Source organism: Sciurus carolinensis, chromosome 9 (genome assembly GCF_902686445.1).
Source record: "Sciurus carolinensis chromosome 9, mSciCar1.2, whole genome shotgun sequence".
NCBI lineage: Eukaryota > Metazoa > Chordata > Mammalia > Rodentia > Sciuridae > Sciurus > Sciurus carolinensis.
The window spans coordinates 139582838-139856210 of NC_062221.1; the positions used below are offsets into that span (position 1 = coordinate 139582838).

Below are 273373 nucleotides of genomic sequence, written 5' to 3' on the forward strand. Positions count from 1 at the left end.
GTTGCTGGGGGCCCTCAGCTCCTATGTCCGGCAGTTCACCCAACCTTCCCGCTCCCTGGAGGTATCTTGGCTCTGTGGCAAGCGGACCACAGCCAGAGGAACCCCGTAGGACCATGTGACAAGCACGGTGTGGCCTTGAGACTCAGGGAAAGAAATCCCCTTTCCTGCCGCGGGTGTTGGGAAGGATTGGGGACTCTGTGGGGACTTTCCTGGGAAGCAGGGGGACTTGCCCGATTTTGGTTTCTCCAGGTTGGAGCTGGCCGCCTGCCTGGGTGAGCCAGGCCGGGAGGAAGTGAGTTGTTCTCCCAGAACCTTCTGCTGGCCCCAGGCTGCAGTAGGTGGATGTCTCCGCCAAGGGAAACAACCCAGTGGGCATTGACAGTGCCCAGTGGGCGGGAAATCCTGCCAGAATGGCTTCCACAGAGCCCAGCTGCCCAGCAGGGTCCTCGCAAGCTATAGGTGGGAGGGGAGCTCCAGGCCATGTGATCCCTGAGACCAGCCCCCATGTCCTGGCTCCTGGATCCCGGCCTGGGGACCGGCTCCTCCACCCGGTTAGGCTTCAATTTCTGCAGCCGCTTGTGGAGGACACCTGGAGGAACTGCCTATGGAGGCCACTAGTGCCCCTGCCCCCAGGGCCTGGGTCCTCGCCTGCCCTGGTTTGTGTCTGCACCTCACCAGCCTAGCAGCAGGGCATCCAGGGGGACACACAGTGTCCTGCCTCCGACAAGGAGGAAGTTAGAGGAGCGGCCGGCCCCTCCGCCAGGTCTCAGGAAGGCATCCCCCTGCGGGGTTCCTGGTGGTCCCAAATGGGGTGAGGAAGCACGGTCAGCCAGCGATTCCCCGGGGAGTCGGACCATGCCTGGCAGATGACGTTCCTTTAAGCCTGGAGTGCTCTGGGCTCCGGGTACTCCCACCTGCCTAGGTGGGCCTGGCCTGGGTCTCGCCTGCCAGCCGGGCCCAAATCGTTTCCGCGGACTCCTTCTGCGGCCGCGAGCTGAGGTCGGGCAGCACCGCAGGTGACAGTGTCCAGTTCCCAAGTCAAACCCTTCATGGTGCCTACCAAAAGCAGTCTTCTCACACAGGTAAACAACGAGTCGCGTGCCATGTGTTATGGAAGTCTCACTCAGCAAGAGACCAGGCGCCACCCAGAAGGCTGGGGAACTCAGGTTTGTTTCGCCGGTGGGCCCAAAGGAGCCAGTGCTCTGAAGTTCTGGGCCCCAGGCTGGAGTTACAGGGATGCTTTATTGTATTGTATTTTTTTATTTTTGTGGTACAGGGATTGAACTCAGGGACCCTCCATCACTGAGCCACATCCCCAGCCCTGTTCTGTGTTTTATTGGAGGCAGGGTCTCACTGAGTTGCTTGGCGCCTGGCTTTTGCTGAGGCTGGCTTTGAAGTCACGCTCCTCCTGCCTCAGCCTCCTGAGCCACTGGCACTACAAGCATGCCCCACCACGCCCGGCACAGGATTTCTTTTTGTTTTGTTTTGTTTTATTTGTAGGTGGACACAATACCTTTATTTTTATGTGGTACTGAGGATTGAACCCAGGGCCTCACTCGTGCTAGGTGAGCGCTCTGCCACTGAGCCACAGCTCCAGTCACAGGGAATTTTTTAAAGGAAAATTTACATCGTTTCTTAACCGTTGCAATTTTGGTGGATTAGAATTCTTGATCTATGTGACCAAGGACTATGTATAAAAATTCTACAATAAGTAGTTCACAGGTGTAGAGCAAAGGCAGTAAAACACTTGGAAGTGTCATCACGAAGTGGCCTTTTCCACCGGCAGCAGGAACGCAAGGTGACTTGAGTTTCCCAGGCTAAGAGGTATATTTCTAAGAACTGAGCCTATGAGGTTACTATACTTCACAGCGGTTAATTGGCATAGTAACCTACAATTCATAGGAGCCACTTAGTGCTGCAGCCATTTCTACAGAGTTCAGAAAGTTACAAAGTGTAAAAGAAACAACTCTTTCCACAGGCATCTGCTAAATCTGGCCTTGAAAGCCTGGCTCCGGGCGTTTCCATTTCAAGTAGTGCGACCCCTAGAGACGGTTATGCATGATCCAGAAGGTAGGGACCATGGGGAATTAGGTTCCCTGAAGAGGCTGACAGAAGGGGAATGTAACCCTCTTGCCAGGCCGTGGTTCCTCATCATAATGTTCTTCTAATTTCATTTTATAATCAGGTCTGGTTTCTCCTTGGCAAGTGGCAGTTGAATATCTTTTTTGCATTTGATACAAATATTACCAAATGTGTCTGACACGGGCTCTAAAAATAAACCCGAATGAAGAAGCAGATAGGAAATTAGCCCCTCTTTTTTAACCTACACTCACCTCTTAATTGTGCACCATTCAAAAATGGCCACCTGATAAAATGGTTTGTGATCCGAAAAATCTGGGATGGCCCAGGGCACCCGGGATCCTGGAGCTACTGGTGAGGATAGAGTGTGGGGTGCTGCCTCTGAGGCCAGTCCTGGGGTGACGGGCAGGAGAGAGTGGCCTATCCCGGGAGCGGGGAGGTTCCTGTGGGGTCCACCAGGCTGGCTGAGCGTGAGGTTGAGAGGTGGGGTGGGCAGGGTAGGGGCCCTGCCTGCTGGGGTCTGGGGAACCGTCCTTGTAGATGGGACTCCACCCAAGGTCCTGAAGGAACTGCCTTGGGTCTGGACAGCTGCTCAGAGGCCACGGGGGCAGCAGGACCCGGTGGAGAGGAGATGCAGGGCCCTGAGGGAGCGAGCCGCTGCGGACCCTGCAGGCCGACAGCAAAGGCCAGCCACTTGGCCACCCGCTTGGCCAGGGTGCAGCCTGCCCCACACCCTCCCCGCCCACTGGGGACCTCAGTCTGCCTCCTTGGTCTGGGGCCCTTCCCGCCCCCTGGCTCCGTGTGCATGTGGTCCCCAGGGCCAGAGCACAGGTGTGGGCCGCGGTTACTGCACCTCAGACTCCTGCGGGCTCTGGTGGGACCACATCTTTGTTGTGTCACTTGTTGTGGTCGATTCTTTCAAGTGAAACATCTTTTTAAAGGCCAAGCAGACTGGTGGTTTTTAGATTTTTCTCCGTGTTGTTCTGTACTTTCCAAATTTCTGTTTAATCGGAGAGAACATGGTTTTCATGGTGGCGGAAGGTGTGCTCAGGAGCCATGCAATCTGCATTTAGGATGTGGTCTCGGGGTAGCAGACGCGTCTACCAGTGTGGACACTGGTGCCCAGCATCCTCCCCTGACTCCCACAGTGGCTGTGCCCAAATCCGCATCCCTGGTCCCCCAGAGCAGCGACGGTGGGGATTCTGGAGCCCTTTGTGACGATCCAGCATCCTCCTGGGTCCACTTCAGACCCCGCCAAGCACAGGCCAGCTCCCACAACTGGAAGGACCAGGAAATGGAGGACCAGGGCCGAGCACCTGGACTGGCCAAAGCCAAAGCCAGGCCTGTTTGAAGCATTTTTGGAAAGAAAGCTGAGGGCAGAGGAGGGGGCGGGCAGCAGACTGGGTCCATGGCATTCCAGGACTCTGGTGGGCAGAAAGAAGGCTCTGGCATAAAAGTCTGTCTTGAGAGGTCAAGAGGAACTGTGACCCCGCCCGTCCCCACCTGATCTGGTTCTGTGTGGGAACAGTGGCCCCTGCTCGTGACTCCTGGCGCTGGCGTCTGTGGCGGGCTCGCTGCCTTCTGTTCACGTTGCCAGGAGCACACATGCTCACGTGCACGTGTGTGCGCGCAAGTGCCGTCCAGCAGGGAGAGGCCCCGCCTGGCTGGCTCTACTCCAGGAGGGAGGCTTCTGGCAGGTTCGAGGTGACCTGTGACCACTGCTGGGGGGTCGCAGCTTCCTGTGGGTTTCTGCTGGGGGCCCTCTCTCAGCCCCTCCCCAGCCAGACAGGCCTGCGCGAAGGGGGCGGTTCTGCAGCCCAGCCCCCGCTCCCGCAGGAAGCCACGCCATCCTCTGGGGAGCTCCCAGAGCCCCAGGACACCCCATGTGAAGCCGGGCGTCCTGAGCAGGAGACCTGCTGCCCTGGTGGCCACCGTCAGAGCAGGACAGAGGCTCTCTCTCCCTCCTGCCAGATGCCAGCCAGGGACTTTGGGCCCGGGAACGGTCCTGCTCACTTCCTCCCTGCCCTGAGCTCATGGTTTTGTGCTCCTGAAAGTGAATCCCAAACCCCAGAGTGGAGTTTCCCTGGGCTGGAGAAAGTCAGGCGGGGGCTCTGCTGGAGGAAACCACAGCCGCAGCTGGGGGTACCCACACACTTTCTCTGGGGCTGCATCCTGGAGTCCCTTCTCCCTCCACTCCTCCTCCAGCCAGCCCCTCTTGGGGTGAGGCTGCGGGGATCACAACTCAGTGACCCGCTCCGGCAGGCCCCGAAGGCTCTCCTCCCTCCTGGCTCTGCCGGCTCCTGGTCTGTGGAAGCCTTGCTCTCTGCTCCAGGGCTCCTTTTCTGGGGGCCTGAGTGCCCTTTTGTAAGGACATGAGCTTGGGCATGGGGCCCTCTCTCCTCTAGGACGGTCTCACTTTGATCCTCAGTCAATCACACCTGACAGCTCCTCGTTCTACGAGGTCGCCTCCCTGGGTTCAGGGGACCTGCATCTGAGGGCACCTCTCGCCCAGAGCAGGGCAGGGCTTAGCCTCTGTCCCTCCTCCAGGGCCCGCACGCGGTCCTCTTCACCCTGTGTGGTTGGGGTCTTGCTGTGGCCCTGTAGGGCCGTTCTGAGCCCATCTGGGGCCTCCCAAGTCAGGGCGGAGCCTGGTCTCCTGAGACAAGGTCCAGGGAGGAAGTCCGCCTCCCGAGCCGGCTGGCCCCTGGGTTAACTTTCTGCCTCTTACCTGCACAGGCTGGCAGCCTAGGCCAGCTTCACTGCCACTCCGAGCTGCAGGGGACAGGCAAAGCGCGGGGGCGCCACGGAAACGAGAACGGGCGGGGAGGGCTGGCACGAGGCTGCTCACAGTGCCTGTTCAGACAGCAGACGGCAGGACGGCCCGAGCTCCCACCGACAGTCGAGCGGAGAGCACGGTCGGGCCGCCCGCAGGAGGGTGCTGCTCGACAGGAAGGGGTGGAGCCCGGGCACACGCTGGTGCTCCAGGGGCGGAGGGGGCCAGGCCGTGGAAGGCACCGAACGGGCAGATCCCACAGAGGTGGAAGGCAGCCTGGCCTCCGGGGCCTGGGGATGGAAGTGAGGTGGACGGACTGCCGCTGGGTCTCCGTCGGGAAGGAGAATGTTCTGGAGCTGGACAGTCAGTGGTCGCCCAGCAGTGTGGGCACACGGGTCTCCGTCGGGAAGGAGAATGTTCTGGAGCTGGACATTCGGTGGTCGCCCAGCAGTGTGGGCACATGGAACTGCACGTTTTAAAATAGTCATAGTTGATTTTATGTCTTGGGTATTTTACTTACAGAAAAATCAACAAGCAAATGGACCCCACCCGCACCCTTTCTTAGCTCCCCGCCGGAGGCTGAAGGTCTAGCTAGGTCCTCTGCTCCAGAGCTGAGGCTGGCCCCAAATGTCAACAGTTGTGCTCACCAGGCCCTCACGACCCCTCCCAGGTCGTTCAGGTGATCAGCAGGGTTGGGTGCCGGATGGAGGTCCCCATTCCTACAGCTGTTGGGCAGGGCCTGCCCACACTCCTGTCCTGGGGTCATGCTCAGGGCCTTGTCTGGGCCTGTCCCTCCAGGAGCCAGCTGTGGCATGTGTGATCCTAGCTTCCCCTTCTCTGCCTGGCAGGAGAAATACTGCTCGTCAAGCTTAGGTGTGTTAGCAGGCCTGTCCGGGCCACCTTCCTGTTCTGAGGTCAGCTGGTTAGTGACCCTGACCACATGGCCACAGTCCCTCTGACCTGGAGGGTAACGCGTGGAGCAGCCCTGACTTCAGAACTGTGACAGCAGTGCCCTGTTGCCCCTCCACAGAGCCATGTCCACGGCAGGTTTCTGAGAAGTTGCCTGGTCACCTGGGCAGCACAGGTGCTGCCTTGGGTTTGGGCAGGTCCTGAGGTTCTGCATCTCTGATGAGCTCTGTGGATGGCCCCAGCCCCAGGGGCTGCCTGTCATGAGGTGAGTGTGGACTTTGAGCCCAGCTGACTGCTGGCACCGTGACCCAGATGGGCTTAGGAGAACGTGAAGACGGGTTGGTCGGGGGCCTTGTGACACGGTGGGCTTCACACCAGTGCTGAGTGAGTGGCCAGGGGCGGCTCCTTCAGGTCGCCACATGGCTGGCGTCTGTCCTGACAGAAGAAGACTACATTTTCCAAACATAACTCAGGACTTTTCATTGAGCCCAAACTAGGAGGGCCTGGCTTCCATCAGGAGCACAGGCTGGGACCGTCAGCAGGTGCAGATGTGAGGTCCCAGGGGCAGGGCCTAGAACCAGGTGACTGGGGTGTCATGGGCTGAGGCCACCCCACCCCACGGCCTGGCCTGTTAGCAGGCGAGGCCCCTGCATCGCAGCCTGGCTCCAGGACGCGGAGGCAGGGTCCCTGATGAGCTGCAGGCCATGCCCACGATGCCCGCAGGGATGAGTGGTGGTCTGGGGAAGCTCGTGTAGGGCCGTCCTGGTCCCTTTGGGAGGATTCTTTTAATCTTTTGATCTTTTTAATTCAGATTTCTCTGCCAGTGGCTTGTCCAAGTTGCCTTTGGGCCCCACAGACGAAGCCCTGTGGGTCACGTTGCTGGTGGGATCAGAGACAGCCAGTGGAAGGACCCAGACGAGGAGGCCAGCAAGGGAGGCGAGGAGGGAGGGGTGGCGGGGGTGCGCAGGTGGGCCGGGGGCCGACTTGTCGCCAGGTGACGTGCCAAGGAGCTGAGAGCAGGGTTCCCATGTTCCTCGCGGCACGTGGTTGTCTGGTTATACAACCATTTTCTTTGGAAAGGATGACCAGGACAGTTTTTTTAAAATGAAGTCATCCTGCCAAATTTCAATGTACGAGCTTTAAATCACAGCTGAGCCTCGATCCTGAAGTTGGCCTTGGCCTGCGTAGGGCCCCACAGAGCCCTTGCTCCCAGTAAGACAGAACACCCCAGCTCCGCTGTGCTCTTCCGTGAGTCACACATGCCGCCTGGACTGAGCCCTCACCAGGCCCTCTTGCCACTCCATTCCTGGGTCCTTATCTTGAGCCACCTCTTGTTTTCCTGGATAATTTTGAGTTGTCTCTTCAGAAAGGTACTGTCCCTTGTGCCGCTTCTGAGCCACCATGTAGCTGAGAATGTCTTTCTGTTGCCTGGACACGTAGAACGTGGTGGCCCACAGTGACGCAGTGGGAAGCAGAAGTCTGGTCTGCAGCAGGGCGGGGGACCCGTGGCCCAGGGCTGGGGCATCCTTGGCCCTCGATTCCCCTGGGCCCTTGCCCAAAGTTCCCACTTGAGGGTCGAGGGGCACCAGCCTGACTCTCCTCCCCTTTGCCTAGGACCCAGCGAGCCCTTGTCTGCCGAGGTTTCTTTGGTGGCCTGGGTGTGGTGGGCATGGCTCTGCTGTCCTGTTTCCTTAGGGCGTCCACTCTCCCCCGGCAGGTGCCCCTTGCCTTTGGGCTGTTTCTCACCGCTTGTCCTCGTCCTGCTCTTCTCTGACACCTTGAGGTGGCCGCTCCTGGGTTTCCCAGACCCACCTGGATGTCACACCTTGCATCTGTGTCCCCTCCAGCTTCTCACGTCCCCCGGGCCCAGGGCTTCTGGGAGCCGCACTCTGCCCGGGGTCGGCCCTTCCTGTTTGCACCGCCCGCCCGCCGCTCCTGCCCGCTCCAGCCTCTCCCTCCTGGCATCTTGGCTCTTAGTGCCACGTTTAATAATCTCCTACCTTTTGTCCAGTGAAAAGAGCAGCCTGAATTTATCCCTTGCTCCTTCAGCAATGGTGGCTGGTAGCCGCCGCTCTGGAGGCTGTGCTTGCTGGGAAGGCAAGCCCTCCTTCCCGCTCGCTCCTCATGCCCCGCACAGCAGGGAGGCAGCGCTCCAGAGCCTTCTCCTTGCTCGATGCCATGTGCTCAGTCAATGGAGTTTGCAGCTGCCTGGGGGCCTGCGGGGATGAAGGGTCCTGGAGACCCAGTCAGGGAGCCCGGTGTGTCCTCTCCTGTGAGGGGAGGGGGCCCACAGCCCTGCTGCCTGCTCCTCCCTCCTCCCTCCTGGGACTCAGTCTGGCTCCTTCAGTGGCTGCTGCTGATCAGGCGGGGATGGCCCTTGCTGCCCTGAGAGAGGCCTCCTGAGACTGTGGGAGGTCCTGCTGGGCCCTGACCCCGCTTTCCTCCTTGGCCACTCTTGCCTTCCACTGAAGCCGCGGCAGCAGTGTCCCCTCCCCCTGCAAGCCCTCCAGTCACACCACGCCACCTCGGATGGCGTTCACCACACGCCATGGGGCATGCTGTTCCCTGGGGGCCTTCAGAGGGAGTTCTTTCCCAGAGACGGTCCTGGCAGGGCCCGGGCATGGGCCTGCGCTGGCACCGCTCTGCTCCCGGCAGGGCCCTGAAGACTAGCAGGTGGGCAGACACAAGACATCACTGTGCAGAGCTGGGGGGCCCGCCTGGGCAGAGAGGGAAGCCAGGCGCACCATGACGGGCGGTCGAGGGGCCGATGGAGCCCCATCCGTCTGCACACAGGCCTGCCCCGCAGCCATGGCCCCTGAAGAACTGCCCCACGCCTTCCCCGGGGCTTCAGGCCTGTGCTCTGGTCTGGGTCCACACTGGCCACACTGTGGGCTGCACACTTGTGTGGTCACTACACGCTTGTCTGAGGTATAGGAGAGCCCGTCTGGCTGGGCAGAACCTGCTGACCCTGTCCTGCCTCCACTCCTCCTCCCTGTCCAAGGCCTGGAAGAGCGATGTTTGCACCAGGTGGAGGATAAGGCTTCAAGCAGCCATCCCCAGGGAAGGGCCTCTCCCTAGTTGCCCTGCACTTTCCTCACCTGCCCTGGTGGGGGCCAGTTGCCTTGGCTGTCAGGGGCACAACAGGAACCAGGTCACCTGGGTGACCCATTGGTCATGAACAATGCATCACCATTCCTTGCCTCAGTTTCCCACCTGTGGCAGGGTAAGGAGAGGGTCATCGCAGTCACACGTGCCCCCCAGAGAGCACGGGCACCGCTCAGGCCGCAGGGGGAGCTTCTAGGCTTGCTTTGCTGTCACTGTGACCATGAAGTGAGGACCTCGAACGCTCCTGCTGCTCCCCACCACCCAGCGTGACCTTGCCAGCTGTCCCGAGAGCTGGGAGAGGGTGGATGTGGGGGAGACCTGCCTCTCCTGTCCACAGGACTCCCTGTCCCTGACCTTGGGCCCTGGACCACGGGTCAGACCCCTTCCTCAGGGCTGAGAATTTGCAGCTGAGCCCACTTCCTCCGGACTTTGCACTGAAGGACTAGAGGTTCTTGGACTTTAGATGGCCTCAGCCCCTGCCCCAGGGGACTAGAGCAAGGGGTCTGCAGGGGACAAGAATGATGTCCAGTCTCAGAGGGAGCAGGAGACCAGAGTCCAGCTGGGTGGGCCCACTGCTCCTGACCCGGGCTGGGACACAGGCTCCCAGTCAGCACCTCACGTTTGAGTTGGGCGGCTGCCCCTTGCAGTCCAGATGTCGTGACCCGCAGCAGTCCTTTCCCTGCTGATGGGTGCCTCTGACTAAGTGGTGCCCAGAACTGCAACAGCCCATCCTCCTGGACCTTGGGGAGCCTCCTATGTGCCAGACCTGGCAGCAGAGCCGGCAGCGAAGGTAACCGAGTCATTGGAAGGTTCACCGGATTCCGTCTCCACAGTCTGCCAGAACCTCACAGCCAGAGGCAGAACAAAACAAGAACACAGAACAGTCTCCGGAGCAGAAAGCATGGTCAGCTCTTAGAAGCACCCAGCTGTTAGGTGCTGGTCCGCTCCGTCGGCGGCGGGCTTCCGGGAGCTCGGGTCTGCCTCTGAGCACGCTGTAGTGCCTGCACCCCCGTGGTCCCAGCCAGATCTGCCACCCAGATCTCCTCGTCTTCCCAAGCAGGAACCTGTGACTCTACCTCGTGGTGGCTGCCCGCTCCTGGCAGCCTGGGCCGTGTGTCTGTGACTCACCTGCTCGGGACCTTGCCTAGGGCTGACTCCCTCCACGCGGGGTCTTAGGGTTCAGCCACGCCGCAGCAGGCGCCGGGGTCCCTCCTTCAAGCCTAGTGTCCCCTCGTGTGTGAGTCCTGCTGCTGTGGACACAGGGTGCAGGGGTCTGTTGCCTGAGTGCTTTGCATTCCTTTGGGTCGGGACCCGGAGCTGGGAGGGCCGGCCCACGTCTCTGCGCCCCTGGTCGAGGCACGGCTGTGTTGCCTTCCCCTCCACCTAGCGCCCGAGGGGCACAAGGAGCACAGGGCTCGTCCCCTCATGTCCTGGCCAGCGCTAGCTTTTGTCCTCATAAGCACTGTCCCAGTGGGTGTGCAGTGGTGTCTCACTGTGGTTTCGATTTGCATTTCCCTGATGACTAGTGACGTTGACGGTCTTTTCTTGTGCTTTCTGGCCATTTTTCCATCTCCTCTGGAGAACTCTCTATTCAATCCCTTTGCCCATTTTAACCCTTATCAGATGTACAGTTTGCAAATACCTTCTCCCGTTCTGCGGGCTGCCTTCTCACTCTTGCGGATAGTGTCCTTTGAAGAACAGAAGGTTCTCATTTTACCATAGTCGGGTTTTCTTTTCTTTCTTTGGCTGCATGGGCTTTGGCTTCACATCAGGAAATCACTGCCAAATCCTGGGTCATGAGACTTTTGCTCCACACTTCCCAGCCCCCCTCTTTTTCCTTCTAAAAGTTATAGTTCCAGCTCATACATGTAGGTCTCTGGTCCACTTGAGGAGGTTTCTGTGCATGGTGTGAGGCAGGGATCCTACTCTGTTCCTTTGCATATGGATGGTGTGTGGAAGGGCTCTCTGAATGGAAGAGTTAACCGTGCTTTCTGTTCTGGAGACTTTTCTGTGTTCTTGTTTTGTTCTGCCTCTGGCTGTGAGGTTCTGGCAGACTGTGGAGATGGAATCCGATGAAACTTCTAATGAAGTCTGTTTGTTGAAGCTTGCCTTGAACTCGCAAGTCAGTGTGCTTGGAGATGGGCCCAGACAGCCAGACCACTTGATGAACTGCAGCCACAGATGATCAAAATGCACAACATACAGAGGTTGCCTTGCCTTCTTCTCTCCTCTTCTCCCAACACTCAATAAAGATCGGGGAAATGGGGAAAGGCCCTGACTTCGCTGTCTTTCAGACTTCCACCCTTCTTCACAGTCAGGCTGTGCAGCTTGTACAGCTGGTTCCTTCTTTCTGGCCTCCCACCCTTCCTGCCTGTCCACAGAGCTGACTGCACTGTCTGTGTCCTGCTCCCAGCACAGTGACCTTGGGTCTGTGTGGTCTGTGGCCGCAATCTCCAGAGTCACCATCCTAGAGAGGGGGCCTGGAGTTCACCAGCCTCCATTCCCAGCCTCCCTTGCGCAGCCCCGTGTCTGAGTGCAGACCGGAGGTCCATGAGCAGAGACAACATGGCACCCCTAGGTCTGCAAACTTGCCCCTCACCTGCTGTCTGGATGGGAGGGCTCCGAGCTGGAGGGTAGAACTGGAGCCCCCAGGCTGTGAGGTACTGACACTGGGCTAGACTCAGACTGAGCAATAAACTTGCCTTGGGTAAACTGATGGCTTTCCCAGGCCCCACTGATGAGTCTGAGGTCAGGAGGGAGGCTACACCCTGACCCCCACTTGACTGTGACCAGAGATCGTAGCAGGTACCCAATCTTGTCACCTCCATCTTGGCTCCTTGGCGGCCCCCTGCTGCCCGAGGATGAGGCTGGGTGCTGAGGCTCTGCTCACTGCCCTGTCTGCACACTGCCCGCCAGCCCTTCTCAGGCCTCCGGACTCTTTTTCACACACCCCTAATTGAAGTCCGCGTCCCCAGGACACATAATACCGAGAAACAAACAAAGACCTGACCAGAGGCTGTGTATGCAGAGCTGGCTGGGGAGGGGAAGCTTCCCAGTGGGGAGAGGGAGGCCAAGGTGTGCCCTGGTGGAGGCCGTGGGCTGGGACGCTGGAAGCCACTCGCTGATCAATGTAAGGGTTGTCCTAAGATGGGAGTGGGGACAAAAACCCAGAGAGCTAATTAATTGCTTCTGTTGATGATTTTGTTTACTGAAGAAAGAAGCACCTGTGGTTGGGACAGTTGCCATGGGAGCTCATTTTCCTGGGCTGGCAGTGCAGGCACTTGAGCTCCTAGGCCTGACTCCGTAGGCAGCTGGGCTGTGGGCTGGTTTCGGGGCTGGTCACAGTGGGATGGGCTGGCTTCCTGAGCACATTGTACCAGTGGGTCAGAGATCCACATCTGTACTTTCAGACTCTCACAATCGAATTTCCCCAACATGAAGTAGTTACAAAGGATATAAATTCTGCGGGGATCCAAAATGGCAGACTAGAGGGAGGCTGCGTTCCTTGTTGCTCCATAACTCGGGTTTCAAGCAGAGGATACCTGTTTCTTGGTGAGGCAGTTTTTGCTGCTTATCAATCCCCTGCTGTTTACCCCATTTGCCTATTGCGATCACCTGCAGTCAGCCAGCACATCGACTACTTTTTGAGTGCAGATTGCTCGCTGACTGGTGCCTATCATCTGCCATTTGCCTGCCTCTTGCCTGTCCATCACCTGCCTTTCACCTACCTATCATCCACCACCTGAGGTCCGCCTACTGATTATCTGCCATTAGCCAGCAGACCGACTGCAGATGGCCAGTGGATCACCAGCTGCCTGCTGTTGCCTGGAAGTCCATTGTCACAGTACCTGCAGGTTTGGTTACACGTGACTGCTGCCTTTTTGAGACAACAGCCAGGACCTGCAGGATACCTGACCTGACTGACTGCACCCCATCTCCAGAACCCACAGACCAACTGACCATGCCCAGGCTCCAGAACCCCTCAACCAGACCAACCACACCCCACCTCCAGGACCCCTGCTGACCATGCCCATGCCCGGAGCTGCAGCGCCCCATTTGCCAACACATTCAGAAACCAGTGCAGCCATCTTGGATTATCCTGGAAGCAGAAGCTCCCATCTTTAAGTGGGGCAATTCCCATCCCGAGATGCCTGCTGGAGACTGGAAGCTCATTGTCAGGTACCTCTCATGCATCAGGCTACTGAAGACTGGGAGGTTTGAATACTGTATAACTATTATAGTATAGATTATTTTCCTTTTTTTCTTATTTTTTCTCCTTTTTGAAAAATTTTAAGTTTTTATTTCTCTACTTTTCTCACTCTATTTTCCTTTTGTTTACCTGTTTCCACAAAGTCTCTTTCTCCCTTTTCTCATGCTAACAACCAACTTCTTTTGATTACACTCTCACACTTTCTATGCTCTAGAACTTCTATATATTCTTTTCTTATCCCATTAACAGCTACATCCTACACCCCTTCCCATCCTTTTTGTCCTCCATTAGAAACTGCAGACCTTATTGCAAATCTGTTTGTTATACTGAAGCTAATAATTGAACTCATTCTGTTTATTATCACAATATTGTTAATGTCTTCATAGGGGCTATTTGATTTAGGGCTACATATTGTCTGTATGGGTGCTGCTAATATTGATTTCCCCCTTAAAGAAAAGGTTTTGGAAACCCTTAGGGTCACTATAAGCCTATAGCGGGGAAACTGCAATACCCCAGATCTGCACTGCTAGAGGGAAAGATACATGAACAACATGAAAAAACAAGGGAAGAAAGTGCCCCAAACAAACCTAGATTCTATATTAATAGAATCCAGTGACAGCATGGTAGAAGAAATGTCAGAAAAGGAGTTCAGAGTATACATAATTAAAATGATTTGTGAAGCAAAGGATGAGATAAGAGAGCAAATGCAGGCAATGAATGATCACTCCAATAAGCAATTCAAAGAGCAACTGCAGGAAGCAAAAGATCATTTCAATAAAGAGATAGAGATTCTCAAAAAAAAAACAAAACAAAAAAAATAAATAAATAAAACAAATGGGAATCCTTCAAATGAAGGAAACAATAAACCAAATAAAAAACTCAATGGAAAGTATCACCAACAGACTAGACAGAACCTTAGACTATGAAGACAAAATATTTAATCTTGAAAATAAAGTTGCCCAGAGAAGATGGTAATAAATCATGAACAGTACCCCCAAGAACTATGAGACATCATGAAAAGACCAGATTTAAGAATTATCAGGATTGAGGAAGGCACAGAGATACAAACCAAAGGAATGAACAACCTATTCAATGAAATAATATCAGAAAATTCCCCAAGCCTGAAGAATGAAATGGAAAATCAAATACAAGAGGCTTACAGAACACCAAATGCACAGAATCACAACAGATCCACACCAAGGCAGATCATAATGAAAATGCCTAACATTCAAAGTAAAGATAGAATTTTAAAGGCTGCAAGAGAAAAGCTTCAGATTACATATGGGGGAACCAATAAGGATATAAATTCTGACATACAGTGAAAGTCAATGTTTAAAAAATGATTGTGATTTCACACTTCTAAAAGTATTTGAATGCCTCTGCCATTTGACACCTACCACTTACAAGCACTCGAACAAAGCTTCCTTGCCTTGTGTGTTTTTATGTCTTTTCCTCTCTCAACCTTTCATTTTCATTCTCTCCTCCCAGAGCAATTTCTCCTAATATATTTTATCCTTAAATATCTTTTCTTGATTGCTGTCTTACTTTTATGCAGCAAAATATGCACTTTTAGAACCAGAGTTAATATATTTACTGTGACCATGAAGTTCTGGGTATAAAAATGTTTTTCTGAATTATAAGCATTGCAATAATTAATATGCATTTGATGAAAACAACCAGCCTATATTAACATTAGATAAATAACTTTTGTTTTGCACTGGAGATTGAACCCAGGAGTACTTTACCACTGAGTCATATCCCCAGTCCTTTTTTTAAAAAATATTTTTTAGAGGTTGATTGACCTTTGTTTTATTCATTTATTTTTATGTGGTCCTAAGAATTGAACTCAGTGCCTCACACATGCTAGGCAAGTACTCTACCACTGAGCCACAAGCCAGCCCCATCCCCAAGTCCTTTTTATTTTTTATTTTGAGACAGGGTCTTGGTAAGTTGCTTAGGGCCTTAATTGCTCAGCCTGGCCTTGAACTTGTGATCCTCCTGCCTCAGTCTCTTGGGTTTCTGGGATTACAGTAGTGCACGCCACACCTGAATAGATAAATAATGTTTAGATGTAAGAGTCAGATTTGATTGGGAAGTGACTCCTAGCAAGGCCTGTTTTGCTCACTGTGTGGGTTTGGTTATCACTAGAATCACCCTGATCTCAGCATGGACGCTGGGTCTCTCCTTCATTCTATAAATGGAAATGAAAGGGGTTTTGTGGCAGCAAAAAATAACAATAATAAAAAATTAAGTCTGAGTCCTTTCCTAGCTATGTTGAGTCATTTCCTAGCTATGTTTCAAAAATCACGTGAGAGTTGACTCGAGGTTCTGCCAGGTGGGCTCAGCTGGACTGTCCTCAGAGTCGCTGGGAAGTTGCTGACATTTGCGCATTGTGCAGCGGAGTGGTTTCTGGGACACCCGTCAGCAGGCCTTGAGGCGGTGGGTGCACTGTTGGGATCCCTAGCACCCGCAGAGGCACCAGCTTTCCCTGACGTCGCAGCTGGGAGAAGCTACGGCCCCCTCTGGTGTCTCCATGCAGGGCCGTCATGTGCCTCAAGTGCATTTTTGTGGACAAACGTGGAGCCCCAGGTTCCACAGCCTCGTGAGGGGCCTGTCACCACGGTGCCTCGCACGTGATGCGGTGGACAAATCAAGCTTTCTCTCAGAGAAGCTGCGGCTATGCTGGGCTGCTGCTTCCTGGGTGAAGTGGACTCCAGGAGCAGAGCTGAAGCCCCGGGAGTGGCCACGGAGCCCGTCTGTACGGCAGGCAGGTCACGCCCACCTGTGTGGCCCAGGTGAGCCGAACTGGCGGTGCACTGATCAGCTGGCTCCCTCTTGCCTTCAATGGCAAGGCGATGAAGTTGCAGCTTGTAACGGGGTGTGGGGGGCCTGGGGTTCAGCGTGCGAGGATGCATCACATGAGTGTGTGAGTGGGGTGCCCACTGGCACCCAGCTTGGGGTCCTTACTAAGAATCAAGGACAGTGCCAGGTGCAGCCCGATGGCTTCCTGGCCATGAGGGTGGAGCTTTCCTGAGGGTCTGGCCTGCATGGCCCTCCTTGCACCCTCCTCAGGATGGTGGCGAGGAGCTGAGATTGCTCATGCAGTGCGTGGGAGAAAGGGACCTAGTCACACCCTGCTCTGCTGTGGCTCCAGAGCACCACCATCCCTCTTCAAACTCCCACCCGCCTCCTGGTAACCCAGGACACCTGCTCAGGCCCAGAGAGCCCTGTCTAGGGTGGGCTCAGAGCCCTGTCTAGGGTGGGCTCATCCTCGGTGGGGACATGTGCTGTGGCCAGTGCTGGTCACTGGGGGAGGCCGAGAGATGGGGCTCGCTGTGAGCACCAGGTGCTGCAGGCTCTTGGAAAGACCTCTTGGGAGGGAACATGAGCAGATGAGGCTCTGGTGCCTGGTCCCCAGCCTGCTCTCCTGGGAAAGTGCTTGGTACTTCTCTGCCTCCGTGTCAAGGCCACCAGCCCAGAGCCTACTCTGCCCTTGGATTCGGCCCCTTATCCCCCTGCCCCCACTCTGCTCACCTGGACCTCAGCATAGCCTGCCATATGCAGGGTCTCCACATTGCAGCCATTAAATTAAGGTGTATCCCCCAGATGGGCCAGTGTCTTGGGCACTGGAGACATTATGACTTTTTTTTTAAGTTAATTTAATTAGGTAATTAAGTAATTAAGGTTTTTTTTGGTGGCACTTGAGACTGAACCCAGGGTGACTCATGTCTCCCAAAGAGATCCACAGCTCTATCCTGGAACCTGTGAATACAGGCCCTCACACCACGGAAAATGTTAGCAGATGGGATTGGATTAGATGGAGAGGGAGACCTCAGCCTCAATAATCCTGGTGGGCTGAATTCCTCACAGGGTCCTTGTCAGAGGGAGGCCAGAGACTGGAATCAGGAAGAAGATGTGAGACTGGGAGCAGAGGCCAGAGAGAAGAGAAAATGCCACACTGCTGTTGTTATGGTCTGGATCTGGAATGTCCCCAGGGCCTCGTGTGTTCAGAGCTGGGCTTTGGGGAAGTGCTTGGATGATGAGGGCCCTGGCCTCAGCAGCGGGTTAACCCCCGAAGGCTGAATGGACTCCTGGGAGGTGGACTAGCTGGAAGAAGTCACCTCGGGAAACCCTAGAAATGTTCGTCTTCCCTCTGACCCCACCCCCTTCTCTCCTTCCCAGCTGCCTTTTTCCTCCTCTCGACTCTTCCACCATAATGCTCTGCCTTACCTCAGGTCCCAAACAATAGAGTCGTCTGACTGAAAACTCTGAAATCATGAACCATAGTAAATCTTTCCTCCTTAAGTTGTTCTTGTCAAGTGTTTTGGTCACAGTAACAGAATGTTGACTAATAGAGAAAATTAGTTCCAGGAGTGGGGTCACTGTTGTAACTATGTGAACCCCTGACCATGTGATTCAGAAGTCTTTGGAACTGGTTTGCAGGAGGAGTTAGGAAAAGTTGGAGATGCAGGCTGGAGGGCCTCCTTATTAGGTAAGGAGAACTTAATGGGTGATTCTGATGGGACCTCAGAAGACCAGAATGCCAATAGGATTGCAGACGGCAACAACTGTGCTCATGAGGTTTCAGATGGGAATGAGAACTTTATTGGGAATTGGACTAGAGGCCATTTGTTACATTCTGGAAAATAACTTGTCTACATTTTCCCCATGTCCTGAGACTTTCTGTGAGGCAGAATTTAAAGTGATGGACAAATTAGTGGAGGAAATTTCAAGGCAGCACAGTATTGAGATGTTGGCATAGATACTGCTGGCAACTCTTAGCCAGGTTTACTATGAGAATTGGGAGCAGAAACTGGAGGGGAAAGAAAGATTTTAAAAACTTGTAGTTTGGCCAGACAAGAAGTGCTTGTAAACTTGGGGCCAAGGAAGATGTAGATGCTCAAGAGATCAACACCCTTAAAGAGAAACCAAGTCCATTGCACAGGGACAAGAGGAAAGGTGCCTGAGGGCAACGCAAACATCAAGGCCACACCCACTGCTGGCTCCACGGTGGGAACGTGGGCCTTCATGTGTGAGATCTGCTTTCAGAAGAGAGCGCCAATTCTGCCTGGAAAGTTGTTTCCCTAGATTCCCGTCACCCTTCTTAGCTGCCCAGGCAATCAGAGGCTGCTGCAGCCATGGCCCAAGGGGTCCTGGCTACTGCTAGAGCTGGTGACAGACATTGGCACTGTCCACGTGGTGCTGGTTTTGCAAGATGCTGCAGTTATGGGGTCACAAAGACTTCCACCAAGTTTTCAAAGGAAGGGCCTGAGAGGCCAGATAATGTGTTTCAGGGTCCTTGCTAGTAGCCCCCGAAAGGCGATGTGTGAGGCTGTAAGAGTGAAACTAAGGCTGTGATGGAGAAACCAAGAAGTCAGAGACGCCAGGAACATGGAACGTCTGCAGAGGGAAGCTGCAGGCAGTGAGCAGAGCCAGCTCAAGAGAGAGGCCATGTGGGCTACAACCAGCAAGGCCACATAGGCAGGGCTCCTCCTGCCTCTGGGGACCCACACCCCACCACTGTGTGTCATGGACACTGAACGTGGAGCTCAGGACTTACTGTCTGCCCTGTGGAGTTCTGGTCTATTCTGGCCCACCCTTTCTTTCTATACCCTAGTCCTTCCTTTTGGGTGGGAATGTTCCGTGTGCCATTTTCTATTGTGCATAAGTAACTTGCTTTGGATTTTTGGGCTCACAGCCAGAAGTTTGCCTTGAGTCTCAGAGGAGACCTTGGACTGGGATTTTTGAGAAAGAGTGGAACTATTAAGACTACAAGGACTCTTGGGGATGGACCAAATGATTTTGCACATGAGACAGGCATGGGACTTTGGAGGCCAAGGGTGGAATGTTATGGTTTAGGTCTGGAATGTCCCCCAAAGTCTCATGTGTTCGCGGGTGGGACGTTGGGGAAGTATTGAATCTTGAGGACTCTGTCCTCAGCAGTAGGTTAACCCACTGACGGCCGGATGGGCCACCAGGAGGACCTCGCTGGAGGACGCAGGGCACTGGCAGTGTGCCTGGGGAGGGGTTGTCTTCCTCAGGCTCTTACAAGCCACATCTAAGGAAAGCTGGATGAGACAAGAGCAGTCATTCAAGCTGTGAACTGACCCAGGGCTTGCAGAGACCGCCTAGCAGATGCTGCGGCCCCACCCAGAGCTTTGAAGCCATATTTACTTGGCCTCTAGCTCCCTGTGGAGGGTGTTTGGACACCACACTGCGTTCCCGGCAGCTGTGGAGTGAACGGCTCTCAGCCGAGCACTGGCTCTGCTTCTCGGCAGTGATGTTTGCCCCAGGAAGGGCCTGAGCCCAGGTGGGGGAGCAGGAAGGCATGGGGACCTCCCCCACATCACTGGGGCTGCGGAGTCCCCAGAAAAGGAAACCAAGGTCATGAGGGATGTGCCTGTGCCCGAGAAGCACCTGGGTCTGTCACAGTCCTCTCTGCCTACATGTCGAAGGACAAGGCACACAGCTTCCTGTCCACCCCAGGGACGGGAAGGAATTCAGTGGTCACCAGGAGCAGGTGTGGGGTGGAGCTGAGCGAACTGCAGATCTGAGCTTTCTCCTTCCAAATGCAGGGTCCCCTTGGAACGCGGTCCTCAGTGGTGAGATTCAGTCATCTTTCAAGGACACAAAATTGAGCCATGGAGGCCTGGAATACAAAGATCGACATCTCCCACATGCCGTTGAGCAAGGACTTCCTTAGACCAAGCCTCGACAGAGCGTAGCCCCCGTAGTGTCCTTTAGCCGGACAAGGCACGCGAGCACATTCCTGAGGGCAACAAGGAGTCAGAGACCCTCAGATCTGCACCATCCTGAGAGCCCCGCTTCTGTCCTGGCGACTCGGTGTCGCAAGGCCTTCTCCCTGTCTGACCTCTCCTCTTATGAGGACACCGATCAGATTGGAGCAGGGCCGCCCAATCCTGCGATGGCGCCAGGTTGATTGCATTGGCCAGGACTCCGCCTCCCAGTCCGTCACAGGCACTGCCTTTACGACCAGTTCAAGCCAAGGACTTCTGTTCTCTGGAGACTTCCTCTGTGTGCAGTCAACCTTGCATGACTATGATAAAACCCCCGAGGCAGGCTGTTTTATAAAGACCTATGTTTTGGCTCGTGATTCTGGAGGTGTAAGGTCCAGGGGCTGCATCGGGTGATGGCGTTCTTGTTGGCAGAGTCCTGAGGTGGCAGAGAATCGCATGTCATGTGTGTGTTTGTGCATGCCCTCTGGTCTCCCTCTCTGTAAAGCCACGAGGACTCGGTCACAGAGGCCGTGGCCTCATGGCCCTGTCCAGCCTGATCACCCCCAAGGCCCGTCTCGACACCAGATTGCGTTTCCATGCTCTCGACACCTCATGGCGGGGATTCAATCTCAACCAGGGTGCCAAGGGGACACTCAAGCCCCTCCACACCACAGCGTCTGCCCCACGCTGCCTGGTTCCTCCGGCCGGGACCTCCTCGGCCACACGCCCGCCTCTCCTTTCCTTCCTCGTTTTCTGCCTTCTGTGTCGTCAGATGCCCTTGTCCCCACCTGCCAACCTCACTCTCAACTGGGTTTGAGAGTGACTGCACTCTAACCTCCAGCTGCCTGTGCCCGTGCTGTGGACCGGGAGCAGCAGAGTCCAGGGCCGGGCTCTCCCACCACGACTCGCCCATTGCCTGCAGCGTCCGTGTCCCCCCTCGCCCTGGCTGCCTCCTGTCACCAGCACGCTCTCTGGTGACCACACATGAGGATCCACTGACTCAGGGATGTGATGCTGGGCTGCAGGTGGCTTCGCACCTGTTCTTCTCACTCTGAAACGGAACCCGCTCTCCGCTATGCACCGCATGTCTTTGTCCCCCAGTTCCTATATGGCGTCTGCGCCCCAAGGGGTGATGCTGAAGCGGGCCTGGGGAGGCAGGAGGTCAGGAGGGCGGAGCCCCAGGATGAGGCCAGTGCCCCGACGGGAGCTGTTCTCTGCCACATCGAGGCACAGCGAGGAGGCGGCCTCCGCAAACCTGCCCTGACCCGAACCTGCTGGCACCTTGCCTTGGACGTCCAGCTCCAGAACCATGAGACATGCGTTTCTGGTGGTGGGAACACAGGTTGAGGGGCCGAGCCCAGGCGGTGGACCCACTGTGCGCACACAGGCTTTCTTTCCCGAGAGGCGATTCACCCGCAGCCCGGCCTGGCCTCAGCGGCCAGGCTAGGTCACGTCCAGCAGGCGCCCTGTCAGCTGCCGGGGAAACGCTAACAATGAGACAATGTGGACAAGAGGAGCCGAGTCGCCCTGAAGAGGGAGGCTCAGGAAGGCCAGGACATGTCTTCCTCACCATACACTCTAAGAATTTGTGGTTGAGTCCGGTTAGAACTGGTCAGCATGAGACAAGGTGATCTAGAGTTGTCATGGCCCTGGGGACTTGGAAGTCTGATGTCATGCTGCTGTGAGTCAAAAGTCAAGGGGTGGATCTGGGCGGGACTTTCTGGAAACTACTGGGAATCCTCAGTAGAACTGGACTGCAGGAGAGACACACTGTCCCTCTGTCTCAGAGAACCCACTCTGTCCCTTGAGTGTCCCCATCCCCTTTCCCTATCCCGTCAATAAACTCATACCTGTTACTCTGAGTGACGTGCCTGGAATCTTTCTGACTTGATCACAAGAATCAGGGCTCGAAGTGTGGGTGCTTCATGCTGCCTCAGTTTCCCAGAAAGCCCCAGCCCTGTAACAACCACCCAGGTTGTGGTGCTCTGTGGCAGCCCAAGCACAGCCACCTCTGGAGCCGCCTGCAGAGCCTGGCGGAGCAGGGGGAGCGAAGACCCCAGCAGGGAGAGGGTTGTGCTAGGTGTCCCTGTCCCCGGGCTGCCCACCAGCCCCTTTACCCCTGGCCGAGCCGGACAAACCTTCTGTGGGGCCAACACAGGAGGCCAGAGCAGTGGTCTTCCAAGATTTGGGAAACACCAGGTAGAGGTGGCGTGAGGACCCCCCACGCCTCTCTGCACTTGGCTGACACCGACACGGCTCACCGGCAGCCAGAGGGCTCCCTGGGCTGGAAGTCCTCACTGCGCTCCACCCCTGGATCTCTGGGGTCTCCCGCCCCCTCCTGCCCTCCTCTCTCCACTGGGGTGACTCTTGGCTGCTCCCCCGGGTGTGGGGACAGGTCTGCTCCCAGGCCCTCTGCTGCCCCTGCACATGGGCGTATGCGGATCCAGCAGTGATGCAGCACAAGGCCGGGAAGGGGCAGGGCTGTGGGGCCGGGAAGCAGGGCTCTTCAGCTCGTCCCGGGGCCCAGTGGCTTCTTTAACCAGAGGGAAGGATAAGCAGTCTCTTTCTGGACTCCCTGTGGAGCATGTAGTAGGCGCTTAATGAATGTTTGCAGACAGATGACCAGAGCCCTCAGGACCTCTGCTGGCGGCGCTGGCCGGGTGGAGACCCCATGAAGCAGGGCAGGATTGCATCTGTTTGCTTCTCTGGGAGCCATGGACACGGTCTTGGCCCCTCAGCCACCACCGAGTGCAGACTTGGAATGTGCTTCTCTGGAAGATGAGGCCCAGCGCCCGCGTCAGGGCTGCGTGCCTTGCAGAACACACATGCGTGTCTGGAAACCCCGGGCTGGCCCAGGCTGCACGGAGGTAGGCGCGACCCAGGACGGGTGGGAGGGGGCTTGCGGGCCACACTTCAACCCAGACGTGGAGCTTCATGCTCCATCAGACACAGCTCCTGAGCGACCGGGAGCAGAGGCAGAGCGCATCAGCTACGAGGAAAAGAAACAGCCGTGAGGTCGCAATGGTGGCAGGCAGCTAGCAGCCAGGTCCAGGGGAGGGCTGGATCTGACCGCGCCGCGCACCCGCTAGGCGCGGCTCCCTGCTCCTCCCCACACCCTCGCTTGGCCTTGTCTCAGGGGGCCTTCTGTCCTTCGCTCAGTGATTCAGCCTGTGCCTCGCGTTCACCTGTCCTTAGATTCCTTTTGGAGATGATGTCAAGGACCCTCACGGCCTGAGTTGAGGTCCACCTCCCTTCCCAGGGCCTCCTAGGACCCTGGCCCTGGGGACAGGGCTGCTCCCCAACAGCCCAGCAGAGGGCTGCTGCAGAGAGACCAGGAGGTGGGTGCTGCTGTCCAGCACCGCAGGACCGGGGTGCCCAGGGCTGGGAGGGCCAGCCCAGTGCAGCTGCCCACATCTGCTGCTCTGGCAGCTGCTGTCCTCCACTTGTGCCCTATAAAACCTGCGTCCCCCCAGCCCCCCTCCCACACAGCCCCACCTCTGCCCCCAGACTGTGGCCACTCGCGAGCCCACGTCCCCGTGACTCTGCCAAGTGGGCTGCTCGCTCCCCTCTCCTTTTCCTGGCCCATTTGCCATCCGTGGGACATGGGAGGCCTGCCCTGTGCCAGGCTCTGCCCCAGACACCCTGACCCAGGGTCCCCAAGGCCCAGGCCCCCAGGGCAAGCCTAGGGGGCTGCACTTGGGGTGCATGGTGGGCTTGGAGGAGGTGCCCCTGCCCATCGGCACGCAGTGGACAGTGATGGCTTGGAGGATGCAGGCAGGCTGGGCGAGGCCCTGGCAGTGCTGGACGCCATGCCCACGACAGCCGCGGGGCCCGCCCCGAGGAGCACCCCATCTCATAAGAGCCACGTCCCACAGAAGCTCTGCTTTTCCCTCCTGTGACCTGGCGGGACGTCTGACCCCTTTCCTGCCCGCAGGCCTGCGTGAAACCCGTACCGTGCACCCTTTGCTATCTGCGTGACAGGTGTGACTGCCCCTTCACAGATCATCTGTCGGCACGAGTGACTCGGGGACGGGGAGGCAGAGACTGCTGGGTCTGAAGTCGGTCTCGGGCGGACCTGAGCACCTGCTCGCTCCTACGTACTCATGACTTAGAAAGCACAGTGCTCACAGAGGACGCGGCGGCTTGGCTCCCACAAGGCGCACCAGCCTTAAGCCTGGGGACCTGGCCCTGCGCGCAGCTGGCTCTGGTCTGGGGCCCCGGATGTGCGGCCCGTGGAGGAGACACACGCGGGTGGGCTCAGGAAGCGGCAGTGCCGGTGCGTGGCGGTGCTGGCTGGGCAGGAAGGTGACTATGAAGGGGTGGGTCTGAGTCCCCGCAGGGTGTGACTGTGGGGTCTCCCTGCACCAGGGAGCTCCCATTTCCCCATGGCTGTGGTCCTGGGCAGTGGCTAGCAGAGGCTCTCCCCCTGTAGCTGGTCACCCTGCACCCCCACCCTGTGCCAGCCCTGCGCCGCCTCAGGCCCAGCAGCCAGCCCCCAGCCCCTTGGCACCAGCAACAGCAGCAACAGCAGTGACCAACTCTAGGATCCAAGCGATGGGCTGGGCTCTGCTGGCCCTGCGGGTCCTGCAGAAGCCTGTCTCAGTGCCCAGGATCGCCCTCCTCTCTGGAGGACGCCTGTCCCGGCTCCCGACTTACTGCCTCCTCTCATCCTTACGGCTGCAGGTTTGGTGTCTCCTGAGGTCAAGGAACAAGTCACCCATCCTGACCCGGCCTCCTAAAGCCCGCCTAGCATCCTGGTCAGAAAGGGACTGGCCACCAGATATCCAGCAGGGCTGCTCTGCACCCAGCACCCTGCACCTGCGGGGAGGTGGCCCAGAACAGTGTGCGGATGGCTGCCCAAGTGTCAGTGCTCTGCAGCTGCATTTCCTCCTGGGCCGACCACACACCTGCACGGCCCAGGCTCTTCCGGGGGTCCACTGTGGGGCTCCTTGGCCACCAGGGAAGAGCAGGGGCAGACGAGCCTCTGGGAGCAGGGAGCTGTGGCCAGGGAGGCTGACCCTCTTACTCTCCTTGTTGGGGCTCAGGCTTCAGGAGGCAAGGGTGGGGGGGCCACATGTAGAATAGCCACCACTTGCAGCCCGGGAAGGATGGCTCAGGCACAGAGGCATCAGGGACACAGCGGTGTGCCCAGGCCAGAGCGTCTCACTGCTGGTGACTTTGAATCCCGGGGAGACATCCCAGGTTGTCACTCTCATCCTAGCTGCAGTGGGGACACTTCACTTCTGCACGCACTGGTCCCTCAGCGTCCCTCCTCCATCCCGTCTGCCCTGCTCTTCCTGCAACGCTCAGGTGCTCCTGGAGCGTCAGCACGGAGGACACAGTGTCAGCAACCACCTTCAAGGGCACCGGCCCCAGCTCAGGGCCACACCTGCACATCCCAGACGTCACATCTGTCCATCTGACCAAAGGTCTGCAGGGGCCACGGGCAGCCTCTGCAGCACACGGCCAGCGCTCTCACCCTAGCAGGAAGGGCATCCTGGGAGTGGGCTGAGGACCCCCGACCACGGAAGAAGAGGCCAGGAGGGAGCGTTCCTTGATGAGTGGGCGTCTCCATCCCTCAGGGGCCAACAGGCCTCCTTCACTCACTCACTCGCTCATCCTGACGGTGCTGTGCGGACGTGCATGGAGGTGGGAGTCCCCTGGTGCGGTTATGCGAGCTCTCTCCAGGTGTCCCGAGGAGAGACTTAGGAGGACACCCCGTCCCTGTCTGGGCGTGGTGATGGGCCCAGGTTCCTGCCTGCCCTGGCGAGACTTCTCCTGGTCACTCTGCCAACCCTCTGCTCTGGGGAGGAACATCCCAGCGTCTCGGCCCCAGGGCCACCTCTTCTGGGGAGGACGTCTGACGTGCCTGTGTCCATCTCTCCCGCAGGCCTTGCTCACAGCGAGGCGCGTGGACGCCACCCTTGCCTGTGCTCCCTGCCCAGCATGGGGGTGCGTGAGTGCGTGAGTGGTGAGGAACGAGGGGCAGGAGACCAGTGCTCCGCCCAGCGCCGCGGCCCCCAATGCCACCTGGCACGTCTGACTTCTGTGTAGCTCGCCCTCCGTGCCTGACGCCCAGAACCGACCCCCGGGCCGCTCAGCATCCCAGGCAAGGGCGGATGCGCATTGGACAGTGAATGGCTGCGGAGGAAGGGCGCTGGCCAAGGGAGCAGCCAGGATGCCCTCGGAGAGGGCAGATGTGCTGAGTTTGGGGCTCGCAGGACAAATGTGGGAGCCCAGATGAGCGTGTTAACAATAGACACCATTAAAAAAGGTGTTTTAACCAACCAAGCGAATTCTCTTTGTTAAAAGGAGCTGTGTATCCGAGCCACAAAATTTACATGTCCAGAGCGGAGGGCTGCTGAATCGGCAGCCTCCCCAGGGGCCCACACAAGGCCAGGTTGCTCTGGAGGCTGGCAGGTTGCTCTGGAGGCTGGCAGGTTGCTCTGGAGGCTGGCAGGTGCATGCAGCCTTGGGGAGCCCTTGCAAGACCGTCACTCAATAGCCATTTAAAACAGATACTGCCAGGCACGGTGGCGCGGGCTTGTGATCCCAGCGGCTTGGGAAGGTGAGGCAGAAGAATTCCAAGTTCAAGGCCAGCCTCAGCAACTTAGCGAGGCCCTGAGCACCTTAGTGAGACCCTGTCTCTAAATGAAAAAAGAGTTGGGGACGTGGCTCAGTAGTAAAGTGCCCTGGGTTCAATCCCCAGTACAGAAAAGTAAAACCTGCAGATATCCACAGCTCATTCCTGGACCTTGGAAACAAGCCGAGGGCCCTCAGGACAGGCTGGTGCTCAAGGAGAATGCCCCGGGCCAACGTGTGCTGGACTCTGGATGGACAGAGTTCCGTGAGGCAGGACTTGCTGCTGATAGTCTGTAGAGAGTCCCAGGCTCAGAACTGGGCCTCAGGGCCAGGGTGCAGCGTGGCCGTGCCCTGCTCCCCAAAGCCAGCCCAATAATGCCGCTCCTGCTTGTAGGGCCTGCGGGGTCTGCCGGCCCCTGTGGGGCTGTTCTCCATGGTCCTGCCCAGCGTCTACCGGCTGCTGGCACTTCAGGAACACTTGAGTGTCACTTGCTGCCTGGGCCCCGGCAGGGCTGGACGAGGGGACGGCAGGGACATCGTGGACTTGCAGCAGGCGCAGGCTCAGGCTGGACCTGGCGGGACTGGGCTGGTGGGGCTCACACACCCTCACCCAGCTCTGCTCTGGCTGATTCGGTTCCTATCTTGGGTCACAAACTGGGTCAGGCCAACTCACTCCTGGTTAGTAAAATCGGGGCAGGGGGGGCCTATGGTCCATTGTGGCCACCATTCCTCTGGGTCTTCCAGGAATGAGCACAGGGCGGGCCCGGGAGGACGCCTGGCTGGGCTGGACTCCCTGAGGTACTTGGACAAATCCAATGCCCGGGTCTCGCCCAAGACCTTCCGTATTGTCCAGGGGTGAAACTGCTAAAAGCTCCCAGGTCATCCTAACGTGCCCCAGTGTATGTCCTGCTGATTTAACCTGCTGGGGCAGGCGGTACCCAGGAGCCATGCCGAGCAGCAGGGGTACCTCAGGCGTAGCAGGAGGAGGCCAGGGTGGAATCCCGCAGCACACTGGGACATGCAAACCAAACCTCACGCTGGCGTGTGGCTCGGAGGAAGACAGGCTGAAGGAGGAGGCCGTGAGTGTGGGCGCCCCAGCGGCAGAGCAGAGGGGGCCGCCTGCCACAGGGGCCCAGCCTGCCTGGCGGGGAGCGAGCCCACGTGCCTGGTCCTCCCTCCTCCACTCCAGACCAAGGCCAGGCTTTGGCGAAGTTCCCGAAGGTCCTTCCTCTCTGCATAGCTCTTCTCTTGTGAGAGGGAGGTCAGCGGTCAGGGCGGGGTGGTTGGTCCAGCTGTTGTGGGCTGCAGGCTCTTCTGAATCCGCTACAAACAATTAAAAAGCCAGTCCTGACTGACTCAGCCACGTCCTCTGGGTGGCCACGGTCTCTCACCTAAACCTGAACCCACGAGGGCCAAGGCTGGTGGCACACTTGTCAGTACACACAGTCCGAAGGTGGCCCTACGGGCAGGTGGACTCACCAACACAGCCTGGAGGCCGTGTCGCCCCCACACCCCAGGGTGTGACTGGACGTCCCGGACAAGCCATCCCTCGCCTCTGTGGGCAGCCCCAGGGCATCCGTCCTCTCCTGGCCTCAGCAAGGCCCTGGGGGGTGCAGGAGCTCCTGCCCTGGGCACCTTAGCACCTTCCTGGAGGCCCAGGGCTCGGTGCGAGGGAGGCCAGGAAGGCCAGTGACGGGAATTCCAGCTCATGGCTTTTCATTTGCTGAGCACTGTCCGAGCCCATACACCGTCCACCTCGAGGACCTCTGAGTCCAAGGTCCACCTCGAGGTGGGCAGGATGGAGCTGATCCCAGTGGTCCCCAGCCCACTGGGATGGTGCTTGAGGCCCCCTGTGGTGCCCTGTGCCAGGGCTGGCACTGAGCCCAGTAGGGCAGAGGAGGGGCTCTGGGCAGCTTCCCTACCCCCCGTCTGAAGGGACCGCAGGCGGCCGAGGACGTGGCAGCTGCTCGGCCCAACGCGGGCACTCTGTAGCCACTGCCACTCTCCAGCACATCCTCTGGGACACTCCCTCTGAGCTGGTCAGCCACGGCACTGCCTGGCCTGCACGCAGGGCCTCTCCCTCTGAGGGGTCACGGGGTCCCTGTCCCTTGGTGTGCAGGAACAGGGGCCTCACAGTCTCCTTCCTGAGCAGAATGTGGAGCTGCTCTGGGGCTCTCCACTGAAAGTCCTTCTCCGTGGGCTCCTGGGGTGACCACGGCTTGGTGAGACAGCGTCAGTTCCTCTTTCAGCTCTTAAGGCAGAGAGGAAGTCAAGACGTAATTTTAACTGACTGTCTGTTGCTTTTTCCTCTAAAAGGTCAGGTTTTGTTGTGGTTCTCCATGGGGCTGCTGGCCTGTGCTTGCCAAGGACTGCCCACGCCAATGTCCACCACAGGTAAAGCCCACCACAGACCAGCCTCTGCCTGCCTGAGTCTCAGGCCCACACTCCCTCAGCCCGGGGTCCTGCCCCGGGCAGAATGGGCGGCACTCACTCCTGCGTGGACGGCCAGCCCTCCCTGGACGATGCCCGCAGCAGTGCTGCAACGCCGGCAGGCGCCAGGCCTCTGACCCGATTCTTCATAATGAACAACTCCAGGGAGGAGCCCCAGGCCGTGCCGCCTGGCCTCCCTGATGGACAGTTCTTCAGCGTGCCTTTGTTTGAGGTCTTGGGCTCAACGGAGGCTTGACAGGTCGTTCACTCCATAAAGAATGACGCTGTGCTAACCGTCCCTCTGGCCTGTCCACAGGAAGCTCGGGCCTGGGTGTTCAGGTGGAAACCTACGAGGTCCCTGGACGTCTGAGGTGCTAAACCCTGTGCAGATGGCCTGTCGTGCTCTTGGTGTGCAGCGGGGGAGGGCACAGCGGGAAGTCCCCAGCTCACCCAGCAGCTCAGTCGCACGAGCAAACCCCCCTCCCATAGCAGGTGGACACCGCAGCCAGACTGGGACCTCCAGAGCCACAGCGCAGGCCCCTAGAGCCACCAACGAGTAGCCTTGGTCTTGTGGGGACTGCCATGGCAGCTCAGGGTTGGGGTGGACAACTGGCCGTGGAGGCCCCGTGTGTCCCGGGTGCTCACGAGCTGAGCAGAGCAGCTGTAAAACCGCCTGCCCGCAGCTCCCAGGCCAGGGGCTCTCGGCCCCGACCTGCAGAGCCCTCAGCTCGGGACCTCCAGGGACCCTTGCCGCGCACCCTGCCCTCCGAGGAGCTCCTCCCAGGCGGCCTGTGCCTCTACTGGCCGGGCTTCACCCCCAGCAATGGTGAAGTGAGTTAGAGTCCCAGCTCTGCGCTCACCAAGTCCATCTGGTTTGGGCAGTTGATCTCATTTTCAAAGTCATCTTTCCTCTAAACTCTGCCTTGTGGCTCTAAGTTCCTTGGCTCTGGCCTGGTACCAGGTCTCCATCGGGACCGCAGACCTCTTTTGGCCTGGGTCCAGGACGGCCCTCAAGGCTCGCTGCTTTGGCTGGAGCGGGACCCCTGGGGGTTGCAGCGAGGTGGGAAGGTGGCAGAACTCAGCACATCTAGCACTGGGCGGTCCGTGCTGGGCGCTGCCTTTGGACTCCTAGCCTAGCCCAGCTCTCTGAGTGCCTGGCTGCATGTGGCGTTTCCCCGCCTGCTTTTTATTGGCTGCGTGTTAGTCAGCTTTCGCTGCTGTGACTGAAAGACCCGACAAGAACAATTGTAGAGGAGGAAAGGTTTATTTGGGGCTCATGATTTTGGGGGTCTCCGTTCACAGACGGCAGGCTCCATTCCTTGGGGCTGAGGTGGTGCTGAGCATTGTGGCTGCAGAGTGTGGTGGAGGGAAGCAGCTCCCAGATGGTCAGGAGCAGAGACTCCGCTGGCCAGATCCAAATGCGCCCCACAGCCAGGCCCCCTGCCCCCTGCTCCAGCCACACCTGCCGCCTCCAGTCACCACTCCCTCCATCCCTATCAGGGGGTTAAGTGCTGCCTGGGTGGAGGCTCTCCTGACCCAGTCGTGTCTCCTCGGAACCTTCCTGCATCGTCTCACACGTGAGCTTTTGGGGGACGCCTCAGCCACAGCATAACAGATCGATTGATTATCGATACTGGGAAATACACCTAGAGGTGCTTTGCCACTGAGCTACCTCCCTCGCCGGGTCCTTTTTATTTTTTATTTAGAGACAGGGTCTCACTACATTGCTCAGGACCTTGCTGAGTTGCTGAGGCTGCTTTGAACTCATGATCCTCCTGCTCCAGCCTCCGGAGCTGCTGGGGTTACGGTGTGCACCACAGTGCCTGAATCCCCACCTGCTTTAGTCAGCTTCTTCATCACTGTGAGCAAAGACCTACAAGAATAATGCAGAGGAGGAAGGTTCGCCGTGGCTCACAGCTTCAGAGGTTCATGGGTGGTCGGCTGACTCCACAGCTTTGGGCTGACCTGAGGCAGCACATCATGGTGTAGTGGGGGAAGGCGGTTCAGGACGGGCAACTAGGGCAGAGAGGGACAGCTCTATGCCCCAGGGACAAAGCATGACCGCGGAGCACACCCGGTGACCCACCTTCCCGGCACACCCTCCTGCCTGCGGCTACCTCCCGGTTGGTCCCCATCAGGGCTCAATGCTCTGACCAGGTTGAGGCTCCCTGGCCCGTCCTGTGGCCTGCGAACCTTGCCGCGTGGTCTCACACGCGAGCTTCTGGGGCGCCTCTCACGTTGCCGTGGCCTTCGAGCGAGGGCTGCTCTGCCCCTACTCCTTTCACCACAGCTTCCCTCTGGACTCAGCTGGCCACGTCCATCCTCCCTGGGAACAAAGGCTTCACCGCCCTTCGCGCTGTGGTTCACATCCTCAGGTGGGGCTGCCAGACGCACCCTGAAGGGGTCTGGCCCTGCAGGGAAGGCCCCAGGTCAGGGGTCCAGCGTGGCCTGGAGATGCCCTGCCGTGAGAGGGCCTGCTTCCTCAGCTACCCCCAAAGCTGAGCCCCAGCCGCCAGAGCCTGAAGAGTGTGGGTCACCGTGAACCTAAACAGCGGGCCTGTGTGCAGAGGTATCGCGCAGTGGCCACCTGGGGCTCATGCCGCCCATGTGCCGTGGGCAGGGCCGGGAGGGCGCCTGTGGAAGGGGCTCATGGCAGGTGCTCAACTACAGTAGCCAGGAGGGGACGGAGTCCATACTTGTGGGTGGCCCTCAGGCCTGGCAGAGTCCAGGGGAGACAGCACTGCCGTGCGCCCTGAGCAGCAGAGCTGAAGCCACGTGGGGGCCGACCTTGGCCAGCCCGGAGTCCCCGCCCTCCCCTGTGCTCCCGTCTCCTCTCCCGACCTCTCCCCACATCCTCCTCCCATCTTCTCCGTCCTCCTTGCTCCTCCTCTTGGACCTGTGGTTTGAACGGCGTCTCCTAGAACTCAGTTCCTCCTGGAACCTCAGAATCTGACCTTTGTAAATAGGGTCTCTGCGGATGTGGTCAAGAGAGGTCGCACCCGATCGGAGTGGCCCTGAGCCTTGGGTGGGTGTCCTCGCAGGAGGAAGTCACCTAGAGGCAGAGGCCGAGGCCGAGCGATGTGGCCACAAGCCGCGGGCCTGGGACCAGCAGGAGCTGGAAGAGGCTGAGGTCCCGCTCTCAGAGCCCCAGAGGGAGCCCGCCCTGCTGACATGCCTTGAAGTCAGATGTGGCCTCCAGGCTGCGGGAGGAGTCTGCTTCTCCAGTGTCCAGGCTGCCGCTGACCCTCACGGGCTCCTGGCTGGGCAGGCACTGTCCTGGGCAGATGTCAACCTGAGGGTGAGCTGCTGGCTATTCCTGCCCAGTGGTCCTCTTGGGTATTTGCTCGTCTGCTCCTGGCTGGTCACTCCTGGTTTAGGGGGAGGGCAAGGCTCCCTGGGTTTGCCAAGAGTCTTCCTGTGTCCTCCTCACCTGTCCCTGAGTGGTTCATTCGGGACACTTGGAAACATGACCCCTACCCACTCCCACCGGGTATAGCAGTGTGGCTTCTGAGAGGGGCTCCTCCGGATGCCCAGAGCTCCCTGCTCCCCCGCTGCTTCGCAGACCCTGGGGCCCAAATCTCTGAGGAGTGGGTCCGAGGACAGCCTGGTCCCCGCCCATGGCAGCCCCACCGGCTGTGACTTGCCCTCCCTCTTCCCGAGCAGCCTGGGATGGCCCTCCAGGGAGAGGGTGGGGCCCTGGCCTTGCTGCTGCTCAGTCCACAGGATGGGAGGGGAGGGACAGTCCAGCTCCCGACTGCCAAGGGGAGGTGGGGACTAGCAGTTGTGGGGCCCACAACACAACACGTGGCAAGAAAACATGGGACGGAGGAGGGAGGGTGGGGGCCTGGCCAGTGCTTGGCTGACCAAGGTCAAGGGCAGGGCCTGGATGGCCGAGCCTCTGGGCCCAGCTCCTTGGGTCTTGATCCCGAGTGGCAACCCCTGGTGCGCATGCTGTGGGGTTGGCTGGTCTGGAGCCAGTGTGGCCCCTGGGCTCCTGTAGGCCCACCCAGCTCCTCGAGGCCGCCTATCCCATGGCAAGGTGACCCAGGAGAAGGGGGCTCTGCTGTGTTGGAGGACGCTGGGCTGCACCCCTACTGCACTCCCAGGGGAGATGGTGGCAGGAGCAGCCCCTCCCCAGGACTTGGTCACACCAGTGGCCACTGAAGACAGGATGGCCTGGAGCAGATTCTTGGTAGCAAAGACCCACCTCCCCTGGGACGTGGGGTCACTCTCCACCATGCCTGGGAGCTGGCCTGGCCTGCCCCCTCACGGAAGCCCCCAGCTGTCACTCCCCGGACGAAGGCAGGACCTTTTAAAGGGAAGAGCCAGCTACCCTAGACTCCGCGAGACACTTCTCCTCAGAACAGCGGCAGTGAGGAGCGCCCTGGTCTTCAGAGACCCAGGCCTGAGCGCTGGGGACTGTTCAGGAGGTGGCCACCCAGGGACCCAGGGATGTGAGGGCTCCCTGCAGGTGTCCACCATGGGGCAGGGCAGCAGGGATTTCTAACCCTTGGGGTTGGCACGGTGCTGTGACCAGAAGCCCACGACAGACCACAGCCCTGGGGCTCCTGGTGCTGGCTGGGCTGTGGGGTGGCTGGGCAGGTACCAGATCCAGCAGAGCAGCGGCTGCCTCATTAGACAGGTCCCCTTTCAACAGGTTGGGCTTGGCGGGAGATGAAGCCCCGGAGGGATCCCAGAGGGGTGCCAACTGCTGCACCCAGACCACCCTAGTGGGCTTGAGTTAGGCAGCGGCAGAGCCTTCTCTGGAGGTGCCAGCGTGGTCAGATGTACCAGGCCACGGTGGCCCGTCCTGGGTGGGGCTCTGGGCCAGGACCCGGCTCCAGGAGCCTCCCTCCCTGAAGGAGGCCTGGTGGCACTCGCAGGGCCAGTCGGGTACTTTCTCTCTCCTGCCCTGGGCTGGACCCCCTTGTCTACCACGGCCCCGCCCCCATGGCTGCTTCTGCACCCCTACTACGTCCTCACAGGGAGGGGGTTTCCAAGGTAGAAGGCGGTGGGGCCCAGCGCTTCCCGAGCTCCGTGCGATGAGGGAGTCTGGGCTCCAGTCGGCGCCAGGTTCACTGCCTGCGCTCGGCCCGTGACCAGGAGCCCCCTCCAGTGCCAGGCGCTGGCTGTGGCGGGCGCGCTCCACCCCCTCCCCTGGGGGCTGGAGGTCTTGCCTGCCTGCCCCATGGCAAGGTGACCCAGGAGAAGGGGGCTGTGCCGTGCTGGAGGACGCTGGGCTGCCCGCCTGCTGCTGCTCCCGCGACGCCGCGTGACCTCGCCACGTCCCCTGGGGGAGAACCACAGCGCAGTGGCGGCCGGGGAGCAGTGACAGGGGCACACGGTGGGCCCTGCCCGGATTAAAGACAGCTGGGCTGAATGTGCCAAGACTCGCCCGCTGAGGAGAGCTGCCCGACACAGCCAGCTGGCAGCTCGTAAGAGCTTAAGTCCAGTCTTGGAGATCAAAACACCAAAAGCCAGCCTGACAACACTCAGACTGAGGAGTGGTCAGTGATGTGAGGTCCCAGGGCAAGGGTCTCACGGTGAGCCTCACGTGGGGTGCTGGGGCCATCCCAGGCATCTGAGGGGCTGCTGGGAGCTGCTTCCTCAGCCCTCGGGAGACAAGAGGAGAGGGAGCGGCTTCAGGGTGGCTGGGCCTGCAGGGACCAGGGAGACAAGACCCGGGTCCCAGTCAGCCAGGAGCCCAGGGTCCAGGAGAACCCAGTGGCACGGGGAGAGCAGCCCCAGCCGGCTGTTGGGTGGAGGCAGAAACACCTGAAGCCAGACTCAGCTCCCAGCCGGCTGCCACCATCCCGTCCCCGGCCCACAAGCCTCTCTAGGGACACCCAGGGTCTCCTGCAGACCAGGCCAGCAGGGCCCCAGGCTAAGGGGGTTCTCAGGAGCCTGGGGGCACAGCTCCCAGGCGTCCCTCCCAGGTCCCTGTGGTCACGGCTCATAGGCGCTGCTCCCCGCTCCCCACAGTTGCCGGCCCTCCACCCGGCAGCTCTGTGCTGCCTTCCCTGGGAGCCAACCCACCGTGCTGAGGACATCAGCACCCTCTTCCTGCAGCACCGGGCAGAAGCCAGGGCCTTGCACAGGCTGGGCGAGCGCTCCGCCACCGAGCTCACCCAGCCCTTTTTATTTTATTTTGAGACAGGGTCTGAGTGGCCCAGGCGGCCTGACACTCGAGATCCCCCTGCCCCCACCCAGGCGATGGGCTCATGGGCATGGCTGCGGCGCCCGGCTACTTTATTCCTCCATCGTGGACACCAGTGCTTCGGGGTGGAGTGTGCGCGGCCCCTCCCCAGGCGCTGCAGTAGGCCTGCACCAGGGTGGCCAAGTGTGAGGTCTCACTCCGCCGAGGTGAGAAGCCCTCACACGCCCCTCAGCACCCAGCGATCACGGATGTGGCACCCAGGCCTGGGCTACGCGGGCAGGCGAGAAGGGAGGGCATTTGCCCACAGCTGGGGGACAGACCTGTCCAGGGAAGCCACACCGCTTCCTGGGATGGTGCACCTGGCTTACCTGGAAGCCAAGCTTACCTGGAAGAGCATACGCGTGCACACAGGCATGCCCTGAGCCCCCTGCTACGTCCATTCTGGAAACCACATGGAGACCACCCTGGAGGCTTGGCCAGGGCTGATGCCTGTCAAGTGGTGGCCTATCAGCCGCAGGAACCTGGCATTTGATGGGAGGCCTTGCACCGTGGAGGTCCTCCGGGGGGGGGTGGAGGGGCCTGCAGAGCTGCCTTCTCTGGGCTCTGAGGGAGTCCGTGCCGGGATGTGAGACCTCCGTGGCTGGCAGGGGACCTGGCCTCCACCGAGCAGTCCCCTGGAGGGCTCTGATGACCTCAGGTGCAGCTCATGTCTGCCACTGCACGTTTTCAGGGCTGGGTTGGGGAGTGGGCGGGGCGGCCTAGCGGCAGGTCCGGGAGGCCTCTGCTTCCAGACAGGGGCCCTGCAGCACACTATCTTTGGGCAAAATTCCACATGAGCCTTTTCAGGAGGATGATGGAGCTTTTGACAAAACCAGCAAGATCCGGTGTTCTTCCCACTGGAGACACTAGAGAAGTGAGGTCCAGCAGGTCTCCCGGGGCTTCCAGCATAGACCACTTCCTGTCCGCACACACGCAGGTGTGCACCACCTGCACGACTACACAGGAGCTCCTGCAGGATGGCAGCCGGTGAGCCCTGGGGCCGGTCTCCTGCACACAGCCTCCGCGGCTCCGGCGATCACAGAGGCCGTCCTGGAAGGCAGTGGGTGGCTGCGTTCTTCCTTCTACTCCAACGTCCTTCCTTCGCTCTCAGAACCCCAGGGCCCCGCGAGGCCCGTGCCTGGTCCTGTTTGGGAGGAGCCTGTGCTGAAGCGCAGGGGCTGTGGGCTCTGGGCGCCCACGTGCCAGTACTGCTGCCCTGCTGTGAAGGACCGCGCTCTGACGGGCAGTGTCTGAGGGTCTCCCCAGGCAGCCTCCTGTGCCCCTCCTGGCCAGGTGGATCCTGTCCTTGCCGACAGCACACAGGGGCAGGTGGCTCACGGTCCCTTTTGTCACCAAGCCTGTCCAAGTCCATTCTCAAGCTGCGTCAGATGTCCACCCAGTGGCATTTCGTGAAAGCCCTGTCCCCGTCCTGGGCAGTGAGTTCCTGTCAAACATGGTCTTGGAGGAAAGAGAAGAGAGGGACATGAGCTCCGGCCCCTCCTTTGCCTCCACACAGTGCTGGGGACAGAAGCCAGGGCCTCTCACTAGATGGGCAGGCCCTCTGCCAGCAGCCACGCCCGGCCTTCCTCCTCATTCTGAAGACAGAGACCGACCTCCTCGGGACTCGGGAAGACAAAGGGCCTGGAAACTGAAGAGGGCTGCCTTCAGGAGGCAGCTAATTCCCCAGGGGGCCCTACTGTTCTAGCAAGTTCTGCTCCAAAAAGACTTGGAGTCGGCTGGCACTGTCTGCAGGGGGCAGGGGCTACAAAACCAGCCATCACACAGCTCACCTGGGAAACAGGTCCCTGGGCCCCACCAAACCAGGTGAGGAGACATGCAGCCACCCCCTCAGGCAGAGCCCCTCATCCGGGTCCCGGCCTGGGGTGGTAGCCAGCAACATCTTGCTCTTCCAAAACTGGGACAGTGATCCTCATCAACTGCTGCTTCTGAGACCACGAGCACACAACCCCAGAGGCCACGGAGCTGCTTGGCAGGCCACTATCCCAGCTCAGGGAGGGGCCGGGGACGCACTTACTCTAGACAGCCCCGGGGTGGGGAGGGGCCCGGGGTCATTGACTGGACTCTGCCTGTGTGCACATTTGGAAGCTTCCATCATGTGACATCAGGAAGAGCACACGAGGGCAGGACCTGGTGCCAAGGGAGCCAACAGGAAATGCCGGGTGCACCTTGGGATCTCCCCGTGTCTCCAAAACCGCCAGGTGCCAAGGCAAACAACTGAGGTTCCGCGCCCGCCTCGCGTTCTCCTCTCTGGGGACAACTCACCTGTGGGCTCCTCCTCTGGCCACACGACCTTCGCACCTGTGGGATGAGTCAGAGAGGTCCAGGTAGCATGGAGGGAGGGGCAGTTGCTCCGAAGACCCAGTGGTCCTGAACTCAGAGCAGCCCCACCCCTCTGCCTGGACATCTCCCCAGGTCCTGCCCTGGACAGGGAGTGGATTCCCAGGTAAGGGGTTCCCAGACCCCCCTGCTTTTGAGGGAAGATGCTCTTTTAGGAGCAAGGGTGTGTCCTGGGCTCGGGGGGGCCCTGCTGCAGCCTGGCTGGACCAGCAGTGGGGTCCTGGGCCATGGAAAGTGCTTCTGGGGGGGCCACGTGCTGGGAACACCTGGAAGCAGGGAAGCCTCCACCCAGGGGGTGCCAGCTACAGGGGGCTCTTCCACGTGGCCGATACCGGGCTCCACCTAACCCCTCTCCTTCCTCTGCCCTCCTGGGTATCCAGGCAGGGCCTCTGCATGGCCACTGGGACCAGCACTGTGGCCCACAGCTTTTGCCGCTCCAGCTCACTCTCAGGATCTGTCCTCATGCTGCACAGGACCAAGATGGCCAGCCTTGCCAGTGACCTGGGCGGCTGCAGTTGGCCTCCTCAGAAATCAACCCCATCCCAATCTCTAAACCTGGAATCCCTCACTGGGAGTGACGCTGGGCGTGACCCTGGGCGTGTGGGCGTCCCAGGCTGCCCTTCTGACGCGGCCCTATCAGGAACACGGCACCCGAGAGACGGCCGGGCTTCTTCTCCACGCCTGGGCAGGGCCCCGATGCTCCCTCCAGGCAACGCTTTCACACGAAACCAACACCTCAGCGTTCCGGAGGTCGGCGGCCGGACCTCGCACACACCTGTGTAGCTGCGACGGAGAAACCGGGTCCTGCACAGCCAGCCTACGGCCACCGCCGTCACCAGCAGGACGGCAAGGGTGCTGAAGACGGCCACCCTTCTCTCCTTGTGGGGAAGCGCTGGGTTGTCCGTCACGGCAACTTCAGGCCCAGTGAAGGTGTCTGTGGAGAGGAAACAAGCCGGGCCTTGAGTCCCGGAGGGGAAGGTCTTTCTCGGCCCTGAGAGGGACGCGCTCGGCGCGAACGCCACCGTGGTCCCGGCGTCAGGCCGCAGCAGCGACGCTGCTCTCACAGACCTGGCACCCTGGCAGCCCAGCCCCGACTCCAGCGCCTGGAGGCTTCTCAAGTGCAGGTGAAATTCACGTGTTCCATGAACCCTTCCAGTGGACGGTTCAGTGCCGTTCAGCGCTTCACAGCGACGGCGTGGGGCGGCAGCCTTCCTGGGAAACCCCTACCCACTGGCCGTCACTCCCGCTTCCCCGGGTCCCATTCCTGGCCGCCTCCACTCTTGTGACTGTGCACCGCCTGTTCTGTGCCCTTTCTGTGAATGGATGACTTCATGAGTGGCCTCTGGCGACTGACTTTGGCTTTGGTCACTTAGGCATGATGTCCTCAGGGTCCACCACACTGTAGCCTGTGTCAGCACCTCATCCTTTTCACAGATAAATAATACTCCCTTGTGTGGATGGCTATGCAGCATCTGGCCCCCAATCTGTGATGGATGCTTCGGGTCCCTGTGGCTCTTGTGAACCGTGCTTGGTGTTCACAGGCACTTGCCTGAGCCCCCACCCTGGGTGGATGTGAAATGGAATAACTGGCCACACTGCAACCCTGCATCTTGCTCCTGGGGGCCTTGCAGGGATGCTGTTCCGCCTTCCCTCGGCAGCGTGAGGCCTGGCCCTCCCGTCATGGCCCTGCAGGGAGTGGTTCTCTGGGTAAGTCAGCAACGCCAGCCCAGGGGGGCTGGTTACAGATGCCAGTGTCTCTAACACCCAGGGACAATGCCCTCCACATAGATCAACCCTGAATGCAACTCAGGGTCATCTAGCAGCTTCTTAATGCTGGCTTAGTGGGGTGCAGTGGCACATGCCTATAATCCCAGGGACTAGGGAGGTTGAAGCAGGAGGATGGCACGTTCAAAGCCAGCTTCAGCAACTTAGTGAGTCCCTCAGCGACTCAGTGAGACCCTGTGTCTAAATAAAATACAAAGAAGGGCTCAGGATGTGGCTCAGTGGTAAAGCACCCCTGGGTTCAATCCCCAGAACTGGAAAAAAAAAAAAAAAAAACTCTCAAAAAACCAAAAAACAAAACACTGTCCTGAGGCCAGGGTCAGGGGTGGGGCTCCGGGTAACCCCACTGTGCAGCTAGGATTGAGCCTGCAAGAACCTTGAGCTCTACCTTCCAGGGCTGCCTGGCTGCCCCGCAGGGAGAACGCTGGCAGGAGGCAGCTGCCAGAGGCGTTCGGTGCTGCCCTCATCCTGGTCCAGGAGGCCCAGACCAAGCGCACAAGTCCTGGGGCTGCAGCCTGATTCCAGGAGGGAGGAGGAGGGAGGGCTCTCAGCCTGCGGGGACCCCGGTGGTCAGGGCCCCGGCGCAGGCCTCTCTGGGCCTCTCTGAGCGGCTTGGATCACCAGCGTCCTGGGTGGACGCCTGCATTTCCACTTTGCCCTGGATCCTGCAGGACCCCTCGCAGGCCCTGTGGGCGGCACCCTTCTCTGGGGCTGGCGGGGCCACGACTCTAGCCTGCAGCCTCTCCACCCCGCCTTCTGCCCCTCACCTGACTGGGAGAGCCTGCACCCGGAGCACAGGAGGACCCAGCCAGCAGCCAGGCCCAGCTGGGTTCCCTGGGTGGGGCTCATTCTTCTCAGGGGCCTCAGGGGCAGAGGGCGTGGGCTGCAAAGGCGTGGCTCCACCCTGGTCAGCTGCTGTCCAGTTCACCTGTTCAGCAGGTGAAGGTGAACCTGGGGGTGTCTGGGGAAGCGCCCTCTGCTCCCGAACGGTGGGACGTCTCCGTGGCAACGCCTCCCCTCCCTCCTTCCTTTCCGCCACCTTTCCCATGCCGCTGCAGAGTCGCCCTATAGGGACCGTCTCCAAGTCCTGCAACCCCGGCTCCTGGGCCTCACCCGTCCGGCTGCTGCCCGTGAGGTTCTGGTGCAGAAGCACATTCTCTATGCAGCAGCCGATGTTCACACTGGACGCCCAAGGGATCCTCAGGACGCTGACCACATCGTACAAGCCTCGCTGGTTCAGGGAGATGGTGTCGTTATGCAGAGCCTTGTCCAGCTGGCTGTTGTCCGTCTTGTTGATCCAGTACACGCTGGGCCTCGGGTAGCCATCCGTGGACACGCAGGTGAAGGTGAGCTCCTGGTCTGCAGAGGGGCCTCTGGGCGTGCTGACGATGGGCATGCTGTAGTTGGCTGCAGGGGAGGGGAGCATGTGGTGAGAGAGGCCGGACCTGCAGCTGACAAGGAGGGTGCAGGTCCGGGGCCGGAATGGGGAAGGCAGCCCACCTGGAGGAGGGGTCAGATCAGGGCTGTGGTCTACGCTGCCGGCACAGGCACCCCCTCAGGACACCTAACTGGGGAGCCACTGAGCCTAGTGGGCAGCAACCTGCACCCAGGGCCAGCTCAGACCCTTACTGGATGTGGTATCTCTCACGAGTGACCCTGCCATGTCCCTGCTGAAGTGTGCCCTGGCCGTGGTCCTCTGTTAGAATTCCCTTACATTCTGCCGGGCGCGGTAGCACACGCCTGTAATCCTAGTCACTTGGGAGGCTGAGACAGGAGGGTTATGAGTTCAAAGCCAGACTCAGCAACATAGTGATGTCCCAAGCAACTCAATGAAACTGTCTCCAAATAAAAAAAAAAATTTAAACTCCCCCCCCCACAAAAAAGTCCTTCAAGTCATTTAGTGTTTTGTAGCACTGTCTCCTAAATCATTTTGAAGAATCAAGCTGGAGCTGAAGAGTTCAAGGCAGTTCAAGGCAAGGTTGGGGGTTCTCTGAAGCCAGGTGGTCTCAGGTTGGGGACCTGTCCTACAAGCTGACCAAGTTTTTACCTGCTTGCCTCACAGGAGAAGAGAAACCCAGTCACCAAGACAGGATTTCCCTGCTGAAGGGAACGGGTGGGCGGGGGGGCCGGGGCTCTGGGAGTGCCTTCTCCAGGACTCGAGGCTGGAGATGCGCGCTCTGTGCTTCGCAGACTTACCCGCCACGTACAGCATGACCACGGCTTCCAGAATCCTCCCTAACTCTGAGGACTTCCTGAACACCAGGCAGTTGAACTTCTGCTCGTCCTGGGGGGTGACGTTGTACAGGTGCAGGGAGAAGTCTCCCCGCTTCATGCTGTCCAGCGACAGGTGGGCCCTGTTCTTGTAGTGGCTGTCCTCGAGGCCTGTGGAGCTGTTCTCTGGGAGGTAGTACGTCACCACCGTGTTTGACTCGCTGACTTGCCAGTAGACATACAGTTCGTTTAAATCAAAACTGTGTATTCCCGGGTAGACGCAGCTGAGTTTGACGTCGCTGCCCACCATGGCTCTGACTTCTTTTTCTTGAATATCTACAAGAATTCAAGGGTGAGCTTGATTTTCCGAGAGTGACTCCCAGCCCGTGAAGTCACCCAGACTTCTGGGTTACAAGGCTTGGACACAGATCCTGACACTTTCAAGCAGAAAAGGAATGTGTTGATGTGCACAGGAGGGCCGGTGCTGTGGCAGCCCAGGGGCTCCGTGCGGCACCCTGGCTCTGCTGTCCATGGCCAGTGCCTGGCTTTGATGGTGCAGAGCGGGCATGTAAAGGCCACCACTGGAAGACGCCAGTGAGGGCTCCTGGGCTGCTCTGCTCTATTTTTGCTACTTCTTGGGAGTCTAGACCCATCAATGAAAATATGAAGGTTTTTAAAATTTGGGCATGTAAAGAAAACATTTCTCACCGTTTTCTCATGTGCTCATGAGAAGAGTTCATGTAATGTGCACAGGGGGTCCTACCATTTGTACAACCACTTAACTTCCCGCAGGAAGAGTAGTGTGTCCTCTGGCTGAGGCTGGATGGTCTGGGGGGCCCCGGGTCTCCGCTGTGGGGTCACATCCCTGCTCCTGGCTCTTACTAAATCTCAGTGGGGCTGACTGGCAAAGAGACCAGGAGGGACAGGAAGCCCCTGGCTCAGAGGAACTGCTTTCTACCTACCCTGAGCATGAAATTAAAGAACTACAGAGTTTGGAAAAGCAGAGCCCTGTCTGCCCTTCTGCCCTGCACACTGACGGAGGCATGCGGGACCAGCTTTCTCAGAAGACCCCTGGGAAGCAGGCAGGCGGTGGAAAGGACACTCCTAAGGCCCTGCCCCAGGCACTCGCAGCTGACAGTGAGGGGTTTGGAAGCTCGCCTCCCGGCTGGATAAAGCACCCTGTGTGAAGCACTGACTCACCAGCTTGCAGGCCACTGAGCAGCAGCAAGAGCAGGCCAGGACTGGAGAAGAAACAACCGAGAAGTCAGGTGAGTTAGCTTCTGCCCCAGGGAGCTTCTGCCCCTGCGTTCCCGCCCGCAGGGGCCCTGGCTCCATCAGAAATGTGGCTTCCCTCCACAGGGCGCTCAGGGAGGCGGCGGGCCACACCTCCCTGCCCTGCGCCTCGCCCCCCTCAACAATGATGACAGGGTCAAGGCTTCTGCCTCGGCGGGCCCGCCTTGCTGGGGACCGACAAGAAGCGAGGAAGGAGGGGAGCCCGGGGCAGAGCTGCCATCCCGGCTCCCACCCGCCCCTGCGCGCGGCCCGCAGCGCCCGCTTCCCCAGTTTGGATCTGCTAACGGGAAGGGGGATCCCAGGTGTGTGGGGAGAGACCGTGTGGCTAAACGGTGGGCACCCGCGGGCCTCTGAGGTGTCGCCGCGCGTCCGATCCTTCCTCCTTCTGGGAAATCAGCGGGGTAGCGGGGAAGGGCGGTGCGCGGGCCGGCGCTGTGGGGTGCGCCCTCCGCCCGCCGGTGCAGCCCCCGCTCTTCCCCTTCCCCGCGGGGCCCGCCCAGCGCGCCCACGCCGCCCGCGCCGCCCCTGCCGCTCACACCCGCCCGCAGGTAACCCGCGCGCTTCCCGCCCGGCCTGCAGGTGAGCCCGCGAGCCCCGTCGGAGCCGCCCGGAGCTGGGGACACGCCGCGCCGCTGCCTTCGGGGCGCTGTCGGCCCCACTGGGTGGGGACACCGCGCCCTGCCCGCGCTCCCTTCCCCGCAGCTCCGGGCGCGGCCGCAGGTGGGCTCACCTCAGCCGCATGGTGGGCGCCGAGTCCTCGGGCCGAGGAGACCAGGCGGGATCTCGGGGCGCGGAGACCTGGGGCCGCAGGGACCCGCTCCAACTGCGTTCCCACGGCGCGTCGGAGGCTCTGAGCGCCCAGCGCGCGGCCGCTGGGTGCAGCCCTGGTCCCGCCCCCGGCCCGGCCTCCCGCCACCGTGACCGCCCCCGGGAGGAGGCGGGGCGCGGCCGAGCGGAAGGTCGCGCTCTGGCTCCGGAGAGTTAAGCTTTACCCAGACCAGTGTGCCCGTCGGCCCAGTGCCAGGCAGGGCCAGGTCCTCCTGCCTGCGGGGACACGGGCCAGGGCTGTCGGTGCCGGAGGGCAGAGAGGCCAGAGGAGGGACTGTTGGGCCATGGGACGCGGAGCAGTCCCCAACGCTGCCCAGATTGATCCCCATCCCTGACCCAGTGTTCCCCCTCTGCCTTCCCTGAGGATGTCATGAACTCCAAGTCCCAGGCTAGGACTAGGCCAGGTCTGAACCAGGTGCCAAAAGTAGGTATCTCCAGGTGGGCAGTAGGTGAACTGCACCCAATGACTGTTTCCGAATGAAGAGGAAGAGGGAGGGAAGGCAGGCCTGGACCTGACACCCCCTATGCACCCAGCTTTGCTCCCTGGCCTTTGTGGGATCTGAGGGCCTTCTGGACAGCATATTTGCATATAAAAGGCTCTGAGAAGCCCACTTCTTGGAAACTGGTTCAGCTTTGCTCCTCCAAAGCCTGTTGGACTTTGCACTTCCATGTGTGACCAGTGTTCTCTGGCACCTGGTCTGGGAAAGAATATGCTGAGTCTTAGGCTTTGGTCCAAGGGCCACTTGCTCCTCCGCCCCCTCCTCTCACACAGTACTGGGCCCTCTTCTCTGCTGACTCCCTCCTCCTTCCTGAGGCCTCCCTCCTCCTTCCTGAGGCTGAGTACAGAGGCACTGCCAGGCTGAGGAGGTGGGAGCCCTGTCCCCTCCCCGCTGAGCCTGCCCCTGGAAGGCTGCAGGTGTGGAGGTCCTGTCCCCTGGGAGCAGCCGAGGGCTGTAGCCTCTCTATTCTGTTTTGCCCCACCCCCAGGCCTGCTGCCCAGGCTGAAGGTGAAGCTGGGGCAGACTTCGAGAAGAAAGCTAGCTGGGAGCCCGTCCTGGGCCATGGTGTGAGGGGGAAGTCCCTGACCCCAATCCCCTTGCAGATTCATTCATTCAACAAAGATTTGATGAGCACCTGGCCCTGACTAGGTCCCCAGAGCATGAATGGAAAAGGCCCTAGTCCCTGCCAGCTGGAAGCTACCGTTCCCATGCGGTTGTGGACAACCACGTGAAGAGGGCCAAAAGGTGAAGGCCAGGTGGTGACGGAGCTCCCGAGGAAATGAGCAGGGACGGTGAGATGTGATCCCCACGTCCTCAGGCTTGGGGTGCAGTGGGCATTCAGAGGCACTCCTTTAGGGAGGGGCCACCTTCCCTTGTGCTGGGAAGGGCAGGGACCAGAGGACCCCTGCCCATGTTTGAGGGTACAGTGAAGGGGTCTGTACTTGGGGTGGCACTGGGGAGCAGAAGTGTCCTAGAGGAAAAGTAAATTTTGTCCCTGGATAGCAGGGTGCCAGCATAAACCAAATCATGGGCCTTGGGATGGGTCCAGTTCCGGGAGCCAGAAAAGGATGTCCAGTGTGGGCTAGGACATGTGGCCAGGGCCTTTTCAGGGGCTCACCTAGCATGGAGAAAGGACATGCTGTTGGTGGCCTCAGTCCCCTCCCCACCACGGCTTGGCTCCAGCTGGCAGAAGAGGGAGTTTGGGGAGAACCAGCCCAGCATCACTGGCCAGGTGAGCACAGTGGTCTGACTGGGCCAGAGTCTGCGGCCGCTACCCTCCCCTTGGTCAGGTGAGTCCCCGAGGCACCCTTGTGGCAAGGTTATCAGGTAATACATGTGTGCAGAGTTGTGTGACTGTCCTAAATTAATGCACACCTTATAGGTACAAGCTTCCAACACAGGACTATGAGATGAATGGAGAAAGAGGAAACCCTTTGGGAGGCTTCCTTCTTGTGACGGGGCTGTCCTTGGCCAGGACTGCAGGTGGGCAAGCTAGCTTGGTGTTGGGATGGGAGACACAGACCCAGGCCATCAGGACTGGAACCAGAGTCACGTTCCCCAGCAAGGTGTGGACTCGTCTGGATGCCCCCACCTGCCCCCATAGCCCAGCTGCACCCGGCCACTTCCCTGCTGTGTCCAGGGAGCAGTATGTCCCGGGCCCAGAGCTCCACTGACGAGGGGCCTGGCAGCAACCTAGCTACAGGTCCTCCTTCACACGGGAAGCACAGTACCCGGGAGTCGGGTGCCCACGTGCCTCCGAGCTCCCAGAGGACGCTGCGAACCTGATTCCTGGCCGGGAAGCTGATCTTTTCTCTGGGCGGTCTGTTCACTTCCTGGGCTGCTGTGACTAATCACCACAGACTTGGAGGCTTACAAACAACAGGGAGATCTTTTTCTCAGAGTCCTGGAGGCCAGAAGTCTGAAGTCATCACTTCATCTGGAAGCTCAAGGGAGAAGCCATCCTAGCCTCCAGCTCCTGGGGTGCCCCTCAGCCGAGCTGCAGCTCTGGAGTCTCTGCCTCTCTGGTCACATGGCTGTCCCCTCTGCATGTGGTCAATAAGCCTGCCTCTGCCTCGCTCTCTGTGATTGCACATGGGGCCCACCCGGGTGACCCAGGAAGCATGCTCTCTCACTTTAATCTGGGGTCCTTCTCTGCCATGAGGGGTAACACCTACAGTTCCAGGGAGTAGATCGTGGTCATCTTTTGGGGGGTCGTTATTCAGCTGACCACAGGGGATCATGAATGGGCCTTTGAGAAGGATTAAAATACCTAGGAGAATCCCCAGGTGGGGACAGTTCTGCGTGCATGTTTGAGAGAGGCGATGCGGAGCGCCCCGGGGCCCTGAGCCCGGCCCATCTGCAGCAGATGGGGAGCAGGCACTGCTTCCCTCTCTGCGGTGCCATCAGTTGCCTTGGTGAAAGCAGCCTGGCTGCCACCAGCCCTGTGCAGGGTTGCCATGCCCCAACTGGGCAGCCATGGTCACAGGCTCATGCCCACTGCTGCGGCCAGCTCTGGGGGTAAACGCGGGCTATAGAGCCCAGGCCACCAGGAGGAGTCTGTTTGCACCTGGCTGAGCAATTCTCTACTTCTCGTGCTGTGTCTTTGTGGCCGTCTAGCCTGGTTCCATCACAGCCCTGCTGAATCAGCCCTGGACGTGATGCCTGTGTTGTCTGCGTTCAGGACTGTCCTCCTGGATGGAAGACGTGCCCTGCCACGTTGATCCAAGGGGTCAGTGACCTGATTGTACTTCAAGGTATTGGGGGATTGTTATTCAGCTGACCATAGGGGATCGTGATTGGGGCCTTTGTGAAGGATTAAAATACCTAGGAGAATCCCCAGGTGGGGACAGTTCCACGTGCATGTTTGAGAGTATTTCTAAGGATCTTCAGCAGGTTCAATTTGAACTCCTTTTCTTCCACAGAGCATTGTACAGACCACTAAAAGTGTCCCCAAGTCCCAATTGTGGTGCCCAGGACAGTTTGTGTCTGTTTGGTTGCTGAGTCTAGACATGGGGATGGGATGGTTCTGGCTAACTGGGAAAAAGTCCTGCGAGATTCATCATGTGAGAGGCTGGATCCAGTTAATGCCTCCTGGTGGGTTAAAATCCTCTGGACTGGGCATTGCCTAGGCCATGGGGACCTGCTTCAGCAAGCAATGCCATCTGGGTTAGGAGACAAAGGGGCACATAATTTGCAGGCGGATCTGGCCTGGGCCAGAGCACCCTTGGCTCAGCTGGCTCCTGCTTTGCCAGTGGGACTGCTGTATACTGTGGAACGGTCTGGGGTGCTTCGGGCAGCCTGGTAGGGTGAGTGGTTTCAACCAACAAGTAAACAGCAGTCACATCTACAGGTGTGCACGGGGCAGGCACCTGGTGACTGTGGCGGAGTCTGCTGTCCCTCGTCCTGCGGAACAAAGGCTTTGCTTATACACAAAACACCAAAATACGGCCAGTGGTCCTCCTGTAACAGATGTATTTGAACTTCTCAGTGGGAACACAGATGTCCTTTCAGGTAGCACAGCGTGCTCATCACATCAGGACCTGGTCCACACGCAGGGCCTTACCCCTCTCCCTGAACACAGCCGTTGGGACCAGGAGACCCTGCAACTTGGAACCAAGCAGGAGGTGGGTCTGTAGCATCAAGAGACACCCAAAGCCAAGCAAGCAAGTAAAAGAGTAACTTGGGGGGGAAAGACAGTAAGAGGAAAATTCTAGGAAAAGTCTTTTCTTCATGGTACGATGACTCATTTATAAAGAGGAAGCGTGTTCTGAGAAAAATACTTGAAATATTCTCTCAGGGGAAGAAAGCAGTGCTTCACCAGAGCAGCTGGGCCCTGGGCGGGCAGCCTCCCTCGCTGCCCGTCTTGAACCAGGAGCAGCTCCTCTTCAGAAGCCAGGGCCGAGTGCCTGCTGCCAGGGAGAGGGGCACGAGTTACCGACCAGCACCTGCCCCCTGGGCTGGGCAGGGGAGCTGCTGGGCTCTGCTGTCACCAGGATCCACGCCCTCGGGGACTGCCAGCTTCTGTGAGGAGCTGGTCCTGTGAGAAGCAGGTGGGCAGGTGGTGACAGGTCAGCATCAGGCCTGGGGTCCAGCTGGCAGATCTCTTACTGTGAAGAGGGAGGGGAGACCAGGAGCCGCCAGGAGCAGATGCTGGCCATGCTGGGCAGTGGGCCCGCATGGAGGAAAGGGCAGGACTCAGGGGCAAAGGTCTGTCAGACCCGGGGTGTCCCCAAGTGTCCCAGGGATCCTGACAGCAAAGACCCGCTGGCACTCAGGTCATCCTGTGAGGCCCGGGGCAACTGTGTGGAAGCACGCAAGGCCTGTCCCGGGAAGCAGAGGACAGTGGGAGGAACGGGCCAGTCTGCACCTGGTGGCCCGTGGCCCAGGCCCACGGCAGCTGGGAGCATTTTTTGGTCTGCTGTGGGGCTGGTGGAGGGGCACTGCACCCTCGCGGGGCGGCTTGGGACAGTGCCATGGTACAGCTGCCGGTGGTCTTCGCCAGATGACTCCACCTCGGAGTGTCCTTCCCACCTCGCCCCGAGCCTGCAGGGGAAACAGCCTCCAGCCCCTCAGGAGCACTCTGACCCCAGGAGCAGGGCTCAGAAAGGGGCCAGGCTGGGCCCGGGAGGAAGGGAGCCGTGTGCACGGCCAAAGCCCGGCAGGCGCCCCAGGCAGCTGGGAAGGGGCGCGGGGTCAGGCTGCGCCTGCCGCACGTTGTTTGTTGTGTTGTAGGGCTGCTTTTCGTTTGGGCTGTTCTTTGTTTCCTAGTGGGAGGGATTGTGCCCAGGGCCTCATGCACCCTGAGCTCGTCCACAGGCCTTTTTGTTTTTGACACAGGGTCTTGCTAAGTTGCCCAGGCTGACCTGGAACTTGCAATCCTCCTGTCTCGGCCTGACTTCCGAGTCACTGGGGCTGTAGGCATGGGCCACTGTGCCCAGCCACACGTGACTTCTGAGGCGTTATTCCTGGGTTCAGGCGTTATTCCTGAACCGACGGGCCTGGGGGCTAAAGAGCTGCTAGGCGGAGCGGCTGGCAAGGAGTGGACCCTGGCTTCTCCTGCAGGCCATCCCTTCCCCTGCTGCTCCACTGGACCCACAAAGTCACACGTCCACCACCAGGGGGTGACCTGCTTGGTCACCACCAGGTAGCAATGTGGTGTGGGGTGGATGGCATGCAGGAGGCGCCGCAGCCTTGACTCATAAAGAGAAATTAGTTTGGAAAAGTGCCTCACATCGCCTCGGCACAAAGCCCGGAAGGACCAGGGAGCGTGTGGGGTGGGAGGGACCATGAGCACCACACCTTGGCAGGAGTGGCCCTGGGACTGTGCAGTGGCTGGGAACCAGGAGAATGCTGGGGCTCGTGAGCAAGTGGGAAGAAGTTTCCAGAAGCCCGCTCCTGGGCAGGAGGAGACATGACTTAGCAATCTCAGACAGTACGGTCCCTTTGGCTCAGTACGAGTGCATGTGTAGGAGCCTGTGTGAATGTGTAAATGTCCAGGCTGGTTCAGCACAAGCATGTGCCTACAAGCCTGTGTGAGTGTGCAAGAGTCCACAGTGGCTCAGCACAAGCGCATGCCTGAGCCCGAGTATGCAAGTGTCCAGGCTGACTCAGCACGAGTGTGTGCCTGTGAGCTTGGGTGAGTGTGCAAGTGTCCAGGCTGGTCCAACAGGAACACTTATCTACGAACCTATGTGAGAGTGCAAGTGTGCTGTGTGTGTCTGAGCGTGCAGGAGGGCCCTTGGGGTCATGTGGGGTGCGGGGCTTCAGAAGGCGGGGCCCCACGGGGCACAGTCCTGAGGATGAGGCAAGCCTCTGCCAGGCACCTGCTTTGCTCTCAGAGCCAGGGCACCCCTTGCAGTCCCGAGGCAGGACCCTGGGCAGTGCAGAGGCACCCAGGGGCTCAGGCACGTCAGGGATGCAGGTGGCCCCAAGGCCGACTAAACTCAGCCCGACAGCCCCGGGCTGCTCAGGCTTGGCTGTGCTGGAAAACCCTGCTGTCTCCAACCCCACGTCCTCCCGGAGCCCAGGGCCAGCTGTGTCCCTGCAGGCTTGAAGCCTCGTCTGCCCAGGAAGTACCTCTTCACAGCGGGGACGTTGGTCCACACTCGCACAGCATTCTGCAGGACTCTCCCATGGACGTCCTGGAGGGTCACGGGCTCCATCTGAGGAGGGAAGGGCCGCCAGTCACCTCCTCCCCACAGGCCCAGTGGTCAGCAGGCCTAGGCTGACCACATCTGCCAAGCGGCCTCCCTACACGTCACATCTTTGTTCTTAGAAACCACCTTATGGGAAGACCAGCAGGTTTGTCGAGTTAGACTGCTTAGCCAGTAGATGTTTATCCCACAAGTCACTGGCCCGCAGCTCCCCAGGGATTAGGATGCTTTGCTGGCCAACAAGCACTGCCCAAAGAGTGCCGCCCTCCTGATCATGGCAGCAGGCAGTGGGCTGCCTCTAAGGCCAGTCGCGGTCTCCCAGAAGCCCCAGAGAGGAGGAGGGAGTAGGAGGCAGTGGCCGACCTTAGCTCACGGGCGGGGGGAGCGGAGGAAGGGAGAAGCTGAGGCAGGAGGCCCTGCCAGGTGACCTGGCTCCACCTCCCCTGATCCTGACAGCTCCCTCCAGCATCAGGGGGGTGCACCAGCTGGCCAGAGCCAGCTTGGGCGTTGCTGCGCTCAGCAGGATGAGGTGCCACAGCAGGGTGGGGGTCACAGAAAACCCACGAGTCTCCTTTTGTGCTACTTCTGAGTTGGGACCAATTAATTGTGAACTACCGAGCTCACAAGGGGAGCCAGTATTTTTGCTGTCCTCTGTCTGTCCTAGTGGGTGCCAGGCTCAGCAACTGCCATGTTTCAGTTGGGCCCACAATTACTGATGGCAGGAATAGATTTTTTGGTAAAACAGTGCAATTTACCAATCTGATCCTGATGCTCGTACATGACGTTGTGTAGGTATTTTTTTAATGTCCAGATTTCCTAATAAGAAGAAAGAATCACAAAGAAGCAAGCAAGCAAGAGGGTCCTTTGCTTCCCCCTGTAGAAATAACCTAGAACTCTCAGTGGATTATAGTCTAGGAAAACAACCCCCAACACTGACCCCAGAGAGGAAATCTTCACAGACACAGAAGATCTAGCAGCTGCAGCAGCTGCGTCACAGAATTCCATCTCCCTCTCCAGTATTTTATGGAGCAAGTTCGACACAGAAACCACAGCCTGCCGTGAGCCAGGGAACAAGGGAACTGCCACACACCTTCCTGCTGTGGGCACAGCATCCTAAACATCCCACATGACCCCTGCCAGGTGGGTTCTCCCCACAGCGCACGCACAGCTCACCCCTGGACGTCCATGCTACGCTACATCCTCTCAATAGACCTAGAGGGGAAGATCCCCATCTAACCTCACAGACACTCAAACAACGTGCCATAACACCCAAGATCATCGTGATAAAGACACTTAAACCAACAAGAACCCGCAGAAACGCCCCTCGGCGGTGCACCTCCTCCTCAGCCAGGGCCGCTGCTCCGTGAAGAGCAGGAAGGAGACAGAGTGTCCCCATCACCCCCGGGGCCTGAGACTGGCAGCTCCTCGAGAGAAGAGAAAGACTGCAGGTATAAAATCAGGAGGGAAACTCACTATCTGTCACTGGACTGATCACATGCACAGCAAGTCTCCCCGAGTCAAGCAGAACCCTCCGCCCATGAGGCAACCCAGCCAGCCAGGCAGCAGGAGCCGTCAGGGCACAGTGGCCAGCTCCATGCGCACAGACCAACCCGCTGGAGGGTCAGAGGGAGGTGGCTGCGAGAGGCAGCCGGCAGCCGGGAGTACCAGGGACTGGAGGGATCACTCCCACACCCCGCCCACTGCCGTGGGCCACTCCGCGAGGGCGGCGGGTGACATCCGTGACAGCCACGTTCACCCTTCGACCAAGAAGCTGCCTTCTGGGGTTGGCCATGGATGGCGCCTCCCCAAGAGCCCAAGGCAGGAGGCGCCCAGTCATCCAGCAATAGGAAGCTGGCAAGCGCGTCCACGTCCCCAGGGAAACTGTGCAGCACAGGATGACCAGACAGAGGAGCGCTGTGGGAGGGGGTCCCCCAAGGTCACCGTGAAGCCGGGGAGCCAGGTGCTCGGCAGCAGGGAGCTGGAGAGGGTGGAGGGGTCGGGGGGCTTTTACCATCACGTTGGAACGTGAACAATCGGAGGCGCCAGCAGGAGGGACACCAGGCTGACCAGGCTGGCCAGACCGACCCCTGAGGAGGGGTCCCCAGGAGGGTCCAGGTGTTAAAACTCCCACTAAAGTGACACCTTCGGTTTGAGTTTGTGCTTCAGCGCATCCTCCTGCTCCAGTCACAAGCCCGCCCTGGAACCAGCCGAAGCCGCTGGACAGCAGCCCAACACTGGGCTCCCCGGCTGCTCCCCACGCTGGCCTCGCCCCCCACCGCCCCCTCTGGACCTGTGGGCATGATGAGCTTCCTGCAGAGCCTCATGCCCTCACTGCAGCTCACCCGCCACAGCCCTTCCCCAGAATCCCGCCATGCAGGGCCTGGACAGGCTTAGCCATGGGGACCGAGGGGCTGCTCTGGAGGTGACGACGCAGACGCGTGGACAGAAAAGCAGGGCTGAGGGTGCCCCAAGGTGGAGTGTGAGCGTGCCCTGCCTGTGGCGTGGGACGGGCACGTGTGTGAGGTAGAGGCGTGTGACTCTGCGTGTGCAGGGTGCAGTACCGCGTGTGCCCGTGCATGTGTGCAGGCACCCTGAGGTGTGGCGTGTGCCCGTTGGGCGGGCAGGGCAGGAGGCGCAGCCCCCAGGGGCATGTCCTGAGAGGCGGCGGCGGCCTGAGGTGGAGTGGAGCTGGTCTGCCCCTGTGCACGGCGCGCTCGCGGAAGGCCCAGGCCCAGGGTGCTGGGTGCCCCATAGCGGGGTGTACGCTGAGCCGTCCCCGGGGCCCCCGTCTCCCTTGGAAGGCCTGGCACACGTACCTCTAGGAAGCGGGACGCGATGGCCTGGTCGTCCTTGGTCAGCAACAGGTTGTCCACAAACATCCAGAAGAAGGGCTTCGGGCTGCCCAGCCGGGGCCGCGCGTACTGCAGGAGGCGGTGGAACTGGAACAGGTACCAGCCTGCAGGGACCAGGTGGCGGCGCGTAAGGGCCCGGGCCGGCAAGGCCGGGTTCAGCAAGGACAGAAGCCCTGCCCAGGCAGACATGGCTGAGGGCCAGACCTCGGGGTGGCCACGCCATTGACCCTGCCCGCTGCCTAACACTCCAGAGGCTGCGAGCCCGCATGACAGGAGTACCTGCAGGCCACCTGGCAGGGCTGGCAGGGGCCTGAGAGAGGGGCGTGAGGAAGCCTGGGTGCAATGGGTACCTGCTCTCTTGTCATGGCAATGCTCACAAGTGACCCCACCTGCATACACCGTGTAACCTGTCGTACGTCACTGACGGCTCAACGCCTTCTAAATGCAATCTGCAGTTTCTGCCCTGCCTGAGGGGTTGTAGTGGGTGGGAGAGAGGAGAGGTGGCAGGGCTGGGGACAAGATGCCCTGGTGAGCGGGGCGGACCTCAGCCCTCTGGTCAAAGCGTGTCTTACCAGGAGAACGGTCACAGGAGTGGCCCAGGGCGGGCGTCGAGCCATACACGAGGTCGAAGGGGCCCCATTCCTCCACCTGCAGGACACGCGAGGGCTGCCACTGAGTGCCCAGTGCTCGGCCCTGGTGGTGAGTCAGCCCTGGGGCCCAGGTGCCTGTCCAATGGGATGTGGTGACCCCTCCCAGAATCCCTGGGGGCAAAGAAGCCCACCCGAGCTGAGCCATCAGCAGCCACCACTGCCCTCTGCCCTCAGGGGCGTGCCTGGCCCTGGGCCATCTGAGAACACCCCTCCCCGTGGCAGCTTGGCTGCTCGAACCACAGGAGCCCCTCCAGGGGTTTGTGTGCTGCCTGGGAAACGGCCAGCAGCTGGGAGCGGGCGGTGAGCGTGGAACAGTCCCTCAGGGACATAAACAAGCCCCACACGACCCCAACAACCAGGCGGTCACTCTGTGGCTGGACGGAAAGAAGACAAAGCAGCCAGCCACAGTCCCGCCCCAACAGGGACCAGACAAGCCCAGCTGCGGGTCATTTTCTTCCAAGTTCAAGAGATACCCGAATGCTGGACCCCATTTTCTGGCAGCCCAATCTGGAATGGACTCCGGAGCTGGGGTACAGCTTGGCAGTGGAGCATCAGCCTGGCAGGAGACAGGCTAATTCAATCCCAGCACCCACCCCAGACAACACGGACGCGCGCAGCTCTCCCCAACGGGGGGCCTGCACTGAGCCCACCTCCTGGCTCCACCTGACCCCAGGCCTGGGGCCCCGGCTGGTGGCGGGGTGTGAACTGAGGAGGGGCTGGGAGGCAGGAGAGGCTGGGTCAGTTGGAGCAGGAGGCTGTGCCCTCTCTTACCGACCACCCTGTGGGACAGAATGGAAGGGGAACCGTCTCTGGGGAGCAGCCACCAAGGCAGAAGTGGGCTTCCCCCAGGAGAGAAGCAGCGCTGGGAAGGCTTTCAAATGACCGGCAGCTTTGGGTCCTGGACTCCGCATCTTTATTTTAGAGGGTGGAGTGGGGTTCAGGGCCCCTTGCTGGGCAGCGCCTCATCACGGTGGTAGAAAAGGCCACTGGATTTCAAGATGTCTGTGTGACTGCCCAGCTCTATCTGGAGAGCAGTACAGGCCCACAGAGGGTCGTCCACCTCTCCAGCAGGGACCGAGCAGCCAGTGAACGGCACTCGCCAGGCCCAGGGCCCTCGCTGGCCTGGAAGCCCCAGGGTCCTCCTGACCCGCCTTCCCCCATGCAGCCTTCCTGGCCTCGCTGCCCCGGCCTCCTTCCTGTGCCTCCCTCGCCTGGGAACGCAGGGCCCACTCACATCTCTGCGCACAGTGTCGGTGACATCCTCCAGATGCTTCAGCCTTCCTGCCTCCGAGCCGGTCTCCAGAAACCCCAGACTGGTTAGCTCTGGAGTGGGACAGACAAGAAGGGCAGAGGAGCTGCAGGAGCTGAGCGCCCACCCAGGGTGTTCCTGTCAGCACGGACAAGCTCGTTTCCCTGCGGCCTAGGAGAGGAGCAGCACTTCCGCCTCTGAGGACTGAAAGCGAGAAAGCCCACCCAGCACCGAGGTCAAAGGCCAAGCAGCTTGTTGCCGAACAGGCACTTCTGGGCACATGGCACCACTCGGCCAGCCAGTAACCCTGGGAGCAGGCCCGGCGCCTGCAGCCCCACCTGCGGCGAGAGCCTGGTCAAGCCAAGCCGTTCCCGGTCTGCCTGGGTCCATGTCCCCGAGGTGGGGTGCCAGGATCACAGCTGCTGCAGGGGCCCTCCTGGCACCCTGTGATGCTCTCGGCCTAGGGGCCCACCCCACGATTCCTCCAGAGGCTGGGCTGTCTCTGGGGCTCTCCTGCACCTGCCAGGTGGGACTTCAAGGGCACCAGCAGGGTGTCAGCAGAGCCACAGCCAGAGGGGCAGGTGGGCAGGGGAGGTTTAGGTGCAGGAGGAGAGCACGGGGTGGGGGAGCCGCCAGGCTGCGTGCAAACGGCCCTCTGGGCGGGCAGGCTGGCCTCCTGCCGCTGGGCCGCTGGGCCGCTGGGCCATCACAGCACTGTGCATCTCCTCAGGCTGCCCAGGGCCTCTGTCCCCACACCCTCCCTCCCTGTCCCGCCTCCGCCTCCTCCGCACCCCCGGGTGGGGCCTCCCGTCTGGGTTCCAGACTGCTGCCCTCCGTGGAGACCTTTCCTTCCTCTGCCCGGGGACATGCAGGGATGCTCAGCTGGCCAGGCCAGCCCTCTCCACCACCCTCTTCCCCACTTCCTGCACGTCGCTGCACGCACCTTTCCCGATGTCCCCGAAAAGGGACAGCACACGCATTGGCTCTCTTTTCCACGCTGGCACGGTTTTATATATCTCATGGGGACTCTCCTATTAAACAAGGACGACCTTCAGCTGCTTGGTCAGAGCCTGAGCCGCAGCCTGAGCCAGTGCTGGAACCGCAGCACTTCCCTCTGTGGGGAGAGACTCCAGCCCACCGCTGGCCAAGGCCGCTGCCCTGCTCTGACCAGTGCCACCCCCCAACAAAGACCTCCACAGCTGCAGGCCGTGGTCCCCCCATCCACAGGGAAGGCAGGCATGAGGGCGCCCCCTGGTGTCAGAGGAGGGTGCTGCAATCCCAGCGGATGATTCTGTAACAGGTTCCAAAACCTGGGAGAGTCTCTGCACAGCAGGGGCCCCGGCCAGAATGCCCTCGGAGGGCCGGGAATGTCTGATGTGCCGAGGTGAGGGGCTCCTCAGGCCTAGAACCTGCGGCCTGTGATCTGTGGGGCCAGGACTGGCCCCCTGAGCCCAGACACAGCAGAGCCATGCTGGGCACACAGGCTGCACACGTCTCTAAACTCCACGTGGGGTATGTGATGTGCACACTGCCTGCCTCCCTTTCTAGGATGCTGGTCAGAGAGGGACAGGGACAGTGGGGGCACCTGGCCAAGGGCAAATGCAGGACTATCAGGGACAGGATGGGCCTGAGACCAGCTGGGTGTCCCACGTGGTGGGATGGGCGTCCAAAACAGGTGGAAAGCAAACGGGTGGGGTGGTCTGGGCTGCCCTTGGAGAAAGAGGAGAGGCAGGGGCCAGGCCCTGGCTTAGCTCGCTGCCAGCACAGCTGTGCCAGCTGGAAGGACCCTGGGGAAAGGGAAGGGCTGGGGACCTGCCCCTTTCAGCCCAAGGTTGAGCCCCAGGAGCCGTCTCCTCCATTTCCTAGCTCCGGGCTCTGGGTGGCATTGATCACATTTCTGAAGGCCAGTTAATCACCCCCTCCGCAGCCTTGGAGCACAGGGGTCTCTATAATAGCGAGATGCAAGTGTTCTGCCCCTCGAGGTACCTGACAGAGGGTTCCAGAAGACACCTGCTTGCTTTGTTTTCTGAAAAGCACAATAAGACACCTGCTCGCAACTATGAGCAGGTGCCTGCGCCCACATGTCGAGGAGCCTGGAACGTCGTGTGCCACTGGCGTGCACGCGAGTGGGTACAGCACGGGGCAGCTGGCGTCTGCAGAACCTGGGCTCAGTGGGACAGCTTTGACACCCTCACAGAAGAGAGCCCCAAGGCCAGAGTGGCCCCTGAGAGGAGGACCCCACCGGGGTGGCAAGGCCACCCCAAGTCAGTGCCCATGGCACCCCAGCCCACTGCAAGCAGGAGCAGGTGGGCAGGGAGAGGGCTCCAGCCTCCGGCCGCTCCCAAGAACACCGACCCACAGCTACACCGCCACCCGCTCCTTGTCTGCTTTGATCAGGTTGCGCCTCGCCAGGCAGGCAGAGGCCGATGCCAACCTGGAGAGCTCGGCCTGGCAGCTGTGCTGTGCACCCCTGCTCTGTGGCTCCTTGCAAGGCTTCACCCCTCTCCTGGGAGCTTCTGGGGACCACGGTAACAAACTGGGACAAACTGCCGCTGGAGGCAGCAGAAACACTCACAGCTCAGCAGCCAGGCGCCAGCAGGGCAGGCTCCCTCTGGAGGCTGGAGGGAGGGGCTCCGTAGCCACCACAACCTTGCTTCTGGGGGCTGCAGTGGCCCTGGGCGCACCTTGGCTCATAGACACGGGGCGCCTGCCTCTGCACCTGTCCTCACAGGGCCTCTTCCTGTCTCTGCCTCTCCGGAATCTCCCTCTCCTTTTAAAGACACCAGTCTTTGCATTGGGGGCCACAAGGATCTCGTCCTCAGATCCTCAACCAGATGTCATCTGCAGAGACCCTATTTCTGAATAAGGCTGCATTCACAGGCAACTGGTTTAGGACCTCCGGGGACACAGCACTTCCATGAGCTCATGCTCTGCCTGCTTGGATGCAGGAAGTCCTGCTCTGGGCTGGCTGCCCTGGCTGGACCAGGAGGCCCCCTGTTGGCCCATAGTGGCAGCCACCTGTTGGGCTGGGAAACCTGCAGAGGGCCTGCCAGTCGGCTCCCCTGAGCTCCCCTCCTTCCTGAGACAAAACGCTCATCCCTGCTTGTGAGAAACAAAGTCACCGTGCTAAGCGGATTTTGAAGAAATAGCCATGTGGTGGCACAAAGAGCATGTGTTCAAAAGCCTTGGCTGTGTCCCTACTGGAACCAGTGGGCACCAAACCGCCAGCAGCCAGGGGAAGGCAGGGCCGCCCGCCGTGGCCTGCTCCTTACCGCCTCGTGGTCATGGAAGGCCTTCAGCCGACCTCGCCACTTCCTCCTCCTCTGCAGCAGCCCACTCCGGGAGAAGGGCAGGCACAGGAAGCACACCCAGCTGCTCATGGCGTGGACTCTGCCCGAGGTCCCGGGGCCCACCAGGGTGTCCACACACTCAAGACAGTAGCACCTTCAGAAAAACAGAAAGCCACAGGGCCGCTGGGACCTCGAGGGTCTCCCTCCACTTATCTGAGAAAACAAACAGCCCTGCCTGTCTGCACTTCCTGGGGGAGGCAAGGCCAGAGGCCGGAAGGGGACCCTGGCCCTCTTGGCGACTCAGAGTGATAAAGGAAGGCGAGGGTTAGGGACAATGATAATTATGGTTTTTAAAAATATTTTCTAGATGTTGATAGACCTTTGTTTTATTCATTTATTATGTGGTGCTGAGAATCGAACCCAGTGCCTCTCACGCTGGGCACTGCTACCTCCAACCACGACCCGCCCTGACAATGCTCTGATGAAGGCCCTAAGCTGCTGTCCTCCCCAAACTCCGCAGCCCACACAGAACCCTGGGGAACCAGGAGCAGGAGCAGCCTCCTGGGGGCACAACTTGGGTCCGGCTGGGAAGAGGAGGCCCACCCAGACCAACGGCAGGGAACAGTGGGTGCAGCCCAGGTCGGCCAGGGCAGGGTCAGCAAGCCCCTCACGTGTCCCTGGTGCTGACCCGCAGCCCCGCACTGATCCCCTCTGCCATCGCCAGTGAAGGAGCAGCCAGGTTTCAGCTAGGACCCTGCAAAGACCACCCGAGACGCAGCCTCCTGACCCGCTCCCACGTGCCAGGCTCCCGCCAAAGGAGGCCTCAGGCAGAGGGCGGGAGGAGACCGTCGATCTGGGAGCCCCGCGCAGGAGCCGTGAGGGACGGGTGCTCCTGGTGCTTGTGACCCTGCCCTGGCCTCCCCCCGGCACCACCCGGTCCACAACCCTGGCACCACCCTGGCACCACCCTGGCCACCACCTGGTCCACCACCCTGGCCTCCCCCTGGCACCACCCTGTCCACCACCCTGGCACCACCCTGGCCACCACCCTGGCCACCACCCTGGCCTCCCCCTGGCACCACCCGATCCACCACCCTGGCACCACCCTGGCACCACCCTGGCCACCACCCTGGCACCTCCCTGGCCACCACCCTGGCCACCACCCTGGCACCCCTCTGGTCACCACCCTGGCCACCACCCAGTCCACCACCCTGGTCACCATCCTGGCACCCCCCTGGCACTACCGGGTGGCTCACCGTGTGCAGTCGGGGTTCTCGCAGATGAGCAGCGTTTCTCCTGAGCAGCAGATGGAGCAGGAGGACTGGAACCCGTCGTCGTCGTACTGGAAGAGGGCCTCCAGGAACCTGTCCTGGGCCAGGCAAAGGCGGCTGTTGGTGTCCCCCTCCTCCGAGGCAGTGGGGTCCCTGCTGGCCCCCCGCTTACCTTGCACATGGCACAGATTCCCCCCTCAAAGAGTGGGTGCTGCGTGTGCACCTGGAAGCTTCCACAGCAGAGGCAGATGTCTACAGGGAAACAGAGCGAGGAGCTTAACCCTCAGCAGACCGGAAGACCTGAAGGTCAGCCAAAGAGCCGTGCCGCCCGGACACGGAAACCCCAAACGCCGAGAGAAACGAAAGATCCAAAGGCCAAGAGGCCAAGTTCTTGGATCAGAAGTCCTAACGTTACTGCAGAGGCAGGACGGGTGGGCCCCTCTCAAAATCCCAGCTGGCTGTGCTGCAGGAGCCGACCAGCCCATCCTGCAGCGTGTCTGGAACTCAGGAAATCCAGAACAGGCCAATCCACAGGGAAGAGGGCAGACCAGAGGTGCTGGGGCCAAAGAGGGGGCAGGGAGGGCGATTCGGAGGCCTGTCCCCCGGGGCAAGTTTGCTGTTGGGGATGATGAAGGAGCTCTGGACTCAGACGGCGGGAGGACTCGACTCTGAACACACTCAGGGACCACTGCCCTCTACAGGGCTGCGGGGGCTGGGGGGGGAGGGGACACGCAGCACCAGCGGAGCCCCCAGCCTTCTCCAGGGGGCCCCGGAGGCCTGCGTCCTCCCTGCGGCCTGGCGGGCCGTGAGCTCACCTTCTATGTTCCGCTGGTTCACGGCGACTTCGTACGCGATGAGATCTGGAAAGAAGGCGAGAAGGGGCCCCTGCTTCCTCCCATGTCCTTCCGGGAACACCACCACAAAGGAAGGCCACAAATGTGTCCTCTTAAGTCACAGGGGCCTGGGCACCACACCGCCCTCCCTGCCTCACGGTGGCCTAGCCTGCCCGGCTGGGTGGAGGACACAGGCGAATCTCCAGACGGTGCAGGCCTGGGGTCCGAACCCTAAGTGATGGGTCCAGTAGGTGGACGAGCCCTCACCTCTGCCCGGCTGGGCTGAAGAGCGGGGTGACCGCTTGTTGGAGCCCACCAGGATCACGTCCATGCTGTGCTCAGCCTCCAGGTCCAGGACTGGGGCCACCGTGGGGAGGGACACCGATGCGCAGGCAGAAGGAGAAAGCACCGCTGTGAGCCTCAGGTGGGGTCCCTGGTGGACCCAGCCCAGGGGGGCAGACGAGCAGCCGAGCCAGCCACCCCCCACCCGTCCAGCCAGCAGGACTGGGTGGGCCCCCCTGGGTGCCCTCACCAGCCCAGCTGGGCCACTTCCTCACAAGGGACTGAGGGACCAAGGAGCCAATGTCCCCTGCAGCCCCTGCTTGCCTGGGCACCAGCCCTGGACCCTCAGGGACCCCATGCTCCTGCCTCCTAGTGGCCCCCCTGCCCTAACCAGGGACCCCTGGGATGGTCTTCCCAGCCTGCACCCTCCAGGCCTGTGGCTGCCGGGAGGAGGAAGGGCCTCCGGGTCTCACAGGGCTGCTGCCCATGCGCCCCATCCAGGCGGCTGTCTGGGTCCGACAGGCTGTCGGGAGTCAGGGTGTCGGAGGAGAAGGCCATGGAGTCAGGCCTCGGTGCCTCCGAGTTGGTGGCCAGAGGCTGTCCAGGGCCGAGTCCAGCGCAGTGGGCAGCTGAGGACCGTGTGAGGGCAGGCCTGATGTGCGGGGGCGGGGCGGTGGGGGCGAGGGGCCGGCGGGCACTGAGGCTGAGGGCCTTAGGGGAGGCAGAGATGTCCTGGGTTGGGGGAGGGGCAGGGGGTCTCCAGGGTGGAGTGGGGTTAAGAGCTCAAGGGGAGCCGGGTGGAGGATGGGGTCCCAGGCAGGGGGGGGTGAGGGTGGGGGCGGGGCGCTGGGGGCGGGGCTTGGCAACTGCGTGGGAGGGATGGGGACAGGATGGGGTGGTGGGGGCAGCGCCCAGGGGTGGAGCTCAGGCAGAAGGAGGAGGAGGGCTTAGCTGGTGGGCGGGGGTGGACGGTGGGGGCGGAGAGGTGCTGGGGCCTCAGTGGGGGTATGTGGAGTGGGGGTCCCGGGGTAGATGGGGGTGGGGGTTAAGGTTGGGCTGGGGCACAGGACAGGGGAGAGGGGTGTCCTGGGCTGCCTGGGGTGGAGGGAGGCATTGGGAGGGGCGTGGGTCAGGTTGGGGCTCAGCAGGGCCCAGAGCTGGGCTTGGTCTGTAACCGCAGGTGATTGTAGTGCAGTGTCCCTCCCCACCACCCCCCGGAAGGTCAGGGGGCAGCACAGCGTCCACCCAGTGATGGCTGAGCCGTGACTCCCAACGGTACTGCTGGGTCACTGTACCGTGAGGCCCCTGGAGGCTCCTGGTGGAAAGTCGGGTGGGGGGAGAAGAGAAGGGCGCCCTCCTCTGCGGGCCTCCCACAGCCCATTCCCCGCCAGTCCAGTCATGAGGAAAACTCGCAATGGCAGGGAGGGACGTCCTTCGACAGCCCCCGTGGCCAGGCTGAGGGGGTCCAGCCAGGAGCAGCCCCTGGAGGCCTGTTGCGGCTGTCACCTGGGGCCCAGGAGGGGATCCTGGGTTCCACAGGGGACTAGGGGAACCCAGTGACAAAGCGACTGAAGAGACGCCAGGTCCAGAGGCGCCTCAGACAGGAACAGCCTCAGTGCCACCCTCAGCCGTGACCAGACGTCCCCATCTCCTGGCTGGAATGGGGGCGGCTGCACCCTCCTTGCCCTGGGCCAGACGCAGGATGCAGCTGTACAGCTGGCCCCTTCTCACTGCTGGTGGCCAGGGACCTGCCCCAGGCGGTGTGGCCAGGACTGGCGCTTGGAGAAGTCTCCGAGAATCCTGCCCCCGGGCCCACACCCGTGGTGTATTTCAGGAGCTGTATGGAGCTGTTTTGTGAAGCACCAGTTTTATTATTGGGGTTACACATTTCCACAGCACTTGGAAGTGGAAAAGGGGAGACGCAAGGATGGTGCTGGGTTCCAGCCCCCACATCTCTGAGCTCTGGGTAAATCTGAAAATCGAGTCTCAAACTGGTGTGGTGCTGCTGGCCTGTGGTCCCAGCTACTTGGGAGGCTAAGGGAGGAGGATGGCAAGGTGGAGGCCAGCCTGGGCAACTTAGAAAGACCTTGTCTCAAAATAAAAAATCAAAAGGACTCGAGGTGTAGCTCAGTGGTATAGGGCCTCTGGGTTCAATCCCCAGCAAAGCACACACACAAATTCTCTCTTCTTTCTTTTTCTTTTTGAACTTTTGGATATTTGTCTTATTGATTTGAAAGGGCACTTTATATAGTAAAGATATGAAGACATAAATCTCACATACCGGTCATCAATGCTTCCTTCAGCGAGTCAGCCCCTTTTAATGTTTTGTGATCTTTCATGTATGAAAGTCTGTTGTTAGGTCAGAGCTGTTGCTCATGTCTGGTTTCCACGCTTCCTTTTGTAAGCTGGAGGGCGAGGGCGGGTGGCCAAACAGGAATGGACACAAGTGGCAGAAGCAAAGCTTTATTGGATTTTGGCTCTTAAGGTACAGGTCAGGGTGGAGAGCCAGAGAAGATCTCACGTGGCCCGGCTGCCCAGGTCTTCACAGGCCGGAATAGGCGGGGGTCCTGCTGAGGGTCGGTGGGGTTATCTGTCCGCCTTTGAGTGGCTGTGCTTTGGCGCCCTGCGCTGCCTCAGCCGTCCTGCCCCTCCTGTGCAGCCCTTAAGTCCCACCTAACGCCTGTTGTACTTAAGAAGCTTCTGCCCACCCGAGGTGGCGCGCGTTCGCCTGTTTTCTTTTAGCATCTTCGTTCTTTTTCTTTTCATCTCTGAAATCCTTCGCATGTGCGCCACAGCGGGCTGGGTGCTGGTTTCGGGCAGGGCATGCCCACCTCTTCCCTGAAGCCCCTGGGAGTGCCTTGTGGCCTCTGAGCGCCCCAGAGCGGCCGGTGGAGCTGGTCTCGGCACGGTCCCGCCGCGCAAGTGCCGCTCTCTGCTTCCAGCCACCTGGAGCAGTCTTCCCAAAGAATGAGAATCCAGTGCTAAAGGAAAACCCTCCTTTGTTAATCTGATTGGAATTGTGTTCCATTTCTTGTTAGTAAAGAGATAACTTGTGTTTTAAGAAGCCAAATCCAGGAATGTGGCATTTCTGTTTCATTCTTCTCTAAAACTGTGGGTGCTTGGCCTGGTGAGGTGGCATGCACCTGTCCTTCTAGCTCCTCCGGGGACTGAGGGGAGGATGGCTTGGGCCCAGGAGGTCAAGACCAATCTGGGCAATGTAGTGCCTCAAACACATTCCAGTGACTCAGGAGGCCGAGACAGGAGGATGGCAAGTCTGAGGTCGGCCGCACCAACTTAGTGGGACTCTGATTCAAGATAAAAAGCGCTGGGGATGTATCCGGTGCCCAAGTGCCCTGGGTTCAACCCCGGTATTGCAGGAAAAAAACAACAAAACAAAACGAGTACTGCAGATTTCTTTTCATCTTTATTCGTAGCTGTTTTATGCTTTGGTATTGTAATATTATTCTTATTTCCTTATTTTTAATTAAAATATTTTCCTTACTTTTCTTATTTTTAACTTAAAATTGGTATGCACATCGTCAACTTCAAACTCTACTGGTATACAGATTAAAGGGTGCGACAGCCTGGTCACTCAAGCCGGCTCCGCCCTGCCTGCTTCCAGGGCTTTCTGGTGGTTTCCATCCAGCCCCAGGGCCCTCCCTTCCAGCCCTGAACTAGCAGCTCTTCTCTGTTCCCTTGCCTCCAGGACAGGAGCAGGCCCCCTGCCTGCCCACTTTTGCCCTCACCTGCCTGGGGCCTCGGAAGACCTGAGGCCCTGTCCCATGGAGGCCCCAGGTGCTGGGCCTGGAGAGGTCTGGGTCGCTGAGGCCACATAACCTTGGCGGCTTCTATTCCCCTACTGTTAGGGGCTGTGTGGAAACCCCCACGAGGTAGTGGAAAGTCCAGAATTCTACCGGGGCCTCTTTGCTGACCCCCACCAGGAGGCTGGGTGACACCTGCCTGCTCAACGGTCAGGCTCCAGGCCCGGGGAACGCAGCCTCTGTGAGGGGGCTGGGGCGTCTCAGAGAGCAAAGGGCAGACCTGGACCTGCTGCCCTGGCGGAGGTGTCCTCGCCCGGGAGGGAAGTCCCCCAGGTCGAGGGGTGGCCTTAGGAGGCACTGGTGCCCTGAGAGGGCCAGGTTGAGCTGCCAGCGAGCCACACACACTGGGTCCCTTGGGTGCCTTCCCGTGTGAGTTCTGGAGCCCACAGGCCGGGGGTCCCACTAGTGAGCTTTGCTCTCGTGAGCCCTGGGCACACATCAGTAAGTGGATGGAAAATTCCAGAATGGGCAGGAGCCACATTCCTTGTGGGTTTGAGTGACCTCAATTTACACTTTCTTTAACATTTCTACCACATGTACCCACAGGAGATGGCAGGAAAGGCCAGTAAGCAGCGGCCTCACCCAAGCTGTGGAAGAGAATTTGGCTTTCAGAGGGGCAGCCCGTTTACCCAGAGGGCCAAGGGGCCCCCCTTGGTGTCTGCGGCAGGCCCAGTGCAGGGCATCACATGGCTCCATGGCCACTACCCACAGCACTGTGCCATGGGCTCAGAGCCCAGAGGTGGGCAGCAAGAGTGCCCTGTTCCCAGTCAGCCTCCAGAAGGTTCTCTGGGCCAGTCAACAAGTTCCAGCCCTGCACACATCTGTCCTTCTGTCCTGTCTTTCTTTTTTCTTTTCTTTCCTTTCCTTCCTTCATTGAGGATGTAAAAGGTCTTGCTAAGTTGTTGAGGTTGACTGACCTCAAACCTGCAATCCTCTTGCCTGGGGCTCCCAAGTCACTGGAATTACAGGCCTATGCCCCTGTGCCTGACCCTGAGTTTCTTTGTAACTGCACACATGTGCCCTGGCTCTGGATGATGTCCCCATCTTCTTCCACAACTCTTGCCACTTCCCACCCCCAGTCCCTGACTGACCACCTCAGCCCCTGCCTCTGGCTCTGGTCCTGCACACCCTGCCCCTCCCGTCTGGTCCCAGATGCCCCAGACTCCTGGAGCTATCTCAGCAGGTGCTGAATCCTAGAAGTACCCCGGGCCTGGAGGCAGGAAGAGAACCAAAGACGCACAGGCCGGAGGGTCACATGCCGTGTCCCCCAGCTGCTTTCCCCAGCTCATCGTGAAAGAGCACAGCCTACCAACGGGAAAAGCCCTGGGACACCTCTCACCAAATCAGTCACCTGTCCAGCCTGGCCTCCCCTCCCCTGCCCCACATGGGCCAGTCCGGCGCTGCCCTACCTGGCCTCCTGGAGCCTGTGTCCACTCCATGACCCTGCCTGTGATGGCCAGTTCATCTCCCAGCACAAGCCTAACCAAACCATTTCTGCAGAAAGGGCTCCCACCTCCCGGGCCAGGCCCTGCAGTCCACCTTGGGTTGAGCACTCTCAGGCCAGGCTCCCGCACCTGCTCCCATACCCCTGCAAGCCTCTGCCCCCTCTCCACAGCAGCTGCCCTCCAGGAAGCCTTCCGCCATTCCTCTGAGGCTCCTCCCTCCAAGCTACGTGATCCCTCAGTCTCTGTTACCAGTCCCAAGAAGGCTCCTTGGGGGACCCCACCCAGGCAAGGACAGGGACTCCCACGGCCAGGGGCATTTGTCCGTGGGGCCAGCTATCTTTCTTGAAGCTTCCTTTTCTAGTGTACCTGGACTGGGCACCCCAGCTAAATGTGCTAAGGTTAAAGCTGGGACTGAGGCTCAGAGAAGGAATGGACGTGCCCAGAGTCACACGACAGGGAGGTCGAAGCTCAAAAGCCCACCCACCAGCACCCTGGGTGTCCCCACTCCTCCATCAGACCGGGACCCTCCATCTGACTCCTCCAGCCCTAGACTGGGACGTTGAGCAGAGACCCTGAGCCAAGTGTGGACGTCCCCCAGGGTCAGGGCTCCATCTAGCAGCAACCCCGTGGACGTCTCTATCAGAGCCACGTGGTGGTGCTGCAGGTGTGGCCGGCCCAGAGGAGGTCTGGGGCACTGTCCTGGCTTCTCACCAGGACAGGAGGGAAGCCGGAGCCCACCCCTGAACCCCCTTCTGTGGGTCGGTGGGCCCAGAGCCACCAGAGGTGGGTCCCAGAGGCGGGGAGCAGGCTGGCTGCCCAGGCACCTTCTCTTGATCACAGGGCACTTTGCAGTCCTCGCCTGATTGGCTCCTGGGCCGGCAGCCTTTGCCCTTTCCTGGGTGGGCCAGTATAACAGCAGGCCCCTGGCCCATGCAGGGCTCTCCAGAGCTGGCAAGAGTCAATTCTCCCAGCTGCCTGGCACCTGGTGCCTGGCGCACAGGGGTTCTGGGCCCGGGAGCACGGGCGGGGCAGGCAGACCGCTCTGACAGCCAGGAGCTCAGAGGGACTCCAAGGACGAGGGACCCTGAGGCGGAGGGACGCCGTGTGGGGAGAGGGGCTGCAAGCAAGCGGCAGAGTAGTGGAGGGCCTGCAGGGTTCGCCCACCACCCAGCCCTGGGATCCCGACCCAGCCCCATGGCCACCGAGACTCGGGCTGGCGGGGACTCAGCGCTGCGCCGCCTCCTGAGGCTGCACCGCACGGAGATCGCCATGGCCGTGGACAGCGCCTTCCCGCTGCTTCACGCGCTGGTAGACCATGACGTGGTCCCTGAGGACAAGTTCCAGGTGGGCCCTTGGCACCCAGGCCCCGCCCACGCCCACCCACACACCAAGCGACAGCCCCAGGACTAGTGCCTCCCAGCCTCCCCTTAGCCTCTGCCCACAAGCCAGGGTGTGGACCTGAACAGGTATCCAGCGGCCCCCTCCCAGCACCTCCTGACCACCAGCACCCCTATGCTCTCCCCATGTCCCAGCCACAAGCCAGAAGTGGACACAGCCACTGGCCCTCCTGCGGCCTCACCCAGGAGCCAGGGGATGCTCCCAGGACCAGGTGCAGGTGCCCTGCCTCTCACTGTCCACACTCCTGTAGCCACAGTCCCCAGGAGCCGGGGAGGGGCCGGGCGGCCAGACTTCCTGCAGTCCCCTCCAGCTGCCTCCAGCCTGATGGGAGAAGCAGCGGTGCGTGCCACTCAGCCGGCCCACCCGGCTGTTGCTGCAGGAGACCCTGCGTCTGAAGGAGAAGGAGGGCTGCCCCCAGGCCTTCCACGCCCTCCTGTCCTGGCTCCTGACCCAAGACGCGGCCGCCATCCTGGACTTCTGGAGGGTTCTCTTCAAGGACTACAACCTGGAGCGGTATGGTCGGCTGCGGCCCATCCTGGACAGCTTCCCCAAAGGTGGGCCCGGCTCCGGGCTGGGCTCCTGTTTGGTTCAGCCTTGCTGGGATTGGGGCAGCGGGTGTGAGGTGGAGGGTGTGTGTAGGGGTGTTGGGGAGGCCCTAGGTAACCTCCGAGGACTCCTGGATTCTAAGAGGCAAAGGGCAGAGTCCTTGTCCACCTTGCTCTGAGGGTGTCCAGTCCTGTACCCCTACTCCAAGGAAAGGCTCTAGGATCTTGCTCCTGCCCATGAGCTGCAGATGTGGACCTGAGCCAGCCCCGGAAGGGCAGGAAGCCCCCCATCAGCCCCAAGGTCTCGGTGCTGCCTCCCAGACCCCCCACCAAGAGGAAGGCCCCAGAGGAGCCTCGAGCCGCCCCAGCAGCCCTGACCCCAAGGGGCACCTCCAGCCCAGGTACCCAGTGGGAGGAGCTGTCCATGGTCACAGTCTCCCTTGGGAGTCCCACACCCCTCTCCTACAGGCTCCAGAGTATCTGTCCACTCACCTGGGCACAGAAACAGCCTGCCTAGGCTGCAGAGGCCACTTTGGTTACTTAGAGGGACAGCCTGGACGGGTCTGTCAGTCGTGTCAGCCCAACACTGAGTCCTTAAGCGCTAAAGGGGCAGGGAGTTCTCATTTTCCTTCTTACTGGTGAGGAAACCAGAGCCCAGGACCATGAAGGAGCCCACAGGGAGTCAGGGCCAGCACCTGATCCCACCTGGTGCCTTCCCACCCGGCCACCAGCATTGTCCCCGCCCCACAGAGGCCCAGCTGCCTCCAGCTCTCCCTTCCAGGCTCCCAACTGAAAGCCAAGCCAAAGAAGCCAGAGGGCACCTCCGAGTCACAGCGCCTTCCCCTGGGGAATGGTGAGCAAAGAGGGCGAGGGGGCCGGGGGTGGGAGCCAGGGGGAGGGAGCCAGGGGGAGGGGGGCAAAGGGAGGGGAGTCAGGGGGGAGGGGAGCCAGAGGGGAGGAGAGTCAGGGGGAGGGGAGCCAGGGGGAGGGAGACAGAGAGGAGGGAGCCAGGGGGAGGGGGGCAAAGGGAGGGGAGTCAGGGGGGAGGGGAGTCAGGGGGAGGGGAGCCAGGGGGGAGGGGAGCCAGAGGGGAGGAGAGTCAGGGGGAGGGGAGCCAGGGGGAGGGAGACAGAGAGGAGGGAGCCAGGGGGAGGGGGGCAAAGGGAGGGGAGTCAGGGGGGAGGGGAGCCAGAGGGGAGGAGAGTCAGGGGGAGGGGAGCCAGGGGGGTGGGGAGTCAGGGGGGAGGAGAGTCAGGGGGAGGGGAGCCAGGGGGAGGGAGCCAAGGGGGAGGGGATCCAGGGGGGAGGGAAGCCAGGGACATGGCATCTAGGGGCAGGGGGTCAGGTGGAGGGCCATGCCCTCAGAGGGCTGGGGGGAGTGGCCAGGCGGGCCTTACTTCTCACTCAAATGGTCAAGCTGTGCAGCCAGACACAGGGAGAGGGTCCCCTGGGGTTCCAGCGCTGGGACCCTCCTCCAGCCCCACCTCCGCCCTGCAGAGCTCCCATCCTCAAGGCGCAGATGTGAGAAAACCATCCCTGCTCCTCACTGGGCACAGCCTGGACTCTCTCTGCCTCTCCGGTGGCCCAGGGCACTTGCCCACAGACCCCCTGTGTTCAGTGCTGCCTAGTCTGGAGTGGGGTTCAGGAACTGTGTTCCCAGTTGACAACCCCCATTTGGGTGGTCCCTTCCCCAGGAATTCAGACCATGTCTGCTGCGGTCCAGAGAACTGTGGCTGTGTCCTCTGGGGACATTCCAGGGGCCCGTGGGGCCATGGAGGGGATCCTCATCCAGCAGGTGTTTGGGTCAGGTAGATACATGGGGTGGGAGGGGGGTAACTGAGGGTCCCAGGCCCCAGGACTAAATGAGGTCCCTCCCCTCTGCTCCCTGGAGGTTCCAGAGCAGACCGGGCTTCAGCAGAGGCAGCTGGCTTCCTACACTGGCTCTGCCGGCTTTGGGGGACAGGACTCTGAGGACTCCTGTGCGGGAGGCCTTCTGCCTAGCCAGCACAGGATGCCCACCGCCCCAGCTCACCTCCTCTCCACAGACGGGCCCTTAGAAAGTTAGTTTGACCTGCACTCTCGGGCACCCACTCTCCATGGGGATGGCCTGCAGACTCGTGTCCAGTCCTCTCACACCCTGGCCGGCCCCAATCCTGAGCCCCAGGGAGTTAGTGAATGACCTACCTACCAGGCGGCCAGTTGCTGGCTGCAGGGAGCCACCTGTGTCTTCTGGCCAGGTCACAGCAGGGCCTACTGGTGGCAGAGCCATCATGTCATTCACTCCACAGTCCTTGCCACAATGTTTCTCTGTAGTGGACACTGGCTGGGGACACAAGGACAGTGACGGTGGGCCTGGGAGCAGATGCTGGCCCTGGTCTCCCCATCAGGGCTGGTCCCAAGGACCCTGTATGAGTGAGCTAGGGATGTACAACAACCCGCCAGGCCGGCGGCCTAAACAGATCCCCAGAGCAAGGTGTGGACAGGCCATGCCCTCTGCAGGCTCTGGGAAGGTCCCTCCTGCGCCCCCTGTCTGGGGCTGCTGTGCCCCTTGTGCTTGGGCTGTGGTGGCCTCTCCCTGTGTCTCTTTTTATAAGGACACCAGTTATTGGATTTAGGGTCTAGTGTGACCTCATCTTAATCAATTGCATCTACAAAGACCCTATTTCCAAATGGAGTTCTTTTCTGAGGTTCTGGGTGCATGTGAATTGGGGGACCTGTCCAGTTTAGCACAGTGCCCAGAAGAGAATCCTCCCCGTGCCCAGCACTCAGGCCTGACTTGACTGGGACAGGAATGGGGTGGTGGAGGGGCAGCAAGTCTCAGCTCACGCAGCCTCTCTTCCCCATACCCTGACCCCAGTGACTGGCTGGGGCTGTGGGAGGCTGAGCCCAGGACAGCTGGCATCTCCTCCCAGGGGGCTCCAAGAAGTGCATCCAGGTTGGGGGGGAGTTTTACACTCCCAGCAAGTTTGAAGACCCTGTCGGTGGTGGGAAGAACAAGGCTCGAAGTGGTGGTGGCCCGAAGCCTCTGGTCCGAGCCAAGGGCGCCCAGGGCGCTGCCCCGGTACGCAATGTCCTGACCTGCCTGTGGGAGGCTGGGCCCTGGGGAGGCTGGGGTGGGAATCTGTCCCCCTTCGCACCTGGTGACAGTGCTGCCCTTGGGCCTGGGGCTCTGCTAGGCAGCTGGGGACTGTTGCCGAGAGGCACCTGGTGCCAGTGGCCGCAGGGTTCCCTCACTGCCCAGGTCCCTCCACGGTGGCCCTCTTCTCCCTTGCAGGGTGGAGGTGAGCCGAGGATGAGGCAGCAGGACAGGGTCCCCGTCCTTCCAGCCATCCTGGGTGAGCCCCAACTCCAGCAGGTAATGCCCTAGGCCCTGCGAGAAGACCTGCCTCGCCCATGCCCCCCGGGCAGGTCCTTCTGAGGCCGCTGTGTCCCGGGCACTTGGGTGCCTGAAGTACAGGGGCCAGAGCTCCTGCCCAGGCGAGCTTCTCCTTCCTGTGCCCCTCCTTCCTGGCCGTGTTTTTCTGATAACACACAAGTTTCAGATGCGTCTGAAAAGTGAGGTGCTCTTAAGCTTTTAAAATCAGTGTTGGTCCAGGTCGTGTGAGCTGGGTGGTGGGCGGACCTGCTACCAGCCAGAGTTGGAGGATCCCCAGGGAGGTCCAGCTGTCCTTGGCTCCCAGCACTGCCTCTTGGGGAGGTGGATGGGTGTGGCTGGTGTCTGCCATCCTCGGTCACAAATCCCAGCACTTGGTTCCAGGCGCTGTGCTGGCCTCGGGCATGCAGGGTGGGCAGTCCTGTCCTGCCCTGTAGCAGTGCTCTGGCTGTCCCGCACCTAGGAAATATGGCCATGAGTGTGACGGTCACTGCAGGGCCAGCCCGGCCTGGGGTTCTGGAGGACGTGCTGTCTGGACCCCTACGTGCAGGATGCACACTGCCCAGGCAGAGGCACAGGGTGGGTGGAGGCCCAGGGGCGGGAGCAGCAGGTGCCTGAGGCTGATAGGAGGCTTCCTGTTGCCTGGTGAGGAGGGGCTGCCTGAGGGTGGGGTGCAGTCCAGGGGCCGCCAGGAACCAGGGGCCCAGGAGTGAAAGGGCTTCTTCGAGAAGGATGGCCCTGGAAGGTCAGTCAGGGATACAGCCTTAGAGGTGGACAGGCTGGGGGCCAGCAAGGGGCTGGGAGGGACTTGGGAGCGCAGGAGCCCGAGGTGGACTGCAGGTGAGCTGCCCCGGGGAGGGGCTCTCGGGACGGGTGCCCCCTCCCGGGGTCTGCAGGGTCTCTCTCCCCTGCACCAGAAGAACGAAGACGAGTGTGCCGTGTGCCGGGACGGCGGGGAGCTCATCTGCTGTGACGGCTGCCCCCGCGCCTTCCACCTGGCCTGCCTGTCCCCTCCACTGCAGGGGGTGCCCAGGTGAGCCTGTCCCCACCACCCAGGTGAGCCTGTCCCCACCCCTGCGGGGGGTACCCAGGTGAGCCCATCCCCACCCCTGCGGGGGGTACCCAGGTGAGCCTGTCCCCACCCCTGCGGGGGGTGCCCAGGTGAGCCTGTCCCCACCACCCAGGTGAGCCTGTCCCCACCCCTGCGGGGGGTTCCCAGGTAAGCCTGTCCCCACCCCTGCGGGGGGTTCCCAGGTGAGCCTGTCCCCTCCCCTGCGGGGGGTGCCCAGGTAAGCCTGTCCCCACCACCCAGGTGAGCCTGTCCCCACCCCTGCGGGGGGTGCCCAGGTGAGCCTGTCCCCACCACCCAGGTGAGCCTGTCCCCACCCCTGCGGGGGGTTCCCAGGTGAGCCTGTCCCCTCCCCTGCGGGGGGTGCCCAGGTAAGCCTGTCCCCACCACCCAGGTGAGCCTGTCCCCACCCCTGCGGGGGGTGCCCAGGTGAGCCTGTCCCCACCACCCAGGTGAGCCTGTCCCCACCCCTGCGGGGGGTTCCCAGGTGAGCCTGTCCCCACCACTGCGGGGGGTTCCCAGGTGAGCCTGTCCCCTCCCCTGCGGGGGGTGCCCAGGTAAGCCTGTCCCCACCACCCAGGTGAGCCTGTCCCCACCCCTGCGGGGGGGTACCCAGGTGAGCCTGTCCCCACTCCTGCGGGGGGTTCCCAGGTGAGCCCGGCCGGCTGAAGCCACTCTGCCAAGGCCACCCCCATCCACAGAGGCCACCATCCACGGCCCTGCACGAGAAGACACCCCACAAGGCTCTGGACCACGGAGGGGGACTCAGGCCCTCCTGGTGGGGCTTTGGTCCAGGACACGGGCTGCGGGCGGGGCCTGGGTTCTCACCTCGTCACCTGCCTCCCTCCTGGCCACACAGTTCGCCCAGGTCAACAGGATCCCTGAGGGCGGCAATGCCCCAAGCACGAGGCCCAAGGCAACAGTGGCCCTGCTATCCCAGCTGGCCTCAGGCCCCAGCCCCAGCCCAGACTCTCGGGGCATCCTAAGCTCCCAGGTGGACTGGGGAACAAGGGGGCCACAGAGTAGCAGCCCCCAGGGCTGTTGGGTATCACTGGCCACAGCATGAGCCCCTGTCCTTGGTGGGAAGCCTTCTCAGTCCATGGCCTGGGGTCTGTGGGGAGGGGTGGGTGGCCGACGGATCCAGAGACCCAGGGTCTGCCCCAGGCTCTGCCCAGCACTTGACTTCGTCTCTCTGAGCCTCGGTCTCTGAGCTCCCATCCCTGAGAGGAAGGGGTTCCGCCAGGTCCTCCCTCTGCCCCGCGTCCTGGCGTCCTTTCCCCTCCCTCTGCCCCGACCACCTACTGTTCCTGGGCACCATTCCCTGTGGAAACGTGGGTGGTCCCACTGAGGGAGAGCCCACCAGCAGGGGACCCTGTGACAGGCAGACACAGACCGCTGTAGGATACTGGGCACTGGAAAGTGCAGCACTTGTAGGGGACACTGACCACGCTGGCCAGGGCCACCCCACCAGGGGTCAGTATCCCCCTCCAGCACACTCCTGCCAAGGGCACTTGTGGCCTGGGCCACTTCCTGACCTATAAAAGGACATGGTGGCATGAGGAGTGCCCAGGCCTCCTTGCCTGTGGGTCTGGGAGTCCATCCCTGGTCTCTGCTTTGTCCTGCATGCTTCTGACTGGTGGCCACATGAGTAGTGGCACCTGGAGGTGCTCACGCTGCCTCCAGGGGAGAGTCCAGCAGGGCCTGCCCCAGGACGAGGAGCACCAGCCTCCAGAGCCACCTGCGGAGCCCACGGTATGCCCAGGCCCCCCCGAGGCTGGGTGGCCCCTTCCTGTCTCCTGCCCCTCTGAAGTCCTAAGCCTGGTCACTCCTTGGGTTGGGCCTGCCCCAGGTAGAACTGTACCCTTCCCCTGCCTGATCAGTCAGACTCTACAGTCAGTACTGTGCAGGAATCTCCTGCAGGGCCTGGGAATCTACCCTTGCCCTGCTCTGACTGGGGTCCTCAGCTCTGTCCCCCAACATCCTTGGGGCTGCACTGTGACCACTGATAACACTCCAAAGGTGTGTGGAGCTTCTAATGCAGCAAAGCCCAAGGGTTATGATTGCACCCTGTTGCTTGCTCGGTGTTTGCTCTGGGGCCCTACGGCTGCAGGGCACCATGTTCCAGATGGGAAAGGGCCAAAGACCTTGCCGAGGGTCACAGAGCCTGGACTGCATCAGGCCTCTACTCCCAGAGCCCAGCATAGGGTCCCTTTCCCCAGCCCCAAGTTCCAAGGTCCTTCTGGTCACTGACTACCAGGTGGTGACCAGTAGTGTTTTGCAGTCCCTTGAAGTGCTGACTCTTGGATTCCAGGTCCCCCTGGGACTGAGGCCAGCAGGAGAGGAAGTGAGAGGCCTGCCCAGGGAGCCACCCCCTGCTGTGGACACTGCTCTCACCTATGCACACCTGCTTGCCCCACCTCCCACAGTCACCCTGCCAGTGCTGGAGCCCTCTGCTCTGTGCCCCTCCCTGATGAGTGCCAACCCAGAGGGGCAGCAGGTGAGTGAGGGAGCAGCCCTGGGGGTCAGGCCACTGTCTTCAGGGGGCTCCAGACTTGAGGGCAGTTGGATGGACCAGAAATGGGAGAAGGGATTGTGCCAATAGTGAAGACACATCTTCCACCATACCTGGGAGAACTGGAGTAGGAATCGGAGGGGGTCAGGGCTTGGGGAGTCCTCTGCCAGGAGGAAGCAGACTGGCCAAGGGCAGGGGGGTGGGAGGCTGCTGGGATACACAGGCTCTGTGGGCTGTGGGAAAAGGGACGCGGAGTTGGGTGGGGGGCCTCCAGGATGGCTCTCAGCTGGGGCGACACCCTCTCCACTTCCAAACACCCATCCCAACCCGGGCACCCGGACACCACCAGCGCCCGCCCTCGGGAGGTCCAACTGGCCGAAAAGTCGGCAACTTCACAGGTCCCGCCCGCCCCAGCCTCTCTCGCCCCGAGGCAGCGCAGGGGCCCTAGAGCAGCAGAGGGCTGGTTTCTGCAGGCTGCAGCCCGAAGGAGCTGGGGTTGTCCCTGCGCTCCGGGACTTAGGAGCACGGAACCCAGTGCTCTCCAGCCGCCAGGCGCAGCCTTGCGTTTCCCACGGGCGCCCCGGCCTCCCGGGGACTGACCTGCCGTCTAACCTCCGGGGGGTCCCGAGGCAGGGTGCGGAGAGTCCGGGTTCGGTCAATGCCCTCGCTCCCAGTCACCCGGCACTATCGCTCTGGTGCAGGGTCCCGCGCCCGGAGCGCGGTGCGGAGTGTGCGGGGACGGGACTGACGCGCTGCGGTGCGCGCACTGCGCCGCCGCCTTCCACTGGCGCTGCCATTTCCCGGCAGCAGCCGCCGGGCCGGGGTGAGTGAGGCGGCCGGCCGGGCCGCCAGGGCTGGGGAGGGAGGGCTGGCGACCCCCCCGCAAAGGGCGCCCGACCCTGCCCAAGCCTCTGCGCTCCTTCGCCAGGACCCGCCTGCGCTGCAAATCCTGCTCCGGAGACCCGGGCCCCGCCCCCGGGGAGGGAGCGCCCGCCCCCAGCCCCGCCCGCCCGGCCCCCGGGCCGGCCAAGGTCAGTGCTGTAGCGAGTGTGGAGGTGGGACCCCGGGGTTGGGGCGGAGACGCCATACCCACTGACCCTGTGTTAGTTTTTTTATAAAAAAGTTTTCTATATACCGACTCTTTTGATAATTTAAATCTACTTAAAAAGGAAATGCCTAAGAGCAACTTTGAAGTCTCCCACGGCCCTGAGAGCCCCCGGGCCCTGGGGCTGCGCAGGCAGAGGGTGAAGGGAGAGAGGGAGGAGGCCGTGGACTGGGGCTGACACGTGCGGCGGACCCCGTGGGACCCCAGTCCTCCACGGAATCAGGACGTGGCGCCTTTTGCAGCAAGGGCGCTTGGTAACCAAGGGCCCAGCCTGCAGCTCTTTCTGCCTGTCTCCATGCCCGCTTGTCAGATGAGATGCCAGATGCACCGTGTCCTGCACAGGAGCCTGCAGTGCTTCTGCCTCTGGCCAGGCACCCGGGACAAGCATCAGAGCAGGACGGCCCCCACCCTCGGGGGCTGGGTGGAACCAGTGGCCTGCCGGGGCCCCTGCTTGTTTTACACGACTCCCCCGTCCCACTGGTGCGCGCTGGGTGTTCAGGGCCCACAGAGCCTGCGCAGAGGCCCTTGCTTCTTAGGTTCCCTGCTGCCAGGGGAAATGCAGCATCAGTGGCCCCCATGCAGCACCCAGGATTGCTCCAGCTCCGCCACCCAGTGCCAGCCCCACCTCTCTGGGCCTGTATTTACCAGACCAGACTGTGTGGAAGAGCTGAGATTCAGCAACTTTGAACTACAAACCCAGCAATTTCATATGATTCAGCATCATAGGGGCCTCTCTCCTGCCTCACCCTGGGCCTGGGTATGGCTGGGACCCTGTCCCCACATGGGCCCTGGCATGCTTGTAGGGCAGAGACTGGCTGGCCTTGGGTCTCCAGCCACAGCGCGGTCCTCCTGGCTAGTTCCCTACGTCCCAGACCTGAGGAACACTTGGGGGCAGGCAGCCCTGAGCTCACTTCTGCCCACCTGCCCCCTGCTGCCGCCTCAAGGGTTCAGCATTAGACCTGTCCCACCTGGGAAGCACCCCACGGCCCCCAGGTCTGTCACCTCTCTGGGGAAGGCTGCAGGGTTGGGTTGAGTCCTCCCTCTCTCGGGTTCTAGGTGGCAGATGACTCTGCTGGTCACGAGCCCGTTCTGCACAGGGATGACCTGGAGTCCCTCCTGAGTGAGGTAATGGTCGCCTGGCCTGTAGCGTCTGCTTCTCCTCCACTGCCCCCACATCAGCCAGGACCCAAGCCCCCACGTGGGCACTGGGAGCACTGCAGGCCCCAGGGCTCCTCAGAGTGGACATCAGGGTTGTCCCTCTTCCAGGAGGGCCAGCCCTGTCCTGTTGGCCCTGCGACGAGCCCCTCCTGCTTCTAGCAGTTCCCCTAGGTCCTCAGAGCCAGGACCCGGAGGCCCGCGGCCACAGCTCTCAGCACCAGCTCATGGTGCTCAAGCCCACCCGTTCCCCAGGCGCACTGGGGTGGGGCTTGACCCAGCACCCCTGTCCCTCCGGGGCGACTCGCATGCCCCTCCCCTCTGTCCACTGCTTCCTAGGAGGAACAGGTAGGTTCCCTGGTTTTCAGGGCCCCGTTGTTTTACAGGAGGGCAAACTCCACCAGCTACTCCCACACCCCAAGTGGCCAGTGTGTCCTCCTCAGTGTCCACCCTGGTCCCTCAGGTTTTCACCCAACCATAGCCCTGCCCTGTGTGGTGGGTCCTGCACAGGCAGGTCTCCATTCTGCAGGTGTCCAGAGACTCCAGGTCCTGTGAGGGACAAGCAACTCAGGCGTGGATGAGGGTGTTACAGCTCTGAGGCGGGGCAGATGTTTGGAGAACCCAGGGGCCTCCCCAGACTCCCCAGTCCTGTTGGAGCCTCAGACCCCTGAGCAGAATAAGGAAGGCTGGCCTGGCCTTACTAGCTGGGAAAAAGCCACCCGAGAGGCAGAACAGCTTTGGAGGTCCTGCCTGTGCTCAGTGAGGAGACTGGACGGGGTCTCCTCCTGGCTGGCCCTGCCTCCTACTAGAGGGTCAGAGGATCACGACTCTGTTTGTGGCGGGGTGGGTGTGGCCTCCCTGAGGTCCTAACACGGCCCTGTTTCTTGCAGCATTCTTTCGACGGCATCCTGCAGTGGGCCATACAGAGCATGTCCCGCCCGCTAGCCGAGGCACCCCCGTTCTCCTCCTGATCCAGGATGGCCCAGGACCCTGTGCCCACATGGTGGATGATGCTGAGCACGCACTCACATGCAGGGGCTCCTAGAGGACAGAGGGGGACATGGGCAGGTCGGGCCAGGGCCAGGAAGAACTGGAGAGTTCCAAGTGCTGGCGATGCTGGTCTTTGGGGGACACAAGACCATCGTGTGTCCTGACATTAAAACCACTTCTGTGGGGCCTGCGGGACTTCGTGCTGGCCTCCGCGGGTGTGCTCCTGCTGCCTGAGGCGCAGGCCGCTGCCTGGAAGCCCCAGGGAAGCTCGCAGGGCAGGGAGCCGCTCCTGTGCCCCTGTAGCAACGTCTGGGTCCTTTGTGGCCCCCAAGACCTTGTGGGGCCTGGTTCCTCCTCTACCCCCAGGACCCTCCTGGTGCCCCTTCCTCTCTCACAAACTCCAGAGGCCAAGCTCAGACCAGTCACGGCGGCCATGGCGGTTCTCTGTGCTGCCTGCCCCCTGGTGCCGCGCGGGGCTCGAGGTCCCTGAGATCAGCCCAGCCTGGCTCCCTCCTCCAGAAGCCGGGGACACATCTTCTGGGTGCCCAGCGTTCCCAGTCTTAGGGCTCCCAGGGGGCTCCCAGTGGAGGGAGGAATCGCACGAGCAAGGCAGTGACCTCAGACAGGTCGACTGCTGGGACACACAGACCAGGAAGGGGCCAGAGGGGCAGAGTGCCCTGCGATCTGGGCTGGAGAGCCCTGGAGGGGAGAGGAGCCGGGGGCGGGCTGGGCCGAGGGCACGGCAAGGCCAGGCCTGTCCTGCTGGAGCCGCATGGCCTGTCTGCAGGACGGACTCGAGATCATGGGACTGGGCACAGCCAGCCATGGTGGGGGCAGGGACAATGGGACAGGGCTGCGCCTTAGTTTATCACAGTAGCTGCCACAGCACTGCCTTGACTTCTGTCCTAGTTCTGACCGTCCCCTACTGGAGTGTGGCTTGGGAGGGGCCCTTGCCCAGCTCCGGGCCACATCCCCAGGTGGAGGAGATGACAGAGCCCTGGTAGCACCCACCGCAGACCTGTGTCAGTGCCCAGATGGGGGTCAAAGGCCGGCAGGCCCCGCCAGGCATGGGCCACCTGCTGGTCTCCTCCTGCCTGCCTTGGAAGGGCTCAGGCAGGGAGCCACAGCTGGAGGTGACAGCAAGGACACGCAGTCCTTGGCCCCTCAGGCCACCACTCCCAGAGGCCACCACTCTTCACATGCATTGGGGGCGAGATGGAGGGACCATGGGGCAGGTCAGGGAGCTGCCCAGGCCATTCCGCACCAAGGAAGTCCCGTCCACGAGCGCCCACAGCCCCCGCCTTCCTCCTCCGTCACGCCCTGGCCAGGAAGTCCTCTAGCCCAGTCCCAGGAGCGCCTGGCGTCCTCTCAGCACGGGGCGGCGCTGGCTCTGCTGGGTCTCACAGCGGGTCCGGGGACACTGGAGACCTGGCTTCCCCGAGTCCCTCTGCAGACAGCGGCTGCGGCCTCCCCAGGGCCCAGGGCTCCCTTTCTGGGGCGGCTGGCTTCCACCTGCGCCGTTTCCTCCACTTGCCGGCTGCTCTAGTGGCTAGAACCCAGTCCCGACCTCCCTGACTAACCACACGCGGGCTCGGCTCGTGGGCGGGCTGGGGCTCTCTGCCAGTGCGGTTCGGTTAGGTCAGAAACCGCGAGACTCCAGTTCTGGGATGTGTGGAGGGAGGTGCAGGTTGACTCCCCCTGGACCTGGGGATGACAGCGGGGGGCCAAGGAGGCTGGGGCAGGGCCCCTCGGGACTTGGCGGTGTCTTAGAAGTCCCCGCTCCTGGTGGCAAGCGTGCCTCCTTTCACCATTGTCTCCATTTAGCATTTCGAAAAGGAACAAAAATCACCGATCCTGAGGTGTTGCTCAGCAGTACAGCACGTGCCTAACGTTGGCAAGGCCCTGGGTTCACCCCCAGCCCTGGAAAAAAGCAAAAGAGAAAGAGAGAGAAAAAGCCCGACCCAATCCCGCCCGCCTCAGGCAGGACCTCGGGTTCCACAGCCCTGGCTCGTCCTCTGCGGAAGCTTCTGGGTGCCGTATGCTGCTCCTGCCCGTCCGTGTGGGGGAGGTCGTCTCCTTCATCCAGTGCCCTCCACTGCTCAGAGGGTGTCTGCCCACGACAGCGTCCAGTGTCTGCCAACAGAGTGAGCAGCAGGTGCAGACATGATAGACCCACTGGAACCTGCAAGCTGCTCCCTCCTCAGAGCCGCCCACAGAACCCGTGGCGCTGTCTGACTTTCCTGGGGCCTCAAGTCCCAGGTGCCCATCTCTCAGTCCTGCAGGCTGGCCTCAGGGATCAAGATGGGGAGGTGGCCTCTCCTCCTTGGCTTGTGGATGGCCTCGTCCCCCTGTGCCCTCCCGGGGTCATCCCCTTCTTAAAAGGCCTCAGGTGGGATTAGGGCCCCCCCTCGCAACCTCACCTGGAAGACCCTGTCTCCAACTAGTCACATTCTGAGGTACTGCAGGCTAGGGCTTCAGCACATGGATTTGGGGACTGTCCTGGACCACACCTGAGTCAGCCTCTTGTGGGTTCTTGACTTGACCTTGACCTCGGGCTCTGTCCTTGGCCCCATAATCCAGTTTTAGCAAGAGCCCTGCACAGTCAGCTTAGAGTATGTCTCCTGGAATTCAATCTCCCCGTTTGCTGATCAGATCCCCCTCCCTCATCCTGGATGGCCGATCACCCCAGCCTGCCTTCAGCAAGGATCTGTTGTCAGCTCGGTCACAGTCCCGTCCTTGATGTCTCTGGAGAGCAAGCCTCCACCGGCCACCGTGCCCTGCTGCGTGGCTCTAAGTCCTTGCTGGCCCTGTGGGTTTGGCCCTGAGTGCCATCTCACTCTGCTGCAGTAGGCCCCTGTGTTTGACAGCTTTTCTTCACTGTGAAAAAATGCCTGATAAAAGCAACTTAGAAAAGGAAAGATCTAATTTGGGTCATGGTTTCAGCTCATGGTTGGCTGGTTCATTGCTTTGAGGCGAGGCAGAACATCATGGTGGAAGGTCAGAAGGAAGCAGCTCAGCTCACTGCAAGCGGAAGGGGGTGGGGGCTGGGGGAGGGGGGGGAGGGGCGGACAAGAGGTGCCTTCCAGGTCTCACCGCCAGTGACTTAACTGGGCCCTTCCACATACAGTTTCCACGTCCTCCCCTAATGCCCTCAAACTATGATTCATCCTGGATCACTCCACTGACGAGGTCAGCGCCCTCATGACCCACACTCCCCAAGAACCCCCTCTGCATGCTGCCGCAGCAGGGACAGCCTTCGACACATGGGCCTCTGGGACGTTCCAGACCTGAGCCACAGCCTCCCCCTAGAGTGAAGTCTGCCTGGCCAGGCACTGCAAAGGCTTGAAGACAGCCCAGGCTGTGGGGCCCGCGTCAACGCTCTCGTCTGCAGGAGACCACTCTGGGCTGATCGAGGGGCCCCTGCTCGGCTTCATGCTCAGCTGTCATGACCCGGGTACCATCAGTAATCTATGAACGGTTATTAGTCCTGCACAAGACCTCCATGTGGGACCATCGGGTTCTGGTTTGGGTCCTTGTGAACAGCAAATGAAGAATCTGGTGGATACAAGCTCACTGGGCTCAAGGAAACTCAGTTATTTCTGGAAATCAATAGGCTTCAGATGGCCAAGTAGGGCTGGAACTCCTGGCTGAGAACGTGGAGGAGACACCTGTCAGCTACGCTCATAGCTGGAGCTCTCAAATCCTCAGTCGGTTAACCTGGGTGCCAGGTCTGCAAATTCCCAGTGATCTCAGGACCAGGGCCCCAGAGGGCTGGGTCTCCATCCTGCAGACCAGGCCTCAGGAGGCCCCAAGGGTGGCTCCTTCCCACCTGCGACTTTCCCTGCACCTGTCCACCTGCACACTGGCTCTGATCAGCAGGGTGGGCAGAGGCACTGGCCCACAAGAGAGGCAGCCCAGGTGAAGGTCATCCTTGGCCCTACCCTGAGGAAGCCCCCAACAGGGACACCCATTCTCAGGGCCCTGGCCTGGGTAAGTGCCTCCCAAGCACCCTTCCACCCCTCCATCTTTCATAGTGTCCTCGCTTGCTCATTGTGGGGTCCTGCAGGAACCCTTCAAAAGTGCTGGGGCGGGGAGGGGCACTGAGCCCACTGTCTTGCTCTAACGCAAATACATGACATTCTCCAGAGCCAAAAGGAAAGACAGGCCAAGAACAAAAAACAACATCCAACAGCAGACTATGCGGGCTTTTCCATGGTGCAGGGGGAAGTCAAAATCCCTAATGCGGCTCACAGCCAAGTCCGGCTCCTGCCCACCGCCCCAGCAGAGCCCTGCCCCACCCGACTCTGCATCTCCTGGCAAGGCCTGTGTTTCAAGTGTCCCGTGCAGACCACGAGCAAGACACATGGGGCAGGTTCTCCTGGGCACCCAGGAGAGGGCCTTCCTTGTGGATGAGGTGCTGGTATTCAGGACCCATCCCCGATGAAGACCTCAAGCTGGGTAAGAAGGCCTGCAGTGCCCGTTGAGTGCTGGAAGTAGACCCACCACACAAGGCACTCGTTTGTGGGTTTCACACATTCTGAAAAGGGTTTGCCACCTTTTTTTTTTTTTGGTACCAGGGATTGTACCCAGGGGTGCTGAACCACTGAGCCCCACCCCCAGCCCTTGCTAAATTGCTGACTGGCCTTAAACTTGCTTTAGCCTCCCAAGCTGCCGGGATGACAGGCTTGTGCCACTATACCCCCAGGTTCTGCCACTTCTGGAAAGTAGCATTCAGTTGTGTGCCAAAGACAGCATGAGGATGGCTGTGAGCTCTTGTCAAATCTCGGTCCCTGTCCTGGTGCCAATCCAGTAACGAGGACATGGTTTTGAGAAAAAGGAAAAAGAAGGTTTATTGTTTCCTAGCAAAGGAGAAACACAGAGGACTCCTGTCCCAGAGGCTGTGCTTTGCCCCTCAGCAGGAGCAGGGGCTTTTAAAGAGGCGACTCAGAGACAATGAGATTAGGGAGGAGGGATCAGGCAGGAGAAGACCAGGGAAAAGTGGATCAGGGAGAAGGTCAGGGAAAAGGTTGGGAAAAAGAAAAACCATGTACGTCTCAAAGCGACGAGGGATAGAGCCAAAGCATCAAGGGGACCCGTTACGCAATCACCAGCAAGGCTGCAAGCACAGGGCAGAAGGCCGGCCCTTGCCACTCTGCAGGCAAGTGGCGTCCAGCCTGGAGGTCTGTAAGTGACTACGCGCCTGACTGAGCATCACTGTAGAGTAATAAAGGGTCTTTATAAAATGCCCCTGCTGGGAGCGGCTGAGGCGTGCTGCGGAGCGGCGGAGCGGCACCGTTCCCCATTCCAGCCTTCCTTCTGCTTCTTGACCTGAGGTCGAGTGGCCCAGATTCTTATCTGAGTCCGCCAGACCTACCGCAGAAATTCCTTTCTCCTACTGCCTTGCTGTGCGGTGAGGACAATGGGCTCTGGTCTCCTGGAGCTGGAGGTGCAGAACAACTGCTCCCAAGGGAGCCCACTGATGCCGGGGGCACACCACAGTCCTGCCAGGGGCCTGGCCTGCGACCTCGTGTGTGGGCCCAACGCTGGGAAGCCATGCTCACAGGCTCCGAAGACATGATTACCGCAGGGAAAGAACCAAAGGAAGGGAAGCGGTGGGGGGCAGCCCAGCAGGAACACAGCAGGTGAGGACCAACCTGCAGAGGGGCCCAGCGGAGATTGCGAGGTCGTCTGCTCACAGCCTGTGGGGAGGCCTCTGGGTGCCGCATCTGCTCGCTCCTGCTAGAGGGATGAGGGGTGGGGAATTTCGGAGCGTCCCTTAGGCTGCTGCTGTGGGTTGTCAGGGAGGGATCTTTGTGGTGTCATCCTCATGAGGAACCAGACATTTCAGAAAGAGGCAAAGATCAGCATCAGAATTAGGACACTGTCTCCAAGACCAGTAAAGAACCCGGCCTTGCCTGAGATAAGGCTCTGCCTCCCACCCTGCTGCATGTCAGAAGTCATTCTAAAAAAAGGAGGCCAGACTCCAGCTCATTTAAAGTTGTATTCAAAAGATTTATTTTTGTTGCCATCTCATAGAGGGGATACAATGTATAACTCAGTCAAGATCCAAGTTAGCTATCATGCAAGCCCAATATATTTTTACTCTTGCTAATTTCATTTTGTAAAACTGTTACTTGTTAATGTTTTGCAGAGGTACTGCTTCAAGAACACACAATCTAGGTAACTTGAGATAATAAGCCATCACCTACAGGACAGATAGTATATAATGGTAACTTCCAGTACTAACACAGACTCCAGTTAAATAAAAGAGGAAGTGACTGTAAGGTTATAGACATTAGAGTTAAAGCCCAGTACTCTTACTTTCAGACTGGTGAGACTGCCTTGATGGATGTTTAAGATCAAATGTAAGCTCAAGATTAACACAAAAGGGCCAGGAAAACCAGCATTGGGCTCTTGCCCTCTGAGTCAGCCTGAACCCAGGGAACGAGAGAACTTCTTTTAGGAGCTTTGCAACTCTGGGCCACATGACCTCCTGATTAGGGAGATTAATGAGCCCACCCAAGGATGAGAAGCCAATCAGTGCACCTGCTGCCATGGGGGGTCATTGGAAAAGGGAGACATCCCTGATGCTTCCAAAGGAAGCCACCGCATTGAGGAGACCCTGCCTAGCGAATGGCAGGCACTAAAGGAACTATGAAGCTGCTCTCAAGTTCCCCAGGAGTGACCCCTGGGAACCCAGCTGGCTCTTAACAGACAGAACAAGGTCAGTTTGACCAGCTTGGTCTTGAACACCTAGCAAAACAGTTATAACCAAACTATAGCCTCACCTGAGCATTTAAAAGAAAGACAATAGTTTCTTTAATGGAACTTAAGACCTACGCCGTGCCAGGCCCACAGCCCTGATGCCCCCGAATTCTGAGGGTTTTTTTCTTTGGGAGGCTCATATTTATCCTACCAAAATCACTCCTCCAACTGACACTTTACCCTACAACCAAAGCCTACCCATTTCAAGAACAGCACACGCCAGATGCAGGAGCTCCCCCCCGCAAATTATTCCCTTACTCATAGGGCTAAAAACACCCACCAGGATTAACACAGGAGCAGCAGGGTTAGGACCTCTATTCACTGTAAAAATAGCACAGGTTATTGCAGATGTCCCGATGGGTCACTGATTTGGTACTGACTTTACAAACTCAGTTGGACTCCCTGACATCTGTCAATCAGTGAAGAATGCTGTTTCTATGTAAACCAAAAACAGGAGTGATGAGAGACAAGGTTAAACAGCTCCAGGACCACCTGGCATATGGAAAATAAGTCTGACTCAAATCTCAAACAGTGATTTTCAATATCATAAATTTAAAATGTTACCCAACTTAACGTTTCCTTCCTTAAGGAGCCCTCGCTCACAGCAGGTATAAGAAACCCCTATATTTTATTGTCTGGATCTATTCAAGTAGAATATGATGCCTCACAAACATTTGTTATGTTAAATATGAAAACTGAAAACTGTATGTGTCGACAATGTGCCAATCAGAGTATACGATAAAGTTCAGGACAAACTGTTGTTTCCCAAAGGCCAGTAGCCACCTGGCTCCCTGTAAAAGTGCTACATGTTTTATCTGAGTGCTAGCAGCTGACATTGTTATCGTGGCCGGGACGATGGCCTCTGCCCCTGCTGCCGTGGCATTGCACTAGCAGGCACCGCAACTCATGTCCTTCAACAATTCCAAAAATTTTTACTGAGACCTGGCAAATTTGAGTACATATCGATCAGGGACTTGATCCTTTTCATAATGCCTCTTTAGCTGTGTTAAAATTACAATTTCAGGTTCTGGCCATGGCCCATGCAAGAGCCTACTCTTAATAATGAAGAAGTTTGGGGCAGTTTAGCTGAAGGTATTTCTTCTCTGAACCCTTTTAAATACTTTTCTACACATGTAGCTGGGTTACTAGTTATAATCGTACTGTTAATTTTATTTCTGTCCTATTTTGCATACTTTGTCAAGCAGGGTGGAATGATTGAAGTGCCAGGAAACCATGATTCCAAGGCTAATCATACTTGCTGTGCTCCCCAGGACCCATGGAGTCATGGAAAGTACTCCTAAGCCTGAGTAGGGACCACGGCCCTGACTAAGGACAATAGAGTCCCAACTGCATTCCTGCTGAAGTTATTCCCTTAGTATTAGCAAATCAATTAATCGTCACCTTTATTAGAATCACCTGAGTTCACTGTACTTGTAATACCCTTTCCCCTGCCTATTCTTAATTCTGTACGGGAACGATTTCTTAATAGGTTTACCTGCACAGCCCCAGCAGCTTCCTGGAACATGTGGAGGCCATTCTCCTGCTCACCTCCTGACCCACTGGAGACACAATGGGGATCACTGAAGACCCACAAAGGGGACTTCACCTACGACGACCTCAAGGTCCCCACCCCCAGGATTCCATACTCAGTTTCAGAACTCTGAAAGGAGGGGTCCCCTGCTTCATCCCTTCTCAGCTCAAAGCAGCCAGATCAGACTTGGCGCCCCAATTCTCTCTCCCCTTTCAGAATCTGGAATGAAGGGTTATGGAAAATAATATTCATATAAAACAGCTCTCCAAAGAAAAATGGAGAGAGATGCGGGTCAAGAGGAGGGAGGGAAAACTAGCCAAGGAACAATGGGCCCTGCGGGAAGGGGTGGATGCTGATTGCTGGGCCCATGACTGTCCCCCAAGGCTAATTAGTCCTAAACGGAAGCATAGCAAATACCAAAGGGCAAGATTTGAGTACTCATCCCTGGGATCTGGACCCTTATCTCACCAGACAACACTGAGTTTCAGCCTTTTTACAACTACCTTCTTTTTTTTTGGGGGGGGGGGGAGGGGTGCTGGGGATCGAACCCAGGACCTTGTGCTTACAAAGCAAGCACTCTACTGACTGAGCTATCTCCCCAGCCCCTACAACTACCTTCTTAATGTAAAGTTTTAACCTGTTCAATCAGCCCCTGACTGTCAAAACTGAACCTACACAGTTCCCAATGATTGCAGCATTGTACCCTATAAAACCAAATCCCCTCTGTAACTGACAGCCATTTTCCCCATCTGGAAAATGGGCCCCAATGGTGCCCGAACCTGTGAAGGAATAAAGGCTTCTCCGAGTCTGTGAAGGTCTGCTTCCTGTACTTTTGCACTTACACCAGGCGTTTCCAGGATTTCAACCCCAGATAACAGTTTCCTTTCTTATTGTGGAGAATCCTCTGGGTTAGGCCAGTCTGAGTCAGAGCGACCCTCAGGTGACTCTTGTTTGGAAATGGAGGATGTGTTTCAGACCAACATTGCCTGTCAGAATTAACATTGTCTAAGTGGTCACACTACCAAAAGTGCTATAAGATTTAATGCAATTCCTATTAAGATTCCAATGACGTTCTTCATAGAAATAGGAAAAGCAGTCATGAAATTCATTTGGAAAAATAAGAGGCCTGGAATAGTCAAAGCAATCCTCAGTGAGAAAAGTGAAGCAGGAGGCATCACTATACCAGACCTTAAATTATACTACAGAGCCACAATAACAAAACCAGCATGGTATCGGCACCAAAGCAGACATGTGGACTAATGGTACAGAACAGGAGATCCAGCAATGAACCCACATAGGTAGTTATCTCACACTAGACAAAAGCACCAAAAACATACATTGGAGAACAGATGGCCTCTTCAACAAAGGTTCTGGAAAAACTGGAAAAATGTAGCTCATCCTGCACAAAATTCAACTCAAAGTGGATCAAGGACCTAAGCATTAGACCAGAGACCCTGCACCTACTATAAGAAAATTTAGGCCCAGCACTTGATCATGTCAGCTTAGGAAGCAACTTCCTTAACAGGACTCCTAAAGCGTAAGAAGTAAAATCAAGAATCAATAAATGGGATGGATTCAAGTTAAAAAGCTTCTTCACAGCAAAAGAAACAATCAAGAATGTGAAGAGAGAGCCTACAGATGCAGAATGGAAGAAAATTTTTGGCACCGGCATCTTAGAGCATCAGTATCCAGGATATGCAAAGAACTCAAAAAATGTGACACCAAAAAGCAAATAACCCAATCAATAAATGGGCTAAGGAACTGAGCAGACACTTCACAGAAGAAGAAATATGAATGGTCAACAAACATGAAAAAATGTTCAACTTCTCTAGCAATTAGAGAAATGCAAATTAAAACTATTCTAAGATTTCATCTCACCCCAGTCAGAATGGCAGTTATCAAGAATACAAACAATAAATGTTGTCGAGGATGTGAAGGAAAAGGCACACTCATACATTGCTGGTGGGACGGTAAATTGGTGCAGCTACTCTGGAAAGCAGTATGGAGATTCCTCAGAAAACTTGGAATGGAACCACCATTGGACCCAGTTGTCCTACTTCTTAGTGTATACCCAAAGGACTTAAAATTAGCATATTAGAGTGACACAGCCACATCAACGTTTACAGCAGCTCAATTCACAAAAGCTAAACTATGGAACCCAATGTAGATGCCCTTCAACAGATGAATGGATTAAAAAATATGATATATGTATATATATGTGTGTTTGTGTATCCATATATATATATATATATTTATATATGATGGAATATTACTCAGCTTTGAGGAATGAAATTATGGATTTGCCAGTAAGTGGATGGAGCTGGAGAATATCATGCTAAGTGAAATAAGCCAATCCCAAAAAACCAAAAGCCAAATGTTTTCTCTGAAATGCAGATGCTAATTCACAATGGGGGGGTGGCTAGGAAAGAATGGAGTTACCTTAGATTAGGTAGAGGGGAGTGAAGGGAGGGGAGGGGATACAGGGATAGGAAGGATAGTAGACTGAAACAGACATTATTAATCCCATGTACATATATAACCATATGACCGGTGGTATTCTACATCATGTGTAACCAGAAGAATGAGAAATTATACTCCATTATATATGATGTATCAAAGTGCATTCTACTGTCATGTCTAACTAATTAAGACAAAAAAAAAAAAAAAAAAAAAAAGAAAAAGAAAACAAGGCTTCTTGAAGAAGCCTGATTCAAGGTCTGGGGCAGGAAATATACAATTTGAACGGGAACATCACAGCAGTTGGTGAGGAAGCTGTCAAAGATTACTAGGATCATGTCAAAAGAACTCAGGATCCAGATTGGAGAGGTTCCCGCTGGCCCGAGATGGGACACTCTGTGTAAGAACCCAGAAACCACTCTGGATGTGGGAACTCACATAAGAGAGTTTATTAAGCAAACAGGCAGAGTGTCTCCCTGCAGGGTAAGAGAGAAAATGAGAGGAAGAGAGAGAGAGAGAGAGAGAGAGAGAGAGCACAAGAGAGAGAGTGAAAGCCAGGAGGAGAGAGCAGGAAAGCAAGGAGGAGACAGAGAGAAAATGGTGGGGGAGCCATTCTTAAGCAGTTGAATTCTGCAGGCTAACAGGGGACCAATAACGGGGAAGGATAAGCTGACTGATGAACCAATGGCTAGCTAGGATGTTCACAGACTGACAAGCTAGGTTGTAAGTTGGGAGGCAGGGAAATGACTGCAGGGTAAAGGGTGGGGCAGAAGCTTTATATTATATCATATTCCCCTGTTTTTGTTTTTATAAGAAGATCTTTTGTTCCCCAGTTCTCTCCCCCCTTATCTCTCCTTCCTGCCTACATGACTAGGCCTGGTTTTGCAGGTGAAATGTAAAAAGTAAGAAGCGTATGGGGCAGGGGGAGAGCCAAAGTAATTCAGGCAGGCAAGGGCCCAGGGGGCATTAGTTAGCAGCTCCTTGCTTGCAGTCCTTGATAAGTGCAGGGAAATTTGGTAATCAATGGGCTCCAAATATCCTTGACATTCCATTCTTCCAGGGGCAGTCTCCAACTTCCAGACTTCCAGAGGCAGATGGCTTTCATGGATTTCATTTCCTCGATTTGTCCAATCCCCTATTTCTACACTAACTGCCTGTCCCCAATCCTGACTTCATTCCCCCCTCTAGTTTTAGGAACTCCTTACTGCTATAGGGAAAGAGGGCAATGACCGCTCTGGCTTCTTTGAGCTGGAAGTGGGCAGTGTGGGGCAAGCAGTTTGGAGTTCCCTTTTAGAAATCGGGTCAACTGAGGGGTCCATGGTAGAAGTCTGGCTGGGGAAGAGCAGGTTGTAAAGGCATCTGGGGGTGGGTGCTTCTATGATAGAAGAACAAAAAGACAAGAATACTGAAAAGAGATTAGTACAAAATAAATGTTGCAGCATCTGGAACATGTCAATGAATATCATAAAGATGACAGAAGTCAATAATCCCTCACCAGGAGGTGGAAAAGCTGAGAAATTGTTCCTATAACAAGCCCTAAAAAAGACTGGAGAGGACAAGGCCTTTATTTGGGAACGTTAACATTGTCCAGGTTATTAGGAGTGTAAACACAACATTTAACTCTTAATGTCATTATGTCCCCAGAAAATATAAATAAGCTACTTAATGTCATCTGATTTTTGTAAAATATTCTTTTACTGGTATAACCTGTGTTTAGTAGAGATCTCTATATTTCTGTTACTTAGGGCTAGATAATCATACTAGCAAACATAGATTAAGCCTACCTGTGTCTGTAGGTCTTAAACTGATTAAAATCTTCTGACTCTGGCAGTTTCTCTTGATATTTATCAGGCACATTTGCCTAAGAATCTCTCTTTTGTAGCTTCCAGTCTTTATTCTAGTGGGCTAACAAAAGTGTATATTTTAAGTTACATTTAACTATTCTTTCTTTTAAATACCCAAGAATGATTATATTTTGGTTTTAACTGTTTTGCTAGGTGTCTAAGATCAAGCTGGCCAAATTGACCTGTTCCTGTCTGTTAAAGAGTCAGCTGAGTTCCCACAGGGGTCACTCATGGGGAACTTGAGAGCAGCTTCTTTGCTCCGTTAGTGCTGTCCGTTAGGCAGGGTCTCCTTGATGAGGTGGCTTCCCTTGGAAGCACCAGGGATGTCTCCCTTTTTCCATGACCCTCCTCTGCAGCAGGTGCACTGATTGGCTTTTTATCCTCTAGTGGCTCATGAATCTCCCTGATCGGGAGGTTGTGTGACCCAGAGTTGCAAAGCTCCTTAGAGAAGTTCTCTTGTTCCCTGGGTTCAGGCTGACTTTGAGGGCAATATACTGGTTTTTCTTGGCCTCTGTATTTAATTTCAATCTCTTAAGTTTGATCTTAACCATCCAGCAAGACAGTCTCACCAGTCATAAAGTAAGAGTGCTGGGCTTTAACTTCAATGTCTGTAACTTTACAGTTATTTACCTTTTTATTTAACTGGAGTCTGTATTAGTTCTGGAAGTTATCATTATATACTATATATGTTCTGTAGGTGATGGTTTCTTATCACAAGTTACCTAGGCTCTTGAAGCAGTACCTCTGCAAAATAGGTAACAGTTTTACAAAATGAAATTAGCAAGAGTAAAAATATACTCAGCTTGTATAATAGCTATCTTGAATTTTTGGCTTAGCTTTACATTATATCCCATTTGAGATCACAGTAGTTTTACAACAAGAACCAATCTTTTGAATATAACTTCAAAGAAGCTGGAGTCTGGCTCATTTTGGAGCCACTCTAACATGCAGTGAGGTGGGAGGGGAGGCAGAGCCTTATCTCAGGTAAGGCGTGGCTCTTTACAAATCTTAAGTGTTTTAATTCTGATGTTGATCTTTGCTTCTCTCTTAAATGTCATTAAAGTTTACATATATTGATTCCTGAGTCTATATGAACATTAGTTAACACGATTTAACATTATATCTAAAGCATGAATTAAAGAAAGGCTGAGAGAGCTTTTAACTTTCCTTTTGTGTGGCAAAGTGGCAAAATGCTTTCATGTTTCACAGTATTAACCTTTACACTAAACAGGCTCTCACTAACTTCTAGAAATACATTTACATTTAAAAATTTTTTTATATCAGTGTAAAAAGTAACAAATTTTACATATACCCTATTGATGACAGGTCCTATAATAGAACATTAAATGATAGAAATAAATCCCCAATAACATTTACTCTTCTTATAAGTTTGAAATTACCATTACAGACAAGTTTAATTTGGAGAATAGCAGCTTGATAAATTTTCTGCTTTAAAAGCTGTATACCTGGAAAATATGAACACATTTAATATATAAAGAATGACCATTCCACAATTATTACCAAATGTAGTTTGGTAATAAAGAAAAATTTAAACTTTGTAAATTTTTAAAGAAAAATTTAGACTCTGTAACATCATACAATACTTTAACAGTTGTTGTTTAGCCATAATTGTATAAACCCCAATTTTTAAGACTAGTTGTTCTAAAGAATAAAACTTAACAGACATAATATTAAGAGTAAATTTTACCAACCTATGAAAACAGCAATAATGTTTAAGTATGTTACTCCATGGAATTTAAGGAGTTGAGAGTACTTGATGTTTTTTAATAATTAGCATTTTAACTTTGTAAATTCATCAGATGTCTCTAACAAACACATTTGAGTAATTCCATACATGTCAACTCTAATTCACTCATCTTATTATTAAAAAAAAAACAAGATATCAGACAAGTGTACCAATAGTATTTGTTGTCTCTTTCCTGTTGAAGAAAAGTTCTAGAAAAATTGATGTTAGACATTTTATAAACATCAACATTTTATTGTTTAACCACCTAGAGACTTGTGAATTAATTTTAAAGACATTTTACTTTTATTAGTTTACCCAATTTAAATCGAACCTTTTTAAATCACGTGTGGTGATTTAAAAAGGAAATCATTTAAAAAATGGATCCATTTTTTAAAATTTTAATTTTATGCATGCTTATATTTAGTTGCACACAGACAGACAACACATACCACAAAGGCAAAGGACATGTAATGTTTATCTCCATTGCAATGTAACAGATGTTCAGAAATAACTCTAGAGTTGGATAAAAAGAACTGATCAAAAAAAGTCATGAGCTCAAAAAATATAGAATTTAAGGGAAAAAAAAAAAAAACAAGAGTCCTGGAAAAATGATATGGCCATTAATTGTAGCATGAGAGAGTGAGAAAGAAAAGGGCAGAGAGAAGGGGTGAGAGGGGGAGAGAGAGTGTTCTGTGTTGCAGCCCTGGAGAAATTTAAAATGGACAGTTTTTTTTCTCTTCAATCTCAGGTGTGTCCCTCGCTGAGCCAGCTGCAGTCTACATTCCAATGCAGGCTTCCGCAAGGCTAGGCAGAGGGAACTGCCTAGGACTTTTAATTTTCCTGGTTGGGAATCGGGTCAGATTTGGATGCAGAAAATTATGAAATGTTATCTCTGGCTACTTTTGAGGAATGGGGCTGCTATATCATACTCCTTACTGTGACATGCCACTGACTGTTGGGCTGGTTAGGGTTACTCCCTCCACACCAGCCACCTCCCGTGGGGTCTAGAATATGTGTGCAGGACCTCGTGGCAGGAAGACTGGGTGGGCTGGGCAGGAGAACGGAAGCAGAAACAGAACGGGGCAAAGGAGATGGGGAAGCAATAGCCAGAGGGGCCTCTGCCACAGTGGACCAGTTTGGGGGTGGTTTGTTAGCTGAGTTGAAGTTGGAGAAGGAGGAAGGATTAAGAGGGGGAGAGGAAGTCAAAAGGAGGTGTTCAAGTTTGCAGGAAGAGCAAAGAAGTGCAAAAAAGAAAAGACTTGAAGATAAGGAATCCCTTTCCATCTGCCCGCTCGCTCACAGGAGCTGTGTGCCATTACGTAGCCATTTTGGATTGATTATCTAAAGGGCACTGTGGCCAAATATCATTATACAAACTAATAAGTTTTGGTGGCTTTAAGCCGGGGGTCGGGTGAAGGGTTCTAAAGTTGTCTAACAGACATCCCAGGGGTGAATCTGCTGGAATGGAGGACCCAGATCCCATGGTGGAGACTGATACAGCCGAGCCAGTGTCCAGGGCATCCCAAGGCCACAGACTAGTCGGCTGGAGACAGAAGGCAGCACAGTGATGGGGTCGTCACACAAGCATCAACGTGGGCCAAGCAAAAGCCAAGAGAGTTGAGGACCTGACACGAGGATTTTTGAGAGAGCGAGCGTGAAGAGGAGCCTCAACCCTGAGAGAGAATCTCCACCATAAAGTCAGGAACCCACTGCGTGGGCTGACAGATCTGGCTCCATGGGAATGTCACAGGCCAGACTCCAAGGGAAATGACTGAACAGGCTCCATTTTGCTCTGAGACTCTGTGCTATGTAGGAAATAAGCTTCTCCCATGGGAACACCCCACCTCTGTGCCCTTCATCAGTTACTTGGTGTGACATGTTTAATAATATACAATGACAACTCCTAGATAGTAAAGAATTGCTCTCTTTTGATCCCTATTGCTCCTAAACAATGTACCATGTGAACAGTGATTGTGTGGATGTTAGTACCCTTCTTTAGTGTGTGCCTAGGTAAGGGTCATTCTGACCCACTTCTCCCTCTGTCGATGATCTCATGATGTTAGTTTGTAATTTCGAATCATAGCAACAGACACTTATGATTGATGTGATTTTTGGTATAAGAACCCCTATAACCCTGTGGTCAGGGCTGTTCTCCCAATAGCCATTTTTTGGGGCATTGTGTGAGACAGTCAGCCGGGCTTAATAAAGACTCTCAAATTTGGACTTCTCAGTGGTGATCGGTATGTTCTTAAGTCATGCCCCATAACACCACCCGGCAGATAAGACCAACTAAGGGGGCTTAGTCATGGCTGCCTCGAGGGCCCCAGATATTCAACAGTCACTTCTCAGGTCAGCAGAGGAGTGTTTAAGTTGGCCTGGGGAACCCGCCTAGGGGACTCACCAATCTGAAGTCCAGTGATGGATGCAGAGCAGAGCGTCAGGCTGAATGGAAGGTGAGGCCGTGTCCGGGGGGCACTGGGGCGTCAGATGGGGTTCCACTTGCTTAAGAGAGAGTGGAAGAGCCCATCTGAGTCAGGGCACCATTAAGAACCCAGAAACCACTCCGGACATGGGAACTCACATAAGAGTTTATTAAGCAAACAGAGTGTCTCCCTGCAGGGCAAGAGAGAAAATGAGAGGAAAAGAGAGAGAGAGAGAGCGCGTGCAAGAGAGAGAGAGTGAAATGGAGGAGAGAGCAGGAAAGTGAGGAGAACATGAGAGCGAGGAGGAGAGAGAGAAAATGGCGGGGGAGCCATTCTTAAGCAGTTGAATTCTGCGGGCTAACAGGGGACCAATAATGGAGAAGGATAAGCTGACTGATGAACCAATGGCTAGCTAGGATGTTCACAGACTGACAAGCTAGGTTGTAAGTTGGGAGGCGGGGAAATGACTGCAGGGTAAAGGGCAGGGGAGCAGCTTTATATTATATTATGCTCTGAATGTCAAGCAGGGTGCTAACTGTAATTGAAAAGCATTAATTGTTTAAATTCTTGAGTTCCTACTGATATTAAAAATGCTAATTGGTCACTTTTAGAGGGTGATAGGAAACAAGTTCATGTTCTTTAAAACTATTAAGTAAAATCAGATTGGGGAGGGAGAAGAGGATAGAAAGAATAAAACTGATCAAATAAAGCTGTGTATACATGCAGCCATGGCATAATGACTCTTACTAGTTTTTAAAAATACTTCTAGTTGTAGATGGACACAATACCTTTATTTTATTAATTTTTAGGTGGTGCTGGGGATGGAACTCAGTGCTCTACCACTGAGCCACAACCCCAGCCCTCCACTCTTACTATTGTGTATATAAAATGCACCAATAAAAAATAACTTTAAAAACTAAAAAACAAACCAAAAAAACCACTATACTGAGATTTCTTCTCACTCCAGTGTCAGAATGTCAACAATCAAGACTACAAGGGACAGTGAAGATATTTAGCAAAGAAATTTAAGAGGGGAAAAATATAATAAAGGTAGTTTAGTGATAAGTTTTTAGCATAATTTTTGATACCAGTATAAAAGTTAATTCTGTAAATAACGATATGGGTGTGTTTATGGGAAGAAAGCTCAGAATTTTTCTGCTGTGGTTTGTGTTTAGAACCCTGCATGGGGCCCACAAGGGGCTTTGCTGGCCAGTACCTGAATCATAACAATTTATGTATGGGGCAGGTGGGGAAAAAAAACACAAGTAACAATAAATGTTGGCAAGGATGTGGGGAAAAGGTACACTCATACATTGCTGGTGAAGCTGCAGTCACTTTGGAAAGCGGTATGGAGATTCCTCAGAGAACTTGGAATAGAACCACCATTTGACCCAGCTGTCCCACTCCTAAGTATATAACCGTGGTCCACTTTATGCTTTGAATGTAGCCCTTGCTGCTCCACCAAAGGAACTTATATTTACACTGGACACGTTTCTTTCTTTCCCTCTCTCCCTGTGCCTTCCTAGTCTCTTCCCCTCCCTAATCTCAGGGGAAACAGGATCACCTTTCTTCCCCATCCTGGGCACAGTTATCTGTGCTGAGCACACACCCACCACAGGGAGAGTAATCCAGACTTTGGGGATGGCATCAGAAGGTCTCAGGAATGACTGTCTCCCAAATTAACAAGTGGATCACAACTCCAGCAGAGAACACGTGGAATGTAGCTCCCGAGTCACCTCTTTAAAAGCCCCTGCTCCTGCTGAGGGGCAGAATCACAGCTCTGGAACAGGAGTCCCCTGAGTTTGTCCTTTGCTAGCAAAGCAATAAACCTTTTTCCTTTTTCTCAAAACTGTTCCTCCTTATTGGATTGGCACTGGGGACAAGGACCAAGCTTTCAGCAACAGGAGGAATTTTCATAAACCCTGCATGTGATCATCACCCAGATGCACCCCACCCCCGCCCTGGGACCCCAGTGGGTGTCTGACCTGCTGGGCTGCTGGCCGGGGGCTTTGGTGTCATGGACACCTTTTCTTAGCACCCTGGGTTTGGCTGCTGTCCATCAACTTTGAAGGCTCTGAGGGCAGGGGCCTGTCTGTCCCCGTGGCTAGACCCCCACTCCATGACTGACCAACCCAGTCAGGGCCAGTACCCGGCTGTGAACTCCCCACTGGCTGCCTGGTGGGCAAGGGTTCTCCAGGGTGCTGCAAACTCACTGAGGTCACGAATTCCTCTGGTTTTCTTTCAATTACATTCTGCCACTGCATCCGCCAGCCACCCGGCTCAGCTAGTGTGCGGGCCTTGCCGAGCCTACCTCCCCGGAGGGCGGGCAGATCGTGGCCACTCCACAGAATCTGAAAAGTGTCGTCAGAAACCACACTCTTGGCCAGCCGTGTCCCGGCAAGCCGAACCCCAGGATCAGGCAGGGCCAGGAAACGCATTTGGGCCGCACTCGGGTCCAGCTCAGCACCCCAAGCGCTGGCGGGTTTCAGCGCAGGCCCGGTTAAGAAGCGAACGCTTAACAAGCCTGACGGAAACAGGCCGCCCAACGGGCAAGGTGCGGGCACTGACCCCAGCTTCGTGAGGTTCAGGGGACCCCAGGGGCCTCCGGGATCGGGGCAGGCACTTCCGGAGGGTGTCGTGCTCCGGCCCTGCGCCGGCAGGGTTCCCGGCTGCAGCGCTCCAGCCCCAGTCCGGTCGCCCCAACTGCAGCCACTGGGCAGCCAGGCGACCTGGCCCGCGTCCTTGCGCCTGTCACTCAGACGTGGCGGTGGGGGCGGGGCCGGGGCGGGGCGGGCGCACTGGCGCGGGCGGCGCGGGGCGGGGACCAGGCGACAGCGACCAGGCGCGCAGAGCCGGCGGGAGCGGAGCGCGGGCCCTGGGTCTCTGCCGCCGCCATGGCCACTGTGGACCTGGAGAAGCTGCGGATGTCGGGGGCCGGCAAGGCCATCGGTGTGCTGACCAGCGGCGGCGACGCGCAAGGTGGGCGGGCAGCGAGGGCCTGTGGCCGGGGGCAGCGGGGTGCCCACCCTCCCCGGGGTGCCCCCCTCCAATTGCCCTGGGGTCTGGGGACACGGGGCCAGCCAGGCCACCGGTTCGGGCGCCCGCCTCCGGGTCCGGGTGCCTGGACTCCGCCCCGACGCGCCCCGGGTCGCCCGCGTACGTGCGGCTGGCCACGGGCCTCTGCGCGCCCCGCCCTCGCGCCCGCTCCAGCCCGGCCCCGGGGGTGTGTCCGCACGGCCGGCGGGGACCCGGACCGCGCGTGGGGCGCAGAGCCGCGGCCGGCCCCCTGCCACCCCCGGCTCCCAGCCACCTCTTTCTGGGCAACACGTGTCAGGATCTCTGTTTCCCAGAGGCCACGTGGAGCGGTGGTCTTTGAGGGGGCGGTGGGACTGCCCAGCCTAGAGCCTGAGAGGAGCAGGACCCAGGGCTCCCCAGCCCGCCCCCGCCGCCCTCCGCGGGCCTGCCACCCTCTGGGGCCGACTTGCCCAGGGCAGCAACTCCGCCTCCAGTCTCCTCCCAGCTCCTCCCTGTGCCTTCGACTTGGGGCCTAGGTGGGGAAGAGGGCGCTGTGGGGAGGGGAGCTTTCTGGGGCTTTGGGATATTTCTTAGCAAAGTCCTGTTCTCACCTGCCAGGTATAAGACAGGCCCCGGATGGTGGTCATCTGCCCAGGGTCTGTAGTGGCCACCTAGCCTGGGAGGGCTGAGTGGGTGCACCCTGCTTTTGGCCTGGGGTGGGTGTGTCTGTGCTTCCTCAGCCCCTCTCCCGGTGGCCTGGTCCTGCCCTGACTTCTGGTCTCCAGTGGTCCAAGATGGCCAGTGCAGCCCCTGTGGAACACAGCCTCTTGGCAACACCACCCACCTTAGCCTTCAGGAGAGAGGAGAGGCCTTAGGGAGATGGGAAAGCAGGTGGTGGGCTGGGAGGGGCTGCAGTGGCCTGGTCCAGTTCCTTCTGGAGAGTTCAGAGATGCAGACACACATGTCCTCCCCGAGACACAGTCCTGACAGCCCATCCCCTACCGGGAGCTGGAGAAGAGGGGAGAAAACAGATTCTATAAGGACAGACCAGGAAGTTGGATGTCTCGCTGACTGGGGTTTCAGTTCAGGCTGCTGGTCAGTGTGCCCTTCTGCATGTCCATGACATAATCAAGTTTGCTGCTGGGCAGTGGCGACTGCCCGCAGGGTGGGCTGGGTGAAGAGGCCATGGGCTTGTAGGGGCCCTTAAGCGTCATCCCATGAAGGCAGGCTATGGGGAAGGCCTGGTGGGTGGAGGACAGACACATCCTAGGATGGCTGGACGCCCCTGTCTGCCAGAGAGGCACTTCTTCCCTGAGGATGGTGAAGCCCCAGATTCCCTCTGGAGCTTCAGGCTCCCACAGCCAGGAAGCCTCCACCCGAGCTTGTCTGCAGAAAGGAGGCAGCAGAGCCTCGGCATAAGGAAGGCCGAATGGTGTGCACGCAGGGCCCCTGTGCGTGGCCCATCCCTGTCCCTCCCTCAGAGGAAGGGACCTGATGGGGCAGGTCCATCCTCAGCGCTCAGGGTGCAGACATGTGGTTTGGGATGCTGGTGGAGGACCCGGAGAGCAGTCCTACTGGCCTGGTCAGGGTAGGGCAGAGCAGTGTGCACAGGGTCCTCTGTGCCTGCCACACACTGCGTGGTGCCTCACACAGAGTGGGCAGCTACTGGCACGTAGGGGTGTGTGTCGGAGCACCTGCAGGCTGGCCCAGCCAGTTTCCTGGCAAGGGTCTTCCCGGGCCCTGGCAGCTTTGTTCTCTTATGTGGGCTCTGGTCTCTGACGTGCAGCCTGGGGACCTGTGCTTCTGGGTGCGGGGGCAGTGAGGGGGTCTCCACCACAGACTCCCCTGGTTCAGAGCTTGGGGAGAATGCTCGGTAGTAGTCAGTGATCACTGGACGAGGGGCAGCAGCTGGCATCTGGGCAGAGCAGGGCCTTTGGCTTTGTGATGAGCTCCCCGGGTCAGCACTGCTCCTGCGACCTGACCCTGGGTAGTGGCCAGGCTCGTTCCCAGTGTGCCTTGTGTCAGCTGGTGGAGGACGGGTCCCAGGGCGGCTCTTCCCTCCAAAGCCGTCTGCTGGTGGCAGGAGTGTGCCAACCAGTGGCCCCACCTGTGGAGGAGACTTGGCCCCAGAGCCTGAGTCCTGAGCTGGCCTGTGCTGTTGGCTCTGTGACCTGACCCAGCACTTCCCTCCAGCCTCGGCTTTCCCTAATTTAAAAAGGGGGAAGGGGCCTGACGTGCCCCCTTGCGAGCTCCTTCCAGCCATCGGGAAGTCCTGTCCTCTGCAGCTGTGGGTCTCTCCCTTCCTGTTGGCCTGGAGTCTGTAGCGGCATGGAGGGCAGGCGCTCAGGATGTCTATTTGTGCAAACGTAACTGGGAGACAAAACAGGAGTAGCCAGCCTGCCTGCCTGACTCTGCCCTTGGCGGTGGCCTTGTCCTGGGCACTTATTCTCCTCGCCCTTTCTTCTAGCTCCAGGCCCAGTTCGGGGGCGCTGCCTTCCCTGCTGGTCACTGTGGCTGCTGATTTCCTGTTTGTACCCTGAGGGTTGAGTGTGCTGCCCCTCTTTCTTCCCAGGGCTGTCTGGGGTTGGGGCAGGCCGGCTCTGCTGGCCTGCGAGCTGTGACCGTGGCTTTGCCGCCCCTCCTCTCGGGGTCCCTACTTCTTGCCCAGGACCTAATTTTTTGCCCCTGGACCTAACTGGTGAAGCCGCTTCAGAAGCAAATGCATAAGCTCAGACCTAGTTTCCCTTTGGTCCAGCAGAGGAGCGGGGAGAATGGAGCTTCTCGTCAGCTGATAGGCAGCTCTCCTGTGGGTACCAGGGAGTTCACCCAGGGGTGCTTAAACGCTTAACCACAGACCACAGCCCAGCCCTTTTTATTTTTTATTTTGAGACAGGGTCTCACTAAGTTACTTAGGGCCTTGTAAATAGCTGAGGCTAGCCTTGAATTTGCAATCCTCTTGCCTCAGGTCTTGAGCCACTGGGGTTACATGCATGCGCCACCTCGCCTGGCTAAGTAGGCCCTTGAGGGTTACAGAGACCCCTTGCCCTCAGGTGGCCAGCTCCATGGCAGCAGCCCTGGCCCAGCCTGAAACAACTCCACGTCACGTGGCTGCTCTGTTCCTCTCCGGAGAGGGGAGCCCAGCCTGGATCTGGCTGCTGTTGCCTCTGGGTGTCATGAGGGTTTTATCTTGTGGTGTGCCGAAGTCATTGCAAGCCAGGGGTGTGGTCACACTTTGCCCTAACCTGGGCACTTTGCTGTCCCCACGTCTCCCAAGGAGCCCATGAGGCTGACCAATGAGATGGCTGTGACGCCAGGTGGGCCTGCCCAGCAGTGCCTGGATCCACCTGGAGCTGGGGTTCCCTGAGCAGTTTGCACTGGACAGTGGGACCCTGGCCTCTGCCTCCTCCAGCCCTTTCCTTGTCCTGTCTGAGCAGCTGGCTCCACCCTTTCCGCCAGAGCTAGGTCTGAACCTCTGTTGCTTGGTTCTGGGGCTCTGGCTGAGCTCATCTCCCTCTCTGTCCCCTGCTCAGGGAGGACAGACGAGGGCAGGGGAGCCAGCCGCCCACTGCCCAGCCTTGGCCCTGACTTCAGAGTTGAGCTCCTCAGATGGTGCTCTGGTCTGCTGGGGTGCTTGGCTGTCTGGGTTTTGCTGTCTCTGGCAAGTATGTACGTGCCAGTGTGGCTAGTCGTGAGTGACCGCCGGCCCCTGGGCCCTGCCCACCCTGATGTCTGGGTGCCCCTCCACCAGCAGCCCTGGCGCCTGCTGGGTCTGGAGAGGACTGCTTGCCGAGCCCTAGGGGTCCCGTGGGTCCCTGCTCCACCTCTCCCCTGGGCTCTGGCAGGGGGCTTGCTCTGCCCCAGGAGCAGGGGTCCTCATCTCTGCGGAGGGATGAGGCGAGTGTGCCGAGGGCTGGGCGGTGGGCAGGCTGTGTGAGGCTCTGTTCACCGGCCTGAGCGCATCACCCCAGAACTGCTCAGTCCTCCAACTGCCCAGGCTAAGCTGAGACCTCTGGGGTCCCAGGGTAAGGCCATGAGTTCTCTTGGGGTCACAGTGCAGACTGCACTCCATTTGAGGAACCCTCTGAAGCTTTAGCATGGCACCTAGCAGGTAATGATACCGCTGTTTACCGGTGACGAGTTCTGCTCCTTCTAATGTAGAAGTTTGAACACTAGAGAAGCAGCCAAGGCAAGCAGATTAAGCAGGCTTTATTTAAAGGTAATAATACAGACTTCTCCCAGCAGGAAGAAGGGGGCCATGGCTGATGTTCTAAAGTCCCAAGAAGTGAGCGCTCCCTACATCTTTTATAGGTTAAAGTCTCTTTTGTTCTCCAGTTTCTCCCCCCTTATCTCTCCTTCCTGCCTAGTGACTAGGCCTGGTTTTGCATTAAGTGAGAAGCCATGGGCAGGGGGAGGGCCAAGGTGATTCAGGCAGGCAAGGGCCCAGGGGGCATTAATTAGCAGCTCCTTGCTTGCAGTCCTTGATAAAGGCAGGTAAAGTTGGTAATCAATGGGCTCCGGAGATCCTTGACATTCCATTCTTCCGGGGGCAGTCTCCAACTTCCAAAGGCAGATGGCTTCATGGCTTCATTTCCTCGAATTGACCCGATTTCCTATTTCTACACTAACTACTTGTCCTTAATTCTGGCTTCAGTAAGAACTACACCCTCCAGAACTCAGGGACTGGGGGACACGGCTTCCCCAGGGCAAAGCTTTCCTGAGGCTGGGGACGGATGCTGGAGGGTGCACGTGTTCCCCAGGCTGGTCAAGGAAGGCAGGAGGGGTGGGGGATCCTCAGGCAAGAGCAGCACCATCCAGCTGTGCTGCAGTGTAGGGGAGGGGCCCCAGGGTACGACTGCAGACCCCCTTGGCCTCTGCCCCTGTCGTGATGTGGGTCTGTGAGGCAGACCACCATAGGCTTTTCCTCTTCTCTGCCTCTTCTGCCTGGTCCCTGTCACCTCCCCAGAGAAACTCCTGCAGAGCAGTGGCAATGTGGAGGGCAGGCCTGGGACGGGAAGGAGGAGGTTTGAGGCCTTGGGGACAGAGCAGGTCTCTCCTGGTAGGACGGTGTGCCTAGGCCCAGAGGCAGTCCTCAGCACGCGTGGGTGCTTCATCCATGTCCTGGCCTGAGAGTCTGCAGCAGGGGACCAGGCCCTGCCCTTTCCGTCCTTGGGTCCTGTGGTCAGTGCCTGGTTCTGTGGGTCTGGGGAGTGGGTGCTCTTCCAATGGAGCCCAGGGGGCCAATCTTGTTAGGGTTAGGGCTGCAGAGGCAGGGGGCACAGCAAGCAGGAGGAGGCCAGCAACCCTCAAGAGCAGCCACACTGGTCTCTGGAGGCTTTCCTTGTGTAACTCTGAGGCCCTGAAGCTGGCTTGGGCTGGGTTCTCTCGTGTCCCAGACGCTGGACTGATGGGCTTTGCACCCGACTCCCTCGCAGGTATGAACGCGGCTGTCAGGGCTGTGACACGCATGGGCATCTACGTGGGAGCCAAAGTCTTCCTCATCTATGAGGTAAGGCGTGTGCTGCGTGCCGCGCTCTGCTGTACGCAGGTCCCCTTGGAAGCCCTCAGTGGCCTGGCCTGTGGTAGTGGGGGTCTGGGAACAGGGTTGGGGCAGTGTGGGGCAGGAAGTAGGGGTCTGGCCGAGGCATCTGCGGGAAGCAGACCTCCCTGGGGTTGGTGGCCTCCTGGTACCCAGGAACCTGCCAACTCCAGGCTCAGTGGTCTCCTAGGGGCCTCCGGGGAGCTGGAGGGGGCAGGAGAGCAGCTCCATCCCACAACCAGGCTGGCCTTTGTTCATCCCTGGAGGCCTGGCCCTGCCCAGGGGAGTGCTTTCCTGCAGGGAGGCTGCCAGTCCCCTCTGAGGCCCCTGTGACCCTGCCCCGCGACCAGCATCAGACAGGCCCTGGCCGTGGAGCCACGGAGCATTGTCCTGACTTGTTCTGACACTGACTGCGCCTCAGCTCCGCAGCCCCCGTCGGCCCGTGGACAGGTGGGGCATGAACACGTGCCCTGTACACACCTGGCGGCAGTGTCCCTCTCTCCCTCCGGCAGTGTCCCTCTCTCCCTCCGCTTCTTTCTCTCTTACAGTTCTCTGCAGTTCCCTGGCTGTCCTGTGGTTTTCTGGTCACCTTTTGTTATTTTGTTCTCACTGTTTACATACAATGTAACCAGCCCCTGCTCTGCCCCTCCCAGTGCCTCTGCCCCTCCCCTCTCTGCCCTGTGTCTTTGTCCCTTTGTCCTGAACCCAGCTGTGGCAGGTCCACACCCCTCTGCTCTACAGGGATGTCTGATGAGTGAATGTAAGAGTGAGTGGGTGCGGGAGTGAGTGGGGGGCTCCCTTCCCTGTGGCCAGGGTAGAGCTGGGACCCTGCAGATCTGCTCCTGGAAGGAGCTGGGCCGTGTGTCTGGGCTCCGGCCGGAGGGCCGGCTTCCAGCCTGTGTGCATGTCCCTTCTCCTCCTAGACCCTGGTTTCTTCTGTTAAGTGAGAATTCTGATCCCTTCCTCTCTGGGATGGTAGGGCACAGGAACTAATTTGGAGGCTGCCTGGGGGCCAGGCCTGCAGGGGGCGGGAGGGTCGGGGAGCAGGGGGGTGAGCAGGACCTGAGAAGGGGACCCTGCGTGCAGAGACATCTTGGGAGGCAGGGGCAGGAAAGATGAGTGTGAGCCTGATCCCTGCAGGCCCTGCTGGCCGCCCCGGGTCTGCAGGGCCTGCCGGGCTGACCCTGCCTGCTCGTTCCTCCACACGGGGCCAGGGGCCAGGCTGTGGGCCACGCTGGGCTCTGCCTGGCCCGGGTTTGCAGGCGTGTCTGTGCTTTCTGGGCAGGGCCTGGCCTTTGGAACCATTATTCTGCTTTTTGCACACATGGCTGGTGGCCTGGTGTGACCAGAGCCAGTGGGGCTGGCCTGGCCCGAGCCGGGAAGGTTGCTGTGTGGCCCTCAGGGCACGGGGTGCCCCCTGAGAACCTTCTGCTTCAGGTGCCTGGCATGTGCCCACTGACCTGGCCCATGTGGAATTCAGGCTGGTGCGAGCTCCCTGCAGGTGCCAGGGGTGACCCTCCGTGTCCTGTGCTGAACCCGCACGGTGCCCTGGTGTGTACTGCCCCTGGGGAGCACCGACCCCCACGCCCGTGGCCTCCTCACCTAGTTGGAAAAGGCCAGGAGGAGCAGAAGCCCACAGCTGACCTGGGGCAGCCCTAGGCAGACCTGCAGTGTGCTGTGTCACCTTGGGTCTGGGGTCAGTGGTGGCCCTGGGGGTCTGGGGGCAGCAGAGAGGAGGCCTGCTTTCTCGTCCCTGCACATTTTGAAGCACCGGTGAGCTATGTGCAGCCTGCACACGGGACTCCCGCAGACAGATAAGAAGGGTGGCCATGGGCAGAGGATGCTGGGTACTTGGCTGTCCAGATGGCCAGTGGCAGATGTCATCAGGGGAATTCAAGTTGGATCGGGCTATCCACTGCCACCAGATGAAAGGACTAGTGCTGCCTAGTGCTGCGGGGACGTGGAGCCCCAAATCCCTCCTCGCTGGGGGACGAGGAGGCTCACTTGGGGCGCTCAGGGACGTTGCCCTGGGACTCTCGAGGACCCCCTCAGACATGTGCTTTCCCACAGCACATTTCTGGAGAGACGTTGTGTTCTCAGCAGCCTGATCTCCACCTCCAGAACTGCACCCCTCCCGCGTGTCCATTGGCGGGAGTGGGGGTCTTCACAGTGGCCGTCGCGCAGCTAGCAGGGTGCACAGCACAGCCACAGCCTGGGGAGGAGGGGGACGAGGGAGCAGGCAGACCCCTCTGCCGGGTCTCTCCTACCATGTCCACTTCAGGCAGATCCAATCTGTGCCTCTGGGAGGCAGGCGGTGTGTTACCTCGGGGCCTCCACGTGCTGCCCCTGTCTGTGCCCATCTGGGTGTGGTGACCGGTTCTTGGCTTGGGAACGCACACCAGGCAGGCCAAGTGAACGTTCCCTGTACTGAACAGACTCCCCAGCCATGTAGGTGGGGTTTGGAACCACAAGCACACAGTCCCAGCTTCGTTGCCAGGGGGCTTGGGGTGGCTGGGCCTGGAGGTCGGGACCCTTGGGCCTCCTTCCTGCTGGTGAGGTTTAGGCCACAGCCAGAGGTTCTGTCCCCCAGATGAGGGTGCTGTTGACCGCTGTGGCCTCTGTCTCCGTTGCTCCCTCTCTGGTTTCAGGGCTATGAGGGCCTCGTGGAAGGAGGCGAGAACATCAAGCCTGCCAACTGGCTCAGCGTCTCCAACATCATCCAGCTGGTGAGGCTCGTGACCCAGTGGCCCATTCCTGCCCTGGCAGCGTGTGTGGTGCACACGTCCTGTCCTGCAGGGGTGTGGCTCCAGGCTGACCGTGCCACCTGCTGCGTGGGTGTGCCAGGTGTGAGGAACGCTACCAGAAGTCTGGCTGGTGTCCAGCCAGGACAGGGAGTCTGGACCAGGAGGCTATGGGTGCTGCCACAGGGCGTGGATGGGGCCCAGAAGGTCTCAGGAGCCGTGTGGGGGATGGGCAGGAGCCCCCTGGCCCCAGAGTGCCTTGCACCACAGCTGTGTTCCAGGGCTGGGCCCTGAGGTGGGGGGCAGCAGGGGCTGTGGGGGTGCCAGCTGAGCGGCCGAGGTTTGTTCCCTGCGGGGCCCTGGCCAGCACCCTGTCTGCGCACAGCCCGTGTGTGTACCTAAGTGTGCGCCAGCGTGTGTGTCCTGGTGCTTGCAGTTTCCAAGGCCGTTGTGCTCCATTCCCTTCTATTTGAGGAAGGCCCAGGGATGTGGGGATCCTGTCCAGGTTTTGGAGATGTCCCTGGACTTGCTGCCCAGTATTCTGGTCCCTCTGGTGCCTCTGGGGGCCTCCACCACCTGCCGGCCCACCTGAAGGTATGGTCTCTCCTGCAGGGCGGCACTGTCATTGGCAGTGCCCGCTGCAAGGCCTTCACCTCGCGGGAGGGACGCCTGGCAGCAGCCTACAACCTGCTGCAGCATGGCATCACCAACCTCTGCGTCATCGGTGGGGACGGCAGCCTCACGGGCGCCAACATCTTCCGCAGCGAGTGGGGCAGCCTGCTGGAGGAGCTGGTGGGGGCAGGTGGGTCCAAGCGGGAGCCAGGTGGCCCAGTGCCCGGCCTGGCTGCCACAGAGAAGCAGGAGGCCGAGAGCCATCTGAGGCCAGGGCGCCCGGCAGTTTCAGATGTAGGTCAGCCTGGGCTGGTAGTGAGGGGCCAGAGCCACCTGCGACGGCCGGGAGTGCTGGCCAGTGCTAGCTGGTGCTCCAGCGCAGCCTGGGCTTCTTGGCAAGTCCTGCGATTGATTCCCGAGAGGTTCTGGCTGTGGGTTACAGACTGTCACAGTTGGCAGAAAAATGCAGTTAGAATTAGGGTGACATTAGACAGTGTCCCGGAGTTGCTGCTTGGAAAGTGGCCCCTTGAAGCCTGCTTGTGCCCCCTGTGGGGGACCTCGGGCTTGGGCGTGGCTGCTCCGGCGCCCCGGGGGTGCTGGGTGGAGTGTGCTGGGGCAGGGCCCCTGCCTAGGCTGCCTCGCTGGGTGGAGGCAGCCGCGTCACCCTGGTGTGGCCGGGAACAGGCTGCAGCTGTGGAGGCTCAGCCAGGTCTCCTGCTGCCCCTGGCCCAGGTAAGATCTCGGAGGCCACGGCGCAGACCTACTCGCACCTGAGCATCGCGGGGCTGGTGGGGTCCATCGACAACGACTTCTGTGGCACCGACATGACCATCGGCACCGACTCGGCCCTGCACCGCATCATGGAGGTGATCGATGCCATCACCACCACTGCCCAGAGGTGACGACCCCTGCCCGCCAGACAGCTCCCGACCTCCCTGCCCCTCTGGTGAGGCTGGCCTCCGGGGGAGCCGCTTTGGTGGCACTCAGTATGGCAGCTTCCTGGGCACCCAGCTGTCTGCCCTCCGCCGGGCAGATGCATAGCAGGGGGTCAGCCTCGGGGCTGGGGGTGGGGTCCTTACCCTGCCAGCTGGATGTGGGGCCTCAGCAGTGTGGCCTGGCTCTGGTGGCTGCTGCCCTGGGGGGCAGTGTGCACCTGCAGGGGGCTCAGGTCAGGGACAGCCATACCCTGACTTGGCAAATGGCCTTTGACCTTGGTGCACATCCGATGACTGGACGGAGGCTGTTGGGAGCCTGGGGTATCTCCAGGCCAGGGACTGGGACGCCATGGGGCTGGGGAAGGACACTCTCTTTTGCTCGTACCCCTGACTCCAGGGCCAGTCAGCCTGGCACAGGCCTGTGGCCCTGTGTGACCTGGAACTGACACCGCTGCCCCTTCTGTCTCCACACACAGCCACCAGAGGACCTTTGTGCTGGAGGTGATGGGGCGGCACTGCGGGTAAGGAGGGTTCGCCCTGGCCAGCGGGATGTGGGGGGGGATGCCACGGAGCTGCCAGGGACGGCGGGGGTGGACACGGCACCTCCTTGGCATCTGGCATGCAGTAAGTGCTCATTTACTGCTGTAAGCCAAGAGAACCTGGGGGACGGGAGAGAAGAGAAGGTGCAGCCCCCAGGACAGCTGGAGTCTGGAGCAGGCCACCCCTCTTGCTCCTGCAGGTACCTGGCTCTGGTGTCGGCACTGGCCTCAGGGGCCGACTGGCTGTTCATCCCTGAGTCTCCCCCTGAGGACGGCTGGGAGAACTTCATGTGTGAGAGGCTGGGTGAGGTGAGTGGCTGAGGTCCTGCTGCAGCCCTCGCTGGCCCTGGGAGTGTCCCCTGATTCTGTGGCTCTCCATCATTTACTCCTGGTTCACGGCAGCGGTCAGCCCCCCCGGGCGCTGAACACCTGCATGCACCTGTGGTCCTGCCCTTGCTGGACAAGGCTGCAGAGAGCGGCACTCTGGCCACTGTCCTGGGCTCAGCTCTGTGTGGTCAGTGGAGGGAGGATGGCGAACTGGCTTCCTGGGATGGTGATCACTGAGCCTGAGCCACTGAAGCTGAGGATGAGTGTCCAGGGCGCAGAGCAGTCACCCAGCCGGAGAGGCGGCCTCCAAGGGCCCAGAGGGCAGGTTCAGGGTGGTGAGGGCTGGGGCTGGCTGCTGGTCCCATGCCTTCCTCCCTGCGGAGGGCAGCCGGGGCTCAGAGTTCTAAGCCAGGGAGGTAGATGACCAAGAGTGCCCGTGGCCAGAGTGGGCAGTGGGTTCTGGGGGCAAGAGAGGGCAGGGAGGTGGGTCGCCTCCCGGAGGGCTGGGGGAGAACAGCTTGTGGCCTTGGGCTCCTTGGGGTGGGGGTTTTGAACTCTCTGTCCTGCAGCCCCCTGGCTGGAACAGGCTGGGGTACATGGTGGGCTGGAGGGCATGGAGTCCATTCCAGCAGGCCTGCCCAGGTCCGATGGTGCACCGTGGGCCCAGGGGCCCCAGAGGCTCTGGCTCTGGCCCTGTGGTCTCTGGGGTCCAGCAGGTGTGTGGGGAGAGGCAGGCCCACTGTGAGCAGCCCAGGAGCAGCCGTGGGCCCGGGGCTGGCAGAGGTCTGGTCCCGTGTGAGTGTGGTGGTCCACCCCCATTCGCTGTGGCTCCTCCTCCCACTGGCTGCGCAGCCCGAGCTGAAGGCACGATCTGGCTTCTGGAACCTTCCCATGGAGGCCAAGCCCAGTGGGTGAGGCTGTGCTCTCCCCTGGGTGAAACCCTTCCCGGCTGGCTGCAGTGAGGAGCAGAGCTGACCCTGGTGGCCACAGCCCCTGGCCACCTGGGTCTCAGCTCACTTGGCTCAGGGCCTTCCTAGAAGTGGCCTGGATCTGGGGTCCCCACACTTGTTCTTTGCTGCCCAGTGTGAGGCACTGGCCTCCTGTGGGTGCCAGTTCCAGCACCTGTGTCCTAAGGGAGGGGAGGTAGGCACTGACTCTTGACTCTGCCCTCGGTCCTGTGCCTGGGCCTTGGAGCCCCCTGCCCCTGCACCGCCTGCTCTGGGTAGCCCTCCTGCTCTGCCACCCAGCGCCACTGTGGACTTGTGGGCTCGTGGGTCAGAGTGGACCACACGCACATCACTGAAGAGACAAAGGAGTAGAGTGCTTTGAACTTCCCAGGGAGCTTTGTGACCAGTAGCAGGTGCCACTGTCCCTTGGAGCAGGGGTTGGTGCCCTGTATTAGGGGCATCATGGCCCATGTGTCATCTTTGGCCTGCCCAGTGGCTTCAGGGTGCAGTGTCCAGGGAACCCAGTCTGGTGGTCAGCTCTATGAGCTCACCCATTTAAGAATGAGGAAATAGTCTTGGAGGGGACCTGAGTATCCCAGGTTAGCCATTGGCAGGACTGGCTCTGGGACAGGGTGCGGCCCTGTTCCCCGTGGGTTCCTTTGCCCTCCTTGCAGATGACCTGCCCAGTGCCCCGGGAGGCACTGAGGTCTGCCTGGAGGCCTCGCCTGGAGCATGTGCCCGACCCAGGTCCCCTCCTCCCTAGCCCCACTTCCTGCCCTTGCTCCCTCCTCCCAGGGGGTGCTGGGGTCCTGGTGGGCCCTACCTCAGCTCTGCCTCTCGCATCCCCCAGGCCTCCTCCAGCTCCTGCAGAGTTGGGGGAGGGTCTTGCCCTGCCCACAGGGGTGGAGAGTGCAGTGTCCTGGGTCCGGGACCTGGACCCCAGGGAGGCTGTAGGTGTCTGGTGGCCAAGCTCAGTGGCTTTGGCAGTGAGAGAGAGCTGGGTGCCTCTGCCTTAGACCCGGAGCCGGGGGTCCCGGCTGAACATCATCATCATTGCGGAGGGAGCTATCGACCGCAATGGGAAGCCCATCTCGTCCAGCTATGTGAAGGACGTGAGTGTGCAGGCCCCTGGGGTGGGCGGCCATGGGAAGGGGGTGGGGACAGGGTCACAGGGTCAGCGCTCCTGGGTCTCCACTCCTCCAGGGCTCTCCTGTGGGTCCCGACTCTGGCTCTGTGGGGACAGCTGCCTGTCCTGGACTGGCCTCCCGGGCATTCTCATCCCCAGGGATAGCCAGGTGCAGGACTCAGCACTGTCCCCCCGTTCTCTTGGGAGCCTTCATTCAGGACAAGCTCTCTACAGGGCTGGGCCCCCAGCACCCCAGGGACAGCTCAGCTCTGCTAGCCCCTCGGTGACAGGGCACCCTTGCCGCCTGCTGGATTCATGACAACCCCCAGGAGGAGTCTTCCTATGGCCCCGGCCCTGCGCCCTGGGCTCCCCCGCACTTTGGTGGAGCCCCTCCGTGGGCCTCCCACCTGGTGCTGTGTCCCTGGTCCCCTACCAGGGGCCTGCCTGCTGTTACTCCTCTGTCCCCGTGCCAGAACTTCAGGCCCAGGGTTGCTGGCAGGCAAGCGTGTCCCACACAAGCGCACACAGACTTCTCTCCACACCCACACGCACACCCGTGGAGGTCTTACTTTGCACGCTCACACGACCCACCCAGGCGGGGCAGGGGTGAGCACAGGGTCGGGCGGGTGGCTCAGAAGCCCACGGCCCCCGTCTCTCCCCACGACCAGCTGGTGGTCCAGAGGCTGGGCTTCGACACACGAGTGACCGTGCTGGGCCACGTGCAGCGCGGAGGGACGCCCTCGGCCTTCGACCGCGTCCTGGTAGGTGAGCGGTGTCGTGTGGGGTGGCTGGCACCGTGCCTGCTGTGCGTGGGTTGTGCTCTCACTGCGCTGGTCCTGGCTGGGAGGAAGCCTCCACTCCCCGTCTCTGCAGAACTTGGGCCTGGGGTCCACGGGGGCCCGCCTCTGCCCGTTTCCTTGCCAGTCTCCTCTGCCCGTTTCCTTGCCAGTCTCCTCCGCACCATGCACCTTGGGAGTCAGGGCTACAGACCTTTTCGGTGGCTGTGGGCAGGTTCCTGGGGGCAGGTGAACAGCGGTGAGCAGAGAGGGGCCTGACTGGTCATCCCTGGCGGTTCTGGGCTCTGTCTGGGTTTGCTGTCAGAGAGCCTGACTGTGGCCCAGTCTCAGCTCGCCCTCTGAAGAACAGTCATGCTGGAGTCCAGTGGAGCCAGGTCTGGGGCCAGGAAGGCCCGTGCGTGGCAGAGAGCCCACATGAGGGCTGGTCACTGTGGCCAGAGACACTGCCAGGCAGATGGGACGTAGGCTGGTTTGAGGCTGCAGGGTGCCGGGGCCTGGCCCTGTGCCATGCGGAGCCTTCCCAGGAGATGTTCCGTGTGGACTCTGCCACCGAGCTGGACGGGCGTGTTCTACCTCTGGACACACTGACCCACAGGGGTGGTCTTGCCACCTGGCCAGGCCTCCACTGCACCCTACACAATGCATCAGGTGACATCAGCGAGCCTGGGACTGGGGCCAAGCCAGCCACCACCCAGCTTGGGGGAGGGGATACAGCACCAAGAACTGGGAGACTCGGTCTCCCTCCCTGGAGGTCACAGACTAGCTGGCCGGTTTGGTGGACACTGGTGGAAGACAGGACGCCTGGGCCAGAGGCAATGCACAGTGCATTGCTCACAGCTGTGGCCGTCCCCAGAGTCTCAGGCTTCCGCCTTGGTCCTGAGCCTGCATCCCCACGGGTGACACCTGCGCTTGGTGGGCACCTGAGTCTCAGCCATCAGCTGCCAGCTGCCCTGAGGGAGCCACGATCACTTCTCTGGGACTGTCCCCTAACATGCTGGAAAGACAGCCCAGAATACGAGCAGGCGGGCCTTGCTGGCAAGATGCACCGGAACCCACGGAGGCAAACTGCCAGCCTCCCAGCACCCTGCACCCAGCAACTGTCAGGAGGACCGGGCCCTCTGGTCAGGGAGAGGTCTGCTGCGTGGCCCTGCATTGCCCGTCTGGCCGCCTCCTTGTCTGCGCCAGGACTGGCCGCAGTGGGGCATTCTTGACATTGTAGTTGGTGCAGCCCCGCCGGCCCGTGCCCACCATCTGCACTCGCAGCAGGGCAGTGGGGCTTACGGGGCGGCCAGACCCTTCAAGGAGTTTTGTCGTGGGAGGGACCTGGAGATGGCCCGAGCCCTCCCCTGCTGCCCTTGGGGCAGGGCCGGGCCTGCCTAGTGGGACTGTGGGAGCCCTGTGAAGTGGTGGCAGGCAGGCGGTTGGGGCACTGGCCACCATGTTCCAGACACCTTGGCCGAGTGGGCTCTGCCACTGAGGTGTGTCTGCGGAGGGCCAGCAGCGCAGGCTTGGAGCAGACAGGGTGGGCACAGCAGCAGCCTGAGCGGCCCCCTGTCTACACAGAGCAGCAAGATGGGCGTGGAGGCCGTGATGGCCCTGCTGGAGGCCACGCCGGACACGCCAGCCTGCGTGGTCAGCCTCTCGGGGAACCAGCCCGTACGGCTGCCCCTCATGGAGTGCGTGCAGGTGGTGAGTACCACTGGACCTGCAGGACTGCCCCCTCAGGCCTCCTGCCACCTGCCCTGACTGCCCTGCCCTGCCTGCCCTGCCCTGCCTGCCCTGCCTGCCCTGTCCTGCCCGCCCTGCCTACCCTGCCTACCCTGCCCTGCCTACCCTGCCCTGCCTACCCTGCCCTGCCTACCCTGCCCTGCCTGCCCTGCCTACCCTGCCCTGCCTGCCCTGCCCTGCCCTGCCCTGCCTGCCCTGCCTACCCTGCCCTGCCCTGCCTACCCTGCCCTGCCTACCCTGCCTACCCTGCCCTGCCTACCCTGCCCTGCCTACCCTGCCCTGCCTGCCCTGCCTACCCTGCCCTGCCTGCCCTGCCTACCCTGCCCTGCCCTGCCTACCCTGCCCTGCCTGCCCTGCCTACCCTGCCCTGCCTGCCCTGCCTGCCCTGCCTACCCTGCCCTGCCCTGCCCTGCCTACCCTGCCCTGCCTACCCTGCCTACCCTGCCCTGCCTGCCCTCCCTACCCTGCCTGCCCTGCCCTGCTTGTCCTGCCTACCCTGCCCTGCCTACCCTGCCCTGCCTGCCCTCCCTACCCTGCCCTGCCTGCCCTGCCCTGCCCTGCCCTGCCTACCCTGCCTACCCTGCCTACCCTGCCTGCCCTGCCTACCCTGCCTGCCCTGCCCTGCTTGTCCTGCCCGCCCTGCCCTCCTCTGTCATCGCCCTTGTGCCCGGCGGGAGTGGCCCCTGCTTGCTCTCCCCCCAGTGTGACCTGGGCCTCTTGAGGGAGGGACGCAGTGGTGGGGGAGGGCTGTGTCCACAGCCCAGGCGGGACTGGCCCCAGGAGGGGCGTCTGCCAGCTGCAGGGGGAAATCCAGGGTGGTGAGGAGCCAGGGTCCCTTGGTGGCCTTTAGCTGACCTTAGAAACTGGATAGGGTGGGCATTTGGGTCAGGATGGGAGGGACAGGGATGAGGGGAGCAGGTGGGCAGTGGAGCAGTGGGTGCAGATCTGTCGGGGGTACACTACTGTGGCTGGAGTGGGGACCCAGGAGGGGTATGAGGTCAGGATGGAGGCCAGCCCTGGTTGAGCAGGTTTGGGGGCCCTGCCCTGGGAGCCCCTGGGCTGCTGGGAGGGGAGGCCCACAGGGTGGGGATGGCGGCCTGACGCTCTTTCACGATGACCTGCTGGGACTCTAGGGCCCTGCTTCAGCACATGCTGGCTCCGCTCCTGGGTCTGGGGTTCTGTTCCCAGGGCTCTGGCTGGGGTCCTAGGGGTCTGAGGCAGGGTGAGGCCGGGTTGCCCCTGTGGGGGAGGACAGGTGGCTGGGTCAGGTGGTCCTGCTGGGCACTGAGAGCTCTCCCTGATGGCTGTGCTGGCCCGTGCTGAGGACCTGCAGGTCCAGGACTGGGAGATGGTGGCCGGCTCCCCTGCTGGATCCCCGGGTGGGCTGTGCCTGAGAGCAGACCAGGACCGGGAGATGGTGGCCGGCTCCCCTGCTGGATCCCCGGGTGGGCTGTGCCTGAGAACAGGTGCAGGGCCTCCCGACAGCCCGTGCCGTTTGCTTCTTTAAGACAAAGGAAGTGCAGAAGGCCATGGATGACAGGAGGTTTGACGAGGCCATCCAGCTGCGCGGCAGGTGAGGGTGCTGCCCACTCAGCCCACCTGTGGGCCATGCTCATGGTGCAGACGTGGGCTCACCTGGGCCCCTCAGCACTCAGCAGCGAGCACAGCAGGGAGTGGAGGGCACTGGGTCTACGGTGAAGAAGCCAGCTGGGGATTGGGTGGACACGGGCCCGGTGGCCGGGATGGAACCTGCTGGACATGGGTGGCAGTGCTGCAGGGCAGACCTTGTGGGTGGTGCCCAGTGCACACAGCACGTCGTGGGGGTGCCTGGGTGGGGGGGCAGGGAAGGCCAGCCTCTGTGGCTCTGGCCCTTGCAGGCGTCCAGGCCCGGCTCCTGCAGCTCTGCCTTCCGGCTGCTGTGCAGCCCCCGCGAGGCTGCCGGGCTGCGCACAGGCTGGGTGCTTTGCTGGTCACGATCTCGCGTGCTTCCAGCTCTGTGCTGAGGGACCGGCAGAGCTCCAGGCCGTGTGCCTGTGACCAGCCTTCCGGGCTGCGCTGCGGGCCTGCGCGGTGCGGTCGCGGGGCTGGGGGTGCTGGGCTGCACAGGCCGCTTCCTTTCCAGGAGCTTCGAGAACAACTGGAACATTTACAAGCTGCTCGCCCACCAGAAGCTCTCCAAGGAGAAGGTGAGGCGGAGGGAGCAGAGGCCGGCATGCTTCTGAAGTCCCGCCCGCTGCTCTGTGCTGGCCACTGCCCTGCACTGGGAGCTGGCTGGGCTGGCCACGCGCAGCGGAGGGCCCTTCCTTCCTCTGCGTGGGGCCTGTGCTGCAAGGGCCCTGGGCTTGGCTCTGCCGTGGTGCCAGGTGGACCAGCAGGTCCCACGGCCAGTCCTGGGCCTGGGTGGAGAGTCCAGGGACCGGACCGTGAGGGGCCGGTGCTTCTCGCGTGGTACCAGGCCTGATGGCCCATGAAGTAACGCTGAGAGGAGGGCACCAGCGGGCAGGGGGGACCTCAGGATGGGGGTCTCTCCAGACTCAGTGTGATGAAGGGCCAATTCCTGTGTCCCAGGATCCAGAAAGGGCGTCCCAACACTCCACAGTGGGTCCTGGCTCTGAGGCGCCTTGGCGGTGACCCACAGGCCCAAAGCCACACTGGGCTGTGCAGCCTGGCCAGCGTGCTCACCGGCCCCCCGGCCGTTCTTCCAGTGCCCCTGCGGCCTCTGCTCTGCAGCACGTCTGGGGAGCCAAGTGGTCTCTGAGTCCTGAGCCTGGCTGGTGTGTGGCCCCGCTCGGGGCAGCAGGCTGGCTTGGTGGCAGACACCATAGTCAGGTGAGGTGGGCTGGGCTGCAGGTGCACACTGAGTGCAGGAGGCCGGCAGGCGTGCGTGCTGTTGGTGGCACTGATTCCACTCGCGCGGCATTTCGGATGTGCCCCCACCCTGTGCCCCTGCTACTGTCCCGCCCCAGGATGGCCCGCTGCCTACAGCTTCACAGCAGCCACTCATCTGGCTTAAGCCCACGGTGCTGCCCACAGCCTGGCTCCGATGCCAGTGGCCACTCCCCTTGCTGGGTTCTGCCGGGCCAGTTGCCATCTGTCCCCTTTGGTCTTTCTCAGGGTCTCTTGGAATCAGCAGGGCAGACGTGTGCTGTTCCAGGGGAGGTGTGGAGGGGACAGTGGCCGCCCAGGCTCAGCCCCGTCCAGCCCCATGTCCCACGTCTGGTCCTTTCCCTTCTCTCTGCAGACCAGCTTCTCCCTGGCCATCCTGAACGTGGGGGCCCCGGCAGCTGGCATGAACGCGGCTGTGCGCTCTGCGGTGCGGACCGGCATTTCCCACGGCCACACGGTGTACGTGGTACACGATGGCTTCGAAGGCCTGGCCAAAGGCCAGGTGGGTGTGCAGCTGGGCTGCCCGGCACCGGCTGGGGTCGGGGCTTGCTTGCCCTTTTGGCCCTTTGTGGCCACCCTTCAATCGCCTAGACGGACTTAGGGGCTTTAGACATGCAGACCACAGAATGACCTGGTTCAGGGCCCAGCCAGGCCTGGAGACCCCCGGCCGTGTGGTAGAGGTCAGCGTGGCATGGCTCTTGTTCCCGGGCACAGGCCTGCCTGCTGAGGAGGAGTTGGGGGACCCCGTTCCCCTGATCTGTACCCCTCCTGCCTGCCAGGTGCAAGAAGTGGGCTGGCATGATGTGGCTGGCTGGCTGGGGCGTGGCGGCTCCATGCTGGGGACCAAGAGGTGAGCTGCCAGCACTGGACGGTGGGAAGGGAGAGTCAGGGACAGTGTCCAGGGTCAGCAGAGGATACCAGCCCAGCAGCCCTGGGTCTGCCTGGAGCTGGCTGCAGACCCTTGGGCCAGAGCTTCCTGGCCTGAGCTCAGCTGTGCCAGCTATGCAGAGGGTGGCAGCTTGGGCTGCCCGCAGTGGGCCCTCCATGGGAGCGGGCTGGAGCAGGGACCTGTTCCCTTGATGGGTCTGGCTGGCTGTGGCTGTGGCTTTCATCCCAGGGTCTGGCGGTCCCAGGATTATGAACGGGTGCCCAGGTTGCTCATGGTCGCCCTTCTCATCTCCGTCCCTGCGCGGAGCTGCAGTGCCTCAGGGAGGGGCATTTCAATGACAGATTGTGGACCCTGGGATGGCCCAGGCACGAGCTTTCTGGGGTTGGACAGTGTGGACAGGAGTTCTTGGATGCACATGTCCACACTGACACACCTCCTGTGGCAGGACCCTGCCCAAGGCCCACATGGAGGCCATTGTGGAGAATCTCCGCACCTACAACATCCATGCCCTGCTGGTCATCGGTGGCTTTGAGGTGAGGGCTGCTGGCCCAGAGACCTGAGGGGCGTCTCCTGCTGCGGCGGCCCTGCCCACACCCGCGTGCAGAAGCTCTGCCTCAGGCTGCCGTGCCGGTGGCGGGAGGGCCGGGCTTTTGAGTGTGGGGTTGGGGCTGGGGGCAGTTACCGTCTCCCGAGGGCGTCGGGAGGCCCAGATAGCCCTGGCGCTGGTGAGGAGGGGGAGGGGAGCCTTGGGAGCGCGGGGCGCCCTCGCGCCACGTCTGGGGTGGCTGGGGAGGGTCTGGGCTCCGGAACCCAGCTTCCCTGGCAGGGGGCAGGCCCAGTGGGGGGAGCAGGTCGTTCTGCCCGGCCTCCCTCCCGCCTCCTCGCTGCAGGCCTACGAGGGGGTGCTGCAGCTGGTGGAGGCGCGTGGGCGCTACGAGGAGCTGTGCATCGTCATGTGCGTCATCCCGGCCACCATCAGCAACAACGTGCCTGGCACGGACTTCAGCCTGGGCTCGGACACCGCCGTCAACGCCGCCATGGAGGTGCGGAGGTGGGGCTGCCGCGGAGGCCAGCTTGTGCCCGGGCTTGCCAGTGCCACAGGATGCTGGTGCTCTTCGCTGCGCCACTGGCGGCTCTGGGCAGCTTCCTGCGCACTCCTTGCTGTCTGTGCTTCTCTGGTGATGGCTCCCTCTGCTGTGGACCTGTCCTGCCCTCGGCCTCTCCCTCTGCGTCCGCTGCTGTGGTGCTGGGGGTGGAGCCTGGGTCCCGTGCACGCGGGTGCTCTGCTAGTCCCAGCTCCCTGCGCTCCTCGGGGTGGGCCTCGCCCACAGACCTGCCGGTCACCTCCCCGGTGCAGCCGTGCCTGGGCTTTCCCCTCAGAGCCCAGACCCCAGAAACTCGCCATCCTCCTGCACGGGGCTCCTGAGTCCTGGGATTGCAGGCGTGCACCAGGGTGGCTGGCTAAATTCCCCTTTTCACACTCTGAAGTACTGGCTAGCGTTAGGTCGCCATCGGCACCGTGGAACAGTTGACCTGCACACGCTGTCCCGCCTGTCTCTAGCGTGACCCTGCGGTGGCAGCCTGGCTGTCTGGTCTCACGCAGAGGCGCTGTGTGTACCTGGGTCAGTGCTGGGGGTCTGGTGCAGTATCCCAGCCCTGCCCACGGGAGGCAAGAGACCTGCCTTCCTGGGAGCACCAGAGCTGCCCCACGCCACTGTCCACTGCCGCCCGGGGGCAGACTTGTCCCCTTTCGAGTCCCTGATTCTGTGCAGACCAGGTGGTCGGCTGCCCAGCCCGCCCCTGCCTGGCTTCTGTGAGGTGCTGGGGTGTGGGCTGCAGAGCTGCTGCTCTCAGTCCCTGTCCCCAGGGTCCCTGCAGTGTGGCAGCATGTGGCCGCCAGGAGGGTGGGCCCACAGCCCCCAACAATGCCTTTGACCCCCCAGAGCTGTGACCGCATCAAGCAGTCGGCCTCAGGGACCAAGCGCCGGGTGTTCATCGTGGAGACCATGGGGGGCTACTGCGGCTACCTGGCCACGGTGACGGGCATCGCTGTGGGAGCCGACGCGGCCTACGTCTTTGAGGACCCTTTCAACATCCACGACCTGAAGGCGAGCCTGCCTGCGGGTCTGCCGCGTCTTGCCGCGTCCCGCCCAGGGCCGCCAGCCCCGCTGACCCCTGCCCAGGGCTGGTCTGGAGCCCCTCCACCCCGTGCCCTGGGCTCACCCCGTGCCCTCCTCCCCCAGGCCAACGTGGAACACATGACGGAGAAGATGAAGACGGACATCCAGAGGGGCCTGGTGCTGCGGTGAGCGGCCCTGGGCTCTGGGTGGAGACGCGCGGGGCTTTGGACAGGCAGGGCCGGCTCTCGCCCTCCTTCCCAGAGCCTGCCTGCCCGTGGGGGCAGGACCCGGGGCAGACCAAGGGGCTCTGCGTGCTCCCCAGGAACGAGAAGTGCCATGACCACTACACCACGGAGTTCCTGTACAACCTGTACTCGTCGGAGGGCAAGGGCGTCTTCGACTGCAGGACCAACGTCCTGGGCCACCTGCAGCAGGTTCGGTCAGGTGTTGGGAGCGCTCCCTGCTCTGCTCTGTGCAGGGCTGGGCCTCCCAGAGGGCACTGGCGTCCCTACCACCTCATGGTGGCCCTCAGCTTCACCATGGGCCATGGCCTGTGGATGTGAGGCTTGGGGCTGGACTTTGAGGGCCCTCCAGGCAGAGGTGGAGGGTGGGGTGACCGGACAAGTGCAGCCCTGCTGCCTCTGGACCCATCTGCAGGGGCTCTCGCCTGTTTCCAGGGTGGTGCTCCAACCCCCTTTGACCGGAACTATGGGACCAAGCTGGGGGTGAAGGCCATGCTCTGGATGTCGGAGAAGCTGAAGGCTGTCTACCGCAAGGGTAGGTGGAGCGGCCCTGAGGCTCGGCTTGCCCTTGGAGGGCCTGCTGCAGCCAGCCTCTGGCCAACCGGGCCTGTGTCCACAGGGCGGGTGTTTGCCAACGCCCCAGACTCAGCCTGCGTGATCGGCCTGCGGAAGAAGGCGGTGGCCTTCAGCCCAGTCACTGAGCTCAAGAAAGACACCGACTTTGAGTGAGTCCCCCAGAGCCCCGTGGAGAAGGGTGAACCCGGGACCCCAGAGCCTTCCTAGGGCAGGTGTGCCAGCCTGGCCCCCACAACCCCAGACGTGCCCAGATGCCACGCGGGGCACCGTGACCTTTGCAGGGGAGGGCGTGGGGGGTGGACCCATCTCCCGGTCAACTCTGACCTCTGACCCAGGCACCGCATGCCGCGGGAGCAGTGGTGGCTGAGCCTGCGGCTGATGCTGAAGATGCTGGCACACTACCGCATTGACATGGCCGCTTACGTGGCGGGGGAGCTGGAGCACGTCACCCGCCGCACGTTGAGCATCGACTCGGGCTTCTGAGGCCCGCCTGCTGCCAGCTGGGCAGGGCGTCTTTCCACTGGCTCCGGGCCCTCTTGGCCTGTCTCCACCCCAGCTGCCTGCAGGACGCAGCACCCAGGCATCCACCTTCCACCCGGGCCAGGTGCAGAGCCGGCCCTCACCCTCACCAGGCCCTGGTCACTGCCACCTGGTCTCCCTGCTCCCGTGGACCTCACTGGCCTGCTCCTGCCTACACCACCAGCGTGGCTGAGCAACACTGCCGTCTTTTCTAGAAATAAAGTCAGCTGACTCTGGAGTCTGATCAGCCCCTGGAAGCAGGCCCCTCGGGAAGTCAGGGGGTGGGCAGGACCAGGTGACCACCCTGCTGGTCTGAGGGGTGGGCAGGACCAGGTGACCACCCTGCCGGATAGGCTCCCCAGCCCCAGGGTTGAGCCAGCACTCAGAGACAAGGCCCCTCTGCAACAGCTGCTCTCCAGAATCATCTGGAGGGTGACTGTCCCCAGGGCCACCATCCCAGCTTAAGTGCCCCCCTAGCCCAGCCCAGGGACAGAAGGGGCTGCAGCCTTCCCCTGGTCAGCAGTTTCTGACCTGTGTGGCCACCACCCCGACCTTAAGTGGTCCCCTAGAGTCAGCCTGTGCTGAGGCAGCCTGCGGGCAGGCGGCTGCTGACCCTGCAGCTGGGGGAGGGGCATTGCCCCTGGGGCGGGGTGAACCCAGCAGGTGGTTCTGGGAGGCAGTCGCAGCCCCGCCCCTTGCGAGGCTCTTGGGAACACACCCTGCATTTGGGGTCACCTGCTAGCCCTCACAGGAATGTTTGGAGCCCAGGTCACTGCACAAGCCATGGCTCAGTGCCCTGCGGTGACTGAGCACTAACCACAGACTGGGGTCACTGGCCCTGAGCGTGTGGAGGCTCAGGCTGTGGCTTCCCTTCCAGGCCTGCAGGCAGTGTTGAAGGTGCCGAGGGCGGGTGCCAGGGGGCAGCCCCAGGGCCAGGTGAGGGTGCCGGTGCCTTGCCTTGGCTGCCCTGGTGTTCCCAGGCTCGTTCCACCCCCAGAGCAGCATGCCTGGCTGGGCTGCCGTGCCGGGCTCCAGGTGGCCGCCTGCGTGGCTGTTGGTCTGAAGAGCCCCAGGCCTCCAGGCTGCGTTTCTGGACCTCTGGTGGAGAAGTCCACACTGGACCTCTGTTCTCTTCGGCCTGGTGGGGAGGTGGGTGATTCGGGGTCAGGCTGGGGAGAGGACAGTGCCTGGCCCTGTCCCTGTCCTGAGTCTGGGGGCCCAGTGAGTGACCCTGGGAGCTGGGGCAGGGACAACCCAGATAGAGTGCCTGCCTCACGTCCACACCCAGATCTGCCTCCATGCTGGCCCAGGCTGGTGGCCCCAGCAGCTCAGAAGCCCCCGCCCGCCACTTCCCAGTCCCCAGGCGACCCGGTTCCCTTGCTCCCGCCCCTGGCCGTGGGCCGCTCCTCAGCCTGGCGAGGCCTGAGGGAGGGCCGTGCCAACACCAGGCGAGAGCGGACCACGCCAGCAGTGCCCTCGGCTCTTGAGCTCCTGTGGGGAGGAGGCAGAGCAGTGACCTGGCAGCCCCCGCAGGGCGCCTGCGAAGGCAGGCAGTGCTTCTCTGTGCCACCCTGGCATCCGGTGTCACCATTCGAGGACTAGCTGTAGGTGTGGAAAATGCTGATCTTTCCTGAGCTTCCCGGGTCCTGAGATCCCTGAGCGACTCTCAGGGCAGCGATGGAACTTCAAGCATGCCAGGCAGCTGGCAGGGTTACCCGCACCCCTTCTTCCCAAGTGGGTTGGACAGGCGCAGGGCAGTGGTCCCCAGCAGCCGGCGGGTGGCAGTGCTGGGTGACATGCTGCAGAGTGTTGCTGGCGAGTCTCCAGCTGTGTGGAGCGGGTTTTCTTGGCTGGGACAGAACACCTGAGGTAGACGACTCGGAGGCCAGGTGACGTCGGCTCAGGCTGTAGAGGGTCCAGTCTGGGCAGCTGGCTTCATGGCTCTAGGCCTGAGGCGAGGCAGAAGTCCGGGTCCAAGAGGTCATGGACCAAGGGCGTGGGGGAGGACAGTGCTCAGCTCATGGCAGCTAGGAAGCAGAGGAGGGGCCAGGGACAATGAGCCCCCAGGCCACACCTCCAAGGGCCAGCTCCTTTCAACGAGGTCCCACCTCCTCCCGTGTCCACCACCTCCCAATAGTGCCGTCGGATCATTAATCCACTGCTGGGGTCAGACCCGCTCCACACCCAGGCCCTGGGGACGGTCCAGGTCCACCGGCACAGTTCAGAGGTGGGCTCACAACATCAGGGAGCCAGAGATGCTGGGCTGCCTCCCAGGTTCCGGGGGGCTCTAGGGGGGTCCTGGAGCTGCCTGGTCTCTGCCTGCCATTCGGCCCCAGGCATGCCCTGGCCTTGCCTCACCATGTGCGGTGCAAACTGAGGGGCTGTCCCTCAGGGGACTCGGCAGGGGACTGGAGCTGGAGGGACGGCCTGATTGTGCTGTCATGCCTGCCTTGGGCCAGCGTCCCCCACCCCCCGGCCCAGTTCTGGGACACACAGCACTGGGGCCACCCAGGGTCCCAGTGTTGCTCCTCACAGAGGACCAAGGGCCCCACAGGCACAGAATGACACCTGACTTTCCAGGGAACCTCTGGAGCCAGGCCTGCCTACCAGGGCAAAGTGGCCACACGGCGGCCCTGTTCAGCAAGTAGGAAGCTTTTCAGGACACACTGGAGCAGCACACTGTACTCGGGTCCTGTGTCGGGGTGCAGGGTGGCTGGCGGGCACACAGTCAAGACCAGCCCGCAGGGTCACTGGGAGCCTCCGCTCCTCTTCCAGGCTGGTGAAGGAATTCAGCGCTTCCGCAAGCCCAGCTGCTCCTTCCGGCTGGTGACTTGAGACCAGGGCTGCTCCAGAGAGAGGGCCCTGGAGCCAGGTCCACGTCCTGATGTGTGGCAGCCCCTCGCTATTTCTCCAGCTCCCCAGCTGACTGGGCTCCAGACTCCCCACGGGTACTCTGGAGTGTTTATGGAGGACGCCGCCGTCAGGGAACAAGCTCTCACCCCACCACGGGCAGCCTGGGGCTTGGGGAAAGAGCAGGACACGCCCCTTCATCCGGAAATCCTTTCTGCTTCCTGCTTCTCTGAAGACTGCCCATGAGAACACAAACAGCATCAGCAGTCCGTCTTCCCAGGCCCAGTGAGGCTGCCTGTGGCAGGAGTGGTTGTGCACAGCACATGGGGCTTTGGGTGGGGAGTGGGGCAGGGGCAGAGGTGGGGGTTTCAACCATGACACTGGACCTGCAAGGCCCCGGCGGGGGCACTGGTCAGCTGTTCAGGTCACAGTCGGGTGGTCAGAGCATCATGGTGGCTTGGTTCAGTTAGTGCACACCACACTCTGGGGTCAGGACTGTGTTCTCAGAGTGGACCCCCCAGTTTGTTCTGCCAGAAAGCGTGGAGCCTGCCAGCTGCGCAGAACCCTGGTGACTTGCCAGGGTCTCAGGTGACGCCGAGATGTGGAGCATCTGCCTCCTTTCTGGACAGCGCTCTGAGGGAGAACAGTGGCCTGTCTCTGGCTGCACTGCATCCAGGTGTCCAGTGATGGCGTGTGCTGGGTCTCAGTCCTCATCTGCACACAGGTCGAGGACACCGAGATCAGCTCCTGCTCGGAGCTCCCCTGGAGAGACCTGGAGCAGGAGCTGAGGAATTCTGTAGATACCCCAACAGCCCGGGCCAGGCAGTGGCGGGCCTGCAGTCTCCAGAGGTGGAGGGGAAGGGGCGAGCGGGCAGCGGTGTGCAGGGACGTGGGGCAGGAGGGAGAAAGGACAGGTTCATGCAAGGCACCTGGTGGCCCAGGCGTGTGGGTGGGGAGGGCCTTCCCCAGTGAAACGACCCTCTTGTTCTAAAAAAGATGGCTTTATTGAGAGCATCCAACGATGTCCGCCCTACCTGTCCCCAACACAGTGACTCCTTGCTTCCCACCCTGATGTCACCCTGTCCTGAAGACCGTACGAGGTAGCCCGTGGCAGATGCCCTGCCTGCTGTGGCCCGCCACGAGTCCAGTCCTCCGTGATCTCCAAGTGATGGCAGGACGCCTGCAAGCCCCGGCCGGGGGGCTGCTGTGCCATCGCCGGCTCACGGGCCCACATGCTCTCGGTTGTGCAGGACGGCGGCCTCACGGGGCCAAGCCCGTGTGGGACGACGGCAGGCTGTCTCCAGACCAGCCACTGCCGGCTGTCCCCCCCCAGGGCTCTTTTCACGTGGAACGCATCCTTGGACTTAGGGGACACGAGGCTGCCCCAGGCCCCACTCTGGCTCACTGCCTGCTGCCTCTGCTGCTGCGGGTTCTCACAGGGTCGGAGAGAGAAAGCAAAGGCCGTCCTGCCCAGCCGGCCTGGGCCCGTGCTGCGAGGTGCTCGGGCGGCTCTCGAGGGTGCCGCCACTCTGCAGGTCTCCCTGGATGCCAGGACCTGCCCAGGGACTGAACTGGAAGGGAGAACGCTCCAGATCCTCCCTCGGCTGCTGGGACGCGCTTACCTCTGACGTCGACGTCACACCTGCCGCCTGGGAGATGCCACTTCCAGGGAGAGGGGAACGTGGCTTGTTGGTGGGCACGGCCCAGAGGCCTCCAGACCTGAGACCACCGAGCGAGTCCTGGGACAGTCTGATGTGAGCCGGGCCTGCCCAGCCTGACGCCCCACCTAGTGTGGTGGACAGAGCAAGACTTTCCAGGTGGGTGAGCTTCCGGGGACGGGGTCCGGGGGCGGAGTGTGTGGAGGGCGGTCATTCTGTGTCCTCCTGCAGCTCCTGCCTGTGCGGGGCCTGGAGCCGGCTGCCCACGGCCTGCTGGATGGTCTGCAGCCCCTCTGCGTCCAGCTCCCGTAGCAGCAACAAGATGGCTGTCAGCACGTTCTGCGGGCGGGGAGAGTGGCGACCTGGGGCCTGGCTGAGCAGCCTCGCACAAGCCCGTGGGACAATCCACACTGAGGACCCTCGTGTGCTGCTTCCCATCCTGGCCCACCAGCTTCAGAGGGGAAACCCAGGCACCGAGGTTGAGGGCACCCCAGGCCCGCCCACAGCTGTCTGCACTCCCAGGTAGACCAGGGGAGGTGTCTGCCCGTAAGGGGTTGCAAGGCTGGCTGCAGGAACGTCCCGAGTGAGGGACGTGCTCTGGCCCAAGGCCCCTGCACCTCCCTCAGGTCCCTGGGCCATCTGTATCCTTGCACTGCAGGTGCCTGTGGGGACAGGGACCCTGAGGCAGGCTGGAGAGGACCAGGCCACCCATCCTCCTCTCGGGCAGGAACGTGGTCCGAGGACCTTGCCGTGCACTGTGGACAGCCCTCCTGTCACCAGCCCACTCTCCCAGCTGCTGCAGGGGCCCGGGCATTGTGGGAGGCCTGTGGGGACAGACGTGGAATGGTACTGGTGGCTCCCTGCTGGCGTGGGAGCCGGAGCTCACACACGTAGACTGGAGGAGGAGGACTCTGAGGGCTAGTGACCTGGGGGCTCCCGCTGGTCAGAAGGGTCGGTGCTGCTGAGCTGGGGCCATGGCAAGGATGACATCCTTGTCCCCTGACTCCTCTCTCTCCCCAAGAAACCAGAACACAGGCTGGGCTGGCCCAGCTGCCCACAAAAGCCTGGTGTGGCCATGTCTGTCTGCCGCTTGGGGTGCTGTCTGGATGGGGCCGGCCCGTCGGGATGGCAAGCCCTGCAAGGAGCGGCCCTCAGTCTGCACCCTGCTCCTCCCGGGAACTGCACACTTGAGGGGGTTCTGTAACTGCATGAATGGAGGAGCCTGACCTATGATGTCAGGCACCCGAGCTCCCAGCTGAGCCATCCCTCAGATGGGGCACCTAAGGGCTGACTGGGCACGGGGAGCGGGTGCCTCCCTCGAGGGCCCCGCTCTGCTCAACAGTGGCTTCCTGCATGGCCCAGGCATAGGGTGGCGCAGGGTCCTGGTCCTGGGCTAACTGCCCAGGCCTGGCTTGAGCTTGGGCACACCACACTCTGGCTGGTGAGTATTGCTGGGGGCAGGGGGACCCGAAAGCTGTCTGTCCCTAATAAAATGACGCAGGAGGGAAGAAGCACCTCACTCATCCTCGGGGTGGAGGGGGCCCCGTGCCCTGGCGGCAGGCAGGAACTGGGGAGGAGCCTGGAAGGCACCTGGTCTCGGGCTCTCACCAGGTCGCCCACTCGACTTTCTTAGGTCACCAGGCCCCCAGGCTCTATAACCTGAGCTCTGGCCTGACACCACATCCCGCCTGGTCGGGACAGGACAGGACCACTTCTAGCCACGGGTGGAAGGACTCTAAGCAGCAGAGGCGTCTGGAGGCTCCTGACCCTGAGGACAGACAGGAGTCCTCCCGCAGCCGCTGATGGCCCCAGTCCAGCCCCTCCTCCTCTCTGTGGCCTTCCAGTCGGCTCAGATCTAGAAACCAGGCCATCCCACCCTGGGACTTGGGTGTGCCTGCCCCACCATGTCACCAGCCCCTCTCACCACAATGCCTGCATTCTGCAGGGGCAATGGCTACCTGGCCAGGGTGGCCTGTGTCACTCACCCTGTTCTTGTGACTGCTTGTAGTGTCCCTCTGTGAGAAGGAAGGAAACTGGTCCTTAGCAGAGGGCTTCAGGCTGAGATGGCCCTGGGTGCTGCTGGTGAGAAGAGGCGAGGGTCTGAGAGGGTGTGGCACCTGTCGCCTTTGCAAATAGCCCAGAGGAGCCCGAGTCACAAGAATGGGAGCCCCTCCCCAAATATCAGAAGACGGAAGGAAGGCCAACCCAGTCCAGGGGCTTTCCAGATGGCTCCTGTGCAGCGTCTGAGGCACCGATTAGGAACGGCTCACCACACTGAGGCAACCTCCCGACACCTGGTCCCCCAACTGCAGCGCCTTCTACCCAGGCCAGGAACCTCAGCCCATGACGACCCTAACTAGGGGCAAGTGCTGGTGTGCAGTCTCACCACGGAGCACATTCCAAAGGCACTCGCAAAACGGGAGGCAGGGGCCTGGCCTGGCCTGGCCTGGGCCGCTTTAACAGGGTCACGAGAGCAGCGGACTGCCCCTGGTGGAGGCTGAGCCACACCTGAGGAGTGCCACAGGTCAGAGGGCCTTTCCTGCCCCAGGGCTGGCCCTTCCTTTCCTGCTCCCTGGGACTCTGCAGTCTGACCAAGTGTGTGAATTCTATGGAATCAGCGCTGGAAGTGACTGGAGTCACTCCTAGAGAAAACAGAAGCCACCCCAGGAAATTCCCTGTCCTCACTTCCCAAAACGTGGACCACGGCAAGCCCCTCTGACTCTGGAGGACCCTGGGGAGGAGGCCCGCACCCCTCCGGCCTTACTCTGCCTCCTCGACATAGCTCAGCGGGTCCTGGCTGGTCTCCACGGTGCAGCTGACGGAGCTCAGTGTGCAGGGTGGCTGCGGGTGGCCATTGCCTATGCCCTCTCTGCCCGGGGCAGCAGTGATCTCGTCTCCCTCCATCAGTGCGCGGGCCAGCTCTTCCTCAGTCACAGCTACAAGGTGAGGGACAGTGGAAGCAAGGGCATTGGAGAGCCTCACTCCATAGTCACATAAAGCACAGGCCCTGGGTCCACTGGAGCCTCCAGCTCAGCCTGCTTCTGACGTGCAGGCAGGGTCTGTCCACTGTCAGTCTGCCTCCCCGCACCCCTCAGTGGCGAAGAACTGCTTGTGAATCTCAATTCCACATCCGCTAGGAGCAAAATCCCGGAGCTTTACATATGCTGAGCAGGGGCTCTGGCAGGACTGCACCCCAGCCCCAAAGGCAGGCCTTCAGAGAAAACAGACCGGGCCGGCGGGGCCACACCTGGGTCACAGCTAGCTGGGAGACTGAGGCAGGAGATCACAAGTTCAAGGCCAGCCTGAGCAACTTAGTAAAACTGTCCCAAAATAACAAATAAATTCCAATTAAAATTCCTATGACATTTCTCATAGAAACAGAAAAAGCAATCATGAAATTCATCTTGAAGAAAAGACCCAGAAGAGTCAAAGCAATCCTGGGCAGGAAGAGAATGATGCAGGAGGTATCGCAATACCAGACCTTGAACTACTATAGACCAAAATAACAAATAAAATGGGGCAGGGTTGTAAGTCAGTGGTAAAGTGCCCCAGTTCACAGATGAGAATCTGCACTGACCAGTCAGGTGACCCTGACACCTGAGAGGAACAAGCAAATGTCGGAGCCACTGCTCGAGAGGAGACCCTGAGTACAAGACCAGGAACTGCAGAAGAGAAGAGCGGGAGGCAGGGAACCTCCCACTAGGGTCTGCTTCCACGTGCCACGTGGTGGCTGCAGGGCAGGGCACTCACCTTGGTTGTCCAGCTTCTGCAGGCCAGGAAGGTTGCGCAGCACAGTCATGCGGTAGAGGTGGGGGCTGGGGCTGCAGCACGGGTTCTCGGCCAGCCACAGCACCCTGAGGTGTGGCAGGTCCTTGAGGTAGAAGAGCTCGTCCAGGCTGGGGATGCGGTTCCGCCGCAGGTACAGCTCGCTCAGGCGCCGGCAGCGGCTCATGGGCTCCAGCGTCGAGACACTGTTGACACTAGGGACCAGTACAGCTGGTGCTCTAGGTGGGCCGGCTTCCAGGCAGGCAGGGCCTCTGCCTGGGGGTCCCGCCTCCAGCCTCCACCGTGAAAGCCACAAGAAGGAGTCAAGGTCAGGAAAGACCCCAGGCAGGAGAAAGCTTAGGGGACCAGGCCCCTGTCTGGAGGCACAATGGTGGCTGGCCACATCAACCACTCTTGCAGCCCCACACTCTGTGCCTGCGCCGCTGGGGGAGGAGGACTGCTTCACCTTCCCCTGAAGGACACCAAGCCCTCCGAGGGATACATTGCTTAGACCCAAAGCAGGCAGTGGGCAGAGCTCCTGGCAAAACACGCACAGGCTCTGGGCCACCCAGAACTCAGCAATGAGCTTCCAAACCGCAGGCTAAAAAGAGACAAAGGCTGTGGGTTTACTGTCCATTCCCTGTGGAAGGGACACATCGGAGAAGCAGAAAAACAGAGTAGACCCTGAAGGTCCCACTGACACGACAGTGTCCACTCCGCCTCTATAACTAACAGAGCCTTCACGCCCGGGCTCAGCTAAAGGTGGCTGTGCTTCCTCCCGCACCCCAGAGCTGGGCCCAGCCTGACGTGCCAGTCCCACCTGCGCACCCCTTCCTGGGGCTGCCCTGTGTGGGGCACATACCAGGAAGGGGCACCAACACCGCGCTGAACCACAGAACATACCCAGTGTCTACAGGCAGCCCCTCCCAAGTCCCAAGTGGGCAGGAGGGAATTAGGGGACATGGGGAGCTCCGCCCTGCCCCTCAAGCACTCCCCAGCTGCCTGAAACGCCAGCAATGACCTCTGGTTTCAAAGTTGTAATAGTCAAGCTTTCCTTAGTCTGTTGGAATGCCAGTGACCTGGAAAGAGGGAATTCTCACCAGTGAGAGGTCCTGGGATGCAGAGAAACTGGTGAGCTCCTGGAGGTGATTAAACCAGGAAGGCAGAAAAGTGGGACCCTGGGTCCCTGGGGACAGACCTGGCCATGGTGAGGGTGGGCCAGGGCAGGCCATGGCTCATTATCAGGAGGCCCCTGGGCATCGGGGCCAAGCTGGATGGCAGGTGCAGCAGGGCGAGCTCAAGAGGAAGGGAGTCGTTAGGAGGCCCAGGAAAGACCCTAAGAAAGGGGGCAGGAGCCGCAGAGCAGCCAGGCTCTCCTGCCCTGGTCCACCCCCTGCCTCCGAAGCCACCCTTCCAGACTGTGCTGTTTCCAGGTTGTCTCTCATCACTTGGTCCCACAGGAGACACATGAGGCTGTCCCTAGCTTCCACGTCCCAGGGACTAGAGCAAAGCAGGGTTGGGTACCTGAGTGTGATCACCTCCAGGCTGGGCATCTCCCGGCATATGGAAATCTAGGGAGGAAATAAACATGGTTGGCAAATATCGCTTGGCACTGGTGTCCCGATGTCACTTCTCTCAGGCCTGTGGAGAAATCTGTCAGAGTCCTGGTGAACTCCACTGCAGGAACCCATGGCACATGACCTTGCTCAGCCAGGCTCTTGAAAGGAATTTATGGGGCACACTTGGCTTGGTGTTATGCTGTCCTTTGCTGCCCAGCCCTTCCCTCACTAAAGGGGAAACTTGTGCTCTCTGTGACGTGTTAGAGCAAAGTCACTGCCATCTCTGATGGCTGCAGAGACAGAACACTACTCACGTTACATGCTTCTAAGGACATCAGCTCAGGGGACCTTAAGATACCTTCCACCGGGACTGAGGACCTTTCTTCTGGCTGCCCCTGCGGTTATGAGGAAAGGACGTAAGCCCTTCCTGTCCCAGAGCCAGGCTTGAAACTGGGTCTCAGACCACAGCAGCACCATCAGTTCAGGGAACAGGGCGGCTGCTGCCCGGCTCTGTGCCAGGTGACGCGTGTTCAGTTTTCATAGACCCACAGGCTCCAGTTCCCCCACACTTGGCTGGTCTTGGCCTGCTGTGGGAGTGGGCTGGGGCCCTGAAGCAGGAACTGACCAGAAGGAACCATGCAAAAAGCCTCTGATCACCGTACATCTCCTCAGAGAAAAACAAGTCCTCCCAGAGATGCTTCCCAAAGTAAGATTTGACCGCACCCCTCCTCTGAGCAGGCCAGCAAGGGATGTGGGACTGAGTGAGGGCCTTGGTTTTGCTGCTTTAACAATCCTCCAGTGGAAGAGATTTTTACAGCTTTTGGGATGGGGCCGACTGGAGACGATCAAGGCAATACTCACATCCGTGAGACGGCTGCCCCTGGAGAAAGAAAAGACAGACATACTTTGATCTTCTTGGGGTTTAATATAAAAAGAATTTAAAAAACAAAAATTCCAAAAATTAATGACCACTAACCTTAAGATTCTACAATTTTAATGGCACAGTAAAAAAGAAAGTTTACTTAGGTAACTGGAAAACGTGTCCAAAATGATTAGACTGATTTCCTACAAACCTACCTATTTTGTGCTGGGGAACGTCTTTCAGACTAAGGAGCAGTGGGATTTCCTCCCTTTATAAGACACAAAAAAATGTACTCAATTTTCTCAGTGGCTGAATAGCAGAAGTTAATTTCCCTCACTGATGTACACAAGGGGATCTTCATGAAAGGCCACTTGCAAAGGCTAAACATGCAACTTAGGACGCCAACGTCACAGGCCTGCAATGGGGTTGTTGTTTCTCCCCGCACAGAGAAAGCATTGATCACCACGTGCCAAACAGAGAAGGGCATTACTGAAAGCCAAGGGCAGAAGGGAAACTGTGGCCAAAGCAGCAGATGTGCCAGGCAGAAAGCAGGTTTTAATTAACACAGCAGAGTTCAGCTGCTCCAGTTGGTTTGCTGACACCACCAGGAGCAAGGGTCTGCCCTTACTTAGCCCCCTCCCGGCTGCATTAGGTAGAGAAGCCTCCTGAGTTCCCAAGAACACCTGGAGCTATCTCAGGACTCAAGTGCAGACTCTTGCTCTGGAAGCTCTGGTCTTCCTTGACCAAGCCAGACCCAGCTGCCTGCCTTTAAGTTCACATCAACCCCATAGCACCTGTGTCCCCTCCTTGCTGCCACCCCCAGACTGAAGGTCACTTGGGTACAGCACTCCCCTAGTACCTACTGACCAAGGTGTTCAGTGAATTGCGACTTTACAAGCACAGTTCTTTCCCTCCCTCTAGAAAGATCATCTTGGTCTTCTACCTTATCAGCAGACCTGGTACCCAATGACTGGTGGCAACTTCCAATATCAACATATTCACAGAGGACCAATTGCCCCTAAAGCCACCTGAAAGCCCTTCAGCTAGTCCGAAGGGTAATTTGGGCTGTGTCAGGCTAGGACGGCGTGTGGGGGGCGAGGGGCGATGCAGACACTGCTCCAGGGGGAATGGGGGGGGGTGTTAAAGCTCTGGAGTGACCTTTGCCCTTGATCACCTGGGTTTGCGCAACCACTCCCAGGCGGGGCTGGCCAGGCAGGTCGGGGCGGATACTCGGGGCGGGTATCGCTGATGGTCAGCCTTCCCGCCCCCCGCCCGGGTGGGCACGCCGCGCGCAGGCAGGGCCTGCGACCCCAGCCTCACCAGCAGTTGAGCTTCCGCACACTGTGCAGCTCCGAGGCCTTGGCCCGGGATAGGACCATCTTCCGTGTCAGTTTCATGGCGGCCGCGCAGCGCGGCCCTAGGGCCCGGTCGTCGCCCCGCACACCTCGTCCCTCCTCGGGCCACCCCTTGTCCCTCGCCTCTACTGCTCGAAGCCGGGGGGGTGGGGGTGGGGGTGGGATGGGTGATGGCTCCGCTGGCGCGCGTCTCCAGGGGGCGGGGCCTGCGTCGTCAGGGGCGGATGCTGCAAGACCATTGGCTACTGGCGAGAGGGCGGTCCCGCGCCGGCGCAGTGAGGCGGGTTGGGCTTCCGCCAAGCGCGTGGCTCCGCCCTCTCGTTCGCCCCGCCTCTGTGTCGCCTGCCGATCCTGCGCATGCGCATGGCGCTGAGCTCTGACGTGTTCTGTTGCGACCACGGTGTGCGCGGCGGGGGGCGCTGGAACCGCGGCCGGGCATGGAAGGGTGGTCTCCTCGCTGCTCTGACCTGCTGCGATTTAAACTCGGGAAATATGGCCGGGGCAGTGCCGCGCTGTGCGCAGGTGCGCCTCCGCGCGGGAAAGGCGCAGACGCAGACAGCCTGAGCCGCAGTCGAGAGCAGCCTGCGCCCTGCGCTGCCCTGCTAGAGTGACGGCTGCAGCGAGCTCCCGCTCAGCCCGCTCAGTCGCCTTAACCCGGAGCCTTGCTGCGAGCAGCTTGCCTGGACTTCTTGTCTTGAAAGCCTCTGGCCGACCCCTGGGACATGCAGGAGCTGTCAGGGCACACATCTCCGGTTGCAGTCCGCGGCTATTCTCAAACTCGGTTATTCTGGAAAGCCTGTCTCTGAATTCTTTTTAGGTTGACGACTTCAATAGCGTTACCTCGGCAGTGGCTGCTTGAGGGGGTGTGGGTTAGTGGGAGGAAGTCCTGGTGAATTCAGGTGCTATTAGAGTAGACTCACAAGAGTGTTGGGTAGAAACTCTGTGACTTTGAGTTGTGCAGCTGCTTTCTCCCGAACTCCCTTCCCTATACAACTCCAGGCTAGACTTGGTCCGGAAAGAAGGTTCCATGAGATTTCATTTTATTTTTAAACCAGGGGCACTTAACCACTGAGCTACATCCCCAACCCTTTGTGTGTTTGTATTTATTTATTATTTTGAGATAGGGTCCTGCTAAGTTGCTAAGGGCCTTGCTAGGTTGCTGAGGCTGGCTTTGAACTTTCGATTCTCCTGCCTCAGCCTCCTGAGTTGGTGGGATTACAGGCGCGCTGCCACCATGCCCAACTTGGGTGAGATTTGGAGAGTGGAGGAGCAGCAGCCATGGTCACACAGGAAGGCCATTGTGGTTAGAGATGGGGAGAGGCATAGAATATGTGGGGTGTTCCTTGATCTGCAGCCATCTCTCCCCATTCTTGGTCCTGCGTACCAGCAGCAATGCAGGCCACCAGCTCCCTCACTGCAAACTCAGAAGCAGAAACAGGTCTCTTCACCTGGCCCTGTGCTGGTCTTGCCTCCAAAGTTGGACATGGTCTGGTCCCTCTGTCCTCAACCCGCTTCCTGCTTCAGGAGGGCTGCTTAGGGACTGGCCCCACAATCTCCAATTTCTAGTTTCCTGTTTTCCTATCCTGCCACACTCCTGTGATGTCCAATTCCTGTAATGTCTAATTTCAGACTGCCTGTAAATGGTTTGTCTTTCTGAAATAGGCAGAAAAGTGACCCATACTTGCTTAAACCAAAAATGAAACATCAACTCCTATCCCTGAGAAGTGCAGGGTTGTGACTTCAAGCATGGCTCCATCCAGGGTCGCACACACTGTTCTCAGTGTCTGGGCACTGCCCACCCCTGTGTTAGTCTCCATTCTGATGCTCCCACCCTTCAGGTCCGGGCGTGTATCCTGACTGCTTCAGGTGCAGCAGAAAGAATGCTTTTCCCACCTCCTCTTGGGGATTAATCCCCTCTGGGTCATGGGCTGCACTGAACTGGCCATGCCCTACCCCGACTGCTAGGCCTGGATCACCCGCCCAGCTCTGGAACTGCGGGTAGAGGAGCACCCAAGAAAAATCCAAGTAGTGTTCCCCTCAGAAGGGGAGATGGATGCTGCGTGGCTCTGTGGCTGCTGTGGGAACACAGACCAGCACCTCTGGGCAGCGCAGACCCTTCCCTGTGCTCCTGTTTTCCTTAGCACGCTCTTCCTCGGTCTGGCTGATACCCTGTCTGGAGGTGGCAAAAGGCCAGTGTCGTTCCCCAGGCTCCTTCTCTTCCCCGCCTCCCTCCCAGGCACCCCACAGGTGGGAAGCATGCCCCTCCTGCATTGGCAGCCAGGGCAGCCCGTGGTCCCAGGACCAGGTGCAGTCCAGGGTCACTGTAGCTGCTGCAGCCACAGGGAATCTCAGAACAAGAGCCAGAAGCCAGGTGTTGGTGTGTGCAGCTGTGAGCCAACTGGCCCACTTCAGGCCCCCGTGTGTCACCCACCTGCCTGCCCAGGGAGCCCCGGATAGCTCAGAGCTTATGTCTTCCCTGGACCTGCCCTCTGCCTAGGGCAGCTGCTAGCCCCGGGTCACACCATCCCCACCAATCACTGGTGATGACAAGAGGGTCCCTGGGTCAGACCCCAGGCCTCTGGGTGGCACAGCTATGGAAGGCTCCTGGCCTCAGAGGGGCCATGGCCACACCCATGTCACAGGCATTGCCCCTCCACCTAGCCCTGCTCCTCCCTCCCTCCCTTGTAGTGACCCTGAGCACCCTTATCCCTGCCCAGTAACCACGCAGGGTAAATGCCTGCTTCCCAGGGAGTGAGGGCAGCCTGAACGGAAGGCCACCTCCTTCCTATCAGTTAAGCTGTCTGGATGCCCCTTGTGACTGAGCCACCGTGTGGGGTTCTGACACAGCTGGGTGCTGAGGACCAAGTCCATGGACTCAGGAGTGCTACCTCCTGCTCCCTGCTCAGAGAGTCCAGAGTCCCTACAGCTGAGCCCCTAGAGGTGACCTCACACTCCGTCTCATCCTCCCTTTCCTCCACCTCTCAGGGGCCCACCCTGCTTGCACCTCCCTAGGTACCTGTCAGTCACCTGTGGCTGCATAACAAACTGTCCCAAACTCAGCAGCTCCTGTAGACATTTGTTTTCTCCCACAGTTCTGAGGGAACCAGCAGAGTGGGGTGGCCTGGCTTGGGCCTCTCCTAAATGTGACTGGGCAGCTGTCTCATCAGACCAAGGGAGTTGCTCCGTGTACCGCAGGCCCTGCCCCCCACACCACCTTCTGGCTTGCTCTGTCACCACCCTGGCCCTTTTGGTGTTCCCCAAATGAGACACACGTCACCTCCAGGCCTGTGTGCTTGCTTTGGTCTGTGTCTAGAGATCCTTCAGGCGATTCTGGGGCTCATGCCATCACTTCCTGCAGGCCGCTGCTCCAAAGGGCCTCCTACCCCACCTAAGACCACGGCTGCTGCTCTCCAGCTCCTCTGGATTCTCCATCATGTCTGTTGCAACTGGAAATGATACTCTGGCCTGTGTACTCATCACTGTGTCCTCCCTGTGGGCTGTAGGCCCATGATGGCAGCAACCTGTCTCCTCCCCAAGTCTCCCTTCCCAGCTCAGGGTAAGGCCACTGCCCACCAAGACAATACAGGGTCCGCAGCTGCCTTCAAGTTTAACTCCGACGGTTCCAGCTGGGAGCCTTGGGCAAGTTTTTCCATTCCTCTGAGCCCCAGCCCCCTCGTCAAGGGGTGAGGGATGTCAGTTTGTTCAGTTCACTTTAACAGTGCCATGGACTGAGGGCTGAAATGACAATTTTTGCTCAAGGTTCTGGAGGCTGGAGTCAAGGTCGAGGTGTCAGTAGAGTTGCTGTCTGTCTGGTCCACCTTCTGTCCTCATGGGGTGGAGAGAAAGACAAGCATCTGTATCCCTTTTTTATGGGGGTGCTAAGCCCCTGTCGAGGGCCCCGGTAACATCATGGTGGGAACGGGGTGAACAGGGCAGGGTGCACACCGCGTTCATCACAAGGGGTGGGGTCACTGCGTGCCACGAGTCGTGCTGAGAACCACAAATGCGCCTGGAGACCCTGCAGGGAGGCTGTGCTCCGCCAGCTGCTGGTCAGCCTGCCTGCCCTCTGACGCCAGGTGACCTGCACTGGTGCCCACAGGGGCCAGGGAGGAAGCAGCAGTGTCTCAGGCCTCCAGCACAAACCCCAGTTGTGGGAGAGAAGAGCAGTTCAGATTTGTGGATTTGTATTCAGAGTGTCCTCAGAGATCGTTCTGGTCTTGGGTCACTCCAGCTCTGTTGTCACTGTAGCTATAAAGATGTGCACCTGTTACCAAGGTCCAGCAGGCATGCAGTGAGCGGTCTTTGCTCCCTGTGGGGTGCCCTTCTCTACCACTGTACATTTCAAGAACAGTTCTCTTTGCTGAGATGTTTCAGGAATGCAGGTGACCAATTGATTACAGAGACAAAGGAAAATAAAGTTGTTCTCCAAATTGAAACCCACTTCTTTAGACCATGGATCAGGAAACTACAGCCCTCAATGTAGTCCTCACCTGTATTTGTAAATAAAGTTTTATTGATACACAGAGGCATTTTTGCATTGCCTATGGCTGCTTTACTGCAGCAAAGGTAGAGGGGAGTAGCTGGATGGAGATCATATGACCTGCTTGAAAAGCTTGCAATAGTTATTATTTAGCTCTGTAAAAAAAAAAAATTTGCTGGGGGCTCCTTTGTCCTCAGACCCCACCTTGCCTTCTTCCTCTGCTCTGGTCTCAGGACTCGGCTTCCTTGCTTCTGGACATCATCATAACCAGAGTGTGTTAGATCACTTCTTCTTCTTCTTTTTTTTTTTCCCCACCAATTGTGGTTTTCTTCTTGCTGCCAGAACAGGGGGCTTTTTATCTTGGGCTTAATGTCTGTGCCAAGAAAAACTCCTTGTGCTGGGCATTTCCTGTGTCTGAACCTGAGGCAGTTCTCCATGCAGATCAGAACATGCTGCGTTCTTGTGTTCCTGCTTTATGGTCAATGCCCCTTTGTTTTTATGGGAAGGATGTTTCATAATTGCCATTGCAATGGCATCTGGAAGACAGTGTGGCCTTCTTGTAAAGCATGTGGTTCTTCTCTAGAAGGAAGGAGACTCTCGGGGGCAACACAAGCACAGATGTTTCATCAGAGATGCTCAGTTTAACCACTTTGCCTTAAATGACTCTCCCATAGAGGCCCTGGGATACTTGGAAACAAAGATCCAGGCTGTGCATTAGATGGCTCTGCAGTTATGACTGTCTTATGAAATATTAACTGTCCACAGTGTTTCAGTTAGCAGATGACTCTCGGGCCAACAGGCTCCTAGGGAAGGAGCCTGGATGGGGCTCGGCTGGCATGGCGAACTCCACCTCTCTTCCCCGGGGTATGCAGGCTGTCACAACCCTCTGTGGCAGCTGGCTCTCATAGAGCACTTCCTAGTTGCTAGGCTCCGGGAATGTGGTGGTGGACCAACTGGAGGTCTGAGCCCACACAGTGTGCAGCCCATGGGAACAGCCACGGCATGGGGACCCACTTGCGCGAGCTACATGTTCTGGGATCCATGGTGTCAGATGCTCTGGAGGAGAGGCCCCGGCTACATTTGTGTGTCCTGAAAGTGTCCTGGAAACACAGTAAATCGTTGCCCTATGCAAGGGGTGATACCTTTCCCACAGTTTCCATAGAAACCAGGGTGGCAGGATAGTGAGATCATCCTGCCACACTTCCCTCAGCCCACGGGTGCCTGGCTCGGCTGGCTGGCCCCCTGCAGAGGGCAGAAACAAGTGTAGGCCAAGGAATAGGCTGTGGGCAGGAGTCTGGAAGGTGGGCAGTGTACCCAGGGAAGGAGAGGAGGGTTGCCCGTCAGATAGAAGTCTGTGGGCAGACCCCGCACTCACTGGCTCAGACACCACAGGACCCTCTTCATTTCCCTGAGCTATGAGACCAGCAGGGCTCAGGAGTGGCAGCAGAGCATTTCCAGCTGGTGTTGGGGAAGAAGGCAGAATGGGTCAATGGGGTGAAACAATGGTGGCTAGGTGGCCCGGCTGGTTTGGGAAAGCCACCATCGTCTTTTCAGGAGTGAGAAAGCAGCCCTTGTCATTCCCCCAGCTGTGCACAGGGCAGGTAGTGCAACCACAGTGGTCAGGGCTGGTGTGTAGGTCTAAAGGGGGATCATGCTGACTTCTTGCCCTTCCCGGGTGACAGCCCTGGGATGTAGGACCTGAGGCATCCACACTCTTGGGGTCCCAGCCTCAATACCTGGGAGTGGTCTCTGGCTTCAGGTCACCACCTGTGTGAGATCCGCTGCAGAGGACTTTGAGCAGGGGTTCCTGAGTCCATAGTGGGGCCACTAACCCTTGCCCAGGTGCACCCGGGTCTCCCCGTCACTCCCCTGCCACCCAGAGGTTCAGGGTTCGGAGACAATCATTGCAGTCCGCATCTACCCTTCTAGAGACATTTGCCACTGACTCTCAGGAACGCTTGAGTGCCAGGCCCCAGGGTGTCCCGGAGGCCCATCGCAGGTGGAGGTGGCTGGGGAGAACGCCCGCGACTCAGATCATCCTCTCAGCTGAGTGACGCAGAGCGCGCTGCGGGCGACTCAGGCTGCGCTGGATCCAGGGCGCACGCTCGGTTGGCCGGGAGATGCGGGCGGCCGGGACAGGCCCGGGCAGCGGCGGCGGTCTTGAGCCGCAGTGCTAGTGAGGCCGGGACTCAGGGCCTCCCAGCAGGTGCGCGTGCTGGCCTGGGGCGCGAGCGCGCGGCAGGTGCCGGGGCGCGGGGGCAGGTGTCAGGCGCAGGGTGCGGGGAATGATGCTCGGGCGGCATGCAGGGCGGGCTGCGGTGCAGTCTAGGCGCTGGTGCGGGGCGCCGGGCTGGCGAGGGGGAGGACGCGTCCCGCAGGGGCGCGGGCTGGTGAGTTCAGGGGCTGGCGGGCGGGTCTGAGGCACGGGCGCAGTGCGGGCCCCTTCCTGAGCGGTCTGTCTGCAGACCCCGTGCAGCTGGTGGCTGCCTGTCCCAGCCCTGGCTGGGGGTTTTGGGAGGATGAGGGACACAGCCAATCTTGGATTCTTGCTCAGCACTCTCGCCCCTCCTTCCTGCGCCTCCACCTGTGCTCAGCCCTTTGCCGGCTCTGAGTGCCTCCACAGCCAGGTGTTGAGGGTGCCCAGAGACCTCTGGGAGAGGGCAAGAGGCCACAGTTTCCAGTGAGGGGAGCAGCCAGTGTGTGGAGGCCAGCCCCACATGCAGACTCCCTTCCATGTTCTGGTGACTCTGTTTTGGGGGTGGGGCATGGAGGTAGCCCTGAGTTTTCGTGAGGTCTGTGGTCCTGACCAAGGGCAACATCTTGGAGGGATTGGCCCAGGAGTCATTCTGTTTGGGCTGGTGTCCATCCTAATGGTGGGGGTGGTCATGCAGGCTAGGTTGGGCTGGGGAACTGCTGCTCTGTGGCTTCTTGGGGGGATGTGGCAATGCCCTGCCCCCAACAGCTGGCTCTTCCCTGGGGGCTCCGCCAGGCCTCTGTGCAGAGCCGGGGCCGTGACCGCCTTCTTACTCTAGTACAGCAGCTTCGTGGTCCTGTCAGGTGCCCTAGTCGAATGCATTATGGGTATGGTTTGGAACGTCCTGAGTCCAAGCATATGTGCTGTTAAATCCTGTCCGTCTGCACGTTGCCTCTGGAGTGTTCTGTCCAGTTGCCTGAGGAGAAGCTGAACTGAATGCCAGGGTGGCTCGAGCTGCTTTCAGGTGGTACATGATTATGGGCAGAGGAACCCAGAGAAGGGATGGGCCTTCTCATGGTGGTCAGCCTGGATTCCAGGGCTTTCCCAACCCCATGCTGCTGCCCTGGTTCCTTTTGGGCAGGGGGAGGGGGAGGGAAGGAGGTTGGTCACAGTATGGCTCCTGACCTGACCTGCAGTCTGGGGCAGTGGGCAGCTGGCGGGGCAGGACATGCTCCAGGTGAGTGCAGCTGGGGTCTGAGGAGGTGTTTGACAGCTCAGCGGTGTGCTGGGTGGCCAGCTGTCCAAAGGAGGGACAGTGAATGCAAGCACTCCAGGGTCCTTTACAGGCGGAGTCCTCTGTCCCACTTCATTTCTGGCATCCTTAGGGCCTGTCCTCGGGAAGCCACCTCTAGCCCAGGCCCCTGCAGGCTGGCACTGCTGGGCTGTTCTCCCTCTTTGTCATGGGAGGATACCTCTCACTTGCCAGTCTCCCTTGGCAGTGGGTTGGGAGGCAGGTGGCTGCTCTGCACAGGAGCAGGGGGTCCTGAAGAGGCCACCCAGGGATAAGGTAGCCCCTTGCCCTCAGAGCTGTGTGGGGCGCCCGGCTGGCTGGCTGCCTTCACAGGTCCAGGACTGGGAGAGCAGTGTCCAGGGGCACATGGGAGGATGGTGGTGACAGGCAGGGGACAGCCCATCCAGTGGCGCCACGTGTGGTGAAAGAGATGAGGTCAGAAGGGCAGGTTGGACGAAGCTCGTGGCCAGCCCTCCCTCCTGTGGTCAGGGTGTCTTCACAGGCTTGGACCATTTGTGTTTCTCATTTGGGAAATGAGGACGGTAGCCCAGGGACTTTCTGTGGCTTCAGCAATGGAAACCCCAGCCAGGGAGAAAGGGTTGGAGAGAAGGAGACTGTCCTAGTTGGTGCACTGGTCCCCCGCCTGGAGCTCTGTGAAGCGTCCCAAGTCTGCCTTGGGCGCAGGGGCTTTCCTGTTGAGAAAACCAAAGAGGTGAAGGGATGTCTAGAAACACGAGATGCAGAACCACAGGGTGCACACCAGGTCAGGGGCCCCCACTTCCCTCCTGTCACTTTCTGGGCTCCCTGGGATCCCTGAGTCCCCGCAGGGAGCAGGGGAATGGAGCTGCGCAGGGACCGAGTTGCCGTCGTCATGAATGCCCCCGCCCGTGAATGGGCCTCAGGGGACCCCCACTGTGTGTTCTGGTCCAGACTCCCCCGCGCCCTGGCTGGGCAGAGAATCGGGTAGGCTGGGACATGAGAGCCCATAAGGGAGAAGTGGACGAGGCTTCCTCATGAACAAACACATGGCCTCCTTTTAGCACATCCGGCTCATCTTCCTCTTTCTGGTCTATTTCAACAGCCTCCCATGGTGTGTTTGCAGAAACCCCAACCTTGCAAGACAGCCCCCAAGGAGGAGAGAGCAGGCTGAAGCCAGAGTCAGGATGGAGCCCTTGGCCCCAAGGAGAGCTGGCTCTGAGCAGGAGGAGGGCTTTGGGGTACAGCCCAGGAGGGTCACTGATCTGGGTATGGTCCCCAACCTCCGGCGAAGCCACAGCAGCCTTTGCAAGAGTAGGAGACTGCCGTGTCCCCTCAGCAGCAGTGAAAAGGTAGGCTTCTCTCTGGTCACCTGCAGCCAGTCTGTGTGGCCACAGAGGCAGCCAAGTGGTCACCATCAGCTGGGTCAGCTGAGCCTTGTGTGACCACAGGGTGGGCACATTTCCGTCCTGGCCAGAGGTCTGCTGACCTGCAGGACTCCAGCCCAGACATGTGCTTTGGGAGAGGAGAGCTGGACAGAGGGAGCGGGCTAGGCTCACTCGCCCTCTGCGATTTCACAAGCATTTCCCTCCGTCTGCTGGGAAAGAGGGGTACACCGAGCTCCTGCCCAGGACGGTGGAGAGCCCTGCCCCTGGCTACCCTGCCCCAGCGATGTCACATCCTTCATCAGGTTGCCGAGGGCAGGGCTCCGGGTGGCTCTCTCTACTGAACTGTGTTGGAAGCACCCGAGGGCCCTCGTCGCCATGCTGGGCAGGCAGCATGGGGCCTGCCGGCTTCCTGATGTCGAGGGTCCAGGTCAGGTGCCCAGGCTCCCACCCTGCATGTCCTCCAGCATGCGTGGTTCCCAGGTGACGAGCCTGCACCCTGGGAAGTGCTGTGCCGGTCACATCCTGCGGACAGGACAGGATCTCACAGTCCACCCCTCCCTGCTGAACCCATGCCTGGAAGCCCGTGGGAAGGGCACTCCTAACCTGCCGGGTGGCCCGGGTGCACAGGGAAGCTCTCGGGGAGCAGAGCTGTGTCTGAGCGGCCCAGCATGAGCGGGGTGAGTGGTTGGTGGACTTGGGTCTCAAAGTGTCCTCTTACCCCCAGCAAGAAAATCTCAGCTCGTGGATCCCTGAAAACATCAAGAAGAAGGAGTGCCTGTATTTCGTGGAGAGCGCCAAACTGTCCGACGCTGGGTGAGTGCTGCGCTCTGTGGCTGAGGCCTCCCTCCCCTTCCTCTGCTCCCACATAAGGCCCCGTGTCCTTGTGTCCTCGCCAGGCTGAGAGTCCCTGAAGCATCTCCGGGTTACCCCAGGAGCCTCTGGGGGAATAGGCTGAGCCGCCCTGCTTGGCGGGTGGGGAGACCCGGGGCAGAGGGTTTGGGCGACTTTTCCAGGGTGGCAGTGTGGCTGCCCAGGACTCAGGCAGGGGTTGGGGCTCCAGCTCCTGCCCTGGAGCAACTTGCTTCCCTGGAAGCGAGAGCCATGGGGTCCAGGAATGGGAAGGGCCTTGTGGGAGGACCACAGTCCAAGCTCCCCTGGCAGGGGAAGGAGCCGAAGTCCAAAGAGTCCCAGTTGCCACAGGGCCCTGCCACCTTCTTCTCTTCCTGCTGGAGCCCTCTGCCCGGGCATGGCTGCCAACCCGCGTCCAAGGCAGCTGTGGACTACTCCCAGTGGGGGCTGCCCGTGAGTTGGTGAGCAGAGGGTGCCTGGGGCAGACAGCAGGTCCATTCCTGTCCTGGCTGCAGAGCACTCTGGCCAGGCCGCCTGTTGGTGTCCCGGAGCCTCAGCCCTCGGGGTGCCTCGCCTCCAGCCGCAGCCGTGCAGTGCGGTTCCACGGGGCCACCTCCTTGCTTCTCCCCCTGCTCTTTGGGGAATCCCACTAACCCTCTGAGGTCAGTTGCAGACGCCAGCTCTGCTGTGTGACCCCCGACCCCTGGCTGGGAAGTAGCTGCCCCCACTCACTGTGTCCTCTGCTCTTAGCTCTGCTGGCCGCCACCCTGGGCTGGGGCTCAGCAGCTGACTCTTCTGCTAACGGCAAGCTCTTTAGGGACTGGGACCAAGGCAGTGCCACTTTCTGTGCCGGGCAAAAGCTGGCATCTGGCTGCTGCTTGCTGACTGGCCCAGAAGGAGCCATGTCTTGTGGTGGGAAAGAGGAGGAGCAGGAGGCAGCTCAGACCTGAAGCAGTAATGTCACTCCCAGGCCCCGCGGCCTGCCTGGGGTCACTGTGAGTGCCTGTGCACAGACCTGGCTCCAGCCTGGCTCCTGTCGATAAGAGCCTCATTGCTCCCCTGGCGTGACAGGGACAGGTCCTCGAGGGTGAGAGGTTTGCCACAAAGCCTGCCTCATAGCTTTGTGGCCAGTTACCTGAGTACACCTGCACTTCACAGGAGGGTCCAGTTCACAGTACGCATCAGCTCTCCATGCTCCTAGGACTCAGGCCCATTCAACCAACCTCAGATGGAGAACTTTTGAAAAAAGTGTTACATCTGTCCTGAACGCTCCAGATTTTTCCTTGTCATCATTCCCTAACAACCCAGCATAGCAACTATGTAGTAGCTTTCACATTGTGTCAGCTCTCAACGTCACCCCGTGGCTTGAAGCATGGGAGGAGGTGCGAGGCTCTATGCAAATACTGCCCATTTTGGATAAGAGACTTGAGCATCTCTGGTTTTATGGGAATTCTGCAAGCCATCCTCCGTGGACACCAGGGACCCCTGTGCAGAAAAAGGTGAAGGATCCCACATGGGAGGAGTCCTGACAAGCCCAGGGGAGGGCGCGTGGGTCTGGACCGGCTGCCGATCTGCTCCCACGTGTCCACATGCTGGCTTCGCTCAGAGGCGGAGCAGGGGAAGCTCCCCATCCCCGGGACAGGTGGGTCCCAGAGAGAACCGGGATGCTCTGGGGCCACGGAGGGCAGTGTAGACTTCCGGGCCCCTTAGGCCACACCACGTGTCAGTGACCCACTGAGACTCCTGGGCTTCTGTGGTTGTGGTCAGGGCTGAGGTTCATGAGAGCAGAAGCTCCCAGCTCCAGCGGTGAGGGGGAGCAGGCTTTGGGCAGGGCTTCACCCTGGGATGCCCGCCAGAGCCATAACCCAGGTCTGTGCTGGGGTTGGTCATATAGGCACCTGCCAGCAGCCACCCAAATGCAGACTCCCAGAAGGAAATAGGAGTTCGGCATGGACCACATGGACTATGGGACAGGCTAGGCACTGTGAAAATAGGGCAGGCTGGGGCCAGTTCCCAGAGCCAGCCTCCCTAGAGGTGGCCGAAGGACAGTCGCCTGAGCTCTGTCCCGCAGAATCTTTCTGCCTCGCAACCAGGAGGGAACCCAGCCTGTGGGAAGTGGGCAGGCGGGTTTGCACTGCTCCGCCCTAGGAGTGGATGAGCTGCCCCTGTCCTGCAGAAAGACAGGGACAGAGTGAGTGGCGCACATCATTCACCAGCACGCAGCGAGGACACACATTTATTGATATGCCCGGAATGTCTTCATCGGCCCTGGCCCCGATGGCCCTCAGCTCGGCACGGTCTGTCTCCTGTCCATCTGCACCACTGCCCCCTAGTCTGGATCTCTCCCTCCTATTTTGTCACTGTTGGCCTCTGACCTTGCACCAGCAAACAGGAGGCTGAGATGGGGGCCCGGAAGGTCTGCAGCCTGAAGGCCCTGGAGCTCAGGAGTCACCCTCAGGCCGGAGGTCGGACCCAGGCTGGAAAGCGACTCCAGTTTCCCTTGGTGGGTGCTCCTGTTCATGCCTATCAAGGCCAAAGGTTGGACCAAGCAAGGTCTCTGACTATTTAATTCTGGGTCAGCAGCCCCAGCGACGCTTCCTGCTCTAGCCACCTGGAGGACACCAGGGATGACCTCTAACCTCCTTGGAGGCCGAGGACCTGTGAGGCCTCATCCTAGGGATTTGCACACCTTATTCCAGGGACTCCTTCCTGCCTTGACCAGGCCACCATCTGTGAAATGAGGTCGTGTGGGTGTTTGCTAAGATCCTCGCAAACCTGAACTGCCTTGTCTCCCTTGCACTAGGGTGGGGCGGGGAGTGTATGAATTTTCCCATGGTAATGGTGGGGAAATGGAGAGTTAGCAGCGTCCAGGATTCCACAGTGGACAAGGGGCAGGACCCGGTTCTGTTTCTCCTGTTTCCATCCCCTTCCCCTGGACCACCTGGGTCAGGTTTCATCGGGTTTAGACTTTTTCTTTGAACTGTACTTAGTCTGCTAGGTCATTTGTTACAGCAAAAGCAGGAATCTAAAATATATGCTGACTCCCAATTTAACAAGGTGTAAAGATCTCCTCTCACTCCCGACACCCCAGTGAATAACAGCAAAGGAATCGGAGGACTGCACCCAACCTGGAGATCTGCGGGAGGGGTCCTGACCCCACCTTTGTGGCCCCAGGTGGTGGGGCCTCCTTGTTACTGGCAGGAGGGGTGAGCTGACTGGCTGTCTTCGCAGGAGGGTGGTGTGTATGTGTGGCTACACCCGCGAGCAGCACCTGGAGGAGGCCACCAAGCCGCTCAGCTTCCGGGGCAAGGAGTGGGACCCGAAGAAGCACGTGCAGGAGGTGCCGACGGACGCCTTCGGTGACATCGTCTTCCCTGGCCTGGGCCAGAAAGTGGGCAAGGTTGGTTCTGCCACTCTGGCTGTCTCACTGAGGCTGAGCTGGGGTGGCCCCGTGGTGACACGTGGTGGCAGATTTCCTGGGGTGAGGGTGGGAGGCTGGCAGAAATCCAGGTGTGTGGAGCCCACCACACTCCAGGGAGGGAATGGGGCAGGTGGGGCCCTGCCGGCCGATGAGCTCTGGGTTTATCTGCCCAGCAGAGGGGACGTGTGCTGGGCTCCAGCAGGCGCGGCTGCAGGTGGAGTGTGGGCTGGGTGGCCCTGAACGGTGCTTTCGTCAGAGTCTGGGGCTGTAGGAAGTATGGATAGGAACCCGGGATGTGGGCATGCTGGGGTGGGCTCATGAACAACCGCGAGGGCCTGGGAAGGGAGGAGAGGCTGGGGGCTGCGGGAGGCCACAGTGGAGGCTCTGGGCAGTACAGGGTGGAGTCCAAGCTGAGCCTTGGGCCTGCACAGGGCCGGGAAGAAGGCTGTGGGGGAGCCCTGGCCCGCCAGGTTCTCCAAGACCTCCGTCTCAATGTGGTGCCCACTGAATCCAGGCTCAGTCATCTGCATTGCAGCAAGCCTTCTGGAAGCTTCTGCTGTAGCTCTCAGCCCACCGCCCTGTCAGGATGGGTGCTGGTGCCATTTGTTTTTGTGCTGGGCTTCTGGAGCCCCTGAGGTTCTTCACAGTTGGGTGTGAACTTTCCCCTTGAATACCTGAATGTCCCTCATGGCGATGTCCACTTGGCTAAAGAAGTTGAGCATGGGGTTCCAGGCCCGGGAACATGCCGCCATGCTTCCTGGGCAGCCACCAGCTCCCTGGCCAGCCTGCATCCCAGTGTCCCCTGTGGGTGCTGTCAGTCCCCTGGCTCATCTGACCTTACCAGCAGGGGGAGGCAGTCCTGTGGTCTGGCTTTGATGAGGACAGGGGGCATGGAGAGTCCCACCTTCATTCACGGCCACGGTGGGCACAGCAACAGTGGGTGGATCTGGGCTCAGCTGAACCTGAGCCGGTGTCCTAACCCAGCATCCTCCTGGCTCCAGGCTCCTCCTTGCAGCCTCTGACAGGGACGGTCACCAGCCAGGGACAGTTAGTGACAGGGGATAATGCTTGTGGCAGTGAGCGAGAACCCTGGACATGCAGGGGCCTTGGTCATGTCCGTCCCCAGGCGTGTGTGCCCACGGAGTGGATCCACAGCCCCTCTGGGGGCCACGTGGCTCTTGTCCCAGGAGTGAACTAGCTGAGGGCCTGCCCTGGTCCTGCTCTGCTCTGTGGGCCAGCTGCTCTGAGGGGCGGCGGGCAGTGACCACTGTGGTGTCCATCAGAGCTTCAGTTGCAATGTGTGGCCTGTTTGCTTTGGGGACACTGTGGCCACTTTCTGGGTTCTGCACCATCCGCCTCTGTCCCTCGAGGCCCATCTCAGGGGGAGTCCTGGCCAGGCTGTCTCCTTTGACAGCTGACTCACCAAAGGGGGAGGGTCCTCCTGGGCTCACAGCGTGTTCTGGAGGGAGAGGGCCATGCGGGGCTGGTGGGGAGGGCAGCGTGTGGGCCAGGGATAGAGGGGCTCTGGACCCACGAAGCCCAGTGTCGTGCTGGGGCCCACACGGGACAGGGGCTGACCGAGAGGAGGTGCAGGAGAGCAGGAAGAAGACGCAGATGCAGTGACCAACTACACCCCAGGGAGACACAGGCCCAGTGGAGAGGGAGACGCAGGGTCAGGGGGTGGGGCTGTCCCAGAGGGTCCCAGAGCAGAGGACGAGGAGGAAGAGGTGCCGTGGGGAGCTGGGGACTCAGGCTTTGCAAAGTTGAGGCTGGTTCTCCCCAGTGGAGGCCTGGGCCTGGCTCAGGCCTGGCTTGTGGGACCTGCCTCCTTTTCTTCTTCTCACAGCCCATGTCCAGCTGGACACCGCTGACACTTTTCTTACTGGGTCTGAACCGAGGTGCACGATGTACCCCTGCCCAGGTGGGGCCTCCCAGGCACTGCTGTGCTCTCTGGCCCTCCTGCCCCTCGCTGTGCCATCAGGCCCTGGGGCTTGGGCAGGCGGCCAGGGCAGCCCCACTGTGTCCAACAGGAGGCCGCCGCCACTGCAGCAGGGCCCTCCCTGTCCTCTGCTCTCCTGCAGTATGTCCGCGTCTCCCAGGACACACCCTCCAGCGTGATCTACCACCTGATGACCCAGCACTGGGGCCTGGATGTCCCCAACCTTCTCATCTCGGTGACTGGTGGAGCCAAGAACTTCAACATGAAGCTGAGGCTGAAGAGCATCTTCCGGAGAGGCCTGGTCAAGGTGGCCCAGACCACAGGTGGGCCCTGAGGCCCTGTCTGCAGACAGTGGGTGTGGGCAGGCCGAGTGGGCCATGCTGGGGGCCAGGCCTCGAGGACTGGAGGTGCCACCAGGGTGGCTGAGTCCCCGTCCCAGCTTGGTCACACTCCCCAACCCTCAGCTGCCACAGCTTCTCCCTCCATGTCCAGCTGCCCTGGACTTGCCATGGGGTAGGACTGGCTCCAGGTCATAAACCACCAGCGACTCAAGACCTTGACACCATGAGCACCCTTAGTGACCGGGAGGGGCCAGAGGAGATCAGCGCCAGATGGGCTGACCATGGGGACGTTGGCGAGACCGTGTGTGGCTGGGCTCAGCTGGTTCCTGAGTGTCAGGGGAGGGCCTGGGTGTCCTGCCTTTCCTGTGGACATTGGATCACCTCCTGAGGGCACAGCTGGGTGCCAGCAGGCAGGGGCTGTGAACCACGGATGGCGTGAGACTCCTGCTGCCCCGCTACGCCTAGACTTCACGGGGAGGTGGGCCTCATGCCTTATGCCCTGGTGACCTGGATAGGCAGACACGGCCGTGCCTCCAGAGCGGGGTGGCCCTGGCGCTTCCTGGCTCTGGCTTCAGGTGAGGGTGGGAGTACCTCACCGGGTGCCATCTTAGCCACAGCACTGCAGCTGAGTCTGAATTGTCTGCCTCGCTCACGGCTCCTCACTTGCTGGCAAGGATGAGCAGTTGTTCCTTTCAACCTATAAGCCCCAGATTTTCTGGCCTCCCTGCCTTTCCATCTTTGCTTATGGTCTGGTGGAGCCTCCTCTGGCCCCGGCCTGTGGGATGTGGCTCAGTGCAGCTAGCCATCTGCCAGGTGCACTCGCAGCCGCACAGACGCTTTCCAGACTGCCCCTGGCCCTGCCTTGGTCTTATCCAGGCTCCACGCCGTTCCCTTTTAGCTTGTACCACCAGTTTCCTTGGTGCCTGCTTCCCGGCCCCAAAGCCACAGATGCATTTTAGGTTTGTGTGTGCAAGGGTGGAGGGGTACAACACCATGCCCGGCTTCTGGGCACGACCTCTGAGGCTCTGGTCAGCACACCACCCAACCAGCAGCTGATGGCCTCCTTGCTCACAGGTCAGAACTGGGTCCACCCACGTTTTGTCTCTGTTCCGTCGCAGCTGGGCCAGCAGACCCTGCTTGGGACCTGCGGCTCTCCGAGCACGGTGGGTGTGTGTCCAGGGCGCTCATCCTGGTGTCCTTCCATTTGCCTGCATGCAGTGACTGAGGCAGCCACCTGGTCAGATGGACAGTGGACAGGAAGAGTGTCCCCTACAGGGCCACCAGAAGCCACGTGGCAGCAGGCAGCACATGTGGTCCTCCACAGGGAACAGGGTGGAGGGATCAGGAGCTAGGACAGCCTCCCTCCTGCCCCTGCCTGGAGAGCCCCTGAGTGCGGGGAGCCCCGAGGGCTCTGGGTATCGGTTGTGCCTGGTGGGGTGTGCGTCGGGCCTCCGGGGCCTGCCCACACTGTCTCCTTTCCGCAGGGGCCTGGATTATCACGGGGGGCTCGCACACTGGTGTGATGAAGCAGGTGGGCGAGGCCGTGCGGGACTTCAGCCTGAGCAGCAGCTACAAGGAGGGGGAAGTGATCACCATTGGAGTGGCCACCTGGGGCACCATCCACAACCGGGAGGGGCTGGTCCATCCTACGGTGAGCACCCGCCAGCCGCTCGCTTGGAGGCGCTGGGAGGGACAGTGTGGCAGAGGGAAGGCGGGAGGCCGCTGCGAATTGCTGGGTGTTTTCTGGAAGGCGATGGGCTGCTCTGTCTGCACCCGCCCTGCAGAGGAGACCCAGGCCAGGGCGGCTGGCTTTGGAGGTCACGGTGCTGTCTCCCCACTCCGAGTTCAGCTGCCCGGATTCTGCTGGCTCTTCTCTGTGGACGGCAGAGGGTGTGCCTGTGTCCCTGTCCTGGGCTGTTGTGACAGGGTCGCAGACCTGGTGGCTTGAAGAGACAGAAACTTAGGCTCCCGCGGTTACAGTTCTGGAGTAAGAACTCTTGGCCTGGGTTGGGGTGTAGGCGGCACTCGCTCCAGAGGCATGGGTAGGGTCCTTCCTGCCTCTTCCAGCCTCTGGCGGCTGCTGGGAGTCCCTTGCTTTGTGCTTGTGTTATATCGTCCTCTGAATTCTCTGCAAGGACCCTTGTGTGGCATTAGGGGCCCACTGGGTTAATCTGGGCTCGAATGGAGATCCGTAGCCAACCTCTGTGAAGATCCCTTTTCCAAGGAAGGTAGCGCTTACAAACTCCGAGGATTAGGACTTGGTGTCTTTATGTGGCCTCTGTGTCCATTCCACATGCAAAATCCATCACCCTGTCTCCTGGCCCTCCAAATCGTCAACCCTTCTTAGCACCAGCTCAGACTTCAAAGCCCCTCGACATGTCAGCAGCTCTCAAGTCCTGCCACTGGACTCAGCTCCCAGGCTCCACGTGCTAGGCCGAGCCCCGGACCCAGAGAGGGAAGTGAAGCACCGCAAGCCTCTTTGGGGACTTCTGCTGGAGCCAGAGGGGATCTCAGCACTGGCAGCGCCGGTCTGGCTCAAGCGAGGAACAAAGGGCACAGTTTGTGGGCTCCTCGGGGGAGGCAGGGACGCTCCTGGTGCCCTCAGCTATACAGGACTCCAGGCACCGCTTGCTACCATCTCACGTCTCCACCCAGGGGTCCCTTTGTGACTTCTCTGCGATGGTGTCCCCTCACCACTGGAGCCCCGCCGTCTGGGCAAGCCTCTGGGGCTACCCCAGGAAGTGCGGAGCTGCTGTGGCTGCGGCTGGCTTTTCTGCCCACCACGTAGGCGCAGAAGGCTTGCAGGCTCCCAGCCCCCCGCGTGCCGTCCTGCTCCTCAGCCTTGGAGACCACACCCTCTAACCCTAACGTTCCCGTGTCGCTGCTAAAGCCCTGCGTCCAGGAGCTGGCCTGGCTGCTGGTTCCCTTGAGACATGTGCCTCCCTTAGCCCTCAGGGGTCGCTGACCGTGTCAGTCCCCAGGCCCCAAGTCTCTGTCGGGGTTGGAGACTGTGGGATCCGTCCTGGGCAGAGCTCCTCACCTGAGCACCTGAGCACCGGAACCGTGGTGGGCTTCCGAGACACAGTGGAGGGACAGGCACCTCAGGCCGCCACGGGCCTCGTTCTGAGGGGTGCGGAGGGAGCAAAGGGTCCATGGAGCCCATCAATTCGAACTCCAGCAGGGAGAACTTGCTAGGTGAGGACACTGGGGAGGTTCTCCTTGGCTGGAGGCTCTGCCCTCGGGCCCCGGCTCGGGCTTTACTTGGGTACCATTTTCTGCCCTCAGGGTCTTTGTCTCTTCTTTGGGGTCATCAGCCTGTCTTCTGCCTGAAGGATTTTGGGATCTTCTTGCATTTTGTCCTTTCTGTTCCTTCCAGTACAAAGGGTCAGTGTTTTGGCTGACATAACATTTGCGGACGCCTTGCGGGTCTCCTGTGCCAGTGGCAGGGGTTTGGCCTCCTAAGCTCCTCCCTGGGTAATGCCTTCTCTACTCCTGGCTTGTGCTGCGGCGGTCGAGAGGACCCACAGTCACACGCTGCTCCCTGCAGCCCGTGTAGAGGGCTGGCCTGCCCGCCGGCGGCCTTCTCCCCCGAGTCTGCTCTCCTAACCGTGACTTGGTATTTCAGCACCATGCGAAGGCCAGATAGACTGAGACAGACAGACAGTTTCCCGAATTGTCAAGTCCTGGTTTTGCTGCCTGTCAGTTTTTCCTTCCATGTATCTCTTTTTGTGTGCATTTTATGAGAAGCAGCAAAAAGAAACCAGGCCACACCTTGGTCGCTCTGCTTGCACATCTCAGCCGCCCGAGGGCGCCACCTGCAATGCTGCCTTCCACACAAGGCAGCTCGGCTTTCTGCAGCTGCATGCGGGCTCTCTTCCCTCCGGTTTGGATAACACAGTTCTCGTTTCTTCTGAGGCTCCACCCTGTAATGTTTGTCCTTCCACCAAAATTCAGTTTGAACGACACATGTATTCCACCCCCTTGGCCACGCCCCGGCTCCCTGTGAGCCCTGGCAGCCATCTTCACGCCCCAGCTCTACTGAGAGGCTGTTCAAGGAAACTGAGGCTTTTCCTCTCCTGTGCCCGGAATTCGTCCCTCCTCTACCCACTGCCCAACTCGAGCCACTCTCACACTTAGGGCTGTTTGTTATAGCAACACCCCACCTCCTGACACCAACATCTGTGCTAGTGTTCTGCGGTGGCTGTAACAAGTCACACAGACCTAGAGCGACAGACGCTTCTCCTCGCGCCAGGCTTCAAAGGTGCGAGAACTCAGAAGTCAGTGCCCTCTGGTCAGAAGCAGGGCGTTGTGGCCGGACGCCCTCCCCCCAGAGGCTTGGAGAGCTGCTCCCTCCCTCTTCGCACCCCGTGGTGGCCGTGTGGCCTCCTCCTCAACCCTGTGGGTCTCCCTCTGCCCCACCTCAGGAGGACACGAGATGGCCTTCGGGGCCCACTCAGGAACACAGGCTGGCCTTCCTGGGTCAGGTCCTTGGCCAGGTCTGCGAGGGCCTCTCTCCAGATGACGCACCGTCCCCAGGCTCCTCCCTGGGGTGCGTCCTCCAGCCGGCTGCCCGCACCCGGGCCTTCAAGGTGTGGGGCTTGTGCCGGTCTGTGTGACGCTTCCCTGCGTCTGCAGGGCGGCTTCCCGGCGGAGTACGTGCTGGACGAGGAGGGCCAAGGCAAGCTGACCTGCCTGGACAGCAACCACTCCCACTTCATCCTCGTGGACGACGGCACCCACGGCCAGTACGGGGTGGAGATCCCCCTGAGGACTAAGCTGGAGAAGTTCATATCGGAGCAGACGAAGGAGAGAGGGGGTGAGTGGGCAGGCAGAGGCAGCCTGCTGGGCAGTGCCAGGACGCAGCTGGCCCCGCCATGCAGGGTGCTTGGAGGTGTGGTCGAGACGGGCTGCGTTCCTCCCCCTCCCCCTTACCTGCTCCAGCGGGGCTGTCTGCGCTTCTCCTGCCCCTTCCACCTGGGAAGGGACCAGCGTGGTCGGCAGCTTGCCTGCGTGCCCTCGGGGGATGTCCTAGACCACTCCACGGGCAGCCTCAGGCTTAGAGTTCAGAACAGGCGGCAGCCAAGATTCGGAGCGTGACTGACGGGCAGGCTCCAGGACTTTGGGAAGCACGAGCAGTGTTTTGTGTAGGTCAGAGGAGGTGTGGAGGATTTGGGGAGACCACTGGCGTGGTGCCCAGGCTGTGTGGGATGCCGCTGGGCAGTGGCTTTCAAGTGTGCTGGCCTCGCCCAGGGTCTGACTTCACGGGTCTGTGGGGAACAGAACTTGCTTCTCGTGATTTCCTGGGTGATGCTGAAGCTCCAAGACTGGGGGCCACCCCTTGAGAACCCCGCTGTGACTAAGAGAACCCGGTGGGAATGTGCTGGCAGGTGGGCTTGCTGCCAGAGAAGGGTTCCTCCGTCGCCTCGATCCCCTGTTGCTGGGCGGAGGGAGAGTTCAGGGGCGGGGTAGAGGGAGCAGGGAGGCCGAGGGCCTGCTGGACGTGCTCCTCTGGGGGGCCTGGACTCAGAGGCACCACGGCAGGGGTTGCAGAGGAAAGCAGGTGGTCACAGTGGACCGCTGGGTAGAGAGGACAGCATAGCCCGAGGGGCCGGCTCTGGTGGTCCCCAGCCCCGCCCCTGCCCTCCCACCCTAGAAGGCCACAGGCGTGGGCTTGGTGACATGGAGCTGCTAGGGTGGGAAGAGTGGCCCCAGCAGGTCCGTGCCCCTCGCTCCTGACTGGCTCCCTGCTCTGCCCAGGTGTGGCCATCAAGATTCCCATCGTCTGTGTGGTGCTGGAGGGCGGCCCCGGCACGCTGCACGTGAGTACTGGGAGACAGGTGGGGAGCCCCAGGTGGGACGGGGAGCACCCAGGAGGATCCTGGGTGAGAAGGGTGACTTGGGGGCCTGAGGAGTAATGGAGGCTCCAAAGGGGCCTGGAGCAAGAGGGGGCCTGCTGGCTCTCTGCTCCGGGACTCCTCCGGGGAGGCTGGGGGCCTGCTGGCTCTCTGCTCCGGGACTCCTCCAGGGAGGCTGGGGGCCTGCTGGCTCTCTGCTCCGGGGACTCCTCCGGGGAGGCTGGGGGCCTGCTGGCTCTCTGCTCCGGGACTCCTCCGGGGAGGCTGGGGGCCTGCTGGCTCTCTGCCCAGGCTCCCAGGAGCGTTTTCAAAGCACAGTCCTCACTGCCACCCAGGCCCTGGGCTAGCAGTGGGGTAAGCAGATTCACCAGGTGGCCTAGTGCTGCACCTGGACCTTCCTTCTGGGGCCACTCCGTGTGTGCTCGGCCCCCTCTGTGGACACTAGCCGGCCCATATGTTGCAGAAGGGTCTGGATGTGGGGCAAGACCATGGGGATCCGCTCATGGCCTCGTAGAGAAGTGCCGGTTTTTGTTTAGGACTCCCGGGTGGAGACGGACCGCTGGCTGGACCGTGTCCTCAGGGCGTTCTGCCCCCCAGCTGAATTCCATCCCCTCTGTGACGCTCCTGCTGTTGGGGCGGCGGTGCTTTCTTGCCCCAGGGCAGGCCCTGTGTGCAGGCAACATCCTTCTGGGGGCCACGTGTGGCAGGCCCTTCTGGTAGCAGAGCTCACACTGGGCCCCAGATCTCCTCATGGGATGGGCTCCCCTGGGCTTTTGCGACCAGGGTCCTTGCAGCGTCCCCCGTGGAGACGGCGCTCATGTCTGAGTGTCCCTGGGAAAGTCGTGACCCCTCTCATGAAGGTGTGGCGCCAGAGGCCTGCCTGGGGGCATTGTGGGCGTGTGCCCACGGTGCTCAGGGTCGCCCTGTCCTTCAGAGCATGAGGGTCTCCAGGTGGTATGTGCGTCCAGTAACTTCCATCCCAGCAGCAGGCCAGCCCCAGCCTTCTCTTGGGTTCCCTTCAGAAGGTGCCGGAGTTAGCAGGACTGCCCGCCTCACACTGGGCCTTGGCCTTGCAGACCATCTACAACGCCATCACCAACTGGCACCCCCTGTGTGATTGTGGAGGGCTCAGGCCGCGTGGCCGACGTCATCGCCCAGGTGGCCAACCGGCCGGTCTCCGAGATCACCATCTCCCTGATCCAGCAGAAGCTCAGCATGTTCTTCCAGGAGATGTTCGAGACCTTCACGGAAAGCAGAGTTGTCGAGTGGACCAAAAAGGTGGGGTAACAGACATGCAGTCACCAGGCGCGAGACTGACTCTGGAGAGGCTGCTGGCCTGGAGGGACCGGGTGGCAAGGGACCTGAAGCAGAGTCCAGAGGGTCTGGGTGGGTGGAGGAGAGGGAAGATCAGACCACGTGACTCCAGGCCAAAGGACAGCGGCTGAATCTCTCCCTTGCAGAGAGGGGGCTAGCAGGACTCCGCAGGGCTTGGGAGCGCTTTTTTGCACCAAGAGCTGGTGCCAGGGTGCTGGGGAGGACGGGGCACTGTGGAGTGCTGCAAGCACAGGGTACCGCGGCTGAGATGGGGCAGCAGGGGCGCTTCTGGGAGACAGGAGTGGGGGGCTGGGCGTCCAGCCTCTTGGCCACAGAGGTGCATTAAAGGAGTGAGCCTCAGAAGCAGCCAACTCCCCAGGCCAGAAGCTGGGCCTTGGGTGGACCCCAGTGAGCTCTGTGGTGACCCTGGTCCTCAGCCATGCCCTGTCCTCCCCTATGGACGGATCCTGGCTGGTCACCCCTCCCCAGGAAGTCCCTGCCCAGCCTGGGAAAGCAGGGGCAGAAAACCCACCCAGCACCTGCTAGTTCTTGGTCACCTGACCTACTACCTCCCACACTTAGAAGCCCGGGCACTGGGCCTCAGGTGCTAAGGTCACCTGTCCTCTTTTCCTGGTGGGATTCTTGGTAGGGGGTGATGGGTACCTCTGCCTCGTAGTTTCCCCCACAGTGACTTGAGGGCAAAGCTGTGCACACCTTTCACGCAGCCCCTAAGATCAGCCGGTCGAGAGTGCTTGGACACTCAGGGCCAAGGCGTGCCCTGCAGGGCGGTCTGTGGAACACAGGGCTGCCTTTGGGTTCTGTGGGCAGCCAGGACCCACTGGCCACAGACCACGGGACACACTGCATTGACCATCCTGGCCTCTGGTTTGTTGGGTGGGGGGTCAGAGAGGACCTGTTCCAGGACTTGGGCTCTGGGCGGGTGGTTGGGAAGCAGGGGCTCTGTGATGGGTAACCGGGTGGCACGGTGACCTTCTTCAACTTTATCAAGGGCTCAGAGTGACCTTGTTCCGCGTGGTGTTCTGTGAGGCTTTCTCTGTCCAACAGGGGAAAGTCGTGAGCTCCCCCGACCTCAGGCTCCCTCGCGTCTTTCCTCAGGACCGCGGGACCGGTCAGACAGGCCTGGAGCCTTTTCTCAGCTGGATTATGAATTATTCAGGCAACTCTCAGAACTGAATCAAGTTCGCCGTTGTTGGGAAGTGCCTATTTTAAAAACCCACTCTCCATCGCTGACTCAAGGCCCTGAGAGTGTGTTTGGTGAAAACCTGCCTCAGGGGTCCCCGCCGCTGTTCTTGCCCCATCGTCAGACTTCGCTCAGGGGTTCTGTCATTCAACAAGCCTCGGAGTGGGGGTCTGTGCTGGGTGGCAGGGACGATGGGATGGCCTGCGCCGGGCTCTCTCTGCGGGGGCACCAGTCACGCGGGGGTCAGGAGGAGGGGCTTGCCTCCCCCTGTGCCGCTTTCGTGTGGTGAGAGGGTCCGTGGAGCTCAGCCTTGTGAAGTGCTGGTTGGGTTCAGGGAGCGAGGTTCAGGCCGACGAGGGCCCGGGCGTCGGGGCAGAAGCATGAGGGCTGGACCGTGGAGCATGGGTCACACTGGGCCTTAGAGATGGAGGCTGGGTGCGTGAGACCTGCAGTGGGGGAGTCTGTGCAGGGCTGGCAGTGTGGCCAGGCTGACGGGAGAGGAGGCAGGCAAGGCCGGGGGCCACCCTGGGGAGGTGTGGGAGGGTCTCAGCCGCTGAGGCACCTGCAGTAAGGTGCCTGTGTGGAGTGCCACCTGGCCACAAGGTGAAGGGTTTTGAGGAGGACCGGCCGCAGGAGCATCTTCCCGGAGGTGTTGTGACAGATGAAAGACAAAGAGGCCAGACCGGTGGATGGTGTGTGGGTGGATGGATGGATGGACACTTGGATGGTTGGACATAGCTAGACAGACATGTGGGTGGACAGATACATGGATGGAAAGCCTGCCAGTCAGCTAGACAGAAACATGGGTTGATGGATTGATGGATGTCTGGAAAGAGAGAGAGACAGACACACGTGTGGATAGATATGCAGACAGGTAGGTGGATAGTAGGTAGGATGGACGGATGAATGGTCAGGCAGGGTGGGGCATGGCTGGGCTCAGACAGGACCAGGAGGGGAAGGCTTGCGCAGCATACTGTCTTCGGAAGACTCCGTCATCCTTGAGGCAAAGATGCTGGACACTGGGGCCATGCTTCCCACCTGATGGGCCACTGCCCCGTGACGTATCTGGTCCTCATGCATCTCAGCGTCTGAGTGAAAGAACGGTGGCCCAGCTCACGCAGGGCAGGCAAGGCTCACGCTCAGGGTCTGGCTGCCCGTTGGAGACCCGATTCCAAGGGTCCTTAAAGGAGAAAGGACATTCACTCGTTACTTTGTATCTCACTCGGACAACTTTTCTTGCAGATCCAAGACATTGTTCGGAGGCGGCAGCTGCTGACCATCTTCCGGGAAGGCAAGGATGGTCAGCAGGATGTGGACGTGGCCATCCTTCAGGCTTTGCTGAAAGGTGAGGGCCAGGGAAAGTGGGAAATGGGGGAGAGTCCAGAAGGTGAGTGCTCAGGATGAGGGACCCCAGACCCAGGGTGCTGATGCTCCTCCTGAGTCAGAGGCACTGGTCAGAGGTCAGCTGGCCGTGAGCCCTGCCACTCACGCTCCTGCCTACTGGGAGACTCAGCAGACTCCTGAGAAGATGAACTCAGAGACCTGCACTGAGACACGTTATAGTCAGACTCCCAAAAGACAAGGCAGACTCCTGAGGACAGCAGAAGAGCAGCGACTCACGCACAAGGGCGCCTCAGCAAGGGCTGCAGGTGTCACTTCAGGAGCCATAGAAACCGTGGAAGCACTAAAGCAATTCTGTCACCCAAGAATCCTACACCCAGCAAAACTGCCCTTCGGAAGTGAGGGGGCAGTTCAGACGTTCTCAGCCAAAAGAACGCGGAGGGAGCTGGTTAGCACTGGACCCGTGGTGCGGAGACTCTGGAGAGACCTATGGAGTGAGGTGAGAGGACACTAGAGAGCCCCTCACAACCAGCCCAGGCGAGGAGGACTCCACGCAGGTGCACACTCGGTCTTGAAAGGCAGCATCATCCTGACGATGGTCCGTAACTGCAGGTTGACAGTCAGAAATCAGCAGCAGAAGTGATACTGAAAGTTCACAGACCTGTGGAATTAGCACACTTTTCAACCACCAGTGAATTGAAGGAGACATCAAAGGGGTATTATGAAATACTCAGAAACCACTGGAAATGAAAATTCAGCATACCAAACTTATGGGGCACACAAAAACAGAGCAAATGGGGAAGTCTTCATCTACGAACGCTTACATTAAAAAACAAGGGGATCTAGCTCAGTGGTAGAGCACTTGCCTAGCACATGCAAAATCCTGGGTTCAATCCCCAGTATACTGCAAAAAAAGAAGAATGGATTTTTAAAAAATAAGAAATACCTCAAGCCAACAACCTAACTTTAAAACTTAAGCAACTAGAAAAAATAGGACGAACTAAATCCAACCCAAAGTTTGCAGAAGGAAGGAAATAGTGAAAACAAGAATAGAAATCAATGATACAGAGAACAGAGAATACCAAGGAGACCAAAAAGTTGAATCTTTGAAAAGATCAACAAAATCGACACTCCTGTAGTTAGATGAACGAAGAAAAAGAACAAAAACTGAAATTGCTAAAATCAGAAATGAAAGTGGGGACATTACTACTACTAATATGAAGGGTTATATTAGTATGAACAATGATACACCAACTAATTGGATAACCTAGATGAAATTCCTAAAAACACAAAACCTCCCAACACTTAAACCATGAAAAAATATAAAGTCTGAGTAGACCTATAACCAGTAAGGAGATTGAATCAGTGACAAAAATTCTCCCAATGAAGAAAATCCCTAGATTTGTTGGACTCACTGGTGAATTAACCAAACATTTAAAGAAGCCCTGACACCAATCCCTCCTAAACTTTTCTGAAAAATTAAAGAGGAGGGAAGACATCCTAACTTTATGAGGTCAAGCATTACCTTGACCCCAAACCCAGACAAAATTGCTACAAGAAAGGAAACTACAGAACAACATTCCTTATGAACAAAGATGCAAAAATCCTCAACAAAATACTAACAAATGAAACTCAGTAGCATATTAATAGCATTATACACCATGACTAGGTGGGATTTGTTCCTGGAATGCAAGGTTGGTTTAACAGCTGAAACTTGATCAAGGTAATCTCTACATAAACAGGACATGGAAGAAAATCACATGATTGTATCAATAGAGGCAGAAAAGCATTTGACAAAATTCAATCCCCTCTCACAATAAAGACACTCAGAAGACTAGTAACAGAAGCAGAGTACCTACCATACTAAAGCCATATGTGCAAAACTCAGAGTGAACATCATGCTCAATGATCCAAGACTGAAAGCTCTTCCTGAGATGAGGAACAGGTAGCTCCCACCACTTCTACCAGATGCGTGCTGGGGTGGTGAGGCAGAGCAATCAGGCAGGAGCAGAGGGTAAAGGGCATCCAAATTGGAAAGAAGAAGTAATATCATTTGCTTGTCAATATGATCTATGCAGAAAGCCCTGAAGTTTCCAGAAAAAAAAAAACAACTCATATAACTAGCAAAGGAAGTCAGCAGAGTTGCAGGACGCAAAGTCAACTCAAATCAGGTGCATTTCTATACGTGAACAATCTGAAAAGGAAATTATGGGGAAATCCCATTTACAGAAGCATCAAAAACAACAAAATTTTCAGGAATTAACCAAGGAGGTGAAGTTTGTACAAGGAAAATTATGAACCACTGCTGAAAGAAATTGAAGAAGACATAAATAAATATTTATTTTGTGGTGCTGGGGATCAAATCCAGGGCCTGGAACATGCTGGGCACGTGCTCTACTGCTGGTCTACATCCCAGCCCTAAGAAGACATAAATGAATGGCAAATGTGCACCATCACAGGCTGGGAGACTTAGTGTCAAGAGGATAGCAGTACTACTCAAGCGATCTACAGATTCCATGCAATTTTTATCAGAACTTCAATCACATTTTTTTTTTTTTTCAGAATTAGAAAAGCCCATCCTAAAATTCATGTGACATCTCAAGGAACCCCAAGCAACTAAACCAGTCTCGAAAGGGTATATCAGAGTGGGAGGACTCTCACTTCCTGACTTCAAAGCTTCCCTCAAAACTGCATTCTGACAGCAGCGTAGCACAGGTATGAAGACAGGCAGAGATCAGAGGGACGGACAAAGTCCAGGGAAATCCCTCACACGCGTGGCCATGGGGCTTCTGACAAGAGGACTGTCTGCAGCAAGTGGTGCTGGGAAAACAGGATGTCCACCCTTAACATGAAGAATCACCACCAGGGGTCAAAGACCTACCTGTGAGACCCCAACCACGAAGCGCTCGGAAGAAGACAGAGCGAGTGTCATGACATCAGATTCAGCAGTGACTTCTTGGAAATGATTCCAATGGTTTAGGAAACAAAAGAAAAGTAGACAAACCAAACTCATGAGAACCAAAACCTGGTGTGTCACAGGACGCTGTCAACAGTGAAAAGGCCATCCACACGATAGGAGGAGATTCGCAAATCCCACATACAGCGAGGGAATGACAGCTGGGCTATAAAGAGAACCCATACGACTCAGCAATTAAAAACCCCAATTGAAAACAGGCAGCAGAGCAGGGCACGGTGGCACATGCCTGAGATCCCAGTGTCCAGGGGACACAGCTCCAGCTTTCAGGGTTAGGAGGCTCTGGAGATGGATGCATGGGTGGGCTCAGCACCGCTGAGCTGCTCACTTACAGCGGTCAGGGTGGCGGGTGCCGTTTCTGTGTTTAGCCACAGGTAGGTGGGTCGCTTGCCATGCTTCTGCCGGGTCTTGCTCCTTTGCTGTTCCTGAGAGTCCCCGTGTGGTCACCTGGATCTGGACTTGGACTCGGATCACCCTGTGGCATAATAATAAGTACTTTTTTTGAGAGTTTCATGCCTACACCATGATTGATTTTCCCATTCAACTATGATGGACATTCCAGTGGTTTCCAGTTGGAGCTACTGGCCTGGAGCTGCTGTTTGCTCTTTTTCCTTGGGTGGAGGGTCTAGGAGAGGAGTTACCAGTCTTCCTAAGTGTGTGTTTTCCGAGAGAAGCAGGGTGTTTGCATGTGGCGCTGGGTTAGGGTCAAGCTTCTCTTCTACAAATAACTACCCACGCTTCACTCAAGTGGGATAGAGCACAGAGATCGCTGGGGGCGGCCAGGCCGTCTCAGCCGGGAGTGCTGAGTCTGGGTGTCCCGGCGAGGACCACCCTCCGGAGCCCCACACGCCCTTGGCGTGGTGAGTTCTTTCCTCCTGTCCCTGCCCACCTGTGGTGAAGGGGTGTGGCTGGCCTGGAGGTGGGTGCAGCGTGGGGCGATGGGTGAGCCAAGGTGATGCCTGGACCCCGAGAGTCTCTGCTCCAGCCCTGAAGTGAAGGAGCTTTACGTGGGTGTGGGTGTGGCTCGTGCCGGCCGAGTTTATCCCTGAGTCACTGAGAGGCAGCCCACCACCCTGTCCCTTGCTCCCCTCGAGCCCAGGGTGGAAGGCTGACTCCCGCCCCTCACCTGTAGCTTCCCGGAGTCAAGACCACTTTGGGCATGAGAACTGGGACCATCAGCTGAAGCTGGCCGTGGCCTGGAACCGCGTGGACATCGCCCGCAGTGAGATCTTCACTGACCAGTGGCAATGGAAGGTGAGTCCCGTGGAGGGCCTGACCGGGCCCACACGAGCCCTCCTTGGAAGCCAGGCCAGGCCCTGGGGTGGGTGATCCGGGTCAGCTCTGTCCTCTCCAGACTGGAGGCGAGGGAGCCCTGCCAGGCCACTGAGGTCAGGGCTCTGCCGGCACCACCCAGTGTGGCGGCCACCCCCACGGTGCTCACTCTCAGCCCTCAGATCTGCACCCCACGATGACGGCCGCCCTCATCTCCAACAAGCCGGAGTTCGTGAAGCTGTTCCTGGAGAACGGGGTGCGGCTGAAGGAGTTGGTCACCTGGGACACGCTGCTCTACCTGTACGAGAACCTGGAGCCCTCCTGCCTGTTCCACTGCAAGCTGCAGAAGGTCCTGGCGGAGGAGCACCTGGCCTGTGCGCCCGCCGCGCCCCGGCTGCAGATGCACCACGTGGCCCAGGTGCTGCGCGAGCTCCTGGGGGACTCCACGCAGCCGCTGTACCCCCGGCCCAAGCACAGCGACCGGCCGCGCCTCTCCCTGCCCGTGCCTCACATCAAGCTCAACGTGCGTGCTGGTAACCCCGCTGTTGGCTCTGCTGGGCCTCGGCCGTTGGCCTCTGCACGTGGCTGGTTTCCATTAGAGGAGAGGTGTCTGGGACTGCAGGAACTGTCACTTAGTACCGCAGCCAGCCGGGTAGGGGCGTCTGCTTAAACCACAGAAATGGACGTCCTCACCGTCCTGAAGGCTGGAAGGGCGAGGTCACAGTGCCGAGGGGCTGGCTGTGGTGGGGCGACACTTCCTGCTGCAGCTGGCTGCCCTCTAGCTGGTCTCCAGGTGGCGGGGGTGGTGGAGATATGGATCTCTGGTCTCTTTTTCTTGTAGGGTCACCAGTTCTGTGGGATTGGGGCCCCGTTCTATAACCTTGTTTTAACACAATTACCTTCTTAAAGGCCCTGTCTCCAAATCCCAAGGTCGGGTCACACCACAGGTTAGGGCTTCTGCAGAGGAATCTTGGGAGGACACAGCAATGCTCTTCACATTGCCTTCCAGAAAGTTCCTGCTGGGCAGGGAGGAGATGCCCTCTGCCGAGCCCAGGTGCAGCTCCAGGTGCTCTCGGTCTTCCTGCAGCTGGGTCCCACCTGACGTGCAGGTGTGCACCTGGCCGGCAGAGGGGTGGGCTCCTCCGTACTAGGGAAGGTGCCCCCTCGTGGGTGCTCACCTGGACAGTGTTCACCTAACCTGAGCGTGGCAGGTGTCTTCTGGAGGGAGCCATCTTTGACTCCTGAATCAGGTGGGTGGTCAGTCCTTTCAGGGGAGTGGAACCTGCTTTCCTGCTGTTTTGAATCTCAGCCTGGCTGCAGTTCAGGCGAGCTCACGAGATGCTGCAGTGTTTCCAGGGTTCCTGCAGCAGAGGCACAGCCTGTGATGGCAGCTGCGTCTGTCATGTTCCGGCCTTGGTTCATGGTGGCTCTGTGAGAAGCGCACCTTTTCATTCTCTGCTCTAGATGAGCTCCGTGGCTGGAGCGAGTGCTTCCCACCGGTTTGGTGGCCTCCTGTGAGTCCATCTGGGCCCAGTGCCCTTTGGCAGCCGTTCTCACAAATCGCTATCTCGTCTGAGATCACATCTGGCTTTGTGTTTCCTCTGCTAGAAAACTTTCTGCTTCCTCCAGGGTGTGTGACCCGTCCCTTTCCCTGGGTGAGCCAGGCCTGGTGCTGGCGGGGACATGGTGGTAGCTGGGTTTGCACAGTCCCAGTTCTGCCCTGCCTGATTCCAGGTGTCTGGGGAAGGCACCCAGTTGGAATGTGCTTAAGAACCTCCAGCCCAGAAGCTCACACTTGACCATATTGCAGCTTAGGGAACGAAACCGATTTCTTTACAAGGACGAGCCTTGGGGACATTCTAGGATCACTTAGGGAAGTGGTTTGTGTGTGTGATGGAGATCTGAGAACAACTTCCTGTTTGTGTGTGATGTGGGGATATGTTCTTCACCTCTGGGAACTGCTTCCTGGTCATCTGAGAAGTGGTTTGTGTGTGATGTGGGATATGTTGTCCCCCTCTGGGAACTGCTTCCTGGTCATCTGAGAAGTGGTTTGTGTGTGATGTGGGATATGTTGTCCCCCTCTGGGAACTGCTTCCTGGTCATCTGAGAAGTGGTTTGTGTGTGATGTGGGATATGTTGTCCCCCTCTGGGAACTGCTTCCTGGTCATCTGAGAAGTGGTTTGTGTGTGATGTGGGGTATGTTGTCCCCCTCTGGGAACTGCTTCCTGGTCATCTGAGAAGTGGTTTGTGTGTGATGTGGGGTATGTTGTCCCCCTCTGGGAACTGCTTCCTGGTCATCTGAGAAGTGGTTTGTGTGTGGTGTGGGGTATGTTGTCCACCTCTGGGAACTACTTCCCGGCCCTCTGAGAACATAACAACTTGGCTGGGAAGTCGGGTTCTGGTGCTGCTGGATGGGCTGAGTGTCTGGGCTGTCCTGTGCTGCTCAGATGGACACTTGCTCTCTCTGGGGAGCTGCTCTGCAGGAGGCACGTGAGGCGCTCGCAGAGCCCACAGCGCAGGCCTACTCACTGACTGCAGAATGCACCTGCTGGAAGGAGCTCGCATGCCACCAGCAAGGCTTGGAGCTCACGGAGTGTTACAGGGTCTCACGGTGTTAGGGAAGGAGGCCGATGGGTATCCCCCTTTCCCCGTGTCTTCCGTGTCTCTGGAACAGTGGTCCTGAAACTGCAGTGTGTAAGAATGAGCTTGGGGTTGCTGCGACCTCAGGCTATGGGCTCAGTCTCCTGGGACAGTGTCCCTGGGTTGGGGTAGGGCAGGACGGCGTTCCCACCAGCCCAGGCTCTGATCCCCGTGGGGCCTCTGCTGCCACCAGGTGCAGGGAGTGAGCCTCCGGTCCCTCTACAAGCGTTCATCCGGCCATGTCACCTTCACCATGGACCCAGTTCGGGACCTTCTCATTTGGGCCATCGTGCAGAACCGTCGGGAGCTGGCAGGGATCATCTGGGCGCAGGTAATAAGATCGCTTCTAGGAACACAGCTGTGGGCAGCCCTGTGGCCCATGGACAGAAAGCCCACAGCTGTGGACAGAGTGGGATCGGGTCACCCAGGACTTAGGCCCAGGGCTGCAGAAACAAGAACCTTGCTCAAGGAAGGAAAGTAGCTGTCAGAGAGGCCTACCAAGCAAGCTTCTCATGGCCAGGGCCAAAGCTTGAGGGCAGTACTGTCCTCTGTGGCCCATGCAGGCCCTGGTAGGCTAGTGTACATGCTGTGTTCATCCTGTCCACTAGGGACGTTGTAGGGCAAGCAGATGGCTCCATGGGTCAGTGCAGTTGACGGCCATCAGCACCAGGTTGTGTTAACCTGTGGTCACTCAAGCTGTTTATGTAGACAGGGGTCAAGAAAGCCACTGCTCGCAGCCCACGCTGTGCCTGGCCTCTGCCAGGTCCCTGAGTGGGAGCAGCCGTTGCTGGCCCTGGGCCTCACTGCTGCCCCTGGTGTCCCCAGAGCCAGGACTGCATCGCGGCAGCACTGGCCTGCAGCAAGATCCTGAAGGAACTGTCCAAGGAGGAGGAGGACACGGACAGCTCCGAGGAGATGCTGGCGCTGGCGGACGAGTATGAACAGAGAGCCATTGGTGAGCTGAGGGACCCTGGCCACACGCCCACTGTCCGAGGGTCCCCTTGGCCTGGGTCTTCTGGGACTTCAGCCCCGCTGGCCTGTTTTGCCCCCATGGGTGAAATCTCGTCCAGGGTGCCACCCGGAGGGCCAGCTTTCTGACTGTCCCAGGGTGTGGTGACTGTCACCCGCTGTTCTGACTCAGCTCTTCCTCCGCCCAGGGGTCTTCACCGAGTGCTACCGGAAGGATGAAGAGAGAGCCCAGAAGCTGCTCATCCGCGTGTCGGAGGCCTGGGGGAAGACCACCTGCCTGCAGTTGGCCCTGGAGGCCAAGGACATGAAGTTCGTGTCTCATGGCGGCATCCAGGTGACCTCCCGAGGGCTCTCTTGCAGAATCAGGTGCCCGGGTGCTCTTGGATGGTCCAGGCATTCACACCTGGCCAGGGACAGCGCCCGGTGGCACGCGCTCCCACCCCAGGGCGCTTTCTTCCTGGCTTGTAGATGAGGAAGCAGGTGCCCAGAAAAGCAGGGGCTCAGCCAGGCCCCGGGGTCACAGCTGGGATCCCAGAAGCTGGAGGCCGAGGCAGGAGGAGTGTAGCTTCAAGGCCACCTGGGCGACTTAGCCAGACCCTGTCTCAAAAGCAAAAGGGCTGGGGTGTCACTCAGGGCTAAAGCGCCCCTGGGATCAAAAAAGAGAAAAAAGAAAGCCAGTGGTAGGGCCCAGGCGGGAGGCGGAGGCCACTGCACCGGTGAGGCTCCTGCCGGGAGCAGCGGGCAGCCCCCAGGTGGCCAGGAGCAGGGCCAGCCCTCTGCATCTCCAGGCCTGGGGAGGCTGGGCAGCTCGCTGCTGCAGAGCAGGCGGGGAGCCACCGCGGCCTGGCACAGAGGCACATTCCAACTCTGGGGGCTCCTCCCGCACCGCGTCAGGCGGTCACCGTCTTGGCAGCTGCGCGTGTCCTGGGTGGGAGGAGTCCTGGCCCCACCCAAGGGACTTACAGGGCCAGCTCGTGAGAACCCTGCAGGGTGGGGTCCTGCAGCTCGAGAAGGGAGACGGGATGGGAGTCAGGAGTGGACCCCCACCGGTGTGAGGCCCCTTCTCCAGCCCTTACCACCAGGGCCACAGCCCAGCTCTGCCCATCTGGAGCCCCGTCCTGCATGGGCCCCTGTCCTGTGCTGGCCACCTGCAGCTGGGGCTCCGAGTGTACTGTGGGTGAGGGTGTGGGTGTCCCTCTTGGCTGGGGTGTGGGGTGGGATCAGGGCAGGCTGCAGTGCCCACCGTCCTAAGACCAGCGGCTGCCCACAGGCCTTCCTGACCAAGGTGTGGTGGGGCCAGCTCTGCGTGGACAACGGACTGTGGCGGGTGATCCTGTGCATGCTGGCCTTCCCACTGCTCTTCACGGGCCTCATCTCCTTCAGGTGCAGGCCTTGGGGCTGTGGGGATGGTCCTGGGGTGGGGACCCCTGGGAGCAAGTTGCCGTGTCCTCCTGGTTGTGCCAGGATCCTAGAATGCTGGGGGTGCATGGGGGCCCGCATGCCGCCCGCACCTCTGTGCGCTGCCCACTGCTGGTGGAGGCAGAGTGCTGGCCAGCCCGTCTCCAGCCTCAGCCCCCTGGGAATGGGGAGGGTGGCGCCGGTGGTGCCTCCTGGTGCTGACCTGGGCAGTCCAGGGGGTGCAGGGCACCGAGGCCAAGAGCCTTCCTGTCCTGCATGGCTGGAGTGGTCTTCCCATCAGCAGGGCATGGTGGTGGCTGACGGTGGCTGGGGATTCAGGCCTGTCCAGCACCCCTGTGACCTCCTCAGAAGCAAGTGGTGTCCTATTGAGCTATCAGCCCTACTTTACTGGGAATTGGATGGAGGCTCTGGGTCCCCTGGGAGCCCAGGGATGGACCTGGGGCCTCAGCCCAGTGGCCATCTGGTGACAGGTTGTCCCCCTTTATGGGGGCACCTGACATCTGAGTGTCCACCAGCACCAGGAGACTGCAGGTGGGCTCCACGCCAGGCTGGGCTCACACTGCCCCTGGCAGGAGCCACCTGTGACGTGGCCTGGGCAGAGGTGAAGGTTGCCGGCGGAGCCTCACTGTGCTGGGCTGGGGTCCCTCCCCTTCTCTGTGGCTGTGTGGGTGGGTCCCGAGTCCAGAGGGCCGGAAGCACCCAGGCCGTTGCGTTGGTCTCCCCGTGACGGCCGCGTGACTCGTGCTAGGTGGCACTCCCCAGCGCCTCCCAGGCCCCGTCTCGGGGACCTGTGGGACTGGAGACCCTCGGCCCTCACGCTGGCCCTCCCGTGGCAGGGAGAAGCGGCCCCAGGCGCTGGGTGGCCCCGCCCGCGCCTGCGCCTTCTTCACGGCGCCCGTGGTGGTCTTCCACCTGAACGTGCTGTCCTACTTCGCCTTCCTCTGCCTCTTCGCCTACGTGCTCATGGTGGACTTCCAGCCCACGCCCTCCTGGTGCGAGCGCCTCATCTACCTCTGGCTCTTCTCCCTGGTGTGCGAGGAGACGCGGCAGGTGCGCACCCGGCCCTCCCAGTGTCCCGGGCGCCGCCCCACGGCGGCCCAGGTGCCCACCAGGCTCTCCTGCCTGGGAGACGCCAGCCTGACCATGTCCTCACAGTGGACCTTGCCTGTCCCCAAGGAGCCGTGCCAGGCCCTCGGGAGCCAGTTGAGCCCTGGGCAGAGGGGGCGCCGGGCCCCACATGGGAGCCTCGCAGGTGACCCCACCTCGGCCCCCTGCAGACATTCTCCCCCTGGGCACCTTGTCTGATGGCCCCCAAAGGGGCGACCCACAGGCTTTGGGCAGGTACATCGCTCTCACCCCTGAGAAGGGCATTGCCAAGCCTGGGGTCCCAGCCCACGTCAGGCCGATGACGTGCAGGAAGGGCACTCGCCCCACCCAGGCCCGTCGGAACCCAGGCCTCTCCCAGCAAGGACGTGGGACAACACTCAGGGAACCCTGTCACAAGGGACACTCCCTGGGGCCTCGGGGCCCAGGACTTTTATTGGGCGTCTGTCACCTAGACTGGCTGACCACCCTGTGGCCCACCTCGGCCTCTCCAGAGGTCGAGCTGACCCTGCCCAGCCCACCGCCCCTTCCCCATCACACCACTGGGCCACCTAGAGTGCCCGAGCCCAGGTAAACAAAGATGTGCCTCCAGGCAGCACGGTCCCAGTTCTGAGCTCTGAGGTCGCCCTACAAGACTTCCTGACCGCCTTCGGGCCAGATTAGTGTGGAGGGTCCCCCCTGTGACCCTGCCAGGCCAGCACCAGGGGCAGCAGGTGGATGGACTAGGCTGATGAGTCCCTCAGGGGTGGGCTGGGCCCCAAAGGAGAAGGTTCTGGCCAGACTGACTTCTGGTTGCTGACCTTGCAGGCCGCCAGGCCCCAGAGAGAAGTCCTGCTCACCCCGGGCCAACATGCTGCCCGTTGGGGTCCCTGGGAGAAGTCAGGCCCCTAGGAAGGAAGCACAGGGCTGGGCTGGGCAGGTCAGGAGAGTGCTGAGGGCCCGGCCAGCTGCTCCTGCAAGTGCCTCCTTCCAGTCGGGTCTTCCCATGGGGGCCAGAGGTCTGCATGCTCCTGAACCGGCCTCTCCGGGCCCTCAGGAGGGTGCTCTTCCTGCGGCTCTCCCTCAGACCCAGGGACGGGCCTCGTCGGCCCCTCCACTCGGCTGCTGGGACCAGGGGCCTGGCAGTGGGGGTGGTGGCCACGGGCTCCAGGTCCCCCCAGGGCCCCTCCTTTCTGGGAAGACAGGCCAGGGCAGAGATCCTTGGGGAGCGCTGGCGCCCGGCGAGGAGGCGTCTCCCACACGCACGCACGCTCACACTGGCACACGCAGGTGCACATGCCCTCGGCGGGTCACCGGTTGGAGGGAGGGTCCAGCTGGAGCCTGGCAAGAGCCCGCTGTCCGGCGTGGCTGCCTGCCTCTTGCCACCCCGGAAGGAGGGAGTGTGGGGCGCTGCAGTGACGGTGGTGGTGGCCCCGGCCTCCCCCTGTGGGGCGCTGCAGTGACGGTGGTGGTGGCCCCGGCCTCCCCCGTTGCCTGTCCCCCAGTAGCTCTTCTACGACCCCGACGAGAGCGGGCTGGTGAAGATGGCGTCCTTGTACTTCAGCGACTTCTGGAACAAGCTGGACGTGGCTGCCATCATGTTCTTCATCGCAGGGCTGACCTGCCGGTGAGTGGCCCAGTGCCCTCCGCCCTCAGCCCCGGCAGCTCAGCCTCTGCCCAGACGGCCATCAGAACTTGGGTGACATGGTGCCCTGCTGAGCCAGCCCTCGGGGCTGCTGAAGGAGCAGGGCAGGGAACACAAGTGCCCCTCGCCCACCTTGGATGGCCACCTATGTGCAGGACCACCAGCTGCAGCCAGGAGGCCCAGCTTCCCCGACGCATGGTGGCCCTCTGCCCCCTGCACCCTCCTGCTGGGACGCTCCCAGCCCACTGGGCCCTGTGTCTGAGAGGCCACATGGAGCGACCATGTGGCCTCTCCATGAGGCAGGAGCGACCTGGAAAAGCGTCCTGTTTCCCAGGATGTCCCCCAGTCCTGGCTGTCCTGCTGAGGCTGGGCTTCTGGACCCTCCTGAGGAGAGTCCTGTGCTCCTGGAGGCCCCCGGAGCCTCCAGTGGCCAGACCTGGGCTGGAGGCAGGCTCTGGAGTCGAGCATGGCCCGGGTAGCGGAGCCTGAGGTGGGTGTCTCTGCCCTGCCCGGCTGCCAGGCTCATCCCGTCGACGCTGTACCCGGGGCGCATCATCCTCTCTCTGGACTTCATCATGTTCTGCCTCCGTCTCATGCACATTTTTACCGTCAGCAAGACTCTGGGGCCCAAGATAATCATCGTAAAGCGGATGGTAAGGGGGGACACCCACGCTGGGCCCAGGGGCGTGCCCCTGCAGGTGGGGCAGGCTGGGTTCCAGCTCACCTGTAGTCCCCGGGTCCTGGCCCGGCCTTGCACTTGGGTTCCCCTAAGGCTGCTGGTGTCTGCTCCCGTGCACCACCTCTCTGGGCTTCTCCTGGCTCTCCCTGGCCTCCGAGGCTGGCTTCCATCTCTGTTCTGCTGCGGTGCATTCCTCCCTGGGCCGGGTTGTTGACCCTCCCTCACCCCAGGGTGCTCCCCATGTGGGGTTGGCGAGCTCTCTGAGGATAGGGGTGGCCCCGAGCTGCTGCCCGAGGATCTCTGCCTTCCCACGTCCACGTCGTGTGTGGTGGAGGTTCTCCCTCCACCGCTGGGCACTGAGGAGCTCAGGGAGGTGCACGGGCAGCCTCGGTGCCTGTCTCTCTACAGATGAAGGACGTCTTCTTCTTCCTCTTCCTGCTGGCGGTGTGGGTGGTGTCCTTTGGGGTGGCCAAGCAGGCCATCCTTATCCACAACGAGAGCCGGGTGGACTGGATCTTCCGAGGGGTCGTCTACCACTCCTACCTCACCATCTTCGGGCAGATCCCAGCCTACATCGATGGTAGGAGCCCAGACAGGGGCCAGGCTGGGACATCTGGGGGGCTGTGACTCTCAGAGGCTGGGAGAGCTGAGGCTCCTGCTCCGTCAGCAGCAAGTGCCCAAGGCTGAGTAGAGGTGGAGGGTGTCCCAGAGAGCCCGAGCAGTGCCACACTGAGGCCCGAGTGGGCCGGGGTGGCCTGGGTGTGGGACATCAGCCACAGTTCCAGCGTTAAGTGCCACCCAGCTATTGTCCCCCAGCCCGGGCAGAGATAACCTTCTGTCTCTGGCAGAGAACAGTGTTCACAGAGTTGGCTGTCCTTCTAAACGGCGTCCTTGAGATGCGGTCCAGGCGCCCCAGCCGCCTGCAGGGCCTCCACGCCAACAGCTCTTAGTGCTTCACAGAAGCCCTCTGCAGAGCCTTTGCGCCTCCCGTCGCAGTGGCCTCCCTTCCCCTCCCCTCAGCGTGGCAGGTGCCGATCTGCTTGCTGTTGACCTGCGTCTGTCTCCCTGACCTTTCCCGTAAATTGGAAAATGGAACATAGATTTGGCGTCTGGCTTCTTTCAGAGTGCAGGGTTCCCAGGTCCATCTGTGTTGAGGCACGAGTCAGGGCTGGACTCCCTTTGGTTGCTCAGTCATATTTTGGTTCGGCGGCGCTGCACTTACTGTTTGCCCAAAGCTGGTGAAGCCGCGGTCGTCGCTGTGAATACTGTCGCCGTGAACACTAAGTCTTTTGAGGCTGCACTCCTACGTGCTTCAGCAAGGTCCCCGGAGGCCAGACCCCCATGCTCTTGCCCGTCACCGTCCCAGCGAGCTGGTGGGTGGCCAGGGCAGCTCACCGAGGTTTTGATTGGCATTCCCCTCGTGGCTCAGTGCTGAGCATCCCTTCCTGTGCTTACGAGGCCACGTGTGTCTTCCCTGGAGATGTGGCCCTTCCTACCCTTCACCCATCTCCCCAGGTTGTTCTTTACTTTTCTGTTGTTGAGTTTGAGCATTGTGACACCTGACCCTTTGTGCAGAGATGGTTTGCATTTTGTCGCCACATGATAGTCTTTCACTTTCTTCATGAAAAGACACTCTTTGCATGTGAGTCTTTGATTTTGATGATGTGCAACTGAGCAATCTTTTTAAAATCATTTGTGCTTTCGGGGTCCCGTCTGTGAAACCATTGCCTGACCCAAGGCCGCAGAGATTCTCATGCTGCTTTTCTTCTCAGAGTTTTCTAGCTGTGGCTGCTACTCTGTCCTCTGAATATTTAAATGGCTCTTGGTGTGTGGCCTGGGGTTCATTCCCTGGTCCAGGGATTACCTGCTCACAGGACTGCCCTTTTTCACTGAATTGTCTTGGCATCCTTGTTGAACATCCATTGACCACAGACGTCAGAGGTGACTTCTGGACACTCGGCTTGCCTGTTGGTCTCAGGCTGTCCTTCAGCAGCCCCTCACTGCCTTGCTTACCGTAGCTTTGTAGTAAGTTTTGACATCAGGAGGGGAGAGTCTCCTGGCTCTTTACCTCTTTTTCTTTGGCCTGTGGACCCCAGGGATCCACAATAGTTTTTGGATCAGCTCATCAATTTCTCTAAAAAAAGTCTGGAATTTTGACTGTGACCACAGAATTTCTTTTCACTTATTTTGATTTTTAGTTTATTGCAATAATGGTTTATGCTTTTCGGTGTAGAAGTCTTGTGCTCCTTCTGTTAAATTTATTTCCAAGTATTTTATTTTTTCATGCTGTTGTTAATTTTTTCTTTTAAAATCCTTTCCCAAGGGCTGGGGTTGTGGCTCAGTGGTAATGTGCCTAGCAAGTGTGAGGCCCTGGGTTCGATCCTCAGCACCACATAAAAATAAATAAAATAAAGGCATTGTGTCCATGTACAACTAAAAGATATTTGTTTTAGAAAAATCCTTTACCACCAAGCTCAGCTCCCCTGGGGCTGGGATCCGTGTCTCCCTATGACTGTAGCTTCAGGAAGTGCCCCGGTGGGGCGGCTGGATCCGGGGAGGGCGCGCGTGCCCACCTGGCACTCTAGCTCGGACTGACCTTGGCGGTCACGTGTCCTTCCTGAGGAGGATGCCGGCCTGTGGATAGGTGTCTCTGGGGACGTGTGCGGGCCCCAGCCGGCAGCCGTGCTCACCGGGCTGTGCAGGTGCCCGGGCCTGGGGATCCTTGGCGGCACCTGGAGCCTGGGTCCCTTCCGCCGGCCCCCGTGACCCTGCATTGTCCTCGGCTCCTCCACCCCCACGCCCATTGCCAGGTGTGAACTTCGACGTGGACCAGTGCAGCCCCAATGGCACGGACCCCTACAAGCCCAAGTGCCCCGAGAGCGACGCGGCCCGGCAGGCGCCCGCCTTCCCCGAGTGGCTGACGGTGCTCCTGCTCTGCCTCTACCTGCTCTTCACTAACATCCTGCTGCTCAACCTCCTCATCGCCATGTTCAAGTGAGTGCCGCGGGTGCTGCAGGCGTGGCCGCGTCCCAGGTCCTGCCCTGGCCCACCTCCTCCCAGAGGACCCCACGGGTGTGGCCCGGGACCCAGGGTGCGTTCCACGGAGGCGCCTCAGACATCCCAGGGGCCGTGTGCCTGGTCGCAGCTCCCTGGCTGCTCCCTGGTCACTCAGCATGCTGGCCTGTCCAGGTCGCTGCCCCTGGGGGACCCAGAGTGCACATGTGGCCTGCTCATCCTGGGTGCTGACCGTGCTGTTTGGATAGCTCAGGACGTGGCATTATTTATTCTCTCAAGTTGATGGCTCCACCTGGGAACCTGTGGTGGCCACTGGCTGCTCAGGGCTGCCCCTTGTCCCCTTGGGTGTCCTGCCTGTGTCCCCACCCACTGGGCATGCTCCTGCAGCTCCTGCTGACCCTTCTGACGGTGCTGCGCTGGGGCTTCCTGGAGGCCCATTGTGGCCTCACGATCCCCCTGGCCTGCTTGCCCTCCCGCCAGGCCCTTTCCTCCCACGCTTCTGGTCTGAGGGTCTGTACACGTGGGCCACCCGTGACTGTGGGTCAGCTCTTTGTAGGTAGCGTCCCAGGGACCCAGCAGGGCAGAGGGGCCCTGGCCCTCTCTGGGGAGCACCTTGAATAGTGCCCCACCCTGAGTGTCCACATCTAACCTAGAAAGCGGTGGGCACGCAGTGGTGAGGGCCCTCACAGATGGGACGACCCTGGGTCTCCTGGGTGTCCCGACATCAGCAGGGGGGTCCACACGCGGTGGGCAGGAGGCTCCAAGTTGGGGAGGACATGATGGCAGGAGTGGAGTTTGAGGGTGTGGGGCCTCCAGCTGAGGGATGCGGGGGCCTCTGGAGGGTGGGAAGGGCAAGGGACAGTCCTTCCCTGAAACCTGCTGCAGGAAGAGCCCTGTCACGCTTGGGGTCAGCCAGGGGGCCTTCTGACCTCAGAAGCCCAGGAGCGCGTATTGGACGGTTTGAAGACACCAAGTGGTGGCAGTGTGTCACCACGGCTGTCAGAAACGAGTGGTCGCAGAGCCTTCGCTTTGGAAATGTCTAGGTTTTAAAGAGCGACTTGATGTCTTGAAACATTCCATCTTATTAGAACTTTTAGGATATTCACTCTTTTTGTTGGTGAAACAAATGGTGCAAAGCAGGCCACCTGTCCTGCTGACCTGGGTGGACGCCCTCGTCGTGGGCCCCAGGACCTCCTTCTAGTGTCCCATCTCTGGTTAGTGTGGCAGCTGGTGGGCCAGGGAGTGGGGGCCCACTGGGCTCCTGTGGGCTCCAAGCTTGGAGCAACAGGAACGCCGAGGGGTTCGGGCGGAGTCGGAAGGCAGGAGACCACTGAGAGCGAGAAGCCTGGGCTGGGCCAGGAACCCCCGGTAGCTGGGCTCCACAGCCCACTGCTGCCCCGTGTGGACGACTGGCCTGCCGATGGTGCTCCCCCAGATTCAGAGGCCCCTCAGGCACCCGGCCTCCCCACCTCTGCAGGCGTGCCCCGGCCAGGGCTCCGACAGCCCTTCCCTCCTGTTGTCAGGCGCCCGTCTCCGCTCGCATCAGCTGAGACTGGGCTGGCCGCTGTGTTAACATGGAGAGCCTCCCGCTTGAACGGGGAACTAGAGGCCAGGCTGGCAGAACGCCAGTCGTCTGACTGGGATGTCCTCTGCCCAGGCCCAGCCTCAAGACACACCTGGATGGTGGCGTCTGCACAAGGCCGGGGGGACACCATCTGGAGATGAACCCCTCCTAGAGGTCAACAGCATCGGCGTCTGTCCACTTCTGTCCACTAGGAAGGCTTTCGGCATCTGAGAGTCACGTGGCTTGTGGGCTTTCCCACTGGGCTCTCAGGAAGCTGGCCCACCTCTTGTGGTGTCCCAAGCTGCCCCCCTGTGCTGGCTGCTTCTGCTGCCCTTGGGTACCCACCAGACACCTGCGCCTGCTTCCTGCTAACACACTGACCTCCTGTCCTCCTGACTTCCCTGCCAGCTACACGTTCCAGCAGGTCCAGGAGCACACGGACCAGATCTGGAAGTTCCAGCGCCATGACCTGATAGAGGAGTACCACGGGCGGCCCCCCGCGCCACCCCCTTTCATCCTCCTCAGCCACCTGCAGCTCCTGGTCAAGAGAGTGGTCCTGAAGATCCCAGCCAAGAGGCACAAGCAGCTCAGTGAGTGGCCTCCCAGTCGCCCTGAGCAGCCATCCTGGGGTGCAGGTGGGGCCCTGGGGGGTGGCAGCTCCTTCCAGAAGATGGGAGGCTCAGCAGGCATGCTGACCGCTCAGGTGCGGTGGGGGCAGGTGGCTGACAGAACCAGGGGCCCTAGGTCAGGTCTCAGGTGGGTTCAAGTCCCCTCTGTCTGACCCAGCACTGTCCTGACAGAGAACAAACTGGAGAAGAATGAGGAGGCAGCCCTCCTGTCCTGGGAGATTTACCTGAAGGAGAACTTCCTGCAGAACCAGCAGTACCAGCACCACCAGCAGCCAGAGCAGAAGATTCGAGACATTAGCAGCAAGTACGGGGGCCTGGCGGTCCGGGGGGAGCTGCTGCAATCCACGGGACAGAGTGCCAAGCCGCCTGGGGAGACCCAGGCTCATGCCATGGAGGGAGAACTGCATGTCACTGTGCCCAGATGCTAGGAAATGGCCATCCCTGCCCAGCTCACCCAGCACAGAAGGTGGAAGGACTCTGGCCATCAGAGAGCCCACACAGGTCCTCACCATCGCTACCATCGCCATCACCTGGACCCTTACAGGCCCACAGACCTGTACCCAAAGCTGACCCAGGCCCTGTGGGGTCCTAGGAGAGGCTGGGTGAGGGGAGGAAGACCCACTGGGCTAGAGAAGGGTCAGGCCTCCACAGGAGGCTAACTTGGAAGGGCTGGGGAGGACATCCACACACAGAGTTCAGGATCGTGCCAAGGATGGCTGCCTGTGTGACTGTTGGTGCAGCACCTTGCTGCGGCTCCTTGGGGCCCAGAGCCCAGCCCTGGAACGCTAGCACAACTGTACCGTCTCCCTCTCTCCACTCCACCCCCTTACTTCTTTCCAGGATGCAAGGCTGGAGAAAGATCTTTCTGTTCCCTCCTTTCTGCCCCCAACCCATCAGCCCTTGTAGTTGCTGGCAGGACCTGACTGCCCAGCAGCAGGTTGCAGGGAGACCCAGCCTCAGGGCTCTGCTTCAGCGTGTCTCACTGTGGCCAAGCCCTGCTCCTGTCTGGCTCCAGCTTCCTCATTAAGTGAAGGGAGAGTGGGGAAGGGGACAAGGTGCCACCTAGTTAAGGCAGCTCCTGCTCTGGCATGGAGGTTACTGTAGGTGACAGAGCTGATGATGGTGGTGATGATGGTGGTGCTGATGGTGGATAGTGGTGATGGTGATGGTGGATAGTGGTGATGGTGATGGTGATGGTGCTGATGGGTGGTGCTGATGGTGGTGGTGATGATGTTGGTGATGGTGATGGTGATTGTTGCCGCCCACGGATATTTATTACTGCCCGCGGCAACAATTGTGCGGGTATTTATCAGTGGTGGACTGGAAACTGAGCTACTTCTATTTCTGAGCTGCTTCCTTCCTTGCTTGTTTATAGAGGATAGAGGAAATGAGGCTTACTTGCTTTGAGAGGAGAGAGAGAGAGAGGCTTTGCATAAGAAAGAAAGAGAGACTTTGCTTAAGAGAGAGAGACTACACTTTCAGAGATCTATATCTTCTTAGTTCTGCTGCTCCTTAAAGGTGCGTCCTGCATCCTGTGAACTAAGGGTGCGTCTATCTGAGGTGCTTCTTAGTGATGCGTCCTGTGTACTGCGGTCTGCCTATCTGTGATCTAGAGGTGTGTTCTCAATTCTCCGCTCTGTGATCTGCCTTCCGCTGCTGCCTGCTGCTTCTCTCTGTGAGCTGCTTCTATCTACTTGCTGCCTTTTCTTCTTCCTTTCTGCTAGTGGCTTCTACTCCGCTTCTTTCTGCTAGCTGCTGCTCTACTGTCGTGCTCCGCCTTCTGCCTATGGCTGGCTTATATCACCTCCAGGAGGCGGAGAGTAGGGCCACGCCTCTTACGCAAAGATTAGGCAAGAAGCTAGATGTCCGAACAGGCACGATTAGGAGTGCTCGAGAACACATGCACATGCATTGTGTGCATGGGTGATAAATCACCTGAGTGTGCTTACATGCACATGCATTGTGTGCATGGGTGATAAATCACCTGAGTGTGCTTATGTCAATTACCTCCTCGCTGCCGACAACCTCTGGCTGACTGCCAGGCGTCATCCTGGTGCCGTCTGCATGGCACCCCAAACAGTGATGATGATGGTGGTGATGATGGTGGTGCTGATGGTGATACTGATGGTGATGCTGATGGTGGATAGTGGTGATGGTGGTGGTGGTGGTGATGGTGATGGTGCTGATGGGTGGTGCTGATGGTGGTGGTGATGATGATAATACTCATGGTGGTGGTGATGATGTTGGTGATGATGTTGGTGATGATGGTGATGGTGGTGGTGATGGTGTTGTTGATGGTGGTGGTGATGATGGTGATGGTAGTGGTGATGGTGTGGTGGTGATGGTGATGGTGGTGGCGGTGATGATGTTGGTGATGGTGATGGTGATGGTGATGATGGTGGCAATGGTGGTAGTGATAGTGGTGGTGATGGTGGTGATGATGCTGATATGATGGTGATGGTGGTGGTGGTGATGGTGGTAGTGATGGTGTTGGTGATGGTGATGGTAGTGGTGATGGTGTTGTTGGTGATGGTGATGATGGTGATGGTAGTGGTGATGGTGGTGGTGATGGTGATGGTGATGGTTGTGTTGATGGTGTTGGTGATGGTGGTGGTGATGATGGTGTTGGTGATGGTGGTGGTGATGATGGTATTGGTGATAGTGGTGGTGATGATGGTGTTGGTGATGGTGGTGATGGTGATGGTGATGGTGATGATTGTGGTGATGGTGGTGGTGATGGTGGTGGTGATGATGGTGTTGGTGATGGTGGTGGTGATGGTGGTGGTGATGATGGTGTTGGTGATGGTGGTGGTGATGATGGTGTTGGTGACGGTGGTAATGATGATGGTGTTGGTGATGGTGGTGGTGATGGTGATGATGGTGATGGTGATGGTGGTGGCAATGGTGGTAATGATGGTGATGGTGCTCAGGGTGTTTCTGAAAGGCCCCTCCACCCATTAGGATCTCTGCCACAGAGCCCCAAAACTGGGAGCAGTATCATTGAAGTTCAGCAGTCAGCATGAGAGTACTGACGACAGGTGTGCTGAGGGCTCTCTGGGCCAGGCATTCACCTGCACCTTCTTGCTCACTCCTCCTGCAGAGGGAGGTGGTGTTTATCTATCTTTACTATCGAGGAAGTAGAAGTCAGGTAGCCTGCCATCCACTCATGGTCAACAGAGTGGCCTGGATTCGAACACCTGCCCTGTGACTTTGCAGTGTCCTGCTTTAAGAAACTGGGCTGATCCCAAAGAAATCAGCTCCCATTGTCCTCCTAGCTGCTTCGACCCAGATGTTTCAGAGCTGTGGAGGCTCAGAACGGATCTGATGCCGATGCCAGCCTGGAACCCATAGGAAGTCATGCTCTGCTGGTTATCTCCTAAGGTCAAAAAAGCTTACTTAAAATATAAAAATTTCCAAGACAGTCCCTGCCGAGTGCTTCAGCTGGAGTGGTAACTGGCATGCTAAGATATCACTCACGTTTTCAAAGTCCTGGTTTATGTGTCTAGGAGTCTTGACCAAAAATGCGTGTAGATAAGATCCTACAAAACACCAGGCAACTGGCAAAATGCTGAAATAACCCCCGGGCCCTGCACGGGCCCTGCATCAGCCCTGCCTGGATCTGGGGAGGGATGTGAGGCCCTGGGGCACCATGGGGTACCGGGTACTGTGTGCCAGACCCCCAGCATCGTGGCTGAGCTGAGTTGACTCCAGCTTCTCACCGCAGTGCAGGGCTGAAGGTCTGGGGTCCCTGACAAGCTATCTGCAGATGTAGATGCTTCCCACATCTCATCCCGACCCAAGCACAGGGTCCAAAGATGTCCCACAACTGCTCTAGCGCATTTGCAGACCTGCAAAGGCAAAGCCAGCACTGAAGTGGGACTGTGTGGGTGAGAGCAACGCCCTCAGGCAGAGATCCTCTTCCTCTCCCAAGATGCCTGCCAGTGGTCACACCCCAGTCCCCAGATGCCTGCCAGTGGTCACACCCCAGTGACACTTGCCCACTGCTGAAATGGCTGTCACTCTGTTATAGAAGAACTTTGCCAGCAGTTGGCACCATAGGCAGGAGGAGAAGCCACCCCTGGCAAAACCAGACAGAGCTCTGGGCATGGGCTGACCGCGGTTACTCTGACCATGGTCACAGAGGCCAAGGTCGGCAGAAGTGCCTATGTTTTAGCAAAGTTAAGACAAACCCAAACACTCCCCAAACAGAGCAGTACCCCACCCCCACACCAACCAGCCACTCCCAGTCCCTGTGACTCGGGGCTCAGAGTGTGGGGCAACCTCAGTCCCTGTGACTCGGGGCTCAGAGTGTGGGGCAACCCGGGGCGAATCCAGATGCCCAGCTCAGGTGTGTGCCCCCACTCACCTGCTTCTTCCCAGACCCCTGCTGACCGTCCACCTGGCCCTGTGAGCCCGGGCCATGCGTCTGCTGAGACATGTCCCCTCTGGGGTGCTAGCAGTTCACCTGCAGCAGAAACCTCATTAGAAATACTTCCCAACCCGGAGGAGACAACTGCAGTGCGGGCCAGCGCAGAGCCTGGGCTGCGGGCTCTGTTAGGGCCACCAGCAAGTGGGTTCGTATTTCCCCAATGTCCCAGGGCCCCGACGTCAGCTGGGGCTCAGCTGTGTCCTCTTTCAGGGTGGACACCATGGTGGAGCTGCTGGACATGGACCGTTTGAAGAGATCGAGCTCCGTGGAACAGAGACTGGCCTCCCTGGAGGAACAGGTGGGTTGCAGGTGGGGTCATCGTGGAGACTGAGCGCTCCGGGAAACAACACAGAGATGGGGGAGCTGAGGGAGGTCACCCCAGCCAGGAGAGCGCCCCCTGCGGCACAGCTCCCTGCCTGTAGAGTGTGGTGCTTGCCTACCGGCTCCTGCTCCTGGCTGGTCCCAGGAACAGACTGCTTGTCCCCCCTCCAGCCCCGGGCGGGCTCCCTGAGGTAGGGAGGACCTGAAGAAGCCACACTGCTCTCAAGCCTGTGGAGGCCAAGCGGGGACTGGGAGGAGAGCCGCAGGGACTGTGTAAAGATGACTCTGAGCTTCCCTGGGGACCACCTGGCTGGCACGAAGCAGCATCGGGAGGGAACAGGTGCCCAGATGGCTGGGGCGTGGCTCCTGGCCTTGGAGGTTGTATTCGGGAGCCTGTGGTGTACGAGGAGGGTGGTCAGGGAGGGCAGAGCCATCCTAGGTGGCATGAAGCCAGTGGCTTGGCCTGGTCCTGCCCTGGGGTGTGAGCTTCCTGGAGCTGCTGTAACAAATGGCCACAGACTGGGCGACTTCAACACCAGAAACTGGTTTAGGAGGTCAACAGTCCACAGTCAAGACTCTGTCCCCTCTGGAGAGTCCCGAGGAGGGTCCTTTCTGCTGCTTCTGGCTTCTGCTGGTCCCAGGCCTCCCTTGGCTGTGTCCCCCAAGCGGGTCCCTGCGTCCGTCTTCACCCAGCCTCATCCTTCCTGTAGGTCTGGGCCTCCTTTTTTTCCAGGGACACCAGTCACTGCATGCCGGGTCCACCCTGAACCACAGTGGGCACACCTTAACTAATTGCATCTGCAAAGATTATTTCTAAGCAAAATTGCTTTCCAGGGCTCCCAGGGAACCCGAGTGAGGGGCACTTCAGCCCACGGGGGTTGGTGCCCACTCCCCACATGCCCTGCAACTGCGGTGCTGTCTGAGCGGGAGGGGCAGTGACAGGGAGTGCGGTGAGGAAGGTGACACAGAGTCCTGCTGACCGGGCAGCGCTGGCACCCGCGGCGTGGGGAGGGAGGCTGTGGTGGGGAGGCCTGGCTCCCTTGTTGCTGTCCGGGATCCAGGGGACTCAGCAGGGCAGTTCTGGGGTCCATAGCAGCTTCGTGCCTGGGATGGATGTCACCAGAGTCCTGTGTGTGTTCTTGTCTTACCATCAAGGTCATGGCCCACCTTGTCCACTGGTTCCCCCGACACCTCCTGTCCTTCAGCCTCTGCCACCCCTGGTCCGTGTCCTTGGACCAGGCCCTGGGGCTGGTGCTCCTGACAGGCCCTGCAGCCACAGCAGCCCAGCCAGCCAGCACGAGCGCTGCTCCAACTTCATTGCTGTTCCCCTCCAGCTTGGTGCGTGCTGCTGGGTGTCCAGCTTTGGCCAGCCCTGCCCAGGTTGCCATCTCCCAGGGCTCCCTGAGGGTCCAGGCCTTGCGGACACCTCCGACAGGTGCAGCGGTCATGGAACTCCATGTGGCCTTGATCGTCACAGATCGCACAGTGGCCTCTGTGCACCGGCCTCTGTGCACCAGCCTCTGTGCACCGGCTCTGGGGAAGTTCCTCAGGAGCAGGGCTGAGTGCCTCTTGCTTCTGTTCATGGCGCCCCCTCCCCCACTGCAGGTCAGACTTGACCCCTGGGGGCTGCAGGTTGGTCCACTTGCCTCTCTGTGTCCAGTCCCATGGTCACTGCCTCTCTTGAGCAAGCAGCACTATCTGACACTGGGGTCAGCAGCCAGCGTCCACCCACCCAGGGAAGCAGGGTTTCCAGGGCCCTGGTCGGTCCTGGTGTTTCGCCAGCTGCCTGAGGAGCAGACATGCTTTTAACTTTCAAACAGCTCAAGGTGCCAAGAGGCTGAGTGTGTGAGGGGAGGACGGGCTTCCAGCTGGTGCCCGTGGCTCCTGGGGAGTGAGGCCCTGGGCCGGCTGCCAGCCTCACTGTCAAGGTGGGCGGAGGGCAGAAGGGTGCCTGCTGGTGGGCAGCAGGTGCCAAGCAGACCTTTCTTGGGACTTGCCTTCCAGGTGGCGCAGACGACCAGAGCTCTGCACTGGATCGTGACGACCCTGAAGGACAGTGGCTTTGGCTCGGAGGCAGGCGTGCCCACTCTGGGTGAGTGGGTGTCCACGCCAGCAGTGGTCTCCACCAGCCTGCGTGCTTGAGTTCGGGTGGGTCAGGAGGAGAGGCAGCTGCAGGGCCTTTGTGGAAGCAGCCTTCAGCTCGGCCCATCCTGAGCCCAGGGCCCACCCCTGTGGGAGCCCAGGACCTGCCCCCGTGGGAGCCGGCCTGTCTCCCGACTTGACTGGGGCAGCCTGGCCCGCTGGCTCTGACCACCTCCTCACGCCTGGCTGCAAAGTTGGGACGAGGGTGGGCAAGGTGTCCAGATGTCAACCACCCCGTGGCCCAAGGAACGGAAAACAAAGTTCATTTTCCTAAATGTGCGGCTGACCCAAAATGGACGTGAGTGAGTGGCTTTCCTTGGATGGGGCTGGCCCCAAAGGGCAAGCGTGCCACCCCTGAGTGAGCGGGCAGGCCTTGGCAGCGGGCTGCGAGTCCTGCTCGCTGCTGAGAGCTCTGGGTGCAGCTGCCCTCGGCTGGGGACGTGGTCCTGCGCCTCTGCTGCCCTCCCAGCGTGGGCCCCGGGGGCAGAGGCCCCTGGCGCTGGCGTCTGAACCGGGCTGGGCTTTGTGTTGTGCCCGCTGTGCTCCTCCCAGCACCCCAGAAGGCCTGCGACGAGCCAGATGCTGACCTGGGCGCCAGGAGGAAGGCGGAGGAGCCAGGAGATGGCTATCACGTGAACGCCCGGCACCTCCTCTACCCCAGCTCCCCCGTCACACGCTTCCCCGTGCCCAACGAGAAGGTTCCCTGGGAGGTGCGTGCCCTCCTGTGTGCCCCAGGGCAGGAGGGGCGGGCTCTGGGAGGGGGAGGTGTCCTGCCCTGCCCCTCCTGTGCTCCTCCCGGCTCCCCAGCACGGCAGCCTCACGGGCTCTGAACGTCTGGTGGCCCTGACTTGACAGATGGGGAAACTGAGGCAGGTAGGTCAGGTAGACGGCAGAGAGGGCCTGCGGGGAGCTCCAGCCCACACAAGCTGACGGCCCAGGCTGCTGCTGCAGCTGGTCATCGCCCCAGCTGGCCTGGCCCAAGGCCCCCGCCTCCCCCTTGCCCTAGGCCCACTCCCCCAGGGAGCAGCCCTCCCCCTCCCCAGCAGCAGGCATGAGGGAGAGACAGGCACAGGGACAGCGATGGTACTGGCACTGGGGAGTCCACCCCTCCCTCTCCCATAGGCTCTCAGCCCTTCTGGAACATTCCAGGTGGCTGCCTCCTCCCCATTCTGCTGTGAGGAATCCCATGCCCCACCCCTGGGAAGACCCCTCCTGGGCTGCCATGTCCTTGCCCGTGATGGACCCCTGTGTGGCTGTCCCACGTGTGGCTGACCCTCCCCAGCCCTGCCCCGTCACAGCTGCTGTGTGCGCCAGGGTGGTGTTGGTCCCGCCTGGACAGGGCCCCGGGCCCGCCTGGTTCCTGGGGTCCACTTCTTCCAGGTGAAACCCTGAGAAGCTGCCCGTTCTGTGCAGGTGGAATTTACGATCTACGACCCTCCCTTTTACACGGCCGAGAGGAAGGACGTGGCTCTCGTGGACCCCGTGGGAGAGTGAGTGGCCCCTGCTCATCCTCCAGGACGGGGCTCCTCACAGAGGACCCCAAGAACTGCCGGGGCCAGCCGGGAGGGTCTGCCTCGCTTCTTCTCTGGCGCCTCCTGACATGGGGCATGGCCTGAGGCCTGAGGCCCCTCTGCAGCCCAGGCCTGGGTCACGGCAGCTGGCACAGGCGAGGCTGGGCCCAGGGCCCCGGCACCCGCTCTGCCCCGCCTTCCTCTCACGGGGACGTGTGTCTCGTCTGCTCCCAGCACCCCGCAGCCTCTGTCCAAGATCACCTACAACGCCCTGGACGGACCGAGGGACCGGCGCAGCTTCCACGGGGCCTACGTGGTGCGGGACGGGCTCCCCCTGTGAGTGGCCCGCCGGGCGGCCCTCAGGCACAGCCCTTGGGGTTGCGTCTGGGCAGTGCCTGCCGGTGGCACGCGGGGCACCTTTCTGGAGGAAAGCCCCCGACGTTCGCGTTCCTCAGCTCTTGCTTGGAGACCTTCGTGGTGCCCTGCCTGGGAAGCTTGGTGGGGAGGCGGTGGATTCGCCTCCAGGGCGCCTGGTAGGCTTGTCCCTGGGTCTCTGATGCGACCTTTGGGGACTTGAGCTTGTGGTGGTAAAGCGGGGATGACAAGGGTCACATGTGGGAAGACACCCTCTGCCACAGGGGTGGTGGCTGAGGACTCACGTGGTGAGGGGTGGCCTCTCCCGGTGTCCATGGTTGACACATCCCCCCTGTGCAGGAGAGGGGCCGCCGTAAAGCTGTCAGGTGGCCTGTGCACCCCGTGTGCCAGGCTGGGGCAGGGGAGGCGGTTTCCCTGCCCTGGTGAGGGGCTGGCAGGAGGGGCTGGCAGACCCGGAGGGAGGAGGTCTCTGGGATGTGGCGGCAGGGGAGTGCGGGCCCCGAGGAAGGGGAGGCAGTGCAGGACTGTCAGGGACATTCTGGAACAGGGTGGGCTTCTGCACCCGGAGCCAGGGGAGGTGGCAGGGGACAGAGATGCAGCCAGGGCTTTGGCCTGTGTCCCACTTTGGTGACAGGGACACCTGGGACGGGGGCAAAGTGTGCAGGGGAAGGAGCAGGGGCTGTTGTGGGAGGGTGACCAGGAGAGAGCAGGCAGGTGACCGGCAGAGGTGGCAGGAATGCAGGCGTGTTGGGAAGCTCCTGATGTGCCAGGGCCGTGTGGAGACCAGGAGCGGGGAGACCACACACCAGGCTCGCGGTCCACTGAGTAGGACTGTGTTTTCCCAGGTGTATTTTCTCTCTCTCTGATGTTTCTCAGTCTGTTAGTGTTGGTGATGATACGACTCTGCAGGCGAGGCGAGGTTATGAAGAAGGGAGGTCCACTCTGGCGTGTGGTTCTGGCCCATGGTCAGGGCCTGCATCCACTGGGGGTTCTTCCTGAGGCAGTGCAGGACACCCCATGGCCAGACCCACTCTCAAGACAGCCCGTCCGCCCTAACCCATCGGTCCCCAGGACGGACTGTGCGCTTGGGGACTGCTGAGCTCCAGTCGCCCCTTAATGGTCCACCATGTCCCAATCCTAAATCTCAGAATGGGACTTGATTTTGACTTGGGTTTTGGCGGGGAGGAACCATATTCAGACCATACCGACTATAAACACACACATGCCCATTTTCTTCTCACGCGTTTTAAAATGCATTTTTTCCACTGAGCCTTTGGTGAGTGGAGGTTTTCCGAGGTGTCAGGCGAGATGACGTTCCACCTGCCTGTCAGCTCCCCTCGCAGTGAGCAGCACCTGAGGTGCCCCAGCAAGAGGAGGCTAGTTTGGGCTCACAGTCCTAAAGGGTCCGGCCCATGCTGGTTGGCCCTGTAGCCTTGGGCTCGCGTCAGGCAGCACACAGGGGGTGAGTGTGGGGTCTCAGCTGCTGGCCTGGTGACAGGGAGGGAGGGGGAGGCAGGAGGAGGGGGAGCTGGCCTCTGCCCCGTCGAGGGCCCACCCCTGACCTGAAGGCCCCTCTGGGCTTTACCAGCTCCAATAGCGCCATGTTTGGGGGCCTGATCAGTGGATGGGGTGGGAGCTCAGGGACCCAGCCGTGCGCTTGGTGCAGAGGGGGCTCTTGGGTGACCCTGCTCAGTGGGCTGGGCCACGGGCACTTTAGCCAGGTGAGCGGCTACAGCGTTGGGCTGTGTGGGGGAGGCCAGCCAGGGGCGGGTCAGTGGGCTACAGGCCTAGGACCTGGGGTGCCGGGACAGGGCCCCGGGATGGGCAGAGTGGGCAGGGGAGGGGCAGGCGCTGCTGTGGGAGGGTGACCGGGAGAGGGCGGCAGGCCTGCCGTCGTGCCTCAGTGCGCTCGGCAGCGCTGGTGCCTGGGGCCTCTGGGAGGTGGTCCTTCCGAGGACTCACCTGGGACAGGACCTGGTGTGTGAGAGCAGAGGGGCCCTGCCTGGCAGGGAAGTGCCTGGGACCCTCTGCCACCCAGGGTAGTGCCCCGTGCTTGGGGCACACGACCAGCCCCGTCCCTGGCCTCAGCCCTCGAGATGGGTTCCCAGTGTGGAGACCTATTTTCTGTGACCATGGCTGCTGGGTGAAGGGCCTCTTCGTGTTGGCCACGTCTTCTCACTGCCCTCCACCAGGCCACCTTGTGGAGGCCACTCTGTCTGTACCCAGGCCTTCAGAGGTAGACAAGGCCAGGCCCCAGCAACGGACAGTGGCCATCTGTGGGGAAGGGGTGGTTATCTTAATGATTGCTGGCCAAGGGGGGTGGACTTCTGCCCAGGAGATGCCCCTTGTCAAGTGACCCCATGTGAACTGGAAGCCCCTGCCTGACCCCTGAGAGGTCCCTGTGGGATCTCCCTGGGCCAGGCAGGTCTGGGCAGGAGCTGGCATGTGGTCCCTGCTGGCCCCGCCCATGGTCAGCTGGCCCCACACACCCCGCCAGCTGCCCAGTTGCCCTGCCTCGTCTGATATGCTCAACAGGGTGGCAGGCTGAGCCCCTCCCTCTCCACCCCAGGAACCCCATGGGCCGCACAGGGCTGCGTGGACGCGGGAGCCTCAGCTACTTTGGACCCAACCATGCACTGCACCCTGTGGTCACCCGGTGAGACCAGGCCTGGCCAGGGATTGGCACCTCAGGGACAGGGTCACCCACGTGCCATAGGAGGGGATTTCATGATGCTCCCTGAGTGCCCAAGAGCGAGGAGGGTGCTTGGGGACCTGGCACTTGGGGCCAGGGGGAGGGGTCTGTGGTTCAACATGGACACGCCCTGAAACAGGGCAGGAACGTCCGGCCACCACCCGCTTGGGAAAAGCCCAGCCAGCCCCTTCTCCCCTGGAGGCTGCCCTCCCTCGGAGTCCCCTGCTTAGAGAGCCCCCGGGGGGCAGGCAGGAGCTGCAGTCAGGACCCCACCAGGGAGCAAAGCTCACAGAAACGGGAGGAAAAGTCAAACTGCAAGGGACCCGTGCCTGCTGGTGCTGGTGTTTGGGACGACCCCACACCCACAGCGGACACGCCCTGAGTGGCCTGGTGCAGGCTGGCCACATCTGAGCAACCCCGGACCCGGCCCAGGCTGCCCTGGGCTCACAGCGGGATTTCTGAGCTATGGTGGGGCTGGAAAGCTGGGCCAGGAGAACGTCTCTAAAAAGCCTGGGCCCTTCCTAGACCTCCGGGCTGCAGAGGTGGAGAAGGACGTTCCCTCGGTGGCCACAGGCTGTTCTTCCTCGGGGGACCTGGTGCTTAGAAAAGAAGACAGGAGCGGGGGGCAGGGCGGGATGCTGCCCCAGCCCTGAAGGCTGCTCAGGGAGCAGGAGGAGGCCACCAGCCTCCTCCACCAGGTGCCAACCAGCTCCGTTGCAGGTGGAGGAGGAACCAGGACGGAGCCATCTGCAGGAAGAGCATCAAGAAAATGCTGGAGGTGCTGGTGGTAAAGTGGCCTCTCTCGGAGCTCTGGGCCCTGCCAGGGGTAAGCTGGACACGGTCATGGTGGTGGCTACTCCATGGCCTGCCTGTCTTGTCACTGGCCCACTGCCGTCCTCCCACTGACTGAGCACCAGCCGCCCCTGCTTCCCCGCAGGGAGTGCGTGGCCTCCAGGGGCTCTGGCCTCAGAGCCACCTTGCTCCCTCCTGCGCCTGTCCCTTCTGCAGCTGTGGGCGCCTAGCCTCAGGTTCTTGTCCTTGCATAGACACTAACTGAGCACCCACAGTGTCCCAGGCCTGGCTCCCTTTGGCTGGTGACCCCTGGCAGAGTTCAAGGCATGGAGGAGACGGCTCCTCCCCGTCTAGGGCCTGAGCTGATCCCCAAAGTCAGGACGGTGCTGTGCAGGGGGAGCGGGGGCAGGCCCTCAGCTCAGGGGTGGTGATTGGTTGCAGGGCTGAAGGTTGAAGGGCTCAAAGAGGGCCGTCCTGCCAGGAGGGCCGAGTGTGGCCAGGCTCTGGCTGAGGCTCCTAGAGTCCGAGGGCCTCTCCTCCACCCCCTTTCTTGGGAAGACTGTGATTCACCCCACAGTCACTGGGTTCCTCTGACCCCAGTCCCATCCCCATGGCCCAGCGGCTGCTTTGCAGGGTGCATGTGTCACTGGTGTGTCCCCAGGGCAGCGGTGCCACCAGGGTCTTCAGGCCGGATCGTGGACTCCTGGGCCAGCACCCAGTTGCAGCCCTGAGCTTTCTGAGTGCCGAGAGCCTGGTGTGTGGCAGCCCAGGGGGACGCTAGCAAACACTGAGGATCCGGCCAGCCTGCCCACTGCTCTGTTGGCCAGGATGCGCAGGCACAGCATTGCTGCCCTCCTGGGGGCCTGAGGCCCTGCACAGGGTCCCAGGCCTATCCCAGTCTCAAAGGTTGGGGCTCTGCCTGGCACGCCCCTGTGCAGCTGCCAGGGCTCTCGGATGCTGACGTGGACAGTGGTTCTGGACAGTGTCACTTCAGCCCTGAGACAACTGACTCCAGACCGCCAGGCACTCGCCAGCTTTTAGCTCCTGGGGGGCTGGCTGGCTGCCCATACTGGGCAGGGGGCCAGTGGAGGGGGGCCCCAGGGTGGCCTGGCATCCAGCCTTTGCCTCCTTCTCTCCCAGGGGTCCCGGGAGCCAGGGGAGATGCTGCCGCAGAAGCTGAAGCAGATTCTCCGGCAAGAGTCCTGGCCGGCTGTTGAGAACTTGCTGAAGCAGGGCGTGGAGGTCAGGCTGGCCCTGCTGCCCGTCTCCCCCTTGCACCTGGCCCCTGGGTGCAGTGTGGTTGCAAGGGTGCAGAACGAGCACACGGGCACCGGGGACCTGCCCAGCCTGCTGGGTGACAGGTGGCTGGACTATCATCCCCAAGGCAGGCCGTGGTGTCCACTTCCTCAGGAGCCGGGCCCTCTTCACCCTGCCCCTCTCCCTGTGTGCAAACCTGTGCATGCTTCTGAAAACACCCTGCACGTCCTCGGTGGTTGCTATTCCCGTGATCCCTGACGGTCCTGTTATTATGTGGGGACTCACCCACTGACCTCTGTCCAGCACCCGGCAGCATTTTCTGGACTTGTGTCTGTCTGTCACTCTTTGGAGCAGTCCTCCCTGGGCGCTCCGCTCGCTCCCCGTCTCAGGCTGACAGTTGTGGCTTTGACCTCCAGACCCAGCAGTGTCCTGTGGTTCTGTGCAGACTCTTGGGGCACTGGGGCCACCTCCTTTGTTTTTTACTATTTAAAAGGAGGGAACCGTTTCTGAAGTGGCTTTGCATAGCTGTTGAACGTGGGCAATACCACGGTATTTAGCACGCTGAGTGTTGTGCAGCCTCACCACTGTCTAGTTCCAGGACATTCCTCCACCCCAAAGGAGCCCCACACCCTCTTGCGGGCAGCCCACGGCCGGCCTGGCCCCAGCGGCCCGCCTCAGGCTCGGGCTGCCGGTTTGGGGTTGTGGGTGGGCGCTGCAGCCTGCAGCTTGGTGTCTGGCCTCTCTCTGAGCAGAACGTTTTCCTGGATCTCCGGCCCTGGGATCCTTCCCGGGCCTCTGGGGACCCAGCTCAGGCAGGAGGTGCTGGCGTCCGGGGGACGCAGGGCTCGAGGCTGGGAGTGGGATGGGGAGACAGTGAGCCCCAAATGGTGATCAGGGAGGACACCGGTGCTGGGCAACCCCGCAGGGCGGCTTCAAGAGGCGGCGTGGGCAGGAGGCCCTCCCCCTGGACCTGAGCCCACAGTGGGTGCTGGGGTGTCCGTGGCCTGCTCACTCCAGTCTCCCCGCTGTGCCCCCAGGTGTACAAAGGGTATGTGGACGATCCGAGGAACACAGACAATGCCTGGATCGAGACAGTGGCCATCAGTGTCCACTTCCAGGACCAGAATGACGTGGAACTGAAGAGACTGAACTCTGTAGGAGGCTGGGCCCTTGTGGTGGGCAGTGGGAGGTCCAGGTGGGGCTGTGCTCTGTATGTGCCTCCAGGGCTCCAGGAGGGGTCGTCTGCCCAGACTTAGGGCCAGAGAGTGGCGGCTGCTGGGGTTGGAGTCTTGTTGGGAAGGAACCTGAGAGCCACTGCAGGTGGCCAGAGCCGGGAGGCTGGCCAGGTGGCCCATGGGCCCTGTCCTGGGACTTGGGTGCTTTGATGGCAGGGCATGGTGATGCTCAAGGATGGTGCCCAGGGTGAGGCTGGCAAGGACGTCCCTGCCTGGCGCAGAGTCCCCTGCTCCTGGGTCCGTCCTGTGCCTTCCCAATCCAGACCAGGTGGTACAGTCACACACAAAGCCCGGGGCTCCCCGCAGGACGAGGCGCCTGCTGGTGGGCGGCTCGGCGACTCCCTCATGTGAGGGTCCCGGCCTGGCAGGGGCCGCCTTGCCGGCAGCCAGTGTTCTCTTTCTTATCTTGCAAAGCGCGTGGCCAGGTGGTGGCCTGCCGAGAGCTGGAGACCAGGGTGGTAGGGTCCCCAGGGCCCCTGCAGCCTGAGGGTTTGGGGTGTGCTGGACCCGGGGCCGGCTGGGGAGGAGTGAAGGCCATCTCTGTCTTTCCAGTCCTGGCACGCCCGCGACCCCGGGGTGTCCATCCGATGGCAGGTGGTGGACAGGCGCATCCCTCTGTACGCTGACCACAAGGCCTTGCTCCAGGAGGCAGCCGCTCTGTTCGGAGCTCACTACTGACTGGCTGGCGTCTCTCGGCGGCCTGCACGGCTGACACCTGCTGCCCGAGGCACACAGCCCTGGGCCTCAGTGTGGGGTGCTGGTGCCATGGAGTCACTTCCAGTGCAGACGACACCCCCGAGGCCACTGCGAGTGGACTGGCCAGGGAGCTCCTGACCCGGAAGGCCCTGAGTCTCCTGAGAGGAGAGAGGCAGATGGCCGTCACTCAGCGTCCAGGAGCCCCTGAGCCCTTTTGGGGGCCGGCCTGGCAGCCTCAACCCCCAGCCAGGGACCAGTTCCTCCTGGCCACGTCACCAGGAGTGGCGTGTCCACCCTGCAGCTGCATCAGCCCGGCTGGGCTTCCTTTGGATCCTGTGGCCTCCTCCTGCCAACGCCCGTGAGGGTGTGGGGAGGGTGACCAGCCTGGCCTCCAGGGTGGCCTCTCGTGTGAGATGGTCTGACGTAGACCTCGCCTGCCGAGGCCGGGGCTGCGTGTGAAGCCGAAGGCTCAGGACTCTCCTGGGATGGGACACGTGCAGCCGCGGGGTCCAGAGAAGCACCCAAGGCCTGGGACTGCCTTCCACCCTGGGAGCCAAGGGCCGTGCTCTGACAGGAAGGAGCCGTGGGCCGGCAGGGACTGGGGCTGCTGGGTTTGGTCAGTGACTTACGGAAGCAGAAACTGTCAGGAGCCACCAGAGGGGAACCGTGTGGAGCCCAGGGAGCTCCGTCCTGTGGGGGCTCGGGCGGCCTGGCCAGCCCTCCAGCACCTTCCACAATAGAGTCACAGGCGTCTCGCGGATGGGGCTGTGACTGCCGGCAGCCCCTCCTGGCTCACGGGGCCCCTCCTGCCGTCCCTGGTGTCTCCCGTGGGCCCCTCGGGCCCAGACTCACTCTTGCCACTGACTCCCCTCCCTCCTTTGTTTCCAAACCCCAGCTTCTCCCCGAACCCCCACGGGAGTCCGCGTCCACATGCCTCCCACCGGCTTCCCCTCATGCAGGGGCCAACACCATACAGGGTCTCTGGTCAGTGCCTGCCCGGGCTTCAGAGCCCAGGTCTGGCCTGGCCACCCCACACGCTGGCAGGCGATGCCAGACACCCTGGGCCAGGCCTCTGCCTTCTGCTCGGCTGAGAGTCGCCTGCACTGCCTCCCATCCACATTCCCAGGGCTGCAGTGGACCCGCTGCCTGCCGCCCGCCCTGTCACCAGCGGCAAGAAGAGTCAGTGAGAATAAATTTGGTCCGAGATCACTTGGCCTTTATGTGAGCGGATCACACCACACCGTAGTCACCTCACCTCCAGCCACACCAACGTCTCACGACTCAATCACTAAATCTCCGTAAGCCCCAGGTAAGCAAGGCTCCCTCCTCACTGAGACCCGTTCCCAGGTCCACTCCCGTGTGACGTGTCTTGAGTTGAAGGCAGCGACTCCCAGAGGTCGGTCAGGAGGACGGCCCAGGAGATCTCGCTGGGGAGCTCCCTCCGGCCGGAGTCCTGGTGGCGAGGACGGTGGGAAGGTGAGGGAGGGCGGCGAGGTCGTGCAGGCCGGGCGGAGACATCTCAGGCGGGAGGCACACGGGCGGCTCCACCGTCACCTCCGCGGGAACGTCTCCGTCACGGTCAGGACGAGGGATGTTCCGCAAGCGACGAGCAAGTCAGCGAGTCTCCTCCAGGCTGGGCGCGGCACTGGCCCATCGGTGTAAAACGGAGACTGGGGCTGGGCTCAACACGAGTCCTTTTAAACCCCTTTTATCAGACCCTGCCAGCGGTCTCGTCAGGGGAAGGCAGTTGTCTTACTGGGGTCAGTTGCACGTGTCTCCAGCTTGGGGCAACGTCAGACTTATCTCGGGGCAACACCACCTCATTACCTGACTACAGCACAGAGCACTCAAGTTACTTCTTGCAAGTCACACAGCACACAGAGTGTCACACATTTCATTTTGCTCCTCACATGCCCCCACCAGCTCTGACAAAGCTCCACCTCCAGGCCTGAGCCCTGGGCTGAGGGGCAGGCACTGGGCGCCCGGGAACCTGCATCTGCCACCAGTCCCGGGGCTCTGAGCAGCGACTGTGACATGGGGACAGCCTGGAGTCCCTGAGTTCCCGCGCTGGGTCCCTGCCTGTGCTGGAGGGAGGTCTGCTCAGACCCACTCACTCGCCTCCACCTTGTCTGCTATGCTCTGGGTCTGAGCTCTGCCCATCGCTGAGTGCCGTGCCCAGCACCCTTGGCTCTGGCTCCTGTTGGCCAGGGTGGCCTGGCCAGCCTCCAGCTGATAGGCACCCGGAGATGGGCGGGCCGTGCCGGGAGTCCAGCCAGAGGGGCAGTTACAAGCCGGTGTCCACTCTGCCCACTTCTGCCTTGTTGAAGGCTTGACTGCAGTTGGGGGCAGCAGCACGCCCACCCTGCCCCACCACCCTGCCGACTCTGCGCTCCTGCAGAGCCAGTCCTGCTCTGGCCAAATCTGGCTCCACCCCTGGGACAGGCAGCAGGCCGGATGCTGGGCCAGACTGTGGGCTGGGTGCTGGGCTGGGTGCTGGCCTGGGTGTGGGCTGGGTACTGGGCTGGGTGTGGGCTGGGTACTGGGCCGGGTGCTGGGCTGGGTGTGGGCTGGGTCACTCCAGCAGCAGCACCAAGGACCCAGGACTGAGCCCAGCTGCAGGCACTGCTCTGGCCCCACTGTGTGCCAACCCCCCTGGTGTTGTCCCTCTGGACGAGGAAGCAGGTCCTGCCGGGCAGGGGCACTTGCTCAGGCCCCTGGGCTGCAGCTGGAGGAGCCAAGACTGGAGCCCAGGCTTCACAGCTGTGCTACGCCGGGGAAGCAGGGGACGTGGGGCTCCTCACTGAGCAGGAGTTCTGGTCACCCATTCTCTCAGCCACCAGTGCTGAGTGCCGCTCCTGCCCTGGGGGTCTCGTGGAAAGGGAACGGAGGAGCGTGCCCACAACGGCCAGCCAGCGGAGAGCGGGGTCCGAGCCGGGAGACGGGAGCACTTCAGTACAGTGATCAAGGCGGCTCCTGGGCGAGGTGCATGAGGGTCGGGACTCAGGGTCAGAACACGGAGTGAACAGGAGCCAGGCGGGGGACATTCCAGAGGTGCCGATGTGGACAAACCTGTCGTGGGCAGTGGGTAGCACCCAGGGTCCTGTGTGACATCGAGGGAAGTGAGCGTGTCATGAGCAGGGACCGTTTCCTCCAGGGCAAAGCTCAGCAAGCAGAATCTGGGCAGAGCTGGTGAGAGGGCAGGAGGAAGTGGACTGAATGAAGACCAGATGGCTGGAGCCCCAGCAGCCGTCTGAGCACACCTGTCGTGGTGGCGCGGGGAGGTAGAAGGGGCATCAAGGGGTGGCCACAGAGCCCTCTTGGTCTCACCTCTGGACAGGAAAACATGGCTATGTTAAAGCTACTGATTTTAACCTAAAATCGGTTCAACACGCAGCCAACCAATTTTAACTGAATCACTGATGATCTAGAACCTTTGGGTATTTGAAGAAAACCAGAATTAACAAAAGGAAGCATCGAAGTGAGAAAACTGGCCTCGGGGAAGCAGAGTGAGCAGGATCTCTAGAGAAGGGCGAGCAGCCACCACACAGAGAGAGAAGACTCAGGCGCAAGAGCGCTGAATGGAGCAGGTGCACACCAAACGCAGCCGGCCAGGAGCAGGAGCCGTGGCGAGGAGCGTGGGCAGAGCCGAGAGCCCGGGGCGCCACAGGCCCGGCCCTCTGTCCCCACGGGCAGTGCCTGTTGCCTGCTTGTAGGTGAACTTGAAAACCCCAGGATCTCCTCTGTGCAGAGAAAGCCATGAGCAGCGCTGAGACCAAAGAGGACCCAGAGGTCTCAGTGGCCTCCAGGGGTCTGAGAAGGACACCGTGAGGGAGATCAACGTGGAGGGACCCGCAAGCCCGAGAGGGGCTTCCTCCGTCACAGGGCAGACCCTCCACCAAGCAGGCCGCCCTGGGGACAGCGACTCCATGATGAGGTTCAGTGAGATAGAACTCCAGACTCAAGGGCAAAAGAGAATCTTTTAACTAAAGCAAAACGAGAACCATGCCAGAGCCCGCTCCAGGCCACCCTGCCGCCCCGCAGGGAGGACAGCAGAGCTCGGGGCTTTCCTCCTGGTCACTCGCCACCCGGGGAGCAGGGAAAGAAGACCGTGAGCGGCAGGGCACAGATGCGCCTGGCCAGCTGCCTTTCCGGAAGGATTTCTCAGACAGAGTTTCAGGGGAACAGGGAACAAAACGCACTGTCTGAGGCCCCACAGGCACTGCGTCCTCACAAGGCCTCTCCCTGGCGTGCGAGTGGAGGGCAAGAGGCCTCTGGTCTCCTCTTAGGAGGACAGGAGGCCCCCGGGGCCGAGCCACCCTTTCTTCACTGAATGCCTGCTGCAGAGGCCACACCTGGGGGCAGGGCACATGAACTGGGGACACAGACATTCAGGCCACCCGTGCACGCACACACATGTGCACACCCATCATGCACACACACACGTGCACACCCGTACATACACACACGTGCCCACGCGCACACATACATGCACACACATGTGCCCACACGCACACACATACATGCACACGCACACCCATACATGCACACACGCACACATGCCCACGCACATGCGCACACACGCACGCTGAGCTCTGTGGTGAGCAGGATCCCCTGAGCTCAGAGGTGAACGTGGAAGCAGAGCCAGCGCCCGCGCTTCACTTTGAAAACGAGGACTTCTCGCTACAGCCACGTGAACGAGACTCGCCCCAAACAAGAGTGGGGGGCGGTGGTGACGCGCGACCAGGCCACGTTCTCCAGGAGAGGCCGCGAGGCCGCGACAACAGGGGACCTCAGCGGCTGAGCCTGGGGACAGAGGCGGCAGCCCGGGTGGAGGAGTGCTTTGCTGGGAAGACCTTCCTGGAGGCCCGAGCGGCCCCGGAGCCTCTCACAGCACAGCCGCGAGGGCCTGGCCGGAGCGCGGGGAAGCGGGCCCGAGCCCTGCGTGCCCTGGAAGCCAAGGGCCGGGCAGCAGAGGCGAGCAGGGCGGGCCCTGGACGGGCAGCCAGCAGGCAGCCGAGCCTGTGCGCTGTGCCCGCCAGTCAGTGCGTCTGCAGGTGCCCATCGTGCGCGCTCGGTCATCACGTGCCTGTGAGTCGCCAGTCCTCTGGAGGAGGCCCACACACGTGTAACCCGCGGTGGGGTGGGAGCCGCAGGCGAAGGGCTGCCCCGTGGCTGGTGTGGACTCTGCCCACCCGGCAAGAGCAGATGGTTGTTCTGGCCACTGAGGGCGTCACCCCATCGAGGGACCTCAGTCCTCAATGAGGACTGCAGGCCATGAGGAGGGACGGCTGGAGTCTCAGAGGGGCACTGTGGCCCTACACGCATGCATCTGAAAATAAAAGGCGGACACAGAGGTCTGAGAGCAGGACTCAGGAAGCTCAAAGGCCAGTTGCAAAAGAAACCCAGGGGCGGAGGCAGGGACGAGGCCAGGGTCTAAAGAGTGGGAAGATGACCTGGTAAGGCAGACCTGTCCCAAATCAGCTCCTGGGAAAGCCCGAACCCAACCCAGTGACCTGCGTGGAGCAAAAGAAAGTGGCGGGTGGTGCATGTGGGAGACCCTCCAGAGGCCTCTGTGGACACCCGGGAGAGGGCAGGCTGCTGGAGGCAGCTGGTCCCAGGAGGAAGCCGCAGCGGGGCCTCTTCTGCTGGCCGATTTGCAGGGGGCCGGGAGGGGCTGGGCCTGGCAGAGGGCCGGGTTCCGCCTGAGGCCCCCACAGCTGGTGAGGGCCAACTGCAGGGAGTCCATGGGCAGCAGGGCAGCTGCGCAGACCCCGAGGGGCCACTGCCTGGCAAGCGGGGTGCAAGGCCACTCTGGGGTCTTCCCGAGTGTGGGAGGGCAGTGTTGGCCTCCCGGGAGTCCGATTTGGCTCTCCGGCTCCCTCGCTGTCCTGGACGCGCGGCCGGGCTTCTCACTATCCCTGGGGAGACGCGTCAGCCCACGTCTCCTGACACAGGCAGCAACGAACCGCATTGCGTTCCATCCCTGAGACCACAAGGCCTGGATTCCGGGCAGATGGTGGGCAGGATCTTCAGCTCTGAGCCCACTTACGGTCACGAGGGAGGCTCCAGTGGCCAGGCCACATGGCTGGGCTCCGTTAGAAGGTTTCTGCGGTTCTGAAAGCACAGGTGCGGTCAGAGTGGACTGTGGGCACGGCCTCCCACAGGGTTTCTGGGGGCCTGGGCATTGTTAGGTCGGGACTTTAGCAGCTGTGTGAGAGAGCAAAGCAACCGAGGCAGCGGGCAGCGCGCCAAACAGCCGCCAGTCAAACAGAGGCAGAAAAACTCCACTGACCCTTATGACCACCTATCACTCAGCAGGACCCCGCCTATCCCGGCCTATAGAGACCCTGGGCAGCCGGAGCCACGTGGGATTTTCTCCGGCTCTCTGTACCCTGGGGGACTGGGAATCTCGACCCAGAGCCAAATTCCAATAAAGCTTGCTTCGACCTTTCCTGTCCCTTTTGTTTGGCCACCGGCTCCCGCCCTCGCCCTCGAGCTTACAGGCGTCATCACGCAGAGCTGAGAGGACCCAGAGGAAGGCTCCCCCTGAGAGCACGCACCTGCCCTGCCCACATCCACCAGTCGCTGCGCCCACAGACCCCACGGTGGTTGTCCTGGTGGACGTGCACCCCTGGCCCTCACAGACCCTGGCGAGAGCAGCGGGTTCTGTCACTCATGCTAACAGAGCGCATCCGTCAAGACTCCAGTCTTCACTGGAGTCCCAGCTGGGCTGCTCCCGGCTGCCTGCCCGCTCCAGGCAGGGCCTTCCCAGTCTAGAACTTCCCAGACTGGAACCACAGAGTGTGCTTTGTGTGTCTGGCGCCTCTGATGCCCAGTGAAGTCTGTGGATTCTGCCTCGAGGTGCCCAGGGGTAACTGCATTAACCTCTTAATTTAAATATTAAAAGTATTCCATAATATTTACTCACCCCAGCATCTCCAGTGGTGCATGCCTGTGATCCCGGAGGCTCAGGAGGCTGAGGCAGGAGGATCGCGAGCTCAAAGCCAGCCTCAGCAACAGCAAGGGGCTACACCACTCAGTGAGACCCTGTCTCTAAATAAAATACAAAACAGGGCTGAGGATGTGGCTCAGTGGCCGAGTGCCCCCGAGTTCAAACCCCGGTACCACCCCACCTCCACCACCAAAACCAAAATTAACACAGCAGCTTCACAGCTTGGATTGTTTTAGTCTCTTTAAAAGTCATGACAATGTATTGCAGGCTTGTCACAAGGCAGAAGGAAAGCTCCTGACGGCCACAAACAGCAGGCAGTGCTCTGGCAAGACCGGAAGGAGGACCGGCAGGTCACAGCGGTGCACTGAATCGTGCGGCAGCCACTGAAGTAACTCCTCACAGAGGGGCAGCGGGAGGGAAATGGGTGTGCAGAGCAGTGTGTTTGCTCCACAGTACACACGAAATTCCCGAGGCAATGAGCTCCACAGAGAGAAAGGGCCCTCTCGGCACGAGCTTTGGACCGTGAGTCCAGGGTAGCACAGCCGCGGCGAGGGGCCCTTGGCTGCCCCGCCTCACCGCAGGCGAGGGCAGGGAGTGTGGGCAGTGCCTCTCTAGCCGAGTGCGTCCCTCAGACCCGCACGCACGCCCCCAGAGACCTCAAGCCTTGCACTAGGCCAGCTCCAGAAGCTTCCACCGCCCTGGAGAGCAACCCCCTCGGGCCAAGCCTGCACATGGACCTGAGGGGACATTCAGATTTTATACCCAACCAATACCTACCCAGAGGAAGGGGGAGGACTGGGGACAAAGGTCAGATGGGACAAGCAGGGAAGAACAGCAAGGAGACAGGCCCACAAGCGGTCACCCCTCGGAGCGCAAGCTGCCTGACGGGACACTGCCGGGCTCCAGCCTCACCACGGGCCGCACTTGGTCCTGCCGATTTCCCACTAGTGTCCCTTTGAAGCCAGCATTGGGGACAGGCAGTTAGTGTAGAAGTAGGGGATCAGGTCAGATGGAGGAAATGGAGGCCATGAATGCCAGCTGCCTCTGGAAGTTGGAGACGCCCTGGGAGAATGGAATGTCAGGATCTCGGAGCCCATTGATTACCACATCTCCCTGCCCTTGTCAAGGACTGCAGGCAGGGAGCTGCTAATTAGCGCCCCCTGGGCCCTCGCCTGCCTGAATCACTGGCCCTCCCCCTGCCCATCGCTTCTCACTTTTTGCATCTCACCTGCAAAACCAAGTCACATAAGCAGGAAGGAGAGATAAGGGGGGAGAGAACTGGAGAACAAGAGACCTTAACCTATAAAAGATGTAGGGTGTGCTCACTTCTGGGGACTCTAGGACATCAGCCGTGGCCCCTTCTCCTCCCGGGGGAAATCTGTATTATCACCTTTAAATAAAACCTGCTTCATACGCTTGCCTTGGCTGCTTCTCTAGTGTTCAGACTTCAACAGCTGAGGAAGCAGAAGTCGACACCGGTAAACGGGGTACCACCTGTCAGTTCCGGACCCCACGCGGCCTTACCAGTCTGTAGCAGCAGCCGGTCTCCAGTCTTCACTCTTGAAGGCACAGGCTGCTCTGGGCACTGACCTTCGGCTTGGGCACAGGTGATGCCAGCTGGCGGCTGGAACAAGGTGGCACAGGCAGGATTGCCACGGGTGAGGCTGTGTGCTTCACGGTGCCTCCCATGGAGTGTCCCTGAGTCCACCTGTCTGGTCACTGATGACACTGTCCTTGTCACATAGACACAACATTTCCCACTGAGAAGTCACACTTTCCTTTTGGAGTTCATAAATAGTTTGAGGGAGGTATTTTGATACCCTGGAAATCCTGAAGGAAGTTACTTTAGGCATAAAGACGTGTGAGGTCAAGAGCGTAAAGGTGAAGAAGCTACCATGCTGCCAGGGTCGGCTAGTCAAGGCCTCCTGATGACTGACAGCAGCCTTTCAAAGGCACAAAGCAAAGACTGACAGAACTGATTTCAACACCTCAGCGACAAGAAGCTGGTAACAGGAGACGACTCAGCAACGCAACCAAGAGCCCTGACCCGTCCTGTGCCTGGGAACAGGCATTCCAGAGCGTGCCTGACAGTCATGAGCCATACTCTGGGCCATGAGTCTTGATAAAATTAAAAGGATCCAAAACATACAGATGTTCTTTGACCACATGGATTTGAATTAATAATCAGTAACAGAAAGATGCCGGGAAGTCCCCAAATGTCTGGAAAGCAAACACTTCTAAACTCACTTACAAAAAAGAAATCAAAAGTATTTTAAACCTACTGACAACAAAAATACAACTTATCAAAATTCCTGGGAAGTAGCTAAAGCAGGACTTAGGGAAATTTGGAATATTAGATGTCTCCAGTAGAAAAGAAAAACGTTGCAAATAAGTGGCCTTGGTTTCCAGCTTCAGAAACAAGAAAAAGAAGAGAAAGTTAGACTGATATAAGGAAGAAAGAACACAGATCAGAGAGGAAATCAATAAAGGAATGAAACAATGGAGAAATCAAGGAAACAAAAAATTGGTTCTTGGAGAAAATCAGTAACATTCATAAACTTCTATCCTGACTTATCAGAGAGGGAGAGGAAGGAGAGGAATGAGGGGGAGGAGAGGAAGGAGAGGAATGAGGGGGAGGAGGAGAAGGGAGGAGGGGGAGGGGGAGGGGGAGGGAGGAGGAGGAAGAGGAAGCAGCAGCAGCCTCACCTTCCAGGAACTGCCAATGTCAGGAAGGAAAAGTGCTATCACTCCTGTTTTATAGACAATGAAAAGGTCATAAAGGCACGTTATTAATTATGTGTGATAAATTCAACAACTTAGAGGAAGCAGGCGATTCCTCAAATGACATGAACTGTGAACATTTGGTCAAGAAAAGCCTATTCCTGGCAATTGTATACTTATTAAGCAAGTCAACCACATACAAAATGACAGTACGTCATGACCAGGTAGAATCTGCCCCAAGAACACAGGCTGATTCAGCACTTCATCAATCAATATTATCCATCATGTTGACATACTGAAAAAGAAAAGTCTTAACTGAAGGGGAAAAAAAGTCCAAATCCAGAAAATAGTCGTGAGAAACTGATTACCCATGCACACAAAAATAGGCTTCAAGTTGCTCACTCATCATGTTTCCAATTTGACTGGGAATGAATAAGAGACCCAGATGCGCAGTCCTAAAACTACAAAAGCCTTGTCACTTTGGGTTAGGCAAAGGTGTCTTATGTATGACACCGAAAATATGATCCATAAAAAAAAAAACCACGGCTAAATTGGACTTACTCAAAATTGATTAATTTCCAAAATTGCTCTTTGGAAAACTGTTAAGAGAAGGCAAAGCACTCTGGTAACTCAACAGTAAGAAAACAAACAGCCCCAGTGAAAAGCAGGTAAACGATCTGAGAACAGTTTCCTAAAGAAGAAGGACAAAAAGCAAACGGATAGGTTTGAAAACATGCACGTCTTCAGCCCAGGAGAGTACAAATCAAAACCACCATTTGCGAATCCCCTACACACTAGTAGAACACAGAGAATGAAAAAGCCTGGCCCTGCCGGGTGCTGGGGAGGAGGAGGAACAGGCAGTGTTGGTGGTAGGGCAGACTGCAGGGCCCTGGGCAGTCTCCAAGCAGTTAAACACACCATCCGGGCACTCCACTCCTGGGCTTTCACCCGAGAGAGGCAGAAGCCTCTGTCCAAAGACTCGGACTCCAGGCTCTTATCAGCTCTTCTCTAAGAGCCCCAAAGCAGAAACAACCCAAGTGCTGAACAAGTGAGTTGACACACAGGTTGGTACGTTCCTATGAGGAACTCAGCACAGAAAGGAATCTCTATTGATAAGCCCAACAGCATGGGCGAATTTAAAAGTAATAATGTTGAGAGAAGCTAGAAGAAAAGTTCACGCTACATGATTCCATGTAAGTTGTAGCAAATGCAAACTAATCTGCAAAGGGCAAGCAGATCTGTGCTTGCCTGGTGTTGGGAAGAGGCTGAAGGCATGACCGGGGTGTCCACCGTGTCGTGATGATGTCTCACAGGTGTATAGAAGATGCCAAAACGTATCAGATTTAAATGTGCTGCTTACTGTATGTCAATGACCCCTCAGTGAAGCTGCTTTTAAAAAAACCCAGATGGCCCAGACCCAGAGGCTCCCACTCCACCTTCCAGGCCCTCCTCCTAAGCTCTGGGACGGAAGCAAGGGTCCTGGGATCTGCGGGACTCAAATGGGCGGAGTTCTAACCCTCTGACCTCCGCTCAGGATGGAGGGACCGGGCGAGGCAGCAAGGGCGCAGGGCGAGGCCAGGGGGAGACCCACCAGAGCGCGAGCCGGTCCAATTGGTTCAGGGCGGGGCATAGGCTCGAAGCCCCGCCCTGTCGGCCGGCCACGCCCTCGTCCTGCAGCCTCTAGGACTGCGAACCGCACGCCCGCTTCCACCGGGAAACCCCGCCCCAGGCCAGCTCAGCGCCTCGCCCACAAGTCAGACCCCGCCTTCCACCTGCCCACTACGTTCCTCGCAGGCCCCGCCCCGATCAGGCCCCGCCCCTCCTCGCCAGACCCCGCCCCAGCCCTTCTCCTCCACCACCCGGCCCTCCCCACCAGCCCCGCCCCTCCATCAATCATGTCCCTCCCGGCCCCGCCCCTCAGCCATCAGGCCCCGCCCAGGTCCCGCCCCACCGCGCCCGCAGGCCCCGCCTCCCTTGCCAGCCGCGGGCGGGCGTGGGCGCAGGAGTGGGGTCGCCGCGGAGCGGGGCGTGGCGCCTGATCGCGGTGGAGAAGCCCCGGCGGCCAGAGAGCGCGGCCGGCTGTGGCCTCGCAGGTAAAGCCCCCTCTGCCCCGCGCGGCCTGAACCCTGTGCATCCCTCCAGGGTCCGCGTCCGCGCCCGCTGCCCGGCGCCACTGCCCTCCACTCCCGCCTGCGCGGGCCAGGGCTGGCTTTCCGCTTCTCTCCGCTGCACGGGAGCGGGCAGCTGCCTCTTCAGGGCTGGCGGAGAGAAGCTTTATTTATGATTGCCATCTTTAAGGTGTCACAGTAGGTGTCTAGCCCCCTCTGCCAGGCACGCACTCACCCTCCGCCATTTACGGGGCCTGACCTGGTCCTGCTGATCCGGAAGGAAGCCCTCCGCTGAACTCGAACTCGAGGTGACCAGCCCTGGAGGGGAAGGCATGTGTGGATCCCCACCTCAGGTCCCCAGCAGTGGGTGGGTGGTCAGGGCTGCATGCCCGCAGGGTTCTCTGACCCCTTGGCCAGGGCTTGCTGTCTGCCAGTGATCAACACTAGCCACCTCGTTGGCCTGAGATGCCCCTCTGGGTTACACTGGGAGTCTTCAAGAGAAAATTACAGAACAGGTGTGTTTAAGGGGGTGTGGCCCACCCCAGATGCCTCCTTTGCCTGTCAAGGTGTGGCCAATTCCCAGCTGGACCATAGTGGACCGTGTTGATTGCTGTCCCTTCTCGTGCTCATTTCTCTTGTTCTTTTTCAGAACTTGTGGTACCACTGCTCTTCCTGGTGAGGAGGAAGAGTGTGTGCACGTGGAGATTCTTGCGCAGTGGGAAAGGGCTGGGGTTCAGGCCCTAGCAGAGAGGAGCCACTTGTCCCAGGCCGTGGCAGGATGGGCCCTAGAGGCAGATGGAGGCCCTGGTGTCTGCTGGCCCCCTTCCGTGGGTCCTGCCTCTTCCTCTTCTTCTGCCTGCATATGGGTGCCTCCTGCCCACAAGCCTGCCAGTGCCCCGATCATGCTGGGGCTGTGGCTGTCCACTGCAGTGGCAGGGGCCTGCAGGAGGTCCCCAGAGACCTCCCAGCCGACACAGTGCTTCTGAAGTTGGATGCCAACAAGATCTCCCGCATCCCCAACGGAGCCTTCCAGCACCTGCAGCAGCTAAAAGAGCTGGACCTGTCCCACAATGCCATCGAGACCATCGGCCCCGCGGCCTTCTCTGGCCTGGCTGGGGGCCTGAGGCTGCTAGACCTGTCCCACAATGGCATCCGGAGGATTCCGAAGGATGCCCTGGGCAAGCTGAGTGCCAAGATCCGCCTGTCTCACAACCCACTGCACTGTGAGTGTGCCCTGCAGGAGGCCCTGTGGGAGCTGAAGCTGGACCCTGACTCGGTGGACGAGATCGCCTGCCACACCTCAGCACAGGAGGAGTTCGTGGGTAAGCCACTGATCCAGGTGCTGGACTCCGGCGTCAGCTTCTGCAGCACCCACCACAAGACCACCGACGTGGCCATGCTGGTCACCATGTTTGGCTGGTTCGCCATGGTGATCACGTACATTGTATACTACGTGCGTCACAACCAGGAGGATGCCAGGAGGCACCTTGAGTACCTCAAGTCCCTGCCCAGTGCCCCCGTCTCCAAGGACCCCGTTGGCTCTGCCCCCTAGTGCCCACCCCAGGCAGGCCTGCCCTCTCTGGCGTTAGTAGCAGGTGGAGACCACATGTGCTTCTAGTGTCCTCGGTGAGGCAGGTGTCCCAGTGCTGTCCTATAGTGCATCTGTCTCGAAAGAGCATCTGTGTGGCCTCTGTCATCGTGGGAGCCTGGCATTAGCAGTGGACCACTTGACGGCAAGGACACTGAGGTTTGGGAGGTGAATGATGTCCTGTGACATCCCAGCCAAGACTTGTTCCCTTGGGACTCAAGCCCCACTGCCCGAGGTGCATTCCACGTTCCTTTCACGTTCCTCCCACTCCGCCGGGCTTTCCCTGGTGGGATGGTGGGTTCTAGCTGGGAGGGGATGCAGCTCAGCTCTGGAGGGCACGGGCGCCCAGGTCTCCCCCGCAGGGCAGCTTGCTTGTGTTGACCTAATGCCCTGGGCACATTACTGGGCTCAAAACGGGTGTGCCCTTTTGTAGAGCAAGGTGCTGGAGGCCAGGGTCTTTCTAGCCAGGTCAGTGGAATGCACAGCTCACACTAACTTGTTCCCAGAGAGTCTGCGTAACTCTTGTACCAGAATTTCCATCCATCGAGGGGAAACACGGAGAGGCACCTGAGAAAGGCCCAGCGTAGATTCTCAAGGGGCAGCCAACAAATACGGCCCTAACCTGCTTCCTGCCTCTCCGCCTGTGCTGGGTTGGCAGAAGGCCTGTTTACTCAGGTCACTACTGTGCCTTGCTTTTGTAGTCACTGATATCCAAAACAGTCTTCAGGGGACAGCAGATGGATGTCTGGTTTTTGAGGCCAATCAGCGTGACGCTTCTTTTCTCCAGAAATGGGAGCTTTCTCTTCGTCTCTGCTGCCACGAGTCTTAGAGCTCATTGATTGCTCAGTTTTCTTACTGACACCACTTCCTGTTCAGGGCACATGTTCCTTCCACCTATATGACTCTAATCACAGTTTTACTTTTTACTGTCTTTTCGTATGAGCGTTTGTATTTCCACCTAGTTCAGGGGTGAGCAAATAAGTGTAAATTCTTTATTCTTCAGAGTGTAGATGACTTATCAAGAATAAGTTTAGAAACAACTAGAAGTTGAGGGAAGTTGTTTGGCAGGTACCACGTGACCTGCAGTGGCGCCTGAGCCTCCGCGGCCGGCCTGGGATTCGCCCTACTGTGTCCACGCAGCTCGCCCGCTTTGGTTTGGGGCCTCAGTGTGCACAGCGGAGAGGCCTGCACTGCAGCAGAGGGACCTGGGCCTCGAAGCTCCTGTCCCTGGGAAGGAGGCTGAAGAGCGCGAGGGGGGGTGTGAAGGATGGGGCGTTGTGGTGGGTGCCCTGTGGGGCACGGAGCAGAGCAGTCACTGAGTGGGAAGCACGTGTGCCCAGGGACGTGGCCTTAACACACCTCTACCTGTGTCACAGTGCTGTGCGGCCGAGGGCAGCCGCCTGGCCAATGGGCACAGGCTCCAGCAGCTCTTCCCCGTCCCAGGCACACGCAGTGGGAGAGGCCACCGTGCCAGGAGCTGGCTGCCCGTGGGTCTGCCCCACAGGTGTAACCCTAGTTGAGGTGGCCGACGGAGTCAGGGTCCCGGAGGTTGGACCCTTCGTTTGTGCTTCTCCCAGACCCGTGCAGGCATGGCCGTCCAGGAGGCGCGTGGTGGGGCTCCTTCCCACCGGGCCCTGACTGCTGGGCCGCTGGGGACCAGGGCCCGGCCCTCCGCTTGCTGCAGGTCTGCGGCTGCTCCTGCATGGCCCGTGCTGGTTAGGGTTGCTGGGTGGAAGGCCCTGTCCCTTCTGCAGGTGCCCAGAGCAGGTCCCCGCAGCCTGTTGGCTTCCCCCTCTGGGGGACCCAGGGAGAGTAGGTGTCTCAGGGGGACCCCGTGGCCCCACGCCCTGCCCACCAGAGCCTCCACACTCCCTCCCTTGCCTGTCCTCTCCTCCCGTCTCCCCTGCCCCTCCCTCCTGGGACCCCTCACCTGTGGGGCCTGGAGTCTGTGGTGGAGACTTAGAGGGGGAGGTGCTGTGGGCCCCTGGAGGTGACAGGCCACATGGGTACTCGCTTTGTGAGTGGTCCCTCCTCCCTGCCCTGCACTGACTTTCCACGAGGCAGGGGGGACCCCACCACAGGGCACAGTGGGCTCTGGGTATACCACTTGGGTGGACCTGGTGGGCGGCTCTGCCCTTGTGGCTCAGGGCTGGGCGGGTAAGCACCTCCCAGGCCCCTCAGCTGGCCCTTGGTCTTTCTGTCCTGCCGGCCAACTGCACCTGGCAGACACCAGGGCTCCACAGGTTACCTGGGGAGAGGCCAGGGGCAGACGGGGGCGGAGGCGGAGTGTTCTGACCAGGAACCTGGGGTGGCTTCTGGGGCTGTGTAGAGTGGGGTCCTGTCCTGTCGGCCTTCCTGAGACCCCTCAGGAAGGCTCTGCTCACTGCTGCTGGCCCCTGGACGCTGGAAAGGCAGGTGAGGGGTTCTCCCCAGAGCCACCCGGAGCCAGCTCTGCTGGATCTTGACATTAGCTGGGGGACCTGGGTCTGACCTCTGACCTCCAGGATCCTAAGATACTGAATTTGCCTCATGGGCCACTGAGCTTGCGGGGAGTTGCTGGGTGGCCCAGGAGGCTGACAGGGGCTGACACGGCCTCCACCTGGGAGCTCCGCCCATGTGGCCGGTGAAGACCCACACTGCTCTGTGTTCAGTCTCAGCGCTTGGGGTCAGTGCCAGTGCCTGTCATGGACAGGTGACTCTGAGGATTCAAGTCACTGCAGTCAGCCTGTCTTCCCTTCCTGCCAGGCTGACCCCCGGAGGACCCGGGGTGTGGGAGGAGCAGTGCAGGCTGGCTTCCAGGACCCTCACCCTCCAGACACACACACGTGCTCCCTGCTGCCCACACGGTGCACTGCACACGCACCAACACACGCCAACGTGGCCACGGCGGCACTCTACGCGTGCACACAGGCTCGCACGCACTCCCTCAGGCCTGTGTTGCTCACACACAGCACACCCTCGCTGGTGTAAGCACGCGGCCGCCCTTCCCCTTGGACGCCCAGCGCTGGGCAGGTGTTGGAGCTGTGTGTGCATTTGAGGCTGCTGCCCCCGGCAGCCTCCTCCACCCCTCCGGCCGCTGCCTGGTCTGGACCGCTCCCTGCTCTCAGAATCTGATTCTTGCCCTCCCAGGTCCGGGGGCCGCTGCAGTCCTCAGCTCGTGTGCCTGGCTCCATCTTGGGGACGGCCAGAGTGTACCTCTGACCCCCTCTGGGCCCCTCTCTGCCATGCCCACCACAGGCTGGGAGACCCACTGTCTGGGGCCTGAGGCTCCCTGAGTGCCAGGCTGGCACCCAACCTCGAGGAGGGGCATCTGGATGGGAGCCCAGGGCCAGAGCTGGCTAGCGTTGGCGGGAGGCTGAGCTTCGCTGGAAGGTTCGGGTGGAGAACAGCAAATCCTCGCAGCCCTATTGGGACTGGGTGTGGGGAGGAGCCCCAGCCCTCAGCCTGGGGGCAGTGGAGTCCTGGACTCCAGGGGGAGGGAGCCGTGCCCACAGGTCATGTGGACCATCTGCTGTCCAGGGCACCGCGGAGCACTGGCACAGTGTGCTGGCGCCAGCGCCGCCGTCTGTCTTCAGAGCAAGCACGAGGTTCCGAGGTCTGCGCGAGGGGTGAGGCTGAGGCGGCTCCTCCGGGCAGTGCTGGGCTGGAGTCTGTCTCCGACGCTGGGCCTGGACGTTCTCACGGGACCTGGGCCTCGGGGCATTGTCAAAACAGAAAGGCACCAGATGGAGCAGGGCCAGCAGCCAGTGCGCGAGGCCGAGCAGAGCCAGGGCCACCGCCCGTCCACTGCCACAACGGCCAGAGGCAGCCATGCCTCCCGCTCAGAGCCCGGCCCTGGGATCTGCATCTGTAACCACGGCAACCATGCTGGCCAGAAAGGGAGTGGACACCTGGGCATTGCCGGGTGCTGCTGGCCATCTGAGTGGCACATGTGAGGCCTCGGGGTCCAGCAGGAGGTCAGCAGGCCGACTCTCTTCCTCCCCGGCATTCTGTGCGGAAGGCGGGAGCCGCAAGCCCGCCGGAGAGGGAGGGGCCACAGAGGCAGGGGAGGTAGCAGGAGCCAGGATGAGACAGGGTGGCTGCTGTCCCACAGGCCAGCCAGGTGGGACACTGGCTCAGAGGTCACATGAGTGGCCAGCCCTCAGGGAGGGGAGCTGAGGCATGTTGCGCGGGCAGCCCCGAGCTGCATGCGCCTGTGGCTGTGGCTGGCTCTGCCTGCTGGCTACGTACCCCCTCCAACGTGATGGGCCTGGCAGGTGTCTCTGGGCAGCGGTCACCTCCTTATTGGACCCATCTCAGGGGCCCCAAGGTCTGCGCATGGCATGGGCATCTTGGGCCTGACTGGCCCCCTGCCAGACCCCACCAGGGATCCCCTGTCTGCAGGGGTGCTGAGCGGGGCTCCCCGGGACAGGTGCGCCCCCTCTGCCCCTGTCTGCCCTCTGCCCCTGTCTGCAGGGGTGCTGAGCGGGGCTCCCCGGGACAGGTACGCTCCCTCTGCCCCTGTCTGCAGGGGTGCTGAGCGGGGCTCCCCGGGACAGGTGCGCTCCCTCTGCCCTGAAGCCCTTGGCATCTTGCTGCTCCTGCTCAGCTGTGGGGAAGCTCCCGACAGCAGCCTCAGGGCAGGTCACACTGGGGCCCCCGTGGGGACAGGCTGCACTGGTGCTGGTCAGAGGACGGCTCTTCTGGCCCACCGGACGCAGGTTCTATAGGCTCCTGGTGTTCCTGGGACTGGCTGGAGCCGCTGGCCAGGTGGCTGGGTCAGCTGCTCAGGATGATATGTGAAACCCCAGTCCCAGGGCCTGTGTATCTCAGTGACTGTCACTGTGACTCAGAGCCAGTTGGTCTGGAGCCACAGTAACCAGGACATGAGGGAGAGCTGGGGTCTCTTCCTCCTCTTCAAGGGCAGCTTGTGCTGGGTCAGGGCCCCTTCCTATGACCCCCGTAGCCTCAGTTGCCTCCAGCTGCCACCACGCTGGGGGCTAGGGTGCCAACTTGAATCTGGGGATGTCATTCAGCTCATGACAAGGTGGGGGTGGGGCCATGAGCCGAGGCCTGCAGGGGGCCCCAGAAGCTGGAGGGCGAGGGGCACCTCCCTGGAGCCCGGACAGCCCTGACCACAGCTGGATTTCAGCCCAGTGCTGTCCTCCAGAGCTCGCAGGTGGCCCCTCAGCCACAGGGCCACAGTGGTCACTGCAAAGGCATGGAACCTGCCCGTCCACCTCTGTCAGTCCTTCATGGAGAGGAGGCTGGACGAGCCAGGCTTGGTGTGCCATGCCACGTGGAGGGCACACCTCCCCCTGCTGCGGGACCCTCTCAGCCGGTGAGTCCTCCACTCGCCCCCCCTCTGCGCCCTTTCGCCACTTCCTGTGGCGCCCAGAGCTGCTGGGACCTGCTCCCTCAGGCTCCCGCTTACCCCTGGGACAGACGCTCAGGACAGCACATGGCTGGCCCTTTGTTTTGAGAGTTGTGAGATGGGAGGCCCGAGATGGCCGCCTTGCACTGCGGTCCGCGGCTCCTTACCAAGCTGAGAGCGCACCTGGGGTCCAGCACGTCTGCGGGAGACATTCACCAAGAGAAAGGAAAACGTGCCTCCACAGAACCTTCTTCAGCTCTCCTGCGGCCTCCCAGCTCCGGCCTCCTTCGGGAAGCAACCAGGGTGGAGGGGAGGATGGGGCGCATACCATGGGCGCCGTGGTCCGTCCACAGTGAGGAGAGAGCGGCCTGCTTGCGCCTGCCCGGCGGGCGGCAGCCTGGTGCTCCTGAGGGAGCTGCGAGGAGACAGCAGCCTGCGGGAGCCGGGCTCTCCTGCCCAGCGGGGTGGGGACTGGCTGGGGGGTGCGGGGGCGGCTACGGCCACCTCACTGGACCTGGGCTCCCCTGCCCTGCCCAGGAGCTGGTCCAACGGCACACCTAAGACCTGCGCATCCAGGTTCCTGTGTGCAAGTCAAATCAGGATCCGCTTGCCAAGAAAAGGCCCCTAGAAAATACTGAAAATAACCCTTGAGACCACAGGAAGCTCGCAGTGGAGAGGGCCTCCCGTTCCTGGCTTCCTCTGTGCCCTGCCTAGTGGACTGCCCGCGGTCTCCTGAGTCGAAGCCCTCATGGGATCGCTACAGACTGACGGTGTCCCCTGATTCCCGTGCTGAAGCCTGCGCTCGCTCTGTGTGCTGGCACTGCCCCCCGGGGAGCCGCGGCAGCCCTGTGGACCTGAGCCCTGACCCAGGGTGCCGCGCAGGCCCGTGGCTGGCACAGGAACCATGTCACCCACAGGTCTGCTGTGCTAGCGTGAGGCTTAGAGCCCACGTTCACGAGGAGGGCAGGTCCGTATGGTCCCTCTCACGTGACTTTGCATAACCCGGTTTTGCTCAGGACAACCTGATGGAGTAGAGGCCACGATGACACAGGCTCAGAGACGGGGCAGTGGCGGGTGGAATCGGGCACCAGACGTCCTGATTCCAACGCAGGGACTTTCGCCTGTTTGGTCTTGAACCGTCAGAGCAGAGCTCTCAAGGAAACAGAACCAATGGGCCACTTGTGGAGAGACCTACCAAGCCATTGGCCCATGTGATTATGGAGGTCGCTGAGTCCAAAGGGCAGCATGGACTGGCAGCAGGAGACCCAGGAGGGGGTGGCACAGACGTGCTCAGGTTGTTGGCTGGGGAATGCCCTTTTTGTTCTAGTCAAGCCTTCAGCTGATTGGGTGAGGCCCACCTATTTGCTTTACCCAAAGTGCACAGATTTGCATATTACCCTTACCCCAAACACCCTCCAAGTGACACATGAATTACCCATCACAGGTGTGGAGGTGGGTTCTTGGGTCATGGTGGACTCCACTGCTCTCTTGGGCTGCCCCACCTCTGAGGGCGTTTCTGGGCTTCTACCTGTGGAGTGAGCCCCAAGAGGACTGACCCCTGCCCCACAGCCTGCCTTCCTTCCTCAAGCGTGCCTGTCTCCAGGTCCCACCTGGCTCTTCTTCCTCTTGTCCCTCTCTTACAGGCCTGCCTGAAATCCCCGTGGGATCAGAAACCCCAGGCAGACCCCGAAGGCTGTGCCTGTCCTCCACACCCCTCAGGTAGAGGGGGCCGTCTGAGCCGAGGGCAGCTGGACTTCAGGTTCCTACTCTTACGTAGCCTAGGCAGCATCAGGGACTGGCCCAGGTGGTGAGGGGCCGGGGCCGGGCCCGGGGGCGGACCGAAGGGCCGGTGACAGCAGGGGCGGGCAGGCCCGGGTGGGAGGGCTGTAGCAGGGGCGGGCAGGCCCGGGTGGGAGGGCTGCAGGAGGGCGGGCAAGCCCGGGTGGGAGGGCTGCAGGAGGGCGGGCTGGTGCAGGACGGTGGGCCCTCTCCCTGGCCCCGGGTCCCTTGCTTCTGCGGCAGGGGTTGGTGCTGCTCAGGAAGAGAGACCTGGTAGCCTGCAGTGGGGTCTGGCCCCCAGCCCAGGGCACTGCATGCCCTGCAGCAGGAGCCAGATGAGGGTCTCACCCACACCCCGGCTGGGCAGAGGGGTGGCGAGGGCTCGTGAGAGCGTCCTGGGCTTGTCAAGAGGCTGGCTTCACTGCACATGGACGTGGAGCCCTCAGGGGCGGCCGAGGCCACTGCTCCATGCTGTCTAGCTCTCCCTGGGCTTCCTGGTGGACCCTGCTGGTCTGTTCCACTCAGGCGTTAGAAGCCAGCAGTGTGTCCACAAAGCTGTTGTTAAAGGAGGAGAAGGCAGTGCCCAGCAGCCCCCATGCTGACTGCCCAGGACAGCAGGGGCAGGGCCTCCATGGACTTCCGTTGGTCAGTAAGACCCCTCCCCAACTAGCCGGCCTCCCCGTCAAGTGTCCAAGCTAACTCGTTTCTCCACTGAGAATGGCTGCCTTCCCTCTCCCCTCTCCCTGACCGAGACTCAACTGTCACAAGCCCCACCTGCCCCTCCGCGCGATTGACAGGGGTGGTGATGTCACAAGCCCCACCTGCCCCTCCACGTGATTGACAGGGGTGTGACATCGACAACTCCACTGAACCACCCCGATCCCGGGCCGAACCCAGCACATGGTGCAGCTTCCCCTTCGCGAAAGCAGTCTGGTTTGGGTTTGGTTTTGATTCAGTCTGGTTTGCGTTTGGTTTTGATTCAGTCTGGTTTGGGTTTGGTTTTGATTCAGTCTGGTTTGGGTTTGGTTTTGATTCAGTCTGGTTTGGGTTTGGTTTTGATTCTGGCCTTCTGCCTACATGTGTGTGAATGGAAGTGGCTTCTACATTTCCCCTGTGCCACGAGTTCAGGCTCCTGAGCCCGGTTTTCTCCTCCAGGGAATCAGACAGCTTTCCACCATTCCTGGCTTCGAAGAGTCAGTAGAGCAAGAAAACAGTGTTGCTGTATTTGTGATAAAAATGCCCCGATAACCACTTGAACGTCGACCTTTTTCGGAGGTGACTGACAGCTAGAACTGTCCGTCCTTCCCTGCACACGGGGCGGTCTGTCCATGCTTCCTGCTTCTTCTTGGGTCAGTTTCTGTGACATTTCCTGGGCTCTTCCCTTCCTGCGAGCTTCTGCTCGTTCCTGTGCTAAGGGGTGACTCCGCTCACGTGGCCCCGGGCCCGGCTCACGTGGTGCTTTGCTTCTGGCTTTTGCTTTTGGAGAGGCCGTGGACCAGGTGACTGAGAGTGCGTCTTTCTGATTTGTCGGATTGGGCTCCGACGTCAACCCTCACACGTGAACTGCTGCCTATGCGCAGAAGAATGTTTGGAGTTCAAAGAACGAGAATGAAATAAACACCCACGTACCTACCATGACATTTACGCCAACGGAACCTGGAGAACAGACAGCCAGGCTGGTTAAACAGGCGCGGCCCTCGCGCTCGGGGCCTGACGCCTGGTCCCGCCAGGCCCCTCAGTGTGCTCACTGCCGCAGGCTGGTGAGGACCCCCGTCCCTGGGGCCTGCGCCTCTGCTGCGTGTGGGCCCGCAGGGCCTCCCCTCACGGTCTGGCCAAGGCCTGCCCAGTGCCAAGCCCCTTCCTGCCAACCTTCTCAGGCCCCAGGCGGGTCTTAGGTCACTTCCAGCAGCCACCCGGCAGCAGGAGGCCTCATCCCGGAGGGGGGTCGGGGCATTAGGTGTGGGAAGGACGGAGCTGGTTGTGGTCCAGGGAGGCCTCCGAGGCCATCTACATGACACTGGCCCCTGCAGGGACAGGGTGTAGCCGGGCTGCCAGGGAGGCTGTCCAGGCCTCCATAGTGGGGGCTTTGGGGAGAGGGAGGGACAGCTGCCAGGCACGGGCTTGGGGTTCCTGACTAACCCCGATGCCAAAGCACTTGTGGGTGAACTGAGGCCAGGGAAGGGGGCGGCTCTTTGCCTGACTGGGGGCTGAGGACGTGCATGGCCGCACTGCCGAGAGTCAAGTCCCTGAAAGGAGCACAAAGACGCTGACGTGCATTTTGTAAAGAACAATATAAATATATTTCTGCATAGATAACACACAATAAATAGGTGGCCATCCCCACATGCGTGTGGACTGCCCGGCGGGGAGGCTGTCCAGAAGCCGAGGCCCAGAATGCGCCAGGGGCCCTGTTGTGTTTGAGGTAAAACTTGGTAGACTTGTTTCTTTGAGGCAGAATCCCTGCTGACCAGGTTGGGGGCCCCATGGGGACCGCCCTACGCCTGGTCGTCTGGAAAATGGCCGGTGGTCACCAGGGATGCAGCTCCAGCAGGGCCACCTGCAGGGTGGAGAGCGTGCTCCAAGGGGACCGAGGAAGGGCCACGTCTTGCCGGCCAGGGTGGAGAGCCGTGCTCCAAGGGGACCGAGGAAGGGCCACGTCTTGCCGGCCACCAGGCCCAGCTGCCTGGCTGCCCACCTCCGCTCTGCACGCCCACTGGTCAGCTGGTTCTCAGCCTCAGGACCCTGGAGAGGGGCTCCTTGGCGCTGGAGTAGATGAGGTAGGAGCCCGCCGTGGTGTCGAAGGCCTCCCAGTCCCGGCAGCCGAAGGTGGGAAGGCTGTGCACAGCCACGAAGCCCTCGTAGCCCTGCCACCTGTGGGGACAGCGTCAGCCTGGCCAGCAGGCACGGCTGCCATTCCCGACACCCGTCACCAGCTTGCCTCACCACGCCGGTCACTGCCCCTGCCTCCCAGCCAGCTGTGATGAGCTCCTGCTGAACCCAGGGGCCCCCGGGGCTGTCTCATGGTGAGAAGTGGGAGACCGAGGCCCAGAGGGGACGCGGCCCCCACAGGGTCCCACCCAGGACCTCGCCCCATGCACCCTAAAACCTGTGGGAGCACGGGCAGGAATTCTGGTGGCTCCCAGGGGTGTGGCTATGGGACCAGTGGGACGCGGGCTGCCCCGTGGCCCTGAGACACGCCACACAGCACAGCCCTGCTGGAGGCCCCAGGAGCCCAGCCGGCAGCCCCACGCTAGGAAGCTGCTGCCCGGCGTGAGCGGCCCCCCAAGGCCTCCCCGCGAGGCGTCCCGCACCTGCGGCTTCCTTCCCACAAGATGGGGCTCCCAGGTGCGGCTCCTGGGTCAAAGGGCACACGTGGCTTTAACTTGAGTGTTTTTCTAGATTACTTTGCAGAAAGGCAGTGACGGCAGATCACGGCTGGGTCGCCCGGGAGCGAGTGGCTTCGGGCAGGTTCCCCACGGCCCCGCACTCCCGGGTGGAAACCCGGTATTGCTCTGCAGGGCCTCGGCCCCAGGCGGGCCTGTGGGAAAGGCTGTCGCAGCAGAACAGAACGCCTTCCCCACACTAAGCCTTTGCTTTAAGCAGCCAGGGACCTGCTTCCCATCGCTTCAAGGCTGAGCAAAACCAGCTCAGCTTCTCTCCTGATATTTTCTTGTTAATTTTTACACTTGGATGTTTAATTCATATAAGATTAGTTTTTGTATACGGGTAGGAACGAGGGTCTAGCTCTGTCCTCTTCCAGATGGATGGAAAATGATAGGAAATCATTTTATTAAACAATGTATCTCTCTGGGCCAGGTGGCCCAAGCCTGTAATCCCAGGGGCTGGAGAGGCTGAGGCAGGAGGATCACGAGTTCAAAACCAGCCTCAGCAACTTAGCAAGGCCCCAGCAACTTAGCAAGGCCCTAAGCGACTCAGGGAGACCCTGTCTCTAAATAAAAAATACAAAAAAGGGTTGGAGATATGGCTTAGTTGTTAGGTGCCCCTGAGTTCAATCTGTAGTATCAAACAAACAAACAAACAAAAACCAAAACAAACAAACAAAACCCCAAACACAATGCACCCTTCCTCACTGACTGAACACACTGGGCACATTTGGGGATCACGAACCATTGGCCTCTCTGGACTGTGTCCCCCTTTTTAAATCTCTACTCCCGTATCTTGTGGATGGAGCCCTGGCCTCGGGTCTGGAGGCTAGTGCTCTTCCGGAGCCACACCCAGTTCCTGACTTAGGTATTTTTAGCAAAAGTCGTCCTGCTTTGTTTACATGTCTTCTGTTCCTCCTTCACTATCCTTTTTCAAAAATTTCTTGACCATCTTTAAAAATTCTTTTTTCCACATGCATTTTAAAATTATTTGATCGTGTTGAAAGCCTACTGCAACAAATTTTAAATTCTAAAGAAAATTGATTTTTTTTTTCTGCAAAACACAGATGACCAAAACTATTTCAAGAGAGATGAAGCCCTGAATAAGCCAACAAGCCGGGAGAGCGGGGGTCTCTGAGAAGGTGCCAGGCCAGGAGGTTTCACGAATGAATCTAAGGTCCTCACGAGAAGCAGGCAAGTGTGTTTTTCAAACAACTCTGGCCCCTGGTGCAGCGGGCAAACCACAGCTTGTGTGTGAGCTTGTGTGTGTGTGTGTGAGTGCGAGTGTGTGTGTGTGTGTGAGTGTGTATGTATGTGAGTGTGTGAGAGTGTGTGTGTGAGTGTGTATGCGTATGTGTGTGTGTGAGTGTGTGCGTGTATGTGAGTGTGTGTGTGAGTGTGTGTGAGTGTGTGTGAGTGTGTGTATGTGTGTGTGAGTGTGTGTGTATGTGAGTGTGTGAGTGTGTGTGAGAGTGTGTGTATGAGTATGCATGTGAGTGTGTGTGTGTATGAGTATGTGTGTGTGTGTGTGAGAGTGTGTATGTGAGTGTGTGTGTGTGAGTATGTGTGTGAGTGTGTGTGAGTGTGTGTGTGTGAGAGTGTGTGTGTGTGTGAGTGTGTGTGTGTGAGAGTGTGTGTGTATGAGTATGTGTGTAAGTGCGTGTGTGTGTGTGAAAGAGAGTGTGTGTGAGTGTGTGTGTGTGTGAGAGAGTGTATGTGAGTGTGTGTGTGTGAGAGTGTGTATGTGAGTGTGTGTGTGTGAGTATGTGTGTGAGTGTGTGTGTGAGAGTGTGTGTGTGTGTGAGAGTGTGTGTGTGAGTGTGTGTGTGTGTGAGTGTGTGTGAGAGTGTGTGTGAGTGTGTGTGTGAGAGTGTGTGTGTGTGAGAGTGTGTATGTGAGTGTGTGTGTGTATGTGTGTGAGTGTGTGTGTGTATGTGTGTGAGTGTGTGTGAGTGTGTGTGTGAGAGTGTGTGTGTGTGAGAGTGTGTGTGTGTGAGAGTGTGTGTGTGTATGAGTATGTGTGTAAGTGTGTGTGTGTGAGAGAGAGTGTGTGTGAGTGTGTGTGTGTGTGTGTAGCTGGCATCGTGACTCACTGGATAAAGCGCAGTCCTTAGAGGAAACCAGAGCCCGGTTGCGTTTCCCATTCTGGACACACCAAGCCTAGACTTAAGCACCTGGGGCCTAGGGGAGGTGATAAAGCTACGTCAGCCTCTGGTGGCATCAGCCCCTGAAACACGGGGACTCTCCTTTTATAGATCATCACGTGACAGAGCAGCAGGAGCCCGCGCTGTGCGCTGCCAACCCCCAAGGAAGCCAGGAGCTCACACGGTGGGCTCAGCGCCACCCGAGGCAGTGTCCTGCCAGCTGTGGCTCCCAGTGACCTCGAGAGGCCAGGGCAGGGCTGCTGGGCACCACTGCTGCTGGCCAGGGCTGATCTGGAACGTTTAGCCAGAGAAGCAAGAGAAGCTTTAGAAACCACGGGCAGAGGTGCCCTTAGCCCCTGATGTGATTACATCCCTAAGTCCCCCGAGACTTAAGGAAAAGGCTCAGAACGGATGAGCCAAGTTGGTCAGGCGGCAGACGCAGACACTGACGAGCCCTGGAATGCACTCGCGTCCGCGTTACAGTGTGAAGACGCCTGGAAAAACAGGAGGAAAACCAGACACCAGGGTCTCCCGCCCGCCCTGGCCGGTGGAGCCCTGGAAATGCTACCCACGGCCTGACCCCCGTTGAGCTGGTGGCCACCTGCAAGGGAAGCTGAGTCCCCCAAGGGCACCGGGGTGGGGAGGAGGGAGGTGGGCCCTTGCGGCTGGGTACCTGTAGACAATACTGTTCACGGAGAAGGAGTCTCCATCGAAGGAGTTGGCGACCACCAGGAAGTGATCCTCCCCCACCGAGAAGAACTCCCAGTCCAGGGCGCTGTGGAAACAGGAGCCGTGAGCCTGAGAGGGTGCGGGGGAGGCCGCGTCTGCCCGGCGGGCGCACGGGGCCGCCTCGTCCCCAGGCCCACTTCCAGCCATGGCTCATCCCACGCGGCTTTATGTAAACGCCGCCGGGTGTCCCAGGCGTGGTGGCTCTCAACCCACTCTCAGCAGGAGGCTTCGTTCAACAACCTGGGTGCCGGGCACACAGTGCCCTTCCTGGCCCCTGCTCTCCTCCCGGGCCCGGTTGGCCCCGAGCCCATGGCGGCTCCTTTCTGGACCTGAGCCAGGTGCCGCGGCTTGTTCTTGTTCTCTTCTGAGGGTCGTCTTTTTTCCTTAAAAGTCACGAGTCATGGGTAAGGTAGCATTGTGGACATCTGCAGGTGGAATGATGTAAGTGTGGAGGAGCGTAAACGGAAAGTCCTCCTTTGCCTGCCCGTTTCTGAGAGTGGCACTGTTAGTGGCCTGGTGTGTCCCTTCCAGCGCACTCTGCGTTTCCATGGTGATGCACAGTCACTGAGCTCATGGCTGGAGACCTTTTCCTGGAAGGTCTCAGGCTGGGACTGGGCCTGGCCCTCAGGAGGGGCCCGTGAGTGTCACTGAATGACTCAAGCATGGAGGGCACCTGGAGAGGCCCTGCTCCCTTTGAGGCTGACGGGGGCCCTGGGTTCTGGTTCTGAGGTGACCCGTGAAGCCCCTGTCCTGGCTCTGAACGCGGCAGACCAGCCACATTCTCAGGCACAGACTTTGAAGTCCCTCCCAGGTCAAGCCTGTGTGGACCGGGTGGCTGCAGTTTCTCAGCTCGGGGGCCCAGGGGGCACCCACACGGGCTTCAGTGGCCCTGCAGAGCAGGCTGGACTGGACCCAGCACCAGGTGGTCACTCTGACCCCCGTCCACACTGCCAGCCTCACTCCTGCCCACGTGCCAGTCTCCGTGTCGTCGGTCGTCAGGGAGAATGTGTGACTGGGGGAAGTCGCCTGCAGTTGTGGCCGCAGGGGCGGCTTCAGAACCTCTGCAGAGACCGGGGCAGCCGGGCCAGCCGTTCCTCCTCCCAGAGGAGCCCAGACCTGCCCGCTGCCCACACGGGACAAAACGGCAAACGTGCAGAGAACGCGAGCCCTGCACAGGCCTGGCCTGGAGCCACGTGCCAGGCTGAGCGCGGCCACCGCGGCGGCCAGTGTTCCCAGGCCAGAGCGCGGGCCGAGCCCAGGCCTCTGCCGCTGCCCAGAAGGCTCCCTCTGTGCCTCCCACCGCCCGCCCCGCACCTGCAGGTGGGGACGTCCTGGAACTTGACGAAGGCCTGTGCGGTGACGTTCAGCTCGTAGATGACGGAGTTGATGGTGTAGGAGTCATTTCGCGGCTGCGTCTCCACGTCGTAGCTGTGGCTGTTGGCAACGGCCAGGAAGACCCTGTCCCGGATGCGGAAGACTTCCCAGTCGGCAGCCCCGAAGGTCTAGGACAGAGCAGGAGCCAGTGTGGAGGGGCCAGCGAGCCAGGCGTGCCAGATGAACCCACGCACGGCGACCCGCCTGGAGCCCAGAGCAGGCGCACCGCACGGAGGCCCTGTCTGCAGGCTCCTTGGCGGCCTGCGCACCCTCCCAGGCAGGCTGTGGTGCCTCCTCCAGGAGCCCCAGCTCTGGGACGGCACGGAATCTTCCTGACCCTGCAGGCAGAGCTCCGCTGGACAGGAGTTTGTGCTGCCTCCACCTCACTGGTCCCCTCGGGAGGCGGGGTGGGGGGGTGGGGGGGAGACTGGCCTTTGACAGGGACCCCGAGCTGCAGGGTCCAGTTCTGAGGGTCCCCCAGGAGAACTGTGTGTGGACGGGGGTGGTGCAGAGAGAGCAGAGGCTGGAGGAACTGGGCCCAGGGTCCAGGCCCAGAGGGCAAGGGCCAGGCCCAGAGGCCCTTTGGGGAACTGCCCAGGAAGGCTGCGCAGGGCGGGTGCCGGGTGGGCAGCTTTGGGGGCGGTGGGGATGCGCACTCCTGGGACTCGCCGTCTCGGCTCCTGATGAGCAGAGCGCCAGTGTGGCTGGGACGGGCTGCGGAGGCCGTGCAAGTGCAGGCTGGCCCTGTGACCGCGACTTGGTTTTCCCGTCGACTTTCCTTCTCTGGTCCCGGTGGAGAAGCGTGTTTGGCCCACCCTCCTGCGGGCAACCAGCCCAGATCTGCACCACGTCCTGAAGAAGCCTCTGGAGGGTGGCCCGCGGGCAGAGGTGCAGAGCACAGGTCTGACCAGGGAGTGGGGCCACGGAAGGCCGGGCCTGGTTGCCAGAGGGGTCAGAGGTGAGAGCGTGGCGCTCCCGAGTGGCCTGACGTTGAAGGGCAACCCCAGAAAGGGGAGGTCACGGGGAGAGGGCCCGACCGCAAGGGGCCTGTCCCAGGCCCAGGACTGCCCAGGGCTGCCGCAGAACCAAGCCAGGCACAAGGAAGCAAGGCCCGAAGGCCAGCTCCCAGAGGCCAGGGCTCGGACAGGAACCGAGGTCATGCTGGAAGGATGCCGGTCACTCCAGGGAGGAGACACAGTTGCCACCCGGCCGCCACGCCCAGCACACGGGCCCAGCTCTACCTGGATCAAACCCACAGTGGAACGCAGCTCAGATGCTGGAGTCGGCAGGACGGAACGGCCAGGCGCCGCGGAAGCCCAGAGGGTTCCCAGAGTCCTGCGGCCGGAGGACCAGGCACCTGCTACAGGACACCCCAAAGGAAAGAGGGAGCCAACGAGAGGGCAGGTCAGAGTGTGACGGGCCAGCACAGAGACAGGCCAGGAGGAGGCCCCGCCTCGCTGTGGGCGTGCAGTGTGAGGCCCTGAGCAGATGAGTCCCAGAAGCCACGAGCCACGAATTCAAATGGCGGAAACACTGAGAGCAGCCGGAGAAAAAGGCATCAAGGGAGGAGAAAGTACGCCGAGGGGACGCCGAGGGCGCGGAGGCAGCAGAAGACACCTGCAGAGCGACGGAGGAAGCGCCTGAGCCTGGGACTCTCCCAGCAGGGCAGGCGAGCCTCTGAGATGGAGCAGACAGCCCAGGCCAGCAGAGCCCGGACGGTGGGCAGGGCCGCGCCCCAGGCACCGGCGCTCACTCCCGGAGTGACAGCACCCGAGACCCCTGCAGAGCCCACTGAGGAGAAGCCTCCAGAACAGCTGTTTGGCCAAGTCGAGGGGCTGCCTGGGGCGGAGGGGGACAGGGGACCCCCGGGCACAGGGGCACCTGCGGGAGGGAGATTGCCATTGCCGTGGTGCTGGTGGGTCAGCGGACACCCGTTGGAATGATCCGGCTGGACGCCCAGACCAGCCCTGCGCCGTGTGCACACACGAGCGTGTTCCAGGGGAAGGCGGCTCCTCAGGGAGCCAGGCCTCCAGGGCAGGGACTGCTTCTGCTAAAATCCCTGCCTTGGCCAGCCGCTGCCTGGACGGGGCACTCAGGCTGCGGGGGAGCCGAGGCCCCATGTCTCCTGCCCAGGGCTGGGCGGGCGAGGTCTCAGCCCACGTGGTGCACCTTGATGGGAGGGGAGGGCCCTGGGGGTCACAAGTCCACAAACAGGCACCTCGGCTCCAGGCAGGGGTGCTGGTCATCTGTGCGTGCTTAGGTGGACTTCCTGGCCAGCACGCTTGAATCGGTGGACGGAGGGAGACACCCTCGCCAGACCCTGTGGGGCAGAGCAGAACAGAGGGGCGGAGGGAGGGAGGTCGCCCCGCCCGGGCTGGTGCCACCTGCTGCTCTCGATGCCAGTGCCCCTGTCCCCAGCCTTTGCACTGGACTCTCACAGCGGCTAGCCTCTGGCCTCCGGTTTGGACTGCACTACACACTGACTGTCCTGGGCCTCCAGCTCGTAGTCAGCAGATGGGGGGACTTCCCAGCCTCCCGGGTGGTGCGAGCCGCCCCTACGATGCCTCTCCTCTCCTCTCTAGACTCTTGGTGTTCCTCTGGGGACCCCAGACTGACACAGGTGGGAACTTCCAAATGTTCCAGCCGCCTGGGAAGTGGAAGGGGAATAATGGAGGCAGAGCTGCGTCCTGCAGCCGCTTCCAGGCCTTCCCAGGCAGAAGCGATGCTTACTTGGGGTATTTCAGGTCGGCCTTTTGGGGCGCACTTCTCGGCTCTGTAACTGCCACATCTGAGAGCTCGCGCCCTGTGCCCTGCAGGGCAGGGGACCTCCCGCTGCTGTGATAGGTGGGGTCCCTCCCAGGCACATCGGATCGTGAGGGCCGGGCACACCCAGGTGCCCTCTGTGAGGAGGGACTGAGCCTGGGGTCAGGGATGCCCACAGCGCACAGTAGGTGACACTCCGCGACCTCTCCAGGCCCGGCGTCCAGCTGTTTCCCTGGGGACCCTGCACTGCGTGGGGCAGGTCATGGGGCCGTCCCAGATAGTCCCTGCGGGGGACAGTTGGGTCAGGGACATGCTGTGGGCCTGTGCCTCTCTCTCTTCCGCTCTAGCCCACGCCCAGGGCCCACGCCCAGAGCCCCCTGTCTGAGGACATCTGTTTCTGCCCGGCCCACGGGGAAGTGGCTCAGGAGCCCTGCAGCAGGTGGACACTTTCTCTTTACCCCGAGGTCCTCTGACCCTGCCCTTCTACCAAAACCAGTTAACCTGCCCCCCAACAAATCCAGATGTCACTGCCCAGCGTCTCCTGGTCCCCCATCCCTGGGTCCTGGGCCGGGCTGGCTGCGTTGCTTAGCACCGAGAAGACGAAAACTCGGGCCAAACAGGAGCATCCTCCTCACAGGCAGCAGGTGGCGCCAGTGCCCCAGCCCGGGCTGCTGGGCCCTGGGAGGAAGCACCCAGTGAGACTCTCTAGGCCCAGGACAAGGGGACCCAGACCCTGGGCTCACTGCACCCTCCAGGGGTCCACAGCTGTTTCTACCTGCTGGGAACAGCCCCAGGGCCACCAAGGCAGGCCAGGTCTGACGCAGCAGAAAGGAAGGTGGGGACCACAGACCTGGGCTCCCTACACGGGAACCACACCAGAGGACAGCCACACCATGTGCACAGGTGTGTCATGCCTGCACACAGGCACATGTGCACCCACGTGTCCGTGCCTGCACACGTGTGTGCACAGTGTAATGATGCAGTTTCAGACATGTGACTCGTGCCTACGCAGGCTGACCCTTGGACACATGTGCACATATGTGTAACACGCCTGTACCTGCACGCACAGACAGGCACACGCCTGCACCATGACCCCACACACCCGCAAGAATCCCCGCATCTCCAGTTACTGGCTTCCTGCTCCCGTGCTGAGGTGGGCCCTGGAGTGGCTGCTCTCTGGCCGTCGGGTGGGTGGAGGACCTGAGCAGGCTGTCCAGGCACAGCGTGAGGAGTGCTGAGTTTGCACTGGTGCCAAGCCAGGGGCAGAGCCTCACGGACGGGTGAGGAGGCCTCTCTGCCCCCAAGGAGCCCCGAGTGGTGGCCTGCTCAGGGGACACCAGGGCTGCTTGGGCTTTGGGAGCACAGGAGAGTCGTGGACACGTGGAGGAAGGAGAGGGAGTCTGGGCAGTAAGACAGGGAAGGGCATCCAGCAGCAGGAACAGCAAGGCACGCGGACTCAGGGCAGGCGTGGGGCAAGGGCAGCTGGGCCGGGGTCTGGTGCCCTGGGAAGGGCCAGGGCTCCTATCCCGAGGACACTGGGAAGCCAGGACGGATGTTGAGCAGGAGCGATAGCTCGGCTGGTCGGAGGCTCTGGACTCTGCAAGAGTGGGGGGAGGGCAAGGCCCCTCGAGTGGTGCCGAGTCCAGGGCTCAGGAGACCTCGGACAACCTGGCACAGCCTACGGCATGGGAGGAACGGGGCGCGTGCCACCCAGCAAGCAGGGCTCAGGGTCAGCCCTGAGCTGGCAAACAGGCTCCCGTCAATCTGAACTTCAGATGAACAAGGAGCACTTTCTAGTCTGCACACCTCCGTGCCATGCCTTGGACACGCCTTCATGGAAAACGCAAGTGGGCCAAGGGGCCCGGGTGCCATCTGCAGGGGTGGCCCGACCACGTGAGGCATCACTGACCAGGGCCCCAGCTCTCTGCTGGCCAGTCTTGGCTGTAGAGAACCCTCCTCCTCAGGCCAGGCTGCCTGCAGCCCCACCACCAGGCAGCCCTGCTCCTGCCTCCCCCCACCCGAGCTCCTCTCCTGTAAGTTCCCTGACCCCTGACCCTCCCTCCACACCTGGCCCCGTCCCCAGCTCCTGTCACAGTGAAGACAGAGTGATGGGCATGGCTGCTGCACTCACAGAGCCCACATCTTCCAGGGCCTCCCAGGCGTGCTGCCTCTGGGAGGGACACTCTTCCACCCACCTGCTGCACATACGGGACACAGGGAGCGTGCACACGGCCCAGGCCTCTGCCCTGCCTGCTGGCTCCCAGCCCGCCTGTCTGACCACACAAGGGCCAGGGCTGCCTGTTCTCAAAGCTGCACCCCTGCACTCTGCCTGTGGCACCTCTGCCTGCCACCACAGGTGCGCATGCCTGCGTGCACACGTGTGTATACGTGGCGTGTTCGTGTACGTGTGTGTACACTGGGGAGCAGTGGTCCTGACCTTGGGAGTCCTGCTGCAGCGCTGAGGCATGTTAGTGACGCGTGGGCCTCTGACCTGGTGGCTGCCCGTCCCTGTCATGACCCCACAGGTCCTTGGCCATGAAGCCCAAAAGATGAAGCCTGAACGCTGCAGGGCTTGTGCTCTCAGCGGATCACTCAGCAGCAGACCCTGCGCGGACCTGGGGCTCTGGTGGTCTGCATGTCCTCTGCCCGTCCGGGATCATGGGGTGCTGAGGCCCCTCCAGGGGTGTCTGGGCAGGCGGGTCACGGGCCTGCTGCTCTGGGGCCTGGGTGCTTGGGGTTCTGCAGACTTGCTGTGGGCTTCGCAGTTGATGCCAAGGCCCTCAGGCGTGAGCCCCACTCCTGGGAGAGCGTCACTCGGGATCTGACCCTGAGGGGCCTGGGCACTGGGCGTGGCAGAGGACCTGGTGATGGGGGCCTCTCTCCTGTCCCGAGGGGTCCTGGGTGTAAGATGGGGACGATGGGGGCAGTGAGCCTGGGATCTGGTGAGGGAGGATGTCTGTGGCCGCCCCGGTGGTGTGGTGTGCACACGCCAGTGTGCAAGCGTGTGCACAATACACATTTGCTTCCTGCCCTTTCCGAGTGCGTGGTTAACGGAGCCGGGGAGCCTAGTCCAGGCCCGGATCTCAACCGTGGTTCTGTTTCTGGACCTGTGCACTCGGCAGAGCCGGCTTCCGACAGGCCCGCCTGTACCTCCCTGCAGAGCAGCTCTGCTCGGCCCTCACAGCTCCTCCCGCCCGACCGGCCACCCGCTCCGGCCACGGGCCCCTCTGCCCGGCTGCCCCCAGCCTTTGCTGCTGGTCCCCGCTCCCCAGCAGACGTCCAGGCCACGGTGCTGAGTCTTGGCCAGGACACCTTGCTGCCCGCCCCCCTTCTGCTCCACTCTGGAACCAAGGCTTCCTGTTGCTGTGGTCATAAATCCTGTGGAAGCCTGGTCCTGCACGCGCCCGCCTGCCCCTCTGCTGTCCACCGAGGCCCTCGGCAGGTGTCTGGCAGGTGCTGCGCTGTGCTCATGGACTTCAACCTCCCAAACTGTGTGCCCGTTAAACTGTGTGTGAGCCACCCGGCCATGTGCTGCCATAACACCAGGACATGGCGAAGAGGAAGTCCCAAGGCCACAGGTCCAGCAGCCTGCCAGTTCAGGCAGCAGAAGCACCAGCAGCCCGAGCTGGATTTCCTGGCAGAGCTGGTTCTTCCATTGGTCCAAGAGGAAGGTTCTAGAATTCCTGGTGCAAGGCCAAGAGGCTGGAGCCATGTGCCCTCTAACTGACCCCCATGGCTGATGGCCAGCCTCCCGCTCACGCTGCCCATGGGCTGCAGGACCCGGGGTGCCCCCGGCCATGCTTTGAAGGTACCCTGAGTCCCAGCGGTGCCTGCCCTGTGCTCAGGGCCAGCGAGCTCTGCATGCACAGTGCCTCGTAGCTCTTGGACCCTTCCAGAAAGGTCCTCTGCAGAGGCCACTCCTTCAGCACATTCTGAGTGTCGCCCGGTTCTGCTCCCACGTCCACTGCTGTCCCGCCTGGCCCCGCTCTTCTCTCAGGCGCTGTCGCCGACCCTGGGCCTGCCCTCCTCTGGGAACACGGCCAAGACTCTGCTGGGTGGCGCCATTTCTGCCCTTGGCCACGGCCGCCACTCAGAGCGGCCTGAACATGCAGGGTCACCACCCCTGCCCAGCGCCATCTGCCCCCACTGGGAAGCCCCACAGGTCCAGCCCTCAGCGCCCAGTGCCCGGCAGCTTCCAGAGCGGCCGAGCATGACAATGCGTCCTCTCTCGTCTGAGTGCTCGCTGCTGCCGCCACACAGAGCTCTTGCCTCCCGTGGGGACAGAAGCCAGCCAAGGGACAATCTAGTCCAAAAGCAAGACCGTGTCTGCCCCCACCAAGCCCCCATGCTGCCCAGGTCAGAGCCAGGCTGCCTGGCTGCCCCAGGGCTGGAGACTCGCCACCCGCAGACAAGAACCAGACCCGGCAGGACGTCAGGGGTGGGGAGGCTGCAAGCGCCCAGGTGCTCTGGCATAGAGGGCACCCCTCCTGCCACGCTCAGGCTCCACGTGGGAGCAGCGGAGGCAGGGCCGGTGGCTGGGGCTCCCGCAGCCTGGGGAGGATCTGCTCCAGCTGTTCCCAGGGCCGAGGGTCCAGGGCCACGCTGTGTGGCCACCACGGGCCCTGCCCGCCTGGTCACCCATGCCCAACAGGCACAAGCTGCAGATGGGACGTTGTGGAGAGCCACGCAGGGGGGGGCTGACGCAGTTCTCACCAGGAAGGACTGGAAGAGCCGGAAGGAGCCGAGCAGCCAGATGTACAGGTGGGAGTGCACCCTGGTGGAGGTGCCGTTGAAGGTGTTGGCCACCACCAGGAAGGAGTAGGGCCCCACCCTGAAGAACTCCCAGTCGTAGGCGCCCGACGTGGCGATGGTCTGGTTGGCCTCGAAGAGCCGGGCGCGGGGGCTCCACTTGTAGATGACGCTGTCGATGTTGTGGTTGTTGCCTGGAACCGGGGTCAGCGCTGGGAGCAGAGGATGCCCACAGACGTGGTCCTCCCCAGTAAGCCTGCCCAGGTCCCTCTGCCCCACTGACCTGGCCAGGGCACAGATGGGCACCTTTCTCTGCTGAGCCTCTACCCCCTGGGCCCTCACGGCTGCTGTTCCCGGATGGAACAGCCTTCCCGATGGCTCCACCGCCCACTGTGGCCTCCCACGGTCTGGGGACAGGTCTATCCTGCAGGTCGGGCCTTCCCACACCCCACTCCCTGTGCCCAGAGCCCTTGCCCACGGTGTTCCCAGCCTGCCCTCTGGTCACTGGGCTCTGGGGCTCCCCTGTGCCGTGAGCTGGGGGCTCCTCCCAGTCTGGGGATGGCAGACGCAGGTGAACGCTGAGCTGGGCAGCCCAGGGAGGGCAGGGCAGAGGCACCCTGCAGGGTGGCGGTCACCTGGGACCTCGTCCCAAGCACCTGGGAGTTTCAGGACTGGGAACACCCACGACAGCCACTTGCGGCACAAGCTGGGCCCTGAAGCCAGGCTTGCTGGCCGCTCCTGGGCCATGCTGCCCCCACCCCAGACACCAGGCAGCCTGCGCCCAGGGCAGGGACTGCGTCCAGATGCCCTCCCTCCTGTGGCCGCGCAGCCTGCACTCCAACCAACGTTGCCGTCGCTGCCCCGGGCCAGCGGCTCAGCATCCCGCCGCTCAGGGTGCCAGCCAGGCGCCTCCCAAGGGAGGCTGGGGCTGCTTTCTAACCGGGGGAAAGCCAGAGGCGGCCCCACATCTGTGGGGCACCCAGGCAGGTGAGCAGGCACGTGCCGGAGCTCAGGAGCACTCTCCTGGACCTGGCCGTGCCAGGCGGCTGAGCCGGGACAGGCCGCCCCTGCCCTACCTTCCCGGTGGTTGGCCACTGCCAGGAAGTGTTCCCCGTCCACCTCGAAGGCCTCCCAGTCCCGGGCGCTGTGGGTGGCAATCCTCTGGTAAGGGGTGAACTTCAGCTTTCTGTGGCTCCATTTGTAAATGACCGAGAACTCTTGACCCTTTTCATCTGGCCCAAAGTTAGCCACAGCCAGGAAGATCTGCAAGAGATAAGCCAGGTGACCGCGCCCTTCGGATGGCTGCAGGGGTCCACTGCGTCAGGCCCCAACAGAAGGGCAGCGAGCGTGGGGACCTGAGGCCCAGCCCAGCCGCTGTCAGGGCCGCAGCGGGCAGGGAGCCCGTGAGCAGCACCACAGGCCCACACACGTCCAAGGCCTTCGCCACCGCGTGCACGTCTGTCTCTGTCCGCAAAAGCCCCCGTTCAGGAAGGACGACACGTGCCGACACGCCGTCAGGACCCGGGAGGTGGAGGACGGGCGCAGGGCCTGCCTGCCGGGGGAGCGGCCAGGGCGAGAGCGTGCCACGTGGCCCGGGCTCCCCTCGCACGGCGTGGGACCCGCAGGCAGGAGGCGGGCACAGCTCATGCTCCGCTGCGCAGGCAGTAGGCACACGAGACCCTGTATCTGCCCAGGTGAGGGTGCACCATGTTTCCTGTTTTTCTGAATGTTCCAAATTTTCTTTGATGTGAACTAATTAATTTTGTCATAAAAACTGAAAAACTTTAAAATGTCATCAACCAATTTTTAAAAAGAGCTAGTTATTCATTCACCATGCTGGCCTTGGATGTGCTAGGTCCAGGGGGACAAGAGTGGCAGGAGGCCAGAGGTTCTGCCTGGCCCGTCTCCAGAGCCCAGGCCCGGCCCGGCTACGGTCCCAGGTGTGAAGAGCTAGAAGAGGGACCTGGTCCCTGCCTTCGCAGACCCACCACGCTCAGGCCCTCCACTCTGTCCCACCCGAGGTCTCGCCCTGGCCGCCCAGGGCCTGGCCCCGCTGTTCACTGGCCCCATGTGTCCTCGGTGTCTGTGGGGTGAGAGAGGCAGATCTCTCACTCTGCGGTGACAGTGCTGCTGACCGGCCCCTGGAAGTGGCCCTGGTGGGGTTTGCGTTTGGCCTGAGGGTCTACACAGAGCCAGAGGGCACCTGAGACACACCTGCCTTCCATGTCGTGGGGAGGGGAAGGGACTTCAGCCTAATGCCCAGGCCCTGCGCCCTTGTCCGCTGACGGGGCTGGGAAACACTGACCCACAGAGGCTGCAGAGCCCGTGCGTGGACTCCGCGGCCGGCCGACTTGCCTTTCTCCCGATGGTGAAGTGCCTCCAGGACTGTGCTTGGTGCGTGCGGATGCTCTGGTAGGAGACGAACTTCCCGTCCGTCCATTTGTAGATGGCGGACGTGGCTTTCCGGTGGGCTGCGGCCACAAAGAGCCCCACCCCAGGGATGCCGAAGACCTCCAGCCCCAGCGTCTCTGAGCCGGTGGGCAGGCGCTGGTGCTCCTCCAGGTAGTCCAGCGTGGCTCTGCCTTGTGCACCGAGATTGTGAGCGGTCAGCACGACCCGCAGCGGAGCCGATGCTCCTCGGGGTCCCCGGGTCTCGGCCAGGGCGCCTGTTGTCATGACGATGACGTGCCCGGAGCCTCTTCCCCTCATGGGCGTGAAGGGAGGCCGCTCCTCCCTGCGGGGCTCTGGGGCCTGGAGGCCCGGACACTAACAGGATGCAGGGCAGGAGCTTGTCCTCCCTGCCTGGCTCCCCGCCCTGCTCTGCCAGCTGCACCCGGGCTCGGAGGGCAGAGGGTGAGCCTGCAGCTCTCGCACCTCCTGGACCGGCTCCCACTCCTGGGCAGCCTGGCTGGAGCTGCCGTCAGGCCTCTCTCACCTTCCCTAAGCTGGAGTGGACCGTCCAGGGGCTCGCCATCCAAACAGCACCCTCCTGTCTCACCTACAGTCCCGCGGGAGGAAGGGGAGGGCGGCGACGCCCCAGAGGCAAGGGCCATGGAGACCCTGGGCTCGTCTCCCACGCTCCCCTCCTTTTCTGTTTAGAAAGAGGACCTGAGAGGTGTCCAGCCCTGCTGGCCCACCCATGACCCCAGGATGTGTGGCTGGCTGCTCCCTGTGGGGTCAGTGTCCTGTCCTGAGGAGGGTGGGCCCTGGGGAAAGCCCAGGGTCAGGCATGCTTGGCTCCAGGGAGGGCTGTGTCCTACTTGCCTGGGGTCCTGCTGCCACCTGCCCCCAGGGGTCATTCCTAGGGTGGTCTTTGCTCAGAGGCGTCCCAGCCTGGTCAAGGTGCTCACCCTTCACCTCCTCCCTCCCCCGGGCAGCTCCTGCCAGGGCCCCCTGCACACTCAGGGCACCGTGGGACAGGGACACCCGAGACATGGGCCTGGCCTCACCTGCCAACACAGAGACCCACTGGCCGCCGACACACAGGTGCAGCTCCTTCCTGGCCGCGTTGAACCAGAACTTGGCTTCCTGCGCCTTGGTGCACAGAGGCCGGGACCCCAGCGTCACCTTCATGTCTGCTTCTGAGGGGAAGTGGGAGGAGCATGTCCTATGCACTGGGCTTCCTGCAGCATGGACGCAGGGCCACCCACCGAGTCGTCCTGCCCCTGCCTCTGCACCTGGCTGGAAGGGGCCCCTGGACATCTTGGGGCCACTCTGCCATGTCACAGGTGGGCTAATGACCAGGCAAGGAGGTGTGCCCCAGGCCTCCTGCATGGCAGGACACTGCGATGCTTCCCGTGCAACCAGCTGGCCTACCCTCTGTCCACCCCAAGTGGCGTGGCTCTCTGACCCTTTGCGTGGTTCTCTGGAAGTCCTTAGTACATGCATAGGTTTGCTCTGCTCTGGCACCGGCTGCTTATTGGCTCTAGGCAGCTGACCTACAGAGCAGCGTGGTGCACCATGTCCACCTCGCCATGCCAGGTGACCATTCCCAGGTGACCCCTGACCCCAGGTGACCGGGGTCAAGCTCATCGCCTGCCCCTAGGCTTCCCATGGACGTCTGTGCCGCGCTTGGCCGCGCTGGCCAGCCTCAAGGCACAGCCCCAGGACGTGCTCGGTGGGGCTCCCTGACTCCTGAACCCTGGGCCTCGGGGCCTGGCTGTCCCCTCCCTCCTTCCTTCCGCAGCACAGCGGGAGGGGCTGTGGCAGGAGTGACTTGATGAACATGGCAGCCTTGCAACCTGACTCAGGTTGAGGCCAGTACCACTGGAGAGGGCATCCAGGAGGCGCCCGGGCTGGGCGCTCGTGAAAACCAAGTGTGCATCAAGAGGCGGTCCTGCCTGGGCTGGCCTGAGGCCGGGCAGCTGCTGAACAGGGGCAGGGACAGCTCAGACGCCACCCAGGGCTCTGCCCGAGGAGGCCCTTCTCTCAGGAGCACGTCTGCCCTCTGCCGGGGTCCCCAGGATGGGCAAACGGTCTGTCCTGGCAGGGCCCTCGGAGGGAAGGGGAGGCCGGCGGGCCTGTCCAGCGGCACTTGCCCACCGGCTCCTACCCCGGAGAAGCGACAGGGCAGTTAAGGACCATCTGGGAGCCGCGGCTCAGGGCTGAGGGGGGGCACTGCCTCGCCTCCTCACCGTGGGGACATTTGAGCACCTCCTTGTCATCGGGCTTCCCCTGCAGCACCTGTGGGACGGACAGCTCAGCCAGCTGGGCGTTCTTGCTGGGACACAGCCTCTGGGTGGCATCCGAGCCGGGCAGCAGGACCAGCTGCCTCACTAGACCCTGTGGAGAGAGGGGCCCGGGCTCAGAACCCAGGCGGCTGGGACAGGGGCCCGGCTGTGCCCGTGGAGGCCCAGGGAGGCCCTGGTGTGGCGAGCCTCGCCTGCAGAGCGAGGGGGAGAGCAGGCTCTTCCGAGGTCCAGGTCGCTGGGCCAATGGCATGCCGTTTTCAGGTGGCTCATCCCGGGAGGGCTCGCCCTGTGGACTGACTCGGAGTGACCAGGCTGCACTGCCCTTCCTGCTGTCCCTCCCTCCCTCCAGTCCCCCTGTCCCCATCTGTCTGACTGCCTGTGCTCATCTGTCCATCCATCCACCCACCAGTCCATCCAGTCATCCGGCCACCTGCCCATCTGCCCGCCCATCCCTGTTCACCCACCTGCCCAAGCGCACCACTGAAAGCTCTCACGGGGCACCTGCCCCGTGGCAGGGGGTTCCAGACGCTGTGGACACCGCGGGACCCTAAGCCCCACGCTCAGGGGATGAGAACCCACCCTCACCCAGCAGCGGGAGCGGGCAGTGCCGTGGCAGAGAGCGTGGGGCAGGGGCAGTGCCGTGGCAGAGAGCGTGGGGCAGGGGCAGTGCCGTGGTGGACAGCGTGGGGCAGGGGCAGTGCCGTGGTGGACAGCGTGGGGCAGGGGCAGGGAGGGCTGTGGCGGCACCTTCTCAGAGCAGAGGGGCTGTGGGCGGCAGGAGGCACAGGCGTGAGGCCCGTGGTAGAGGCCTCGCCGTACCCGGGACCCCGGCTCCATCAGCACAGAGGACCATCTTCCAGCCCCCGCTCAGCAGGACAGGCTGCGGCACAGCACCCCAGCCCTGGGTGGGCAGCCCTCCACACTCACCGTGAACAAGCCTTTGGTTCTCCTCCGGCTGCCAACGAAGAACCGGGCTCCGCGTATGGACAGGGCGGCTGGGAAGGGCACGTCAGCCATTCTGGAAGCACCAGAGGGCAGTTTCAGGGCTGGAGAAGAGCGGGCCCTTCTCCGTTTGTTTACAAAAGTAAAAGTGAGCCCCGCGGCGCCCTGGGTGGGAGAGGAGGGCCACACGCGGCAGCTGGACGCACAGAAACGCGGCCCTCAGTCTGGAGGCCGGAAGTTGGGCCCAGCTGCCGCAGGCTGTGCCTCTCTGTGCTCCCGAGGAGGCTCACCCTCCGCTCGGCCAGCTCTGGTGGCCCGGCGCTCCTGGGCTGGGGGCTGGGGGCTGGGGACTGTACCTCTCCACGTTTGCCTCCCTCTTTCACCACCCCTTCCCCGCATCTCTGTCCCCCATAAGCAGCCTCCCTGCTCCAGGACGACCTCGCCCAGACTTGATTGAAAGCCCTGCCTCCACATAAGGGCACACGACAGGCACCAGCGGGCATGAGCGTGGGCACCTCGCCCCAGGACCAGGGTCTCCCGTGAAGCTCGTGGAGAGGAGCTGCAGCGGGTCTCCCCAGCTCGGGGGAGCTTCCACTGGCTTCTACCTGCCAGGGTCCCCAGCCCACCAGCGCTCCCCGGAGCATGTCGCCCAGCCTGGGGGTGGGACTGGCTTCGGGCAGGACAGGAAGCCTCGCTGGGGGCACAAAAGCATGTCAGGAAGCTAGTCTTGAGGCTGAACTCAGGAGGCAGGAAGGGAGTGTCCACTGGAGGGGACAGTGAGGCCGGAGCCTGTGAGCGGAAACCAAGGGTGTCCTCAGGGTCCGAGCTCCAGCTGTGGTGCCACTGTCCTCTCAGAAGCACCTGCCCCTTCTGGTTGTACCCACTGAGCTGGGGAGGCCAGTCCTGGCCTGCTGTACCAGAGGCCTGTTCTCAGCACACAGCGCTGACTCTGTGGGCCCTGGGACCCTGCGCCTGGCCCTCTCTGGTGGACTGTGGGGCTTGTGAAGCCCGGAAGCTACAGTTCTTCCATGGTCCTGACTTCCTGTGCCCCCTGGTGAGTCGAGGACACTGACACATTACCCGCTGACTTCCTGTGCCACCCTGGTGAGGTGGAGGACACTGGGACGTGTTCCCCTCTGACTTCCTGTGCCCCCTGGTGAGGTCGAGGACACTGGGTCTCATTCCCCTCTGACTTCCTGTGCCCCCTGGTGAGGTGGAGGACACTGGGACGCGTTCCCCTCTGACCTCCTGTGCCCCCTGGTGAGGTGGAGGACACTGGGACGCGTTCCCCTCTGACTTCCTGTGCCCCCCCTGGTGAGGTTGGAGAGCACGTGAACAGCGTTCCCCTCTGACTTCCTGTGCCCCCTGGTGAGGTGGAGGACACTGACGCGTTCCCCTCTGACTTCCTGTGCCCCCTGGTGAGGTGGAGGACACTGGGACGCGTTCCCCTCTGACTTCCTGTGCCCCCTGGTGAGGTGGAGGACACTGGGGATGCGGGTCCCCCTCTGACTTCCTGTGCCCCCTGGTGAGTCGAGGACCTGGGACGCGTTCCCCTCTGACCTCCTGTGCCCCCTGGTGAGTCGAGGACACTGGGACTCGTTCCCCTCTGACTTCCTGTGCCCCCTGGTGAGTCGAGGACAAGGGACGCGTTCCCCTCTGACTTCCTGTGCCCCCTGGTGAGTCGAGGACACTGGGACGCGTTCCCCTCTGACTTCCTGTGCCCCCTGGTGAGTCGAGGACACTGGGACGCGTTCCCCTCTGACTTCCTGTGCCCCCTGGTGAGTCGAGGACACTGGGACGCGTTCCCCTCTGACCTCCTGTGCCCCCTGGTGAGTCGAGGACACTGGGACTCGTTCCCCTCTGACTTCCTGTGCCCCCTGGTGAGTCGAGGACAAGGGACGCGTTCCCCTCTGACTTCCTGTGCCCCCTGGTGAGTCGAGGACACTGGGACGCGTTCCCCTCTGACTTCCTGTGCCACCCTGGTGAGTCGAGGACACTGGGACGCGTTCCCCTCTGACTTCCTGTGCCCCCTGGTGAGGTCGAGGACACTGGGACGCGTTCCCCTCTGACTTCCTGTGCCCCCTGGTGAGTCGAGGACACTGGGACTCGTTCCCCTCTGACTTCCTGTGCCACCCTGGTGAGTCGAGGACACTGACAAGTTCCCCTCTGACTTCCTGTGCCCCCTGGTGAGTCGAGGACACTGGGACGCGTTCCCCTCTGACTTCCTGTGCCCCCTGGTGAGGTCGAGGACACTGGGACGCGTTCCCCTCTGACTTCCTGTGCCACCCTGGTGAGTCGAGGACACTGGGACGCGTTCCCCTCTGACTTCCTGTGCCCCCTGGTGAGGTCGAGGACACTGGGACGCGTTCCCCTCTGACTTCCTGTGCCCCCTGGTGAGTCGAGGACACTGGGACGCGTTCCCCTCTGACTTCCTGTGCCCCCTGGTGAGTCGAGGACACTGGGACGCGTTCCCTAGCCTGCCCCACTGCAGGTCTGCCGCCCTGGCTCGGTCTCTGCACCCTTGTTCTCGGCTGTCCTTGCTGCCTGGTGGGAGCCCCCCGCAGCGCCAGGCTGAAAGTCGACTGATCAGCGGGGATGGTGAGAGCAACCCGAGGAAGCACATGCAGCTGCTCCTGCAGGGGCAGGAGCTGCCCGCCAGGCCTCAGCCTGCGGGGTCCCCAGCTGGCTCCTGGCCACTCCTGGGAAATAGGCACAGGCTTGGATCGCTTCCCAGAGTCTCCAACAGAGAGTTCCGCTGAAAACCTCTCAGGGGAGGAAAGCACCTCTCCTGTGTGTGACCTGAACTCCTGCTGGCGGGCAGGAGAACAATCTCAGGCCTCAGGCACCATGCCCGTCACTCCTGGGTGCTGCCAACCAGAAGGCAGGCATGTGCGGGTCTAGCCAGGACACTTCCTTCTGCAGGAGCCAGTGCTGCTACAGCCCACCTGGCTGCGCATGATCTCTCTGTGAGGACCCCGCTGCCTGAGAGGGACAGGGGAGGGGCTCCCTGGCTCTGAGACCCAAGATGTCACTGCCCCACTAAGAGCACGACTGACTTTTGGGGGAAGGTCGAGATGGGCTGGACAGAGATGTGTTTTAAACTAGCCCTATAAAGGTTAAGGATTCTTCTTACTACGAAATAAACTTCATGATAACAAAGTAGAGGAAGAAGTACCTTTGAAAGTAGCTCTGGACTAACGACAGATTTAAGATACATGGGACCATCTGTAGGTAGGCTGCCAGCCCCTCTGCAGCTATGGCTGGCAAGGGCGTCACAGGTCACCACCAACCGGTGGCCCCAGTCAGGGAGACAGCCTGGAGCTGGGCTCCTGACTTCCTCTGCCACCTTGGTGAGGTCAGGGACCCTGGCACATTCCCTTGCCTGTGACGCTCAGCTCTTCCAGAAGGAGAGCCACATAGCGTGATGATCTTTACTTGGTTTTAAGCTCCTGATTCTCTGATGTGCAGTGAGTTTTGTTGTTTAAGGGGAGACTGGATTACAATAGGCAGCATGTGTCCCGGATGCTGGGTGTAAATATGCTAACCCACCAGGGGGCAGGCTTTCCTTGGGGCACCCCGGGTACATGAGCTCCTCTCCTCTTCCACCAGCCTGGCAAGACCTGCCCAGCTCTCCTCTCTCCAGTCTCCCTGTGGTGGCCCTGTAGAGAGCAGGGATGGTGACTGCTCTTGGGGCGCAGCTCCTACGAGCATTCCTCACAAGCTGACGAGAATAGGAACCAGCCCACCTGGCAGGGGCTGGGGTGGACTTGTTCCTGGGCCCGGGCTGCTCAGCATAGGGCAAGGCTCCCAGACGGCCACTGGGACGCGCTGGTCAGGCATAGCACGCAATGAGAACCCCGGAAAACCCCACGTTCTGCTACCTACATGTCCACGGGGAGGCCACAGTCCACGACGAGGGAAAAGGATCCTTCGGACACCGCCAGGACCAGCGTGTGCCACTGGCTGTCCATGAGGCCAGGGCTGCGAAAGGACACGCGGGTCTGCCAGACGCCGGCTGCGTCCTCGCTGAGGAACAGGAAGTGCAGCTGGGTGGACGAGTACCGCAGGCCGAGCAGTAGCGCGTCCCTCTCCTCCGCCACCACTGTGAGCAGGTACTCGTTCTTCTGCAGAGGGCAGGTGCGAGGGGCAGGGCTGGGGCGGGACTTGTGGGTGCGGGTAGGGCTAATGGGGAGAGGGCAGGCCAGAGGGGGCGGGGCCGATGGGTGGAGTTAGCGGAGGGGCGGAGCCGATGGGAGAAGCAGGGCTGGAGAGGAGGCAGGCGCTGAGAGGGGCGGGGCTCATAGGTGGGAGGGCAGGACCAGGAAAAGGGGGCGGGCCTGTGGGGGAGGGCAGGACCAGGGAGGAGGGCGGGGCAGGGATGGGGAGGGAAGGACCAGGGAGGAGGGCGGGGAGGGATGGGGAGGGCAGGACCAGGGAGGAGGGGCGGGGAGGGAAGGACCAGGGAGGAGGGCGGGGAGGGATGGGTGGGCAGGACCAGGGAGGAGGGGCGCGGCAGGGATGGGGTGGGCAGGGACGGGGGGGGGGGAGGGCAGGACGGGGAGGGATGCAGCGCGGGGAGGGGTGGGACCCGCGCAGGGCCTCGCCAGGATCACTGGACGAGATAAAATCAAAGGTTTGCCTCACAGGCATTAGGATACTACTATCAAAATACAACTCCCGTCGGTAAGGATGGGGGACCCCGGATTCCGTGCCTGCGGGTGAGGATGCAGATAGTGCAGAGGCCGAGGGAAACTGCATGCGGGCTCCTCAAGAAATCTGCCGCACTGCGGCCCCGCCTGGTCCCGCTCTGGGGAGCTGGTACAGGTGTGCGCGCGTCCATGTGGGGGCGGCAGTGTTCACAGTGGTCACACAGGCAGCGAGGCCGTCCGCAGGTGAACCAAGAACCACAGTGGAGTGCCACGTGCCTCGGACCAGAGGTGATTCTGACCACTCGCATCACGAGGGGTCTGCGTCGGAAGCAGGCCCAGGACAGGTGTCAGGACCTCCATTTACCGGAGGCTCCTAGAGGGCCCAGTTCATGGAGCAGGAGAGCAGGAAACGGAGCCAGTGTTTAAGTGGGATGAGGGTTGGGTTTTGCCAGAAGAGTTCTGGAGGTGGGCGGTGCTGAAGTCCTGCTCCAGCCAATGAATTCCGTGCCCCCAACTGCGCACAGTGACCCTTCAGAGGGCGAATCTTGTATCCCATGCGTTCAGCAGGAAAGCAAGGAGGTGCCTGCCACAGCTTCCTCTCGGAAGTCGGAACTTCCTCTCCGGCTCGGGTCACTTAGGAACAGCCTATTCTTCATTACACTTATCTGCAGGCGAGCTGCCATTGATGCCTAGGCTAGCACAGTTAGGGGTGAAGGATGGAAGGTGGTTAAACTGAAGGGTGAACCGGACAGGGAATAGGGAGTGTGCATGAGCATGTACTTGTTTGTTTTCGGCAAGACCATGCCTGTGTCGAGCTGTAAGCCAGATCCCATGCACCCGAGCTTCACAGAAGTGAAAAGCCTTCTGGGGTCCCCAGGCTTAAATTAGTGTCCGGTTCACAGACGCCCTCGTCCTGCCTTGGTCCTCTTAACCTGGCTGTGTGAGAACAGAGGGACACCTGGTTCCTTGCACTTCCACAGTGGAGGGGGCCACTTGGGGACCAGGTGCTAAGAGAGGATGCTTTTCTACTGGGGACTTAAAGAAAGTGGGTGTGATGCTTGGAAACCCCAAGAGAAAAACAATGAGCAGGACCTTCCTGCCCTTCCATGACGGCCAGGAGGTGAGCCATCCACACGGGGAGGGTCCTCTGGGGAGCAGACTCCATCTGCCACCAGGGAAGAGGGGCAGAAGCTGCACGCAATGGGTTCCCACCTGGGCTTGGGGCTGGCAGGGACTGAGCCTCCTGGGCCCAGCTCTGAGTCCCACCAGTGACCCACCCAGAAGGTCACTGTCCCTTGTGACCTCCAGGCTAAGTCGCTCCCTCCTAGGAATACTCCTGGCTAGAGGAGACCAAGGTCTGCTCCCACCCTGTCCCCACAAGCAGGAGAGGAAGGAGAATCAGGTATTCAAAGTGAGTTTATTGAGCCCAAGAGGAGCTGGCAGGTGGAAGACGAGGCAGGTGACCCAGAGCAGGCAGGGCTGCAGGAGGCAGGAGGGCGGGGTCGGCTCAGCACAGGGGCCACATGGGGTCCAGTCACCTAACCCTGCTCAGGAGCAGATTGTGGGGCTGTGAGGGGCCCAGCAATGGGATGGACCTGAGCCCACTGGCCTGGGGACACCGCCAGTCAGCAGCAGGACTTCTGTCCCAAGGAGACACGGCAGCAGGCCGGGCGGGAGCAGGCGGGGCGGCAGAGCAGGGACACGCAGGAGGCCGCGCGGCAGCAGCTGGGCTGGCAGCAGGAGGCAGAGCAGGAGCTGGGCACGCAGCAGGCAGGCCTGCACACGGGGCGGCAGAGCAGGGACACACAGGGGTAGGGCCTGTAGCAGCACACGGGCTTGCAGCAGACGGGCACGCAGCAGGACGGCTGGCAGGGGGAGCAGCTGCAGCAGGAGGGCTCACAGCTAGACTGCTGGCAGGGGGAGCAGCTGCAGCCATCGGACTGGCAGCTAGACTGCTGGCAGCAGGAGGAGGCTCCAGAGCAGACGGGCACACAGCACACGGGCTTGCAGCAGAGGGGCACGCAGCAGGACGGCTGGCAGGGGGAGGATGAGCAGCAAGAGGGCTCACAGCTAGACTGCTGGCAGCAGGAGGAGGAAGGCCCAGAGCAGACGGGCACACAGCACACGGGCTTGCAGCACAGGGGCTGGCAGCAGAGGGGCACGCAGCAGGACGGCTGGCAGGGGGAGCAGCTGCAGCAGTCAGGCTGGCAGCCAGACTGCTGGCAGCAGGGGCTGGAGGCACAGCTGAGTGGGGAGCAGACGAGGGTGAGGCAGGGGGCCGGGGCGCAGCAGCTGGGCTGGCAGCAGCTGGGGGCGCAGCAGGGGGGCTCGCAGCAGCTCTCTGGGCAGTCGTCCACCTGCCAGGATGGGTCGGGGCCAGAATCGCAGGAACCGGGCTGGCAGACGCGGCTGCCGTAGCTCAGGTTGCTGGAGCAGACGGACATGGTGGAGGCGGCCATGGCGGTGCTGGCGGGAGGAGGTGCGGGTGGGTGAGTGAGTGAGCGTGTGGGTGTGTGTGGTGCTCTGGGTGGCGGGTTTTATACCAGGCTGGCGTGTGTTGCCGCTGGGCCCAGGAGCCCTTCCGCATGGTGCTGTGGCTGCCCAGAACCTGGTCAGCGCTGGCTTGTTTACACAAGAACTGCTCAGCCTGTGAACGCGTGGCCGTGACTGAGCATGGCCCAGGCCGGGGCCCTTGTCCTCTAAACAAAACCTCAGGACCAATGGACCCTTGGACCTGCCAGTGTCCAGCGGCTCCACCCAGGGGGCGCGGGGGTCAAGGGCCTGTGCCTGGCCCCACGGAGCTGGCGTTGTGCATGTGTGTCCCAGGCAGCTGCCCGCAGGTGAGCCACTGCCACGGACGGCTGGGCAGTGAGAGGCATGGAAGAAGGGACAGGCACCATGTCACCATGGAAGCATGGCAAGGCGGGACCGGAGGGAACAGGTCTTGCAGCGACAGGCTTCCGGGGAGCATGGGAGGAGGAGGGACACCTCCCCAGAGCTGGAGGGACACATGCTTTGGCTTGGAACCCAGAGGAGCCGTGGGGTGCTGCAGGTCTGGACAGGCCAGTGAGCCTCAAGGAGGCGGTAAAGGGGCCCTGGGGCTTTTAACTCTGCTCAGCAGATCTGGGTGCCCAGCAGGACCCAGTCCTCAGTGCCAGAGGGGACGTGACTGGCGTCTGCTGCCACTTGCTCCCAGGGTCTAAGGGACGGCCACCCTTCAGAACACATGCCGTGGAGGCCCAGGAGGGCACCCGACAGGAAGCAGACCAAGGGGGGGGAGGACGGCCCGCAAGGAAGAGCCCCGGCACTGTCCCTCAGTGCCCCCTGCCCAGCCACTGTCCATGGTGTGTGGTTCTGAGTTCTGACAGGCAGAGACCGGATCTACACCACTGGACCAAGCAGGGGCAGCCCATTACCCCAGGCTGCCCAGGCCACCCTCTCTCCTGGAGTGGCCCAGACTGGACTTCAGCATGCTGACTACTGAGTGCCAGCTCACAACTGGGCCTTTGGGTCTGGCCTTCCACTCAGCCGGCCGGCGACCAGCTTCTTTCTCTGGCTCTAGTTCAGCACTGTGGGTTGCGCCTGGCGTGCTCTGCTGGTGGCTGAGGGTATTCTGATCATCTGCTGGCGAGGACTGTGACCAAGGCTCCTGGCGACTGCGTAAACGTTTTAGCACGGTGATCCTTTTCCCCTTCTCTAGAGGGAACACCTGGGCGTGGAGTTGCAGGACCCACACTCAGCTCTGTAAGAAGCTGCCACCTGCCTTCCAAAGCAGCCCTGCGGGGTGCACTTGGCCAGCCCTGCAGGAGGGAGCGGGCTTTGTACCCTGGCCCCTCACCTGGGTGCTGGCCGTTGCAGCTTGCAGTGCCTGATGACACACGAGTGCCTGAGTCCGCAGCATCTTCAACGTGCTCAGCGGCCACTGTTTTCCAGAGTGGCTACGGCTCTGGACTCTGCAGGCAGCACAGCATGGCCCGATCCTCCACGTCCCCGCAGGCCCCTGGCGTGGCCAGTGCCTTGGTCAGCGCTCAGGGCGGCTGGGCTGCCTCTCCCTAGTGGCTGAGGTGCCAGCACTCCCGGGGGTCATCTCTACCCGTGCCTCTGTCTGGGCAGAATGTCCCTCTGAGTCTCTAGGCCTCTTTTTCAAACCAGGTGTTCTTGGCATTGGACTTCCAAAGTTCTGCCTCTTGGGCGCAAGCGTGTTGCTCAGGTCTGCAGATGTCCCCTGCGGTCTGTGCTTGTCTCCTCTTCTGACAGCGTGTTTGAGGTGAAGAGTGCGATGTGGATGGACGCGCCAGCTCTCCTCTCACAGACCACGTTTTGCTCTGAGCGTCCCGCCCAGCCCCAGGCCTCAGGCTCTCCGTTCTCGCTGCCCGCTCCGCTGCTGGAAAGCGGCGCCCATCCGAGGCCCTCCCCTCGGTGGCCCTCTTTTCCCTTGACTCCTGTGGCTTTGTGCCGGAGGCCTGAGGCCTTGGCTTCGTTGTTCTTCACCAGGTTGCTTCAGTTCGGTCGCCTCCTCTGAGGCTGGGCATCCCCGCGGACTCCGCACGCATCCCCATCCTCGGCTGATTTCTTCCTGGACGACGTCACAGCTTTCATTAGGTACAGATTCTGCCAGACTTACGCCGCAGTGCTTGTTTTTAATTCCAGTGCAAATCTAACCCTCAGACGAAGTCTCGGGGTTCCGCTTGTCATCACCAACCTGTGGGAACCCTGCCCACCTCGAGGTTCCTCTGAGTCCATGGCCTTCGGCCTGGCTCCCCCGGCCAGCGTGGCCTGCCAGGGACCTGCTGGGCTTCCCGTGCACCATGCCAGTCCCTCCCTCCCTTCTCCCGGCCCCGGGGACTGAGCTTGACCAGGGAGGGGGTGGGGAGGACACCCGCCACGTGCCCCTTAGGAGGGTCACACGCCCGAGCCCCTGAGCACGGTGCTGCTTTGTCCTGGGCGCCTGCTCTCAGGCTGGAAAGGGAACCCATCTGCTCCAGTCCACAGAGCTCTTAGGAGTCAGGCGTGGGAGGGATGCAGGACGCAAGCTGCTGTGGCAAGTGCCGCGAGCAGCTCAGAGCGCAGCCAGGAGAGCTTCGCGGGAGAAGGATGGCCCCAAGCGGAGCCTCCAGGGGACGCCCTCCAGCCAGCCCGGGGAGCCTCCCAGCACGGGAGGAGAAGCCGGCTGCTGTCCAGCCCGCGTGCCGTCGGAGTAGAACACGCCCTCGGGTGCCGCAGGAGGCGCTGGACGTGGAGAGCTGGGCACCTCCTGGCGGTGGCACAGGGTTGGCAGCGGCAGCAGCAGCCGAACAGGCCTCTTTGCTGGGACTTCCCGAGTGGGAGACTGGGCCTCTGTGCAGTCTGCCTGTTTTACAGTTTTCTCTGCCTTTTATTCTTTTTTGTCTTGTTCGCGGTACAATTTCTTGACCCCTGACCCCCCAGCCACTCGGCTTTGGTTGGACTGGATCGGAGGCTGCCCGAGCCGTGGGTCAACCCGGGCACAGGGATGACCCGTAACACAGACCTAGGGGAGGTCAGCGACACAGCTGAGGCTGCTTGTCCGCGTGCCCCGAGAGCAGAGAAGAGCTGGGGCGCTCTCCCTGGAAACTGGTGGTCTGAGGCACGTGTCAGAGTGGCCGATGCCATAGTGGGTCGGATCAGGGTCGGGTGAAGAGCGGTGACCCTCTGCCCTGGTCCTGTGCTGCTCCCCACACGGGACGGTCTGCAGGACACACCCACGGGACCCGGCGCCTCCCCAGCACCCAGACTGTGGCTCTCAGGAGGCTGAGGCACAATCCAGTTTGGTCCCTGGGTGAGAGGACCGGCCACCAACCCAGCCAGAGCCTCCCACCAGGCCACACAAGACACGACTCCCCAGCCGGACGAGGAGAGGCAGCAGCACCCCAACCAGTCTGACCGGTCGCCAGAGCTGAGGCCACACATGGCAGGAATGGCGTCACACAAACATCCTCCTAGCCGGAAGGTTCTAGAACTGAGGCCCCAGAGGAAAGTGTCTCCAGGTTTAAAGCCCCAGACACGTCCTCCAACGGCTGCTGCCGCGGGAGCTGCTGGTGGACGCTGGCTGCCTCCCAGGCCCTGTGGCCCCCGCGTGCTGGCTCACCATCGGAGCTCCTCCCCTGTCCTCCCCCGCCTCCGTCCTTCTGTCCTCACTCAATCCCTCCCAACACTTTTTCTTCCTTTCTGTGTTTATGTCTCCCCTTCCCAATTTGATCTACTAGATCATCATTAATGCTTGGTCTTTTCAGCCTGCTCTGTCCTGTTCCCAGCTGCTCTTCCTCTTGGCTGATGAAGTTCTGGAGCTCATCACTGACGACTCTTTCAGTATGTGTCCAAAACATGCCCTGGGGTTCCCGTTGTCAGGGGTGATTTCTCTCTCCTCTCACAGGGGTACTGGTGGTCGGATTGGCACTTCAATCCCACCAGCTGATGTGTAGAAGCTAAGATGTACCCCCACCCAGGGCTTACGATAAAGAGAAAAATGCTCACTAATGATCCCTCACATGAAAGAGGAAGAGGGATCCACCACAATACATGTGCTGACAGAGGCCTCAGGAAGCTGGAGGAAAGAGGCCCACAAGAGGCCCCCAAAGTTATGACCCCAGCGATGGAATCCATGGATATTGAAGTGGATGAAATCCAGCACAAATAATTTTAAAATTGATTGTTAAAATGGTGAATGAATTAAGAGAGGATCTAAGGAATGAACTAAGGGAGAAGATACAGGATGTGAAAGCACATTTCAACAGAGAGATTCCGAAAAGGACCCAAACAGAAATCTTAAAAATGGGATTCAATGAATCAAATTACAATTCAGTTAAAGGGGAATCAAGATGGCGGATTAGAGGGAGGCTGTAGTCCTCGTGGCTCTTGGTTCAGGATTCCAGCTGTGGGAGTCCTGCTCCTCAGTGAGGAGGGTGAAAGAGGGATTTCACTAAAATTCAATACTGGACAGTCAGAGTGTCTTAGAGACTCAGAAATTTGGGTGCATGAAACAAAGAAGAAAGACTACACTGGAGCCCAGCTGGCCGCAGCCCTGGTAGCGGCAACGGTTCAGCACAGAGGGAAGGAGAACAGAGAAAACATGGCAGACAGATTTAGTACAGACACCTGAGACCAGAAGAGCAGCCTGAGTTTAGCTGATCCCGGAGTCTGCACTGTGTGCTGGTGCTTGAAAAGTGCTCAGCTTAACAACTGGCTGGTGGAGCCATCTTGAGGTGGCCATGCTGAGGAGCCGGGGGGTCACAGCAAACACCGTCATACTGTCCAGCAAGCACCTACCATGCAGCCTAGGACATACCTAGCAGAACACAGTGAAACAGCCACAGAGAAGACTGTACACAGGGGAATCCCAGTCAGAAGATCAAAGGGGAGTCCAACTCGCTTCTCCTTTGAATCTGGCAATTCACGTGACCAGCAGAAGCAGGTCAGGAATGCAAACAGGTGGGCGTGGACACACTCAGGGATTAAGCCTGGGAAGGCTGTGTTCATGGGCAGCAGAGTGTGGGGGACTGGCTCCCCTGCCCAGGAGTAGAATTCTTGGGAAGCTCCCGAGATCCAGACTCCTGAAAGAATTCGGCAGCTGCCAGGCCCCAGGGTTGTGTTGATCTAATCTCTTCAGAGCAGTCGCCACCCAACAAAGTCCCTGAGGCCTGATTAGACCTAAGCCCCCACCCCAGAACCTCACTCAGAACTCTACAGCAGACCCACCCTGGGAGTGCACTGAGCTGGTCTGCAGATAAAACTCCACTCTCTCTCTCTCCTTCTCTCTCCCTTTCTCTCCCTCTCTCTCTCCCTCCCTTTCGCTCCCTCTCTCTCAGTACATAGCCCAAGAAGTAATGGACACATATACATATTTTTTTTCTTTTTTTAATACATTTTGGTTTTTTTCCATATTTCAGTACATAAATATACTTGTTTTTCCTTTTCTTTTGAGGGTTAGGGGTTTTGTTAGTTTATTTGGTTTTGTTTGTTTTTTCTCCCTTCTTCTCATGCTAGCAGCCAATTCTCTTATTTTCTTTCTCTGTCTCCCTTTACTCTGTTTTATTTTTCTCCTCCATCTTTATAGCCATCACTTGCTACTTCTCTTCTCTGTGCACATTTTGAATATTCTAAACCTTTCTACCACATTTTCTTTTCTCTTAATGAACTGTATGTTTCACTATGTTTTAGAACTATTTGGTTTATGTAACCCCTCTCGCACCGTTCATGTTGTCGTAGTTATTAGTGCTGTGGAGGAAATAGTTCACACTGCTATTTACTTTAATGCCAGATTTGGTTCATGATTATTTATTGTTTCTGCTGTTGGCAACTGTGGACACCACCATTCCTGTTTTTGTGATAATTAGTGTTGTAGATGTCATAGTAGACTGTGGATATTTATTTTAATGCCATATATTGTTTGTTTTGGTTGTTGCTATTGTTTGTTTCTCCCTTTTCTGTGAGGTGTTAGGAAGCCATAGGGACACTATAGTTCACAAGGTACAGACTCTGCTGCTGAACTAAATTCAGCCAAAAGGCAGAACACCATGCTCCACACACAAGTTAATGACACTCAAACTCCAGCTATACTTAAATACAAAGAACAGAAGAGATGAAAAGCAAAACTAATGACCATGACCCAAGCAGCTTGGGGTGGGGGTTCCCTCACTCACACACATTTATAGCTACAGGAAAACAAAAAAAGAACTAATACAAAGGCTGTGGATTCCACACCTGTGAGGTGGCCTCAACCTAGATTACTCTAGGACACTTTGGCAAGAGAAGCCTATTTTCTAAAAAGGTCCATACACATAAGAGTGGAAGAGAAATTCATTCCAACAGATGCATAAAACCCTACAAAGGAACACAAGAAATATGGGGGAAAAATAAGATAACATGATGCCTTCTAAAGTACCTAATTCACCAGAAACTAACTCCAAAGATGCTGAAATGAATGAAATAGCAGATAAAGAACTCAAAAGGAGGGGGCAAGAATGGAGGAAGGAGGGACTGTATAGAGGGAAAAGAGGGGTGGGAGGGGTGGGGGGAAGGAAAAAATAACAGAATGAATCAAACGTCATTACCCTATGTAAATGTATGATTACACAAATGGTATGCCTTTACTTCATGTACAAACAGAAAGAACATGTATCCCATTTGTTTACAATAAAGAGAATTCAAAAGGATGATTATAAAAATGACCCATGAATTCCAAAAGAATATAGAAAATAACTAAATGAATTATGGACATCAGTACAGGTTATGAATGAGAAATTCAACAAAGAAAAAGAGAGATTGAAAAAGAACAAAAATGAAAAACACATTAAACCAAACAAAATGTTCAAATGAAAGTCTTTGTAATAGCATAGACCATGATAAAGACAGAATCTCAGAGCTGGAAGACAAAGTGACCAACTTTGAACATTCAGACAGTATTAAAGAAAAGAAAAGAAAGAATAATGACCAGAATATACAAGGACTCTGGGACAATATTCAGAGACCAAATTTAAGAATCATTGGAATTGAAGCAGGTTCTGAGGTACAAGATAGTGGAACCGCAGATTCAGGGAAATAATAGAAAAATTTCCCAAACTTGAGAATGAGATGGACTTCCAAATACATCCAGATACAGGAAGCATTCAGAGCCCCAAAGAGAAAAGATCCAAAAAAGAACCTTTCCACAACACATTGTAATTAAAATGCTTAACACAGACAGTAAGAATAGAATTTTAAAAGCCTCAGGAGAGAAATGTCAGGTCACAGAGGAAAGCCAATCAGAATTGCTTCCAATTGCTTAGCACAAACTCTAAAAGCCAGGAGGGTTTGAAATAATGTGTTTCAAGTCCTGAAAGAAAATAACTGACAACCAAGATTGCTATATCCAGCAAGTATCCTTCAAAATTAAAGAGAAAACAAAACCTTTCAAGATAAGCAGAAATGCAAAGAATTTATAACTACTAAGCTAGCACTACAGAAAATAAAGAAATATTCTACATAGAAGAAATCAAGAACCAATCCCAGAGTTCACAAATGAAGAGATCTTATTTGAAGAGTAGCTAAGCAAATGAGAAACAGGACCAACACATTAGAAATAAATCAAAATGGCAGGATTTAACAAACACTTCTCTATAATGACATCAAACATTAATGATCTCAACTCTTGAATTAAAAGACACAGGCTGACAGAATGGATTAAAAAACAAGACCCAACTATATGTTGCTTGCAAGAAACTCACCTTACAGGTAGACAACCACAGGCTGAAAGTGAAAGGATGGAAATTGATATACCATGAAATGGAGCCCGAGAACAAGCAGGAGTAGCTACTCTTACATCTGAACAAACAAAATTCAAGACAAAATTAATCATAAGAGAAAAAGAAGGTGACTTTATACTGATAAAGGGAACAATCCAACAAAAAGTTTAATTATAGTAAATATATATGCCCCAAACATTGGTGTACCTAATTCCATAAAACAGACACTACTGGAGTTAAATTCTCAGTACAATAATGCTGGGTGATTTCAACACACCTCTCTCACCAATAGGTAGGTCATTCAGACATAAACTTTATTCTTCAGATATATTATAAAGTAAGTGAATTTAACAGACATATATAGAATATTTAATTCAACAACAACAGAATACACTTTTTTCTCAGTGACTCATTGAACCTTCTCCAAAATGTGCAATAAAACCAAAATATACCATATTTTAGGTCACAAAGCAACTCTGAGCAAATGAAAAAGAGTCCATAAAATTCCTTGCATCTTATCAAATCATAATGAAACGAAATTAGACATAACCCCCCCCCAAAAAAAAACTCTAGAAATTATATAAGCACATGGAGAATAAATAATACACTTTTGACTGATGAATGAGTGATAGAATAATAAATCAGGGAAGAAACTTAAAAATTCTTAAACTCAAATGAGAATAAAGATAGAACATACCAGGACATCTGGGGCACCACGAAGGCAATTAGAAGAGGAAACTTTATAGCTATGACGGCCCTACATAAAAAAATAAGAAAAACCCCAAATAAACAACTAATGATGCATCTCAAGGCCCTATAAAAAGAAGAACAAGCCAATTCCAAAACCAGTTGAAGGAAGAAAATAATTAAGATCCCTGTCAAAATCAGTCAGATTGAGAATTTAAAAAAAAAAAAAAAAAAAAAAAAGGATCAACTAAACTAAGAGTGGATTCCTCATTAAGACGAACAAGATTGATCAGCCCTTTTCCAAACTAACCAGAGAGAGAGTCAGCACCGCCGTCGGTGCTGCAACCTCACCTCGTTGCCATGGCTGCCTACAAGCTGGTACTTATTTGGCACTGCAGGAGCACCTGGAACCTAGAGAGCCGCTTCAGCAGCTGGTACGATGCCGACCTGTGCCCAGCAGGCCACGAGGAGGTGAAGCACGGTGGGCAGGCTCTGCGAGGCTGACTGTGAGTTTGACACCTGCTTCACCTCAGTGCAGAATAGAGCAATCCGAACCCTCTGGACAGTGCTGGGTGCCATTGACCAGCTGTGGCTGCCAGTGGTGAGGACTTGGCACCTCAGTGAGTGGCACTATGGGGGTCTGACTGGCCTCAATAAAGCAGAAACTGCTGCTAAGCATGGCGAAGCCCAGGTAAAGATATGGAGACGCTCCTATGATGTCTCGCCACCTCCAATGGAGCCAGATCACCCTTTCTACAGCAATAGCAGTAAGGATTATAGGTATGCTTACCTCACTGAGGATCAGTTGCCCTCCTGTGAGAGTCTGAAGGACACCATTGCCAGAGCTCTGCCCTTCTAGAATGAAGAAATTGTCCCCCAGATAAAGGAGGGGAGACGGTTCTGATTGCAGCCCATGGTAACAGCCGTCGGGGCATCGTCAAGCCTCTGGAGGGTCTCCCTGAAGAGGCCATCATGGAGTTGAACCTGCCAACTGGTATTCCCAATGTCTATGAATTGGACAAGAACTTGAAGCCCATCAAGCCCATGCAGCTCCTGGGAGAAGAAGAGACTGTTCTTAAAGCAATGGAAGCTGTGGCTGCACAGGGCAAGGCAAAGAAATAAAGGCAAATAGCAGACTATCGTACCAAGGAACGCCCTGCCCATCATTCCTTTGCACCTCTCTCCTGCACACGGACCACATCCGTAGGCATCTTAAGTTGTAGCTGCAGATGGGGACCAGAAGCTCCCATTTAATTTTAGCATTTTGTCTCCTGCACCCACTCCCTCTGTAGATTCTAGTCAGAATAGCACCTCTGGGCACGGAGTCTCAGTCCAAGCCCAGGGAAGACTCCTTGTGTCCAGAAAAGTTGAGGTAGTAGTTCTGGTATTTTTCTTAGTGATTGTTTAAGGACCTGCTCGAGAAGGGCATAGGAAGGAACTGTGCCAAGTCATGACCAATGAGAAGAAGCCAGGGAAGAGAGCCTGTTTGTGTTTCTAAGAGCCAGTTCTGCACTCTTCTGTAGTCAGCTCACTGTCTGGGGAAGCGGGGGGCGGGGGGCTCTAGTCATTCCAGTGGAATATGAATGTAACCTGCATGATGATTTAAGAAAAACAACTATTTCCTCCCTGACCCTAGAGGAGCTGGCTCCAGAAGGTTGGGATCAACTCTGAATTGTTTGTTACATTTACTTTCACAAAAAGAAAAAAAGAAAGAAAGAAAAAAAATACATATATAAATACTAAATAAAGCCCTCTGGGGTTTCTAGTGGTGGTTAGTCCCATATTGTTCACCAGAAAATAAGCAATTCCTCACACCAATATGGGATAAGCTCCTTGGCCTGTAAGGTGTAGGAGTGTATCTCGCTATGTATCGGAGAGAATCCCTCCTCTCCCTGTTTTGTGGCAGTGAAATGCCTCTTGATCACGTCCCAAGTGTCTTTCACTGTGTTTGACTTCTGAGTCGTGCTGCAGTGGCTTGGCCCTGCCACACAGGCCCAGTACTCATTTTAAGCATAACTGTACTAACTCTTTTTCCAGGTCAGTATAATAAAGGAGTGATGTGCAATAAGAGAGAGAGAGAGAGAGAGAGAGAGAGAGAGAGAGAGAGAGAGAGAGAGAGAGAAGACCCAAATTAATAAAATTGGAGATGAAAAAGGAGAAATCGGAAAAAAATGGCAGAATGAATCAAACAACATTACCCTATGTAAATTTATGATTACACAAATGGTATGCCTTTACGCCATGTACAGGCAGAGAAACGGCATGTATCCCATCTGTTTACAAAGAATGACACCTAAGTTTTTGGTTTGAGAAACTAAAAAAAAAAAAAAGAAAAGAAAAAGAAAAAGGAGAAATCATCATAGACAACAGAGTAATTCAAAAGAGGATTAGGATTTTAAAACCTTTATTTCAATAATTTGGAAAACCTAGAAGAAATGCACACATTTCTAGACACATATGATCTGCCAAAATTGATCAAGAGGACATAGAAAACCTAAACAGTAGGAGTCTGAAATGAATATTCTTGTCTGAAAACAAGCAAGAGTCTAAAAGCAAGCAGGAGTAGCTATTTTCTATATAGCAAAGCAGACTTCAATTCACAATTGAGCATAAGAGACAAAGAAGATCCCTATGTACTGTTAAAAGGAATAGTCCATCACAAGAGACCCAGAAGAGCCAAAGCGATTCTGAACAAAAAGAGCAATGCTGGGGGCCTCACAAAGCCTGGTTTAAAATCATACTGCAGAGTTACAGTAACGAAACCAGCTTGGTACTGGCATAAAAATGGAAACGGAAATCGGATAGAGTATAGAGATAAACCAAAACAGACGTAGTCATCTGATCCTTCACAAAGGTTTCAAAAACATGTTGGAGAAACAACAGTCTTTTAAACTAATGATGCTAGAAAACCAAATACCTGTAGATAGAAAATGAAAATATTCCCTATCTCTCACCCTGCATAAAAGTGAACTCAAAAAAGATGAAAGGCCTACAAATTAGACGAGAAACTTTGCAACCACTAGAAGAAAACGTAGATCAACACTCCAACATATAACCCTAAGCAATGACTTTCTCCATAGAACCCCTACAGCTCAGGAAATATCAAGAATTAATAAATAGGTGGCATCAAATTAAAAAGCTTCTGCACAGGAAAGAAAACGAGCATGGAGGGATAGCCCACAGAATGGGAGGACTATTCCCCAGCTACTCTTCCGATATTAACAGAAGATTCATATTCAGAATAAAGAACTAAAAAAAGGCCTTAATGCCAAAAGTAAAATAACCCAATCAATAAAGCAAGTGAACTAAATAGACATTTCTCACAAGAAGAAATACAAATGGCCAATAAATACAAGGAAAAATGTCCAACTCAGTAGCAATGAGGGAAATGTCAGCCAAAACCACCCCGAGATTCCATCTCACTCCAGTTAGAGTGGCAGGCGTCGAGGGAGGACGTGGGGAAAGGTAATTCATACACCGTTAGTGGATTGCAGATCAGTATAAGCACTGCGGAAATGAGCGTGCAGATTCCTCAATTAGGGACGGAACTGCCATGGAGCTGGCTGCACCACTCCTTGGTATTTATCCAAGAATTAGAGTCAAGGCTGTCGTGATGCCCGTGTTCATGGCTGTAAGATTCACAATAAACAAGGCATGTCCATCAACAGGCGATCGGATGAAGAGCACGTGGCATATACGCACAGTGGAGTTTCATTCAGCTGCAAAGAAGACGTCGGGTGTGCTGTGTGCAGGTGGCTGTCACAGTTGCTGACCTCTGACAGTGAGTGCTAGAGCGTTCGCCTGTTTTCTGAAACAGGTTGTGTAGGATTGCTGTTTTTTCCTTCTTTAAAGGGTCTAGAAGAATTAATTTAATAAAAAAAGAATGAATTTGCCAGTGGACAATCTGGGCCTGAAGCCTTCTCCACTGGAATGACCTAACATTGATACAGGACCCCAAGCGCGAGGCTAGAAGCCACCCACTGGGAGAAACGATTCACAGCTGTGTGATGACGGCGGCTGCCCAAACACAGAGAGAACCCTCGCGGCTCCACGGCAAGAAAGGAGCCGCCTGACGGGAAGCTGGGCGCGCCCAAGCGGGCACCTGGCCACGGAGGAAGTGCGGGGGACATTCCGCTGGAGCATCCCTGGAAAGCTGTGGGTCAAGAGGACATCGAGGCACCACTGCACACCAAGACCAGCCAGGAGGCCAGATATCCACACGGGTTTGGCGAGGGCGGGAGCCAGGGGACGCTCACTCCTGGCCGGGGAAGGCCGGCGGCACCACCTCTGTGGAAGACGGTCAGGTGGAGCTTCACAAAACAGTGTGCTCTTACAACCCAGCGGCCACCCGGCATCCAGGCAGCAAGCGCATCCTTGACCTCTTGAAATCCGGAAGGCGGCGGTAGTGGTCAGCGCCTGGCTCACTGGTGACAGGGTCAGCTTCTGCTGTCTTCCTTTGCTTCTTCTGACCAGACGTTACCTTTCCTCCCCCTTGCCTGCCTGGTCATTTCTGAGTGCACGCTCGCACTGAACCTTACTTTGTGGGGCCCTGGACACTTGGTAGCCCTGTGAATATTCTTGGGCTTCACTCTGGGTGAGGTTAAGTTCCTTGGGAAGATGGTGCTTCCGAGGCTTATATCAGGTTCTGTTAGGCAGGACTTCACCAGTGGTCGCTGACTTCACCAGTGGTCGCTGCTGGTCGATCCCCCGGCTGCGGGGACTCTTCTAAAACCCACCAAGTGAGCTGAGTCAGCCTTCCCCAGCAGGAGGTAGCAGACCCGAGTTCTGGCCAGGCGCAGCCCCAGCGATAGCCCACCCAGCTCCAGAGCTGCTCCCAGCCTGGACCCAAGCCTGTTTGCTGGACACTGGAGCCAGCCTCTGCAGAGGTGAGGTCTCCTCCGGGACACCTTTCCTCTCTGGAGCCAGGACTTCCACCAGGGATGCACCCAGGCGCTTAGCTGCTGTCCCCTGTGACCTCCAGACCCAGACACCCCCTCCTAGGAATGCTTCTGGAGGACAAGGTCTGCTCCCACCCCGTCCCCACAATCATGAGAGGAAGCAGAATCGGGTATCAGGGTGAGTTTATTGAGCCCGAGAGGAGCTGGCAGGTGGAAGACGAGGCAGGTGACCCAGAGCAGAGGAACCAGGAGAGAGGCTCAGGGGACCCGGAGGGTTGGGGCTCCTGGGAGGTCAGGTCAGCACAGTGGACGCATGAGGGGTCCATCTGGGGAGAGGACCCAGCATTCTAACCTGCTCAGAGCAGACAGAGGGCTGTGAGGGGCCTAAAAGAGGTGGACCTGAGCCCACTGGTCTGGGGACACGGCCAGTCAGCAGCAGGACTTCTGTCCCAAGGAGACACGGCAGCAGGCCGGGCGGGAGCAGGCGGGGCGGCAGAGCAGGGACACGCAGGAGGCCGCGCGGCAGCAGCTGGGCTGGCAGCAGGAGGCAGAGCAGGAGCTGGGCACGCAGCAGGCGGGCCTGCACACGGGGCGGCAGAGCAGGGACACGCAGGGGCAGGGCCTGTAGCAGCACACGGGCTTGCAGCAGACGGGCACGCAGCAGGACGGCTGGCAGGGGGAGCAGCTGCAGCAGGAGGGCTCACAGCTAGACTGCTGGCAGGGGGAGCAGCTGCAGCCATCGGACTGGCAGCTAGACTGCTGGCAGCAGGAGGAGGAGGCTCCAGAGCAGACAGGCACACAGCACACGGGCTTGCAGCAGAGGGGCACACAGCAGGACGGCTGGCAGGGGGAGGATGAGCAGCAAGAGGGCTCACAGCTAGACTGCTGGCAGCAGGAGGAGGAAGGCCCAGAGCAGACGGGCACACAGCACACGGGCTTGCAGCACACGGGCTGGCAGCAGAGGGGCACGCAGCAGGACGGCTGGCAGGGGGAGCAGCTGCAGCAGTCAGGCTGGCAGCCAGACTGCTGGCAGCAGGGGCTGGAGGCACAGCTGAGTGGGGAGCAGACGAGGGTGAGGCAGGGGGCCGGGGCGCAGCAGCTGGGCTGGCAGCAGCTGGGGGCGCAGCAGGGGGGCTCGCAGCAGCTCTCTGGGCAGTCGTCCACCTGCCAGGATGGGTCGGGGCAAGAATCGCAGGAACCGGGCTGGCAGACCCGGCTGCCGTAGCTCAGGTTGCTGGAGCAGACGGACATGGTGGAGGCGGCCATGGCGGTGGTGGCGGGAGGAGGTGCGGGTGGGTGTGAGTGTGAGTGGGTGTGAGTGGGTGTGAGCGGGCAGCTGGCCTGCGGGGACTTTATACCCGCTGTCCCTGCTGTCTCCAGCCCCTTCTTCCTGTTGCTGGCTGGCTCCTGGCCGTCATTAGGATGTTTGTTTGCCTGGGATGCTGCCCAGCTCGTTAATGTCCTGCCAGCGTCGGGTCCCCTGGAGCAGGAGTGGGTTCCGGGAGCAGCGAGGGCTGGGCGCCCTGTGTGGACGGGGCCTCAGCTACTGGCCAGTGTGGCCTCACCCCCACTGAGCTGCCCCTCCATTCGCCCTGCTGCTGGCTGTCCTGGGCGCCTTGGTTTTCCTACCAGCCTCCAGTGGGTCCAGTTTCACGCCCCCTCTGCCACAGGCCCCTCTCAATGGGCCATTATTGTTTGGCAGGTCTGATCGCCAGGTGCTGCATGTGGGGTCTGGGAGTTTCCTGTGTGACAGGCCCGACCACTCCAGAAACGTTCTCAGCCTCCATCCTGTGGGAATACCCATCCCTCTTGGCTTCACGTCTTTATGGCTTTGTATAATAAGACTGTGTTGAGGATGCTCAGCAGAGCTTTCTCCATGGCCTGAAGCTGCACAGCACAAAGACACACTGTTCTGAAACCATGCTGGTATCTGGGGTTCGCCTTCCCCACAGGCACCGTGAGGTCAGTCAGAAGGTGACCACCTAGCACACCCGGTCCCAGCTGCCCAGGTGACAAGGGGATGTGGGCAGGGTGTCTCTTCAGCCTTCTCCAGTGCAATGTCCCCAGGAGAGAGCCCTCCCAGTCCCTTCATGACGAATCCCTAAAGCTAACTCTCACTGAAGACGCAGGAGCAGAAGCGCAATTCAGAGCAGCCTGAGGCCTGGCTGCTGGGCCCTGCAGCATCTCTGCACCCGCCTCCTTCACGGGAGAGAGGAGGCCTTGCCCTCGCCTGGGCTGCCCCAGGCCCACCACGTTGTGTGCAGGGAGGCTGGAGACAGGACAGGGCCCAGAGCTGAGGAGGACTTTGCACAGGCCCACCGTGGGCTCGGGTGTGGATTTTGTTCCACCCCTAAGACCAGAGTGTTGCGACATGATTTAGCAATGGAAGCTGGCCTTCCTCTTCTCGGCATTTCTCCCCAGTCTCTTAGCTACGCTGGCTCATTGTCTGCTCCTCTCTGTTCCCGCCCTCCTTCCTCCACACATGGAAACTTCACGTGAGCAGGGAGCTTGCTTGTCTTGCTCACCATTTAGTCTCCAAGGCCTAAAACATGGTAGTTCCTCAATAAAAATTGGTTGAAAAAATTGACTCTTTTTCAGAAAAAATACTGAACAGCTTTGAGTTCTGAAAATGAGTGCATTATGCCCACTTTTCCTTAGATGTATATAAAATGCTCTGTCAAGTTCTGCTTCTTCATGTGGGGTGTTGTCTTTTATCACACTAGCCATCCATCTGAGAAGAATGAGGAAACCTGTTTTAGCAAATGCAATCTCCATTGGAGGCAACAAGACACACCAGAGAGCCAAGCCTGAGGGACCAATCCCCACCACCCATCATAGGGGGACATGCAGCAGAGACCACTGCTTACTTGGATTTTCTTCTTGAGGCATTTGCCAGTTCACAGGTCACAGACAAGAGGTTGAGAAAGTGAACAGAGCTTTTAGTAGTCTTGGGGGTTGAAAGCCAAAAATGAGATGACACAAAAGCAAGCTGGGCTCACAAGCTGACAAGGTGGAGGGACCCTGGCAAAGCACTTAAGCTTTCATGGCAAACACCAGATGGATGTACGTGAAGTCTGCTCCCTCACAGAAAGGCAGAAGTAAGCTGGCCCCACCCGGTCAATCAGCCTGAACTCAGGGGTTCTGTCTGTTGCCTGAGTGTCTGCCAGAAGCAAAAGTTCAGCCCATCTGGAGCCAGGTAACATCATCAAAGACTAAAATGTCTTCATGTTTCTGCATTAATAAAGTCTTATTTTTAGACAACAAGATTGATTGACCAAAGGACCAAGAGGAAAACAAACAACATAAACAGGTCTATAGGTGCTCTAGAGGTCAGAATCATCCACTGTGGGCTTAAGTAACTGTGATGAATTTTTTTTTCCAGAAAATTGGGGGAAATTCCAGAAAATTGGGAGAATTTTAGTGGTAGAATTCTATAAAATGAATCAGACATAAATTCTAGGAATGAAGAAAATAAAAACTGAATTAAGAATTTAATAGTTTAATAGCATATTAGACAAAGTCAAATAGAAGATTAGAGAAAGAAGGGAGGTGAAGAAATCAAGACTGAGTCACAGAAAAAGCTTAAGATTGAGAAATAAACATAAGGGACATGGCAGAAAAAAAGATTTGAATCCTAGAAGGAGAGATAAGTGAATAGAGGTAGTAAATTATTTTAAGAACTTTAAATTGAAAGCTATTAACCCATAGATATAAAAAAAATTTGAGAATCTTAAGCAAGGCAATGTACATAAAACCACCCTGGCCACACTGGAGCTGAAATGCAAAGACAGCAAATTTTTAAAAATCAGAGGGAAAAAAGAGACAAACTACCTTAAAAGAAATAACGATGAGTCTGACAGATGACTTCTCAGTGAGCATGTTGGGGTCCAGTGACAATGGAATGCTGTCTCTAGCGAGTTCTACACCTGTGCACAGGTCCTCACAGATGAGGGTCTCTCAGGGGAGGACACTGAGAGATTGTGCCAATAGCAGGATCCGTGCTAGAGAAAATACTAAAAGAAGTTTTAAGGTAGGAAGAAAATGATGATGATAGAAGCAAGGAAATCGATAGAGCTGGTGCTGTAGATGAAAGGCACATGCAGGTAAATGTAAATGAATGCCAACTGTGTATGAGATGTCATAAGTTTGTAAATATTCACAGAAATTAAACATGTGGCAACAGGATCATAACTTTCAGGAGAGGGCTACATAGAGTTAAAAAAGGTTCTAAGCACAGTCTGGGAACTGGTTTATAAGTTTAGACAGCAAATCACAGATTTGTGTTAAACTGCACAAGGATAATAGAAGAATATATAACTAAGCAGTAAGTGGATGGGTTGAATAGTGACTTCCCAAAATCCAGGTCCACCAAGAACCTCACAATGTGACCTTATTTGGAAGTAGGATCTTGCAGATGTAACGAATAAAGTTGTAGTTACACTGGATTAGAGCAGGCCATAAATACGATGACTAGTGTCTTCGTAAGAGGAAGTGGAAGGAAATCCAGGTGCATTGTAGGATGTCTCGTGTGGGCAGAGCCAAGGATGGCAGAGTTTGCTGGCAGCTACAAGAAGCCACAAGAGGGAAGGAGGACGCTCCCTCAGAACCCAGAGAAACCAGGTCCTGCGCTCACTGTACCTGCAGGGTTCAGCGTCTGGACTACGTGAGAATAACTTTCTGCTGTCTTAATCACTCTCCTGTGGCATGTGACTGTGGCCCAGGGAACTAATAAAGTGAGGGAAGAAAATCTCAATGCCCTCAGTCCAAAAGTGCTAAAACAAGGGATAAGGGGAGTCGACTACTTGGCGTGAACAGAAAACCAGGTGAGATGCAGGGGTTAGCTCATCTGTGCCAGCAAAGCCCAGCCCCTCGACAGTTCTTCACACAGACGCACTTCACGTTGGGCGATGCAGTGTGCAGAGGTGGCCACCGGGGTGGGTCCTGCATTCTGGCGACCGCTCCTCGTGGCAAGCCGCGTTCATGTGTTCAGGGGCTCGCTCTACCTCCTCTTTCACGGAGGTCTTTTCAAGTCACTTGTTATATGGCAACTGTTTTGGTTAGGTTTTTTGCCACTGTGACCAAAATAGTTGACAGGACACCTTAGAGGAGGGAAAGTTGATCCAGGCTCATGTTTTCAGGGGTCTCCATCTGTAGGCAGCCAGCTCACGGCTCCGGCCCGAGTGAGGCAGTGGATGGAGTGACAGAGGGCAGAGCAGAGGGAGGCCACGCCCCTCATGGCAGCAAGGGAGTAGGAGGGAGGCTGCAGAGAAGGCACACACTCCCAGGGCAGTGGTCACCTCCTGCTGCCACTCCTGCCTACGGTCACCACCTGGTCAGTCCATTCAAAGTAGCATGGACCGCTCAGGTCACAGCCCTCACCATCCAGGCCCCTCACGGCACATCGCTGCATGATCACAGGGGCTTTGGGGGACCCCACACCCAGACCGGGGTAGTGAACCTTACCACTGTGCGGCCCATGAACTCGACGTTTTGGAAAAGGTGACGAAAGAGCGAGCAAACACAGATCAGTGGTGGTGCTGCTGTGGGGCGTGACCTGACTGCAGGGGCAGGAGGGAGCTTGTGGGGGGCGGGAGTCCACAGCGGACTCTGTGGCCCACTGGGCACAGCTGTCGAAACAGAGTCAGCACAGAAGCAGAGCCAGAGCACCCCATATCCACTAAGGACCTGCACCGAGCATCAGCACACTTCCTACGAGGAACACCACAGACAGAGCTTCGCCAGCACGTTCTTCCAGACGGTCGGAAGAGAAAACGACGCCCATCTAAGACGTCTCGGCATGCTCCATCAGCTCTGTGATTGTCCAGACCTTGGCGGAGGGGGCCTGAAGTACTTGCCTCTACTGAGAGCACCGGAGAATTGTTTCTGCTGCCCACAGGCCACATGGGTGCATGGCCAGGGGTGGGGGCTGGCAGGGAGCGGGCGGTGTGCAGAAGCTGGTGCAGACAGACCAACAGGAAGACCACAGCACGTGAGAACACGCCGAGCCACCCACTACGAACACGTCCACACCAACAGCAGACCCCAACAGACATGCCGCAAAAAAGGCAGGCTGAGGATGGAATCAGGCAACTCCAGTTCTACAACAATAGTTGGAGACTTCAACAGACCACTCTACCTCATTGAAGAAATCAAACAGAGCTAGATTCAAGTCCAGTAGGAAAGCAGGATCTTGAGCACTATAGAACAGCCAGGCCCGGCAGACGCGGAGACGCCTCGGCCACAACAGCAGAGCACAGATTTGTCTCTAATGTGCAGGGGATGATTCTCCAGGTCCGCCCTATGCTGGCCACAAACTAGTCTCAATAATTTAAAAAGATTGAGATCATGCAGAATATCTTCTGGGACCACAATGGTGTGAAATTAGAAAGAAAACTGGGACTCACGGATATGGATAAATCAGGCAGCGCACACGCAACGAAGGGGTCACAGGAGAACGGAGGGAAGCAGAAAGTGCACGGAGAGGAACGAGAAGAAAACAGGAAGCCCAAGCCTCCTGGAGCCAGTGAGCAGGGCTGTGGGGAAAGTGCTATGAAAGCCCACGTTAAAAATAAACGCACGCCCCGAGAGGGCAAGTCTCACGCATGTCTGTGTGATATGCCAAGATACGTTCTACGGTCATGTACAACTGAAAAGAACAATAAAATATAAAAATAAAACATTTACATATTGTAAAAATAAATTAAAAATAGGTCCCGAATCAGCAATTTAACTTCACACTGCAAGAAACCATAAAAAATAGCAAACTAACTCCAAAGACAGCAGAGCATCCCTTTAAAGATCACTCCATTAGAGATTATCACAGTAATGACTGGAGCCCAGAAAAATAGAATAGAGGGCAGAAAACCAACAGGGAGAACCAGTGAACCTCGAGCCGGTTCTTTGAAAAGAGCAATAGAATTGACAAGCTTATAGCTGAACTGAAAAACAGCAAGATTCAAATTATTAAATTTATAAATGAAAATGGAGATATCTGTTGGCATCAGCTGCCGCCAGTACTCTGCCCCCCCAACACTTTACAACCCAGATTGTCAGTCTGCGAACATTCTCGGCAGTCATTGGTCCAGATTGTCAGCCCGCGAACTCCTCACCAGCCCTCAGTCCGCACGAGAAATTCCACTTCTTAAGAATGGTTCCACTACCATCCTTTCTCTTTGCTTCTCTCTCTCTCTCTCTCTCTCTCTCACCCTGTGGGCAGACACTCTGTCTGTCCACTTAATAAAATCTCTTGAAAGATCCAAGATGGCGGACTAGAGGGAGGCTGCGTTCCTTGTAACTCCAGTTTCAAGCAGAGGATATCTGTTTCTTGGTGCCTAACATTGGCCATTTGCCTGCCTCTTGCCTGTCCATCGCCTGCCTTACACCTATCTATCATCCAACACACGAGGTTCATCTCCCAATCACCTACAACAGTCAACAAACTGATCGCCGACTGCCAGTGGAGCACCAGCTGCCTGCTGTTGCCTGGAAGTTCACTGTCACAGTACCTGCAGGTTTGATTACATGTGGCTGCCACCATTTTGAGACAACAGCCAGGCCCCGTAGGACCCCTGGCCAGACTGACTGAGCCCCGTCTCCAGGATCCATCAGCCTGACCGATCACTCTCTGCCTCTGGGGCCCTCACATCGACTGACTGCTCCCTGCCACCAGGACTGCGCCCTATCACCGGGGCCCCAGACCAACCGATTGCAACCAGCCTCCAGGATCCCACAACCACACCAAACACACCAGACCTCCAGGACCTCTGCCTGACCAACCGCATCCCACCTCCAGGACCTCCTGCTGACCATGGCCACACCCTGAGCTGCAGCTCCCCATTTGCCAACACATTTGGAAGCCAGAGCGACCATCTTGGATAATCCTGGGAGCCATAACTCCGATCTTTAGGTGGGGCAAATCCCATCCTGAGATGCCTGATGGAGGCTTGAAGCTCATTGTCAGGTACCTCTCCTGCATCAGGATACTGAAGACTGGGAGGTTTCATTACTATATGACTGTTATACTGTAGATTTTCTTTTTTTCTCCTTATTGAAAAAATTTAAGTTTGTATTTCTTTACTTTTCTAGCTCTCTTTTCCTTTTGTTTACCTGTTCCCTCAGAGTCTTTTTCTCCCTTTTTTGCATGCTAACATCCAATTTCTTTTGATTTCACTCTCACCCTTTCTATTATCTAGAACTTCTATATATTCTTTTCTCATCCCATTAACAGCCCCATTCTACATCCCTCTGCATCCTCTTTGTCCTCCATTTGAAACTGCATAACTTATTGCAAATCTGTTTGTTTTACTGAAGATAATATTTGAACTCATTCTGTTTATTATCACAATTTTGTTATTGTCCTCATAGGTGCTATTTGGTCTAGGATTGCATAGTGTCTGAATTGGGCACTGCTAATATTGATCTCCCCTTAAAGAAAGGGTTTTGGAAACCTATAGGGCCACTATAAGCCTATAGGGGGAAATCTGCAATACCCCAGATCTGCACTGTTAGAGGGAAAGATACATGAACAACATGAAAAAACAAGGAAAGAAAATGATCCAAACAAATCTAGATTCTATATTAATAGAATCCAATGACAGTATGTTAGAAGAAATGTCAGAAAAGGACTTCAGATTATACATGATTAAGATGATTCGTGAAGCAAAGGATGAGATAAGAGAGCAAATGCAGGCAATGAATGATCATACCAATAAGCTGAAAGGGCACCTGCAGGAAGCAAAAAATCATTTCAACAAAGAGATACAGATTCTCAAAAAAAAACCAAAAGGAAATCCTTGAAACAAAGGAAACAATAAACCAAATAAAAATACTCAATGGAAAGCATCACCAACAGACTAGACCACTTGGAAGACAGAACCTCAGACAATAAAGACAAAATATTTAATCTTGAAAATAAAGTTGCCTAAGCAGAGAAGATGGTAAGAAATCATGAATGGAATCTCCAAGAACTATGGGACATCAAGAAAAGGCCAAATTTAAGAATTATTGAGATTGAGGAAGGCACAGAGATACAAACCAAAGGAATGAACAACCTATTCAATGAAATAATATCAGAAAATTTCCCAAACCTGAAGAATGAAATGGAAAATCAAATACGAGAGTCTTACAGAACACCAAATGCACAAAATCACAACAGATCTACACCAAGGCACATCATAATGAAAATGCCTAACATTCAAAATAAAGATAGGATTTTGAAGGCCATGAGAGAAAAGCATTAGTTTACATATAGGGGGAAACCAATACAGATAGTAGCTGATTTCTCAACCCAGACTCTAAAAGCTAGAAGGGCCTGGTACAACATATTTCAAACTCTGAAAGAACATGGTTGCCAACCAAGAATCCTATACCTAGCAAAACTAACCTTCAGATTTGAAGATGAAATAAAATCCTTCCATGATAAACAAAAGTTAAAAGAATTTACAAATAGAAAGCCTGCGCTACAGAATGTTCTCAACAAAATATTCCATGAGGAGGAGATGAAAAACAACAATGCAGGTCAGCAAAGGGAGGAACTACCTTAGAGAAAAACCACTCAAAGGAGAAACCAAGCCAACTTGAAAACCAAAAATAAGCCAAATGACTGGGAATACAAATTACATCTCAATAATAACTCTGAACCTTAATGGCCTAAACTCATCAATCAAAAGACACAGACTGACCAGAATGGATTAAAAAGAAAGACCCAACAATACGCTGCCTGCAAGAGACTCATCTCATAGAAAAAGACATCCACAGACTAAAGGTGAAAGGATGGGAAAAATCCTACCATGCACAGGGACTCAGTAAAAAAAGCAGGGGTTTCCATCCTTATATCAGATAAAGTGGACTTCAAGCCAAAGTTAGTCAGAAGGGATAAAGAAGGACATTTCATACTGCTTAAGGGAACCATAAATCAGGAAGACATAATGATAGTAAATATTTATGCCCCAAACAATGGTGCATCCCTGTACATCAAATAAATCCTTCTCAATTTCGGGAATCAAATAGACCACAATACAATAATTCTGGGTGACTTTAACACACTGCTGTCACCACTAGATAGAGCTTCCAAACAAAATCCAACCAAAGCAACCATAGAACTCAATAACACAATCAATAACCTAGACTTAATAGACATATATAGAATATTCCATCCATCAAGGAGTGGATTCACTTTCTTCTCAGCAGCACATGGAACCTTCTCAAAAATAGACCATATGTTATGCCACAAAGCAGTCCTTAGGAAATTCAAAAAAATAGAGATACTGCCTTGTGTTCTATCAGATCATAATGGACTGAGAGTAGAAATCAATGACAAAATAAAAAAGAGAAATTACTCCAATACCTGGAGACTAAATAATATGCTATTGAATGAAACATGGATAACAGAAAACATCAGGGAGGAGATAAAAAAATTCTTAGAGGTCAATGAGAATGATGATACAACATATCAAAATCTCTATGACACTATGAAAGCGGTACTAAGAGGAAAATTCATTGCATGGAGTGCATTCCAGAAAAGAATGAAAAGTCAACAACTAAATGACCTAACATTACAGGTCAAAGCCCTAAAAAAAGAAGAACAGAATAACAGCAAAAGTAGAAGACAGAAAGTAATTAAAATCAGAGCTGAAATCAATGAAATTGAAACAAAAGAAACAATTCAAAAAATTGACAAAACAAAAAGTTGGTTCTTTGAGAAAGTAAACAAAATAGACAGACCCTTAGCCACACTAACAAAGAGAAGGAGAGAGAAGACTCAAATTACTAAAATTCATGATGAAAAAGGAAATATCACGACAGACACCACTGAGATACAGAACATAATGAGAAGCTACCTTGAAAATCTGTATTCCAACAAAATAGAAACTACTGAAGACATTGACAAATTTCTAGAGACATATGCTCCTCCCAAACTGAACCGGGAGAACATATACAATTTAAACAGATCAATATCAAGCAATGAAATAGAAGAAGCCATTAAAAACTTACCATCCAAGAAAAGCCCAGGACCAGATGGATTCTCATCGAGTTCTACAAGACCTTCAAAGAAGAACTCATTCCAATACTTCTCAAAGTATTCCAGGAAATGGAAAAGGAGGGTACCCTACCAAACTCATTCTATGAAGCTAATATCACCCTCATACCCAAACCAAGAAAAGACACATCAAGGAAGGAAAATTTTAGACCAATATCCTTGATGAATATAGATGCAAAGATCCTTAACAAAATACTGGCAAACCGTATCCAAAAACATATTAAGAAAATTGTGCACCACGATCAAGTGGGGTTCATCCCTGGAATGCAAGGATGGTTTAACATCCATAAATCAATAAATGTAATCCATCATGTCAATAGGCTTAAGGATAAGAATCATATGGTTATTTCAACTGATGCAGAAAAAGTGTTCCACAAAATATAACACCCCTTCATGCTCAAAACACTAGAAAAAAATAGGGATAGTAGGAACATATCTGAACATTGTAAAGGCTATTTATGCTAAGCCCATGGCCAACATCATTCTTAATGCAGAAAAACTGAAACCATTCCCTTTAAAAATGGCAACAAGACAGGGATGCCCTCTTTCACCACTTTTATTCAACATTGTCCTTGAAATATTATCCAGAGCAATTAGACAGACTAAAGAAATTAAAGGGATACGAATAGGAAAAGAGGAATTCAAGCTGTCGCTATTTGCTGATGACATGATTCTCTATTTAGAGGATCCAAAAACCTCCTCCAGAAAACTTCTAGATCTCATCAATGAATTCAGCAAAGTAGCAGGCTATAAAATCAACACACATAAATCTAAAGCATTTTTATATGCAAGCGACGAAACATCTGAAAGGGAAATGAGGAAAACAACTTCATTTGCAATAGCCTCAAAAAAAATAAAATACTTGGGAATCAATCTAACCAAAGAGGTAAAAGATCTCTACAATGAAAACTACAAAACATTGAAGAAAGAAATTGAGGAAGACCTTAGAAGATGGAAAGATCTTCCATGTTCTTGGATAGGCAGAATTAATATTGTCCAAATGGCCATACTACCAAAAGTGCTATACAGATTCAATGCAATTCCAATTAAAATCCCAATGATGTACCTTACAGAAATAGAGCAAGCAATCATGAAATTCATCTGGAAGAATAAGAAACCCAGAATAGCTAAAGAAATTCTTAGCCGGAAGAATGAAACAGGGGGTATCACAATACCAGAACTTCAACTATACTGCAAAGCAATAGTAAGAAAAACAGTATGGTATTGGCACCAAAATACACAGGTAGATCAATGGTACAGAATAGAGGACATGGACACAAACCCAAATAAATACAATTTTCTCATACTAGACAAAGGTGCCAAAAATATGCAATGGAGAAAAGACAGCCTCCTCAACAAATGGTGCTGGGAAAACTGGAAATCCATATGCAACAGAATGAAACTAAACCCCTATCTCTCACCCCGCACAAAAATCAACTCACAATGGATCAAGGGCCTTGAAATCAGACCAGAGACCCTGCATCTTATAGAAGAAAAAGTAGGTCCAAATCTTCAACTTGTTGGCTTAGGATCAGACTTCCTTAACAGGACTCCCATAGCACAAGAAATAAAAGCAAGAATCAATAACTGGGATAGATTCAAACTAAATAGCTTTCTCTCAGCAAAGGAAACTATCAGCAATGCGAAGAGAGAGCCTACAGAGTGGGAGAATATCTTTGCCACTCATACTTCAGATAGAGCACTAATTTCCAGAATATATAAAGAACTCAAAAAACTCTACACCAAGAATACAAATAACCCAATCAACAAATGGGCTAAGGATATGAACAGATGCTTCACAGAAGAAGATCTACAAGCAATCAACAAACATATGAAAAAATGTTCACCATCTTTAGTAATAAGAGAAATGCAAATCAAAACTACACTAAGATTCCATCTCACCCCAATTAGAATGGTGATTATCAAGAATACAAGCAACAATAGGTGTTGGAGAGGATGTGGGGAAAAAGGTACATCATACATTGCTGGTGGGGCTGCAAATTAGTGCAGCCACTCTGGAAAGCAGTGTGGAGATTCCTTAGAAAACTTGGAATGGACCCACCATTTGACCCAGCTATCCCACTCCTCGGCCTATACGCAAAGGACTTAAAATCAGCATACTACAGAGATACAGCCACATCAATGTTCATAGCTGCTTAATTCACAATAGCCAGATTGTGGAACCAACCTAGATGTCCTTCAATTGATGAATGGAGAAAGAAACTGTGGCATATATATACAATGGAATATTACTCAGCTATAAATAATAATAAGATTATGGCATTTGCAGGTAAATGGATGAAATTGGAGAATATCATGCTAAGTGAGATAAGCCAATCTCAAAAAACCAAAGGACGGATGATCTCACTGATAAGCGGATGATGACACATAATGGGGGGTGGGAGTGGGGGCAAGAATGGAGGAAGGAGGGACTGTATAGAGGGAAAAGAGAGGTGGGTGGGGTGGGGGGAAGGAAAAAATAACAGAATGAATCAAACATCTTTACCCTTTGTAAATGTATGATTACACAAGTGGTATGCTGTTACTCCACGTACAAACAGAAACAACGTGTATTCCATTTGTTTACAATAAAAATAAATTAAAAAAAAAATCTCTTGTGTGAGTTCCTGTCCAGAGTGGTTTCTGGTGCTTTTCAAAATCACTCCACAGTTGTTAAATGGGGTTGGGTTGTGGCTCAGGGGTAGGGCGCTTGCCTAGGATGTGTGAGGCCCTGGGTTTGATTCTCAGCACCACATATAACTCATGAATAGAATAAAGGCACATCAACATCTAAAAATATACATTAAAAATAAATAAAGATTATGAGAGAACATTGTGTTTGTTCTCCACCAAGTAGGATGAACAAGATATAGTGAACAAATTCCTATAAATACACAAATGACCCAAACCGGCATCTTTGCTGTTGTTCTTTGTTCCTTTGAATAGCGCCAAGTTTCTGACTAGTTTCCTTTCGTTTCAGCCTGAATTAGCGTTTCTTGTAAGGCAGGTGTGTCAGTCAGGGTTCTCTGGAGGACCGGAGTCGACAGGAAGTGTGACTATATAGAGAAGGGGATTTATTAGATTGGCTCACACGGCCAGAAGCTGGGTGTCCCCAGTGGCCGTCTGCAGCTGGAGAGCTGGAGGAACCAGCAGCTGCACAGCCCGAGGCGGCAGCCCCAGAACAAGGAACCAGCAGTGCCGCATGCATTAAAGAGTCTTTGTTTCTGACTCTTTGTAGTTTGCTGTTCACGTGTCTCCAGGTGGGTCTCTGGGTTTATTCCACATGGAGTTCGCAGAGTTTTTTGAAAGTGTAGATTCAGGTGTTTCATTAAAATGGGACTTTTGGTCATCATTTCTCCAAAGGTCTTTACTCTTTCCCAGCGCTCCTCTCCTTCTGGGACTCCCGTTACGTGTATGTTGGTATGCTCGATGGTGTTCCACAGTCTCTTAAGATTTATTCTTTTTAAAAATCTGTCTTTTAGATGAGAATATCTTAATAAATCTGACTTCAGTTCCCTGATTCCTCTCTGTTGAAACCCTTGAGTAAATGTTTCATTTTTTCATTTGTTATTTTTCTCTTCAATTTCAGAAATTCTACTTGATTCCTTTTAAAAATCAATCTCTTTCTCTCTCTCTTCCTCTCTCCCTCTCTCTTATTGATATTCTCTATTGGGTGAAACATTATTCTCCTAAATTCTTTTAGTTCTGTGTCCATAGTTAGATTTAAGTTTCCTGAGTATGTTTAAGAGACTTAATTTTCTTAGAGGAGTATTTGAAAACATTTTTACCCTTTAAAAATTTTTTTTCTTCTTTTTAGTTATACATGAGTAGAATGTATTTTGACATATTGTACATACATGATGATACTTAACTTCCCATTCTTGTGGTTGTACATGATGTGGAGTTACCCTGGTTGTGTATTCATAGATGAACATAAGAAAGTTATATTGAATTCATTCTACTGTTTTTCCCATTTCCATCCCTACTCCCTTCCCCCCAACTCCCACCTATCTAATACAGCAAATGTCCACTCGCCCTCCCCATCTATTGTGAGTCAGCATCCACATATCAGACAGGACATTTGGCCTTTGGTTTTTTGGGATTGATGTTTTTCACTTAGCATGATAATCTCCAGTTCCATCCATTTACTGGCAAATGACATAATTTTATTCTTTATGACTGAGTAATATTCCATTGTGTATATGTACCACATTTTCTTTATCCATTCATCTGTTGAAGGATGCCTGTGTTGGTTCCATAGCTTAGCTATTGTGAATTGAGCTGCTGTAATATCAATGTGGCTGTGTTACTATAGTATGCTAATATGCCAAGGAGTGGCATAACTGGGTCAAATGGTGGTTCCATTCCAAGTTTTCTGAGGAATCTCTACACTATTTTCCATAGTGCATCAATTTGAAGGCCCACAGCATTATATGAGTGTACCTTTTCCCCACATCCTCTCCAACATTTATTATTGCCTGTATTCTTGATAATTGCCATTCTGACTAGAGTGATATGGAATCTCAGTGTAGTTTTAATTTGTATTAAGAGAATTACTTTAAAAACTTTATCTAGTGAGAACAATTTCTGAGCTTCCTCAGGAACATTTTCTCTTACTCGCTTTTACTTTACTGTGAAAGGTAATATGTTCTGCTTCCTGACATGCTTAATTACTTTGTTGAACACTGTACCACGAATATTAAAATGGGGAATTTCGGGATACCAGCTTCTCCTTCTGTGCAGTTTGTCGTTGCTGATTTTTGTGACTTGTACTTGGTTACGATCATTTTCTAAAGTAGTGCTGTAATAACTGCATTCTTCCTTACCTGTGGTCACCACTCCATTGAGTTAGTGTTCAGAGAGTGACCTGCGTTCCTCGCACACCTGGAGTCAAATGTGTTTCCCCAGAAAAATGTGTGGCTGGCTGTGTGTGTGTGTGCTGGGTGCCGCCTGGACCAGCCTGGGCGCTGTGCTCCGCCCTCTCCTTCACCTCCTGCTCACACCATTGCTTCTGCTCATGTCCTCACTTCCTGTTCACGCCTTCACTTCCTGCTCATGTCCTCACTTCCTGTCCACACCTTCAGAACTGCTCACACCTACACTTCCTGCTCACGCCTTCACCTCCTGCTCATGTCCTCACTTCCTGTTCACGCCTTCACTTCCTGCTCACACCTTCACTTCCTCCTCACACCTTCACTTCCTGCTCACGCCTTCACTTCCTGTTCACGCCTTCACTTCCTGCTCACACCTTCACTTCCTCCTCACACCTTCACTTCCTGCTCACACCTTCACTTCCTGCTCACACCTACACTTCCTGCTCACGCCTTCACCTCCTGCTCATGTCCTCACTTCCTGTTCACGCCTTCACTTCCTGCTCACACCTTCACTTCCTCCTCACACCTTCACTTCCTGCTCACGCCTTCACTTTCTGCTCACGCCTTCACCTCCTGCTTGCTCGGAACTTGAAGGTCAGCCACAGGTGGGTGCCCAGAGCTGCCCAGGTCTTCCTGAGCACGCGCCCCTCTGTGCGACGCCTGGGGCCTCCTACATGCCCAGGAACATGGGGTCTTCAAAGCCCTTCATCCCTGCAGCGCCCCTGCCCCCGCTTTTCCTCCAGGTTTCTCGGGGTGCCCACTGTTTTCACAGGTGACCCCTCCGCCCAGATGGCAGCAGGTGGCTGATTCGCCTTTAGATGTTCTGACAACGCCCCCCACGTCGCTGCTTCTCCAGCGAGTTCTGAGTCTGCAGAAATCAAGCCTGGCCCTGTGCTGGTCCTCCAGGGAGCCCAGCCAGGTCAAAAGGGGGTGGCCACACCTCCTGGGAACCAGGCCCACTCTGGCCCTCCCACCCAGCGTGTCCATCAGTGCAGATAGAGTGTGGGCAGCACAGGCTTTATTGATGCTCAGAGGACCACAGTCCTGGGGCAGCAGCAGGATCAGGAGGATCCAGCCCAGATGGGGAGGGACGTGGCCTAGAGAGGGAAGTGGTGTAGCGCCAGCTATCCAGGGGCCGGGCAGGGGAGCAGAGGAGAGCGCTCAGGCCCCAACCTGGGCTGGGCCTGGGGGTCGGGCAGGAGCTGGTCCTCTATGAGCTCCAGCAGGCTGGGAGTCGGGGCATCCAGGGGACAGGGGAAGGAGGGACCTGAGCCCACTGGTCTGGGGACACAACCGGTCAGCAGCAGGACTTCTGTCCCAAGGAGACACGGCAGCAGGCCGGGTGGGAGCAGGCGGGGCGGCAGAGCAGGGACACGCAGGAGGCCGCGCGGCAGCAGCTGGGCTGGCAGCAGGAGGCAGAGCAGGAGCTGGGCACGCAGCAGGCGGGCCTGCACACGGGGCGGCAGAGCAGGGACACGCAGGGGCAGGGCCTGTAGCAGCACACGGGCTTGCAGCAGACGGGCACGCAGCAAGACGGCTGGCAGGGGGAGCAGCTGCAGCAAGAGGGCTCACAGCTAGACTGCTGGCAGGGGGAGCAGCTGCAGCCATCGGACTGGCAGCTAGACTGCTGGCAGCAGGAGGAGGAGGCTCTAGAGCAGACGGGCACACAGCACACGGGCTTGCAGCAGAGGGACACGCAGCAGGACGGCTGGCAGGGGGAGGATGAGCAGCAAGAGGGCTCACAGCTAGACTGCTGGCAGCAGGAGGAGGAAGGCCCAGAGCAGACGGGCACACAGCACACGGGCTTGCAGCACACTGGCTGGCAGCAGAGGGGCACGCAGCAGGATGGCTGGCAGGGGGAGCAGCTGCAGCAGTCAGGCTGGCAGCCAGACTGCTGGCAGCAGGGGCTGGAGGCACAGCTGAGTGGGGAGCAGATGAGGGTGAGGCAGGGGGCCGGGGCGCAGCAGCTGGGCTGGCAGCAGCTGGGGGCGCAGCAGGGGGGCTCGCAGCAGCTCTCTGGGCAGTCGTCCACCTGCCAGGATGGGTCGGGGCAAGAATCGCAGGAACCGGGCTGGCAGACCCGGCTGCCGTAGCTCAGGTTGCTGGAGCAGACGGACATGGTGGAGGCGGCCATGGCGGTGGTGGCGGGAGGAGGTGCGGGTGGGTGTGAGTGTGAGTGGGTGTGAGTGGGTGTGAGCGGGCAGCTGGCCTGCGGGGACTTTATACCCGCTGTCCCTGCTGTCTCCAGCCCCTTCTTCCTGTTGCTGGCTGGCTCCTGGCCGTCATTAGGATGTTTGTTTGCCTGGGATGCTGCCCAGCTCGTTAATGTCCTGCCAGCGTCGGGTCCCCTGGAGCAGGAGTGGGTTCCGGGAGCAGCGAGGGCTGGGCGCCCTGTGTGGACGGGGCCTCAGCCACTGACCAGTGTGGCCTCACCCCCACTGAGCTGCCCCTCCATTCGCCCTGCTGCTGGCTGTCCTGGGCGCCTTGGTTTTCCTACCAGCCTCCAGTGGGTCCAGTTTCACGCCCCCTCTGCCACAGGCCCCTCTCAATGGGCCATTATTGTTTGGCAGGTCTGATCGCCAGGTGCTGCATGTGGGGTCTGGGAGTTTCCTGTGTGACAGGCCCGACCACTCCAGAAACGTTCTCAGCCTCCATCCTGTGGGAATACCCATCCCTCTTGGCTTCACGTCTTTATGGCTTTGTATAATAAGACTGTGTTGAGGATGCTCAGCAGAGCTTTCTCCATGGCCTGAAGCTGCACAGCACAAAGACACACTGTTCTGAAACCATGCTGGTATCTGGGGTTCGCCTTCCCCACAGGCACCGTGAGGTCAGTCAGAAGGTGACCACCTAGCACACCCGGTCCCAGCTGCCCAGGTGACAAGGGGATGTGGGCAGGGTGTCTCTTCAGCCTTCTCCAGTGCAACGTCCCCAGGAGAGAGCCCTCCCAGTCCCTTCATGACGAATCCCTAAAGCTAACTCTCACTGAAGACGCAGGAGCAGAAGCGCAGTTCAGAGCAGCCTGAGGTCTGGCTGCTGGGCCCTGCAGCATCTCTGCACCCGCCTCCTTCACGGGAGAGAGGAGGCCTTGCCCTCGCCTGGGCTGCCCCAGGCCCACCACGTTGTGTGCAGGGAGGCTGGAGACAGGACAGGGCCCAGAGCTGAGGAGGACTTTGCACAGGCCCACCGTGGGCTCGGGTGTGGATTTTGTTCCACCTCTAAGACCAGAGTGTTGCGACATGATTTAGCAATGGAAGCTGGCCTTCCTCTTCTCGGCATTTCTCCCCAGTCTCTTAGCTACGCTGGCTCATTGTCTGCTCCTCTCTGTTCCCGCCCTCCTTCCTCCACACATGGAAACTTCACGTGAGCAGGGAGCTTGCTTGTCTTGCTCACCATTTAGTCTCCAAGGCCTAAAACATGGTAGGTCCTCAATAAAAATCGGTTGAAAAAATTGACTCTTTTTCAGAAAAAATACCGAACAGCTTTGAGTTCTGAAAATGAGTGCATTATGCCCACTTTTCCTTAGATGTATATAAAATGCTCTGTCAAGTTCTGCTTCTTCATGTGGGGTGTTGTCTTTTATCACACTAGCCATCCATCTGAGAAGAATGAGGAAACCTGTTTTAGCAAATGCAATCTCCATTGGAGGCAACAAGACACACCAGAGAGCCAAGCCTGAGGGACCAATCCCCACCACCCATCATAGGGGGACATGCAGCAGAGACCACTGCTTACTTGGATTTTCTTCTTGAGGCATTTGCCAGTTCACAGGTCACAGACAAGAGGTTGAGAAAGTGAACAGAGCTTTTAGTAGTCTTGGGGGTTGAAAGCCAAAAATGAGATGACACAAAAGCAAGCTGGGCTCACAAGCTGACAAGGTGGAGGGACCCTGGCAAAGCACTTAAGCTTTCATGGCAAACACCAGATGGATGTACGTGAAGTCTGCTCCCTCGCAGAAAGGCAGAAGTAAGCTGGCCCCACCCGGTCAATCAGCCTGAACTCAGGGGTTCTGTCTGTTGCCTGAGTGTCTGCCAGAAGCAAAAGTTCAGCCCATCTGGAGCCAGGTAACATCATCAAAGACTAAAATGTCTTCATGTTTCTGCATTAATAAAGTCTTATTTTTAGACAACAAGATTGATTGACCAAAGGACCAAGAGGAAAACAAACAACATAAACAGGTCTATAGGTGCTCTAGAGGTCAGAATCATCCACTGTGGGCTTAAGTAACTGTGATGAATTTTTTTTTTCCAGAAAATTGGGGGAAATTCCAGAAAATTGGGAGAATTTTAGTGGTAGAATTCTATAAAATGAATCAGACATAAATTCTAGGAATGAAGAAAATAAAAACTGAATTAAGAATTTAATAGTTTAATAGCATATTAGACAAAGTCAAATAGAAGATTAGAGAAAGAAGGGAGGTGAAGAAATCAAGACTGAGTCACAGAAAA

General features: G+C 58.8%; 11 protein-coding genes, 1 long non-coding RNA gene, 2 other non-coding genes and 1 pseudogene across 24 annotated transcripts; 8 read left to right on the plus strand and 7 right to left on the minus strand.

Moving 5' to 3' along the window:
* Positions 1-22355: 22355 nt before the first annotated feature.
* LOC124992467 (uncharacterized) lies at positions 22356-26066 on the plus strand. The gene is made up of 3 exons (XR_007110131.1): positions 22356-22680; positions 23748-24089; positions 24497-26066. It is a non-coding gene; the product is annotated as an uncharacterized LOC124992467 (long non-coding RNA).
* A 4747-nt stretch (positions 26067-30813) lies between these two features.
* On the minus strand, positions 30814-43525 carry Icoslg (inducible T cell costimulator ligand). Of its 3 annotated transcripts, none has more exons than XM_047563235.1 (7): positions 43396-43525; positions 42573-42613; positions 41358-41708; positions 40275-40568; positions 38155-38313; positions 37305-37340; positions 30814-36479 (listed from the first exon to the last, which is right to left on the minus strand). In XM_047563235.1, the coding sequence occupies exons 1-7, from the start codon at positions 43404-43406 to the stop codon at positions 36469-36471; spliced, it is 903 nt and encodes a 300-aa protein (XP_047419191.1). In that variant the 5' UTR covers positions 43407-43525; the 3' UTR covers positions 30814-36468. The 3 variants fall into 3 exon arrangements, with proteins under 3 accessions (XP_047419191.1, XP_047419190.1, XP_047419189.1); XM_047563233.1 differs by lacking the exon at positions 30814-36479 and adding an exon at positions 36499-36669; XM_047563234.1 differs by lacking the exons at positions 30814-36479; positions 42573-42613 and adding an exon at positions 36498-36669 and having other exon boundaries at positions 43396-43498.
* Positions 43526-47471: 3946 nt separating this feature from the next.
* Positions 47472-59682, minus strand: Dnmt3l (DNA methyltransferase 3 like). 3 transcript variants are annotated; one of them, XM_047563246.1, is made up of 9 exons: positions 59630-59682; positions 59443-59550; positions 58169-58340; positions 55840-55927; positions 54882-54970; positions 53570-53645; positions 52962-53101; positions 50069-50154; positions 47472-47901 (listed from the first exon to the last, which is right to left on the minus strand). In XM_047563246.1, the coding sequence occupies exons 3-9, from the start codon at positions 58274-58276 to the stop codon at positions 47736-47738; spliced, it is 753 nt and encodes a 250-aa protein (XP_047419202.1). In that variant the 5' UTR covers positions 58277-58340; positions 59443-59550; positions 59630-59682; the 3' UTR covers positions 47472-47735. The 3 variants fall into 3 exon arrangements, with proteins under 3 accessions (XP_047419202.1, XP_047419203.1, XP_047419204.1); XM_047563247.1 differs by lacking the exons at positions 58169-58340; positions 59443-59550; positions 59630-59682 and adding an exon at positions 56088-56135; XM_047563248.1 differs by lacking the exons at positions 55840-55927; positions 58169-58340; positions 59443-59550; positions 59630-59682 and adding an exon at positions 55235-55583.
* Positions 59683-67032: 7350 nt separating this feature from the next.
* Positions 67033-80913, plus strand: Aire (autoimmune regulator). Its single transcript, XM_047565543.1, has 14 exons — positions 67033-67182; positions 67616-67790; positions 68030-68182; positions 68563-68634; positions 69476-69589; positions 70694-70842; positions 71056-71136; positions 72072-72187; positions 73876-73975; positions 74535-74720; positions 75437-75558; positions 75664-75766; positions 76897-76965; positions 77886-80913. Exons 1-14 carry the CDS (start codon positions 67033-67035, stop codon positions 77964-77966), a joined length of 1671 nt encoding a protein of 556 aa, XP_047421499.1. The 3' UTR covers positions 77967-80913.
* Positions 80914-97569: 16656 nt separating this feature from the next.
* Positions 97570-120525, plus strand: Pfkl (phosphofructokinase, liver type). Its single transcript, XM_047563211.1, has 22 exons — positions 97570-97731; positions 103200-103273; positions 105952-106029; positions 106657-106846; positions 107389-107554; positions 108068-108112; positions 108331-108439; positions 110421-110516; positions 111199-111291; positions 112891-113016; positions 114564-114628; positions 115178-115241; positions 116297-116443; positions 116721-116791; positions 117276-117363; positions 117721-117873; positions 118774-118938; positions 119074-119135; positions 119273-119384; positions 119628-119727; positions 119812-119917; positions 120104-120525. The coding sequence occupies exons 1-22, from the start codon at positions 97647-97649 to the stop codon at positions 120249-120251; spliced, it is 2343 nt and encodes a 780-aa protein (XP_047419167.1). The 5' UTR covers positions 97570-97646; the 3' UTR covers positions 120252-120525.
* Positions 120526-124107: 3582 nt separating this feature from the next.
* On the minus strand, positions 124108-132549 carry Cfap410 (cilia and flagella associated protein 410). Of its 7 annotated transcripts, none has more exons than XM_047563237.1 (8): positions 132302-132528; positions 130981-130999; positions 130434-130514; positions 130085-130131; positions 128546-128775; positions 127560-127731; positions 126781-126874; positions 124108-125134 (listed from the first exon to the last, which is right to left on the minus strand). In XM_047563237.1, exons 1-8 carry the CDS (start codon positions 132376-132378, stop codon positions 125006-125008), a joined length of 849 nt encoding a protein of 282 aa, XP_047419193.1. In that variant the 5' UTR covers positions 132379-132528; the 3' UTR covers positions 124108-125005. The 7 variants fall into 7 exon arrangements, with proteins under 7 accessions (XP_047419193.1, XP_047419197.1, XP_047419199.1 ...); XM_047563241.1 differs by lacking the exon at positions 132302-132528 and adding an exon at positions 132156-132291; XM_047563238.1 differs by having other exon boundaries at positions 124109-125134; positions 126781-126871; positions 132302-132526.
* Positions 132550-139113: 6564 nt separating this feature from the next.
* On the plus strand, positions 139114-192603 carry Trpm2 (transient receptor potential cation channel subfamily M member 2). The gene is given in 34 exon segments (XM_047563205.1): positions 139114-139206; positions 141383-141629; positions 142390-142478; positions 145746-145914; positions 148017-148197; positions 149700-149866; positions 152851-153031; positions 153973-154034; positions 155147-155170; positions 155172-155348; positions 157828-157930; positions 162033-162154; positions 162348-162695; positions 165006-165143; positions 165638-165767; positions 165970-166115; positions 167052-167164; positions 168037-168250; positions 169792-169910; positions 170449-170581; positions 171016-171187; positions 173418-173601; positions 175595-175776; positions 175987-176119; positions 180455-180542; positions 182570-182657; positions 183260-183417; positions 184121-184197; positions 184453-184554; positions 187163-187249; positions 188006-188111; positions 189218-189319; positions 190372-190488; positions 191122-192603. Coding segments are annotated over 34 exon segments (4674 nt in total). The 5' UTR covers positions 139114-139117; the 3' UTR covers positions 191248-192603.
* Positions 188065-188118, plus strand: LOC124993842 (Z6 small nucleolar RNA). Its single transcript, XR_007110360.1, has one exon. It is a non-coding gene; the product is annotated as a Z6 small nucleolar RNA (small nucleolar RNA).
* LOC124993843 (Z6 small nucleolar RNA) lies at positions 189217-189257 on the plus strand. The gene has a single exon (XR_007110361.1). It is a non-coding gene; the product is annotated as a Z6 small nucleolar RNA (small nucleolar RNA).
* Positions 192604-202893: 10290 nt separating the features above from the next.
* On the plus strand, positions 202894-205565 carry Lrrc3 (leucine rich repeat containing 3). The gene is made up of 2 exons (XM_047564988.1): positions 202894-203031; positions 203696-205565. The coding sequence occupies exon 2, from the start codon at positions 203825-203827 to the stop codon at positions 204596-204598; it is 774 nt and encodes a 257-aa protein (XP_047420944.1). The 5' UTR covers positions 202894-203031; positions 203696-203824; the 3' UTR covers positions 204599-205565.
* An 8779-nt stretch (positions 205566-214344) lies between these two features.
* Tspear (thrombospondin type laminin G domain and EAR repeats) lies at positions 214345-237550 on the minus strand. Its single transcript, XM_047565544.1, has 11 exons — positions 237474-237550; positions 236427-236723; positions 232527-232617; positions 231543-231690; positions 230358-230489; positions 229264-229490; positions 227985-228171; positions 226873-227102; positions 219337-219524; positions 217967-218068; positions 214345-214637 (listed from the first exon to the last, which is right to left on the minus strand). The coding sequence occupies exons 1-11, from the start codon at positions 237548-237550 to the stop codon at positions 214484-214486; spliced, it is 1833 nt and encodes a 610-aa protein (XP_047421500.1). The 3' UTR covers positions 214345-214483.
* Positions 237551-238815: 1265 nt separating this feature from the next.
* On the minus strand, positions 238816-239649 carry LOC124992633 (keratin-associated protein 10-12-like). Its single transcript, XM_047563691.1, has 2 exons — positions 239132-239649; positions 238816-239071 (listed from the first exon to the last, which is right to left on the minus strand). Exons 1-2 carry the CDS (start codon positions 239647-239649, stop codon positions 238816-238818), a joined length of 774 nt encoding a protein of 257 aa, XP_047419647.1.
* An 8826-nt stretch (positions 239650-248475) lies between these two features.
* On the plus strand, positions 248476-249237 carry LOC124992634 (phosphoglycerate mutase 1-like; annotated as a pseudogene).
* A 4205-nt stretch (positions 249238-253442) lies between these two features.
* Positions 253443-254279, minus strand: LOC124992631 (keratin-associated protein 10-12-like). The gene is made up of 2 exons (XM_047563688.1): positions 253759-254279; positions 253443-253698 (listed from the first exon to the last, which is right to left on the minus strand). The coding sequence occupies exons 1-2, from the start codon at positions 254277-254279 to the stop codon at positions 253443-253445; spliced, it is 777 nt and encodes a 258-aa protein (XP_047419644.1).
* A 15943-nt stretch (positions 254280-270222) lies between these two features.
* On the minus strand, positions 270223-271059 carry LOC124992630 (keratin-associated protein 10-12-like). Its single transcript, XM_047563687.1, has 2 exons — positions 270539-271059; positions 270223-270478 (listed from the first exon to the last, which is right to left on the minus strand). The coding sequence occupies exons 1-2, from the start codon at positions 271057-271059 to the stop codon at positions 270223-270225; spliced, it is 777 nt and encodes a 258-aa protein (XP_047419643.1).
* Between the last annotated feature and the right edge of the window lie 2314 nt (positions 271060-273373).

Excerpts from the sequence above, each read along its gene's own strand:
- Icoslg (XM_047563233.1), bottom strand. Across the intron at positions 41,709-42,572 it reads GCTCAGTGGCCTGCAAGCTG|ATATTCAAGAAAAAGAAGTC; the intron begins GTGAGTCAGTGC and ends GAATTCTTGTAG. Across the intron at positions 38,314-40,274 it reads CACGGGCAGCAGCCGGACGG|ACACCTTCACTGGGCCTGAA; the intron begins GTGAGGCCCAGG and ends TCCTCTCCACAG.
- Dnmt3l (XM_047563246.1), bottom strand. The coding sequence starts at position 58,276 with ATGAGCAGCTGGGTGTGCTTCCTGTGCCTGCCCTTCTCCCGGAGTGGG. Across the intron at positions 55,928-58,168 it reads CCTTCCATGACCACGAGGCG|GAGAGTCCCCATGAGATATA; the intron begins GTAAGGAGCAGG and ends CTTGTTTAATAG. Across the intron at positions 53,646-54,881 it reads CCGACACTGTGCGCAGAGAT|GTGGAGGAATGGGGCCCCTT; the intron begins GTGAGTGGGCCC and ends CGTGTCCTGCAG.
- Aire (XM_047565543.1), top strand. The coding sequence starts at position 67,033 with ATGGCCACCGAGACTCGGGCTGGCGGGGACTCAGCGCTGCGCCGCCTC. Across the intron at positions 68,635-69,475 it reads GCGCCTTCCCCTGGGGAATG|GAATTCAGACCATGTCTGCT; the intron begins GTGAGCAAAGAG and ends TCCCTTCCCCAG. Across the intron at positions 73,976-74,534 it reads AGCCACCTGCGGAGCCCACG|GTCCCCCTGGGACTGAGGCC; the intron begins GTATGCCCAGGC and ends CTTGGATTCCAG.
- Pfkl (XM_047563211.1), top strand. The coding sequence starts at position 97,647 with ATGGCCACTGTGGACCTGGAGAAGCTGCGGATGTCGGGGGCCGGCAAG. Across the intron at positions 110,517-111,198 it reads CGTCCAGCTATGTGAAGGAC|CTGGTGGTCCAGAGGCTGGG; the intron begins GTGAGTGTGCAG and ends CCCCACGACCAG. Across the intron at positions 113,017-114,563 it reads TCATGGAGTGCGTGCAGGTG|ACAAAGGAAGTGCAGAAGGC; the intron begins GTGAGTACCACT and ends TGCTTCTTTAAG.
- Cfap410 (XM_047563237.1), bottom strand. The coding sequence starts at position 132,378 with ATGAAACTGACACGGAAGATGGTCCTATCCCGGGCCAAGGCCTCGGAG. Across the intron at positions 126,875-127,559 it reads AGCTATGTCGAGGAGGCAGA|CAGCACCCAGGGCCATCTCA; the intron begins GTAAGGCCGGAG and ends TCTTCTCACCAG. Across the intron at positions 125,135-126,780 it reads CAAGCAGTCACAAGAACAGG|AACGTGCTGACAGCCATCTT; the intron begins GTGAGTGACACA and ends CCCCGCCCGCAG.
- Lrrc3 (XM_047564988.1), top strand. The coding sequence starts at position 203,825 with ATGGGCCCTAGAGGCAGATGGAGGCCCTGGTGTCTGCTGGCCCCCTTC.
- Tspear (XM_047565544.1), bottom strand. The coding sequence starts at position 237,550 with ATGGAGGTCCTGACACCTGTCCTGGGCCTGCTTCCGACGCAGACCCCT. Across the intron at positions 229,491-230,357 it reads GTGGGTCTCTGTGTTGGCAG|GCAGAGCCACGCTGGACTAC; the intron begins GTGAGGCCAGGC and ends TCGGTGCACAAG. Across the intron at positions 219,525-226,872 it reads GGCTCTTCCAGTCCTTCCTG|ACCTTCGGGGCTGCCGACTG; the intron begins GTGAGAACTGCG and ends GCTCTGTCCTAG.
- LOC124992633 (XM_047563691.1), bottom strand. The coding sequence starts at position 239,649 with ATGGCCGCCTCCACCATGTCCGTCTGCTCCAGCAACCTGAGCTACGGC. Across the intron at positions 239,072-239,131 it reads TGCCAGCAGTCTAGCTGCCA|CTGCTCCCCCTGCCAGCCGT; the intron begins GTCCGATGGCTG and ends CTCCTGCTGCAG.
- LOC124992631 (XM_047563688.1), bottom strand. The coding sequence starts at position 254,279 with ATGGCCGCCTCCACCATGTCCGTCTGCTCCAGCAACCTGAGCTACGGC. Across the intron at positions 253,699-253,758 it reads TGCCAGCAGTCTAGCTGCCA|CTGCTCCCCCTGCCAGCCGT; the intron begins GTCCGATGGCTG and ends CTCCTGCTGCAG.
- LOC124992630 (XM_047563687.1), bottom strand. The coding sequence starts at position 271,059 with ATGGCCGCCTCCACCATGTCCGTCTGCTCCAGCAACCTGAGCTACGGC. Across the intron at positions 270,479-270,538 it reads TGCCAGCAGTCTAGCTGCCA|CTGCTCCCCCTGCCAGCCGT; the intron begins GTCCGATGGCTG and ends CTCTTGCTGCAG.